The sequence below is a fragment of the Cyrtonyx montezumae genome, unplaced genomic scaffold, assembly GCF_038088225.1.
Source record: "Cyrtonyx montezumae isolate F1298 unplaced genomic scaffold, pur_monq_1.0 scaffold_25, whole genome shotgun sequence".
Taxonomy (NCBI): domain Eukaryota; kingdom Metazoa; phylum Chordata; class Aves; order Galliformes; family Odontophoridae; genus Cyrtonyx; species Cyrtonyx montezumae.
Genome location: NW_027071992.1, coordinates 14,204,598 through 14,474,737, shown reverse-complemented (window position 1 = coordinate 14,474,737; position 270,140 = coordinate 14,204,598). Strand labels below are relative to the sequence as shown.

Here is a 270,140-nt window from a genome sequence, read left to right as displayed (position 1 = left end):
CAAAATGACGGTGACTTTGCAAAGCCTTTGAAAGATATTTTGGCTTTGGTCACTACACAGCTCCCTACAAGTATTGAAAGGCTTCAGGAGATGAGGGTGTGCGAGGCAGCCCTGGTGGCTTTTTCACCTGTAGGTTGAATAACCTCATTTACAGCTGGAATGCACTCACATACTGTTACAGCCAAGAAAGTCAAGGGTATGCAAGTAATGAATGGTAACTCCTATGCTAAGCAATCACAGAAGTAATGAGGAGAAGTAATAAGTAAGGGGGCTCAAGCCATTTTGCCTCCTATTTTTGACTGGGTCACAGGGAAAGTTTGAACAACACACTTCACACCCTCAGTGCCTCAGTTTCCCTTTCTGTAACTGAAAGTCCATAGTAGTTAAAATAATGCAGATTCCAGTTTATAATTAAACTGCTAACCCCTTTGTTATATTGTCCAGTACCAAGAAAACCAATGGTCAGTAAACTCTGACTGGGAAAGCTCTGGGGCTTTTCAGGCATTTTCCCTGTAGAGAATCTGTTGTCACTGTAGTCTGCAGCAGGCACTGTGAATTCCCAAATTCAGACTGTCTCTCTGTTCTAGGTGCACTGCACATTCCTTCTATGTCTGTGCTTGGTTGAGGAAAAGGAGTTTTGCATGGCAGATTTTTTTCCACTTCTTGGCGTTGCTGTTGATATGACGTTTTAAATGTTTATTCTTCCATAGTTCCTTCTTTTCCTTTACACAAATAATGTGTAAGCAAAGGCAGGACTTGAAGCCTGTGAGAGCAGAGACGTTTCCCACAGGACTGAGCCCTTCGTGTCTCACAGCCACCCCTGATCCTGAGAGCAGCACAGGAGCAGCACCTGCATGAGGGGATCCAGGCACTCAGCATACACCTGTCTGCACATCATGCTCTTGCCTCAAGTGAAAAGCACTCAGTAACAAGGTCTGAAATGAAGAGAAGCTTCTGCTGCTTTAGATTTCTGCCTGTAGATAACATGGGAATAACTACCACACTCCAAAGCCCAGAAGAGGTTACAGTTCCTCCAAAAAGCTCTACTTTTTAAAGAAATTGAATCATACCGAGCACATTGCTGAAATCTTGCGGGTGATTCCCAGTCCAGGTCCACGTGCCAAGGCTCTGGAAGAACTCTGATTTAAACAATAGCTGTGTAGGCCTGGGATAAGTACTTTTCCTAAGAATTTCCCCATAACTTTTGTCATGCAAAGCAGAACTGAATCACTACCTGAATTGCTCAACCCTGCTCTCTGCTTTTCCTTTAATGTCTGCCACCCACATAGTCACGTATCAGCACACTGTACTATCTTTTTAATAAAAAATATATATATAAACATAGCAGCTTACATATGTTTTCATTTAACTCATGTAAACAGCCTTGTTAATTTAAACAAGGTAACCTGCAGGTGAGGCTAACACTGTACTCAACTCTTTCCCAAGCAAGCCCTAGAGTCTCAGATTTGGAAGAATTAAAGTGTGATCAGCGGTACAGAGGAAAGAGGGATTCAGCACCAGGCAGCAGCACCCATATTTTGGTAACACTGTTAGCTCTGGCGACATTAAAGCTGAGGCTTTCGTCATTTTGCTTCATCAGGCTCATCGCAGCTCTAATGACCTTGCTCTGGGGCCATCCTGAGAACAAGGCTTGCTTCCTGGAAAGTGTTGAAGGGTGGCGGTGGTTAAGGAAACACTGAGCTGTTCCTGTTGCCTCGGGGCAGGAATGATCTGGGACTGTTTTCACATATAGTAAATAAGCTGAAAGTGATTTCTCGTGCGAGAGATGCTATTGCTTGTGCGGGGTCATGTTAGTTTTGACCTGGCTGACTTAAGCATGTATGAAGTTGATGAAGCTGCATGCTAAATTTTGGAACACTCTCAAAGAAAAGGATGAGGAATTCGATCTAGTGAAGCGCTTATCAGCAGTTTTATTTATGCTGTTTATGTAGGAATAGGCATTGTTTCCTACAAATCATCCATAATAATGTTAAGCTAATGATATAAATTCAAGTTTATTTTCTGTGTTTTGCTGGACAAGGGAATATCTCAGAAGCAGAGTTTAACAACTGCAGAAGGAGGGGCTTTTTCAGAAGAGCACTTCCACCCTGGAAACATGCAGCCTTGTGAGCACTGCAGAGCAGGAGGAGGAGGGCAACCCTGACTCTCTGTTAATACAGTGAGCTCCTTATGTTCATGAAGAACTCAGAAGATGCTGAGCAGATGAAATGCTGTCATCCTGGTCACAGACCTCAGTTGAAACTGTTGTTAGGGTCAGCAAAAATGCACAAAGAGATTTGAATGGTTAAAGGTGATCCTGAACAAGAAAGATAATTAATTTCTCCCTCCTTACCACCCCACCTTTAAAATACTATGAAGGTCATGATTTGAGATTTAAGATGCTTCGGTGGAGTCTTCAGAGATATGCACCGTGACTTTGGTTAATCCATTTACAACTGATGGTTCCTATAGTGGTCTTTCCATCTGCTACAGTTAAAAAGAAAGTAGGCAGGTATTGTAAATAGCCTTAATCCCACTGAAGCATTGTGTTTGCATCAAGCATCTTGGTGACTACACCAGATCTCCAGTTGTCTATGTTCATGTGTTCATGGGGATCAGAGTTGGACCGAAGGGGTAAACAAACAGAAAACAGAAGTTTTAAAAAGCATTTTGGGATACTGTTCTGATTTGAAAGGCTCCATATTGGTGTTGGCCATCTGTGAACCGCAGTCCCTCTCATGTGGATGTCCAGACCAAATCTGTTCTTTCCAGAGATAATGGCTGATAAATACTCATCCACCTTTGGGTAACATGGGGGTTTCCCATGCCATTTTAACTTCTGAAGGCATCTAAAGCAGCATTCCACCTCACCCAAAAGTCAAACCCATGCTGAGATAAAAAAATAAACCCTGAATAATTATATCTAGCTCCCTAGAAAGACAAGGAGTTTCTTCCTAGTCTCTGTGTGACAAGCTGTGACATGGAAAGGCTGCGTGAAGCAAGGAAGCAGGAGCCAGAGCTAGGCAGAGAGCTGAAGCAAAAACCAACAGAGATGATCCATAGGTCCATAGAAAGCAGATCTGGGGAAGTAAGGAAGAGGGAGAAAGGACACATGAAAAAAAATTAATTAATTATAAAAAAAAAAAAGAAAGAAAGAAAGAGAAAGAAGTAGAGGAAAGAGAAAGGAGCTGAAGAACTGTCAGGAAACCCTGCAGCAAGAGCTGATAGTCCTCACAAGTATTACACCTTGAAAGAAGAGGTCAGAACAGACAGGAGAACATGCAACAAGCAGGGAAGGAGTAGGAGGAGATGCTGATAAGGCAAAGGTGTTTCTGCACAGGGAACTTCTTGGTGGCAAAGAACAGATTGGGAGGAGAAGGGTTGAACTCTTCATGTCAGCCAACCTGTGTTGCTCCATGAGAAGATGGCCAATTGAGACAGAAAGAATGTTTCATTTATTTTTCCTCATAGTACAAGGCATTATCTCACGTCTGGAGCCCAACATATGAAATGAACCAAAAAAATATGCATTAAATAAAAATACCGAGGCAGAAGGAAGATGCATCTTTTCCAGAAACTCTGTTACGATCTTCAATCCATGTAGGAGACAAAAAGCCTCTGTTTTCATCATTTTTAGGGAAACACATTAGTGTTGGATCAAGGTAGCTGAAATGCGATGCAACTGTTTTTAACTTAGCCATGGTAAAGGCTCCACAGAAACCATGCAACAGAAACCATCAGACACTGCCTCCAGAGATCATCACAGTTACTGAGGGGAATTACCCCAGACTGCTTCCTCTGCTTCACGGATAAATACAGGGCTCATCTCAGATTAGCAGCAAAAATAAACACCTTTTGAAAATATCATCTAAAATGATAGTGCTGTTTTTCAAGCAGAAAATAGGTAAACCATAGCTCTAACCCACCAAAAACAAGCCCTGATGCCTACATGGGGCATGACATGACACTAACCAGAGCAGACTTATTCTCTTAGGGGTTAGGTTTAAATTCCATTTTGTTATAAGAGATTAGAGCTGAAGAATGTGAAATCTTTCATGGCATCCTGGCTAACAGACACCAACTGCCCCTGAGGTGCGTATGTGCTTCTTGTCAGTCCTGCCTCCTTTGACAAGGCTTGGGCCATCACTCTATGTGTCAGTCAGCAAGATAAACAGTTCTCCTCTACCCAGTTTTTGTAACAGTTAGAATGAGGCTCCTGTGCTTGAAGTTTATGTTTTGTTTTGTTTTTTCTCCATTCAGGTTTAGCAGTGGTCATCCCATGGCACCAATGGCTGATGTGGAGGACTTCAGAAGGTTATTGAGCCACCACGCTGGAGCCACTGTGCCTTTAACGAGACACACACAGCTACCTGCACAATTCCTGCATGTGTATAGGAGAAACAAATCATGTGGGGTGTTAGATCTCATGGTACAAAATTAAAGTTTGCATACTCATTCTTTTGTTTTCATGTCATCAAGCATGGAAGAAGACAGCCATGAGAAATTTTGCCTTTGGTTGCAAAGAATGTGGAGCACTCAAGATTGTTGCATCTTAGTGCAATCAAATCAGATAATTAACAGAGTCTGAGGTTGACCACATCTTGTATCATGATCCCAGCAAGGTGAATATTGTCTTGGCAAACTGCACACTGAAAAATGCATGAAGAGTGCCAGAGGATACCTCAGAGAGAGACCTATGCTAACTGAAGATCTACACCTGAAAGGGTTTTTTATTTTAGATTTATTTTGTTGTTTTGTTTTGTTTTTTAATTGCACATGGTTAATAGACAAGCTTAATTCTGGGAAATAGAATAAAGCTAAACAGAACAGAGACGTATCTGTTTCAGCCAATGGTTTGCAAATGCTGGGAAAGATGTTCCAGTGAGTAAAGCATCAGCCCACATGTGCAGAAGACATCAGAAGAGAGCAGATGAAGTGACTGCCCAAAAATGTGCTTTTCAATATGCTCACACTTAAGGACATGTGTGATTTCCATGCATGCAAGCAAGAAAGCAAAGTAGTGGAGCAAATATGTTCAGTTACTTCTCTGCCTCAGACTCCTTGTTGTGACCTTGGGTAAATGACGTAAGCCCAGACCTTCCATAGTCCAAACATCTTTAAGCATGTGGACCCTAATCTCTGAACCTCAGCACGCTGTCTGCAAAATGCCCTAATCTCTGCTCTCCCACCTTTGGACAGGTTGTGTAAAGTCTAAGGTATGTATTTCAGGGGCAGTATTTGACCCTGATCACAGTATCAAAATACAAAATATGCATATTTAATAATGCAAAATATTCCTGTGAAAACAGATATCTCATTCCATAAAACACATTCTGCAGTTTTCTAGTTGCTCCTGACATAACTCCAGTGCTCATTCCTTTATATTCTCCTGGAGCTGCTTAATGGCAATTGCAGTGTTGCAGTCTCCACTACAGCATGTCACAGCAAGATCAGTATCCACCATGGTCTTCCCCCTGCGATCCAGAGCCTTGCTACAGCATAACACCGTCCACTGCAGCCCAGGTATTGGTGATGGTAGCTATGGGAGAGCAGAGTGAGAGGTGTGGAGGGAAGCTGCACCGGGTCTCTGATGCGCAGGAGAGTGGAGCAGCCCCCATGGGCTCCTTGGAGCCTGTGCCAAAGCAAATGCAGCCTGGAGATTTCACGCACATACCCCTGCTGGGGCATCTCCCCTCAGCTGTGTTTTCCTTGGCTGGATCACCTGCAGAGCCACAGGCACTCTGACGGATGCTTTAACACAGACATGACTGGGTGGAAGTCCCACAGCTTTTAAGCTCTGTTGGTTGGGAGGCTTGAGAGAGGTAGGGGTATGCCACAGGTACAAAAGCGACTGTTATTTCCATCTCCTGCATGTTGTTTTTGCCACCTTATTAGTACTGATAGGTATTTTCCTCAATTTCCTTCTAAATAAGGCAGCTTTACTGGACTTCCACTCCACGCTTTGGAACAGCACATGTAACTCATCACAGAAACAAGCTCAGCTCAGCCCAGCCGTCCCTTCCATTGAAGTTAATCTGGCAAAACACAAGCGAAAAAAGAAGAATACAACCTTCACTCTACAGCTTGTGACAGCTCACTCACTGCTTATTTATTCTGCACCCCTTGCAAAAACACTCCACACATTCAATCACATCTCAAAGAAAGGGGTCAAAAGGCAAGTGTTTTTAAACTGTCTCAGTTGAAGAGTCCCTTCCCATTAGAGCCATGCTGGTTGTGTCAGAGATAAAAGACTGCTTTCCATGAGGACTGGCCACTCTAACATATGAACTATAAATTACTCAGAAATAGGGTCTAGCACACTCATTTTAGGGAAATTAATCTCTGGCCACCCTCCATGAGCAGTAGTGAACACTGTGTAAACCTGCTGATGACTGCATGAGAAATACAAGAAACTAATTCAGTCTAGTAGCATCTGTTTCAGGAGTAACTGTACTATTTCTGAATTCTCTGCAAAGAAAGAACCAAAGATTAGAAACTAAAGGGCCATGCTATGGGGCAATTGCAGGGAAGAAAATCTGTGACAAAAAAAAAAAAAAATTCTGTTCTTTTGAGCTTGCAAAATGCTGACTTCCAGTGATCAGTGATGCATGTAGGAGACTCCTAAGTTTCTTGAGCACAAGAAGAAAGCAAAGTGAGCACGCTGGGAAAAACAGTTTTCCGTTCAGAAAAGCCACATTCAAATGTTCATTCAAGTGTAAATTGTTAAGACAAATACAGCATTTTGTCTCAAGATGGACCTCTTACTCCAAAACAAGCAATTTAAGTCTGTTTTGAAGTGAGATATAAAGTGCCCTGGTTCTCATCTATCACCCAAAGATAAATGGGTTCTCAGCAAGAAATTAAGGGTGCTTCACACCAATGCTTCTGATACACTCCTTTCCATATTTATCCCTTTGCAGGTCCTTTAATAGCTACTAGCCAAAAGTTTTGATCTCCTGAATGCCTCACCCCTTGTCAGAACGACTTCCAAAGCTCGCAACACTTAACTCCTTATATCCTTACTCAAGCACCTTGTGCCATCTAGTTTCTACTCCCATTGTTGTCTGTACAAACCATACAACTTAACAGCCACTATGAAGGAATAAGAAGGGCATTTCTGGAGACAAAACCCGCAGTCTTGTTCCCACTATAAATGCATTTACATTGTAGTCCAAAGATGTGACAGGAGCTTGTTAGAGTGTGCTAGCTCAAACCAAAATTCTTCCCATTAACATGTTCCATGTATCACAGTGGCTATAATATAATCTGTAAGCACATATAATAAGCATGTGACCATCTCCAATTCATGGACTTCCTTTCTACATTGCTGGGAATCCTCAATGAATTTCTCTTCCAAGCATGCCCATAGCCCACAAGTTTTTAGCAACCCTAATGTTCTCCAGACAGTTTTATTTTTATGGAATCTCAAAGATTTACACCCAAACACTGAACCTACCTGACAGTCCTGTGGCAAAGTTTCAATGGGTAGACTCTCAGGACAGTAAAGATCAAAAGGGTTGCTTGGATATACAAGAGTGCAACATTAGCATTTAGAATCCAGTTCATAAAGAGTAACTGTTATTATCATTCCAATCTCCTCACTCTGCCACACAATATAATGCTGTAGTATAATAATTAACTTCTGGAAAGATACACAGCACAGCTTATGCTGGGCTACTCAAGTATTATCAGAGATACTGTCTTAGTGTGTTAAACCACAAGAGATACATACATTAGACAGAATATTTGCACTAAGATAAGCACAACAGTATAATACATCTGTCACTTCCATTTCTCTTTCTGGGAAAGTGATAAGTGGAGACTGAAGTTATCAGAGGCCAAGACAGAATTAACTAAAATGCTACTGACAGCCCACAGCACCTTGGCAGGATTTTCCCTGTCGGAAGTTTAAAGGCAACATCAGCCGATGTGATTAATGAGCGCACCAAGTCACTTCTCACAAGTAGGAAGAGCTATAACATGGGAACAGGTTATTAAACTCCTTGTAAGTGAAAATCGTGCAAGGGAGGAAAATGAATTTGCATGCAAGTCAGAAAGCTAAAGCCAACTCATCTTGAACAGCTGGTCTTACACGCCAAGCTTCATCCATGGCCTCTTCCACTTGGAAACCTCTGTCACAGGTAATTTAAAACTTGTGGTCTCTTGTCTGACCTTTCCTGCACAGTGTGCAAAGGGGATGCAGCAAGAGGCTGCAGCAGTTTAGGAGCAGCTGTGAAGGGCTTGTCCTGGGCATGTTCTCAATGCCCTTCTGTCTTGCCGTATGCAGGAGTTTACACTGGGAACAACTGCAAATGCAAGTTGAAAACAGACGTCCTTCTTCCATCTGCAGCTCCTTGGAAACGGAGGCCTGCAATAGCTTTGCATGTTTCCTGTAGCAATGCCACAGCTTGTGTGTCACTTGGTGATATACTCATTGTGGTGCAGTTCTTCATGTGGCACCAGAATGGAGAGCTGTGTTTGGGTATCAGCTCCTTCACAGTGCCTGGTGTTAAAGAGCCTCTAAGCATCTTCAGGATGGTAGGAGTGAGGCCTTTAAGACCTTGAAACTGTGTGATAACAGAAATCCATGTACTTGCTTAAGAAAAATAGGTCCGTCAACGGTATTCAAGCTCCTACTGTTTAGCACCTCCAACAGAGCTCTGGAAGGATCAGAGTTCTGGAAAATTGAGTTGCTTTGTTCTCGTAATTCGAAATGGCCCTTTGCAGCCAGCATGCTCTAATTCCCCTTTGCTATGTATCAAAGTAATAGTTTTTCCAGGTCTACATCAGACATATGCCAAAAAACTAGGACAGACAGAGAAGTGCATATCAGATTATGTTTCCCCTGATTCTTCAAACAGGAGATAAATACTCCAGAAACTCTAGAGAGCTTGAGATACTTTTATGTTTTGGCTCTCTGCAGCTATTCATTACCAAAGTTAAGTCAGCTGCCTGAAAAGTAACATTCAGAAAAAACTGCAAACATGGGAATAATCCTGACACCAATCCATTCCCACTGGCCAGGAGAGCCAGCCCTGCGTACCTTGGCACCTTGCTGAACTGAACTGCCTTTCCTTTCCTTCCTTCAGGCACTGCATCCAACTATTTCCTTGGAATAGCTTCCCTGTGTGTGCAGGAGCTATTTATAATCTACGACACTTATTTTTGGATTAAACACATGTAGGTGGCTGGTTGCCACGAGAGCAAAGGAGGGTGCTCAATGAATTACAAAAGTATGTATGAAGTATTGCACCTGGGATAAGGCACATCCAAGCCTGGTGGCCTGAACGAGCCAACAGGCTGTCAGATGTGATCCAGGTAGGCACAGGACCAGCTGAGTAAGGCCCCTATGTGGCCCCTTTGAGTGTGGTCTCAGCCAAAGGGCAGCCAAGCAGCAGCTTGGAGGGCTGTCCTGTTTGTTCAGCATCTGCCCTAGCTTTAGAGTGTGTCCATCAGCTGAAGGCAGCCCTGTGACCAACCAGCTGCCTGTCCCAGAGAGGATGTCTTGAAGGGTACTCATCCAATGCCTCTTCTCAGCTGCCTGACTCCTCTTAGTTGTGTTGGCTCAAGTGATTTGCTCCCAAGCTTGCTGCCTTCTCTCCCAAGCCTTTTTCCTCTGCTTTTTCACCCACTCATCCCTTATTTTCCCTCCTGTGCCTTGCTTGACACCTCCAATGCACAGCACTGGTCTGGAGCTGGATCCCATAGCACACGTGGTTAATGTACAGCCAGAGCAGCACCTTCTCCCATTCTCTTTTCAGCCTGGACAGAAGTGAATGTGTTCATTCGCTAACGGTTAGATATGCTAACTATGCAACTCATGCTGCTCTGTAATGAAGGATGGGTAATCATTAATAGTGCAACAAGCTGGTTCATACATGTTTTTTCTTCAGTCACTCCTAATTTATTACAGCCTTACACAATCTCAATTGTAACTCAGACACTCAGCCTGTGTCATGCAATCCTAGCTTGTGCTGACAAAGTCTGTGGCACATCTAACATCCAAATGCTGCTGAAGCTGCAGTTACGCCTTCATACAAATAAAATCTGGATTGGTACACATGCCTTTCCAGATATTCTAAGTCTCTTCACTTTGAAAACATGCACTCTGGTGACATACTGCATTCACTGCTCTCTATCCTTGTTGCCCAGCTATAATCAGTGGGCTATATATTCCAGGTTGTACACATCAATGTGTCATCTGCAGTGTGTTGATCCACAGACCTTTTATGTGAGGAGGAGGCAAGTTGTGGTCCCACAGCCCCAGTGTTTGGACATCAGGTCTACCACACTGGGTAGATATTTTGAACATTCAGCACATGCAGGAAGCCTGTCATTCTTAGGATGATGAACACCAGGGCTTGTCTCTGCCATCACTGAACTCAATGGCAAAACTCTACTCGCACATCTACCAAGAAGCATTAGGTTGACTTTTAAGTAGATATGCCACAGACTGGCAAATCTGAATTATTTCAAATGGCTGAAGCATGTAGTGTAAGCACACACAGCTGTGTATTGTTTTGTAATAAAAGCTCCAGATTGGCAAGTTATTTTTCCATGTACATGTACATTGCTCTCCTTTTTCTGGCCAGCTATCCAAATTGTCCACAGCCACTGGGTAAAGGGAGCATCAAGGTTGTGCTAATAAGAGTAAGAGCCATACTGCTGTAGTCCCACCACAACTGCTTGGAGATAGGTAGAGTTTCTGCATGTGGACAGCTAAGTCACATTGTCAGTGTGAATGAGCAATTCCACACTAAGAGAAAGAAGCAAAGCAACAAAGCCAAAAAGCCTCAGCACTGTAGAGAAGACAGTTCTGAAAGGAGTTGTCCCACTGCCATCTGATCTCACTCCTGTCCTTTTGCACACTATTGCTTAGAGCTGGTTTGGCTCATCTCAGAACCAAATGGTGGTTGGTTGTGCGAGTGACTCAGAAATAGCTATGTATCTCATACCAAAGAGCCATCGTTAGCAAAGCAAGAAAAGAACTGAAAAGTAATAAAAATACAGACATATTATAACACTTTTCTCATTCAAAATTTCTTTGTCAGACAACAACGAGAATATGGAAGAATTGCCATAAGCCAGAAATGTTCAACAGCCAGTTTTACTCATCCAAAAATAATTGTGTTGCTGTGAAAAAATTAAGAATCTGAACTGAACTATGAGCAAGTAGGGGAAGGGAGAAGCAGGAGATGCTCATTTTCAGTAGTACCAGCTGCTTCCTCCATGAAGATGCTTGCTACATGTCTGTGGGCCTAGCCCAGTAGACATTAAACCAGCAAGAGCCCAGACCTCCAGGTGGCCACAGCCAAGCCAAGGAGGCTGACAGAAGTGATAAGACACAGAATGAAGAACTTCCAATCTGTAGGTTGAGCCATATAATGGTATACATTATATATAAAAGTTGAACTGTGTTCTTGTAAAACCGTTCTCCAAGAACTAGACAGTTTTGCAGAGAAAAAATGCAGGTTTTCAATACCAATTTGTGATCAAATTACAAGAAAATATAACCCAGAAAAATTTTGTTCAAACTATCTGGATCCATGCAAATGCCCAGGATGTGCAGATCTAACTGAACTACAGAGGGTAGACCCATTGCAGAGGAGCAGAAGGGAACTGCCACAAATCCATGCACAACAAAACATTTGTGAGAGGATGAAAGGCATAGACTCAATTGGACACAAAGGCAAGGGAGAACTGTTCATTGTGTTCAGAATCTACAAGGACAAAAAGACATAAGTAGAGAGAAATATATCGCTCTTCAAAGACTTCTCTCACTTCAGCAAACAGAAAATTAGAAACACAGACAACAGCAATAAATTAGAACTGAATCCAACATGGATGAATTTGTTTCCCTCCACAATACCAAAAGAATATTATTTCTCTGGGCACAACCTCCCAGCACTCTGCCCTGTCCCAAAGGACTTCTGTAGAGACTTTCATACACAGGAAGTAATCTCTTCCTTTGCTTCTTCAGTCAACAGACTTCTGCTTTGCTTCTGCTTTGATGTGTAGGTAGAACCCCAAAGGAAGCAGGGGTTGGTGTGGGCTGGTGAGGGATGCTGCTCTGCAGCCCCTTGGTGATGCCACTGCTGCTGGGAACCCTTTGCTTCCACTCCTCCAAAGCAATTTGTTGCAGCTGGAAAGCAGAGATGGGAACACCCTTCTCCCTCACCATGAACCAACATGATCCAGCAGCCCTACTTTGCACCCAAGCCTCTTTCCTCCCCACTGACCTCCAGTACAAACCACTGCAGTCCTCAAGCTGCAGCAACAGGGAGGAGAGCTCAGCCTTCAGCAGCACTCACAGCCCTTTCATCTAATGCAAAGACCAATACTGAACCAAAAGTTCTGCCAGCTTTCTGACCCAGCTTGCTGTCTGGCTACAAGACAAGGCTGGCTCCACTTCAGAAAGGATCCAATGACAAAATCATATGACCTTTCCCACAGTGACACTCAAAAGCATTCAAGGTTTCACAGAAATCAGCCTCATCTCTTCCTATCAATCATACATTATTGTTGACCTGCCCCAGTAGTGCACCACTGTGAAGGACCTGCTGACAGAAACAAGGAGTTGAGAAAAAGGCAACAACTTACTTTCATCAGACATGGATTTGCACACTGCTTAAAGAGCATTCCCAACTATAAATGCAGTGAAAAGGAGGAAGAGGTTCGAGAGAGATGAAGAGCCTCTTCCAGGGACTCCAGTAGAAATCCATGCTGCAAAAGTTTCTCAGAAAACAAGAAGTTGGTCAAGACAAAGTGAATGAATGGACACACTGAATGAACAAATCTCTTTCTGAAAGAGGCACAGGGACAGCCCAGTGATGCAGGTTTAATTTCAGCCCAGAGGCCTGAGGAAAGGAATTCTCCATGCCACAATGGGTCTGTGCGTGGGATACCAAATTAGTAGACAACTCACCTATAATTTATTAGCTAAAAAAGTCAGTGTCACAGGTTTTATCAGGGTCTAATAACACTGCTGTTTTTTTTACATGGGTGCAGGTTAGAAAGAAGCATGCAGGATGGAATAACGTATGTATGCAGTTACATGTTTGTCCAGGAGAGACCATTGGCTTCTGAGCATTTTGAACTGCGGACAGAAGTTCTGGTGACTTTTGCTGATCATGGACTGCCCTGTGCTTTTTAAAATGTTTTCTTTATTTAGAAAAGGCTTTTGTGTCTGATAACAATCTTTTCTGCAACTCCCATCGTGCGTGGTCTGTTGAATGAGAGAGGCTTTAAATGAATTGAAGCGCTACACGTGGCTGCAGTGTAAATGTTCCTATTGTCCAAGAAAATATATAGTTGGATAGGAAACACAATGCAAAACACACCAAATGAGCAACAGCACCCCTGGTTAGGAAAATGCAGTTACCAACTCTATTGTATTAAATTAGGATTGGGTTCAAATCAACTTATGCTAAGGCTTGCAACAGATGAGCAACCAAAGCTCTGAAAAGGGAAGATACTAGCTGACATCATATGTTCTAGCTGAGATTAGGGCTTCCAAATAATTTTGCTACCCTGAGAAGAGCCATTTCCCCCACCTTTCCCTTCTGTTCTGGAAGAATTACCCTGCACGAGACATTGCTCTTCCTTCTGACCTGGCTAATCATCTCACTAACTGCCATAACACTGTACAGACATTTGTGGGTAGACTTAAAAAAATACAATTACAGAGTAGTTACTCTATTTGACCAGCACCTCTTTGCTCTCTGGAGTCAGTTCAGAAGTAGACCAACCTAAAAACAATTTAAGATCCCATTTTAAAGTTCATCATGGGCCAAACACATTAAGCCCTAACGGATAGCTTCCTTTACAATCAGTTTAAATGACTTCCTTTGACCTTCTGTTGGCAACTGGAACTTCATTCACCATGATCAAAGCTACATGAGATTTAACAGAACTTCATCCCTTGCGATATTTAAATGTCCAAGAGAAAAATGGAATTTCCCAGTTTTGTGTGCACCATCTGACACTGGCACAGAGAACTCATTTGGGCAAAGGAGGATAAATCATCCTTAGAACAACACTGTGACTGTTGGGTATGCAGGTCCTAAGCCCAAGTGACCTTGGGTGCAAATCAATTAGGACAAGGAGTGATTCCAGTCCAGCACTGCCCAACCACAAACACTCAGAAGCTGGAAATAAAGAAATGCATGTGCAATGCACTAGAAACCCTTGTCCTCGGGTTCAGAGAAGCAGGCTGGTAGGGGAAAATCATGCCTGAGAAGTGTCAACTCCCATGCTGCTGGAAGCTTTGCAAACTTTGACAAACTCCAGTGTTCTGTGCTCAGATGGCCACTTTGCAGATTGAAATCTTCCCTTCTGGGGCACAACCCGTTTGCATGTGCCTTCCCTGCTTGCAGGGCAGAGAACAGATTTCTTTACTATATATAACTTCACTATTTATAACTTCCTTGTTCATATTTCTAGAGTCACTTTTCTACTTCCAGCACTTGTTTTTTTGAAGGCTGTGCAGGATTTTGTTTCCCCAGAGGAACAAATCCTTAGCACTGATCATTCAGGGAAAGCACACTATTAGACATGGGCAGAGTGATTTTCATATTCCTATGGGAGTCTCAGTCTTTTAATTCAACTCATTTGCACTCACAGAAGTCATCATTATGCATAGGAAACTTAATCACAGCATTTCTTAGAACAAATAAATATGTTAACTGTACATCGTAACATGAGTACAAATTTAACCATTCAAATCTTAAGGGAATTATGCAATTTAACCTCATAGCTATATTACGCAGCTGGGCCATTTCAGACATGATTATTTCTGTAACTACTGCATTTTTTATACAGGCATACTCTTTCCTGTAGTTACAGTTGAGTTGAGAACTCTCACTAATCAGGTACACACTGCCTCTTAAAAGCAACTTCAATTTATGCATTTGGGATATCAGCCATGCATGCAAGACTGCCGTTAGTGAAATTCAGCAGGAAAGAGAAAACAACATTCCTCACTACTTCTGAGGCCATCAAGGGGAATACAATTGGATTACGAAACAATTCACTGTACTATGCGGCTGGTAGCAATGGGCCGCGTGCTGAGCACTACACAGAACTTCTGCATGGTTCTCAAACAAGTGATCTAGCAAATAGGGTGAGGACAATTTACCTGGTCAATGCTCAGCTGAACATGAGCCAGCAGTGTGCCCAGGTGGCCAAGAAGGCCAATAGCACCCTGGTTTGTATCAGAAATAGTGTTGCCAGCAGGAGCAGGGAAGTGGTCCTCTCTCTGTACTCAGCACTGCTGAGGCCACACATTGATTACTGTGTTCAGTTTTGGGCCTCTCACTACAAGAAAGATACTGAGGCCCTGGAGCATGTACAGCGAAGGGCAATGAAGCTGCGAAGGATCTGTAGCACAAGTCTTATGGGAAGTGGCTGATGGAACCAGGATTGTTCAGTCTGGAGAAGAGGATGCTCAGAGGAGACCCTATCACAACTCCCTGAAAAGAGGATGCACAGTGTGGGCGTTGGCCTCTTCCAAGTAACAGTGGTAACAGTGATAGAAGAAGAGGGAATGTTCCCAAGTTGTGCCAGGGGAGTTTCAGGTTGGATATTAGGAAAAATCTCTGAAAGAGTGATGAAGCACTGGAACAGGATGCCCAGAAAAGTGATGGAGTCATTGTCGCAGGAGGTGTTCAAGAACAGTGGACACTGAAGAACATGGTTCTGTGGACATGGATGGTGGGTTGACAGCTGGACAAGATAACATTAAAGGTGTTTTCCAACTGTAATGATACTATGATTCTATGAAATCACTTTGAGAAGAGCTCAAAGCAGGGCTATCCTCCAGGTGGTGCGAAGCTCTCCAGCTCTCAACTGCTTTAGCTGCAGGGCCACTGCTGCTTCAAGACCTTTCTTCACACAGCCTGGACATGAAAATTCCCATGTTTCTCAGATGCTGATGTAATGCTGCAGCAGCATCCAGAGTATATTTCAGGTCAGGCACTGAGCAGCAAGAGGTTGTGGGGGACCAAACGTAGGCCTGATGACAGAGAAACAGAATGTGCACATTTGGATTAAGTGTACTATGGAGGAGCAGTCAGATTTGAGGATGAGGAGGGAAGATGTGCTTTCACACTGTTAAAAATTTTTGCTGTTCAGCTACAGTACTAACACTCCTGCTGCTCAAAGTGCATTTGGAGCAACAGTCCTGAAGAATTTCAGAGTACAGCACGGGACTCAGTTCAGGCTGCATTGCATTCATTTGCTGTCTTCTGTCTCTACAGCAAACCAGAGGAAGACCTCTCTAAAACTGGAATTCAACATTTAGAACATCTGTTCCAAGAAACATCATTAAGCTTAATGACATAGACTCGAACTCTTCAAATTGCATGGCAATAAACTACAAATGCTTTCCTCTATGTAGAATCCTGCAGCAGAACAGAAATGTGAATACCTCTGCCACCTAAAAAGAAGCTAACCCTGCACACATTTCTTACTCAGCGTTGTTTAAATACAGTTTTCTATATTGTAACTATGTTGTAACACAGAACCTTTTCATTTTTCCTTCTGAATCCCATACGAGCCAAGCTTGTGCTTGTGTCTCCTCTACTGTTAGCAAAGCCATTAGGTGGCAGTACATCCTTAGTTATTCTTAGCAATGCCACTAAAACCTGAGGAACTTCGGTGGTGATACAGACGAATACTTCATTATTTGTTGACAATAATTACAAACATAGTGAAAAATAGATTTTTATGACCAAGTGCACCACACTAAAAACAAAGGGACAGCTGTAGGCAGCTGGTTCTGAAAAAAAAGCTGCATTAAGTTGGCAGAGAAAATAAATTGATAAACAAATAAATAAGCTTCATCTAGTACAAATGTTGAGAGGGTAAGAATGTCTTATTCTAATTAGCAAAAATATAAATACATATGTATTTTATATACATAAAATACCATAAGGAGTTACTAATCACTGATAGTAATGGCCTTATCCTGCCAGGCCATGAAAAGTCACCAGCAGATACAGATTTTATAGAGCCTAGGATTCTCTATAACAGACCTGCCCTGGTCTGTTTCTGGTGCCCACAGCAAAACTAAGTGTAGGAGAGGGAAAACACAGAGAGAGAGGACGAGGATTTCTAGAGGACAGAGATCTTTCTGTAACTTTCCAAGAAGACACACACAACTATTTCCTTGATGAACTGTTTGGTCACTGAAAGCTGCAGTTTTAATTCATCTGAAAGTATTCTGAAGTGTAAGCTGAATTTGCCAAACAAGTCATATGTAAATATATTAAGAAAATATTGATTAAAAAGTGCAAGCTACTGAATTTCTACTAGTTGGATTAAGACTTGCCAGTGGGAGACTTAAGTCTTAGGTCTTGTAAATCTCATCCATGCCTTTATTAAAAATGCCTTCCTTGTCCCAAATCCCAGCTCCAGACTGAGCAGCTATTCATTTCAAACCCTACCTAGTTAAGTTTCTGTTGTTTACAATACCCATTTAAAATACAGCAATCTGAAGGCAGCCTGTCAAACCTCCCTTCTGCCAGCTCTGACACATCTGCCTCATCCACAGAACCAAACACCACTGATAGGTACTTGGAGTCCCACTATCCCTTTCACTTCTTTCTGTTATGCACAGGTCACAGTCCCTGCTGTCACAAACATAAAAAAAAAATAAAAAAAATCTCTGTAAATATTGAATGTCCACACTGTGCAAGTTACAAGGCTCATGTAGTCAACTTCTTTGTTGCTTTAATGATTGTAAACATAAGTACTTCATACTACAGCAATGGAACAATGAAAGTATTAGCAGACCATATACAATGTGTTAAAATTTACATTATAATAAAGGTATCTCTTGTCTATCATATGGGGTTATAAACAATGTCATTTCTTCTCTTTATTTCAGTAAGGCTTTGGAAAGTCTGCCTCCACTGGATTATGTCAGCATTTCATCCATGAACCTTAGAGCCACCACATTTTTTCTAAATTCCTTTATCCCTTTTGAATAACATATCTGTTTACAGGATCTCAGGGAAAACAAAGAAATAAAAACATACAAAATCCAAAGCAAAACACATATTGCATGATAAACAGCCTGAACAGTAACGCAAAGGTCAGAGAATGCTCTTGTCTTGTGGCAGCTTCCTGGTGCAGATGCCCTGAAAAGCCGGTTTTGAGGGAGACACACCAAAGTGACTGTTTCTGCTTTGATCCTTTCATACATTAAACTGGATCCTGTCTTAAACTCAACCTTAGAGGAGGTGAGAACTGTGGAACTAAAAGAGCAGACAGGGACACAGATGGAGACCAAAACAGGGACTCAGGGTAAGGTCTAATGAGAAATGTCCCTACCAACAGCAGAGGAGTTGTATCCAGATGACTTTTAGAGATCTCTTCCAATCCAAAACATTTTGTGATTCCAGGCATGAAATAATCTTTATTATTACTATCATTTTTCTTTGAAGAAATGGGATGATGATGGGGAGACTGCTGATCAGCAGAGGTTTCCAAATCCTGTGGAGCTTTAGAAATTTTATGTAATTTTGTGACAACATCCCTGGGAAGTAGAGAGCAGAGAGTCCTCCTTTGGAGTTGCAGGATGGGGTGGTGTTTCACACCAAGCAGAAGAACAGAGGCATCTTGCAGTCGTATCTGTGAGAGGTTTCCTTTGAGTCTTCAGTAAAGAAAAACCTATGCCGGGATCCAGAGCAGAACCAGAGTTTAGCTTTAGTGTCATTTCCCAAGGCAGGTACTCTGCTCCCCAGTATGCCCAGATGCTTGCAGCATCCCACCTGTAAGCTCCACATTGAGGACCATCCTGCGCAAGGATCATCATGAAATCAGGGCTGGGGCCCTTTGTCCCAGCAGTCAGCCTCATGTTCCACCCCACTGTCACCATGACCAGCACAGCAGCACACCTCACAACTGCTGCATCACAGGGGTGCAATCAAGCGTCCAGGGCTGTCCTGTGAATACTAGAAGCCAAGCATACCCTGATACTGCACAGAATCAGGTTAGCACATGGAAAAATCAGTAAAGCAGACATCACCAGGGAGGCATCATTTCTCACGCAGCAGAAAGCCAGGGGGATTTGCATTCCCCATGACTGGGTGCTAATGCTCTTGCGTCCCTCCAGTAACACAGTTTACACTTGTGCTGGCAGACCTTAATGCCCTCACCAGGTAGCAGAAGACAGGAGCATTCATCTCACCAGCAGCCCTCTGAAAAATCCAATTCAGGTGAAATATTGATGGCCCAAGAGCTGGGAGGTCAGTGTGTAAGAACAGAGTCACTAAAGGACTAAGGTATAGCGATGGGGCTTGGCAGGTCAGACTGGATTTGGTGACTTTGAGGGTATTTTCCAACCTAGATGATTCTATGTTTTCATTTCCCACAGAAAGCAAAACTTTTCATCTTTGATCCATTTGTCACTGCTGGATGTAAGCCATATAACCTTAAATCATCACCACTCACCATGCATCAGTGGTGACCTCACCCTTCCAACACTGTCTCCTTGGAAGGCTGCCACCAAGGGCCACCTTGGCATCTGGGCTTAAATGACCCACATGACGCAACTGCTTGGAAGAGTTGGGATTTCAGCACAGAGACCAGGGAATGCTTGAGTTGGGCACTTCCCAAATGGGGACTGCTTCTGAGGACTTCTTACTGGAAGTCAGAGTGGTTGATTCACACTCAGAAATTACGAGTGCAAATATGTCTTATGGCCTTTTCCTGCGTGTAAATGCCCCTGTCTAGAAAGAGTCTCTATGACTAAAGTAGGTACTGCTGATATACAGGGAATGTAGTCAGGCTCAGAGTTTTACACTGCTTGGAATATAAGCACTTATCCTCAGTTTTAGCAGACATAACTCAGATTTCTGAGATACTTGCCTCTGAGCACCCAGGGTGGAGCTGCACCTTAAAAAGGCTCTTGAAATGGATCCCTTTAATGTAATTCACCAGGTGACTGCTTACAGCACTAACAAGATGCAGGAAATGTGTTGTTTCAGCTACTAGCAAGGCTGTTTTCAGTTTGCTAAGTGTTTTCAAAGCAAGATTAATCTCCCAGACCCCTTGCACTGAAGGCTACAGTGATTATGTGCTCCCCTGTTTATTGCCAGGAAGTAGCTAAACAACAAATACAGAAACTATGCATGAAAAAGCAAATACAGTATTAATAGCCATCGACTTATTATTTGGGAATGGACAATAGGATATCCAGTCACAACACTTTCCAATAATAACATTAAGCTGAGGTCAAACTGTTGGATCTCTGCTATATTGGCATTTGCTCCTACAAGGAAAAAAATGTTAAGAGAGGTTCCCACAGACCTTAAAAAGCAGAAACATCTGTTGCTGCTATGAACAGCTCATATGCTGAGTTCAGCAGGAGAAAGTCCAGCAGCTAGGCCAGGTCTCTGCTTACTACCACATGCCTCTGTGCTCAATGGGAAATGATCAGAGATGGTTTCAAGGGACATATCAATAATTCTAAACAGCCAAAACATTCATAAACAAGTAAGAATTAGTGCTTATTTTATTTTCCTGCCAGCAAGACTGGAAGATGTTACTGATGCATAATGAGTAGTCCTGAGCATCTTTGCTGGATCTGTCCCCAGCTGATGAGTTGCTTCAAATCATGTATTTGGTTTTCTTTCTAACAGTTTTGACTTGAAACTCTGTGCAGAAATTCCAGAGAAGTGAGTCTTGTTCTCAGCGATACAATCTCCTTGTGATTTTCCCCAGCCACACAGTCCTCCTGGTTTTAACTCCTTCGTTTGAGAATTGAATCACCATTTCAACAATCTGCTATTCACTTAATTCCCAATGACCCTTTATGCTTTGAGTTTGTGTTTTTGTGTTGATTTTTTTAACTCATCATTTTGTTGAAAAAACATATATTAAAGATGACATATAAATGCCAGAGATGCTGTTTTGTATAGGTGATGTAATCTGTGCTCAGTGCAATCCTATTAGAATTTCTTCTCTAAATAAATTCTCTTGGCAAAGCAGCGACCGTTCAGAGGGACTGAGCTGCCCAGCTGAAAGTAATTGCTCTGTGAGCACCATGGGTAAACAGACACAAAAAAATCCTGCTTCTACTTGGAAAAAAATCAAACTGCATTAAGGCTGTAGCTGCCCTGAGTCCAGCAAGGAAATGATGATGACCTGGTATGTCAGACTGCTTAATCTCTTAAATATTGTATGTGGGAAACCTCACAGAAGTACTTCTGTCAAAGGAAAGAACCTCTGTATGCCAGATTTTTGTGCAAAAAAATAGATTTCTATATACCAAGCTTTATTTTGCTTAGAATTCTTAAATGGAAAAGCTTCCAATTGTGTGCAAAGGCTAAAAAGCAAAGAGAAATGAAGTCAAGACCTCCGGACCTGAAGGAATGAAGCTTGGATTTTCTTCCTCCTCACTTCTGTGCTAGGGTCAGTTCAGAGCTGGTCTTTGCCTCCTCATATACAGCTGCACAAGGAGACCTCTGCCCAATTCTCAGTGAGAGCTGAGAAGAGTGAAAGAGAGGGGCTTTAGAGGGTAACAAATTTTTTATATGAAATTTTTGATATGATTTTTGATATTCCTTTATTTAGTTATTGTTGCTATGAATACATATAGTACCGTAAATGGATGGTTGTATTTGTGTTTGTATTTGTATTTGTATTTATGAACCTATGAACCTATTTGCATAATGAAGGACTAAACTTAGAGACTGGAATACCGTACTGCAGGACATACAATGCAAATCTGTATCATAGCATTGATGAAGACACAGGGCTGAACAAAAATGTGCTGAGAAACAGTGCTACCAGATATACTAATCAACAGTTTGACAAGAATTTCTTTTAACAGCAATGGCATTGCATTGCAAGAAATATCCCCCTTTTTTCCTTCTCTCTCACTCTTTATTATTACTTATTTATTTGTTTATTTTTGACTGGGTTATCAGTTTCTTGCACAACTATTTGATGGGCAGTACCATATGCAGCACTTTGAGAAGTAAAGTTCATCAAAATTAGTTTTCTGGAAACAAATGTTACTGACTTTGAAGTGATTCAAAAGGAAAGTATCCTGTAAGCCAGACTACAGATACCACCTTGTCTCGGAGCATTCTCCATCTCCTCCTGTCCAAGTCCAGGGAACTGAAGGCAGGCCTTGTTCTACAGAATAGCTGCAAGAGACACTTCAAGACAGCAACTCACCTATGCCCCTACACTCAGCACTGTTTGACAATTCTGCTCAGCTTAAAGTAAGCAAAGACCACTTGGTGCTACTGAAAGACTCTACCGAAACAACAAAGTCCTGCAACAAGAGGGAAAGGTTTCACATTCATATACTGAGTGTGAAGTATGAAAATAAACAGGTTTCTTCGGAGACAGAAACATCATCTCCAGGTACTTTCAGGAAATCCTAAGCACCCAACTACAGGAGCCAGTAGATGGTGGCAGAGGAGTTTCCACTCAAGACTTGCCTTATTAAAAACTTCCTAAAGCAACTGTTACACATCATAGATAAAAGAGTAGGTGTCTGGATACACCTTTATCCTGATCCATTATGGATCTTTTTTCTAGATATGTTTAATATTTTCCTTATACATGTGGCACTTCTAGAACAGAGTTGACCAAGAATTGAGAAAGACTGTCACTTGGAGAACTCAGCCCCATATCAGCACAGATCTCCCAGGAAGCAATTGTACTCTAGGAATCTACTACAACCAGAAACCAAAGTAGAAAATAAACTCTCCCACCCTTTCACCAAATCCTATTGCACTAAACAGCCATGTATAATCCAAAATTTGCAACATGATACATCTTCCAAGACTTAAGTCTTGGATATATCTGTTATCTGTATTACTTTACGGTTCATGTAGTAGCAGTGCCCTTTTTAGAACTCCTCCAAAATCGGATTCAATGTGATGTCTCTTTCAGTGGGAAACAGAGACACAGAAGCACTAATGCAGTACCTTTTGCCCTGTTCTTCTTTAACACATGGATAGTGATCTTATTTACTGTCTGTAGCCTCCCTTGAGGGTGGAAGTGAAAAGGAAAACTTTACCAGAAGAGGAAAAAAATACTGGAAGAATTTCTGAGGCAAGTAGAAGAGAAGTGACACTGTAACTGTTTGCAGTATGTTTGTATGAGAATCATTGCATCCTCCAGTTTAATGTCCTGCCTACACACCCACCAACTGCTGGCCAAGAAGAGGAGTCTTCAGGGATGCTCAAGATTGCATCTCACTCAGAGCTGCCCATTTCCATATTTTCTTGCCTGTGATATCAGACTTAATGCTTTTTGAAGTCTCGCCTCCTGAAGGTAAGTGATTAGAGACAAGAAGAGTAGGATGAAGTTTTCTGAAAGTTTCCATCTGTTTTAATTTCAGGGCAATGCCAGATTCTATGGTCTGAGTAGTTCCAGCTGGGAGTTTTCTCAAAAAAAAAATAAATAAAGAATTATATATGTATATATATTTCCTGTTTGGAAATGCTGACTTGTTAAAATTAAAACCCTAACTAAACTAACAGTTCTGACAGAAGCTCTTAGATCCAGTCTAGAATCGCTGGTCACCAAATAAAACAGATCCCAGAGTGGAGCTGTCTGGAAAAATTGCTTTGAGTTGCGTACCTGTGGATGTGTGGATCTCAACAAATAAGATCAAGACCTATTAGAACATGAAATTAGCCTAAGGTAATAAAAATCTTTTCAATGCACCGGAATAGAGCTATTTTCCCCAGCTTTGAGGAAGCCTGAAGCTATCAGACAGTTCATTTTACATATGGGTAGAGCCTATCATACTAGCACTGGGCTGGAACTCATCAGTAGAGTAATAAAGTAATCACATGCACCTCTCCATTACTAGTTTCATTTAAACTTTTTCTTATTTCCCCTCCTTTCCTTCCCCCTGAAGTTCTGCCTCTGCCAAAATTTCCTGTTTCTGGTAAGTACCAAAGCATTTTTCAGACAAGCCCACTGACATACAGGTTTTGCTCCATTTTGGATTCCTCCAGCTATTTGAGTATATTTGATTCCCACTTGACATTGACCTGTTTCTTCAGAGGATTTTGTCTCCCCTGTGAAACTGCATATCCTGGTTATGATGAACAGAAGAAAGGTGAGTGGAAAATGAGAACAAAGGAGCTTACAGGACAGACTGCTTACCTACAGTTAATACACGCTGCACTCCAAGTTGAACAGTGGACAAACATTAATACACATGGCAGGAGATGAAGTGGGATATTTTCTAACACCAGCATGATTAGTCATCTAATCTTTGCTGATTAGCAGAATTACTTGTAGCAACAGTGTTGTGAGAAGGTGTTAAATCATTCTTAGAAATTTCAATGTTTGCCAAATATGAGGGTAGAGTTTTCTGAAGCAGAAAGTGAAATTGAGCATCTAATTTCTGAACAGGCTATAACGATTCCCCTGGAAGCAGTTGGTATGTCTATGGTAAAACAGAAAATATGTCCAACCGATACACTCTGAGCCAAAACCAAAAACACACTTGGGCATCACTGGGAGTACAGATAGGCACTCTAATGCCAAGACTGTCAGCAGCAACCCTTGTATACAGCGGTCTGCAAACCTGCATAAGGAATATGAAATGTTTAACACTAACTTAAATGGTGCTGGCATTTTTCTCCCCCTCAGTACTGGGAAAAGGAAAAAAAAAAGGGGGGGGGGAAGGGAAGTAATGACCAGAACATCAGTAGAAGGTTGGCATTTCGGTAAGCAGTCAAAGTGGAGTAAACGTTATGAGAAATACTCCTCATATTACTGCTCCTTGCATCAAAAAGATCAGAAAAAAAAAAAGCTAGGTCTCAAGGGTTCAGTATCTATTCAGCATAGTTGCACCTTTCCAGTCAGCTGAAGCTATTAATAATGTCCCATTTGTTCTGAAAAGTCAAAAGAAAGACTCAGCATAGATAGTGCTGACAGAGCAGAAAGGGGCAGCTACTATAAATACCTGGATAAAGAAAAGTCTTCATTCTCATAGACGTGGGAAGGAAGGAGCAAGAAATGGAATAGAAATGCACTGACAATTCTATAAAGTCAGTTCATAAAATTCTCATCTCAGCAGATGCATCCATCTTCATGATACCTTTATTCACTGAACAGATTTCAAACATGTGACACACACAGCTGCTTTCCTGGCTAACCATACCAGTCCTTCAAATCCAACACTAACTATAAATAATCTACTGTATCCACTGGGTTGCAGTCAGAGTCACACATCTATGCCAGGAGAGCTCGTCTGCTATGTTTCCAGGTGGCTTCACCATAAAATACAGAGCACTGATATGTCAAGGGGAACAGCTTTTCAATAAAGAAAAAAAAAAAAAGAGATTTAGATTAGAAGTCAGGGTGAATTTCTTCACTCAGAGGATGATGAAGCCCTGGCACTGCCACCCAGAGAGCTGTGGTGACCCATCTCTGGAGGTGTCAAAGACCAGGGTGGAGGGGGCCCTGGGCAGACTGAGCTGGTGTGGGGTAGCCAACCCATGGCAGGGCTGGGGCTGGGTCAACTTTAGGTCCCTTTCAACATAAAGTCATTTTGTGGCTCTATGAAATTCAGTATTCCCATCACCCTCAAAGTAGGAAATAATTATTCTTGCTTATGATGGGTCTCACAAGAAAGACTACTGTTATTTTGTATTCGTGTGTTTGATGTGTTGCTTTTTTTTTTTTTAAACATGAAAATGGATTTCACATATACATAAAACCCTGAGAAGTTTTGTTGTGATTTCTTTTTAAACAGATTATTTTCCACACTCACATAGCAGAATTGCTACTACCACTCTTTGAAGGGATTATGAAAGCCTTTGACAACAGTGTTAATCTATGACATACACTATGCAGGATGCCACTGAAACATCAGACACGAGAATCAAACATTTTATTCACATAAATGAGACAATTACTTCTGTGGAGATGGCAGATACAGAGAATGAGACACATGTCACTCCTTAAATACACTTCTTTTCTCAGAATCTCATCACTGCTTTGTAAGACATAGAAAGTTTTGACAGCTTTTTCAAGTCAGTGGGTTTTGCCTATGCACAAAAACAGAGAAGGGTTTGTTACTATTTCATGTAAGTCTTTAACATCACAAGACATTTGCACTCCAGAACTGTTGCTCCATACAGTGAATGTAAATTCACCATGATTATTCCCCTCTTCCTCCCTGGAGCTTGCTTTTATCTCAAGCACTATGCTTTATGGAACTGAACTGACCTGCACTACACCATCCCACATCACCCCGTCCCAAATCCACCTGTTGAACCCAGCCCCACCAACCCATCCCAACCATATACCACAGCTACAGCCCTGCGTCCTACACAAACCACTCTCCCCTCCTGAATTTCGGAAAAGGGCAGAGTATATCCAGGGAGCTGGGGTATAAACAAGCCTCTGCTCCCCTTTTATAGCTGGATCAAATCGCCCCATGGACTCTCCATCTTCAGTTATTCAATAGTCAGATCAACATCAATGTGCAGTGACAGCAAACCAGAATCTGATCCACTCTGCAGACAGAGTTTACTGGTAGAAAAAGCCACAGAGGAGTAATAGGAAAGTCCACAAAAAATAAAAATAAAAAATAAATTCAAAAATACCAGATCAAGTGCTCATCTGGCTTTCCTTGTTATAGAGTCACACTGCCCCCCAAAATAACATGTATCATTTGTCATGGCAATAACTAAATGTCGTGAGGAATTGCTGGTGAAAATCAGAGAACAAATGATTGTGTGACCAGTTCTATGGAAAGAGTCTGTGGTAGACCTGGGTACTGAACTTAACTCTCCCGACGTTTTTCAGGACCTTCAATTCTCATGAAAAAAAAAAAAAAAAAAGATAATATATTTTTCTTAGAGATGCCACAATGAAGAGGACAAGGGCAAGGAAAAAAATATAGAAAAATCAGTTCTAATAATTTTCTGAAGAGCTTTCCACAGTACTTCAGGTTTAAAGCAGACAACAGCCTTTGTTTACTTTTCCACTGGGAAAAAAAATGTTATCAGAACAATAAACATGCATCTTTAATGACAGAATGGGGAAAGGCCTTTTGAAAAACATGAGATGAGAACTGGATGTTCTCATCTGGCAGCTCCATTTTTCTCACTCAGGGGACCGACACCTTCATTTCAGGTTCAACACTGAGTGTGAGAGTACAGGAGAACACGGTGGCACGGCCAGAGAGTACTGCACTATCTGCCAAGGTAAAGGTCCACTTTCAAATAACCCTACCTGCTCAAGAGCAAAAACACCCCTTTGCATAGTAAGCAGAACAAGCCACAGGCACATGGGTTGGAGGTACTTCAAGTCTACTACTGTAAGGTCATTAAGAGCATCCTTCAGAACTATTCAGACAAATATTCAGAACATCCATTAGATGGATGAGGAAAATGCTAGCTCCTGTCTCTTGGTTTGCAACATCCAGATCATTTTTGGGGCACACAGGTTTGGATATCACAATACCTCCACCACAGTGAGGCCAAACTGTTCTCCTGTGTGATTTTCCATTGCTTACAGTCAGCAGCACTATTATCATCCTTCATGATGAGGAGGCCTCCTCTGGACTAGCTTGCATTTTATTTGTCTAAGTCTTAGACCTTGTTGCAGTGAAACATTCCTTGATTTTCCGAAGCACTGTGCAGCCTGAAATACAAGAAGCAGCTTTCTGATAGCTTACACATCTCTCTTGCTCACAAATAGACACATCTGTACGCTGCTATTAACCAAAAGGTCATTGTCTCTGCGTTCCAGATGTGGGTTTAAAAGCAGCCTGACCTGACAGACCAGACTCCACAAGTGTTTGGTGTGGAGACTTTTGGAAGCTGTTCCTTGTGCTAATGAAAGCATGAGAAGACAGTGTGGGAACTGTCCAGAAAACACAGATTTATTATAACTTGATATCCCCTAGTCAGAGAATATGCTCTAAGAAATACACATTCCTCTTTTGTATTCAACACAGCCTCCTACGCAAGCAGAAATGAAGACAGAAACAACCCCAGTTACTTTCTACTGAAGCCACAACCTTTCTGTTTTACCACAAATATATCCTATAACTCAACTCCCCACAGTTATTTGCTCAAAAATATTATAATAACACCAAGAAAAAAGCCTTGGTCATTTAATTCTACCACATGGTGCTCAAACCACAAGGCCATCTCCCTCAGTCTGGGAGACAAGATCTGCTGCAGGCTAAGCCTGTTCTCTAGGAACCACATACGACTCTTTAGCCCTCACCAACAACTCTCTAGACAAGCTGAAAATGAAAGAGGGAACAAATTGGAACCAGATGTTAAAGAAAATAAATAAAGAAAAGGAGACCACAACAGGCACTCCTATCATTCATCTACTAATTCAACCAATGACCCAAGATCAACCTCCTGAAGGAGTCATAGAGCAGCACACAAAACATCCCCCCACCCCTCAATGCTTGAAATGAAAACATGCAGTAGAAGAGTCATTCAATCTGAATAAACTGACCTGGAGTTCAATAAACAAGCCTTAAGACACCAGTGATAAGAAGTTGAAACATCCAGTACAAACAAGATGACTGTGCAGAGAGAACCCTGAGCTGCATGCAAGCAGCAATGGAACACAGTGACTTCACTTCCAAACTTCTGCTGTTGTCTTTTATGATGTTCATGTACAACATACCTATATCACAGGGACAGGCTGACACATACATTTGTTCTTCAGAGAGTTTCACATTATAGGTTTCATATTATAGCAGATCTAAGCTGCTGCATTCCCAACAAAAAATGTGACTGACTCCTGTTGGTTTTATTGGAAGCAATGTGTCACTAAGAACAGATTCAGCATCTTTTCAGTACCCAGTTCCCAAAGAATACTTGAGTTTGCATGCCATCTACCTTGCAGGAGTTCAGAATAGTGTGAACAGAGCTCAGGTGCTTGGTGGAAACAGCCCAGCAGAGACACCAGGACACATGTGGAGCAAACAGCAGATGAGTGTCAGAGCTACACCAGCATTCAAAGGGAGACCTGACTGATGAGAACATCCCCAGACTCCTTGTCCAAGATTTTTAACTCTTTAATCCTCATTCTTCTGTTAAACCTTTTAAATGATTGTACTTCATGGATTTTGAGAGAGCACTGACAACTTCTCATTGAAATCACACACAGAATGCCATGCCTTAATGCTTCAGATGGTCACTGCAGCATCCCATGGCAAGGCAGCAATGGTGGCATGGCTTGCTACCTGGATTCTTAGTTAAGTGGCTTGAGATTGTCTTCCCCGGCAGACAACACTGAGTGCTGAACTTTGCACTGCTGTTTAAAACAATCCCTCATAGGCCCCTATAAAGCTGCGTTTGAAATCGCTTGGATGTGCAAACTGTGTCCATCCCAAGAGTTGGCCAGAAACAATTCCAGTCCCAAAAGACAGCACACCCCAATGTGTCCTTTGTTCTAAGCTGGACAATGATACAAGACATTTTCAGAAACAGAAGCTGAATGTAGACATTTTGCATGCCAAAATGTAAGTGAGAAGAAAGAGTGTCAAAGAAGATGATATATGGAAGACCACAGGCTTTCCTATGGAATCAGCAGTTCTTCTCCAATCTGCCTGCACAGCACCACAGAATTATTAGTGTACCAGACCACATATGAGGTCCATGTTCCATTTGACATCCCTTTGTTGTGACAAAAGCAGAGTCCATCCCAGGGGCATGTCGACACCCTGCTGACACACACTTCCATGCTAAGCATCTCTGCACTCTCCCTCTGGTTTTCCTTGTATTCTGAAGATGCTTTGCGCTCTCATTTCCTTATTTATACTTATCTCAAGCAGCATCTGGCTTCCAAGAAACTCTGTGGTCACTGCCTTGCAGAGCATATGATGGACCATTTGCCCTGCAGAGCCCAGGCTAGCATTACCTGCCACCTCTTTCCCCTCCTGTTTTCTGCCAGATATTCAACAACGGACGTATTTCCTTCTCTGCATTTCTTCCTTCCCCTCCTTGCACTTATTTTCGTGTTGAGTTATATTCAGGGCTCTGCCTACCAGCACCGAATAGCACGTACACTAGAAAAACCCTCAAGTGTGCTCCCTGGAGAAAGCGGCAGTGAGCCCTTAGCTCTCCCCCTGGCCCCGAGCTGGTCCTAAGCGCTGCTGCAGTCATTCAGATCCCCTTTTGCTGCTCTTCCTTGCAGTAACAGCACCACCTTTCGGCTTTCTGCACGAAGCTGAGGTTTTCCATCGGTGGCTCAGCAACATCTCTGCAGAGCACAGGCTTTCCCATAACAAGTACTTGCTCACCTTACCTGTGCTATACCACCAGCAGTAACTCTGCCTAGGGAAAAGAAGGAGCTCACAGGGTCCTGAGATGAGCCCAGAACATCACTCAAGTACCTCATCTCGAACTCAATAGCTTCCTAGATAAGATAATTTGTTAGCAATTAATTCCACCTCCACCCAGCTCTGCACTCCAGGACAGCACAGCAGCAACAGCACAGCTCAAAGCACAGTTATTTTGCATACCAAACGTACACAAGCATGCCAATCCTTTGACCCTTCTCTAATCAGGCTACAGACATGAGGTAATCAAACTCAAAGGAACAGTGCTTATAAAACCAGCTTCTTAGAAACAACCAAGACATCATTGTTTGCCTAGAGCATGTTGTGCTCACAGTGTTGAAAACAAGATCCAGACATATTTGTTTTGAGGTGAGGCAGTAGGAAGCCAACACAGAAGAAGAGAGATTGCAACCCACGCATACCTAAACATGCACTCACCTTAAGGTTTCAGTCATGCTTGAACAACAACCTGGAACCACAAATGTTTATTTCCTCTGTTAGTATCACAAGCACTTACAGCTATAACCCAGAAGCTGCTGTTTTTTGGAACAACTGCTATAGGACAGACTATAACCACCATCACTTATTCCCCTGGTTTAGATAAGTCCATCTGTCTTTACCAGTTTGACTTCTACCAGCACGTCTGGGGCCCTCCTGCTCACCCAAGGAGCTAGCAACACTGATAGAGGTGAGGTTCATCCAAGCACGAGTAAAATTGAACAGGTGCTATTTTTGCACCTATGGTACAAAGTAATGGTGCAAATTTAACCCCACTCTTAATAACTCAGACAAACCAGCTTCATTTTGGGGATTACCCCTTTCTATAACACCACCTTTTGAATCTCACTTGGAAACACCTGTGAAACCAGACCTAAGCCACTACTTAAAGAACAATTAATGGATGCACCTGCATCTAGTGGTTCCAGCAGGTGTCTGAAGACACAGAGCAGATTACTGCAATCCTAGCAGCCTGAGATTGAAAACAATTACAGGTTGACTCATGTTCCCTTGGACTATGACTGTTTCTTGAACTTTACAGTGGTGGAAAGTGAAGTAGTCAGGTGTATTTAAAGTTATATTCACAGATATCAATGTTCTGATTTATAACCTCTATCTGTAGCCTTGAATTAAAACCAAACTATTACATCAAATGACTCCTGTGCATCACCTTTCAACACCTAAGCAGAACTAGGCAGCAGCTTTTATTCACTGTTTATGGTTCACCTGAATGCAACTCCGATTTCCATTCTTGTTCGTTACTTTTCTCCTACAAAACAAAGGAACCCATCTCTTCTGGGGTAACACTAAGAATAAAACATCAGGGTATGCAAACTTCATCACAAACGTGATGCCACAATGTGCTCAGTTGTTGCAGTTCCTTAAAAAGCAACTGAAAAAGCAGACACAATATCCTCTGCGCTGTTGACTGTCTCAATTCATCTCTTCCAGGAACCTGTTCCAAGGTAACTCTTGGTAGTGTATCAGGGTCATATTTTGGTTAAGCAGCAGCCATCTCTGGAATGAAAACTTGGATAAAATTACCTCATTAGCTTCCTGTCACAGTATCTAATCTGAGTTGAAATGAAAAACAAATATGCAAAGACTGGAACAATGTTAGCCTGTGAAAACAATCTGGATGAATACAACATAGGAAGGAAATAGCAAAGAGTTCAGGTATTTACACAATAAAGCTTAGCCTTTGAGGTAGTTTTCTTCTAACTTTCTCTGCCACCTGGACATAGTTGTACCTGGAAAGGAAATTTTGAAATATTCTGCATTGCTCAGTAGGAGCTCTGCAGAAGTAAACATCAACTATAGCAGAAGCCATTGATAACAGCTGTCAAGTTTTTCTTTCAGTCATTTACTGTCTGATCCCAAACTTGCTATGGTTAATACAAAGAGTCCAATTGAATGCTGTAGCTTTCATATGGATGCAAGCCCTGATTAACAAATGCAGTTGCTATTAAAAAGTGGAAAAAAACCAACAACAATTTGTCCTTCATTTAGGCACTAAAGGTTGGGTTTGTGCTCTGATCGTTGACATCTTTATTTGACAAATACAGTACCTGCTGGCCTTCTGACTAGCTGCACCTGTTCTGGGTCAGGGGAAGATTTTAATGCATTTTAATCTCATTACAGAAAAGCTTGAAAATATCTGGCATATATTACATGCAAAAATCCATCAGTAACTGAAGATCTTCCACTGATTCTGGCCAGCAATTAGCCATGTTAACATTCTCTAGAGCTGACCAAACCCTTGATTGCTCCATCTGAAGCCAGAAAAGACCGTCCAAACTGAACGCTTCTCAATATACTTTATTGTCTTTATTTACTGAATAGAGTTCTCTTACAGTAGCCTTAGAATACTAGTTATTCAAATAACTAGTAGGACATAGAAGTATGTCTAGTGAACAATCCATCTAACCTGCCCCGAGCTATTATTGTTAAGGTACAGTAATCACCGTTTTGTTCTCAGCCTACTGCAGCATCCATGAGAAGTGCAACACAGTCATTAAATGGGAAATTAAAACTATCAAGGCAAACAAGGCAGCCAGCAGGAAAAATTTAACATACACAGTAATTACCCATTAAGAGCAAACAAATCCTGTATAAGTAAATAGTAGAAATATCATATTGTTCTCTTGTTTATATTAGGCTGTTGTTTTGGTAGTTGGATGAAAGTGAAGATCTTCCCATGTGAAACTGGAAACATCAGTCTCCCAGTAAATAAACTTGGTTACAAACACTGGCACCAGTCTTCCTTGGCTTCCCTGGTGTCACAAGCTTCAGTGAAGATGGTTGGATAGGAGAAATATGCAGAGAAGACAGCAATCTGGCACACTGTGACATGGGATTTGCTATGATTTGCTTTTTCTCTGAGCTTCCCCTTTTTGGTTCCTTTGGAGGCCCATCCAAATCCTCTCGTCTCAGCCTTTGGATCGCACGCACAGCAGAGGGAGCCAAGCCTCCATAAAATAAAAATACTACCCTCAGCACCGAGGAATGCTGTAAATAGCTTGGTCCATCTCTCTGCCCCAAAGCTCCAATCGCTTAATACTGAATCTTCCTTGTGCAAATCTGTGGCTTCTCTTCCAGCCTCAGACACCTCCTGCTGATGAGCAGGACCATACATACAGTGATTCTGAGGATGTCTTAAGGACAGTTTAATTTTCAGGTGTTTTTTACCTTTTTTAAATATTATATTTTCTCTGTAATCTCCCTTTTACCTGACATTTCAAGGTGCTGTAGCAATATTCAAAACTTTCCCAGTTCCCACTGCCATGGGCTTTGCCTCTTAAAATGTCCTCAGTTGATACTGTCATCAACTTTGTCTTGGGCCAGCCCCTTAGAGGAGAGAATTTCACATCATAAACCCACAATTCCTTCCCGTAGTAGCTCCCTGGCTTTCAATCTACACAGAACTGAAAGAACATGTAAAAATGCTTTTCTATGTCATAAAATCATGGGTACTTATGCGGCAGGATGATTTGTAGGATGGTCTTCTTTACTACAGCTGCACTAAGTCACAAAATACTGCTGAAAAATACTGCAGAATTTGGAGATGTATACTGCAATCAGGAGAATGAAATGTCAGATGAAATGCAAGATGGGTAGTTATGAAGCAGGAGACTGAAGAAAATATCCCATTCTCTAAAAATTCAGCATCTGTCTTACATGGCCATGACAATTTAACAGTTCAGTATTCTCTCTTTGACTAAGTACGGGACTTTCTGAAGAGTCATAATCATTTAAATAAGATGAATTCAGTCCCACAGCCTTATGGGAATTATGAAAATACAGAACCCATAATTTTCAACAGCACTGAGTTCACAGCTGTGCAGCAAGTGAGCAGAGTACTCATATCCAAATGTCTTGGTTCAGTAGTGTGTCACTGGCACAGGCTGCCCAGGGATGTGGTGGAGTCACCATCCCTGGAGGTGTTACAGAAACGTGGAGATATGGCACTGAGTGGCATGTTTAGTGGGCACAGTGGGGATGAGTTGTGGCTGATCTGGATGATCTTGGAAGTCTTGTCCAACCTTCATGCTTCTAGGATTCTATGATTCCCTATTAGGAGTCAACTGTGAAATCTGTTTGAAGAGCCATGGGCATTAGAAGAGGCTTATGGATGTACACCTTGCACTCAGAGTGTCACAGTCCAAGCACTGGTGGCCTTGGCATACACAGCTGTATGAGCATCTCCAGCCCAAAGGCCACTTTACCATGACAGCACCATGTGACTTCTGAGCTTGAGTCAGGGCTAAGGAACAGTATTCAGTTTTCTCACCCTTCAATTTCAAAGTTGCCTCTTCATGAGACTATTTTGGAGTTACCAGATTTTCTTTGCCAGTAAGAGGACAAACATCCATCTTCTCCACTTCCCTTTCTTAAGTTTTGATCCTCAAGAGATAAGAGTTTTTATTATTAATCCTTCAACTCTAAAATGCTATTGGAGAACTAAACAGCATAGATTCAACATAACAGAAAAAGAATCCCAGCACCACAGAATATCCATAGTTTACTGAAAAAGGAATTGGGTAACAGAGATAGTGCAATGTTTTCCTGAGGATCTCAAGTTCAAAAGCAACAACACCCCACAATCCTATTAAAGGCCATATATTCTAAATTGCCCCCAACCAGCCAAATTATTGTACTCATCTGCTTCATTAAATGACCCACATTTTTAGATTCAGAGACAAATGCAAAAGAAGGTGCTGCAAAGTGTCCAATAGATGTCATTTTTGTCCACTTTCGTTTTGCTGAAGGCTGAAAAAGCAGCAAGAAAACGTTTTCTGAAGAAATTCAGAGGTATCGCTTCTTGCCTGGGTAAACAGATGATATCTGGGAGAAGAAATCACAGCACTTGCAGAAATTCTGGTTTTGAATTGAAACCTCTCCAGGCTGCCTGGGAACACTCAGAATTGGTGTGGTGCTAACATCTGATCATTTCTGGGCTGAACTAAAGACCTGCAAGGCAGGCACAGATTTTGCTCTAAGCCCAGTTCCATGGGCTTTATCACTCTAAAATAAACATCCTCCCCCCATGATTTTGTCCATGCAACCCCTACATAATGTTGGCCATGTTAAATCTCAGCAAACCCACCATGCTGCTGGGGATAAGAGATTCAGTCTGCACATGGGCACTCCTGAAGAACAGCTTCTTACCTCCTCCCCAGCTACTCAGAAAGCAGAAAGCACTGAATAATGAAGTCTTTCCACAGGGGGAAGTTGGGCTGGGATCTTCTAGAATTGGAGTAAAACCAGTCAGGGATGGTTTCCTATCTGGTAGATAAGCCATTTCTGCATGGCACAACCTCTGGAGCAGGACTGAAAGCACTGACCCCAGGCACAAGCCAACACTTGGTCAATAGCACTGACACAAAATCTGTCATGGTTCACCATGGCCAAGTGTAAAATATTTTACTAATTTTACAATTTTTAATCGTTTTATTAATAACCCACTTCATCCCTGTACAAGAACAGTGCCTCTCAGGGGCAAGAAGCAAGCTGGAGGAAACTTGTGCTCTCTCAGAGACAGTTTAGGGCAGAATCTAGCACGGGGTGTGGCTACTATCAGGTAGATGCTGCCAGTGTGTGTGGGTTCTATGGGTTGTTTCTCTCTTTGTCCTTGACCTAAAAATGCCATGACCTGCCTCTGTCAGCCTAGCCATGGAAAACAGCCTGCTGCTGTATGTACTTTCAGTATCTAGAGAGGGTTGTAAGAAAGAAGGGGACAGATTCTTCAGTGAGGTCTTCTGTGATAGGACAAGGGGAAATGGCTTCAAACTTGGAAAAGGGAGATTTATACTGGATATAAGGAAGGAGTTCTTTACAGTAAGGGTGGTGAGGCACTGGAACAGGTTGCTCAGAGAGGTGGTGGATGCCCCATCCCTGGATATGTTCAAGATCAGCGTAGAGGGGCTCTGAGCACCTGATTGAACTGTGGGTGTCCTTGTTCATTGCAGAGGAGTCTGACCTGGTGAATTTTAAGGGCCTCTTCCAACTCAGATGATTTTTACAATGATCAAAAAAAGCCAATTTGCATCACTGTCCTTTCTACTCAGCACTCCAATGATGTTGGAAACTTCATCTCTGGATGAACAAGCCAAAAACAACGATGAGTCTGATTTACTCACTCAGGCATATTCACACTTTTGAGCAGAACTTGCACAAGCATGGCTTCATGCAAAACAAAGAAAGCCTTCAGCTGTCTCTGGCTCCTGCACAAAGGTAGGGCAAAAGCAGCAAAAAATTTCATTTGGAGCTCCTGGAGAACTGATATAATTATTTTTATTACATACTTCCTCACTAAAGAGATTTTTTTCATGGACCCACATTAGCCATGAGGAGCCAGCATTATCAGTACTGTTTTCCTCATCGGTAATTACAAACCACAGCTGCTCCAGGCTCCTGCTATCCCTGCTCTGATGCTGCAGCCTGTAGGGTCAGGGAGCAGCCTGGAGGAGCAGATGGAAGATAGAACTTTGATAGACCTAATGAGTTTCTCTGGCCACAAAGAATCCCTACACACATCATTATATTCTAAAACCATTTCTTCAATTCCAAATAGTTAGAGGCTGTTGTTGCTTCTTTCCCCTGTCGCATAGATAACTTGCAGCTGTTTGCAAGCAGCTGAGAGGAATTTTTGGTGGCCTATGTAATGCCACAGTGTTGCTCCTGCCTCTAAACTGGAGGAATTTATGCAACGGTGTGAATTTCAAATGTGTAATATCAAATGAGCAATTGGAAATATTTCTGTGCATGGGTGAACTCTGTGTGAAAGTCTAATACAGTCGCTCTGAGACTCAGCTTTCCACTGTGGGATCCAGGCCCTTGAGGTGGATTTCCCAAATTCTAAGGATCATATAAAAATTTGATTTGGAAGGGACCCTTAAAGGTTATCTAGTCCAACTCCCCTGTAATGTATAGGGACATCCACAGCTCCACCAGGTGAACAGAGCCCCTCCAGCCTGACCTTGAATATCTCCACAAACAAGGCACCCACCACCTCTCTGGGCAACCTGTTCTAGTGCATCACTATCCCAGTCATAAAAATAACCTTCCTTAAATACAATATAAATCTCCCTTCCCTTAGTTAGAAACCATTTCCCCATCCTGTCACAACAGACCTTGTTGAGGAGTCTATCCCCTATAAAAAAATGTTGCAAGTTTCTGAATGTATCCACTGCTTTCTCATAACCAGATCTAGGGCACCTTTTCCCAGAGCACTGTGTCTTGAGGTAACAGCCACTGAGTGAAAGCATGGACCCTAAGGTAGGCAAGAGGGAGCTCACTTTCAGCTGTCACAAGTGAAGACTACAAACAGCTTTCACTGCTTCTTTAGCCATCCAGAAACAATAAGGTAAGACAAGAGGTACATAGGCGAATCTCTTTTTTGGCAACTCAGCTAGATGAACTCCTGACAACTCCATAGATGATGATAATGACCTACAGCTGCACCACTTCATAACTCTTCTGCATGGGGAAGGGAAGACCCTGGAAAGACCTGAGGGTGGTCTTTCAGTATCTAGCAAGGGGATGTAAGATAGAAGAGGACAGTCTTTGGCAGAGTCTGTAGCAACAGGACAAGGGGAAATGGCTTCAAATTAACAGAGAGGAGACTTACATTAGATGCAAGGAAGAAACAGGTTGCTCAGAGAGGTGGTGGATGCCCCATCCCTGGAGACACTCAAGATCAGTGTAGAGGGGCTCTGAGCACCTGATGGAGCTGTGAGTGTCCTTGCTCATTGCAGGGGAGTCTGAACAGGTGAATTTTAAGGGTCCCTTCCAGCTCAAACAATTCTATAATTGAGTCCATAATGATGGAAAGTTTCTGATTGACATGCTGTGGCCAAAGGGATCCGTTCCCTTGTGCGGTCAGAGAACAGAACATCTTCTCATAGGTGAGCCACTTCAATCAACTGGTGCTGAACTACAGAGTGAGGAAAAGCTCTGCCACCAACAAGCAACTGAAAATGGAAAAGGCATCTGCAACTTCAAGGTGAGATCTGATGCTTTCAAAAAGTGAAATTAGCAAAGATTAGTGTTCTGTGCTAAGGAGCCCTTTTAATGTAAGTGGTTACAGGAGCATGACAAAAGATTTCAGAAAGCAGGGTGACTTATCTCAGCATGCTTTGAAGCAGGGGCTTTTTCAGGATTATACCTCTCAGGTGGTGGGTGTTCAGAGGAGTGAGCGGAGGGAGAAACAGCAGGTATGAGGCACCTGCCTGCACCACAGATGCAGCTCTGCTTACTTACAGAACCTGTCCTCTTTGCCCTATGAACACACCATGTTCTGCTCTGGGGAGAAATCTCTAAGCCACAGAGCTGAGAAGTCAGAGGGCAGCCTTCATTTCCTGACCTCTCAGTTTGCATTTTCTGTACATATAGAAACTGGCTTTATAGCCTGCTTGGATTTGTAAGATGCTTCTCACAGGAGAGAATTAAAAGTAACTGAAGCTGTGAAACATCCACATTATAATACAAAATACATTTCCATTTAAGTATAATTGTAATCTTTCCCTGGTCCCAAGTGCCCTGGTAGAGCAGTAGTTGTCCCTGTTGACAGCAGGGGAGGTGGACCACATGATCTTAAGGGTCCCTTCCAGCTCAGACGGTTCTGCGATTCTGTGATCAGTGAGAGAGAATTTCTGTTGCTTCAGTGTAAGACAGAAGGTTTTCAGGTTTCAAGGTTTCTAGCTAACAAGTCACTTTGCCTATACATCTGTGAAAGAACATTATTTTCCGTTATCCTGTCTTAAGCACCAAGTGAAACCTATTATTCTGGTGATTGCTCCGATTATGTTTACAGCTCATATTTCCAACCAATTATATTACAAATTATCTATGTAAATTAATTGTGCAATTTGATCCCACATTCAAAACATTAATAGTAATGTCACCCTGACACAATATGTCAGTATCCCTCATTTCTACTATTTTAAAGCCTAGGACAGACTATACCACCATGTCTTTGGTACAATATCTCCACAGTTCTTGAACACCTCCAGGGACAGTGATTCCACCACCTCCCTGGGCAGCCTGTGCCAATACCCATTCACTCTTTCAAACAAGTTTTTCCTAATATCTAATCTGAACCTCCCCTGATGCAAGTTAAGGCTATTCCCTCTCATCCTATCAATCATTAGAAGAATATCATAACCAGATTTGGTTACTGGAGTTGCCAATTCTGGATTCAACATACTGTTTTTTTTTTGTTTGTTTGTTTGTTTTTGTCTTTTGGAAGATAACATTTGTAAGCAGGCATTCAGGACATTCTCTTTGAATGTCTGACGTACCACAGAACCCCAGATCCAATCACTTGCCAACTGCCTGCTTTGAAGGCTCAGATTTCTCATAAATGGTACCAAGAAAGATTTTTTTTTCCTGGAGTCATCAAAAGCTCTGTCAGGTTTTTCACTTGCTATTTTTTGCAGATATTGTCACTTTCTGCTTTTTGACAGTTACTGAGATACCACAAAACCAGCAGTTTTCACAGTGATTCTATCCTGAGTCAAAAATTGCTGTCAATTTCTACTTTGATTGAGCATGCAAACCATGAGCATCCTGAACATCTCTGTTGTGAGCCTTCCTGTTTTCAGACTTCACACCATCACTGCCAGCCAGATATATTGCCTGAACACAATTTTTCTGATTCTGTGAGCTTCTAAACCGGAGACCCAGAGTCAAGAGGCAAAATCTACAGTGAGTTCTTGCACAGCCACTCACAGGTAGTAGGAACCTGAAATTCAGGGGTGTGATGGTCATATGCACAGCCACAAAGCCAAATGCCTATGACAGCTCTCCTCACAGTTTGTGCCCCTGCCTGAATACCCAGTCTGAGAAAAGGAAGGTGGGATCTTCATTACTGGTGAGGAAGAGGAGATGTGGGTGTCAAAGCCGCTTCTCCAGAGGAACTAGGGAACACCAAGGGAGACCTGCAAGTAAAAGCTCATCCATTACCAGGACCCATAATCATCGTTATCACCTCATCACTAAGGCTGTATCCAAAGGAGTTGCCCTGAAGAAGGTTGTGTCCCACAGGGACACCAATGGTGTAATATCTCAAAAAGAGATATGGTCATTCTAAGAAGGTCATATCCCAGGGTCACCAAGGGGGTCATATCTTGTAGAATCATAGTTTGGGTTGGAAAGGATGTTTAAGGCCACTAGTTCCAATCTCCTGCTATAGGCAGGGACATCTCCCTCTAGACCAGGTTGCTCCAAGCCTCATCCAGCCCGGCCTTGAATGCTTTCAGGGAGGGAGCATTCACAACTTCCCTGGGCAACCTGTTCCAGTGTCTAACCACACTCATGGTAAAGAATTTTTTCCTAACATCTAGTCTAAATCTACCCTCTTCCAGTTTAAAACCATTTCCCCTCATCCTGTCACTACATGCTCTTACGAAAAGTCTCTCTCTCCAGCTTTTCTGTGGACCCCTTCTGGTACTGGTATGCTGCTAGTAAGTTCTCCTTGGAGCTTTCTCTTCTCCAGGCTGAAGTCCCAGCTCTCTCAGCCTGTACTCATAGGGGAGGAGCTCCAGTCATTTGATCATCTTTGTGGCCCTCCTCTGGACCTGCTCCAACAACTCTATGTCCTTCTTGTGTTGGGGGCTCCACAACTGGGTGCAGTACTCCAGGTAGGGTCTCATGAGAGACCTTTCCTCAACCTGCTGGTCACACTTCTTTTTTCTTGATGCAACCCAGGATATGGTTGGCCTTCTGGGCTGCATGCACTCATTGCTGGTTCATGTTGAATCCTTCATCAGCTGACACCCACAGATCCTTCTCCTCAAGCCATTCTCTGCTCAAGCTGTATCTGTGCTTGGGATTGCCCCAACCCATCTGCAGGACCTTGCACTTGGCCTTGTTGAACTTCATGAAGTTGGCATGGGCTCACCTCTCAAAACTGCCCAGGTCCCTCTGGATCGCATCCCTTTCCTCTAGCTTTTCAGTTGCACCACTCAGCTTGGTGTCATATGCAAACTTGCTCAGGGTGCACTTGATCCCACTGTCCATATCACCTACAAAAATATTAAATAACACTGGTCTCAACTTCGATGCCTGAGGAATGTCGCTCATCACTGGTTTCCACTTGGACATTGAGCTGTTTTCCGCAAATCCCTGAGTGCAACCAAGCAGCCAATTCCTTATACAGTGGGTGGTTGATCCATCAAATCCATCTTTCTCCAATTTGGTGACCAGGATATCATATGGGACAGTGTCATATATTTTGCATCAGTCCAGATGGGTGATGTCAGTTGCTCTTCCTTTAAGTACTAATGATGTAAATCCATCATAAAAAGCCAAGTTTGTCATTCATGACTTGCCCTTGGTGAAGCCATGTTGGTTACCACCAGTCACCTTGTCTTTATTTTCCATGAGCCTTAGAGGGGCCTTCAGGAGTATCTGCTCCATGATCTTGCCAGGCACAGAGCTGAAACTGAGTGGCTTGTAGTTCTCTGGATCTTATTTTTTTCTTTTCTTGAAAATGGGGGTTATGTTTCCCCTTTTCCAATCAGTGGCAACTTTACCAGGCTCCCACAACCTTTCAAACATGATGGAGAGTGTCTTGGCAACTCCGCCGCTAGTTCCCTCAGAACACATGGATGGATCTTGATGACTTCCATGGACTTGTGAGCCTTCAGATTCTTTAGATGGTCAATTTCACAGAGGTAACCATGATTATCCCAAGAAAGTTATGTCCCAAGGGGTCACAAAAACAATCGTATCTAATGAAGGTCACCGTGATCATCCCAAGAAGGGGTCACATCCCATGGAAGTTAAATGTGACCAATTCCCAGGGTGTTCATGCAGATGGGACCTAGTTCATGGAACAGCAATCTCCAGGTGACCCACAGAGGAGGCTGACATCTCTCAACCCTTCCCCACCATTATCAGTGCAACTTACATCACTCCTAGGCATGTCAGTCTCCTGTGCCAGACTCCTGACATCACCTGTCAATTAAATTCCCTTGTGTTAAAAATAAAATTCAAATGCAACAACAAAAAAACAAACAACAAAAAACAAATAAACAAGCAAAAAACAGGCATCATGTGTCCTTGCAGATTGGTGCAGACCTCTGAGTTTCTTGCAGCTGTGCAGACAGTATGATCCTCCTCCCAGCTCTGCAGAGCTCTGTACCACAAGATGATGAAATAAGGGGGAAGGATGGCATCATGGCCACCAAGCATGACTGCTGTACAATGGCAAGTTCTTGCACCTGCCTGTGGGACGCAGCCACATGCCTCTTCCCCATGTTCCTCTCTACCTCGACCACATGCGCAAAGTCAGAAGAGATAGGACAGTTCGACTGAAGGGGCATGGGGCATGTACAGATCCCAGACCTATAAGAAGACTACTGTCACCTTCTTAAAACATAGAGGCCCAATGAAGAAAAACAAGTTGTAACACACATGAAAAAAGGTTATTGTTGATAACTTGATAAGCAAAACACTTTTTCCTGTTTCCTCTATTTACTTCTCCTTTATGCCATTTGGAGTCAGCCAGTGCATCTGCTGAGAGATCTCTGGTGAGGAAAAACACAGTGTTCCCATCCTCAAAGTGATTTTTTTTTACATTCTGACTTGTTTGTTTGCACTCTACATGCCAAAGTTTGCCCTGCAGCTTTATCTATCCCACCAGGCATATCCCCTGCACTACTACGGCACCTGGCTTGTGACTGCAGATGAGTAGGAGAGACTGTCACCACATTGTGGACCTGAAGCCTGCTCATCTCTACAGTGGTTTTATTTCCTTGCTGCCAGATGGCAATGAAGTGGGATCATAGAATCATAGAACCAGTAAGTTTGGAAAGACCAACAAGATCGTCTGGTTCAACCATCAACCCATGCCTGTGACTACTCAAGGCCATGTCACTCAGTGCAACATCTATCCTTCTCTTGAACACCCACAGGGACAGGGACTCCACCAGCTCCCTGTGCAGCCTACTCCAATGCCTGACCACTGTTTCTGAAGAGAAATATTTCCTAACATCCAATGTGAACCTCTACCTTGGTCATGGCCCTTGGGTCAGTGCTGTAATAGAGGAGTGCTTTAGTCCTATTGAGGACTAAACAATACTTCTCTATGAGCTAGTTGCACCTAGACAAGAAGTTCTCATCACCTCGAAGTAGCACTGGTTGCTAGGAAAGTACAAGACTCCTCCTATGCAAAGTCATTGCCAACAGCATATTTCTTGCAACCCTTCATGGCAAAAACCTCCCACAGAGGGTCTGCAGGGCAGCTACAGATGAATTCCCATATATGGAAGGGGATGATTTTTTCCTTTCCCATCTAAAAAAAGCAGGAAACATCACACCCTCCGCCTTCTGTGCATGTGTCTGTGTGTGAGAAAATGAAAACAGAAAGAAAATGAGCTCATTTCAGAGCAATAAACCACAGAGCTTTAAAGTAAGATTATCTCATGTCATGAGATGACAGCAGCCCTCTCACACTTCTAGCGGTAAGTCAGCTGATCCTCTGCACTTATACTGTGGCCACCCTGACATCTTTCACCACGACACAGATGCTGTCTGCCCCACTTTTCAGCTACTGCAGCCTGCATAGTGACTGTTAACCTAGGGGGAGGATGCTGTAGGATTAGCACTGATACGATGTGGTGCACAAATCCTAAAGTGGAACTGGTCCAGCTGGAATGCTCCAGTGGATGGAACTGCTGGTATTCCCCCCAGAACCTTGGTTATGTGTGTAGGGTGGGGACATTTCCTTCTTGGATGCTCATGAGCTTTGGGCTGTGATTATCTACCCACAATACAGTTGCATGATTCTGTGTTTTCTATTCCTAAATAGACCTCTTAAAATGAAACCCAAACATACTCTTTATTTTCTCGATTCAGAAGACATGACCCTGCAATCCCTGACCAAATACACTTAACCTTGTATTCACACCAATCACAACTGATTCCAACTGCAGAGGATGGACAATACTTTATCACAGCATTGAGCATACTGCCTGCCTCTTCCAAATGTATACTCTAATCTTCATAGTGAAAAAGAGTTAAGCACTCAAAATTTCAAAGAAGTTTTTGCAAAAGATTATAGAATCACAGAATCATGGAAAGATAGGACCATAAAATGGCCTAAAAGAAACATAAAAGATCACCCAGTTCGAACTCCATGTCATACGCTGGTTGCCCCCTGCCAGCTCAGGCTGCCCAGGGCCTCATCTAACCTGGCCTTGAGTGCCTGCAGAGATGGGGCACCACAGCTCTCTGGGCAGCACTGCTAGTGCCTCACCTCTGTCTCCGTGAAATAATTCCCTCTGACATCTAATCTAAATTTTCCCTGTTTTAGTTTAAAACCTTTTCCCCTTGTCCTATCACTATTTACTTGTATAAAAAGTTGATTTCCTCCTGTTTATAATCTCTCATTAAATACTGGAAGGCTGAAATGATGTCTCCCAAGGCCTTCTTTTCTCCTGACCAAACAAGCCCATCTCCCTCAGCCTTTCTTCATGAGAGAAGTGCTCCAGCCCTCTGAACATCCTCATGGCCCGCCTCTGTACCCACTCCAACTGTTCCACATCTTTCTTGGGCTTACATCTTTCATTTACCAGGACACCTAGTCCTTCTTCACAGAGCTACACTAAGGAAGTTCTTCTCCCAGTCTGTACACATATCTGAAATTGCTCCAACACAAATGCAACACCTTGCACTGGCCTTGATCAAGCTCATTGGTTCAGATGGGCCCACCTTTCAAGATAGCTGAACGTCCTTTAGATGGTACTGCACCACTCAGCTTGGTGTCATCAGCAAACTTGCTGAGGGTACACTTGATCCCACTTCTCACTAATAGCATCATTAATAAAGATGTTAAAGTGTACCTGCCCCAAGACAGACCCCTGGGGGACACTTTCATCTCTAGCCTCTACCTGGACATAGAGCCATTGAGCGCAACACTGGCTGAGATCATCCAACCAATTATTTATCCTCTCAATAGTCACTCTTCAAACTCATATCTTCACAATTTAGATATAAGAATGTGGTGTGGGACTATATCAAAGGCCTTCACAAGAACAGGCAGATGACATCAGTCTCTTTTCCTTTGTTCACAGATGACATCACCCCACCACAGAATGCCACCATATGGGTCAGGTACTTTCTGCCCTTGATGAAACCATGCTGTCTGTCCTAGATCATCTGTTTATCCCTGATGTGTCTTCCAGGAGGATCTACTCCATGTTCTTTCCAGGCAGAGAGGTGAGACTCACTGTCTTGTTGTTCCCTGGCTCACCCTTTCTCCTTTAAAAATAGGAGTGGTGTTTCCCCTTTTCCAATCACAGTGACTTTGCCTGACAGCCTCAGCTTTTGAAATATGATGGAGAGTGGCCTGGCAGCCAGATCAGTCCGTTCATTCAGAACCCTGGGACATGTCATCTGGCCTCATGGACTTGTCCACATTTAGTGTTAACAAAGTGGTCTTGGACTTGCTTCTGTATCACACTGAGGGGGGATTTTGCTCCCCCACTTCCCACATATAGGTTTAACGATATGATCAGTTCAGGGATGTGAGACACATGAAAAGCCTAAGTAGCAGTGATGACTGAGGTAAAGAACTCATTGAGTACCAAAGCCTTATCCATATCTGTTGTAGCCCTTTCTCTTTTGTCAGTTATCAGAAGGGGTGTGCTCTTTCTGTCCTGTTTGATCTGTCCAGTGTACCTATAGAATTCCTTCTTGTTTTTCACATCCCTCACCAAACATAGTTCCATCTTCGCAGTAAGGGTTATGGAGCACTGGCACAGGCTGCCCAGAGAGGTGGTGGAGTCTCCTTCTCTGGAGACATTCAAGACCCGCCTGGACGCTTACCTGTGTGACCTGGGCTAGGGAGCTGCTTTAGCAGGGGGGTTGGACTAGATGGTTTCTAGAGATTCCTTCCAGCCCCTACAATTCTGTGAGTCTGTGATTTGCAATTTGGCTTTCCTGATCCTATCTCTGCATTTCTGGACAGCACCCTTCTATTCTTTCCAGCTGACACTGCCTGTACATGTGCTTCCTATCCCTCAGTTTGACCAGCAGGTCCTTGTTCAGCCATGACTCCTCTGCTTATTTTATTATACTGGGAGAAAGAGAGCTCTTGATCTGTCAGAAAGGTATCTGTAAAGAGCTGAGTGTGCTTTGCTCCACTCCTTTGTCTTTAAGGATGTCTTCCCAGGGGATCTCACCCAAGAATCTCGTAAATACCTCAAAGTTCCCTTTCCTGAAGTTCAGGGTTCTGACTCCACTTATTGCCAGGCTCGTGTTCCTCAAGATCACAAACTAGACCATGGCATGGTCACTGCAGCCCAGGGTGACTTCAGTCTTAACCTCTTAACTCATTAACCTTTAATGTCCTCTGTGTTGGTCAGCACCAGGTCCAGAAACACTTCTTCTCTGGTCACTTTGTCTAATATCTGGACCAGGATGTTACCCTCAGCACACTCCACGAGTCTCTTGGATTGCTGGCCTTCCATGTTGTATTCTCAGGAGATATCCTGATGGTTGGAATCCTTCATCAGGGTGAGAGCTTGCAAGCACGACACTTGTTGCTGTTGAAGCGAAGAAGGCCTTCTCTTGATCAGGTGGCTGTACCAAACCCCAACCACCAGATGTCCTTTAACAGTCTGGTTCCTTTTTTCACCCAAAAGCTCAAAAAATATGAAACTCTTCATTAATTTGCTTGTCATCCTTGCACAGGATCTATGACAAACTTCTCTGTATTTTTCCAGTTTTAGTGTATATGCTGCTGAAGCAAACACAAAGATATTACACTCCTCTTTGGTTCAATCTCTGTTTTCTGCTATTAATTCTGCTTCTCTCTTTCTCCAAATTAAGAAATATAATGTGTTTCCCAGATAAAATCTTTCCCACTTCAAAACTGCTTTGTAGGATTTAGGGGCAATAAGTGATTATTTAATTGGAGATCACTCAAAGAAAGCTGAGCACAGAGAAAGTATTGCTATGTCTGGGGTGACCATCTTCTGACCATGCAAAGTCACTCCTGTCTCACCTGAGAAGCACTGGCAAGGCACAGGGGAGGTGCTGCAACACTGAGAGTGGCTTGCTGCTGCATCAGGAATCCCAGCTCACCATGCTGGTGTCCAGCAAAGGTGCCCTGACTTCCCATGTTCTCCTGTTAGACTTCTTTAGGGTATCAGCATGCCAGGAAAGAACCAAGCACCTCATTTGTGGGATTTCCCTTTCTTATCTCATTCCTGTATCTGCTGTACTGAATGTATGCATCATAGCATAGTGCAGAGGACACTGTGGGGAATGCAGGAAAAGAATTGGCCTGAGCCTTAAAATGAAAAATTGTTGATAGGCACTGAATTGAAACTGAATAGAACATGTTCAAATAACCATCAACATTCATAGGCATGATCCTCAGAAAAACTTGTGCAAACAAGCAAGTAGTGAAGGTGCAGATGCATTAGCAGACTTTGTGGTGTTTGCAAAGTCACTCATGCAAACACTCCACCAGCCTGATAAATAGTGATTGATGTCAACATTTACTTTACTAATATCTGCTTGTTCTGGATAGCAGTCACCAGGACTGGCCTTTATGAGGATATGAGGAAATCGTTATCACCATGAGTGCTAAAACCTACTTAACAAACCTACTGAATTTTGCCTTCTTTTATGGTGGGTCCTCTTTAACTCTTCAGAAAGCATTTTTGTTACCACCAATGGTGTGAACTAGGAATGGTCTCACATGGATTGATAGAATCACTAAGGTTGGAAAAGACATCTAAGGTCATCTAGTCCAAACTTTCACCTACTACCAACATTTCCCACTAATCATGTCCCTCAGTACTCACTCTCTGTATTTGCTGAACATCTCCAGAGATGGCAATTTCACCTGGACATTCTATTCCAGTGCTCAGCTACTCTTTAGGAGAATATTTTTTTCCTAAAATCCAACCTAAACCTCTTCTGACACAACTTGAGGACATTATCTCTTGTACTATAGCTGTTATCTTGGAGAAGAGGTCATAATCACCATAATCTCAGGGAGCTGAAGAGAGTGATAAGGTCTCCCCTGAGCCTCCTCTTCTTCAGACTCATAGATTCATAGATACATTAGGTTGGAAAGGACCTACAAGATCATCTAGTCCAACCATCCTCCTATCACCATCCCTACCCACTGAACTACTAAATCAAATCCCTTAGCACCTCATCTAAATGCTTCTTGAACAGCACTAGGGATGGTGCCTCAACCACCTCCCTAGGCAGGCCATTCCAGTGCCTGAACACTCTTGCAGAGAAAAAATGTTTCCTCAAATCTAATCTAAATCTTCCCCGGCGCAACTTGCGCCATTCCTTCTCATCCTGAACAGACTAAACAGTCCCAGTTCCCTCAGCCACTTCCCATAAGACTTGCGCTACAGACCCCTCATAGCTTTGTTGCCCTTCTCTGGACATGCTCCAGGGCCTCAGTAGCTTTCTTGTAGTGAGGGGCCTAGAACTGAACACAGCACTTAAGGTGTGACCTCGCTAGAACTGGGTACAAGGGGACAATTACTTTCCTTGCTCCTGCTGGGAACACTATTTCTGATACAAGACAGGATGCTTCTTAGTAGCCTGGGCACACTGCTGGCTCATATTCAGCTGAGCACCAACCAACAGCCCCAGATCCTTTCCCACTGCACTGCCTTCTGGCTAATTTAGTACTGGATATATAACAATTTAAGAAAATTCAGTCAACTAAATTTTCATGGAATTGTAGAATCACTGAACGGCATAGACTGAAAAGAACCACAAAACCCTCCCAGCCCCACCTGTGCCATGGGCTGGTTGCCCCCCCTGGCACAGGCTGCCCAGGGCCCCATCCAACTCAGTCTTGGACACTTCCAGGGATGAAGCACCACAGCTCTCTGGGCAGCCTGTATCAGTGCCTTAACATCTCCAGTGTAAAAAAAAATTCTCCCTTATGTCTAATATTAATCTCCCCTACAACAGTTCTCCCTTGTCCTAACACTATCTACCCCTGAAAAAATGAGTCCCCCCATTTATGATCTTGCTTTTAACCCTGGAAGGCCACTGTGAGGTCTCTATTGGATGTTGAAGATTAGCTCTGTCAGCCTTTCCTAATAGAAGAGGTGTCCCATCCTCTGAGCATCTTTGTGGCCCTCCTCTGGGCCCACTGCAACATCTCCATATCTTTCTTGTGTTGGCCCCAGATCTGGACACAGTACTGCAGATGGGGCCTCACAAGGGCAGAGCAGTGGGGAACAGTCCCCTCCCTGTCCCTGCTGCCACCTCTCTGTTGATGCAGCCCAGAACACTGTTGGCTGTCTGGCCTGCAACCTCATGTTAAATCCTTCATTTACCAGGGCAGTAAATGCAAGATTCTGAAGGGCTGCTCCCAAGGTGCTCTTCCTCTCGGTCTGTAAACACATCTGGAAGTGCCCTGATCAAGGGAAAGCATCTTGCACTTGGCCTTGAACCTCATTTGGTTCATGTGGGCCCACTCAGTTACTGCTTTATCAAAGAGTACACACTCAATGTAATCTCCCTTACTCACCAGTCCTGTCGAGGAACATCTCTGGTACCCAACCACATCCTCAACCAAACCTCATTGCTGTCAGTAGGAAAATTGGCCCTGACTGTGGTGAGCACCATGTCAGACACATTCCAGTCATCCTTCGGGAGCATTTTTCACCTCCAAAATAATGAATGCAGCTTACTTGGCGTACAGGTGTTTGAGGATAAGATTGGAATTCACACACCTGTCAGTGGGAGAGCACTTCTGCACCTGAACAAGGTTTGTAGTTCACCTTGTGTAAAAACATTACATGATTAAGTTCCCAAGGAAAGCAGGCTAGGAAAACAGGAAAGGAGGGGGGGAGTCTATGGTTAGCGGTAGGGCAATTAGGTAATATTTGAACAGCAAGTATGTTGGGTACAAGTGGAGTTCTCCTTCATTTCTTATCTTGTCTGGTGCTAGATCACACCAGCAACTCAAAGATGAATTAATTATTTCACATAACCATGTGAATCTGCATTGACATCTTCCCTTGAAGCTGTGGAAATGCAGGGAAGCCCCTGGTTCTGCAGTGTGAAAAGAGAGGATGAAGGCAATGACCAGGGCAGTGGTGGTGTCCCCATTCTTGGAGACACGTTGACGTGGCATAAAGGGATGTAGCCTAGCAATGGGACTCAGTAGGTTAGGCTGATGGTTGGACTTGATTATAATGAAGATATTTCAGTACCTGATTCCATGATTCACCTCTAACAGCAAGAGCAAGCCCAGCAGGACAGCTTACCAGAGCTTGGCCAACACGAAGAGCCATTTCAGCAATGAAAAAACCCAACAGCCTGCAGAGGCCGGCACACAGGCACTGCCATGCACTGGCATGGCCGCACCCTCCACACTCCAGATGACCTTTGATTCACACCCCCAGCAGCACAGCTCCTCTTCCTGCTCTAGCACTCTCTGAAGGAGCTTCCGAGCAGAAAGAGGAAGGGAGAGAGCAGCACACAGCCCCTCTGCGAGCGCAGAGCTGCGAGATGCAATAGCGAGGGATTCTCATATCGAAGCAGTAACAATAATTTATTTCATTTTACAGAGAGGCACTGCTTGAAGCTGGTTCAGCAAAAGCATTAGAGCTTAGAGAAAAAGAAAAAGCACTTCCTTTCTTTTCATTTCTGTTCTTGTTTTCGTTTCTGCAACATTCGTTTTCCTTTCATCACGTCTGCCCGCTGGTGTTACTCATGCTGCAGGTTGGTCACGTGCTGCTCTTGATCTCCAGGGCTGCTCAGACTGACAACAGCATTGCTCTGCACATAGTATCTCGGGATTCCCCCGTCCCACCTGCACTTAGATGCTGATAAATGGAAAAAAGGCTCTGAGGTCTGGAGCTGTTCACCTCTGTTCCCATCCATTTCCCGCCAAGCTGTGCCCTTGGGGGTCCCATGGCCCTGCAGCTTTCAAGACCACTCTAAGGAGCAGCCTTCTGTGGGCCCTGCTCTTCCCACAGCCATGCTTCTTTGTTTAGAGGAACTGAAACCAACCATGTCAGAGCTCATTGGCAGCCTGTAACCGCAGCAGGCTATTTTTCACTCCACCACATTGTGCAAGGCAGAGAGTGGCCCTGCGGCCACATACCCGTTGCCCACCAGCACCCAGAAAGCTCCTCCTGTTGCAGTGGGCTTCCTGCCCAGCACATAGGAGGGATGTAGCAGCACGGCATGCAGAGGTGAGCACTGCGGGAGCTCTGGCCTATTATTGCAATTTGCACACTGAAGCCTCCCACTCTTCTTATTGCCCTATCACTGCTCTTATGTAACATAAAGAAATAAATTATCCTTGCCAATCAGGTAGTCCACAGATCTCCCCTGGCAGGGGAAGCATCTCCTCTCCTTGTGTATGTTTAAAAGAAGAGTCTGTCGTTTGTGCTGCTGGAGGGGCAGTACAATGAGCTACCTTTAAAGGCTGTTCCCGTTTTGGCAAGGGAGCCTTACTAAGCAGGGCAGATGCTCAGAGGATAGAGCTTCTCTTCTAAGAAGAAAGGATGAAAGAGACAGTTTTGACAGCCTGCAGAAGAGAAGAGTGCAGGGACACCTCATTGCAGCCCTCCAGTACTGGGAGGGACATTATAAGCAGAAGGAAGACAGACTTTCTACACAGTCTGATAGTGGTAGGACAAGGGGGAATGGCTTCAAACTAAAAGAGAAGACATTTAGGTTAGATATTAGGAAGAAATTCTTGACTCAGAGGGAGATGAGGCCTTGGCACAGATTTTCCAGAACTACCATGGGTGCCCCATCCCTCGAGGTGCTCAAGTTTGGGTTGGATGGGGCCCTGGGCAGCCTGAGCTGGTAGGAGGCAGCAAGCCCACAGCAGGGGTTGGAGCTGGGTGGGTTTTGAGGTCCCTTTCAGTTCAATTCATTCTGTGATTCTATGATTCTGAGATATATCAAGATTGAAGGGCACTGGTTTCTATGCCTGAGTAGTAGATCTTTTTCCAAATCTACACAGGAGAGTAAGACCAAATCGTTTCTGGCCCTGCCCAAACGAGCTAAATAAAGGCTATCAGTCAAAATACACTGGGCCAGCGTGTCCCTTTTCCCTGTGCTGCGGGAGCTGCTGAGCACCACTGTTTATGGGACTGTGAACAGTGTGCACTGGAGCCCAAGGGACACCAATCACGTGGGTGACGCACCCCAGGGCTGTTTGCTGTCTCCCCACCGCCTAAACCCAACAGACCTGTTTGGAGAGAGAGTTTCTCCCATAACAGGAATCAAAGGCCAAAGGGCAGCTTTCCCCGCGTGGGCCTGTGTTACAAACACACGTGTTGGCATGGATGCAAAATGATCCTAATAACATCACGTCTAGCCAATGAGCCTACGTACTACATAGGTTTTGTACCAAGAGGTGAGAGATGAAGACAGTGCATTCTCAGACACAGAAGAGCCCCAGAGGGCCCTGGCACAGTGTCTACCCAGCACACCTCAGGGTGCTGCAGCCTCAGCTGCGCAAAAACCCACATCTGGCTGTAGATTCCATCAGCACAGTGCACCCTGAGACACACAGGGAAAAGGGATACTGAGCTGAGCTGGTGAAGTCTCCTTGTCCTACAGAGAGCAAATACACCAGTTTTGTGGACACTTGTCCCAGAGGCTTCAATCCCAGAGGAAAGCGCTTTCTCACTGCCCTGTTGCAGTATTTTTTCCTCCTTGCAGCTATGTTGTGATGGGAAAGTTGGGTATGCACTACACCCAGCCACAAATCAAGCTCTTTGTTACATTTGGACCTTCTTGCTTTGCTTCTGTGAGCCTGTTTTTGTTTTTGTGTGAACACAAACAGCCATCCTCTGTGATACCCTGTCAAATCTTCAGGCAGACAGATGACCCACTCAGTAGTCCTCTAGCAGCTCTCCCAAAAATATGCTACAATCACAAAGTCACAAAGGCCATGCAGAAATTTCAGCTTTCTATCCAGGTAGCACAATTTGGAATCTCGGGGCAGCCATGGCCGCCCAGGCAGTGTGAGCAGGTGCAGCAGGAGGAGTGGGCCCTGAGCTGCAGGCATGGGTCAGCTCCCTTTGAGGAGCATCAAACCTGGTTTGAGGACGAGGTCACCAGCACCTCGGGAAATAAGACAGCTTTGTGCCAGGAGTACCTGGTGGGCGTACTCCACATCGCCTTGCCCACCGTAGGCACACTCTGTCCTTGGCTGCTGCTTGCCCAGGCACATCCCATCCCTCCGAGCCTCTGCGCCAAGCACACTCCATCCTTCCACCCCTCATTGCCCAGGCACTTCGCACCCCATCCCTCCGCTCTTTCTTAAGGCAGCACACCTTCCTCCTCCTCCTCCTGCCAGAAAACACAGCCCTCCATTCCTCACACCCATCCCCTCCCCCCCAAAGGCACCCCATCCCTCCGAGCTCCGCACCCCGCTTTATTTCGGCACTTGCCCGCCCGGACGCGCTCAGACACGCTCCCGCCGGTGGGGGTGGGGTGGGGAGGGATTCCCGCGCTGTTCGTTACGTCACAGCGAGGGAAAACCCTTCCACGCACCGCTTTTAGGGCGCGCTTCGCCCCGCCTGCCCGCAGTCTCCCGCCGCCGCCGACCCACAGCAGAGCTGAGCTGGTCCGAGCCGAACCGTGCGGAGCTGCTGACGCGATGATGCCCGCCAGGACGATGCGCAAAACCGCGCCGCCCGCCGCGCCTGCAGGTAAAGGCGAAAGGGGACAGGTCTCAGTGTTCTGGGGGAGGTTGATATAGGAAAAAAACACGCTGTTGTTTCCTTTTCCTTTTTCCTTCTTTACCTCCCTTGTTTTTATTTCTTTTCCTTCTTCTACTGTTTCTTTTTTCTTTTCTCTTTTTCTTTTGCTTCTTTTGCTTCTTTCCTTTCCTTTTCTCTTTCTCTTCTTCTTTTGCTTCTTTTCCTTTTCTTCTTTTCCTTCATCTTCTTTATCTTTTCCTTCTTTTTTCTCTTCTTCCTCTTTTCTTTCTTCTTTTCCTTCTTCCTCCTCTATTCCTTTCTCTTTCTTTCCCCGGTGCCGCTACCTAGAAGACCTCGTTAGAATTAAATCCACATCTCCCTGTGTGTGTTCTGCAGAGCGGGACGTGGTGGCGGAGTGTGCGCTGGAGCTGCGCAGGATCGGTGACAAGGCAGACCTGCGGCAGAAGCTCCTGAACCTCATCACAAAACTATTCTGCCCCAAAACGTGAGCCGCCATGCCCGCGGTGCTCAGAGAGGGGAGATTTTGGCTTTTCAGATCTGGAACGAGAGATTTCACTTACACTGGGAGATGGAGAAAGCTCTTTGACTTGTGTTTTGCTACCTGGAGCCACCCAAGGATGGCTGTCGCTACATGATCTCTTTGGGAAGTGTTACAGTATTATTATTGCTTTGTGGATGCCAAGTGGAAAAAAAAAGAGAATGATGAGCACAGCCCCTTGCTACGCAGTGGGGGGAAGCGTGAGGCAGGTTGGAACTTGTCCTTCTCAGGGCTGGGAAGCCCCATGAAAACCCCGCTTCCTCTGTTGCCTTCGCATCCCACATCCCACCCAGGAACTGCGGGGAGAAGGTTCAGAAACACAGGAAGAATTCAGAGTGGTGGAACGTGGGGCCACGAATCACGAGGTGAAAGCCGGAGTTCTGACTGCTCTTATCTTCTACAGCTCGGATTCTGTTGGATGGGGAAGTGGTGGTGCTGGGGATATCTCATTTGTTCATTAAACCACTGCCTCCATGTAAAGGTTATTTGTTGTAGCAAGTGGCTTTGGGGATAAAATTTTCAATTCTGTGAATTAACGTGGTGTTGCATAGTTCTAGTCTATATATTATATATATGTATATATTTGAGTGTGTATATTACATATATATAAAATATAAATGTGTGTAACCCCCTTGTATGAGAGGAGTATTTCACAGAACTATTAAGCGAATGCTACTTCTTCAGGCTCAAAGAGTTGTAGGAAAAAATGCTCAAAACATGATGGATATACTTTATATTAACCTGAAGAAAGCATTACATTTTCTGATCATACATTGAATACTTATGGCATTACAGAGGGGAGCATAGCTTAGTGTTATCATTAAATAAGTCATATGAAGGTATACGCCAACAAATACTGACATTGAGGTATGTGTGTTGAGCGGAAGGTTTCTTCCAACATTGATAAGAAGCTCTCAGTGACAGTATGACTGTGACTATGACTGTGTCGCTGTGTGTTTTTCTAAGTAGCAAAATAACTCATCAATAGAAGTAGACCGTAAAGTTGAGTCTGAGTCAAAACTCCGATTTTCTTCAGAATGTCAGTTTTATCAAAAAAGGCGGCTGCCTCTCTTTGAAGAAATCACACAATGGATTGTTACAGTCAGCACAGCCATAATCTTTAATCGTACCTAAAGGGAAGATTCTTCCCTTGTACTTAGTTTCTCTTTTGTTCCATGGCATCCTCATTTTGTTTCCAGAAGGATGGAGCCTCTTCAGCGCCCAGAGAGGGGCGATGTGCTGCTGTCCCGCAGGTCCCCTGGCTGTCTCCAGAGGAGCAGTACTAGGCTCACGGCCCAGGCAGGTGCCACCTCTGCACTCCACTTCTTGTTCCTGAATAGCGTTCTTTTGAGGGTGCATGCTAGCAATAAAACAGCCATAGCCGATGACATTTGTCGCTACCTCTTCAATCAGTGTTCAGAGATGTGCTCATGTGTACTCATCTCCTTCAGGAGATGTAGCACAGAAAGTCAGGTGAGGCCACGTGCTTGCTACTCTAGCTGAGCTCTGCTTCGTTATGCAACTGTATTTGCGTTGTGTAAGGGTGCATAGTTGCACCTCCTGAATTCCAGCTCAGATTACTGGAGTTTTTCCCGCCTAGTAGTGATTCTCTGCTTTTATTTATACCGCGTGTTTCAGCTCGCTCTCCTGTCTCTGCCTTCGCAGATCTGTCATGATGTAGCTGACATAGATTTGCTTGCTCTGCCACAACCAGCTGCGTGAGGCTGCTGCTCCTTGGCACTGACCAGTAAGCAGGAGTAGGAATAGCTGTAATGAATCTTCAAGTTGCAAAGCAACATGTTTCACTGACATGTACAGGGATCATTTTTCCAGGTATAAAAAATAAACGTGAACGCAAAGAGTTTTGGTTAAACACCAGTGTTCTGATCAGCAAGGTTCCCCACCCCAAAATCAGTGGGAACAGCAGTGCTGCAAGGCCCGGTGACATCCCTTGGGCTGTGCCTGGCTCAGGAGCACATAGCATTTGCATGAGGAGCTGAAATGTATTTGGATAGAAGTGTCCTGCTTCATGTTTGCTGCTTTGAAATTCTGTAGGAAATTAGGCACAGGGTTCACAGAGCCCAGGCAACACTGCAGGCTGTATCACACACAAATGTTACAAAAAAGTAAAAAAATAAAAAGATGTCCTCATAAATTATGGGGGGGGATTATTATGGGGGGCATCATTATGGGGGGATTTGCATGAAATACCAGTGCAAGTGTTTTTCTGCCTAGATCTGTAAGGGCTATTTGCTTTTTGTGAAATGTTCTTATGTTTTTTCAAGGGTTGTCAAATGCTAGCATCCAGTGTGCTCAAACTGTATGCAAGTGATCATTGCCATTATGTGAACCTGAATGTCCTCCCCACATTTCCTTTTGTTGCTTCCCCAAAGCATTGGCTATTATGTGCTGTATCAACACAGGTTTGTTTTTCTTATGGTCAGGTATTTCCCAGTATGCCCCATGCGTGTGTGTCCTGAATTCTTGTTGAGATAATAAATGTGAAGTGCTAGCAAGAAAAATGAGTCTTTGTTTTAATTTTGGTTTTTCTGAGGGTTATGAATGAAGAATCGTACTACACAAATTCCTTCCAAACAGAGGGCACGGACCAAAACAGCAGTAAAGTGATGCTGGGAACAACTCAGGAACAGCACATACCGTACCCCTAAACTTCAAAATGAGACATTGAGGCACCTGTTCTATTATTTTCTAGAAGTCTGGTTGCACCAGGGCACTATTACCACCACCAGAGCTTTGCAGCTTTATGTCAGAGAATCTTTGGGTGCCAGAAAAGGGCAAACACTGAAGCTGAGTTTTGTTGGGTTTTTTTTGTTTGTTGTTTTTTGTCTTTGGGTTTTTTTTGGATGCAGGCAGAAGAACATGCCATATTTCACGAAGGTCAGATTTCCAATTTATTAGAGCTCTGGAAGGGGGGAAATTCCACACTGCTTACCACAAGAGAATGGCAAGAGGTGGCACAGATCTTCCTCCTCAAAGCTGAGGTCCAAGGATGTGAAGAGCTTGCGATGCTGCCCATGATGCCATGTGGGACACATACTCCCAGCACAAGTGAGGGATAAAACTTGCTGTCCAAAGGTTCTCGATCTGAAAAATAACAAAAACATTAAAGGCAGCAGAGTGCCATGCAGCAGCCTTCTCATGTGGGGCATAAAGCTCCCACCTCCCAGCTGAGCAGGGCACTGCTGTCTGCAGGGCCCTGACTCACCCAGAGCACCTGATGCCACAACCAGCCACCAACACCCCCTGCCTGACCCTACACATGCCGCTGGGTCACGTTTATGTTGTGCTCAGCTTGGCGAGAACTGGCTTAGTGCTTGCAGCCAGCATGGTGCTGGATGCACCGGTGGTATTTCATAAACAAACTGCTAGACAACAAAAGAGCACACACCCCCTGGATGTTTTTTCTAGGTCATTTGGAAGGCAACAACTCATACACTGCTGTGTATCTTTAGCTTATACGCTGGAAGGGACTTATTTTCTTGTTTTCCTCTTGACTGTATGAGATGTTGTGAGGTCGTAATGTGTCTGCAGGGTTGGAGCAGCAGGAAGCACTGGGTGGTGATGCGCAGGCTTTCCGTGACGGAAGGTTTTCTGTAAAGCAAGCAATAGGCCTGACGTTGCAGCAAACAATTCACCAAGACTGCTGCGCACAGTTCTGTGCTGTCTCTTGGCTGTGCAAATCTCAGCAGCCCATGAGCCCTCCAGAGCACTGGATAAAGGTGGGGAGCAGCCCAGGGGCTGGTGGCACCCTGAGTAGAGTACTGCTGCTATCATGTGGCTTTGTGCTGTTTGGGTTTCCCTGCATTACCACTCTTATTTCTCCTCCGTGGGCACTGAGCTGCAGAATCCAACCAGGTCACCCAGCCACCTCCACTGTGTAGCAGGGATTCACAGACAGGTTTCTTTCTCCTCCATGCTCCTCCCGGGGACACGACCAAGCTGTGACGGAGCACAAAGCCACCTTTTCTCTACATGTCTCTGGCTCAGGAGGAGGAACCAGGGCAGTCCCTTACCCCTGCAGCCAGGATTTCCCCGGCACAGCACGGGGGCAGCAGCACAGCAAGGAAGGCATATCACCAGGAAGGGGAAAATGGCAGGAACTCCAGAGCCTGTTTGCTCAGCAGTATCAGACTGATTCAGAGAGGTGAGGCCATGTACATGGAACTATCAGCAGAAAGGCAAGATGGTTCTGATTTTGTTATTGCCTAAGTTCAGAAAATACTCTGTCTGCTGAGAAACTTCCTTCCAAGCACAGATTTACATGCAGTGGACAGAAGGGAAACTCCTTGTTTTGGGAGGGGGTGCTCACTGGCCTCAGAAGGGGTTTTCTTTCGTGGCCAACTATACCCTGGGTGCCTCAGGGCCAGTGCTGCCACCAGGAAATGGGAGGGGTTGTCTCACCCCCTGCATCAGGTGCAGGCTGTGTGCCAAAATTCATGGACATAAAGCTGTCAGAGTGTTGAAGGAGCACTGCCACAGTAGTGAGGCTCTGGAGGGCAAGGTGTGAGGGGTGGCTGGGGGCCCTGCATGCCACGTGCTGGACACAGAGCAGAGGAGCTGAGGGGAGGCCTGATGGCAGCTGTGGCTCCTCACAGGGAGCAGAGGGCAGAGCTGTGCCAGGGGAGGACCAGAGGGATGGGGAAAGGCTCTTCCCCAGAGGGCAGCGGGCATGGGACAGGCTGCCCAGGGCAGAGGGTATGGCCCCGAGCTGCTGGAGCTCACAGTGTTGGGACACTGCTCTCAGACATCATGTTTGGGTGGTGCTGTGTGGGACCAGGGGCTGTATTCAGTGATTTTCTTAAGGTCTCCTCCAACTCAGGCACTGCAGCTCAGTGCTGCAGATCAGTGATTTTGCCTCCCATGGTGCTCCCCTCTGTGCATGCAGCTATTGCTCTAGCCACTGCAAGCCACGGCCATGGGGACAGCCTAAAGAATCTGCTGCCCTGGGCTTTCCTTCCCATCACTCACACATGGGCACAAACAGAGTGACACTTAGGTTTGGGGGGGTGTGGTAATTTTGATACAATGCTGGAAGTCTAGATGGGTCTGTGAATGACCACAGCAGAAGCACGTGGACCCTCATCCACGGTGAGTAAGGTTAACAGGAGAGCAGCAAAGATGACAGAAATGGCAAATGAGGCAGAACTTCTCATTTGACTGCAACTAAGTGTCTCTACTTTGGATCTCAGCCTTTTGTTTTAGTGATACGGGAACTATAACAAAAGCCATGCCCCAAAGCACAAAGCTCCTGCTTTTTGTGCCAAAATTCCCCTTCACTGGCACTCCAACAGATTCAGAAAAAGTCTCCAAAACACATCTGGGTTGGGGAAAACCCATATCCGACTTCTCACCAACATACACGGCTTAGTGCTAAATGAGGTCCCATGTGCTAATCCATTTATGGATTAAGTCAATTGTGTCTAACCTCTGCTGTATTTCTCTGCAATGAGCCACCGTCTGGAGCAATTACGATTTTAATTAAGGGCTTTTGGGACTGATCCTGTAAGTTCCAGGCAGCTCTGGAGCTGTGGACCTCCAGCTCATGACTTTTGTTAGGAAGAAGCGACAGCTGACAGACAGAAGGACAGCCTTCCCACACAGCTAAGGGGCCCGAGGCAGCCTTTTTCCGGGGTGATTCAGCAGAAGGGATGGAACTTTTGCCTCCACACGTGACTCTTGCTCACTTGCACCTTCCTAGCACAGCACCCAGTAAAGAAACTGAAAGCAAATGCAGAAGCTTCTGGGGCGCAAGCACAGAGATGGAGACAATGCAAACGCCTTTCTGCCCTTGCCCAGAGGCCAACCAGCTCTTTCTGGGAGCAATGCACATCAGAGTGAATGGTGAGACATTAGCAAGGCTGGGCAGAAGCACTGCGCAGAGGCATGCGAGCAGGAGGGCAGGGCAGGGGCTGGGAGTTTCCACCCATGCAGCTGCTGCGAGCACCCAAACTCAGCACTCAGACGCAGAGCAATGCGCACTGACATGCAGGCTTGCAAGGAAGATATAAATGCTTAACCCACCAGTTCCTTCCCCCGTTCTGCCTACCTCGCAGTGACTAGCTGACATGCCCAGGCACTCGCAGGCAGCACTGCTTTTTGGAGCCTCCGGCATTTCCCATGTCAGAGCAGCTCCCAGGGAGGACATCTGCACTGAGCTTTGTGGGCCAACTCAACCTTCTGGGTGGCAGGCTGACTTCCAGCCACAGCGCAGGAACTTTGCCTGTAGAAAGGTAGATGCCAGCAGCCTTCCCTGTTGGGAGCTCTTGGACTCTGCCTCCTACTGTGAGCTCCACTGCAGCCCCATTCCATCCCCACCAACGTTACATCCAGGCCAGCCCACACCTCCACTGAAGTGGGGTTTTGCAGGGGAGCGTACCCTCTGGGAAAGTTGAAGACAACAACAAATAATGAGCTAGGACTGGCTGTATATATACACTTCCTGTACATACAGCCTGTTTCCTTAAAGCTCAGTTGCTGGTCAGGAGGCCAAGAAATTGCTGCCCGTAATGAAAACTCTTCACTTCTACTTCACCATTTTCATTCTCCTTGCCAAGTGTCAGGGGAAATAAATAAATAAATAGATGAAGTACATTTTCTGAGACACCAAAGCAGGTCCCAGGCACCTTCTAACATATCTTAAATGCTTTTATCCTGCTTACTCTGAATGACTTTTCTTGTGAGGGCGGTATTTCACTTTTGCCTTAGATACACATCTTGTCAGTATTACTGCATGGTCTCTGTCCCCAGTGCAGCCTCCCCTCTGCAGAGCCAGCTCCAGCTATGCACCAGCCAGTCCTTGGTGTGACAGAAATAAGTACCTAAAGGAGTACTAAGGATACCATTTATTTTCAAAGTCACTAAAAAACCCAAACAAAACAGTTTATGGCGACAAAGATTTACATAACAGAGACAGCAAATTGGAAAATGTACAATCTATTTCATGTTATTGCACTCGCTGTTTATAATATACAAGGCATTTAAAACAGTTTTCATTAGAAGTTTTATTCATATAAATAAAGGTGTAAATATACAGTATCATACAAGAAGCGTGTCAGCCTAAAACACAACACCTAACCTAGAGTGGGATCCCTATTTCTCACATGTCTAGCCTACCCCTCATTGATATTTCCACATGTACGTTTACATACCCTAAATGTAGAAGCAGGTGAACATTCCCACCTGGGAATGGTTCCTTCAGATTTCCACAAGAACCACTGCAGAACATTTACAAGGGTTAATTTTAAGAGAGGGTCAACAGAAAACCTGAATCACTCAACAGTTTCTTAACATTTAATGCTCACAATTACTTGTTCAAACAAGAAAACAATTAGATATTGTTCCCTCCCTAATTTAGGCCTAACCTCACAGTTTGTTTGTTTCTATTTTTTTACTTTGTTTTGTGTTTTTTGTTGTTGTTTTGGTTTTTGTTTTTAAACACAGATGCAATCCCCAAAGAAGCCGGGAAGAGCCCCCAGGTACAAAAGCCTGCAGAAGATGCCACTGCTGTACCACACCAGAGTCTGTTCTCACATTCAACATGTGCTCCAAGCCGAGGAAGCAGCAAAACTTCCAGCTAGACCTCTATCTAGAAGCAAATTCACCTTATCTGGCACGCCGTCAGGTCCCTGGTGAAAAGCTGTGGACCAACTGCATAATTTCATCCTGATTTTTGGTCTATGAAGATGCAGCTGAGTCTTTGGAGAGACACTGCTCTCCTAGAGCTTGGAGAACCCTCCAGTGCAGCAAAGAATCACCCTGGGTCTGGCATGCAAACAGCAAGGTCAAAATGCCTGTGAACTTACTTAATATTGATGAAGTAATGCAACTTCCTGTGTCATTCTGCTGTAACCAGGCTCTCAGAAATGTAAGCTACCTTGCCAGATGCACACTATTTGCTTCACCCACCCTTTCTGTAATAAAACAGGCCAACATTCTGCATATCCTGGGGCTCTTATGGAGAGCGTCACCCCAACAGAAACATTAGGAAATGCTACTGTAACCATATAAACACCAGGAGCATTGGTAAAAGTATTTCCTGTTCCTTCACAAAAAGAAAAAAAAAAGTTTTTTCAGGAACAGAAACAACAAGGGTTAAATACTATTCTTTTTCTTGCTACGAAGTTACTAGAGAAGTAAATAATTCTACCCATATTAAGTATCAGACTTAAAATGTTAAACCTATCTTTAAATTATCCCCACTACTGAATTACACACAGAACTCCCCACCTCTCCTTGCTGTTACTCGTCCAACACACATCTACATGCATGTAAAATAAAATACTAAACAGTATTCAACTACTGAAAATCAAAAGCCTTCTAATTCACTCACAAAGAACAGTATCTGCAAGTAAGTGTCTGAAAATATTCACCACGTATCGTTTTAAGACATCTCAAATTAAGTTTGATTTACAAAATGAAGACTTCATCTTTGAGCTCACAGTGGATTTGGAGAGTGCCACATGTCCTCCTGGCACTGTGACCTCAAAAATTTTAAACTAAAAAATATCCCCATCATTTCCTAAAACTTATTTGTGATTTAGCACATTAAAGTAGCAAAAAGTCAGTACTGCACTTGAACGTGTTATACATATACAGGTACATATTTACTACGCTGCATTAAATTCCACATGCATTTTACGTATCTACTGTACACGCTTTTACAATCAGATTTTGGTCAATCCTGAACAAGGCCTACCCATTTAGCATCACCAAATTTCTCCTCCCTGATTTTCCAGGGAAGAAACAAAGCTAACCATTTTTTATCCTGTCCCAGGCCTGCTGCCCCAGTGTGGGGCTGACCCCATGTGCTGCATGCTCCCAGAACCTCCCCCACAAGGTGGTCCCAGCAGAGGGGCTCTTTGGGGTCACAGGAGACCCAAATCCACCTCACTGACCCTGAATGCATTCCACAGAAATCCTGCTGGCAAAGCAGCTGTAGGACTATGGACAGTATTGCCTTTCACGTAACCAAAAGTTGCAGCTCTTCCCAGATTCTTGTGCTAACACATGTCATCAAAAGAGATTTAAATGTTTGTTTATAGGCAAGCATTGCACAGCTTCTCTGCTCACTTGGTCTCTGGCTGCCCCACACAACTGAATTTTACTCTACATACCACAAGTTGCTGACTAACGCAGCTATCACTTAAGTGAACCAAAACAAGGGTCCACCATCTTGGAAGCAACTGATCCAAGCACTGTGAATACAGACATAAACAAAGTAAACGATGGCACGATCTTGAGGTACAGCCAAGTGAGGAGCCCAGGCCTACTGATAACAGCTACACAGTGTCTTGCCTTACTACAACAGCAGGCAGCACTTCAGATTTGGATCGGCTCCAGGCTGAGAGCTCCTCACTCTGGGCTTGTTGGCCACGAGTGGGGCTCCAGACCAATGCAACAAACAACCTGAGCACTCTGGAACAACTTGTTCTCAGCTGATAAGGACGCTAGCCCATTTCCTCATTTATCTCTTTCATGTTGTTTAGCCATCCCAGACATAGGAAGAGAAATAGCACAGTCTAATCTCTCGCACTCATACATTCTCCTCCCTGTAGAACAGACTATAAATAACTCAGTAGCATGGTCCATTACCAATACCTCTACTAGGAGCAGAGGTGAGAAAATCCCAACTGGAGCACCTGTAGCACTGCAGCCCTTACAATTTTCTCTATCTACAACATGGCTTCTCCTACCCATGCAAATAGTTTTCAGTCTCCCCATCCAAAGCCCTCAGCATCAGCCCGTTCCTGATGCAGCCAGAAGCACTTACACTTCGCACACTCATGCTCACCCACTCCCACACAAGAAAAAATAAATACTAGACAGGAAAGGAAAAAATAAAAATCAATTAGTAGCCACCATAAATATGGCCAGTTCAGATTTAATCTGTTAAAATCCACATCCTTAGACCACCATTTTCCAGCTTGAGTATTTCAAGCTGGGCAACCTTCAGCCTCTTGCAGCCAAATAAAAGCAGCCTGGCTTTCAGACGTACTTAGCGATCGCTGAAGTCTGTGGGATCTGCAAGTGCTCAGCACTTGAAATTGCCCTTCTTTTAAAAATATACGTGTATTTAAAGGTGTCTAATGTTAGAAGCCTAAATTTGAAAATTCAATCCCCAATTTTTATCACTCCCAAAAACTAACAACTCAGTCTACACCTGGGTGGATGGTCAGCTAATATTTGGACTTGATTTTCTTGCTCAAAGATTTCTGCTGCATTATTGCCAAGTGAATTCATATAAAAAGCTGCCCTTAAAGGCAGATGCAGATGTGGTAGACACTGAGTTAATTCGTCAGTCTTTCGAGGATTTTTCACCTTTGCAATAAAATGCTCACTTTAGGCATAAAAGTTGTGCAAAAATTATACGTCTCTTTTGTCATGCGCTTTAAGCAAAACTGCACTTAGAAGAATAGAGTGAGATTGTTCCAGACATTCTCTTATTATAATAAGGACCAGACCCTAAGGAAGTGTCCTGAAGTCAGATTATAGCTAAGTGATACAGTACAGTCTAAGTACTCATCCTTGTCAACAGGATGGCAAATGACAAGTTGTACTCCCAATGCTCTGCAGATACTAAAAATATGAGGGACAGGCACAACATTATTTATCTCAGTCAAAATACTTTAAACCAAACTCAGTAAAGATCTTGAAGTTTCACTAAAACTGCCACATCATACAAAAAATGTCTCTAGTGTTTGGTTTCCTTCATCCTTGGTAACCAGGCAAGATTTTAGAGTTCATCACACTCTTGCTCAGTGGTTCTCCAAGGCTCTTAGCACCTCTTTGTAAAGCATTAAGACACTTCTGTGGCATTAGAAACAAAGACAGCTTCTAGCCAGTTTTAAAAATAGCAAGTGTAGTGCTTCCATCATACTGAAGTTCTGTGTTTCCTGATGAGTAACTGAACAGGGCCTTCTGGCACAGACTTAATAATGTTCCAGGCGTCGTAATGCATGAGACCAAGTAGTGATTTTCCACTAACAGCAAGAATTTCATCTCCAGATTCTATGTTTCCAGCTTGCTCTGCAGCACCACCTACAAGCAAAACAGGAATAAAGTTAACGTAAAGAAAAAAATTGCTTTCCACTGTGACAAACAGCAACTAAGCCATTCTTCTAGCAGTGGTAATTTCAATCCAAGTCACTCAAGTTCATCTCAGCTCTAGCAATCTACCAGTAGGTTTTCTATAATGACAGTTCAACTTGCAACATCGACCACAATCAAGCAGAGAGGAGAACTGTATCTATAGGTATATATTAATGACCTCTACAGTTAAACATGTCCTTCCCTCTCAGAATTATTTTTGAAAGAATCAAAATCAAACTTATGTGTGGAAATTGGTAAGCAATTCAGGAAAAAACATTTTCTTTTTTTTTTCCTTGATGTAGGAATGTATCACTGGAAAGTAACCCTGTATAAATGCTGAAGAATCTCAGCTTCGTTATGTTCAAACTTCTCAAATGATTATGTATGATAATGCTGCTATAATTAATGCCTACAATAGCAGACAAGTATAGGAAGAACCTGTGACATAGGAAGCAGATCAGATTGCTGAACAAGCACTTGCTAGCAGATGCAATCTCTACATTCTCATGAGTACTTTTTTTTCTAGTTACCGTTTTGGTTAGCAAGCAGTGTCAGAGGACACAAAAAAACATACTTCTTAAAAAATAAATAAATCAGAAAAAATGAAAACTAGGTTAATGTTCACTGCATTTGCATGTTTGCAATACCTTTAAATATTCTTTTTACAAGCAAGGGCCTGTCTCCAGCAATAGAAGCTTTTCCACCATCAAGACTGAAGCCCAAGCCGGCAGAGGTTTTCAATAATTCAACACAGATGACATCGTTCATGTCCAGGTTTGGATCTGTGACAGAATACACACAGCATCTTGTAATGCATTTTAGAGTAAATTAAAGGTTGGGTTTGGTTGGGTTTGTTTTTGCTGCAGTGATGAAGTAACTCAGTCCACTCTGTAGTGGAACTAGAACATGCTGTTACCTTGCTTCTCAGAAGTGTATTGTATCACTGCTGCTGTGAAGGGCTGACAGTACAAAATGCATTGTGCTCACAGACATTGTCATTTTGCATGGGCAAAGAAAATCCATCAAGGCATTTATGTGGGTAAAATTAAAGTCGAACTTAACAAAGATTTTAAATGTCAACAAAGCAATTGAAAAAATACTGCAAATATCGTGGAGAACATTTTCTTTTGCTTCCTGTTCATCATCCAAGGAGTTGCAGCTTTTTACATAACAGCAATAAATAGGATATTACATTTAAAAAAATATGCTCCATCCTCTTAAGAGAGAGTTCCTAACCACTCACTAGTGTGAATACTTGTTTCTGGCCTCACATCTATGGAAATAATTGTAACTATCAATAGGTGTACGCTGCTTCCTAAGCCTTAGATGCTTTTAAAATGCAGCAGTACTGTAGTTGACATAAATTAAGGTTTTCCTCAGAAGGAAATAAGTCTACAGGTCCGGAAAACAGAACCCTCTTTGCCCTGTGTGAAGATAAAAATTCTGCAGCCTTCAGCACCATGAATGACTGCTACAGTTAACTCAAACATCTTCAAATGCTACCTCAAACATCTGAAGATAAGCCTTGCCTCATAGGATGAAGAGATGCTCTTCACTGAAGAGCACAGAAACACTGTTTGTGGGAGAACGTTGCCACCTAGTGCCGGCATACAAAATTCTGCATTTGCCAATAAGCAGGACATAAAAGGGATTCTAAAATAATGACATATAGTGCATCCATGTGAGCAGTTACTGAAAGGTTGATTTATTTACAGAGTGTTCCCTATTTCTTTAATCTGTGTTATAAAGCTGCACTATAAAATTCAGTGAAATTGTAAAGCAATAAGAACTGCTACAGAAAAAAAAGTCAACCTAGAAGCCAACAACAAAAAAATACCTTCAAAGACTGTGTTCATTGGGTTCAAAATGGGAGAGAAGCAGCTCCTTTTCTACCTTTGGGTACTATGAGCTGCATGCCTGGTATTGTGCAGGGGGGCAGGGGAAGCTGCATCACTGGGGCTGTCAGCAGTAATCACTGTCCACTCCATCTACTGTACTGTTGTGGGATGGGAGCAGGTCAGCCCTGTGCTCCTGAGGCAGTGGTATATACTCAGATGAGTACAAAGGTTTTGTGCTTCAATTCTGAAAAAAATCTGGAGTATTTTGAATGGATCTCTCAAGTGCGTTGAACTGTTGCCTTGTTCCCAAGCAGGGATTACAACTGTCACTGACAGATGCTTAAAACATTTACTCCTAGTTTCCTATGGGACGGCTTCTCTGAAATTGATTTAGCTCCTTTCACCTATTTACTGTAACACCAAGTCATTTTTTCTCTTTTTAGAGAAACAGTATGAAATCTGCAATTTCCAAGAGCAAAGTTGGTCTCCATGGATAGTAAACTACAGAGTTGCATTTTCATTTGTTAGGTTTTATGTGTTTTTTTTCATTGTTTGTTTTTTTGTGCTGACTAGTGTTACCACTTCAAAGGAGTTTACTGTGGATCAGAAGAATATATAGAATCACTAACTGTAACTGAAATTAGATTAGGTCCTAGATATCCTTCTAAGTTTCTGTCTAGTTATGATTATTTCAAACAAAAATAAAACAACATCAACCAAAAAAATCTGCATTTGGACTCTTAATAGTAATTTCATTTGTTCACTTCAATTACATAAGGCACGGACTCATTTAATCTAGAACACATGGATATTTTCCCCTTCAGTCTGCTCTGCAAAGGAATGCTTCCAAGTGTTCTTGGACAAAGATCATACCTGTTCCTATTTCCATGGAAACATCCCTTCCAGACCCCACACATTTTCTGCCAGTAGCTGATATCTCAAGTCTGGAGGAATTGTTTGCTTTGCATTTTTCCTTCTGGATGACAATGACCGCGTACTTGTGCAGTCTCGCCTGATGGAGTGCATTCAGGACATCGCCATGGACCGAGTTTGCAAGAGACTTGCCATTGATTGACAGAACAAGATCTCCACGCTGGATAGTCCCTTCTTGAGATGCTACTCCCTTAGAAAACACTCTGTGGACCTATGAGAAAAATTGTAACTTAGGGACACTCATAAGCACACGCAGTGAATGTAGAACACCCTACTATCAAAGTTCACAGCTGTTGCCCACTTCCTGGGTACTGGGCATACAACATTTGCGCTTATCAACAGCTTCAAATACAAAGCCTCTGTGACTGGATAAGAACTGCAGTTTGGGATTGGGGGAGAATGCACAGTCAGTTCTGTGCCAAAGATAACCAAAACCAGCTAGGGAATGTAGTGTCGCAAAGCACTTAGGTGCTTTCATTGACTTTCTCAAATGTCTTCAGTGAAAAGTAACTTCAAATAAAACACTTCAAATAATTTCAAAGAAACAATAATTCTGAATGATCCACAGGTTATCCAGACACATATGTTACAGCAAACTCGCCAAGAATAGCACTGCTCTGTGTTTACACTCACTCCCCAGTTTCCCAGTCACTGGAATCCAGAGCAGTTTTCAAATAGCCTTTAAAGTGATGCTCAGCATCTGTGCACAAAAAGGCTCTGACTTACTGCTGCTATCTCATATTTAAGTGCTTGTCTCAATTCATCTGATAAGTACCACGTGAGTGGATGCAAAAGGACGATTTAATAGCTCAAAACACATCTTTTCTAGAGGACATAAAATACTCTATTCTTTTTTAATCCACTCTGAATAAACTCCAGTGAGCAGCTGAGATTCATATGGGTGCCATTTACAGAAAGGGACTGACTACAACAGTCACAACTTGTCATTTAAAGACTTGCCTACCAGGCATTGTAATTTGTCAGCAAGAGCACTGTTTCCCATGCATACAGTTCTAGGCCCACTGGACAAAGGCTCAAGGCAGCACAATTGTGGACACCATTCTGCATGGCATGTTCTGAAGGAGTTTTTCTACTGTATCCAAAACAACAGCAAGAGTCAAGAAGCCTTCTGACTCCTACTCCCTCATGTTGCAGGGCCCTGCTGAGGGAGACAACTGCTGCAACCAGGTTTAGGAAGATAGTTTTCCAGCCAACCCAAGCAAGCACGCAGAGCTGGAATCACTGCTTCAATGACATATGTAGATATTCAAATGCAGGCAGTAAGTGGAATATGGAGGTTGTGCCTGAAACATCTGCTGCCTTCCCACACATGTCCAGACTCCTCAGGTACTTCGAAGTTCATTAGGATTTTCAATTTCTGCACCCAAGTGTGGGCAGAACAACCTATCTGAGCAGCTCAGCATCAACACCAATTCTAAACCCAGCTGGGCTTCCAGATAATTAAGGACAATACAAGGTCCTTGGAGAGATCACCAGAGAGAAGCACACTTTATGCACATTAAACAAAGAGGATACGGGGAGAGCATGAACTGACGATCTCTTTGTAACACTTGTCAGGTAAAAGAGTCAGCCTGAGAGAGCATCAGACTATATTTTTAGTTTGTGTTCTAAAAGTAGTGGTAGTATTTTTAGGTAGTAACCTTAGGTAGTGGGGTGGAATGCTCCTGAGGCCTCCCCTACCCATGGCCAAATCTGTCATCGCAGAAGAGAAAGTTTGGGCCAGAGACAGGGAACACAGTCTTAGTAGCGAGAGAAGTAGAGCCTTGCCCCTCAACTGTGACCACGTTCTAATCAGAGACTGTTTCATGTAAAATACATTTATTTATACTGGTCATAGAGCAAATACGAGGACACTCCTACATGAGTTCCTGTGCACTCCAAAGATGAGAACATTCCCTTTTTCTAATCTCAGCACTTAGCGGATCTGTTTCTTACAGGGCAGAATTTAAAAGCATATCCTGTGCAAATAAATAGTCACACGGGACATTGTCATTTGGGATTTTTCTGTCTCACCATACTCTTTTTGAACAGTATTACAACTTTTTATCACCTTTTGCTTAAAAATTGCTTAATGTCACACAACATTCTTGGTTCATAATGCTGTATAAGACGCTTTCTTAAATTAAAAAATGAAAGAAACAAACTCTCACTTACTGACATCCAACAGTTTTTACTAACACTAGAACAAATCAGTGAAGTGAAATTCAGAATGTTTGCAGAGGTCTGAAACAGTCACTCTCAGGATTTGCAAAGAACTTCAACAATTTTGCTGCACAAGATTTCCTTTCAGAGGCTGGAAATAAAGATTTCTTCCAAAAGACTGTATGCATGCAAAATTTTACTTATATGCATAGGATTTAGACTACTTAGTAACAGAGCAGTTACAGTTTTAAAGACTGAAAACAAAACTGGCATCCATCTCCAGTAATAAAAATTATGCTACCCAGACACTCCCTTTGATTTCAGTAGCAGACAGCATGCAGCTGCCTCTGAGAGGCACTGTTTTAAGACCACAAATGACTTGCAGCAAGTCTTGATAAATGAACACTTGATCCAATCACCAGCATGCTTTAAAGTGAGCTGTGCAAAAAGATGACTCGCAGTCATCACTTACTGTGACTGATTTCTGTTCCAGATCTATTCCTCCAGCAACACTAAATCCCAGGCCAGCTCCTTCTTCTTTGCTCAGGACTACAAAGTATGCATCTTCTTTGCTCTGGCAGAAAAATGGGGCAGAGTAGTAAAGGAACAAGCAGAAAAATGAAAGCAAAGTTCAAGACCAAGTTCCTGCACAAATCGCAAATTTCCAGTACTCTCAGATTATGGCAAGTGAAAAAAAAAAGCAACTCAAATTCAAACTGAGACATTAAATATATTTATATTCCTGCTACAGATGAGTAGCAGCTCTGTACGAAAACTGAGGTGACGGCAGAGATTTCTTCAGTCAATCAAAGGCTAGAATGCAAAGTCAAAATTATGATAGCCTAAGAGTATTACACTTTGGGCAGCCTAGCTTACACAATCAACTTTGCTTTGCTGGATGTTTTGCAGTACAACTGGATAGTTCCCATACATCTTTCATGACCAAACACTATACTTTCTATGTAATTACTAATACTTCTGTTATCTTCCTTCTCCTTCCTCTTGAAAGGTAGTTATGGCAGCTGCTTCAATCTCAGTGCAGGGCAATCTTGTGAGGGGCAATGATTACAAATTGCAGCTTGGGAAGGTTCAGTGGGACAGCTATTTCCCTTGTGAGATGGAATTAATGAGTTCATTAGTGACCCAAACAGAACCAAGCTGTGCTGTATTGAAAAGGTGCATACAGCACAGGAAAGGGACTGGCACACATCTGCACCAGGGCTGAACACGCCTCCAGATCAGCATGAAGTTGTGAAGCTGATTTATTTGAAACAATGAGCTGCTGCCAAAATGCAGATTCTGCAATGAGAGAGAAGCAGTTCTGTCCAGCAAGTCTGGTGCCACTTTCTGAATGTTTACTAGGACCAAAAAAGACACTATTACAGATGTTCTGTTTTCAAATAGAAGGGAGACCATGAGCAGGGATCTGATGGAGAAGAAGATAGTAACTGCCTGTGGGGCTGAGCACTAGAAGCAGGGATTAGAAAGCAGGATTCTCATCTTTTTCCTGGGAACCTATCCAACGTTAAACATTTCCAGAAGCTGCCAACACTAAAATTAATGGCACATCGTTAGGAACAAATTTCTTAATCTATTTAGCATTAAATGACATATTCAACTCACTAAATCCAACATTTAAACTCAGTGCTTGCTTTTAATTTCAGCGCAGACGGCACAGGGCATCACAGACTATTTCTGCTGCTTGGTGAAACAACACAAATTCTTGGCCTATCTGTGTGTGTTCTGCCAAATAATGGTCAAGGAAGATTTTCTGCATTAGAAGCATCCCCGCAAAGTACATGAGAAACTGATGTCACCCTGCTTCACACCACTGATCCATGAGGGCAGGGATGAACATGTTAATCCACAATGTTTTGTAGCTGTCAAGACCTTTCTCACCCACACTCAAACAAGAACAGCTTTACATTGGCCTGGATATAACAGTGAGTTAAATATCTAGCTTAGCCTCCTTCAGCAAAGTGCCCTGAGAGTAACAAACAATTGTATCTTTGACTATTAAGTACTAAAGCATTTTTGTTTAAGCGGTCACGTTCTTTCCTACCCTTTCCCTACTCCACACTGGTGTGCCTTTGCCTGGAATACTGTGTGCAGTTCTGGGTTCCACGATTTAAAAAGGATGTCAAGATGCTTGAGAGCACCCCGAGGAGGGTAACAAAGCTGCAGGTTCAAACTAGACATTAGGGAAAACTGCTTTATCACGAGGGTGGTCAAATACTGGAACAGGCTTCCTAGAGAGGTGGTTGATGTTCTGTGCTTGCCTGTGTTTAAACAGTAGTCGGATACTGCCCTTAAATTATACGTTTTAAGTAGTGGTCTGACAGTTGGACTCAGCCTTTGTAGGTCCCTTCCAACTAAAACCATTATATTCTATTCCAATTCTATACTGTAACTTAATCTGCTTACACTTACAGAAGTGTTACAGGGTTGTGTGATGACCACATGCCCCTGGGTGATCAGCAAGACTATCTGAACCCTGGTTTCCTGTTACCAAACATGTGCCTTTCCTCATTTCCCAGCCCTTAAATGAGTCCTCACAAGCCTGTGTAATATTAGGCACACACATCAGCCTATTTCTTTACTTGGCCACGCAGTGGAAGCACAAAACCTAGAGTGATGTGCTGGGCTTTGGCAATAATCAGTATGATCAGACATCTGTGAGGTAAGCCAACACAAATTAACTCCCTGCAGTCCATAGGCAAGTTACTGATACAGAATTTCTAAGGAACTTGCCTAGAATTACAGAAGAAATAAGCAGTGTCATAAAAGAACTCAATCTTTAGGCACTCCACTTAGATTAAAAGATTAGTCATAAAGATTTAATCAATAAAATACCTGCAATTTTTTAAAATATGTATTATTAACATTTACTAAACACTGGGAGTAAATTCAGAACTATTTAGAGCAAAAGATAATGATAAACTCTTCCTGGAGAAGCTCTGTCTGAATCAGGCAGTCTACCTCATTTTTCAGCAATTGCACAAGTACGAAGAATTGTCCTATTGTACAGTTTAACCCACCATTTGACTAGCATAAAATTTTCCATCACATGTGCCATAATGGGCTTAAGTATGGACAAGAAACTATGCAGACAAGGAGTGAATTCCAAAAAGCGTTTAGTTTTATAAATATTTGACTTCTCAGATTTTGAAAAGTGGCATAAATAAATAACATCTCCAATACTCCATATAAAATACTTTAAAGAACACTTAATTACTTTCATTCAGAAGTACAATCCAATCCTAAATTCTTCGGTAAACCTATCAAACTGTCTTGGCTCAAAAAACTTTTGGGATTTGCAAGCTTTAGTTACGCTGTCCTCAGAATGAGCTAAAGCTGGGTATTTTGGGGAGGTCCTGCTCCCCTCAGTCCATTCTATACTCTGTGAGTTAAGACCAAGAAACACTCTAAATGCAGCTCAGCCAGCAGTTATGCAGACCAGATGGCAGTTTTCCCTCTAGTGCTGTCATTATTTTATCAATTTCAGCTCTGATTCAAAAAGGATGTGGACATATCCCAAAAACACACACACTGCAAAGAGGGAAAAGGACATCCTGGCAATCATTTCACTTTGGAGGCCTGCTTCATACATCTAAATAATGAAGAAGGTTACCTTGGTGCAATATGTTTCCATGGAAAAGAGCAAAACGTGCACAGTGGTCTCTTATAAGTCCTCCATCAGATGCTTTCTAGCATTCTGAACCACCAGTTTCTGTGATCTTGGCTTAAGCGTCTGCTTCCAGAGTTTCCCCTCTGTGGTGGGTAAAGTGGATCTGATCATGATGGCTGGTGGACAGTTAAGTTCTGATGGGCAATTATTGGCAAACCTCGCTTCCTCGCTTAAAATCATCTTATTGTGGTTCTTAACTACTTTCATACTGGACAAAAAACCCTTTTTTTATCCAAAACCCACCAAAATATATTAAGGGTTTATAGTAAGCATTCAAACACCAGCAGCAGTAAAACTATCGTCAACCATAACCTACTGCAGGATGACTGGAGGAACTCTGAAAGAGATTTTTTACCTGCCAGTAAGAAAACTCCTAAAAATACTGCCAATAGTTCAGTTTTATCTTCTGGTTATTACCTTTACTTGTGCTTTGACCTCTTGGAGCATAGAAGCAATGTCACATTTTGGTACCAGAGTTGACAAAACAGACTGCAATTTTTGCTGGTCCAGGTTTGAGATGAGCAACTGATCGAAGCTAAAATGAACAGGAAAATAAAAGTGTATTTCTAGACTGTGTAGGTATGTTTCAAGTACACAGTAAAATTCACATTAGGGTAAACAAGAGAAGGACAACTCAACAGCAAGCAGAAATCTTGGGTATGGCTGGGAGAATTAGAAGGGATAAAGAAAGACAATTTACAGTAACTCTGGAAATCAGTCCCCATTTGACTCCCCACCTGTTTTCCCAAGGATTTTAACAACAAACATTAACAAAAACAGGCAGACAGCTACTTCTGAGCACTGCATACTTTCGAGGGAGCACAACGAGCTTGTTTGTGATCCCTCTGGGGTGGGCAGTAGGGCAGTGATTGCTGCATCATAACATGCCAAAAAACAACCAAAAGAACAGCTACAGTAGGGACACATGACATGAGGTCAACCCTGCCAGGATAAAGCATTCCAACACATACTGAAGTGCAGCTGCAACCAAACAGCAGTGCAGCAGCTCTGAAACGCAACAGAGCAAGAAAGAGTGAAGGAGCTGGTGTCAGAGCCAATGCTGAAAATGTGCTTTCCTCAGGAGAGGCTTGCAGGGATTAAACAAAATGCTGCAGAAGAATGACTGATGGAAACCGCAAACACTGACCTGAGGGACCAGCTATTTCCCAGGTGCTCCACATCTGGAGAGCCACCATGGGGTGTGTCCTCATCCGAAGCCGACCCTGGTGTCCCCGAGCTGCTGTCCCGAGGGCTGCCACTACCCATCCCCCCTGCCTTGGTAGGGCTGTCCTGGCTTGGCAAGACGAGGGATCTCCGGGGAGTGATTTCCAGCTCTGTTTTGAAGCAGGTGGGCTGGGACGGCCCTGAGAAGCCCTCACCACACAGTTTGTCCAGGTCGGGCATGCTGAGTGCCCGCAGCTCCCGCAGCCTGGAGCGGGACAGTGGCAGCCGGCCCAGAACTCGGCTGCGCCGCACCTGCGAGGCCATGTGGGGAGAGGGGGGCTGGTCCGCTCCAGTGCTGCCCTCCTCACCCCTTTGGGGCTTTCCTTCCTTCATGCCAGCCTCCATGGCATGTGTTGGCTCTTTGCTCATGCATGACTTGGTCACAGTGTCGGCCGGGCTCGGTGTGCTGCCGTAGGAGCTCAAGCTGCGCCGTAAAGCCCGTGGTGTGTCAGCGGGGCTGGATGCAGTGGCCATCCCACTGCACGACCTCCTGCCAAGGGGGGACCGTGCGGCTGAGTGGATATCGATGGCCTTCACGATGGGTCGGTCGAAATTCGCCAGGTTTTCAAAGGATTTGATCCTTTGTTTGACTGAAAAGGATGAGGTAGGTTCGTGTGGCCAGTTCAGCTCGTAGTAGTAGTAATTCCTCCTGAAACTCCTCAGTTTGTCGGTGGCAGGGGAAGTGATTTCACTGGCGGAGGGGGATGTGTCATGCGTCCTCTGGCAGCTTTTGGAGCCGTATACCTGCTCCTTCCCGCTCTGGCCATTTGGCAGGCTGAGATGCACCATGTGTAATTGACCCGTCACTGCCTGGGGACATTTTTTGTCTGCAGCATGGCCCTGGGGACCCTGAACGGGATGAAGCTCTGAAGCATGGCAGTCCTCCCTCAGGTGGCCTGATAACTGGGCTGGCATTGAGTATGTCCTTGTCACAGGTTTTGACAAGACACAGAGATTTCTGTCTCTGGCAATATCCACTTTTGAGAAATACTGTGTGGTTCCCATCTCTTCAGTCAGTTGATGCATCTCTGTGTTCACCTCTTCATTTTTCTCCAGCAATGGCAGCTGCAAAAATGGTGCTGGTGAGGAAGAGGCAGAAGATGAGGAAGAGGAGGAGGAGGAAGAAGAAAGCTTCACCTCAATGAAACTGCGCTGAATCTCCTGCCCTTCGTGCTGCTCCAGCTGAACTGCAGGTGACCTCAATGAAGAGGAGCCTCCAGCAGATGCTCCAACGTTCTGCATATCCAACTGCCTAATGTCATCTGCACTGTAGATGCTCTTCATTGTGTTCAGGTTCATGACAGAGTTCTCAGTTCTCTCCTTCATATATTCAAGTTTTGTTGTCCCTTGAAAGGATGAAGTGACTGTGGACTGACTGTCTCTTGCTCTGAAATCATCCACCTTAACACACTTACCATGATACAATGCAGGCTGCATGGAAGCTTGCTTTTCCTTTGGCTTTCCCCATGCCTGCTGCAGGTCCGTTAGCTGCCCACAGCCATCACATTTCATCTCACCACATGCTGTTGGGCTGCTGGTGCCATTCAGGGCAGACAGAAGTGTATCTTCAGAAATGATTAGAGATGGTTTATTTTCCAGCTCTGATTTCAGAGTCTTTGAGGATGCTGAAATACTCTTGCTCAGATCTGGGTTTGTAGGTGAGTTACGGGACAACAGTGCTTTCTTCCCCAACAGTTTAGGAGACAGCTGTGGAGAAACAGAAGTCCTTTTCTGATCAGCCCCACTGACTTTGGTAGGATTAACACTGGAAGAATCTGAATTTGCTTTTGCTTTGCTTTTGATAGTGAAACCTTTTAGCTTGGGACCTCCTTTGGCCTTCTGGTTATTTAAAAGGGTTTCCATTATACTTTTTTGTGCTATTCCCTTAGACTCCTGACAAGATTTCTTCTGTGAAGATGGGCTGTGCGGTACTGCAGTTTCTTTGCAGTGATTTGTGCCCGAGCTTTGGACTTTTCCATTTGAAGTCCTTCCTGGGTTAACTTTCTCATTTTTCCCTGGCAAGTCATGAGTTGTATTAGCCTTTGGATCTTTAGATCTAGAGGGAAAGGGAGACCTGAGTGATATTGCTCTTGCTGATGCTGCATTCACATGATTGCTGTCTGTTTTAGATAAGCTGGACAAACTGTTGGTTTCTTTCTTTGCTAAGCAATAGGTAACAGTGTGATGACAGTCATCAACCACTGTTTCACTTTCAGATTTGGATCTCTGTTCGTCATGACATCCTTCCTTCTCAGGCAAGTTGTTCTCTAAGCCATTGACACTTCTTGCAGAGCAAAAGCTTATTTTTTTGCAATGCAGAGATCCTTTCTCTTCAACAGATTCACAGCTTTTTGTATGTCCATTACTGATCTCCAGACCCACCTGTTCTTCTGCACTTAAGGCACCACTGTTATGGAACGTGTAAACTTCAGGGACATCAACTGAATTCTTTAGGATGTTTTTTTCTGGCAGAAAGACTGAGGAAGGAGGACACAGGGAAGTAGAGGAGACTTCTGAACACTGTGAGGGACATGAATTGGGACCACTGCAGTCTTCCAAGCCCAGTTTGCTGATGCTTGTCTCCAGTGACCCACACATTGCACAGTCCTCAGTTTGCAAAACCTTGCCACCATAGTGATGTGGAGGTGCCAGAGAGGATGCGCTTGTCACAGATGTGAGATGCTGCTCCTGAGAAGGCTTTTGCAGCTCATCACTTGTGCAACAAATCTCAATTTGCTCCTCATCTGACTCCAATACAGTACAGACTGCTGAGGCATTAGCAGCAGTGCATGGCCCAAGCAACACGTCACTAGCACTCTCAAATGCTTCTGTGACAGACTCTGCATCTGAGTGAGAATCTTCCGCAGCCCCATACATAGACTTTGGAAACACATCACTTCTCTGACCCTCTGGACAGCTTGCTGCAGGCAGCTCATCCTCACTTAAACTGCTAAAATTCCTGGAATAATTATTTAAAGAGTTTTTATTCACAGTAAAAAGCTTTCCTGTGTTAATAGAGTCCAACACAGACAGCCCCAAGACCCCTTGTGCATTTGCTGTGCAATTCATAGTTCTTTCCAGCAGCTCCTCCTTCACCAGACGTGGCTCAGAACCAGGGCAGCCTTCATCAGTCCCACAGCAGCACATTGTGGTGGACTCATCTCGGAAGGGGCTCTCCGCTCGCGATGGGGTGCGCGAAGCCCTGCTCTCAGGTGCACCCATTTGGTTGAGCAAGTCATCAATATCGGTGACGGGCATGCAATCCTCGGCACAGCTGCTCTTTGTGGTACCTCTCTGCACATCTTTGGTCATGGCATCAGGTGACTGTGTCATTCTCTCTGCTGCACAGCCTCTACTGGCATTTTGCAAACCCGCTCCTTCTTGCTTCCCAGCACTCAGTTCCTCCTCAGCTGAGAGGATGCTGCTGACATCAGCTTGACTTTGAGTGTCTATTGCTGGAGACATGATGACATTTGTAAATCTGCTGACAGCTGCATCATGATTTAAAAGAAATAAGAAGGAAAAAAATGCAAAATTCTATCAGATGTAGGAAGTGATATGAAAAACACCACGTTTTATTATAAAAATAGACACCCACGTACTCAGACTAGATGTTTTCCCTTTTTCCTGCACTCCTCCTCTTCTGTAATTATGTTTACAACAACTTCAATTAATCATAACCCTGAGTATTTGAGTAGCATGCAGGAAGGAAGAACCCACCCACCCAGGGGGAGCAGTCACAATCTGTTTAACTCTCAGCTTTAAGATTTAAACAATCAAGCAGCCAGCTACAAAAGTGTCAGTGTGCAGTAAGTCAGGCTGAGCAGTACTGTTTCTCACTGCTTGTTTGATCAAAACGCCTCCAATTGGTACACAAAGCCCTGCCATAGCAACCAAAGGTGAGCAGGTAGCAGTGACAAGCAGAGCGTGAACACCTTCACTCTGATCCTCCTGACTCTCCTGCAGGTGCTTAATGTGACATGCACAGGTGATGTTACATGTGCATTAAGCACACTGGCTTTGTGCGATGTCTGGCCCAGATCTTTCCTTGCTTACAATATATGCTTTACTCACTCCTGGGCAACACACTGAGCTCCCTGTCACTACTGCACCTTAATATGTACCAGTTCACCCATTGCCCTAGATCCTTAATTTTCAATTAAGGAGGTATCTAGTGCTTCAATTCAATCTAGGTAACTTTTTATAAGATGCATGCAAATACACATTTTTACAAGATTCTAGTTATCTTGGGTTTCATGACACAAAAAACCATCTTTATCATCTAGCTGTCCATTCCCAAAAACACTGTTTACTGCTCAGCTCTTAAAAGAGATAGGTGTAATTACAGAGGGCCAATGTACTTTCTGAAAAGACACAGCAGAAAAATGGGCTGTCAGTACAGGGCTACTGAGTTCAATTCAGGTCTGCACAAAATGACTCAGCCCTCAGCAAATGCCAACAGGAAGGACATACTGTAAACAGAAGCTCTGAACACTTAACATTGATGTAGGTTTCCTCCCCTCATGACAGTGCTAGGGAGTACCTTGAAGCCTGGTTTGGTGATGAGGGGCTTTTAATATGAATGCAAAAAGGAGAAAAGCAGAAGATCAGACTGATACTCATAATAAATAAAATAAAAGCAAAACTACTGCCTTCTCACCTGATGCTGCTTTCTGGATCTCCAGGGTCACAGATGTGGGAAGACACTGCATAAGCAAGCAAATTTCCTCATACGTCATCTTACTGACTGGGATGCTGTTGATAGTGGTAATCTCATCTCCTACAGTCATCTTGCCCATTGATCCCTAATGCAATGACAGAACAAAGGAGTTAATAAATACACCTTCGCCATAGTGACAAAGATTTCAGAGAAGCAATTTATGGTTTACAAGCAACATTCCTTATTTTGCAGAGCAAAGGTACCACTGCTGTCAGTTTGCCAACACATAAATAAAGAGCAAGCCATGTCTTTGCCAGGAGAGGAACTGATGATCAACCTCAGCCAGGAAGATCAAAAGAGCTGCTGGGTTCTTTGATCAGTATCAGGATGAAGGACATAGCCCCCTTCAATTAAAAATGAACTGGTCTGGATTAGATCTAGTTTCTTCAAGACTGGAACAATGTCTATGATTTTTTGCTTTTCATGTAGGAATTATATCCCTGGTCAAAATCTCTTAGGCTAATTAGACTCTCCTAGATTACTAAACTGGATGAAGAATGAGCTTTTAAAGTTAAAAAAAAAAAAAAAAAAAAAAGGCATGTTCTCAAACCAGTGTAGTATGTCAGAAAAAGAGGAAGGAACAGAACTCAAATCCCCAACTCTTACAGCCCAATATGAACTACTTAGATGCACCCCCTGTTAGCATTAGTGGCCCTAAAATAATTTCAAAATCAACACTGGACACCATAATGTAACTTTTTCTCTGTCTGTGCGATCATACTTAAGCCAGCAGTTGCAAACCCAGCATGAAGCCAGTATCCACAAAATATGTTCAAGTAAGAGATGCAGAAGAACAACTGGTTACTGGTACTGCTACAGTACTTGGCAAACCTGGCCAGCATGCAGTGCCTCCTGGTACCAGGTGATATATGCTTATTTAATAACAAGGAGGGTTTTAAAAGGCACATTCCAGGTTGCAACATGGCTCCTGTCTTAAAAAGGATCTTTATCACCAGGGCTTACTTATCTTGTCTTTGCCTCTGATCATAAGAAGAAAGAAAACGAAGTAGTGTAACTTTCGAGCACAGATGAGTCCATCTCAGTGTACCTGCCTTTCCCAGTTCTGAGTCAGCCAGAGTGTACTTCTGAATCAAATATTTCATTGAACAGGCACTTCAGAACAATACGGGATGAGGATTTTTGCCCTGCAGAGGCAATGTCTCCTTTGCACTTTCTCTCCACAGTTTGCTAGCTTAATAATGACAATCTCTGCAAAGTGAAAGCAAATCACAACAAGGCAATCAAAAAATAAATAAGTACCCTTTCTGCTGCTCCACCTGGCCGTAGTCCTGTGACAACAACCTTTAAGGGCACAGCCTGGATTTCCAAATCCAGGCCAAACGACTCGTGCTCATTGCGAACCAGAGTGACAATTTCACCCTGGCACTGCCCAGCCCCATCAGGTGCTTCACACTTCTTGCTGTGAGGGAGCATCCTAGCAACAGGCTTGTTGTATGAGCCATGCTCCTCCGTCCTCTGTCTCTGAAGACTGCGGCACTCAGTGCTCATCATGCTTTTCACTCTTGTGACTGCCCGGTGCTCCAGCCTCGGGGATCTCTTAGATTCGAGCTGTGCTTCCCGGAGTTCCCTCAAACTGAGGCTGCTGAGACGAACTTCAGGCACACTTGAGTAGTCAAATGCTATGATGGGGAAGAAAGGAGAGTCGATTTGCTCTGTGGTGCTGTCTGCAGACTCCATGGAGCTGCTGAAGACAGGGGAAGATGTTTCTGTGCCAATATATCTAGATGAGTTGCTGTCCTGGATCTCATCATCAGTTTCTACTGATGAGGTTGTAATGACAATGCCAGCATCCTCCTGGCTCCTGGCCCTCTGGCTTCTTTGCAAGTGGGAACTTTCATCATCATCACTGGCATCACCATCATAGAAAACAACCCTCCTCTGTCGATGAAAGGGGCTGCGGGAAGATTTGGGGCTATCACTGAGGATGCCAGGTCGGACAGACTCCACATGCTTGTTGTGAAGACAGGATGATCTCCCAGTGGTTGAAGAAGCCAGACCATTTGCTTTTGCCAATCCTGCTTCTCTAGCAGCTGAGAAACAAAAAACAAAACAAAATGAAAAAGTTACATTTTAATTGCACTTATCTGTGATTTTCAATACTATGCATGTGACTGCAGCAGAGGACATGTGGATGTTTCCAGAGAAGTTTAGCCTTTCCTCAGAAAGCAAAAGTAGTTTTTTCATGTCTCCCCTCTAACTACAATGCACAGTAAGAGCAATGGCAGACAGCTTCAGAATTTATGAGTAATTTCTGAAATCAGATCATGCCACATCTGGTTTTATTTTCAGTTTATTTCTAAATTATGGCTATCATCCAAAGAAGAAAGAGATGCACATATCCGCGTGTATTTTACATTAAACACTTCTTTCACATCTTGCTTAAATCTAGAATACTGCCCTTGTCAGTTTACAGTGAGCAATGCTTTCCCAAACAGAAACAGAAGCACATGACCATCAGAATTAAATTAAAGACTAATTAGCCTCAGAATCCTTTCCATATCCTTTTTAGAAAGAACTGCATCTTACTTTGCAGAAAGTTCCCCCAACATAAAAATGATTTTTTAGCATGAAATAATGTATTTCTAGAGAAAAATAAGTATAAGACAAAAAAATGAGTTGACAAGCACAGGAAAGGGAGAGTAAGTATAATATCCTTTGAGTATGGAATCAGGTGCATGTCAGTAAGAAAATGAAAGATTGAGTCAGTTACTATGAAAAGAAGGATATGCAAAAAATCTAATGCCAACTTGAACATTTAATTGTTTGCACCCGGCTACACGTGACATCTTGAAGTTGCACATTTAAGGTTGCAAAGAACCCTTTCATTTAAATGTAATCAATCAGATGTTCGTAAGCCATCTGAAAAAAATCCCTGCAGCACTGTCAATTCAGATTTGGCCGGACTGATCAAATGAAGGCATTCTCAGAGCAGCAATTTAGACAAACTACCATGGAAACAGGCATTTATCTGCATTGCTGTAAATCCTTTCCATCTTCCAGAATTTCATATGACGAGCGCTGGTTTGTACTATGCTGCCAGGCATCTCCTATCAGCACAGGAATCACCATAGCTCTTCTGTAAAACAAATTAGTGCTCACTGACTCTTCCCTCATTAACCAAATGATCTGAAATTTCCGTGGCTTATTCAGGTTACCAGGAAGAAGAGAACTGTCATCCAGCAAGCTGCTTCTGTTCTTCTGACGGAGCTGCTCTTCATCACAGGAGCCAGTTACAGCATCAGAGAATGGGATGTGGCTTGTACCATCATGCGAGAAGTACTGGGAAAGCTCTGCCTCGGAGCTGACGGATCCCTGCTGAACAAAGTGAGGTTGGTGACCTATCACAGCTCACCTTCAAGCCCTTGCCTATGAGCAAGCACCACAATTTCAACTTACCTCACCCCCATCATCAAAGGAAGTTTAAGGCCAATCAAAAAATAAAGGAATTTCCAGGATACTGAGGACAAACTGTCAAACTTTGGTGGCTGAAATGCATCATAAAAATACCTTTTCAGCCTGCATAATGAAAGAGATCCCAAATCTCACTGATCTGCAGACGTTCAATATACAAACCAGTGCTGAAACTATTCTCTTCTGTAATTCACTTATACACCTTCTCCACTTACAGAAGGGCCCAGTTTGTACTTCTGGTCACTGATGTATGATTTCTTTATTTTCCCCAAAAAAAGCAACAGAGATTTCTCCGTGGTAATGGCTAAAGAGGGAGACAAAGCATTTAACTTTCTGCACACAGGCTTGGGTCCCTCCTGCTAACTAGTCCCTGTGTCAGCAGGATGCCTTTGAGGTGACAGGAGGTGGGAACCCACAGCCTTCTGTGCCATGCTCTGCACATCACTCCTGAAGGTTATGACCATGTAAACAGCAATGTGCAGAGGTAGCATTAGCATTTAAACATGTGGCATAAGAAACTAACACTTCTATGGAGCCCCTGCAACACTCAAGGAGCCGCAGAGGTTTGGTTTTGAGCACCCTGATCAAGTCGCAGCTTCAGCACTTGAAGCAGCCTGCTTGTATCTGATCCTTTACCCGGCTTGCTGGCTCCAGGAAGCGTTTCATTGTCCAGCTGAGGGGAGATGAGGTCTCTCCTTGTTTGGTCTTCACACCAGGAGATGGGGTTTTTTGCACAGCGCCTGCTGAACACAGGTTACTTGGTTATCAAAAATTAAAGTTGCGTCCCATATATCAAACAATCGCCTTCATTCACTCTCTGAGCCAGGAGCTGTGCTTAATCCCTCTTATTACCTGAACTGCCTTCATAAAACAAGATTTATTTAACATTTCACTGGCTCTCCCTCAGATCAGGTGAAATATTAACACAAAAGCACATTACACCCACCAGGCCCAGGGCAGAGCTATGAGCACAGGATGAGCAGGAGATGGTCTCCCTCCCCAGCAACCACAGAAGACAAATTTGCAAGCACTTGGCAGATCTATTGCAAAAATGGTCTTAGCTGACAAGGATATAATCACAAATCTAACATTTCTATCTGAAAATCACATTGATGGTCATTCTGCCATTGCCAAGAGCTTTCTTTCATCTGTAACATTTTAGGAAGTGCTAGCTTTTAAATTAAAAACAAACGAACAAAAAACAGTCTAACAAACACCTGAGAATATGTTTTGACATGATCCTAAGAATTGAAACATACAGCACAGTACACAATACATGGGCTTCTTAAATAGATACACCAACACTTTTTTGCTGTTGCTTTGTCCTCTGCATGGATGGAGTACATGTGGAGTCCCGTGCAGGGACATTCTCCAAACTGATCACGATGAGAGGACACACCAACCGCCTGTCAGCAACTCTACTTTCAGACTACGGCAGCCTTGTGAAACCCAAAGTAAACAACAGGATCCACAGAGTTGATCCACTTGAACTGGATGTCTTTGCTAAGATTTTGACAGTGGACAGAGTGATTCTGCCCTCATAACTGGTCAGCTGCTTGAGGGCCCTCAAAATACTGATGGTGTCAAGGAACCCAAGAGCATATCCTTAAACATCCCCTCATCTGGAACAGAATAAATAATTAGGAGGAAACAGGCTTCTACCTGAGACATGAGAGGAGCCCGTGTCCTTACTCTCTCGGTGAGTAGTTCGTGCAATTGCTTCATCCATCTCCTGCTCAGAAACCTAGTGTCAAGTGGGAGACAGAGATCAAACAGGGTAAAATAAATGAATATGAAAGTCTGACCACTTACCACTACAGACTTGATTCCCTTACAACCTGCTACTTTTAAAGCCAGAATTAAGAAGACCTAGTTGAGAACTCCTAAATCTCAATCCCCTGACTCAGACTTGATCCGTCCTACTATCCTTCAGAAATTAGGAGGTAGAAACCTGCCAATTTTATGAAGACAATATCCAAACACCATACTGCGCTAATAAACAAAACCTTGCCAGATATAAAGAAGTCAAATAAAGCCATTACAGTATAATTTTAACTTAATTAAATATTGTATATTGATTTATTGAGAAAATACTATTTTAATATAAACAACTACTCTGTACAAACATACGTCAGCAGTAGAAGATACTCTATACCTAAACTTCCTAAGATATTAGCTGCTGTTTTAATTTTAATTTTGATTTCTCTTTGCTGTTAAAAAAAGAAAACCTAAATCTGCAGTCAGTAATAAATGTTCTTGTGGGTTAGGAATAAATACTGATTTACCATATTTTCTAATTTTCTCCTGAATCACTGCCATGCACTTAATTATTACTGGCAAATTCCATATAATTTTATAACAGGAATGACTAGTCTGCAAGAGAATATATTTAAGAGCAGAAAGCAAGTTAATTCTGTCAGAAGCAATTTCTGTACACATTGCTTTACACGAGTTAAAATTCAGCATAAAGAGAGATGAGAAATTCAAATCTTTCTGAACCAGAAGATTTGAAATACTCCTAAGCAAACTCAGCAGTTTAAACATAGTTTACACACCACATTTACTAGGAATAATAAGAACAAAGAAAATTTTGTGGTGTTTCTCTTGGACGTACATTGAAACACCAAAGTGAACGTATTCAGCAACAAAATGTACTGTGGACCTCTTGTGCCATAAAATGAGAGATCAAATATAAAAATGTCTAGAACAACAACAGCCTTTGTAGAAAGACATCTGTTTTCAGATTGTGGCATCACCTTAGCAGCAAACCAAAAGTCTCTGGGATCCTGGGGCATAGGGTGTCCATACAGAACATAGAATGAACCCTTGAGAACGTGCCTCAGGATCTTTACACAAACCATTGGGTACAAGATGCAGAACAAAGCCAGGTGCTGAGCAGATGGCAGCATTTGTTTAAAGCTAACAAAAAATCCACACTTCTGCAAGCTCTGCCAAATTTGATTCTTTAGCATCCTCCACATCTCAGGAGAATTAAGCTCCTTCTATGGAGCAGGACAAGCAAATTCTTAACTATCACTCGCAGTTGGTGTATTATAATTAATAAGTAAGTATATTAAAAATAATAAAACAGCAAAAAGAGAAAAAAACAAATGATCAACAACAAAGACTTCCACAGAACCCCCCCCAGTGCTGTCAGAGAAAGGATAACAGTGATATGGGATAAACACAGGACCCCATATGGACACTCCTTCAGAGATCCAACTACAGAGGATTGTGGATTCTGAACTGCCTGTGGTGGAAATGCTTCAGGGACCCTCCAGCTCAACTTCTAACTTTACTTAAAGATTCTTGGCAAAAGATTTGTTGTTATTTCAAATATCGTTTATGAAAAACTGTAGGAGGATCCACTTAATAGTTTCCCTCTGTTACTGAGCAATGGCAAGCAATTAGCTTAACTCAGTTCATCTCAGCAGATACCTGGTTAGGCCACTCATCAGCTTTTGAGCCTCCACCACAGTGAGATGAAGGGAGGAACAAAAGGGCAGGCTCCACTCCATGGAGTTCCTATTACGTGCCACTTACAGACTCTAGAAAGTCTATATGCCTTAATAATGCAATCAAACAGAATCATCATGCTGGCTCAGAGCAGCTTACAGACTCCCTAGAAATACTGTTAGGATATAAGCACAAATCTTATCCCTTGCTGCTTACCTTTAACTAGCAGAACCAGGGTCTCTTTAACATCACAAAGCCTCGTGGCAATGGCCATAAACTCCGGGCAGTATGACTCTATTTGTCTACTGTTTGTATATTTGATTTAGTAGAAAATATACCATTAATTACAAAGTAAGAAATCCTTCTTCTTTTAGCTGTGGATTTATTAAGGCCTCCATTTGCAGTTACAAGTTCAAAAGTCAGAGCTCTCTGGACATGCTAACGCAAATATTTTTACAGCTTCAGTCCTGTTTAAACAGGAAGGTTTCGTACATTCATGAAATTCTTTGAAATACTGAAATAAAAGAAGTTGTTATTCCTTACAGTTTGGCTAAAAGGGCTTTATCTTCTATCATCAATTTTTAAAAACTGATGGAAAATAATCACTCACTTAGTAAACACAGGCTTATTTTCAAATTGCCCTGCACAGATTTCACAGTAGCAGAACATTCCAGATGCTCATTTTTTAATTCCCAAAGGAAAACTTTGATGTTCAGGCAGACTTTACTCTTTTGAAAGAAATATTTCTATTACCCTATTAATCAATTCAATCTGTTGATAATTATATTCATGTCCCTAGATTATGTTCCACTCGCAGACACACAAATGGACTAACTGCAAAATAACTTTAAGGAGGAGGTGGATTTGTGCCACATTTAGGCTGACAATTGGTACAAATATGAAGAAGGATGGAAGCACTTCAGCTCAAGTGGTTCCAGGAAAACTGCATCCAATCACTGTGCGAGGAGGAGAAAAGCATCAGGGACAGTTTAGCATGACTGCAACTTACAAAACTGGAAGGCATCACGACAATCCTTTAGCCTGACTTCTTGCACAACACATGTCATGGAAAGAACAATCCAACACTCTCCACTTGCCACTTTCCTGCCAGCAAGAGTCAAATTGCAGCAGCAGATGAAAACATTACATACAAGCTAACATGTTTTCCCCCTACCTTTGGGTTGGGATGCCGACTAATGATAAGGCTGACCGGCCCAGGACCACATTCGCTCAGAATGGCGTAGGCTTCGCTTAATGCCGCGTGACGCAGGCTGACCGAATCTGCCTCCAGGATCTGATCACCCCGACTGTGGGGAGACATAAAGCCAGTTAATCACATCCGCCTTTTACAAAAACATTTCTGCTTCTGACTGGCGGCCAAACTTTTTCAAAGATACAAGTATCTGGAAAAGATTTGCAAAAAAGCCGGCCTCGCTCTAGCTCTCAGTGACGTGAACACTTTAAGTCCTGTTGACTTTGCAAGGCAGGCCCACTGATCCCTTCTGCGCTTACTGCTTGTGCTACAAACCCTATTAAATCAGCAGAGAAAACTGGCCACGTTTGGGCTAGGGTGAAAGCAAATTTCAGTTCCACTTCTGCACTCTGATACTTGTCAGGTACGGAAGAGGAAAGATTAGATTCACATGGACTGTTCCTTCCCATCATACTGAATTACTTAACACAAACACTGATAAGAAATTCATGATGTAGATTAGAGTTTATGAAATGACTCCAGGAAAAAACTGAGAGAGATAAGAATCTATTTGCTTCAAATAAACGTACAGAACACATTAAGCCAACAAACAAAAATCCCTCCCCCCTTCAAAAAAGTAACCTGGGAGGAAAGCACAAGCTGTTTTATTTTCTTAACTCTCGCTCATGGTGTGCAGACATCTGGAACTATTCAAAAGAAAAGATCATCAAGTAGGGCTATCATTAAAGCACTCTCCACAATTACTAAAACATTTGCTTTAAGTAGACACTCAAACAATCCACTATCGCTGATTTATATTGGGTTACTAGTGACAGTGGAAATGAGCTTAAACCGAGTCCACATGCCAAACTCAACATGGCAATTGCATGTGGCAGCCCTCAGTAGTCTGTACTCTGCTATGAAAGCAAAGGCAGTTATGTAATCATACCTCTGCTTTGCCTACCTTTTAAACACCCGTTAGAAACTACAAAAAATGGAATCACTTACATGGGCTCATAATTGACGGAGGGAGTTCAGACACAGAAGAGCTGGGCTCAAACCCTTTCCAATACTGTAAAGCCAGCCTCTGATTAACGAGGTTTTCCAAAATCAAAACCATCCTGTAGGTTTTGGCTTATAGAGCCATAAACCACTGATGGGACAACAGGAGCAATGTCTCAAAGAAACAAGCTTGAAAACTGGGAAGCTTGCCTGGATATAATCAATCATTTAAACCTAATAATGATGCAGCTGTTGCACACAGACAATCAGCACTGCAATCTTGTTCCAAAGAGGTTTACAAGAAAGCAAGCTGGCATTAAAGTACTGTCTCTTGTAGGCATTTCTATATGGTAGGAAATTTCAAGGGTTTTTGGCAGGGACGCAACCATAAAATTATCTTCTTTTCCTCACTCTATAAGCCAAAACACTCTATCACAGTTTTTCTGGGAAGCAAGGAAGAACTCTCTGCCCATCATGAAAGCAAGGCTGTTGCACAGCTCTTCTGCCACGAGTGTGGTGCTGACCACACAGTTGAAGTGTGTCTTCAGCACAGCCTCAGCTCCCAGACATGCTCCTGGCACCCAACAGCTTTTGTGCAGCAACACAGTAAGTGGAAAAATTCCCTGAATGGTTTGTAAAAACAAGGCTCCCAGGAGAGAGATTTCCTCTCTCTCCAGGAGTTCCTTATAGTCATCCAAATCGCACAACAGAGTACATAGGACAGGCATGGAGCAGAGATCCTGTCAGGATCTCCTGGCAGTAAGGGCAGAAGAGCACTGCTGCAGCTTGGGGCACATCCAAGTAAGAACATCTCCCACAGCTCTTCTCAAGAGAGTTTCAGGTGACTGAGTTTTACATGGGCTCTGCACATCTACCACCCAATGCAGGATCTCTGACTGCAGCTCTGAGAAAAAGACAGGAGGCTGCACACCTTGCTGCTCCCTTTCTCAAGGGGTGCCAATATGCTCACTTTTCTGTATAGATAATTAAAAAAAACCCCAACAAACAGAATCCAAATCTTAATGGCCATGCTGCCTACAGCACACAGAACATTTCTTGAGTATTCAATACCACTTTGGAATTTCTTTATTTTCGTGTTTTCTTTTGGTGAATACTTCAGTACAAATTGTTCCCAGCTACACCAACCAAGAGGTAAAAAGAAACTTCCCATAGATTTTACTGTAAAACCACTCCAGCATGTTTTTGTTTTAACTAACCTTAACCTGCCATCCATTTTAGCCACTGATCCTGGGGCCAGGCTGTGGATATAAATCCCTGGTGAACTGTTTTCAAGCGTGAGACAACAGGCACCAATGCCGAGTCCAACCCCTGGCTCTGAGAAAAACAAAAAGCACAAAGGAAAGCGCTGTTATTCCCTGCACATTGTACTCACATAGGACACACAAGTTTTTCTGTTCCCACATCCCATTTGACACCAAGACTCATGTATTGTTTCAGGGCTGGCCTTAGCTTCAGCCAGCCAGGAAGCCAAGACCAACAATGGAAATCAGGGCTGGAAATACCTGATCCTGCTTGGTTTCTGAGATCCAGTGCTGAAAGGAATGTCTCTGCTCTTGGTAAATGTTCAGCACGCCCTGGGAACTGCCTGGGACTGGAAGTGCTACACAAGGTCTGACGTGGTCTTAGACTCAAAGGAGAAGGACTGGCAGTCCAATAAAGATCTCACTTAAAATTTCTTCAGAAAATAGGAGCGCAGAAGATGCTGCCAATTCCACTGCTCTCTTTTCTTAAATTCCTGCATGGCATTCCTCAGCAAAGAGGCACAAAGAAAGGTGAGGAAGTTTCTCTGTATCAGTGATCTCCCATGAACACCTTTCCCTCTGCTGTCTCCCAGTAACTGTATCCATTAGGTACTGAAGTAGGAATTGCTGGACACTTGTTTTCTCCAAGTGTTTTAAAAACACAGTCCAAGCCTTTAAAGCAGGCATGCTTGTCCCACCACTGAGGGCATATGCACTAAGCTTTCCTTGTGCAATTATTGTTCAAGAGATCAATCCTGAAGCAGGAGCTCAAGCACCTCACCTGGGCCATTCTGATCAGTCTTTAGAGATGTGCCCTGCCCTGGGCTGTGCTTTACAAAAGGGTATGAACATCTAGGCTGACAAGAGGAAAGTCACATTTTGCCTTGTATCTTGCAGCCCTCTCCCTCTTCCAGCAGCATGGACAGTAGGAGCCTGCTGACTGGAGCAGCAACATGTGCAATGGGGAACTATTCAGCAGTTTTGGGATCAGAAAATGTTTTTTTTTTTTTCCATCATTGTGTGATTCAAGAACAGAACAACAAGGCAAGGTGATGGGAAATAACACACATTAATTGGTGTTTTCCCAAAAATCTCCCCTAAAAAGCAAGCGTTTGTACTCCCAGCTCATTCCAGCACGCCCTTACCTTTATTGAGTGTCACATCCATGACAATTCTGTCCTTCGGGCCGGGGCCTTTGCGGCTGGAGAAGGAACCATCTGTCTCGTCGGGGCCAGGCACTGGTGTGCCACCGCTGGCACTGGAGCTGGGTGAACTGGAGCGGCTCAGCGGGGTGGGAGTGGCACAGGGTGTGAGGCTGGGGCTGCGCAGCCGCGTGCGCACTGTCAGGGTCACCACGCCTTTCTTGAGTTGCTGGAGAGACAGAGCCCCAGTAAGGTGGCACGATAAGCCAGTGTTTGCCACCAAAACTGTGTGTACTGAATTTGTGGAAGGCAAAATAGTGTCAAGGTGCTAAAAGGCACCCAGTAAAGAGGAGCATGAATCACTCTTGTGCTACACCTGTGTTACCTTGAATCTCTGGATGGCCTCCTGATGGGTCAACCCTTGTAGAGATTCTCCATTAACTTCCAGGATTTCATCTCCTGGTAATCAGATACAAAAAACCTAAGTCAGCAATGTACAGACTACAGAGATATAAGAAAACCCCTTATACATAAGGCAATCTGCTACTACGAGGACTCCAATTAACTGCTCAGTAAAAACTCGCCTACTGTTCTCAGCTTATTTTTACTTGTCCTAATGGCTTTATAAGTTAACTGCTCTTCAAGAAGAGATCCTTAATATAGTATTCTCCTACTAACAAATCAACTGAAATCGCTTCAATTCCACTGAAGTCTGAAAATAAGATGTTCATGACATGAAGTCCAAGGGAACCACAAAATCCCCCTTCTTTTATAAGCATCAATAAGAGAAATGAGAATCTAAGTGAAACACTCCCACACATTACTCCAAAACCCGCACAGAAAGAAGTGGCCTTATATCCATGCACAGAAAGCAAATGTGCTCCTCTTACTCGGCACCTATGGAGGGAAAAGTAAGTAGCCCACACACTGTGATAGCAAACACACTGCTCACCTCAACAAGCACTTCCCATTGTGTTTCTATCCGCTTATTACAAGCTTCCAGTTCTGGGTCACACTATTTACACCCCACTGTGCTGAACCTCTTTCATTTTATTCAAGAGGATAGAAAAGTGAGCAGGAACCAGACCCAATTTCCGCTATTCCACTTCCATCTGTTGAAAATTAGACGGGGTGATGTCACCACACAAGTTTGCCCCTCCTCTGCTTTCTTTGGATCTTGTGAGCTCCACATATCCAGTGAAAGCTTGCTGCATCTTTAAGACAGCTGCTACTCAGCAGCTTCCTACAGCGAGTGCACAACCTATGTTGCAGAAGCATGAGCATCCCTCTAACAGAGCGTTGGACAGCTGGCACCCAACGCAGCCTCAAACATGTCATGTAAAGATGAGAATGGTAATACCAGCAGAGAGGTAACACAGAAGCAGCTTCCTGTGGGGATGGGGGATCCTCATCCTTTACAGAAGAGTTACAGACCATCACTGTAAATTTGTGGTCACTGTGTACTTTTAACTACCTAAGATTCTCACTAGCATGGGAGCACTCAGGAACACACAGAACAGGCTATACATATAATATACACTTGAGATCAGGACTTGAGAAACAATAAGAAAACCAGGACATATCTGCTTCTCTGGCCAGCTAGGCAATTCTATTGCTAAACATTATGTTTTTCTGGCCATAACTCTTATTTGTGGATTCAAACAGAAAGGCTCGTTAAAACATAGCGGCCCAGAAAAGCCTCTCCCAGGCATGCCACTCTGTATCTCCCCCTCTCACACCTGCATCTTTAAGCCAGATGTTTCCCTGCTACCAATGACCCTGTTATCTGAAGAACTGGAGCTTAAGGCATGGGCAAACAAGGGTCACGTGGCAAAAAAAACCAAATTCATGCTGTAGTTCTCCCATCACAGAATGCAACATAATCAAGTCAACTGCTGTGATGAGTCCTCCCCAGGATGGACAAACAGGGTGTGTTACATCCTCCACAGCCTCTTGCTGGTGCCAGGTGCCTAAATAAAGCTGTATTTGAATTTTTCAGCTGGACTGAAACAGTAACCAACTATAGTCCCTCACATATAGTTGGATTCTCTCTCCCTTACCTTCCTTAAGCCTTCCATCAGCAGCCGCTGCACCATTTGGGAATATAGTCTTCACAAAAATCCCCATGCGTCCACGAGCAGAATCCTGACCTCCCACAATGCTGAATCCGAGACCCTACAGCAAGGGGAGGAAAAGACACAAAACTGGCACCTTTACTCTATTACCACCCAAGAAAGACTGCCACTAACGCACAAAGAAGACATGTAAGAAAACCTAATAGCTTTTGATGAACTGCACTGCAACCTTGCTCTGTGCTTGCATCTCCTGATTTACTGTCATTCTAATTGCAACACACCAACACAAAAAGTAGCAGCAGGCACCTTAAGCTAAGAGTCAAAAATGCAATTTTGCATTTATGCTTATTTATTTATTTATTTCACCTGGATTGATGTATTTATGTTACCCTACTCTGATTTTAAATTGCTCTTAAATTGACAGGCAGTAGATTCCCCCCTCTGAGACCTGTACCCAGAATTAACTACAGGTTTCCCTGCTGTCACAGGTCCTGCATGTCCTTGTGGAAAAGCATGACATGAGGTCAGTGCTATAATGTCTGGAATGCAGCTGAAAAGGGGCTGGCACAGGGGGGCTGTCATGCACACGTACATTTTTAATTACTCTGGAGATATGCACCACGTTGTATTTAAATAAATCTAGATCAATGCATTCCCCAGGGCTCCATCTGTTAGCTCTTGTCCCCATGCTGCCCTAGCTGGTCACAGCACTGTCTTGCAAAGATGATCAGGGAACAGATGAGTACAGCAGAATAAACATCTTCTCCTCCTGCTGAGTTATTTCGCAGCCAAATCACTTCCTTGATCCATCCCCTTACATTTCTCCTCTTGTCACTGCTGTATGTGCCTCTTTCACGCTAAAAAGAAAAGTCACTGACCAGGTGGACAGTGAGGTGGGATGCTGCTTGAGTCAGTGACCTGAGGCCAGAGCTATTATCAGGGCCACGGGCAGCACTGTCCAGCTGAGAGATGCTGCAGGAGCAGGCACTGACACTGTGATCACAAGTGTCACCTGTACAGCACACAGCTCTCTTGTTTAACTCCATGAATACATACCACTGGTACTTTGATAACACACTCCTGATTTCCAGAAAGGAATCATCCTATCTCCACCTTGAAATATGCAAAAACTCAAGCAAATGCTTACTGTGCAATTACCAACCACAAAGCAACCTGCAGAAAGCACGAGGCTCCTAACACACACACTGCAGCTCTCTTCACATCTGCATGGGGCTGGCCAGGACAGATACAGCTGCAAAAAGCAGCAGTACACAAGTCAGCCCACTTCCTCGAAGTGCTGCAGCTCCCCAGGAGAAAAATACTCCATATAGAGATCCACCAAGAGTGAGAAAATGAGGCCACATGCTGCAGGGAAATATATTCAATGTCCCATAAAAACACAGATGTGTTTAAAAACACAGATGTGTTTTTATACATACAAATCATAAGCAGTGCTTATTCTAACAGAATTAATTGTTCTAAACATGGAAGACACCTGAAACATGAGGTGGCTCATGATGACTACAGACTGCATGCTCCCAGCTTGGAGCTACATACAGCATGGCAGATGAAGACGGCTTAACGCACAGGGAGAGATAAGACAATTCTTATGCAAAAAATAGGGTCAAAAAATAAGGAGGAGAAAAATCACCAACATGCGCTAGGAAATCTCATTGAAAACATGATGGTCCCAGAACAGGAAGTTGTAGCAACTGCATCACCCTGGCCAGAGAAGTCACTGCTTCTAATTCCTTCCTAAACTTAAACCACTAAAGACAATTTGTTTTTCACTTGAGTTTAAAGCCAAAACAAGGCCTTTTAGTCCAAAATACATCCATCTGATGAATTTAAATAGCATTTCAGAAAGGAAAATGCACAATTTTAGCACATTTAAGTGAGAGCATGGACTGGGTTAGGAAAAGCAATATAATGACTATAATGCCCTTTTATTCCCTGAGCATTCAGCCAGCTGGTAGCTAGGAAGTGTGCACATTACTGGGGAAAGAAAAAAGGAATCTGAGACCCTCAGGATTCTGTGCACTCAGACAACCAACCAAACAGGAACCTGTTTTTAAGTTTAACACCTGATTTACAGTGATTTCCTTTATTAGAATGTGTCCAGACTCCACAGAGATGTAATGCACTACTCCATAAATATGCATGCAAACAAGTACTCTTCTGTTGTTGCCCCAACTTCACATACACATGCATATTTATAGAACCACTTCTAATATTTGATATCTCAGTAATGACCAGATGCACCAAATCAGAAATGAAAGCCACTCCACAGTGAGTGTGTGACACAAATACTGTTTGCTCTGTACTGTCCAGGTGTAGCTTCAACATTTACATTTCAAAATGGGGTTTGTTACTGCTACCACGCTACCTCAGAGTGAAAAAACAGTACCATGGCAGCTGCTAGGGGCCAGAGATGCCTCACCAATGCCTCCTGAAACGTATGAGAAACCAGACACATGCAGACATCCTCACCTTGCCTTGCCCTTTCATCAGGACAATGTTAGAGATGATGGATGGCTGGGTCAGTCTCCATGGAGATTCCACCTGGGCAGCACTGAAGGAACGTGTGGACTTCTTCACAATGTGGTACTCCTGGTAAACATGAGACAACAAGGGACATGGCTGACTGTGTAGCACAGGCACCAGGATGTCACGTCAGGAAAATCAGGGAAAAGGGGGGGGAATCTCAATAGATAAATTCAGATGAGCATTCAAAGGATGAAATCGTAGCTTGTTACCATCAAATTGAACTTTGTCATAATTTTCTCCCATTTCACACAGAAGGATTATTCTGTAATGTACCAGTCACTATTCAAATTAAAAGATAAAGGGTAGCTTCATGATATACTGAATGTTCTATCTGCTAAAAATAAATCAAAACACAAAATGCCTACATCGTTAAATTATTAAAATTAAGGGGAGTAGGATGTTCTTAAGTGCTCAGATCTCTGGAGCTGCTTCTAATAGCATCCAATTCAGGGCCTGACCTCAGCATGAAGACCTGTAAGGAAGCTTTCCATAGGTGGCCAACACTTCCCATTCTGGCCACACTTAATACTCAGGTTTTGCACTCACCTGTCGAGCTCCTGCTGACTCCAGCTGCTGTGGCAGAGAGTGCTTCCTTCCGCCCCGGGAGTACTTCACTGCTATCTCATAGCTGGATTCACCATTTTCCACCATCAGCTCATCATCTTCTCCTACAGATTCTAAGCGGGATCCAGCACCTAAAAGCAGAGAGAAAAAACAGAGGAATGTCTTACAAATGTCTCAGAGCTGCTTCATCCTCTTGCCAGCATGCCATCATCACCTCCTGCAAACCTCAACTTAGCAATGCCTTAAAACAATGCTTTGCTGCACCCAACCAGACACTTACAAGCTAGGTTTGATCATACTCAACTGAAAGCCTTCTGCTGTCACAGCTTCTGTACCATCTTTCGGCGATGCTGAACTCCTCAGTGCTGTCACTTGTGGTAGTAGGGAAGAACAGACAATTGAGCTAGTAGCTCAGAAATAGAGAATAAATTCAGCTTTTCTCACCCAGTGTCACTTGCATGAGTACTAAGCTCTCAAGTTTAATTCATTTATTTAAAATAAAAGATGTGACGCTGTAAATGTATTCATTTCTGGAGATGTCATGTCACTTTGAGGGAAATTTTTCTGGAGGGGCAAAGGATAAATGTGCCAAATAAATGCTATTTTCTTTCTTCCTGGCTATGATTCTAGCTGTCATTAATAGGAGAAAAATACAGTTTACATTGGAAGCAGAATGACTTGTCCTGTAGGACATCCTGTGGTCAGTCTCCAGGCTCCCTTCTCCTCAACCAGCTCTCCCCCATTTTCATTTTTCCTGGGACCCAGTCCCAGCATTTCCTGAACATTTATCTCTGCAATTTCCCCACCACATAGGGAAGCACCATTAAATCCTGTCTTACAAACAGAAACTCAAGACCAGCAAAACTCACATGGATCTAACTTAAAGCTGCAACAGCTCTGTTTCCCTTTCCTCTTCACTGTCTTGTTCTTAAACTGAGCTCAAAAGCCATGTGCTGAGGAAGATCTGCAGTAAATTTGCCCAGAAGAGCTCCAAATCTGTTTTCTGCCATCTCCTCCTGGCCAAGGTGCTGCACGAGCACTAGGAAGGGAGCAAGCATAGAGCTTGTCTTCACTCCACACTGGGTTTTACCACTGCATCCTTAGGCAGAATTTAACCAACTCTCTCCTTTAGGATGCAAAATTACTGCTATTTTTCTTGCTAGACATGCCTCTGCTACACATATCCAGGACACTTACCTCGGCAAGACTCAGTGTCTTGGTATTTCTTTCACTCCCAAGCCTTCTGGGCACTAACTACTGCCCCTTCTTTGTCACCTACTCCACTATTCTTCAAGAGGTTTCATTTCTGTTTTGTTCCCAGTCTCTGAACACAGTTTCCCTTCCCATGCCACATCCAAGGCTGAGGGATGCTCTGGGCTGGACCCCAGCGAGCCACCAACACTCAGCCATAGGGACTGTAGGCAAGGCAGCTACCCAGAGGATGCTATTGACTATGCATCAGACTAAATGGAAATGAGAGTGAACGTTGAAGGGAGGGTGCCTTATAGAGTATAAGGGATGAAAATTTCCTTGAGCACTGCACACAGGCACTAAGACTTGGGCACAGTGCAAAAATGTGGAGTGCAGGAACAATGACTGTGTTTGGTGATGGCACCCTAAGAACTTCCTTCACCCTAGCCCATTAAATCAAACTGTATGGAAATAGATATGGAATGCAGATATTTAAAAAGGGGAAAAAAACATAAAACAAAACAAAACAAACAAAAAAAAAAGGAGAGAAGAGGGAAAGAGAAGTCCAAAAAAAGAAGGGTATTACAAATTCTTGTTTCATCTTTCTGTGAACGCAACAGTTCAACTCAGAAGGCTGAACATCTAGCAGTTTGAATTTTCCTTCCAAATTAAACTACTGCAGTGTCCAAAGGAAAGAAAACCTACCTCACTTGTAGGGAGCTAAAAGAAATACACAACATAAAATCTCTCCTACTGCTTTCTTTTATCTACCACGCATTACCTTGGGATCGACTTCTGTATTTCAGTATGCCACTTCCCGGAGCTGGACTCTGGTTGTTTCCTTTGGACATTTCTGCAGAAGCTGGGTCTTGAGACTTGTCAGTTTCCATCACCTAAAAAAGTAAGAAAATTTGATTTATTTTTGAACCAGTGATGTTGACAGAACTCCCTCTCATTTTTTATTAAGAGACAAAAAAAATTCCACTGCACATCATCTCAATTTTTCACAAAGATGTCAGTGGATTGAGCCAGTACCTACAAGTAATTGCCAGCAATACCTTTGGAAACTAGGGAGCATTTTTACCAATAGGTATGCCTACAGCTTGGTGTGGGCAGGCAGCCTCCACAGGGTACCACTCCAGTGCCTTCACAGCACCTACTCATTCAGGGACTTCCACGTACTTTAACAACCTTTTAGTGTAGCTTTTGTTGGAATTTCTTCAGCTCAGTAAACTTCCAGAACCATCACATCCTTAAAGAGATGATCACTTTAATTGCGCACACACCAGTTCCTCTACATTTTCACCCCATTACCCACCACACATTTTCTGTGTGATTTTAGACGGCGCACGGCAAGGACACTTAGCAGTCACATTCTATGTTCAATGTATTATATTAACTGCTGCAAATCAGTTTATAAAGAATCCTCCCAAATCACCAAATATTCATATTGTTGAAATATTTTTTACTTCCATTATTAATGCTCAGAAATAGCATGATTTTCCTCAGATCCTACCTCCCATTGCTCCATCCCTCTTCTCCCAAAACCAAGAAAACCCAAGCTTATCTTTGGCAGAGTCTATACCTCATCATTACCTTGCAAAGGGTAAACATTTTAGGAAAAAGATAAAATTGGCAGATAATGCTGGAATGGGAACTGCTATCTGCCTTTGGGTTTTATCCCTCTCCCTTCAATATCACCAACTATACACAGTTTGTATATGCCATCTATTTCTCGTTGATTTTTCGAGGCATTGCAGCAACAGCTTCAGAATCCACTTCTGGTACCGAATGGTTTGTAGCTTACAAGTTTCATGTAACAGAATTCATGTAAAGAAGAAAACAATGACACTGATACAACCAGAACACAACTGGACATCCTGGTAAGGCATTCACTCCAGAAAAAAATGTAAAAATAAACAAATGAAATCCAAGAAACTCAAACCACAGACAAAAACAAGACAGAACACTTAAGAGAAGTGGCATTTTGCCTCTACTCTGCTCACACAATGCTGCCTGCCTCAGCAGCTCTGCTAGCCTGACTGCCTGTGGGAGATGGACCTTGTGTGCAGACAACTGCAGTGTGTACATTTAATGGAAAAGCACATGAGCAAACCCATGAGTTTTCAGGAGCAAACCCACCACCCAGACTTTGCCCATCCCTATGAAGTCAGCTTCATCCTGGTTGGTCTTATGATGCTCCTCCTTTGCCTCCCCAGTCATGAAATCCACCATGGTGTTTTCCTGCTTCTCTTTCAGAACTGCCTTCATGCTGCAAAACTGCAGCTCTGGAGCCACCAAGCCAGGACATAGAGTTTAATCACCCTAATAGACATGGATGGACCCAACCTAACTTTCCTGGATCTGGGTACAATCTAGACTGGTGTTGGAGTCACAGAGCTTGTTTGTTCCTTCAGCTTGCATGGACGTGGGCACTTATACCCAATGAGAACACACAACTCCCAGAGAGCTTCCTTCAACTCAGAGTATGGGGAAAAAACTAGGCTAATCAGCAGCAAACAAAAGACAGACTCATATCATCACTGGTATGGCCAATTCCTGTCCTGAGCATTTCTGGTCTCAGGAGCAACTCAGCACACTCCTTGTATCTACTAGATGAGCTCTGGGTTGGTTTGCAATGCTTCTGTGAGCTCCCAGCAGCTGTGTGTCTGTAGTCTTTGGTCATGATATAAATGAGACAAGAAAAGCCTGGCTCCACTTTATCCTCCTGGCCACACGTGAGTGTACTGCCCTACTGTCTCAAGGTACTGCCATGCCATTATAATTTGCCTCCCTCTCAAGGAAATGGAGCTTTCTATTTCAGTTCTGCACACCTCTTATTAAAAGAAACCCATAAATCCTGCCTGATGCTGTCTCAGCGCTGAGGACAAGGGGAGCTTTAGCACGTGTAATTTGAGGGAGATCTAAAAATAGAGCCCATCTTTCCAGTTCATTAAGTAACTCCGGGATCAAGTGATGGTGACATCTCAATTGATTTCAAAGGAAACAGTGCCATCACGAACACATGGTGCTGGCACTGAACCAGGACCAACAACTGCCCCCAGAGCCCTCACTTGTGCAATCTCCAGTGTGACCAGGCCCTTAATGAGGCAAGATGAGGAGCAGGATTATGAGAGTCTGCATTGTTTAACCGCAAACTGCTTGGCAATCGTCTCTGATTTACAGAAACAAGGCAGCACATGTGGGATGACACAATTTAATAAGCAAACAGCTTCGCTGCTGCTGTTGCTGGGCTCCTCAGCTGCTGGCTTCCCCACCAGCACTACTAGCCTTATCTGAGAAGGCTGCAAAGCACTTGCTGCACACCTGGCTTCATCTGGCTCCTGCAGAAAGTCCTGTCAGTCCCATAAGACCAGTGGGTACCCTAAAGCCTTTACAAAAATGGTGGAGCTTTACTCTTGAAGACCTGTTATAACTCTAGTTGCTACAGCTATCTGTGCCGTTATTTATTGCTCTGTGATACACAGCATGCTTTAAGCCTTCAATGAGCTGTCTGGAAGGCAGACAGGCCTATCACAAGCCCCTTCACCTTGCACGAAAAGCAAAGTACCTTCCCTTCTAAATTAGCTCTTTTTTCCATTTAATTGAATCCATCTCCCATATAAATGACAAAAGAGCAGCGCTGTAATTTACTAGAATTAACGCTGAGAACAATGCAGAGGATGTAGATTTTCTAATCCTGGTCAGCATCGCTCTGGTTTTGCAGCATGCACACAGCCTGGAAGGACCAGAATGAGTCAGGACCCACCACACTCTGGGCTGCAGCACATGAGCACCCTCCTATGCTCCAGACCCAGCCAGAGGAGGAATTAACTCAGCTGGACAATGAGGCTCATGTGGAATAATTAAATCCAGATTTCATTGCTTCTGGAGCAAAGTCTTCTAAATGACATAGCCAACCTGTACTGGCACAGCATGAATGCAGATACACAACAGAGCCAGGGATGGAGGACAAGAGGGGGAGCAAAACCTCCGTGTCAGCATTATTTACAGTTTTTAACCTCAGAAGAACCTGGAACCCCTGTTTCTCACTCAGTGCCAAGTCAGGTTTCATCAGAGACTGCACAGACTCAGATTTGGGCTGCTTACAGCATTCTTGATAGGGACTGTGCTGGTACCAGCAGGCACAGCCTGGGCTTCCTCCAGCCCAGGGAAGGGGGTGGGAACTGTGGCCACCGTTACCTAATGGCAAAGCAACTGCTGTAAAACGCTGCTCAGTGTGCTGCGAAGAGATCAGGAAGCGTGATAATCATTCTGGAGCTGCCCTATTTTCTGAATTGGTGGAAATGATAAATAAACAAAACAAAAGCCTTTAAAGTGGTCTCTAAGAATGCCTGGCCAATCACTAACAAATCCCTGCGCTCAAAATTTAACAGCCTAAGATTTTGCTGTAATGCAGCAAATGCTAGAGAGGGCATGACTGTCAGCTTCAGACAGTGCAGAACTCCAGCAGCTATTTGTATTACACTTCACACAGTCCATAAAGTTGTCGAACACCAAGCTGGCCCTCACCAACACAAAGCCAGCAGCAACATCTGCCTGTGCACCCTCAGCAAACAGAATGGAACTACACCACAGCAGAGCTGAGCTGCTTTTATCTTCCAGAGTGCTCAGTTTTGTACAAGACATCCCAACTCCTACTCCATTGAGTTTGATACCAGAACAACATGCTGACTGTGCCCAGAGGATGCAGGCAGCTTCCTGATGTGTATGGATCCCAACCATGCTGGCTCTACAGGCTCCCTGGTGCTACATCATACTTATGGCTAGGGCTGCAGTTAAGCAAAGGAGATTTTCAGTTTCAGATTCCCAAATGGTTGCTAAATCCAATAACAACGTTTTGAAAAGACAAACTTTTAAAAGAAATGCAGGAAATAGCTAATGGGACTGAGTTTTCCAAGAAGCAGATATCACAGACAGCACATGCCTTGAAAACACTAAGATGCTCCCAGCTAAATAGTTCCTAATCCTTTCTGGACCAGATTAACGTTGTTCTGCAATATACTACAATTTTCACAACAAACATCATCTAAGCCGAAGGAAATCAAATGCATACATTTCTGAAATGGTGCAGAAACGGATCACTGCTGCTTTCTTTTTTCAGCTTTACCCTTTTTCCCCACCACACATCAGTGAGGATGACAGGACTGCGTGCAGTATGTTCCATGCCCACGAGATGTCTCTATGTGCTGCAATGAAGTCCCTGAAGATTGGTTCTGGTAAACAGAAAAACATGGAACTCAAGCTGTGTGAAAGCTGGTCCTGCTCCTCTGTTATTTTCTTTAATAAACGCTCAGCTCGTGTCCCTGCACAAATCAATCACAGCAAACAGCACTCTACTGCTTTTTTTGTTGTTTTAATGACAACCTTTTTTCTTGCAGTGAGGGACAAAGCAAGCCATAAACAATCCTGAAAATAAATAACACTCCTGAGAATGATGTGAGACCTCCCTTACATCAAAATCAACCCACAGCTGCAGAGAGCATTCCCATGGCACAGCTGATGGGGAATTCCGGATTTCAGCTCTGTTTATACCACCATTAGTACATGAGAAGATACGGAATACATAAGCATTAAGCATCTTCTATACCCGAATCAAGGACTGAAGCCTCATATCTTATACAGGCTACATTTATTTGGACACAGTGCATCTAGAATATGTTTTAACAGAACTCAGTTGAGCCTGGGCTGTGTATGTGCTCAGTAATTCGCAGATTAAACAAGCTGCAGATGCGATGATACGACATTCGCGCTAACTCTCAAATCCTCAAGCCTTTATCATCTTTCTGTTAATGTATGTGCACTGCACGGCTGTGACAGCATCTACTTGTCCCAGTGCCACGATGGGGATATTTTTAGCTTGCTAAAGGCAGTTCATCTCCTTCAAAACCGGGCAGCTATCCAAACAGCCCAAGGAGAGACAGGCTGTACTCTATCTGTTGCTTTATGGGAAAAGCCCTCATTCACAAAAACAAAGAGCATGCGGAACCTGTACTGTAGATAAACTTACATTTCGATCACTTTGCTGACTTGGCTCTCAAACTCGTCATGTGGAAGAGGAAGAATTACCACTCTGTGCATTGTCTACACTGATATTTATGCAAGCCAAAAGGTTATCTTCCATCCAGCCCCGGCACCAGGAGATAGCTCATAAGCTTGTACAGTGCATCAACAGGAACCCATGTGGATATGTACCTGTGCAATCTGCTATAGGGAACCTACTTCAGCAGGGGTTGGACTAGGTAATTTCTACAGATCCCTTCCAACTCCTACAGTGCAGTGATCCCGTGTACCCTTTGGAGTGCCTATTAATACTCATGTGGAACAACCACATCAGGCAAACAAGGGCTGGTCCCCACATATTTTGTCATATCCTCCTACCCAAATTCCCACCTACACTTTCTCTAACAACTTGCTGTTTATCCAGTACTCTGCAGTCACTGCAAGACCTAGTGCACCTGTTAAGCCACAGCATGAGTGAAAGGCACTGCACAGGCTCAGCACCACAGGGACATGCTGGACAAGGTTGTACCTGGATGGGTACAGTGCTGCCAGGCCCTTGGCAAATGCAGTATCTACAACAGGGCAGGCCTGTCTCCAGGACAAGGGCCACCCTTCATCTTCATGCACCCTGGGCAATGCATATCCGTGCTAAGCAGATTTCTGACAGCAAAAGCTGCTTCTCCCTTCTCCAGCCATACTATCCTGTTCGAGGATGAGTCATGTCTCATCAAACCCATCCGAGGAATCAGTGCCCTAATGGGAGGTAACACTTGAGTCCTCTCCATAACGAGCGTCCCTCCCCACACTCTGCACACACTTAATTGTTGAGTTATGCTTCCTGTTTCTTTTCAATGTTAATGCTTTCTCTGAAATTCTCTCCCAGTGTTTCCAGAAGAACTTTTGACCCCGTGAGTGTTTTTAAACTTACGGCATTGTTATCCTCCTTATTATGCTTGCATGGCTAGAGGTAATTACACATGGATTCCTTAGTAAGACAGAATGGCTCGGAAGAGAACATAACCAACCAGTCTTAGGTCAGATGAAAAATAAAAACAAGCAGGGTGGGTAAACAAATGCACTTCTGCATGCATACCTTGCAAAAAAACAAAAAACAAAAACCACACAGGAAAACAAAACAAAACAAAAACCACACAGGAAAAAAAATGTAACAAAACAAAAACGTAAGTGAATTTTGACAGAAGTAAGGAACTTCCTGCAGCTTCTGCAATAAACCTTTAATCACAGACATTTGGTCTCTGTTACCTGCTTAGTGAGTCCCAGCCACACACATTACAAGGAGCGTAAGATTTTGTGAAGCCCAGAGGATCAGTCCCCAGCCTTCCTCCCTGCCTCCAACTTCTGCAGATCCAGCCCTCCCAAGGCAGTCCTCTCTGCTTGTAATTAATAACTTCTTGGAATTTCTCATTCAGCCCATTAACATGAAGCTGTTTGCTGAAGTAGAACACTTCAGAATGAAAATACACAGATCATCACATATCGAACAATACAGCACCACCACAAACAAAGGCTAAGAACTTTCAAAGCAGCTAAGAATGGCACATGCCTCTGCCAAGGGACCCAAAACGTCCCAGATTCATCAGACACTTGGCAAATTCTTGGCAGACCTGCTTTCTGTTTAGGGCTAATTTCCCATGTTGCTCTGCCATCCAGCAGTACAGTGACAAATAGATGCAATTTCCAGCGACAGAAGTGCTAAGAAAAATGAATTAGAATAAATAAAAAAAAAAAAGTCAGAGGCAAATATTACCCTATCATCCTATTTCACATGGGCATAAATAATGACATTTTAAAATAACAGCGTCAATTGCACAAGGCAAAATAAGGATTTAAGGGAAGAGTTTAAAATCCCTAAAGTGATTCAGGACAACGTAATACAACTTGACTCTGTGGCCCAGTATTTCATATCTAAAGTTCAGAAACATTTTGGCCAAACTACCTCTGAAAGAAATGCACGTTAAGGATATTAATGCAATCATTTTTCTATCTGGCAGCACAATTTTTATTAAAGCTACAACTTTAAGGGATATTTCAAATTAAACAGACTGTAAAAACAGAGCTCAAACTAAACTCTCCTATGACATTTTTAATTAATAAAATACAACAAACAGACTTTTGTTAAGCCTTACAGGCAGTATTTCTCTTAGATTACAGTTTCCAAATGTCACAACATTCTTCTGCTGTGCCCTAGCACAGTTGAATAGCTGAGATTATATTTCCCTGTTGAACACGATGGAATAGAACTTAGGGTTTTGGAGAAGCTGCTGATATGAAGAATGCCAAGGATCCAGCACCTATAAAGGAGACCTCTTTCCCTTCTCAATTTTCATGGAATCATGTAAGTCAGGTTGCAAGGGACTTCTGGGAGACCTTGGTCCAGCCACCCTCTCAAAGCAGAGACAACTTAGACCATGCTGCTGCTCAGAGCCTGATCCCGACTATTGACATGGAAGAAGGTTAGAATTTGTACCTCAGTTGCAAGCAATTCCATTTTCTGCTTGGCAATGCCCCTTTAAATTCAAACACAATTTCACTGGAAACCTCACCACGAGTGCGGCAGCTGCACGGTGGTCTTCAACTCTCAGGCAGGCTCTGCAGAGCTCCCAGAGGTAAAATTCATCCATCTGAGCCCATATGCTGAGTCTGGGTCAGCTTACAAACAGCCAGGTGCTGCTGCACTAGCAGTGAGTTCATCAGAAATATAAGTAGGTCACTCCAAAAGTAATGCCTCCTAGCAACAACGAAACATCAGCTGACAATAAATGTTTCTGAATTAATTTTGTTAGTTGGCCACCTAGCATCTGCCAGCATCTCTTTCAGTGTGTGCAAAACCCTGCATAGCAAACAAGAAAACTCACTGACCTCTTGTCAGAGGTGAGAAGCCAGTGGAGACAAATACAACTCCTGTGCAGAGCTGGACTGAGAAGTGGCTCCAAATCTAAGAGGTCTGATGCTAAAACCGAGACCTTAGGCTCAGGGACATGGCCCAGACCTCAGTACCAACACCTCTGGAACACTAAAATAAATCATTACATCCATACTGATAAAAAATGGTCTAGCCTAGTTCCTGCTTTAACTATCAGCAACAGTGACATACAGTACCAATACATGGAACATGTGAGAGAAAGCAAACACATGTGATTATCATCAATGGAGTGGGAGCAGGAAAGAACAGTAATTTCCTAAACAGTTTTGCAATTAAGTGCATATATATATAAATACATACACACACAGAGATATATACTTACACATATGCTATGAATAACCATACAGGTATGCTTCTGGGTTTGCTTGCTTTTTGTTTCAAATCATATGACACTTCATGCTCATGCTGACCTTCAAACCAGCCTCAAAGCCCTGCTGTGAAAAATTCTCCCCACCTTGCCAGACAGAGATAAACCATGTGTGAGCTCATCTTTCCCATACCTTTACCTTTCCACGTCCTGCCCAGTGGCACTCAGGATTCGCACAGCCCACTCTAGCCATCCTGGCTGGCCATGTGAGGATGATGGATCAAACTGCAGGGAGAGCTCAGGGGTCTGTGCTGCGTGGCCTGCCCACGCTGAGCTGCAGAGCTCTGCCTGTGCTCCTGAGGCTGACACAGCACTTACACAGGGAATGCCAAGGCACCCACATTCTGGATTAGAAGAGAAAAATTTTCATGTGTGGCAAAACAAAAAAATAAGAGGTCCTGAGAGCCACCAGTAACTCAGTATGCATACGTCTCTCAGAATTATATCCCCTCCAATAAAAATAAATAAAGAACAGAAGCAGAAGGAAAAAAAAGAAAAAATCTTTCTGCCGTTCTTCCAACACATTAACTGTACTCAGATTTCCACGATTTTCCCTCCACCCCTCAGTGATGCATTACAAAAGCTATGAGCTATCGCCATCAGAGGGTGCAATGCCAGGCAGGCAAACCAAAGCTCAAAAGACACTGCCAGCAGCTTCAACACAGATTTTAGGGCAGGACACAAAAATCAAGTACAGGCTGAAGGGCTACACTGGGCTTGTCCAGCTGGGTCCTCACAGCAGAGCGTACCTCAGCTACCTCAAGCTTCTCCTAGAGTTACGTTAGTTGGGAAAGGAAATATCCAATGACATATTGACAAAAAACACAAAGAATCTTGCACGGAAACTCATAAGCATATGAAGTGGCATTGGTAGTGTGTGGAGAAAGATTTGCTGGAATACCAGGGAACTGCAACCTGAAGCTATATAACTTTTGACAAAATTGATTTTTAGGTTAAATCTTTGCTGAGCCATAGGTTCTTGAAAAACTACCAGATCTTGAAACACAACACACAGAAGAGAATTATCAAAGCCAAAAGAATGCTGAGATGTCCACTTAGGTTTGCATACAAACACTACCATATCATCAGCACTAAGCGTCCCTGATTTATTTGCTTTTCCCTTTCTTCCTGTAGAACAGCAATCTGAATGGAAGGCTGTGCAGACATCATCAATGATAAAACAAAAGCTGTCATGCTAAAGAGATGCTTGAAAGTGGGGACTATAAACATAGACTCAAAGCAGAGATAACATGCAGGTATGAAGGGAACACACCAGCATCAGGCAGATCGTAGCATGAAGCTGTAGAAGTGTAAGAATACACAATGAAATCACCAAGCTAGATATCGCATCTGAACCACCCAAAGATATCAGAGATTTATTACAATTGCTGCAGAGAGGGGGTGGGAGGGAGAAAAGAAAATTCACAAAGAGAAAAGCTTCAACTGAATCCACATACTTTTGCATGCCTGAAAACAGCCTGTAAGCTCTTTAGAGTTGAGAACATCATTTTATTTTGCATTTATACAATACAACAGAGGCCTAGGACACTGATGAAGCTTCAGAGAGCTGCTACATTACAAATAAATAACAATAATCCACTTAATCTCTGCTTAATGCAGCCCTGAAGGGAATGCGGGTAAGATTATCAACTGACAGCATTTACTCAATAGACCTTCAGTTACAGTTCACAGCCAGAAATTCAGATTCCTCCACTCAAAAAGCATCCATTGGTATCAGCAGAGTAAACAAAACCTTGAAGAATTGGACAATAGGCTGTTAAAGAAGTTTTGTTACAAAAGGAGAAGAGAGCATGTTGCCACATAAGCACAGCAAGAAACGTCGCATTGGTTCCAACAAAAGCATTGGGAAGGGCAGAAAACCACCTAGCAGACAGGAGGAAAGGAAAGATCATGACTGCAACATGGCTTGGTGGACATGAGAGCTCCTGCTGCCCATGCCACTGCTTTGCTACAGCACAGAAAAGAGGGCAGGTGCTGTAGTAGGTGATTACCCTGCTTCCAACCACCTTCTGTGCAAAGAGGGCTGGGTTTGATGGCCCCGTCCCATCCGCACCAGGCTGGAGGAGAACAAGACAGATGCAAGCAAGCATCAAAGGAGAGGGTGAAATTGTCACCAAAGCCACACTTACAGCGACCAGTGTTTCAGGAGACACATTCTCTCCCTTCACATCTTCTTCTTCGGGCTCTTCATTTTCTTTATTGTCAGTACAAGAGACAGAGTCTTGGACTGAGCAAGTGCTAAGCAAGTCAGGCAAACTGGTAGATGGGTACTTCAGAAAATCCCCTTCTGCAGATTCCTACCCGAGAGACAACAGAACATGTTACATCACATGAATCCACCAGAGCCACCTGCCCCATGGAACTCCCCAACAATCCTCCCTCCTTACGTGTTTCCATGTGCTTAAACTGTAATAGTCCAGTTACTGACAGCAGCACTGGTGTTCATGTCCACGTGGAGTAGACATAGGCCAATACACGTCTAAAACACTCAGAATTCATAAAAGAGGCCTTTAAAGTGAATGCTCCCCCAGCAATCTGCTCCTCCCCACCTGAGTTCATTACACGTCACGGCAAGCAGATGCAGGGCTTGCAGCCTCATTACTCATGTCACTGTGTCCCAAATCTCACGCCGTGCTCCCCTCACACATGTAACTATCTACATGTGCCAAGACAACAAACTGACAGCTCTGTTTGGGAGAACTGACCCCATAAGCCTCTACCTACCCAGTCCAAATGCTTCAGGAGATGTTCCCCTGGCTTTGGCATGTTTTCTGGGAGGTAAACATGTGCATCAGCTGTACACAGCAGTAAGACAGGCTCTCATTTTATTGCTTTCAAAGGAAATCCTGTGCTTGCAGTGCTCAGCATGCCAAACTGTAGGGCTGCTTTCCCATACCAACAAACAGCAGCCAAAGGAATCTGCTGGGGAACGCATCACCTATATATGTCTTTCTACATGAAATTTTAATCTGTAAGCCTATTCACAGGGATTATTTTGATGCAGTCATTCCATGAGCAAGCAAATAATTTTCCGGATAGTTTTATGCATGCTACTGCCTTGTGTTTTGGCTGAGACTCCAACTGTCAAAATGAAGTACAAAATGTACCTATTCCAGCTCAAAGCATGCTGTTTCTAGAATAAACACTGGTGGGGCTACTATCATGCCAGGAGCCTACAGAAGGTCTTGAACAAAGTTCACTGTCTCAATTAAACATTACAGAAGTTACAAGCTCTTCACTTTTAACATTGAGGAACAGAGCCTCTTCTCGACCAAGATGAGAAATAAAAAGCCTCTTTATGAAGCCAAGGGGGTATCCAGAAATGAAGTCTATGTAAATCTTCATTAGGTTGGCTGGGATAACAAGAGTGGTCCCTGTGGCCACACCCCCATCTCAGAGGTCCGTCCATCACCTCAGAGGTTGTGCTGTTCTTCCTGAGATCCCAAGCACTTTTGGGAACTGGTCTCAAGCCAAGCCACGGAGCACCAGACTGTGGTCTAGGGGAATAAGTAAACTGAGGTGGGCAGGATCTCTTTAAATAAAGCAAAAATATTGTGTAATATTCCCTTGATCTCTGAAAGCGAAATGGAGAGTCTTCCTAATAAATGAATTCCACTCTCATTCCCCTGAAATTTCATGCTACTTTATCTGTGAGTGCTTTGCTACAAGCTATTAGCAAGGACAAAATAAGGAATTCAAGACAAGGGATTGTCATCAGGAGACCTCTAGCACACAGATACGGAGAAAGATAATGAGCTCTACAGACAAGCATCTGATGGGGCTGCGTACAGCCTGCTTTATTTAGCTGCCTACGTACATTTTAAGAAAACGTTTTTTGGCCAAAACTTAAGTAACATCTGCATGACTAAACCCATTCACACACTGAACAACAGTGACAATGCAAGCAAATCACTACTGTGGTCTATACCCTGCTGATTTGCCACAGATTTACGGCACCTACTGATAACAATCCCAGTAGCACTGCATTAAACATAGGGAAGCTAATGCAAACATGTGCCTCCATCTGAAAAACATGCCTTTTCCATGCACACGCCATTGAGGGCAAATCTTGTGGAGACATCAGGGAAAGGACCCAGCATGTGCTGCTCGTACCTTGCTGGCAACCACCAGCTGCACCATGCCAGCGGCCGAACGCAGGAGAGCCACTGCGTCCTGGTGGGACAGCCCTACCAGCGACTGCCCGTTGATCATCAGGAGCTCGTCACCTGTCGTCAGCCTGCCATCCCTGTGAAAACAGAGAGGGAACGTGGGGCTCCTGCCATGCTGCAGGGTTTTGGTGGGGTGAAGAGTGACCTGGGTGATGCTAAATTTTCACTATCAGTAAAGTGTTGTTTGACCAGAAATGGAGCTCAGGAAGGCATCCTCTGGTATACTCAGAGCCGTTTCACTCTGCCTGCAGGGCTGAGTGCTCTTAGATCTTCTCTACGCCCCACTGGTGAAGGGTGGGAAGCAGCACTGAGCCCCACATCTCACTGTCAGAGAGGCGGGACTGGCAGTGAGCAGGCCCCTGGGGTGCTCAGCCTGTCCGCACCCACTAATGACCCCACAGGAAAGGCCCACGTCCCAGTAATGGACCTGGGAAAAAAGCCCTGCAAGCCATGAGGCTCACTGGGTTATGCTCCATCATCAAGAGCCAGGGGCCAAGAATCACAGAATGGCTTGGGTTTGAAGTAATCCTAAAGATCATTCAGTACCAACCCCCTGCCACGGGCTAGATGCCCCCCACCAAATCAAGTTGCCCAGGGCCCCATCCAACCTGGCCTTGAGTGTTTCCATGGATGGGGCACTACAGCTCTCTGGGCAGCAATGCCAGAACATCACTGCACTCTGAGTCAAGACCTCCCTCCTAACATCTAACCTAAATTCCCCACCTTTAGTTTAAAGTCATTTCCCCATGTCCTACCACTATCAGACAATAGAAAAAGTCACTCTCCTACCTGCTTATAGCTCCCATAACGTACTGGAAGGAAATCACATATTGACACTGGTATAGACCTGCACTAAACTCAAGTCTTTGGTCTCTGGGTACATTGGACTAAACATGCTGGGAGAAGTCTTCTATCACAAACATGAGCTTTCAAGCTAAACTTTCACCTTCTTACCCTTTACAGAGCGATGAAGTTCTCCACAGCATTAGGTCAAATCACCTGCTCCTATCCTGACCCTGGCTAACAGCAATGGCCACAAATGCTGGGTTGTACCCTGAAGGCTCCTCTGCTGCCTCACCTGTGTGCCAAGCCTCCTTCCTCCACGTGGGTGATGATGATGCTGTGGGGGGACCGTTTCGAGCCTCTGCCTCCTGTTATCTGAATCCCCAGCCCATCCGTCCCCTTCAGGATGCGCATCTTCCATATGCGGGAACCTTCTCGCTGAGAGAAAATGGGCAGAGAGTCCTTGAGTTTGTATTTGGACAATGAGAGAAGGCTGGGAGGGTAGAGTAGAGAGCAACGTACAGCCTTGCTGCCCATCACCACACATCTGTAGAGCTCAAGCCACATGGATGTTATTTTATTTTATTTTTTGCTGAGCTTTGCCTTGTTATCTGTGATCCAAGCAAAGGAGATAGAAAGGAGGAGGCAGCACAGAGCACGTGCAGCATGTACAGATTTCCTTGCAGGCCCATTTGCAGCTTTTCTGAGCTATACAGAGCTGCAGGTCTAAGCCCCAATCCTTCCTGCAGCAAACAGCAACGTCCAGCACCTTCACCAGAACTCTAGGATTTGCAGCAAGTGAGGGGCTGAGAAGCAAGACACCATTCAATGGCCACCCTGAAGGCCAGAGTGAAGCAGACTTGCAGCACGCAGCAGTGTTTCCCTTTCCAGGGTTTTGCAGCATTTGAGTCACAGGGAAGAAAATGCCAACTTCATATTATCAACTGCTAATCAAATATTCCTTATTCGACAGATGTTGTATGGACTGTAAGTAAGGATTTACCCACCAGAAAGAATAAATTCTCAATACAAGCAACGTAAGGAGTGATGTTTAGGACAACTTTATATTTTTTTAATGATTATAAATCTAAAACAGAGCTTTATAATCTCTGGAGCAATATGAAATGCAAATCAAGAGCCTAGATCCCATGCATCCTACTGGAAGGACTGGGTACATGGAAATAGGAGAGGCCACTATCCTCGGAACAGGAAAGAGAAAAACAATCAAGCAAGCAAGATGCAAAGGCAATTGCCAGGACTCTCACAGAGAGGGGAAAAATCAGAATAACAGAATTATGAGAAATCCCAGGAAGCTTCCAAGCTTGCAAGCAGCAAAATGCACAGTTTGGAGGTGATTTCAGGCTGCTTGCCACAGTCACTCAGCACCAGGTCATCTATTTCTGACTGGGTCTGTGCTGCACACAGGCAATGTTCCTGCAGCACCCAAGCAGTGAAGATGATTAAAATTTCATGCCAAACTGTGAAGAGCACGTAGAAATTGCTGCTTGTTTCCGAGAAGTGGAACTGCTAAATATATCAGTGAACCTAAGGTTTGTGGCAGTAACTTGCAGATTTTAGGCCAATGCTGTTTGTCTGAGCCTGTATTAAGTGAAGAAAAAGTGCTTTTTTTTTTTTTTTTTAACCAGACACTGGGGACCAATGTTGAAACTATTAAATGCAATGCAACATGAGTTTTTCAGACACAGGAAAAATATTATCTAGAGTATCTAAACCGATATCTAAGACCAGAAAGATAAACAGGAGATAAAGGTTACACAGCCCCAAGACCACAGGTACGAGGAACAGGAAAAACCAACCTGGTGTTTTGAGAAGTAAGCCAAAAGTTTGATCCTGGAAACACAAACACCTGTGGGTAATTTGTTAACTTGACAGCAGTGCACATGAGCAATATCCCAGCAGGTTTAACTGGGATGCTGAAGGCACTGATAAACGCCTGGTCCTGGTTGAGTAACAGGGCATGTAAGGACAGCAAACACCTTGAGCAGATTACCAAGACAGACAAAACATCATATTAAATGTAGGGGCAAGAGTCAATTGAAAAAAACAAACAAACAAACAAAAAAAAAAAAACAAAAACCAGAACTAAGCCAAAGCCTGACAATGCTGCAAAGAGATTTGATGGCTATGAAATGCCCTGCACACATAATGAACACAAATGCATCACATCCCTCCCTTCCCCAGCCTAAACAATGACCATCCAGAATGCCACTCTAGCTGTCCACTTGTTAAACCCAGTTCAGAAGCAAACTCTCTGATAGTCTAACAGAGCAGTCATAACACTGTTTCTAATGACTTGCAACAGCATTTTGGAATGCTGGTTATGCAAAGGCGCACACCACACAGTGCCCACTCTGCATTCCTCAGCACTTCTCACTATCACATACCAAAAAAAACCCAAATTCACCCTCCGCTGACCCACTCTCAAATATTCATTCAACATGGCACAACACAGCAGCAAGTGGTGAGACTCCACTGCTCTTATTTCTCTTCAAGTCTCACTGAAATCAAAGCCATCTGCAAAGCAGCACATTACTCAGCCTGAATAGAGATGGCAGAGCACAGCCGTGCTGAAGACAACACCTCAGCCTGGCACATACTCAAATACTTATTTATTTCACTTGTTTTGAAGTAACAAGTCAGTGGGACTAGGAACAAAATCTGCTGACTCTTCTCCCTTTGTAGAGCATCAATAGGTGTTAGGCAACCCCAGCAGCACCTGCCTATCTTTGACATTTTAAAGCTGAGAGTCAAAAAGCAGATTTCCTAGTGTTATGGCGAGACTTCTTGGAGAAAGGGGGTGTTCCACAGAGCCCCATTCCCCTCCCCATGCAGGTGCTCTCCTGCACAGAGCAGCATGGGACACTCCACTGCAAAGTGGGAAACACTTCTGCTTTCACCACACACAGTTTGTGGCTGCATCACAGAAGAGCTTTGCTAGTAAAGCTCCAGGCCAAGGATTCTTAAGTGCAGCTAATCTGACTTAGAAAAATAGTTTTCTTGAGTTTTTGGAGAAACCCACATACAACAGCACAAGCCTTAAATGCTTTTACGTAAAATTAAAAAGCAGTGATGCATTCTACACCTTTCATTTTGAAATCTTTTAAAGGATCCTATTTTTACGCATTTTTTCCTAAACAAGAAGACTACACACTCAATCTTTAGATGAGGACTTAGATTCTGCCATATTCACTCAGCTCCAGAGACTTACGACACTCAAGGGAAGCTCCAGTTGTGGTTAGATTTGGCTGTCTGCAGGTCTGACATCACCATTCTTGGAGCCTGCCTAATCCTGCCCAGAGAAGGATAACTTTAACTGCAACAGCCTTCTGTGACAGGCTGCACAACACTGGTTGCTGCCAGTTTCACATCTCTACTATCATTTGAACTTTTCTACCCGCTCACAAAAATCCTCATAGCTTAATTTATAAACGACTCAGAATAATCCCCGTAGTTTTGTTCATGAGTGACACAACATCTTCACACATACATCCAAAGCTCTCTGTGAAAGAGTATTTCAAGCCTACAGTACAGAGAGATGCTGTGGGTCCAGGAAGGCTTTTCAGACTATAGATATCCTCAGCAAGAATCAACAACAGCCTCATCTCACCATTCTCAAGAATAAGGAGACCAACCCATCTCCCTTAACTGCCCTTAAACAGAGTAAGGTCTTTACAAGGAAGCTAAGCGCTTGTGAAGCTAGGTGGAAAGATGAGCTAGAACTGTTGGGTTGATGGCCTCTCTGTCACAAGCCACACAGAACCATGCACTTCACCTGAGATATAGCCAAGAGGCATACACAGAGACTTCCACACTCGCTCTGGAAATCATCAAAGGAAGGAGAAGCCGAAATTTCTTTTAGAGATTTTTTCCCCGTCTTCGGGAAGTTCTGCTGAGATCCACCCCATAGGCCCTGAGCAGCAGCAGAGCTGCCCCCCATGCCAGGAGGGCTGTGTGGACACCATGGACAAACATCATCTTCTCAAAAACAGTGGTGAGGCATTGGAACAGACTGCTCAGGGAGGTGGTGGATTGACCGACGCTAGAGGTGTTCAAGAAATGTTTAGATGTTGTACTGAGGGACATGATTTAGCAGGGAATATTGGTGATAGGTGTATGTTGGACAAGATGATAGTAGAGGAATTTTCCAACCTCGTGATTCTATGATCCTAAGAATCATGGAGGTGTGGCACTGAGGGACATGCCTAGTGAGCATGGTGGGGATGGACTGACCAGTGGGCACGAACTGGAACATAGGAAGTTGTATACAGACTTGAGAAAGAAGTTCTTCCCTTTGAGGGTGACAGAGCACAGGAACAGGCTGCCCAGAGAAGCTGTCGAGTGTCTCTGGAGATGTTCAGTTGTTAGAGAATGGCTAGCTAAGCAAGGTCATGAATCGATGGAGGCCTTATGAGAGTCAGTAAGGGCCTTATGAGTCGTAGCAAAGTGTTGAACGCTGTCTTGTTCATGTATGTGATGCTAATGCCTGTATCCAATCACTTTGCGACATGTACTTTAGCTGATGTTAAGAAAAGGTACATCTGTAAGACACAAAGTAGAATAAAGAGGAACCGTGCTTATCAACCATATTGGCTGGCTTGTCATGTGTCCCCTCGCCAACGTCCCTCCACATTCAGTACCTATCTGGATGCTTTCCTGCTTTAGCAGATGTGTGGAACAGATGACCTGCAGAGATCCTATCCAACCCCCACCATTCCATGTGATCTGTGTGTGTGATTCTATTTGTCAGACAGAAGGAGATGAGACCAGACCCTCTTTTGAAGCCCCTTCCAGATTTACACTGCTTCTGTGAACACTCCTATAGAAAGAAGCACAAATGGTCAAGTGAGAGAGGCTGCAGTTTGGCTAATTGCTATTCTTCATTCTCTGCAGTTACATCACTCTTAGGTGACTCAACGTTCCTCCTAACTCTGCTCTGGCAAGCAGGCAGCGCCTTGGATCAGATCTTTCCTCTTGCAGATGATCAAAGTGCACAAGCTACAAATAATTAAAATGTTTTTTAAGATGGTATGAATATTCCACTCGGATTAATTGCGAGCAAAAAATAAAAAAATAAAAATAAATGGGTCATCTTATGTAACAGACCACAAATGTAAATAGAGAATCGAGCTGGCATCTCAAGTTGCTCCCCGCAGGCTGCCTTTCTCCACCACTGTACGCAAGGCAGCCTCTGTTCAGAGCGAGCCTACATCTGGAACAAACTAGCCTGCTACAGATGTGGGGAAGCTCACGTTATGCCTGCTCCAAGAGCATACCATCAAACGCTCAATTTCACAAGCACGCCATTAATAAAACAAAAAGGAACGTTTTCCTCCTCTGAGTGTAAAATAAATAAATAAATAAGATGTGTCAGAGCCGCTGTTCCCACCCGTCTTTCACCAGCTAATTGCAGGGGAGTTTAAAAGGGGCTTGACTGATTTCTACTGTGTGGTGTTCAACAAGTTGCAAATCTGAATATACAAAGGAAAGATCGCTTTGAAATGCTATATTAAAGAAAAGCTTGGCAGGAGCAAGGTGTAAACAAATGGAAAACAGAAATGCAGGAAGTAGTTAAAAAGGCAGACAGCAAAATGGAAAATGTAAAATAGTTGTCTACAAAAAGCACTTTCTGTCACAGCAGCAATCATTTTTGTGTAAATAAGTAACAGTTTTCAAGCAAAACCCAGGGTAAGCCAAGCTGAAAAGAGCACTAACAGTGTGTCAGCACATCGGATGTGTGCAGCTCAAACTTATCAGACCATACACCCCATACAGATACCTACCAACACGCCTATGGGACTCCTACCAGCCCTGCTGGCACCGTGATGGGGTTTGCTGCCTGTGTAGGACCAGTGACCCAGTGACCCCACAGTGACTCCCACCCAGTGACCCCACAGGACCATCCCAGCAGTGGTAAACTCCTCCTCACTGTCCACAAAGCTGTTTTTGGAAACTTGAGGTTTAAGAGAAAGTTTTAAGATTTACACCTTGAAAAATTGACCACACAAGGTTTGATGGGAGCTGGCAACCAAAGGGCTGATGGCACGCACCTGAAAAACAGCAGTATTTCCCACATAAAAACACACAGCCAGGATACCATGTTCAGACCAGCACCACCTTAAAGCACTAGCCTATGTGGACAGACAGCTATGCTGGGGTGTAAATAGCAGCACTTCACTCCCCAGAACCATTCAGTGAGATGGGACAGGTGAAAAACTTCTCTCCTAGATCCTGGTCTGCCTGCTCCCACCACCCCATTCCCCAGCAGACATGGGGCAGATGCAGATCAGTAGCTGCTGAATTAGCCTCAGTGATGACATGCCAGGTGATTAGCTCAAACGTGTTGCTCTCAAGATGCAGTCAAAAGCTATCACTCTTCACATCACAGGCACACTAACATGAATGACTCAATCACAAGATCATGCCAAAATCTGATTTTGCAGGTTCTTAACAAAGCAATTACTTCATTAGTGGATAATGAGTATAGTTTTCATCTGGTCTTACCAAGATGTTGTTAAAGCTGATCTAACAGCAGGATTCCTGCTTTCATCTGCTACCTTGGGTTTTCACTGTTGTACAAGCAAGCTAAACAATTCCAAAACAAACCAGAAGGAGAGGGGAAAAAAAAGCATGTACATTCCTTTACCACTATGTTATTCCAACACACAAGTTCTTTGCCCATTCCTACCATCTATGAAAAGATCTTAGTGCTGAAGAAGTTTCTTAGCACTGGAACCAGTCAAGCCTTTGGCTTCCATCTTCAGCTGACACAAGCCACTCAGTCAGTGTATGTGAGTGGTTTCTATACCTCTTGAAACTGAAGAAAGGAAAAGGAAAACTCATAGCCCTCATTCTGAATTATACAATGTTGACCATGTGAACTTCCCATGTCCTCAGAACAGGTCAGATCCAAGAGTACAGACACAACTGTGAATCCATTCAAGCATCTGCTTCTGACTCAACAGGTACTTTTTCTTTGGGCAAGTGACTTAGCATCCTCTGATTGTAATGCGAGTACCTTGCCCTGGAAAGAGAAGCATACTAGGGGATAAAGCCTGGAGAATAACAGGAAGCAAAATCCTAATACAAACACACTACTAAAATACATGAAATAGGCATCACAGATGAGGGGATGAAGACTTTGCTGCTTTGATCAGAATGACCCACAGGGATGTGTCTCCAGAGACAGACTAGTTGTTGACATCATTTCCTTGGCAAGGGCTTTAAACATTTTATCAGCCGTTTCATGCACCTGAACTACATAATCACCTCTTGCAAAAGTCTGCTGGAGTCATTTTTCATCCTGAGCCATCACCATCTGGGTCACACCTCTCTATGCTGCTACCCTCTTGATGTCTCTGGAGCATCCTTGCAAGACCAGACAAAGTATTTTGCAGCTATTCCCGACTTGCGGGGGGACTCCACTCAACACTGCAAATGCCCCTGGGGAGCTCAGGCTTTTAAGGTTTACAATGTGCTTGCATTCCCTCAGGTAATCTCACTGGGCCTCATTCTGTTGTTGGGCCACTGGGAATGGTTGGCTGGTTTGAAGCTTCCCAGAAAATAATCCTTGCTGACTGCAGTAGATTAAAGCATATCCTGGAGTAAGTCATCATGGTCCCCATGTCAGCTAAAGCCAAGTCTGTCTTGGGGACTGTTTTTCATCTATTGGTGTCAGGAATCCTTTGGGTTTGCTAAGCCCTGAATCAAAAATTAAGCATATGCAGATCTGTAATCACAATTTACACCTGTAACACTGCAGCACTAAACAAACAGCATATTCTATTTTTAGGCACGCCCATTTGGTTCCAAACATTCACACATAATGATTAAAACATCAAATGGTGCAAACCTAAACATTCAGCTAAAGATATACCTTTGTGTTCTGGTTATGGATTTGCTGTATCATCCATACCATATGCAAAATGAGAAAAAGAACACTTTCTGGATGGGTGGGAAATGCTTTATACTGTCTCCCTTACAGTTTGTCACAGCAGAGCACAGATCTCAGCTGAGAGCTTTTGTGGCACAGCCCTGTGCATCCCTGATGCCTCTGTAGGCATTTCATTTCTGATAGAGGGGGTCTCTTCCAATGATGATACATTTAAACTAATTTACTACAACTTACCCATTACCATACTATCTCTGCACACAAACTTGCCTCAAGTCTGTGGAAAATTCAGTTCGAACAGAGAATAAAAGAACACATTGCTACTTAAAATTAAAATCTCAAGTTAGCCCAGCTGTAGCTATCACTTAAATCACAGCAAAGAAAGGCAAAACCTTCCATCAGTTGAGAAACGTGACAGCAAGGGCAATTTATCCCACAAAATTGTGATGATGGCTGTTACACGGCAAGGTGGAGCATAACTGGCAGCAAAAATAAATGAACTCTAGCATCAGTACTAGTTACATAAAAGCACTTCCTAAAACTCCAAGCAAAATCAAGGCCAAGTTTTGTCAGTGCTGCGCAGCTACAATTAAAAGACATCCCTTGTCCCTGAGAGAGTTTACAACCCAAAACAGGCAAGAGAGAGGAAAGACATACTTATCACAGTGCAAATTAAAACTTCAAGACAGTAGATAGCCCCAGGATTCACACTAATGAAAGATGGAAGCAAACACAGAGGATAAAAAGATGTTAAGAACAGAAGACAGGTTCTCAGAAAGGCCTGTACATGTCTATAGGTGTCTGCAACAGGAAATAAACGGGAGCTGTGTATCTCTAAAATGTGCACCATACAACAGTGCAATAAAAAGCCTTGATGAAATAATAATCAGTGCTTACGTTGACAAAAAAGAAGTTGATGCAAAGCAACTCAGCTTCCCAAGTTCAGTGAAGCTGTCACTGCTTACCCTTGGAAGTATCCTACTCGCAGCAAGGTTTGCACTTTGTTACAGCAAATGGTTGACAATTTTTCTTCCCATCACATTTAAGAAACAGTAAAATCCTTAAGAAAGTACAGTACGTCAAGTCTCACGTTTTGATTCCAGTAACATGCCATTAGGCTTATTCTTCTGCATGGCAAGATAAGAAATGTTTTGCATTAGCCAAAATGCAAGGTAAGGCTGGCATTTACCAGCACTGATTGGTAAATCAATGCAGAAAGCTGTCAGCCTTCCCAAACTGCAAAGCAATAGCAATCCAAAAGCACTCCACCTCTCATGAGACAAGCCATCTTAATAAGCAAGCAGTAATGGGATGGAACAAAGATGACTTTCTGATTAACCAAGCACTGCTCACCTGAGGTGGTACAAATACAAGTGCTCCTTGGCAAACATCTGACTGGTCGTAGGTGCACACACACACCCATGTGCACCTGTGCATACACTCAGGAGTAAGGAGAGATTTATGGCCTACATAAGACAAGCTCAACTAGTCCACAAGGCAGCAAAATTGGCTGCACGTGCTGCTCCATAGCTGGAACTCACTGCTGAATAACATGGGTTAGCAATGTAGAGCCCTTCTCATCTACAATGTCAAAGTGCTGCTCTGCTGTAAATCTCACCTCCCTGAAAAACCTCTGTGAGACTCAGCATTAACGTACCCCGTCCCTTTTTTAACAGCTAGTAAGCCAACCTCACAAAAACACAAAATACACTTTATGGGGCCAGTGAATGCTGACTGCTCTCCGTGCAGGACACGGGTGGCAGCTCTGCTCCCATGCCACGTGCTTGCTGCAGTAGACAAGTGCCCAGACACAGACCCCAGCCCCTCTCACCTGCCTGCCTTCACCGCGAGAGCACCTTCATGCCATCCAGTCTACCAGTTAGATGGTAATCTAACAGCAGCTGCTACCATCTAGGTCTGGATTTCAGTCTTTTACTAATGCAGAAGCCTAAATAAATGGATTTAAGAGGCTTCCAGAAGCATCTTTGGCTCTCTTTTAAGTAAGTGAGGACTTCTCAAAGCACCCCGTTGGGGCAGGAGAGGAAGGAAAAGCAGCAGTTCGCGCTCTGGCACACTCCATCACCAGCCAAGCATCTGGTTCGTTGATGAAAGCCTCTACTGCTGTGCCAGACATGAATCAATGGAATGCCCTTTGAAAAACCACCCCCACAGCTGTGGTGCTCTGGTTCCTTACAATCCCAAGGTCACACCTCTGGTCCCCATCTGACAACTTCTCAGCACTCCTCAGAGCTAAGCAGCTGCGAAAACAGTCCACACCTCTTCCAAAACAACTGTGACAGAGAAACAGAGAACAAAATCAAGGGATTTTGTCTTCCCAGTAAACACAGTGAAACCACAAAATTGCTATCTTGTGAGGAAACCTTCTGTTTCCTTTTCTTTATCATTCCTCAGCCCCTCCCATACTCATCTTACATCCCTGCCTTTGTAATTACCAGCCTAGAAAACACGGCCCGGTTTCAAGCCACTGAATAAAAGCAGCAAACTTTGATTTCTGCGTTTAAGCTCCCAGATCTCCCCAGGATGTGATGGGTCATTACTCCGGCTCAGAGATTGCCTGTTTTTAAATCACCATGCACGAATCCCTGGGCCCTTTCCAAGGTCAGATCTGGTTTCCAGGCCTCTGAGATCTTCCTGCCAGGCAGACAGAGCCCTGCAGCTTTGAATCTGCACATTTTTAAAGGGCATTTAGGTTCATTCTAAAAATACTGCAGCATAACTTAGCCACCTATTAGATGCTGACTGCTAATTGACAGGTACAATATTTATTGAGGTTACATACCAACCAACAGTCTAGCAGATTTGTTTATACATAGCAATAGCAATGCCAAGTGCACAGGAGAGACAGACCAAGATCTGAAAGATTAAAGCAAGCCTGAAGGGGACTGACACATGCACACGAACCAGTAGCACAGGAATCTCCTAGCAGGTTCATCTGACAAACAGTTTTCATCTCAGCTCTCATTTTACAATTCAGCACTGCTGTTATTAGCAGCACGCTGTGACAAAACACAAGAAAAACACCGAGCTTGTGGGAGAAGAAAGCTAACAACGCCCAAGGCACATGGCCACCTCAAAAGCAATCCTGGCACAACATCTCCAAGGCCACGCGCTGGCCTCTGGGTTCAGCAGAGCAACAGCCAAAAACACGTAGACTTACTCCAACCTCTTCTCCCCTATGTTCTGGCCACTTTAACTTCAAATGAACTTTCTACAGGGAGAAAAAGGGAAATTCTAGAGCCAAGATTCCAGCTCTGTAATTCTCCCATCTGCATCCCGGGGCCAGGGAAGGGAAGGAGCAGGAGGTCCTCCTGCAGCCACGCAGGTGCTGTAGCTCCTTCCCAAAGCCTTTCCTCCCACTCGCAGCTGACCTCCACACTGCTGCAAGGCAGCTCTCACTGACACACAGTGAATATACTGCTCCCCGAAGGTGCTGGGCTGACAGCTCTGGATATTCCATTAGTCAACGCATGGAGGAGACGGCAAGCGCCGCGCAGGCAGTGGGGATGGGTAGGTTTTCCCCACAGAGAGAACTGCCCTGCCAATGCACCCTGTCCCGGTCCGGGAAGAGATAACTCATCCTGAGGCTGTGAAAGGTTTGGCTTGTGCTTTGAAGCTGGAAGGAGGCTACAACTTCTGACACTCGGTTCTGGATGCTGTTTTCCAAAGACTCCTGACATGACTGGAACTCACATGCCTGAGCGCCTGGTCATGCTTTGGAAACGTAGCTATAAGTGACATTTGAGGCTCCCAAGTGTCCCCATCCCCTGGATGCTGTTTTTTAAATTGTTTTGTTTTCTTTTAATAGAACTCAAATACTTCTGAAAATGTTATTCACTGTCTATATTCACCATTTATTGAGAAGCTGAATTAAGCTGCTGATTACTGACAGCAGCTACCATGCAGCTGTTAAAAGTGACGGGCATCTGTAAGGTCCCCTTGTTTTCAAAATGCAAAGGCTGTTCAGGGCATGGCATTCAGGCTCAACTACTTACAATTCTCCACATTCAGATGTTAGGAAAATGTAATTAATACTGACACTTACAGAGGTCATATCTCTAAGCAAAACATTAATGGGGGGAAATTAACAGAGAGAGAGAGAGGGAGAGAGGAGCAATTCTGCTAAATGACTGTGCCTCCCAATAGGCTCTGTGACAGATACACCACAGCAGAACAGATTATAGCTCTTAAGACTTTACAAAGCCACCTTATATGTGCTTTGAATTAAAAATGCATTTATTGCTCAGATTGACACACGTATGTTCTAGATTTAATACACTTGTTGGACCACGGTGACTCAAAGCACCAAGCTAATACAAGAAAAAATGGCTCTAGAAGAAGTTTCTTCATATACAGCAACTGACTTCCTCAAAACATACTCTGATCATCTCTATTTATAATGTGTTTAATTAGACATCTTCAAAACAGATTCCTGAAAACATAAAATCTTCCTGAATTTTATATGTGGACCAGAGACTTCAAAATACTGAAAGGCTGCATTTATTTATTTTTGAACTTCTAATGCCTTCCTTTGGAAGCGCTTTACAGACTGCAATTATGTGGCTTTCAAACACCTTCCACTCCCTCCCTGCTGCACCATGAAATCAAATGTGTCTCACTGATGGAAGAATAGGTTTTCTCATTTACATCTCTTTAAGACCAGCACTTTAAAAAATTGGATTAGTCCCCTCCAATGCTTTTTAAGTTAAGTTAGTTTAATCTAACAACCGCCATCACTTTGCATTAGTACTGGGGAGTACCAATTCAGAGGGTATGTTTAAACCAGTGCTTTCCCTAACAGACATTAGGGATGAGATGTCCACTCAAACTGCTGCATTACCAGCTTTGAAGTCTTAAAACCAAATGCAGCTGCTGCACCAAGCCCTGAGCCCAGCACAGCAGTGTTCTTCTGTTTATGTTATCAGTGTCTCTGGAAAGATTGGCAGACAGCTCTTCTGGTGATAGATACACAGTGAAACCTGATCAAGGCTTGGGTTATTTTTCTCCACTCAGCAATACTGCAATTCTAGCCAGGCAAACCCCTAGATCTCCATTAGGATGAAGAGCAAAGCAATGAAAGCCCTGAGCTCACTGTCGTCCCAAACATTAACAAATCATCCATCCCATCAACTTGGAGCAAAAGTCACAGCAGCTTCCATGAGGCTCCCAATCTCTTTCCAAACAACTTTTGTAATGCTAGTAATTGCACCAAGGTCTGGTGCTGATTCCCTTTCCTTTCAAGAATGGAAATTTCAATTCCAGTTTGAACAGAAGCTTTAAGGTCCCACCGAACTCAGACAAGAAGCCTCAAAGGTCAAAAAGAACATTTTCCAGTAACACCTGTGGCCTCAGTGCCTTAAGGTCAGCATTTGTTCCAACAAAAGAGTTCCTAAACCCAACGCTGACAAGATTGAGAAATAACAATCATCTCTTTCATCACAGATGGAACATAGCAAAAATTCCATTCCGTTACTACCTAATTCTCAAATCCTCCCGTCCCCTGTTTTTGCACCCAGTGCCTGTAAATCAGCATCCCAACAGCTTGCATTGTCACACAGAGGACAGTGCTCTGAAACCTGCGAAAGCACTCCAGAAGTTCCCTTAACCCTCTTGCACATCACAAAATCCTCTTGCTCCTCCACAAAACCCCAGACTTACCTGGGCTGACTGATCAACGATGTCCATCATGCTGCCCTCTGACAGTCGGGACCGGTGCTGTCCCCTGGTGCTGTGCAGCTGCTCCTCTACATTAATTTCTGCCTCAGGGGCCTCTGGTTGAGACACCTCCACCTCCATTGGGGTGCAGTGTCCATTACCATGCTCTGGCTTTTCTTTGCTCTCCTTGCTGCCTGGTGTCCTGGTGATGACCCCGAATTTCCTGGTCCTTTTCCCATTCTGAGCTGCTCTGTCAGCAGGTTCAGGGCTGGGCTTGGCTTTGGGGTCGCAGCTGTTGCTGTTGTTGCCGTTGGAGGGAGGAAGAGGGGCTTTGCGCTTGATGCGGCGCAACATGATCAGGTAGACAAAGCCTCCATTCCAGCACTGCTCGGCCAGGTAACTGCAAGGAAAGAGGTGCATGAGTTAGCAACGGCTCACCCCACATCCAACCCCAACACCCGCGATGCCCTCGTGACTTCCCAGGAAGCACAGCTGCATCCAGCATGCAGACACATAGGGATAACTCAACACATACGCAGGAAGCTCCTTTTTCTTTTGGTATTAGGAATGTGCACTGATATTCAGAGATCTGAGCACTACCCCCAAACAGCCCTACCAGCTGCTCAAGGAGCAGTAACTGTTCAACCAGGAATACCACCAAATGGATTGCCACCACCTTGTCCTCCAGATCCACGGCGCAGCGATGTGAAGAGGCAGAGCAAGCAAGGCAAAACATAGAGCAGATCCAGTGGGGGGGAATTAAATAAATACATAAATTCTGAAAAGTTTAAAACAGTCAAGTCTCCTCTGCTCATCTGCTCTGGCATACCTATGCGCTTTCAGGGCCTCAGGGGAACAAATCAGCCACTGGGTAAGCAGGCACAAAGCCAATGGACTCAGTACAGCAAAGGATAGCACCATATGGCACCCCAGTTCCCATGAATGGGAATGGGTTTTCTTTACAGCAGGTGTACTCCAATCAAAGCTGGGGATAAGTCATTGCAGTTGTGCACGGAGCAGACACCAGGTTCCCCATACTACAGCACCACCTTCCCTCCCAAAAGACTTTGAAGGTGCCTTGGAGGGAATAGCATTTCTGCTTCAAATACTCAGTGACCTTAAAGAAACTGCACCCATGGATGCAAAAGGGGAATCCAACTTCATGCCTCTTTTGGGAAAGCATGTACCTCAACCCAAATTCTTGAAATATTTGGGTTTTCAGCCAAGGGTGTGACCAACAAGGAGTACAAACAAGCTGGAATGTGTATTAAACAGGTTTGTATGTGCCCTTTCACATTAATTTAGACCCAAAAACTCCACTGCCTTTCTCACTAGCGAAAGCAGCAAGAATTTCCCAGAGCATCATATAACCCTCTGCTGCAGCTGCAATAAACTTTCCACTAATACAGAGCAGTTGGTGAGCCTACAGCTATCAGAGGAGATGAGAAAATAGGCGTGGAGTTAAACCGTAACAGGTCCTAACAGAAAATAACACAATACTTGTGGCAGGGAGAGGAGGAGGAACTCAGGAGTCTTCCACTCTTCTTCCTGCCTGATGCTTGTGGGGTAATTTTCCCCTTTCCTTTCTTAAAATTGTTTGGCCTTAAACACAACCCTTCAAAGCTATTCCTGCACAGAGATGACTTATGGTAAAACAGGAAAAGCAGCTCTGATAACCCCTGAAGCAAACTTCTTTGCAGAAAGCTCTCTGCATTACTCAAAGCAATCCAGACCAGCCTGGCAGTGTGAGAGCAACAGGTAGTGGGTATATTTCTGCCCACGGACATTAGCCAGCAGTTTCAATCGACCTCCTCCTAAAACTGGGATGTCCCCCTCAAAACAAGAGCACCACTCAGACTGCCTGTATTTCATTAGGAAATCTGATGCCAAAATGAATTTGGCCACGTTAAGTACAGCCCTGGAGCAAGAAAGCTGAGGGACAAACAGGTTTCCTGTGCCAGATTTCCCAAATGAACCTCCACTTGGGCAAGTGTCTGAAAGAAAGACAATACAAGAAAATAAAACATATATATTTTCAAATAAAACCTGAAACATATCTTACGTCAAACCATCTCCAAACACACAGCACTGTCTCTGCAGCAGCCCAACCACCTGGTGGCTGTGAGGTGACACAGGTCCAGCAAGGAGGCCAGGGCTAAAAAATTCCACAACTAAGATGGAAGTAGTTTGGATTATCAAATTAAAAGAAAAATGCTTTTAATCCACAGAAGAGGGTCAAGTTTTGTTCCAGAAACAATACGGGCTGCCTGTTTTTCACATTTATCTTTCAACTCAGATTTCAAGGCAGACAGTAAAGTTGATTAAAATTCATGACTTTTGCTTGCAGCAATACCACTGCACTCTGATCCATCACACGTAAGCCTGATAGCACTGCTGCTGCTGGCAAACAGAAGAGCTGCTCCTCTCTCAGTAGCCCCATGCCTCGCATGGGTGCTGCCCTGCCTGCTCGGGGCTGAGCCCATTCTGCCAGACCTGTTCTTGTGCAGGTGCATCTACGTAGGAGATTTAAAACACTGATCTCTATCTCTGAACTAATCGCTGCTGTAGTTTTGAGTGCCAGTAACCAAGTGCATGCACTAATCAACTGCTTGATTTTGGAACTAAGTGGAGGGGGAACTTAGTGCACACTCCAAATAAAGCTATTTGACAAAGGAGAGAATAGTTTACTGCTTCACCTCCACTTGTACCACATTTGCTCTGTTCATAACTTGCAAAGTTACAGAAAGGGAAGAAAAAGTTTTTTCTTCTCTATCCACTGTCCACAGAAACTCAAGCCTGCAGCTCAGAGTGGTAATGATGCAGCTGTGCTGAAGTCAGTGGGGCCATGTTGATTTACTCCATATGGTGGGATGGTCTGCATGTTCCAGGCGTGCAGCCTGTAGTAACTTATGGTTTTATGTCTTCTTGAGTGCTCCTCAGCAGTTCAAAGCACACATTCCCATGAAGAAAAAGGAACGCTTTCTCTGGGGCAGGAAGCAATTACCTTTGAGTGGCAGTGAGGGATCATGTATGCCAGATAATGTCCAGTATTTCCAGACAGGGTATGTCCAGCTACCGCAAGGATGGGTACCAGTGATACAGTAAGTGGCACCATTACCCCAGAGCTTGTCTCAAATCAAAAATCAGGCATCCTGTGTTGAAAAACCAGCACTGCTGTAACACCACGCTCATATTACAAAAGAAGCATCTAATTTATGAAGGATTTGCGGTCATTGTCATCACCCTCCATCCCTAGGCAGGGCTGCTAACCAAGAGCCACTTTTAAGTTCTGCTAAGTACATGCTGCCTACTTAGCTGGCTTCCTTTACCATTGTCATTTCTTTCCCTATTTAAGAAAGAAGCCAGAAAACCCCACGGAAGCACAGCAGGCTCTCTGCACAGGACAAAAGACAGGAAAGGATGTATTAAAAGACTGAGAACCTGCAGATTTTTAATTACTTTCAATCAGTCCAGGAGCATCCAGGAGCCAGGGGGAATAAAGAACTGGATTCAATAAAACGTACCTATACAGCCTCTATACTGCAAAAACCTGCCAGAGCTAGACAGGACCCCAGAATTCACTTCTCAGGGGTTTAATGTGTGCTAAGCAGACATGCCTTTTTTTAGATTCAGTCCCAGCAGAGCATCCACAGAGATTTTAGCCATCAGTGGGATTTTTGGCAGGGCAGGATCAGAGCCTGTGTGCATCTGCAGCTCTCAGCACATGGCATCAACTGCTGCCTGCAAATTTCTGGCTACTTCAAACAAGAGCTCAAATGAAAAAGGCACAAGAAACGAACAATCTCCCAAGCACAGCTTTGATTGACCTAATTTATTGAAAAGTGAGACTGCAAATCACAACAGGTTTTTAACTTCCTCTACCCTGTGCTGGTTGGCAAGGGATGGAGTAGCACGCAGGAGAAGCCCTGCATGGCATGCACCAGCTGAAAACCTTGGGCAGCCACACCTAATGCCAGCGGCTGAAAACAAGATTTCACCAACTAGTAATGCATCAGTTGCAAAACATTTACCAACAAAACACTCATCCATGCTTTCTGGTATTGCCAGGGTTTGCAAGGCAGCGCCAAGAATCTGGTCTGCCTACATACAAGGGGCTGCTCCTGTCCTATAGAACTCAACCCACACCCTTGCCTTACATGTGAAGGAAATCTCAAGTCCCATGCAGTAACACAGTGACCAGGGAGGCAATGCTACAGCTCTGCAGGGTGAGGCAAGGAGAGGCTGCACAACTTCTGCAACAACAACAGTAGGAAAAAAGCCTGTTTGGAGAGTCTCAGAACAGGCTGAGCCTGAAAAAAAATATAATAATAAATGTGTGTGTGTATATGTATATATATGTGTGCGTATACACACACACACACATTTATATATATATAATAGATATATAAAATAAAAAGATAAAGCTCAGGAAATCCTTGTCCCAGTGAGACAGGAAAACACCAAAGACCACAAAACCAATCCAGCCATGTGGGTGGTAGACCCTGGAAGGGATGACAAGCATTGAGCCTCGGTATTTCCACTGCAGTGTCATCTCCCCAAGCAAGGTCAAAGACATCACCAAAGAGTCAGTTTGGAAATATTTCCCACTAACATGCTCAGAAGGAACAGCCGCTTCTGCTGCTTTCATCCTGCTCAGGCCCCAGCTCCGCTAAAACCTCAGCCTGAATAAAAGCCTGCCCTCAAGCAGCAGGGCAGATTTGTTCTTCTCTGCAGGAAAGAAACCATGAAAATCTTAATAATCTTTAAAACTAGAGAAAAATCATTTTGCACTTTAAACAGCACCACAAAGCTCCCTCTGTCAAAGCTCAACCACAGGTTAGAAAATGCAGCTGGTGGCTGCTATCAAGGGACACTCCCTGCTCCCCTTCCATGTGAGCTACTGCAAGATGGACAATTCCTTTGGAGACTATTTTGAGTCATGCAGTCAAATCCCACTTCTGTCCTATGCTGCAACTGCACAAACCGCTAAGTGAGCTCAGTATAATCCAAGTTTCGCGGTATGCATATCAAGCATTATACTGGGAAATGGTGCTGTAGGGTAAACCCTACATTTTTTTTCACATAGGAGTGGGCAAATATAGAGGTTTACAGGCCTGACAAAGTGTGCTGTAACAAACTGTCGCATCTTGTCTCTCTTGAACAAATACAGACACTTGCGCTGAATTACATGAAAACCAAAGCAGGCCTGGCAGCTGTAAGAGAACATCTGGATCCACTTTAAGATCAGAAATACTGAAGAAGTCCGTTTATTTTACACTAATAATACTATTTCACATTTCTACACAACCTTTCATCCTGATTGATCAGAAAACAGAGCGGAAACGACATGCATGGACATCCCACAGCCCACTGTGCAGCTCACCAGGGCACAAAGGAAGAATTTCAGTCATGCTGACAGCTTTCAGAGCCACAGACCTGCAGTGTCCTCAGCAGGACAGACAGACTGCTAGCTGTTACACACTACTTTGGAAGACTCTGGCACGGTGAAATATCTTGAAACTCGATCTCTAGGCTGGAAGGATGAAGGGCAGCGTGGATCCTCAAAGTACTCAAAACTCCACATCCAAGGGGGATTTAAGAGCTAAAAGTAAAAAAACACTTCTCCATGACACAGAAAACTCAGCTAACTTGCTTTTCAGGTAAGTCAGGGCAAATTGATGACTAACAGTGACAGATCAAAGCTCCATGTGAATCCCTCACCCCACTGTCGTCACTGTGGGAGAAAACCCACAACACTGCGGGCAGATTTTGGCAAACAACAGAGAGCACTTTTCCATTTCTTCAGATGGGACTCAAAGCCAACAAGGATCACTCCCAAAGCCCAGGCTGCAATGGAGATCACATGTCCTACCAAGGGGCTAGGGTAGATCCCACAGGGGCTGTGGACCTTCCCTGGATGACACTGATCTCTGGCTGCAACTCACTTCAGTTGAAACTAGTAGTGTTGGTAAAGTCAGCTGTTTTATCACATTATTGGACCATGAAGGAGCCAGGTAGCTCTTAGACCAGTGCCTCACTATGACAAGCCCCATCCTGTCTCAGGCTCTGCAGGTGAAGGCACACACAGGGGACACGCTGTTCTCTGCCTGCCTTAATAAGCAGGGGGAAAGGCAGAAACAGCATGGGAAGAGTCACTCACAGAGCTGAGAGACGTGAAACATCCAGGGAAGGTGTTCAAGCAGCCTAAGGTGTGGACAGGACTTCCACCTCCAAGGGGAGGATGAGCAGCTCCCAGCCCTTGGCTCATGGCCAGGGATGAGCAGCACCTCCCAGAGCCTCATGTTGACTGCAGCTCCCTGAGCTATGCTCTTTTCTTCTCTTAATATATCTCAAGTGTTGCTCTAGAGAACAGGACTCTGAATCCAGCTCTTTCAATTTTGTTTCGGGCACATTTTCACCATTAACTTTACAGCAAGGAATGCAACTAGACAAACTGAAACCTTCAAGGAAAAATGAATCTGGAAGTTTAACTTCAAGGTATTTTTCTGTGGCCTTTTCTAAGTGGCACAAGCATGCTAGGTTCTGATTAGACCCAATCCCTTCTTCGGATTAAGGCTGCCAGCAGCCTTGTGCAATCAACACTGTCCTCGTGCTCGCCTTGAAGCAATTCGAGCTGCTCACAGGCTGGCAGCTATCAGCACAACACCAAGAAGTCAGAGAGGCGGCATATCAGCGAACAAATGGGGCAAGGTCTGCTCTCCAGTGCTCAGCAGAGAAAGCAAAGCAGAGCGGATTAAGATTAACAAGAACAAAACCTCCAGTGCTGAAGTCTGCAAAACTGTGCCTACACATCTCTGGATCCAGAAGATTCCTCTGTCAGACTCACCGTGAAGTCTCCAGGTCTGGGAAGAGGTGACAAGAGAGCAGAGGATTGCTGCTGTGTTCTCATGGACTCGCTGCCTACCTGTGGCTTTCACCGAAGGATGAGATTAAGATCAGCCTTGTGACACAGGGCCATGACTAAAGGTTGTCAAGACACCTTACTTCCTGATATCAGCACAATGATGTGAATTAGAATTAGACAGAATTAAACTCTTCTCCCCCTGCTGTTGCTCTGCAGATCACTTGCAGCTCCCCAGGCAAGCCTTTCCACTAAAAAAAACAGGGCCAACCCACAGAACTGCTGCAAGGTGCAGGGCGGCAAAGCTGCGGCACCAGAGTTTCACAAACACCTTAAATCCACAATCAGCCAACACGAAACATTACAGCTCTCCTCCCGCCCAACATCCTGCTCAGCTGCTGGCACAATTCTTGGGCAGCCATACAAATGAACCGACCTGGGAACTGATCCAGCTTTAATTTAACACAGCCAAAAGCAAACACCCAAAAATCTCAAACCTTAATGCAGGGAGCTTTAACCCAGCTCGGTGCTCTGATCAGGTTCCCACCAGCACGCAGGGACAGGAAAGTAAGCAGCGGCGGGGCCAGGCTTCCGCTCCCACCGGCACTGCTGGCACGGCTGCAGCTGCAGGACAGGAGCTCACAGGCTGAAGGGAGAGGTTCTGGCTTGCTCAGCCAAGCAGCTCCATAACTTCAGTTTCTAAAATCAAAAGGCCAGACGTTCTTTCTGCAGACCAGCTAAATCGTATCCTCACTGCAGGTGCAGAAAGGAGGGATATTAGATCACTGTGATTACACTGACACAGTGCAAGAATGTGGTTTTGCCCCATGTGCTTCAGAAACGTGGTCAGAGTTTATGGAGCGTGATGAGATCAGGGACCTCCAGAACACAGCACAAGGATGCGTGTCACAAATGGCTGCACTGAGCCTCTTTCTTTCCCAGCACAAACACCTGAAGATGATAATTCAAGAAGTAACACAGCTCCTCTGCACTTAGAAAAAGCCCCTGAGCTCTAAGATGCAGCCCAAATCTCATCAGCTGTGTACCAGCAGCCATCTGCCCCAGTGAGAAGCACAAAACCCTCAGGGATCTGCTGATCCACTGGCTCTGCTAGCAGAAGAGAAGAGCAACGCTGCCTTCAGACTGAACTAATTTTTTGGACTCAAGCTTTACAAGGAGCTGATCCTACCAAACATGTTAACTCCTACAGTTACACCTGAAATTCAGAAGCACACAATGCTCTTTGGGACCAGGTCTCTAAGAGAATAAGGATTAAGCTGACAAATTCAATTTGCTTCTTGTTTGATGGCACAGCCTACAAACAGTGGTGGCCCAATTCAGTCCAGCCTCCATTTGTTAGTCCTGCTGGAAAGAGATGTTTACCTGGATATGTGGACACATTATGTTCTCCTGTTGTAGTTCAGAGGTGTATGTGCTCTCCTCAGAAGGGCTGGGCAAGGCCAGACACTCTTGGTTGCTTCATGCCATTTGGTAATGCTGCTGCAATGCAGGGGTGATTGAATACCATGACCCCCTTAAACCCACATCCAAACACAACTGTTGCCAACAACAGAGAAGGCTTCTCCTCAAACCATTTTCACCAAATATGTTCTCCAAAAGGTCTTGATTTCATTTTGCCTGCTCCTTCTCATGCAGTGCTTTACTGACCTGCAGCCAGGCACAGGGCAGTGATTTTGAAGCCTTGTCACTACGGGATGGAGAGAGAGAGGAAATATAGCCAAAAACAGCAAAGGAAGAGAGACATTCAGTCTGTTTACTAGCCCCTGTTCCTCCCAACACCCTCACGACCAAAGGCTGCCATAAACAGCATTTATCTATTGCAGCACTTCTGTACATACCAAGAATACACTTCTGAAGCAAATCTCATGTTCCTGTGCTCTGGTTCACACAGTTGGGCAGTCTCCCAAGCTTCAAATTAAGCTGATGTGAAATTCCAGAGGCAGGCATGTGCCAGACACCCACTCTATACACTCTAGTCACTGTGCTATGTGCTGATGTCCATCAGTATTGTGCCCACACACCAGAGCCAACCCCAAGCAACTGGCAAAATAACTCAAGAATGGAGGTCAGCTGTAGTACAACAGTTCCCCCTTGGGCTACACTGTTGTCTAGCACACATATTTGGTAACTGCTCCATTACAAAAGTATCCTCCAATGTGTCCATCTGAGGGAAGTTTGCAGGGACCACGGCTACTATTTAATTAGGTCCATGCACAATTTTCTGCTTCAGGAGAAGCACAAGGACCCAAACAGAAAATAATCATTCACAAAGAACGCACGCTGGAATACAAATAAATTCTTGTTTACTTTTTGCAACAGCTGCAGTAAGTCACAGAGCACTGCTTAAAGTGTTTTCAATACCAGTGTTGCTGTTAATTTCCAAGACACAGCTTTCTATCATTCGTTCAGGTGTTCAGCTTTTTTTTTTTTTTTTTTAACAGCACTTCTGAATTAGAAAACAAATCTCAGAAATGTTAATGAAGAGGCACTAAAATTTTGACTTCCAAACTGAGAGAACACATCAAAGTAAAGATTTTACTTCAGACCAATTTTCACGAAGTGCTCTCAGTGGTTTGAAAGATCTTCATTCACACATGGCAGCAACTTTTCTGCCGCATTCCTCCCAAGGTGGAAGTCTTACTCCAGACTGGTTAGTCCAAACAGGTTCATGTTTGCCAAACACAAAATCACCAGACTGAAAAGCACACACAACTCAAGTTAAGGAAAAAGGAAGAGGTCAAAAGCCACCCATGCATAACCCATGTACTGCCCACACAGAGAGCACACACCAACAGCAGCATTACACCCACCTCACTCTGAGTGTCCAAGTCCTGCTGCTGTATTTCACACTGTGCTGCTGTACTTCTTTCCCTCCAAACTATTTTAGGACCACATAGCCTCTAGAGCAAGTGTCTTCTATGTGTTTGTAAGCACACAGCTCACATCTTCCCCTTCTCCCTTCAAACCTTGTACGTAGCTCCTGGCTCCCATTCTCATTAGGAAGCACTGCCCACTGGGAGTAGATTTAACATGAGAGAAATGGTTAGTACTCTGAATCTGCTGTATACAAGACATCTGCCTGGAGATGTGGAAACATGGGGAGCTCTTCACCCTGCACCCCACTCACTCACAGGCTACTCCAATCCTCTGAGTTAAGCTTCCTATATTTCCCTAAGCAGAAATCAACAAAAATGCCCCAAAAAGGAGGAGAAAACACACATATGAACGACTTCTACACCAGCAAAAAAGTTCTGCAATTACATTTAAAATAAAAATAAAAATCTACAACAATGTTTTGGCAAATCACATTCTTTAGGTTTCAGTATTAGCCATAATTCCCAATATACTTCTCTCCACTGAGAAGTAAAGACTTCAGATGTCTGTAAGCAATGAAAAGGAGAGCTGGAAAATTTAATCAAGCCTATTTTATAGCAGGAAGCAAGACGCTGGGGCAGAGCCTTATTCCCAACAGTTCCCCATGTTTAGCTAAACTGCTGAGAAGAGTCCTATTAACAGAGGGAGAGGGAAGGCTCCCAACAACCCCACAGTACCTGCGGCAGATACAAAAGGAACTAACCACAGAATCATACGAGTTGGAAAGGACACTTAAAGGTCACCTGGCCCAACTATCCTGCAATTAACACCTACAGCTCGACCAGGTGCTCAGTCTGATCCACACTGACCTTGAGTGTCTCAAAGGACAGAGAAATTCACAGCTCTTATCGCCTTTAAGGGGCAAAATTTGGCAATGAGGGCTATTCACCTCTGAAAGACCACTCAGTTCTTGGTGTTTTCCAGGACCTGACACAACACTGAAAGTAGCTACCACATCAGCTGCTTCCTCCCTACCAAGAGGGATAGTACCTGCATCATTCAGCACCCCCACAGCTTCTGGTTTGGCTACCAAGCTCACAAAGCCAGAAACATGGAGCCAAGGCAAGAAATTCAGCTCCCTGTTAAAACCAGAAGAAGGAACCCCTAACCCTTTAACAATGCAGAGGAAAAGTCTGAAAGTACAATCTGACTGGACGCTAAAAACTTTTTAAGCTGCTCTTGCGAATGACACTGCTGTCTTTGGAGGAACATGGTCCAAGAAGGCTGCTTTCTTTAGCTCTTTAACAAAATTGCTGTGACAACAGGCTGTATACACAGCAAATCCTGTGGATCAATGGCCTTAATCTCTGCCAAACCAAACTTCTCCAGGTCCCCAGCCATGACCACCCAACACCTTGTGCACCCAGCAGCTTCCCGCAGTGACACCAAGCCCCTACCCTTCCACTGCCAAACACAGCTTTGGTACTCCTGACATCTGGTCAGGAAACCTCATCCTTACTGAACAAAAAAAGCATGCTTACCAGTTACTCTGCCTGCAATCCCCCATAAACACAAGCATTTCCCACTGGAGCTCCCTGGCTGGGTTTATTTTTGCACAGTAAACACAACACCTCACTCCCACTGCACACAGTCTGATTTCAGAGGAAGCCAAGGATGGCACCAACACCATCTGTGCAAATCACCCAAAGTCCAGAGTGTAACCCCCAAACCCCGTGCCCAATACAGGAACCACAGCCAGAACTCTGCAGCAAAAGAGCTTGCTAAAGCAAGAGCTGTGCGACACTAGATGTACATGCGCCTGTCTGCAGTATGTCTGCCTCTTGCTTTGGATGTTCACATTAAAAATCAGCTTCTAATTACGCCCTCACTCTCTGTTTTCACCGCAGCAAGTTGAATGAGGCCAAAAGGGAGAAGTATTAACAAGCGCGCATGGCAGCAGCCATAAACATTTCCCAACTTTCACTCAGTTTTGCAACACAAGACGTAGACATGCCCTCCTTGGAGGGCCAACAGATTAGTGCTCACAGATGATTTTAACTTGTCAGCCAGCAGAGTGAAGTTGCTGCTCTCTCACAGTTCTCCCAGCCTGCTGTAAGCATTCTGCCAGCCACAAAGACACAAGCACTGCTTGGACACTCGGGGCCTTTTGGGTTACAGAAACACCTCCAGGAGCAGCCCAGGCCATAAGCTATGTCCCAAGCTGGGGCAAGGAGATGTAGAACCAGCCCTTTGCCCTGCAAGGAAACCAAGATCAGCAGGCTTCCCTGCTCCTCCCTCCTGCCTGCCCCAGGGCTACGAGCACAGATGTGCTGATGGGGCCCATGGGGTTGCAATTTTGTTTTCATTTTTTTAGGACCTCTCAGTTATTGCTTCAGCTCTCCATGAGGCAGACCAGCACCACGTCACAAGACATGCACCGTAAACTTTTTGTGATTGTCATCTGTTATTCACTCACCGCAAATCCTTGCTGTTAACAAACTGTATGAAGGGAACCAGAACTTTCAGAGCCACAAATCTCCTAATAACTACAGCCTCTTTATGCAGGCTTCAGGATCAGCCATGTCATCTGGTTAGAAACTCAGAGCAGCTCTTCATTACTGGATTGAACCTGCCTGCGAACAGTGAAGAGATGGATAAAACTGTCACCGACTTCAATGGTGCAGCAGCATTCATTACACTACACTCTCCTCCCAGACACATCAAGCCCAGTGGCATACGTTTATGCTGTGCTATTGTGCGGAAGACCCAGACACCTCCCTCAAGCATCAGCCCTCACAGACAGTGCTGGAGTAAACCTGACTGCAAGCATAGAGCCTCCATCATGTTGGCTTCACACTGGCTCCTAGCATGCAAACCAAAGGCAGCATCACAACTATCTGCTCTGCAAATTAAGTGTGCCTTTAGTTGCTTTGAAAAATAAGAGCTTATTTAATCAGTACAGCGGCTTCTTCAAAGAATCTGCTAACTAATTAGGCACACCAAGTTACTATTAAAACACAGAGCTTACAAGCAATACTCTGGATGATAAGAGAGATGGTGCCTTGGTACCAGAGCTATAGAGTTAGCACAAACTGTTCTTCAGATGCACTTTCCTATAGGCTCCAGATTATATTTCAGACTGAATGTTTTCCCTTCTCAGAGTGGATCTGGGAATTCATTTACTTCATTTGTAAGTTCAAAGCAATAATAATCTTTGCCTATGTACAGATTGAGAATTTGAATATTCAACAGAGAGAGAGCAAGCAGGAGAGTACGAAAGTATGAAAACAAAAACAAAAGATGAAGTTAAGAAATGAAAAAGGTAGAAAATAGTTGTTGTGATGCAAAAGACCCACGTAGCTATTCCAGATAAACTTTTACAGGACAAGGAGACTGTTTAAATGAATGCAAAGGGCATACTAGCCAGAGGCAAACCCTCACTTCTAGATGCAGATAAGCTTCCAGCAAATCAAAGTTTACCAACCAAAAAGATATGCAAAGCCCAGAGACTGAGACCACAAGACTCACAGATTTTAATTCCAAGAGTTTCTGCCCACCCCTGCTTCATACAGCGCAGGTTTATTTGGCAGATAAGCCTTTGCTACTTAAAAAAATCAAAGGCAGCAGCATCACAGGAAAATAAATTTCCATTCCCCTTTCAAGTTGCATTCATCTGGCCCCACTGTAGCCTTACAGGTTTACTTACAGCAAAGAGCAGGTCTGCATCCGAGAGTTCCGTGCTGCACTCACACCTTCCAGCCCAGATTCCTCCCCTCTGCAGCACCCACAGAGCCAGCCCCACCCTGGGAGCTCCTTCCTGCAGGGAATCACCACCTCCTGCTCCAAAGGTGTTGCAAACCATGGCTCTGAATTTCAGGACAGGATCTGACAGCAGCCGCAGGGAAAACAAGGCGCATGTCCCAGCAAAGGGGGGGGGACTAAAAACTCCCATTACACATCATCATGACTACTCTATTCCAGCTTAGAATATGCCATATACCTAATTTCCTTTTTCTCCCCTTGCTAAAACTTCACCAAAGGTACTGATTGGACTTGTCAGCATGTTCTCACATAAGGTGGAATTCAATTAAACCAACAAGATAGCAGGTATTGGGTGTCTGCTTACAAATAACAAGTAGCAACATGTACACACTGTCAGCGTAACCAGAAACAGCGATACTGCATAACTTATTTTCTAACTACTATCTGCACAAAAAAATAAAAAAATAAAGAAAAAAGCCAGAAGCAGACTTCAACCAACTGCTTGCAAGTAGCAGGACAGCAGCAGAGCACAGCAACCACTGCATCTTATTTCACGCACTGGATCAGAGTTAATCTGAGCAGCAGCCACATAAATCCAGAGGGGCTCTATTAAAAAACCAGTGCAGTGACTCAACCCATGTAGAGAAGTATAAATTCAGAGTCTGAGCGTCCATATACGCCTTAAGAAAGCCTTTTGTTTAGTGACAAGAATTTCTTTGTTGGACGAGCTAGACCACAGCTCTAAATGTCGCAGGACATTTCCGCTCAAGTAATGCAGATAGGCGTTAGCCCACTTGCAATGGCAGGGAACAATCAGCTGTAAATGTGTGTGCCAAGCAACTCTGCCACAGGCACTTTAACATAGTACTATTTTCAATCTTCTGAAAACTATTTTTATCCTCCAGAATCAGCCATTGCCACCCACCATACCCTACAGCAGCCCTAAGGCTGTCCCAGTCTACTGAAACCCAAAAATCCCAGCTGCAGGATCCCGACACTACTCTCTCTCCTCCAAATGCAAGGGTCACTTTGCCCAGGATTTTCCTCCTGGAAGGCAGCAACGAAACCACACGTCTCCTTCTCAGTCCATTGGGAAGCTCTACCAGAGGAGTGCTTGGCCTTTTTTGGACACATGCTACCATTCACTGGGGACACAAGCCTGTTCAGGATAGGGTATCTTGATAAAGCACCCCATGACAAAAGCATCACAGAATGGCTTGGGGTGGAAAAGACCTTAAAGCCCACCCAATTCCACCCCCCTGTTGCAAGCTGGTTGCCCTCCACCAGGTCAGCCGAGGGTTCCCTCCAACTCAGCCTTGAGCATCTCCAGGGATGGGGCATCACAGCTTTCTGAGCAGCAGTGCCAGCGCCTCACCTAAGTCTCCACAGGGACTTCTAGTTTTGAATTTCCTCTTCCCTCTTCACCAGCCTTCTGCAGCAAAGATGCTTTTAAAAAAAATTCAAAAGCGTAGACAGAAGTATTTCCCCTCTCCTCAAAATATCCTACTAGAGACCCTTGTGTTCTAGGACAGAGTCAACCCATGGATTCTACTCACTGGCATTTTGTCTAGTGAGTATCATAGAATGGTTTGGTTTGGAAGGGACCTTTAAGATCATGTAGTTCCAACCGCCTGCTATAGGCAGAGGCACCTCCCACCAGACCAGGTTGCTCAAAACTCCATCCAGCCTGGCTTTGAGTGCTTTAAGGGAGGGGGCATTCACAACTTCCCTGGGCAACCTGTTCCAGTGTCTAACCACCCTCACAATAAAGAATTTCTTCCTAGCATCCAGCCTAAATCTACCCTTTGCCAGTTAAAAGCCATTTCCCCTTGTCTTGTCACTACATGCCCTTCTCAAAAATCCCTCCCCAGCTTTTCTGTAGGCTCCCGTCAAGACCTGGAAGGCCACTATAAGGTCTCCTTGGAGCCTCCTCTTGTCCAGGCTGAACAACCCCAGCAATCTCAGCCTGTCGCCATGGAGGAGGTGCTCCAGCCCTCTGATCATCTTTGTGGCCCTGCTCTGGACTTGCTCACACAAACAAATCCAGGCCCTTCTTGTGTTGCGGGTCCCAGAACTGGACACAATACTCCAGGTGGTATCTTTCAGGAGCAGAGTAAAGGAGCACAATCATCTCCCACTATCTGCTGGTCATGCTTTTCTTGATACAACCAAAAGCATCTCAACACATTGTCTCTATTCCCTACATTCACAGAAGTCACACACACAGCAGGTAGTCTGAACAAACTGTCACTGAGCACAGCAATAACAAACACTTAAGAAACCACATACACCCAGAAAACAAAAGACCCGCAGCCATCTTAATCACCATTCTGTCCTGTTTCCATGATGATGATGATGATCCCTCCCTCCCCCAATTAAGCATCAGGACCAAAGTACTAAAAACAAAACCAGAAATCAACAAAATCACACATCATGCACCTATTGATAATTCTTATTTTATTTTGTACTTTCCCAATGCCAAAGTGCTATTAACAGTTTCATACATGTCATGTAAAACCTTAAAATTAGCCTGGTACAGACTTTACTCTGAAATGTGGTAGCACTTATTCTCCTGTGAACTTTTTTCTTTTTTTTTTTTTTAAGCTGGGATATTTGCTCTCACATGGATCAAATATAGAAATATATACAGATACATATGCATAAACGCTACTCATATGGATGCCATACAAGTAGCATATGTTTTATGCATTAGACAGGATGAGGTCATAAACATGACTGAGATCCTACAGCGCCCACACATACGTAATATATGTTAGAAGCAAAGGGTAAATAACATCGATGGAACCAATTCTGAGAAGCACTGGGAGCCTGGTTTTGGTTACTAACACTATGGGCTCAAAGCTGGGGGTCTAGAGATGCTTCACAGTGTAGCCATTACATTTAAGACACTGGAGATGAATAATGGTGTTTAATACAGGCCTGTGACACTAACAAAATTTTTAGGATCATTAAAAATCCTACAAAACGTTTAACATCCTGCAACAGGCTTATTAAGCTTAAACCTGTTGCACTCTACTGGATTTTGCATCTATATACATAACCATTTAGGTAACACACTGTGAAACATAATGTAGTTTACCACCTTAGTTGGACTGGATCCATACCAGATTTGCTGTTGCTCAAGTTGTTCATCATGTTGATCATTTGATCAAGCAGAATTGCCCTGTTATTTCAGTTTTGACATTTTCTATGAAGACACTGTATGTTCCCAAAAACAGAGCTGGCCTTAGCTGCCCATGCTACCAGAAGGAAGAGGGGACAAGAGGCAGCACTGTCCTCACAAAGAATTCCTTGTAGTCACTCTGACTAAAGCCCCTCACTTAGGGGAAGTTTTTGGCAGGGGCCCTATAGAATTGTGTTGGCAAACAGCAGAGAAAGATGCTGTCAGCTCTCCAGATGTTCCTGCCCCTTGAAAATCTTGACATATCTTCCCACGTTAGAGGTTACCCATCCTCTCCAATCTTTTTTCCTCTACATGGCCCCAGTTCTCAACAACCGTTTTTTTTTCATTATTTGCAAGGGACAAGAGGCAGAAGTCCTTCTTTCCTCCACTATTTCTCCTAAATACATAAGCAGACACCAGGGGAGAGGGAGTGAAGAGAACACAAAGCCAAAGCAGGAAGCCGACTATGTGATCAATACTCTTTGATTTAATTAGCTTTAGACAATACAGAGTCAATGCCATAGAAGAGTTGCCACAGGCAAACTTCAGTTTGCAAGAGAGATTACTTTCACAATCTGAGAAATAAAAAATAGAAATAAAAAAAAAGAAAAAGACTTGAACCCTGAAGGGATTCAGGATGAAATTTACCACCTAGAGAAACTTGCCTTCAGCAAAGCAACAGTTGACTGACTTACCTAATAGTCAAACCCCTATAAAGAAAACCGCTATTACACCAGATTTATTCCTCTATTTTGTGTCATTGCAGTTTCACATGTGAACTTAGTTAATATATTCTTATTCTCCTTCTGTACCCTTTCGACTAAAACCAGTTCTTTGGACAGGAAAGCAGTGATGGGGCCTGTAGCACTACTCAGCAGCCCCCAGCGTGAAATAAGTCACAAAAGCCATTTGCTACACATAAAAGCTTGTTACCTCCTCCAGTTTATTAAATTTTATCTCAAAACCGAGATCTCTAGAAATATATATGAAAGAGAGCTATTAACAGAACACACCAGTATCTCACTAAGATCTATCATATTTTAGGGTCTATTTAGCTTTGCCAATATACATATGTTAATTCTAATGTATTGGATCTGGACCAGAAGCTAAAAGCCAGGACAGCAGGCCGAGAGCAGCAGTCTGGATACAAGTCCTAACTTGGCAGTTTGAACACATACATAATCACCATTACTCAAACTCAGTGAAGGGAGGGCAGACCCTGAATCCCTATTAGATTTACTGACTTAATAATTTACTCAATTTCCTAATTTCCTTAGTACATTTACTGACCCAGTCAGAGAGAATTCAAGAAGGAGGTCCTCAACCTACAGCACTGATGGCTAAATAGCTGAACACTTGTTCTCCATCACTGAGGACACCTCCAAGAGGGGCCCACCACCCAAGGACTCACATACCAGATCCTGCATTTCATTTCCAGGCGAGCAGTGAGGCCTGCAGTGGGAACTCCATGGAAATCAGGAGCTGGCAAGGACCTCCCTGTTCCTCCAGTCACCCTTTGTTAAGCACTGCTCAAGATCTGCTAACACATCCTTGGCACTCACATCACAGAGTTGTCTGTCTCCCTTCTGGTCAACAATATGCACAAGAGAGAGCTCTTAATGAGTTCAAAGTGAAATACCCTGGAGTAAATTAATCCAAATCATGACTTCACAACATCAACACGGAATTAATATCTCACACCACAGCAATGCAAGGAGGATAGACTGAAGACCAGAGCCACAACTGCAGTTATCCAGGCCAAGCCCAGTTTTTGTACATGCTCCACTCCACACTGCAACCTGTACCCCCAAAATTCAGCTCCAACGCCTAGCTTTGGTGCCACCTGAGGAGCACCTGGAGCAGGACCCAAAACTCCCAGCACCAGGCAGCTGCCTTCAACCCTAGCACAGGAGCACAAGCAAGCTGTATGCAAAGCACCGGAAAACCTTTGGTCTCAAAAGCCAGAGACATGACATAGAAACTATAGGGTTTCCAGATTCTCTGGTCCCAGCCACCATCCCTGCCCCTGCACTGGGAAAGCCTTTCTCTGCATAATGTGTTAATGAAAATATCTGCTCTCTCTGCTCAGACTTTTCAAGCATTTGGAAAACAAGAAGCTCTTTAGCAACTATAAGATATGGCCAACTCCAGATGATCTGACTAAGATAGGCTGTGGACTGGCTGCGTTCTGCCCCACCAAGCCCAGCAACAGCAGGAGAGCTCTGCAAAGCAACCAGCACCAAGCACCGCAGGCAGAAGCACACCATGCCCACCACTGCTCTTCACACTGTTTGCAATGGGAAAGGCACAAAAACACAAATCATACTCTTACCACTTGAGTTACACATGTACTGAAAACCCAACTTTAAGCTTCATCCAAAGCAGCTCCTCATTACTCCCACTAATTGAGATATAGCCATGTATGAAAGACAGCGAGTATGTACCAAGCATGGCACATATTCTTGAAGTCTGTTCAGTAAATTAAAAAATGCAGTTACATCATTGCTACTGGAATACAAATAATACAGCTGAATGAATGATGCCAGACTAGCTGGTTGAGGCTGCTGGACATACAGTTAAGGGGGTTTTGTGCTGAAGGATTGAGGGAAGTGTGCATGCAGATCTGAGTTTCCCCTCGCTTGCTGCACTGTTCTGGAGACAAGAGAGATCTAAGAAGGAATCAATCACTGCTTATTTTCAGGCTCACACATCATCTTTACTTCCAAGCAGGTGGTAAGGTCAAATTACAACTGAGCAAAAGACAGAAAGGGAGGAGGTAGAAAAAAAATAAAAATGAGAGACGCACTCCAGTAACCCAACAAAGGTATTAAAATGGTACCTGATTCATAAAGTGAGAAACACAGCCATCTGGAGAGGGGATATCGCAGCCAACCTCTCAAATCCAGAGGACGTGGGAAAAAAAGTATTTCAAACATGCCTGATGAACAGAAATTGCTTTTGTCTGCTCTAACAGCAGCATTGCTTTGGCCACCAACGTGACCAGTGGTTACAAAAGGAGAAATCTCAAAAACAAAGCACTGAACTATGCCATGTCAAAAGGCTGCTGTCCCAAGCCAGCAATGTTCAGAGCTGGGCTGTGCTGCGAGTTTCCATTCACAGTCACTGCTCACAGGACAGAACAAAAGCCAATGCCTTACCGTGTATACAGAAAGAGAGACAATAGCACTCATAAAACCCCCACATAAAGCTTTTTAGAGAGATTTCCAGTTTGGTATCTGATCTGATCAGCCTCTTAAAAGTCAGGCTTTAACAGGCTATGCAATTTGCTGGTACACTACTGCTTTAGTAGTGACTCTCCCAGTTAACCATCCCTAAGTATTTGATACATGCTACTCCCACCACCCTTATCCTCTATGCATACACGATACAAAAGTTTTGGTATGAGTTATCACGCCTGTATGGGAACTAGCAGAAATCATCCTCACCTTATCTTGAATGTTTGAGCTTTGTGTGGGTCTGTTTTTGCTTGTCCTTTTCACAGTATGGCTATTGGCCAAGAAAACTGCCTGACCGTAGCAGCTGGGCACGATGAGTCAGGGCACACAAATGCCATCTAACTAATCCCCTTCCACCTGTGAGCAGGGAGTGCTGCCTGCTCAGATGGACATGACCAGCACCAGTGCTGCCCTGCAGAGCAGAAATCAGGCACCAAGGTCAGACCTGTCTGCTTCCCAGCAGCCTTCAAGGGAAAGGAAGAAAAATTAAAAAAAAAAAAAAAAAGAAATCTCAATCCTCAAACAAAAAGTTAACTTTTCAAGTGGCACGTGAAGAAGTGCAGCCATCAGAGCACAAAGTGAGTTGTGACAGCATGGCACGTAATGCGATATACACTGAGCATGCACTAGAGCCTTAACCAGCTTTACCCTTTGCAGAGCCCACAACTTTTGAATTTGCTAAAATAATAAGCACCCTGATGTTAATGCAGTCAGTGATGCTAAATAAAGACAAGCAAAGTTGTGCCGCTTTGATCAGTCTTTTCATAAATGCAGTATAAGTAATACTGCTGCTTTTCCATATCTTAAGAGGCTTTTACATTTGGAAAGTGTTACTGGGGCTCACTGGAGATGTAAGTAGTGTTTTGTTTCTTTTTCCCTCTCGTCCCTTTTTTCTTGATGTTTCTCAAACTGCAGACAGAAAAGTTAAACAACCCACTCCCAACGATCCAAACAATGTGTTTACATAAGGGTTTATAAAATGAAAAATCAAGTTACTACACAATGAAATATTCTGCACTCCGGCCAAGTGTCTCAGCAGACTAAGGTCCGCAGAGAAACAGACTCAAGCTATAAGGTTTCTGTCCAAAGTTTTGGATTTTTAAAGCAGAACACAAAGAAAAAAACGCACACCCAGTTTAACAGTAGAAGTCCCTGGCTGGAGGAGCCTTGCTGGCCTTCTGTGGAGACCAGCAGCTGTCTGAAGCAAACCGGGGTTTATCTTTGCTCTAGTCAGCATGTCTGCTTCCCCAGCAGCAGCATGAAGACTGTGGGACCACTCCTGAAGCCTCCAGGTTACATGCTACAACCCTACATGCTCCCATATCCACTGCACATGAGGATGCAAATGGTTCACAAAGCACAACACAGACTCCCTTAGGGGTCGACAGAGCTGCTGGTGGGCAGGACTACCACACACCTCTGCTCCCAGCAACTCAGCTTCTTCCAAAATGCCAACCCCTGGAGATGCCAGCTCAGGTCCTCCAGCTATGCCCCCTCCCACTGATCTTTCACAGCCTTTACACAGCTGTTCACAAACCCCTAGACACTCAATTAGCATTGAAAAACCTGAGCAAAGCATCAACTTCCAGTTTGGCATCTCAGAAGCAGATGAGGATGTGCGTGGTTTATTCTGAGGGGGTTATCACTGTGCTACGCAATAGCCCAACCCTGATTCATCTTGTTAAAGCCATTTCTGCCAATTAGTGCAAACCCATTTCCTTCTGTGACAATTAATACTTACAGCAGTTATCCATTCAGCTCATAATGCTCACAGGCATCCTTAAATCCTTATCTCCCGAGGCACAGGAAGAAGCTGCTTTCATGAAGGTGGTATTTTAAAATCCTACCACATACAAAAAGTAAGCTTAATCACAACACAAGGATGCTTTAGGGTCACCGTAACTAAGTGCCTCAGCTCTCACCAAGGAGTGCTGGAGCCTCTGACATTACTTCTTGCTTGCATCCCCCCAGCATCTCTGCATGCGTTACTTGACCAAAGGGAACTAAAGGAGCACTGAAGTCAGGATCAGACATTTTGTCATCACTGATGTTATCATTGCTCCAAAAGGGCCTGTATCATCTCAGAGATACTTGGATAATGCCTCCAAACACACAGTTGAATGCACAGGCACACAGAAAGAAAGGGTCTGAAGGAAATCCACAAAGCATACACAGTCACTGCTCCCAGACAGAACTCGGAACAGTCACAGCACTGCAGGGCTCCCTGAACCCAGAGCAGCTCTAACACCCATTCTGCTAAAGCATAGCAAAATATTAGAGGCCTGCACCCCTGAGAGCTGCCTGAAATGCCTTCTGAGTTCCTGCTTCGCCCCATACTTGTGGGGAACCATCCTTTCTTAACACAGGTCCCAAGAGAGTTTCTCCTGGAGTAAATTTTTCCATTGTTCGGCCTCTAATATTGCTAGTTTTATTTTTTTTTTTCCCTGACAAAAGCTTTATAATCCTCTGCTTTTTGACCAGAATAGAAACCGCTATATGGCAGCTTTAAACTTTTCTTTCTTTAAACCCAGCACTCTCGCCTCAGCTATAATCCTCCTATTGGAAAGATCTGTTTGCAAGTCCCTGCCTCTAGGCAGCAACATCACAGCAGCGATTAGGGCCCACAAAATCCAATCAAACAGCCTCAACGGCCATGAGTTTAATTTGATGGGAGGAACTGCAAGGAAGTTAAGTGACAATTTATAGTTACAAACTGCTCCCAAGCCACACCATTCCCAGGTTCTTCCTCTGCAGCTCCCGAGTCCTTTGAACTCAGGGGATGGCACAACTGACAGCACCAAAGGGACTTTGACATCTGTGTCCCATTTTTAACCCTCCCCCAGGCACAGGGGCTTCTGAGACCTTCTGGACTTTCGATCATCCTCCGGCTCTGTCTGGCTTTCCCTCCTCCTTCCAGTTTTATCCACAAATGTTCAGTAACTGCAGGGACTGGCTCAAATTCTTATAACTTTGACATACTACGGAATGGCACCTGTACAGCTAAACTTGTGGATTAACTATTATCTGTTAGAACAGTTAAAATTTAGCTTAAATTCATTAAAATCTGAACATGAATTAAAGATGGATTAGCTTTCTGCTCTAGAAAAAAAATATATATATATATATATATATATATATTTTCAGTGATGAAGCAGTCAACACATTTTGCAACAATGAAATCACAACCCTCCCCTTTTCTGAAAACTGCAGTGAAGTCAGAGAAACTGCCAGTGTCCAGAACAAATCAATGACACACCCTGCAATCAGGCATACCCATGAAGAGCACAGCTTCAGTCAGCCTGTCACAGGCATACAGTAAAGCTGCGAAGTTCAGCTCAGGATCCCATTAGTCCCAGCTATGCCTCAGGTCTGCCTTTCTCCCCCAGAATGGAGCTGCTATGGAGAGGCACAGGGATGTATCAAAGACCTCCACCATTTTCAGTACATACAGACATGGTTTTCCAGGTGTTTTCCCTCCCTGAATCCTTGAATAACCAGGAAACAGAAATTCGCTGTGTTGGAGAACCATGATATTACAGAGCTGTACCCCCTGCTTGAAAAAGACCTGAAATCACAGTATATGGGAAGCCAAAAAATAATCCCCAGCATCCCATCACTTAAAATTATGGTCTGGCAGTAGTACTGGCTTTTTTGTTTGTTTTTTTGTTTTGTTTTGTTTTCTTTTCTTTTTTTGTTTTGAGCTACTGATTTGCACCATGCTTCTTCCTCTCAGAAAGTAGTTAATAAGTGGAGAGGGAGAAGACAGCATTCCTTAAGAAAAACAAGAAAAAAAAAAACTGGAAAGAAACAGCATGAGATACCAAGGCAGTTGAGGAAAGCTCTCTCCCAGTACTCATTATGTGGAAGCCAACATCACTTGAACAGCACTGCCCATCTGGGATCACGTCCTAAAAGCTGGGGGATGTTTTCGCTTTTTCATTTGTACTTCTGTCCTTGCTCTAAACTCTCAATTTTTTTTTCCTTTACAAGACAGGAAGGCTGACTCTGTATCGCTGACCCTACCTCATTCTTAACTACATGGCTGACAGCTGCATCCCTCATTGAATCTCTTCCAGATGTGGGAGCAGGCCATGCTAGCATCGCACAGGACACACTCCCCCACTCTAGCAATCCATTGTGCTAATTAGTAATCTGTCTTCAGAACAGACACTAATCAATGAGAGCTAATAAACATACAGAAGCCCCATATATCACAGAAATCGTCATTCTGATGTGGTGGAAGGGCTCCTGATGATGCAAATAAGAGCTGGAAACACTGTGATACAGTGATTGCAGACACACCTATGTTGCATGCTGAAATGTGCAAATTGACTTTTTATGTTCCAAAAGCAATTGTACAGGCTTGCTCCCGGCATTATTAACTCTACTCTTCTAGCTACTATTTAGCTAAAAAAAAAAAATCAAGCAGGAAGAAATGTCTGGAATTTCTTTACCTCCAAAGTGAAAGAGTAAAGCAAACACTAAAACAAAAGAAGATGCCTGGAATTTCCTTAATCTCAAAGTTAAGGATTATTTGCAGCACCTTCAAACATTGCTTCTTGGATCACATTCATTAAGCATCACTTGCAGAAAGCTCCTCAGAGGTGAAAGTTCTATGGTTCAGCTCCTTGTCACGTCATCCATGGCACCTACACTCAGCAACTGCAGAACACCCTTCAGGTAAGGCACAAGGGCTGGTTTAAAAGCTTCTCCTCTCAAACAAAGGGCATGCAATGAATGCAGAAGGAAGTATTAGTATTGCTGAAGAGGTGCTTCCATTTCACATCTGAAACCTCCAGCTTCATATCTGATTGTCAGATTAGGTCTAGGCTGCTTCATTAGAAACATATTTGCACTCATACTCTAAACATCCAGTACAGGTAACTAAATCTAACACTTCAGGAAATTTCCAGTACTTTGAGCTAAAAGTATAATCACAGTACATCTGGCATTTAAATAAAATAATCATTAGCAGAGGAAACCCCAGCGTAAAAGTACTGGGCCATGCAAAGACAGATGAACATGGAGAAGCAGCATGAGACTGGATTGAATGCCATGCTTACCAGAGATAGGCTGTGCCGAGAAATGCAGAGAACTTCCTGTGGCAGGCTGAGCTCAGTTGCAGGACTAAAAATACAGGCTATGACTAAAACTGGAGAATTAATTATCTGTCTTAATTGGACAAGGAGAAAAAACAGCTAGAATATAGGCTGTGTGCTCCAAGAAGGCAGCAGACTACTTTCATAAAGGCTTGGACACCTGCAGAGTTGTTACGAGTTGAAGGGTTTTTCATATTGCCCATTAAAAAATGCAGGTATCTGTTTGTTAACTAGAGCAATAGAAATGGTCACTGGAGTTTAGAAGGAGAAACACGTTACTCAAATTGGATTATGCTATTCCAAGCCTACAGATTAGCATGAATTAGCCACAACTGTCAGCAAGTTCTGGCAACACTCCGACCCACAATCAGAGAACAGCTCCATAAAATTTCAAGTCATGTTCACAATTATTAACCAAATCACATACACAACTGGCACCGGCACACATTAACCAATCGTACAAAAATTATCCTCCTCAAAGCAGGCACTATGCCCAACCCTACCACTGACGCATGAAATGCCCTGCAGCAGGTCATTTGATGTCTTTGTGCTTCAATAAAATAAGAATAATACTTTCTCGCCTTCATATTAATTGCCATTTAAGATCTATAGATGAGAAAAGTTATGGAAGTGATTACTAATAAATCATGTCATGACATTCTGAGGCCTAAATTCACTTTACTCATCACTCAGCAATGAGTAAGAGCAGTTTCCTCTCTGTGAAGTATAATCCAATTTGTTGTGGCTATTTTTGAAAACATCCGTACTTAACTTTCATAGTCCCGTAGGGTTCCTTTGATGTCCCTCTGATCATTGCACACCACTACAACAAGCCTACGCTATGGGTCCTGCCATTGAAGTGGACTGTCAGCGCAGGCTGCTGCAGGTTTCACTGGTCCCTGCACTGGGAGGAGAACTGAGTGTACATCTCACATGTCTGTGGGCTTTATAATGGCCCTGAAGCTACCAAGAGGTAAGAAACACATATTTCATCAGCAAACAGGGCTCGGCTGGCATTCCTTATTTATCCACATGCTAAACTGGATTACCTAAAGCTTGACACATCACCATGCCCCACGCAGGTCACCAGCATTATTATCCCTGTTGTGCCACGGAGAAACCTGTAATAAGATTAATGTGATTGCCCAGGGCCATATAGCAAATCCAGGGATGAGCTAAGGGCAGAGACAGGATCAGGACCGACTCCATCAGTGCTGTGCTTGGCTGTGCTTTCACACCCCCAGACATGTGTCAGCACCAGGGTGCATGGAGCCAGTCCATCAGCAAATGAAGGAAGTGATGCAACTGAACAGCACCATCAATGTCGCAAGGAAGACAGTGGCACTTCACACATGACCTGCCTGACTACATGGGCACTCAAATACTACTGAAAAGTATTTTACTTTCTAAGGCTCTAGAGGCTTCAGGAGAAACTCCATGTGCCAATCTGCTCCTGAACTCCTACAAGAAAACAGTAAGTGTGCAAACATGCCTGAATATTGCCTTACACAAACAAGTGTACAGCAACTTGTTGTGCATGCAAAGATGAATCACTGCCTCCTGCAAGCTGTAATTTACTGTGAGGACACCAACCTGCTCTGTGTGGTAGGCAGGTGAAACCAATGCCTTCCCACTTAATTGACTGTTTTTCTTCAAACTCAAACTCAGCTGACTACGAGGATCTCTCATACCATACCAAACCCAGAGGACAGATTTACAAAGACATCACCTAGCGAGACACAGACACCTTTCCTTAAATTTGAAAGCTTTGGTTCACTTTCCTTTTTAACTTCCTTTTTTTTTTTAATAAAAAAGTGGCCACAAGAGCCCACTAGCATGCTAGCTCTGTGGTGCATTCATGCATGACCAGCTGGTACACAAAGAGATCACCTCCCCAGTTCGACCTGTTGGGAATTCAGACTAAGAACACACAATTCAGGAATTAGAAAAGCAGGTGCAGGCATGAGATCAGCACCCAACCTTCCCAACGAGACCACCTGCGCCAAGTGCTTGCTGCAGAGCAGTTGCAGAGCAGTTCCAATGCCTTGGGAAGCACAGCACACATTCAGGGCACACAGGCAAGTTTTAATGTAAAACATGTCTGGTGCTAGGACAGGACACCTTTGCTGGCAGAGCGTAGAAACACATACTACTGCTCACATGTGTTTTCATGTGACTCTTAATTAAACAAAGCAGTTTCACTGGTAGGGGAGCAGGGAACACTATGTCTTATTTCACAGACTGTAAAACTGATCAAAAGCATTTCCGTATTTTAATTTCTGCACCTTGTTAATCTGCCATGAACGATCAGGTACTGCAAAGCCGAGAGCAGCACAGACATATGAGCTGCTTACAGCAGTAGCAAGAGAAGTAAAGCAGAAACAATTCTCACCCTAAAAGCTTGGTCTAAGTGAATACACATTTCAAATGTCATTCAAGAAGTTCTACAACTTCTTTTTAGACACAAGGTCAAACAAAATGGAAAGAACTGCTTCTTCAGACCTAATAATCTCTCTTCTTGCAGACCCTATAATTTCTATCCTTTTCTCCTTACAATTTTCCTGTGGTCCTGCTACTGGTTCAAACATCAGAAATAACCAGAATATTTAGGACAATTCAGCCGAGATCAGCTAATTTATTGTATTCTCAGAGACAGAGGAATCACTACAGAATAGAAAATTGAGAGATGTCATATGCCAAAGGCACTCCAACCACACTAATAGTACTGTATCACTATAATGGTCTTAGCCAGTTTTTCCCCATCAATGGAGATCCATGTTCGCATTACAAAACAGAGTCACTTAATGTAAGTACACAGCATTCACGTCACCATCATCACACAATTAGGGAAATTAAGGCACAAAGGAAAGAGAAGGGAAAAAAGTCTCCAAAAACCATGCTGTCCAGACAGTAGGAAAGGCTGAAAATACTGTCTCATGTATTTGGAGCTGAGCCTTTCTGAATAAATTAGCATTCAGCCAGCGAGGACACATGGAAGGAAACTTTACTAAGTGCCAAAAACGACTTGTCTGAAAAGAATTCAGTAAATAGATTCCAGCGTCTGACAAGTGTAAGCTGCACTGAATATTATCAGAGACAGTAGTACTTCTTAATCACATGGACTGCATTTTTAAGTGGTAGCTCCAACCAGTTGAAGTCCAAAAGACAATCTGAAGGGTTTCTCCAAGGTGAAGCAAAAATGGCCACTGTGACAGATGCTGCTGGATCAGGGTATGTAGAACTCATTGCATGAACCTTCTAAATGTGTTATTTATTTTCACAGACTCGTCCCAGATTGTATTTATGGCACAAGGGGTAAGATCAAGAGCATTTCCTTCAAGAAATGAGGCTAATGAGGGCAAATAACCCAACTCTGAAATATACAAGCTGTGCAGATAAGAAGTCTCATTTGAATTTTGCTATTCTCGCAAAAAGCAGATGGATTGATCTGACTGGTTTCATGGGACTCTGTCTTGCTGTAAAAGATGAATACTTTCCCTTTAGCTCCAGATCAAAAACCAGGCCAGCGGGTGAAAATAAAAGCCTCAGGATACTAAGAAAGGACCTGCAATAAAAGCTTTTCCCTTGCCCAGATCTCCAGGAGGTGTACAGGTAGCCAAATGATAGGAATTGGTACACTCATGTTTTACAAGGCACTCTCTCCAGTAGGTCATTGCTGTGGACGGGCATGGTGCTCTCCAACCACAAGAAGCTATCAGTGCCAAGAGACGAAGCTGCTGGTACGCACAGCCTGGAAGCAAGGCCATGTCTGCTCAAGTTAATGAGGAAGAGCCTGAGACCCACAGTTCTATTATCACACTCCTTGGAGTAGACCAGATGTGGCCATCACCTTACTCAAGACATATCTGGAGGTTTACAAGTCCTTCACTCCCCTCCACAGCCTCCTCTCCCTCCCACAGCCTTCTCCCTGCCTCCCTCAGGAGCCACAGCCCAAGCTGCAGGGATGCTTTTTCTTGAGGCTGCTGCAAACTCCAAGGGTGACACAGACAGCAGTTCAGATGAGCTCAGGTTTGAAGGCAGTTCAGACCTTCCTCCGGCCAGCTCCTTTACTTTTGCCAAGCAGTTGACAGCTGGAATACAGGAATCCCCATAGCAGCTTCTGCACCACATACTTGTCACAGGTCTCATGGAAACAGTTATCCCACACACAATGTAGTGCAAGGTAGAAGGCAATGAGATCTTGGTCCAAAGTTTTGAGTTAAAACCTACAGCCACGAGGTCTTCTGGAACACAGGACTTTAAAGATCCATAGCCACTGAACAGTCATATTCTCCATCATAGTAAGGGGTGGAAAACATGAATAATGGAATACTTCACTTATTTGAGCAGGTGAGAAAAGACTTGGGAAAACTATAAAGTACTTATGATCAATAATGGCTGGAATTTGATCCGTTTGGTTAACATCTGTTAACTAAGCAGATGTTATATGGTCAAGGCCACTATCACAGCGTCAACACAGAGCAGGAGAGGATGGAAGCCAAAAAGTTGCAGCACAGATTGTATGATTTTTGATCCCAAGTGATCCACCTCAGCTAAAGGTTATTACTGGAGACACAGGCAGACAGCATGGATCATCCCTAGAAGCTACTTAGTGAAAGTTCCCTTGCCTATACAAGCACACATGGACACGCACATTTGAAGTGCTTTCACATGGTATTTGCTAAGTGGTCCAACATCCTCACTCTTAAGGTAAACTCCACAGATTGTGGTTTCACTGCCAAAAAGGCTCTGTAGCAACAACAGCAAAAACCCAGCCCACCTACACAGTTACAGATTACTGCCAGGAGCAGCACCCCATAACCTTATGAACATTTAAGCAAATACCTGCATGGTGCTTTCCAGATACTCAAAACCAGGAAAGTCCCACCTCCAGCTGTTCAGCAGCTCTGGGACCACCCAGGAGCCAAGGAAAAGACACAGCAAGAAGCACATCTCAAAAACCAGCCTAGTGAGATGGACTGCAGTCATTATGTGGAAGAAGAGCTCAAGCTAATTTCTTAAAATTAGCTTTTAGGCATCACCTTGCCAAGATCTCACCAGCCTCCTTATTGCCTACACTTACCTGTGCCTGGTGAAACCTACCATTTCTTCCATCACTGCAGGTCTCCCACAGTGTACAAGAGTAAGGACTGTGTTACTGCTTGTCTCCTCCTGTTAAAGAAACCCAGCAACCCACCCCTCCAAAAATTTCAAAGACTAACAGCATCCAGAGGAACCTCATATCCTATGTCATTAAATAGACACCTCTCTAAACTTACAGAGACTATAGAGAAAGTATCCTAAAGTCTCATTTGCTAACAGATTCTGGCATTTGATGGGAGGCAGCAAATGGCATACTCCCAAAGTCTCCTTTTTCTGCTCTCAATACTCTTTTAAAATACATCTATAGAGTTAAATTAATACGGATGGTTTTTTAAACTGGCCTTAAAATGCTTTAGCTGCACATGGAAAAAAGAATCTATCATGTGGAATTCCTGCAGTTTAAAAGATATTTTAAACAGAACAATAGAGACTGTAACGGTTTTTACTATTAGGATTGTAATTCTATCCAGAGGTCCCAATGAGGAAAGAGATCCCCGATAAGCTCACAGCTGGCTGTCCTCAAAAACCAACCCATAACTGCCTCCCCACCAACAAGTTGCCTGTCCATGCACACCTGCACAGGGACACCATGGCAGAGACAGGAATGCCAGCATCAAGTGCCCTGCGTGTGCTCAGGAGCCCTTGTAATAATGTATATTTAATCACTTGCAAGTGGTCATCTATTTTCCTTAATTTACACCCCTAATACTAAATGTAAATGTTTTGAAAGGGGATTCCCTGAGTTATCTGCTGCAGCTTCAGTTTGTGAAAGCAACCTCAGATGTTCAAGCTTGAAACAGCTGAAATCCCAGTCCCAAACCCACTGTCATTCCGAGGGTACATGGTCACCTTTCCTGTGTTTCCCTTTGCTAAAAGACATGGGGACAGACTCCTGTACAAGCAGAACCATGGACTGAGTGGAGGAGCAGAGTGGGCCAGACTCCTCAACACCACCAGCATGACCAGGGGGATGTGGCAAAGGAAGGGTGCAGACAACTCTCCCTCAATGGCCAGGTGGTAAAAGCCCAGATTGAGCCAGGCCTACTTACAGTTAGAGCATCCCACAATCACTTCCCTCATCCCCACCAGAAAGGGCACTGACTGACCTATCCTTGGTGGCCTTTATCCATTCCACAAGTGTCCAGATGCATGCAGTCTTTCACGTTTTCTCCCTCTCTGTCTGTACTCTGTCCATTCAAAGTCCTCTCAGTTCACTTCTTACACCACACCCAGAGGTTATAAATCTACAGAACTCCCTCAAATACTACAGTTTCACAAACAATAACATCTCAGTCATTTCCTCTCAAGACTTCTCCATCACATCCTGTTTATTCTGTATCTATCTTGTCTGGATCACAAACTCTTCAGAACAAGGACTTCTCACATTTTGTGTCTACACTGCAGGAAGCACATGGCTGATGCTACCCAACTCAAAGCTGTTACAGCCAGAGGAGACCTCTGCAATTATCTAATCTCAAACTACTCCAGCGAATGAATTCTGCATTAAGACTCTGTCAAAACTGGAGGAAGTATGCTGCTAGTGTAAAACCACACCATTTTTATTCTGCATCTTCTCCCAGTTTAGCTGCATTATTTAGTGTTTGTTGGGTTGGTTTTTTTTCTTCATATCCACATCCTTCCATTACTCACAACTAGACTGCCATTCACATTTTAGGATGTTTTCCAAAACACACATGTACCTTATTTCTGCAGCCTCTGCACTGAAACCATGGTTGGTAATTACTTACAACAATTCACATTTGCCAGGTTTGTATTTAATGTACCTGCCCCAAGATAAGATTTGCTCAAGAAAACGTCTGTAATATAAACCAAAGACTTATGGTCTTGTATTTAAGAAAGTACGTCTACGTCTGTAAAAGATTAAAGAACTGATTTGAGAATAGAGTGAAGGAAAAGAATGAGCTGATGGCATTTGTTGGTATGTAAGGTATTCCTGTGTTAAAAATTTATATATGAAAACCTGTCATGCACTCTGAATACCTGTATTAATTTTAATGGACAACATGCTATAAAGTGATATTCTTCTAAAGAAAAAGAAAGATTTTGAGCCAAGTATTAAAAGCATTCTTACACCAAACAGACACAAAAGGAATTCTCACAAAAAATCTGTTTCTCATCTGTCCAAAATTCTATTGGCTTCAGCTAAATTCAATCAATCAATACTCAAAGAATAAAATAAAATAAAATAAAATAAATAAATAAAATAAAATAAAAGGCCCTATCCAGTTATAAATTTTTCTTTAACTGCAATCACTTGGCAATAGAGTACCACTGACCTAACTTTATGAGCATCTGTCAGCTGCTGATGGCCACAGTGCAGTCAGGAGCAGGGAACAGTGATTCTTTGCTCATTTACCAAGCAGAGGCCAAAAGTGATCTACCACAAATCACACAGCAAGCAGCAGTCCAGAGAGAAAATAAACAATCAACTAAAACAAATGGAGTGGGAAAGTTCAGTGCCTGCCCTACACCATGCACCCAGTGCTAAAGGTACCACAGAGCTCAAGGGGAGCTGCAAGTGTTGCTCCATCATGACTAGCAAGTTACTCACAATAGGTGGATTTCCTCATTTTTTCCAAACAGTGTGATCCTTCTGCCCATGGTCAAAGCCTCTATGAATGTGGCATCACATGAGGCGTTACACATGAACAAAACTGCTTCCACAGTTTTCTTATAATTACCATGACAACTCTGTTTATTTGATTTTGAACATCATCTTGAGATGTTAGTACAGCAAACAGCACAATATAACGGCAGAAAGGGACAGGGAGAGACAGCAAAACACTCATGTGGGTAACTTTTGTACAAACTGAGTAATGCCAAGAAAAAAAAGTAAACTACTATAATGAAAAGTACAGGGGGATTAAGAACCAAACCAAAACAAACATACCTCCATTTCCATTTTTTAAAAGGAGCAGCAGTCATCTCCACAGCGCCAGTGCTGGGAAACAGGAGAGGGTTCTACAAACCTGACCAGCTGCAACTGCGTTTGGAAGTGGGATTTTAATTTGCGTCATCACCGCCTTGCATGTGCATTTCCAGGGCTCGCTGAAGACATGCTGATTAACTGAAGATGTCCTGCATTGTTGGGTAACAACTGTGCTTCCAACTGTGCTTATAATACCAATTATTGAACAGCTTCACAGGACACTGCCTATAGTTGCACATTTAAAATCTCCACTTCCGTGCAAAGTTAGGCTACAACAATGTAAGCACCACTACAGAAATCCATCACAGAATGTAACTGGTACCCAGTGATCTAACTGGAGCCTGGCATGCTGCATTTGTTGGCCATCCCATAATGTCACAGAACACCTACATGCATGTGCAAACTCCAGTGGAACACAAGTTAAAAGTGCCCAAAGACTTGGTGTTGAGGACACAAGCAGAGCAGGAGGTGATGGAGCCTATTAATGACCCCATTGCTGATCTCACAAGGCTGACACTAACCCCAAGCACCACAGTGCCCAAACCCAACGCAGATGCCAAGAGGGAGGCAGCTCTACCGACTTTCAGACTTAAGATTCAGCCACTACGCAGAGAAAAAAAAAAACAACTAGCAACCTAACTTACAGTCCTGCTGTGGTTAAGAAGAACTGAGCAATTGTCTTCAGACACAAAAGGCAATTGTTCAAAGTAAGACACTGAAAACGAGAGAATATGATTCTGCAGTCAATTTCAGGGACTTCCCAGAAACCTGGGATGTGCTCTGAATCCATCAGGAGTTTCTAGCACCCAAACGGCTGTGGTGAGACCCAGCTGGCAGGCTCAGTGCTGAGTGGACACACGCTCGGATGGGCTTCTCAGGAGAACTCCTTTTCTGGGGTCAGCCTCACGGTGCACAGATCCAAGACATTCAGTATATTAGCTTCTTGGGTTGTGCCTACACTAAGGTCATGCTCCTCTGCAGGACTGCCCACAGTGCCCCAGCTTCACATACTAGTTCTCCTACATAACTTCTCAGCAAAGTATGCCATCTACACCAAACACATGGTTTTACTAATCCAAATGGGCTACACCAACAGAACTCCTCCAATCTCAGCTAAGAACTAATTTACCTGCAAATCTTCCAAAATTACTGTTACAAGGACAACTACTTTCAGTTAAAAACTCCAAGTACAAAAAGACTTTCGTTCAGTTTTGACTTCAAGAGAGAACTGGTGGATCAAAGACTTGCTAATTAGCTATTTGCCTTAAGCACTCTTCTTCTGAAGGACTGGTTACCATAGTTCAGTTTCAACTTATTCACGTTTTCAGTGATGGACATTTGTCACTCATTTTGGTGGCCGCTACAACCTTGGAAGAGATGAAGAACTATTTTGCAAGCACACCAGGTTGGGAACACTGTGAAATGTCTGGTGAGGTCCAGTCAGCAGTGAATGCACTCTTATCTGTATTATATGGGATTAAGAAATGCAAAATTTAGATGCCTGCGTTTACATCCCATAGATGCAACCTGCTCCAAAAAGACAGGACATAGGAAGGGGAGGAAGAAAGAAAGAAGAAGGAAGGGGAGAAAGAAGAAGGATCTTTTCAGGGGATCCTCCCAATCCCCAAAGAAGAATGGATAATCTCCAAACAAGCCAACAAACATAAGCAGCCCCAAATTTGCAATTCCTGTACCCATGGGGATAGAGAGCACCTACTGCTCCCTGCAGATCAGACACTCCGGAAGAGCCCAGAGAACGCAGCAGCATAAAGCCCAGTCTCACAACTGCGAAGCCTTACTTGCTTCACTACCAACACAAAACCAGTTTTGTTAGGCTTAATGATTTGACGTGTCATACAGGCCAAAGGCAAATGTCTAAAAACAGCAGCAGGGTGAGGAACCTTTTTTTTTTCGGAACTGAAATCTGTAGCAGCCTTTTTGACACAGAAAAATTAAGTTTCCCCAGAAAGTAAGATGTTTAAATGATCTTCAAAACTAACATGACATCTACAGGTGCATAAGGAATACCATCAACCATTAAGTATCTTTTGGGGACTGGTCAGTCATGCAGCAGCCATAAATCACAGCAGGCCCTTTCTAAGGGAAGCAACACTTCTAGCTGCATCTGTGCAACAACTGCATAGAGGTCAGACTTGCACGTTAAATCGCTTCTATGAATCACTCTAACCGTTTTGAGCACAGTGTATTTAGTTTCATTACCACCCCTGCAGAAACTGGTTAGTTAATCTCATTTAACCCTCTGTGCCAACATTTGTATAGTTTCCATTGCTGCGCTGGAATCTGCAAATAACATGACCTGGCTGAGTGCTCCTGGGATCAATTACCACTTCACACACCAGCATTTCTTCACCAAGCTATGAATGTCCCCCAGCCTATCATAACCTCAGTCCTGTGCTTTAAGAGTCCAATCTTTGAAAATGAACTATTTGGTAAGATTTACTACAACACAGAAAGATGATCCGACTTGCACTTTTGCATATATTTATTTACAAACCCTGCCAACTGCAGTGACCACTACATGGTTTAGGTATGTGATTAAAAAGGAAAGGATGGTAATTGTGCAATAATTGGTCTGTCAGCTCTGTTTGAAAATAATGAGCTCTCTTGCTCCTAACATTCACTACAATATATCTTTAGAAAAGTCGTATAGAGATTAATGCTCAATTGCTGTAAATGAGCTTAGCTTTATTTATTCTAAGAGAGGATCTGTCCACAAAATCCTGATAAGCCATTGCTCCACCATCCCTATTAGAAGAAAATCCTGTACTGGAGTTAAGACAGAACTTAGGCCTCATGTTTTGCCTGTGCATTCAGTGACAGAGATTTGGCACACTTTCTATCAACAAGCCATGCCTAAGTGTGTACTTTAAACTAAGCTAAGATACAAGACAGCAAACACCATAAATCTTAAAATGATAAGAGAAATTCAGTGCTTCTGTTGCTCATCTTCACCTTTGCTGCCTCTTCCCCATGCATTCCAGTGGGAACACTGACCTCACCCGTGCACAGGCTGAGCACCAGGGGAAGCTCATTCATAGCAATGTCAGCATTTGAAATTCTTGATTCGTGAGCATCAGCTCAGCAGCAGACCCACCTGGGTCCTTGCAGCTCCCCAGGTAGTGGGGAAGTGAACCATGTCACAGGCAGGAAGTCCTCAGGGAGAATGCTGTGTCCTTAAAAACCACCATGATTTCAGGCATCTGTTTTGAAACTGCAAGTGCTATGAAGTGACAACACGCGAGCCACAACCACATGTTAAGAGAGTTTGTTTTAAATCACGGGGTCACAATAAGAGCTCATTATAACTCTGGTTAACATTCCTAGGCTGGTATGCAGTCATGCAGCCCACACAGCGCCTCAGCCATGGTAGTGAGGTCTTGAAAGCCAGGTTCAACAGATATGAGAAAAAAAGACAGAACCAGAACAAAGGACAGGGCCAGAGGTCTCTCACAGACTGGTACAATCCTCCCCACCAGCCTTTCCTCTTCCCATCACCATTTAGGCCCCAGCTGCATACAGGCAGCAGGACAAAATCTGGCTCCCTGCTTGGGAAGGATTTTTTGCACAAGCTTCATGGTTCAGCAGATCTAAGGCCATGGCTCAAAGCCTCTTATGTGGCCACCCATTGTACAAGTGCTCCCTTAAATAACCCCTGCTAGAACTGGGGCTTCCACACCTTCATGGAAAGTATTTGGATCTCAAACAGAACATTTTCTTAACTAAGAAAAAAAAAAGACTCTACCATGTAACTCAAATGGATCAGCTTTTATGGATCCAAGAGCCAAAAAATAAATAACTAAATAAATCTGACTCTGAAGACCTTTAAATAATAATCCACCAAATAATATGGCTGCCCTGTGACTTCAACAGAGATTCCACAACCCAACCCTGGTATCCAACTCAGCAGAGATGTGCAGATTAGCAAAGGGAAGCAGATGCCAGACACAAAGGAAAATCCTGCCCTCATATTATTCTTCAACAGGAAAAAAAAAATCAGTTGAAGACAGACTCCTTCTCCACATATTAACAGAAGTGTCCCTTCAAGTATTCACACTCAGAGCAAATTGTCACATACAAACTTTTACAGCTGAACAGTAAATGTTGTTCACTTTCAAACCAGCATAGCCTGGGCTCTCGCTGCCTCAGCCGAATGTCTTGCAGATGCCACCGAGTTTCTGATCTCCTGCTGAGCTATCAGGACAGGCTTATTTACTTGCTTTACTTGCTAGAATTCTCCAGCTAAGTTTTAAAGCTACTGTACAAAGGCAATGTACCAGCTGAGAACAGATATGGAGTGTCCAATAGCCTTCCTCAAACACTGATTTAAGTGATCACTGTACCTGTACAGCCTTCTTTCTCAGACACACACATATATTCTTGAAATGTATAAAGCTAATGCCCCAGATCTGTCACAGACTCCATTAATAATTCAGATTATTGGTCATTTTATGCACATACAATGAATGCTTCCAAAATTAGCTTTTCTTTTCTATTCTTTTCTTTCTTTCTTTTTCTCTTTTTCCTTCAAATGACCCATTTGGTGTACTTGATATTTGTAGAAAAAGCTGTATGCTTACCCAAAGCTCTGGGAAACCATGAACCAAACCTCTCACAGCTGGAACTGGGCTTCAGTGAGGCCCACAGAGATAATCTATTCCGGTCTTTCAGCACTAGCAGCTGAGCAGTGGACACAGAAAGCTTTCTAAGACCATTTCTGCCAGGGAGCACACTCTGATAATCAAGTGAGACAGTGACAATACTATTTCAGTAATGTCTGCAGTCCTTAGAGCTGACAGAGTTGATATTTTTCAATTCTGGTCATTTCTACAGCTAATAAGAGCATAAATGAGAAATGCCATCTTCACTTTACAATGAAATAGCCAGCTTCATGTATATATAATTTTTTCAGTAATTTTTTTGAAACAAAGAAAACCCTTCTCTAGGAACCATTAAATGCTGATAATAACAGACTAGAATGCAAAGCCATTTTCCATCCACCAAGAAGAAATACTTACCTGATATCACCACTCATGCACCACAGGCGCATACTCCCTGCCAGCACCCTGCACATGGAAAGCTTGCCTGCAGCCCAGATCTGCAGTTAGAGCCAAAGCAAGCTCCACCTCCCAAAATCCAGAAGAGCAGCTTGTGCAGATGTTGAAATTCTGGTGAGAAAGACAAACGATAAACAAATTTCCTAAAAGATGTGCCTTGGGACAGTCTTATCCAACAATTTCTCTAATTCCCTTGGTAGAGAAAGTAGGAGAGTGCAAATGGAATCTGCAGAAAACAACTGCTGGGAACGTTGTCAACTCAAGAGGATGCACAGAAGTTTATTCAGAACATCTGAGGACTAAAACAACTGACGGGAGGCACAGTTTATAATCAAGTCAACTGCAGTCATGCACTCTGGGATTAAAGAAATATTTTCTGCAGTTTGGGAGCTCAACAACAGTGGGAAAAGACATAGAAAGACTTAGATGCTTGTGGCAAGACCGTAAAAAAGTCACATGTTGCCTGAGGTCCCAGTGAGGCAAGGGAAAACAGACACAACACCAGTATGATCTTAACTGGAACAACAAGATTTCAGATCACTGAGTTCAGGAAAGGTCAAGTGAAAGTGGAATAGGGCAAGAAAAGTTCAGTAAAATGACCTCCCTCATAAGACAAAAAGTCAAAATGAAATTGGCTTTGATACTGCAAGAAAAGGAACCCTCTCTTTGAAGGAGAAAGGAAAAGATAAGGCAATATAGAAACCACAAAGAGATTTAGGCTGGAATTTGAAAAAAAGGCTTATGTTAATCAAAATAATACATGTTGAGAAGAGCTTGCCAAAAGGAAAAATAAGGCAGCACACTAATTGTTCAGTGCAAGAAACTGAATGAGATAGCCCAAATCAAGGCTAGTTATGTAGAATGTCCAAAGCCAATACTGGTAACGCAGCTCCTCATCACATAGAGCCCATGAGCCAACAGCCCAAGGTATGTGAGCTGCACTGCTACCCCAAGACCTGATAGACCTTCCCTCACCTACAGCCAGGTCTTGTGCAGTCGCTGGAGGGAGAAGATGCTGAGGGCATACAGAGAACTTAGATACATGCTACTGATAAACACCGAAAGCTGTTTTACATGTGGACTAGCTTCCTGAGTTAGTGCACTGTGAAAAAGGGAAGACATTTCCTCAGAAAACCTATGGTTTGGTCTAACCAGTTCCAAGAAGCAGAGGCAGGTGACAAACATGGCAGTTGACTTGAAATGGTTGGGGACAGAAGGAAAACTCTGCTAAAAGCAAGGAGGTGGATGAGGCTTCAGAGGGAAGAGATGAGATGGCCAGTGCTGAAGGCTTTAGCAACCAACACTGTGATAGCAAGCAATTAAATATCACAGCTGAATTCCCCCACTATTACACAGTATTACCCAATAAAATTAACAGTGCAGGCAGGTGCAAAGGAACACTTACAATCTTGCTCTTCCAAATTAAGTTCTGTTTCAATGGAAAAAACATGAAGTCAAAAAAGGTGAAGGGGGGAGAGTAGCAGGAAAACGTAGAGGCTGATTAACATCAGTCACTGTAAAAATCCATGACCGATGCATTTGACACGGCTGTTCAAGATGGTTCTTCTGCAGACATCCAAAGGAGCATGAGAAGCTGCCACAGTGCTGCATCAAAGTGGGAAAAACACAGAGTGCCGGCATATCCACACACTGAAAAAACATTTTGCTCAGATATATACATAGGCTGCTCTGACAATAATGCTTGCTATTTGTTTCCATGAAAACTACAAAAGATACAAAAAAGCACAGTAACATTATTTGATAGAACAAATTCTCACCTCCAAAGCACTATTTTTCGACATACTCACCACCATTACCTATGTATTTTCACTAGCGCTGAACAAGAGCCTGCATGCCGCACACAAAAGTCTGCATCAGTGGAGGTGATCTACTGTTCCACAACTGCTATGATGGTTTCATTGCTAGAAACCTACAACCCACCATCCCACTGTGCTCACAGAATCATAGGTTCCTTCCAACCTCAAGAGATCATTGAGTCTAACCCCACTGCTAAAGCAGGTACCTACAGTAAGTCACACAGGTAGGCATCCAGACAAGTCTTGAAAATCTCCACGGAAGGAGACTCCATAACCTCTCTGGGCAGCCTGTTTTGGTGCTCTGTCACCCCTACCGTTCTTCCATACGGAACTTCCTATATTCAAGTTTTAGGCCATTACTCCTTGTCCTATCACTATGCACCATCGAGAAGAGCCTCACATCCACCTTTAGATATTTACAAACATCAGCTATCCTCTCCATCTTCTTTTCTCTTGGCTGAACAGACCAAGGTCACTGATGAAGATATTGAACAAGACCAGACCCAGCACAGACCTGTGGGGAACATTGCTAGTTATAGGCCTCCAACCAGGCTCCACACTGCCTATGATCACCCTCTGAGCTCTGCCAGACAGCCAGTTCTCAGTCCACATCACCAGCCACTCAACAGCCTCTTGCCACTTCTCTCCAACTTCTTACTCTTAGGGATGCACTGATCTTGAGCTTGGAAGAAGTGGTGTTTAGATGCCAACCAGCTCTCATGGACACTCTTACCTTCTAACACTCCAACCCATGGAATACTTCCAAAGCAGGTCTTTGAAGAAATCAAACTTGTCTCTCCTAAAGTCCCAGGGTATCAATTCTACTAACTGCTTCACTTGTTCCATATGTCATCTGGAACTCTTGTGATCACTGCATCCCAAACTTCCCACAACCACTATGTCCTTGACCAACTCTTCCTTGTTAGCAAAACCTTGTAGCACACCCCTCCTCATCAGCTTCTCCACCATCTGCATCAGAAAGTTATCATAAATGCACTGCAGGAGTTGGATCTTCTGTGCCTGGCCGTGTTGCTTATCCAACAAGTATCAGGACAGCTGAAGTCCCCCCATGAGAATCATTGCTGGGGATCACATGGCTACTTTCAGCTGTTTGTTAAAGGCCTCATCCTCTTCCTCCTCCTGGATCAGGTGGCTTGTAGTATACATCCATATCAGCATCACCTACGTTAACCCTTTCCTTAACTCTTACTCACATCCACTGTTTGGTTTCCACAAATGTTCAGGAATCATCAATGAAAGACAGTGGGTGCCATCTTTTTCTGCACAGAGGAATTAAGTGACACACCTTTGCTTCATCCACACTTTCATGTCAGACACCATTTGTCAGTCTGCCTCTCTGCCGCCATCTGTCACACTGTAAATCAAAACATAACAGAATTCTGGTGGGAAGATTCAACCTCTACTTGCCATATCACCAACATCCACCTGTGATGTTGTAGGCCAATATAATGAAACAGGAGGCATTGCTTTCAGAGCAGCACTTGTACATACAAATGCCATCCCAGATGTCAGAGGAGAGAACCTGTGGATGTTTATGCCTCCAGAACAATCTTAACAGCACAGGCTTGAACTTCCTCTGTGGGAGAATACGTAGAAAGTCCAAAACAGACTCCAAATGACTTTGCAAGCACAACTGCTAACATTAACTGCATGAGTGCAACAGTAGATTGCCCCAACATACTTTTCTTCCATGCCAGTGTTCCCATCTGATTTAGAAAAGCTAAGGCATAAACACCACTACCAACTCATTCTGGGTTTTCTTTTCCCACAAACAGTCACTTTGTTCACAGAGGGGTACAGTTTTGAGGGCAGCTTTTGCTTCAATCAAGCTTCAGACCTGTTATCAGACTGTACAGTGTTCACCAGTCACAGTGAAGCTTCAACTCTCTGGTCACAAGTAATCAAGAGGTCACTAAAGTTTGTTGGAAGTCAATGGCTCAGTTTCCCTCCACTCTTTGACCACAATCTGTTGCTTTCATTTGGCTGCAATGCTGGGACAAGTGCACCTGACACGCTCTTCAATGGGCAGATCTCAGACTTCAGCTGCAACACAAAAGACAGACACTTCCTACTCTTATGTAAGCACTGCCAGGAGGCTTTGATCAGCAGTGGTATTGCATAGTGGAAACTGTTCCTATATTCTGGCTATCGAGATCTGCATTAACTTAAATGCAGCTGTAAAAAGTGTCCTTAAAACTACCAGCATGAATTCCCACATCCCCCAAGTGCTCTCTTGCAATTCACCTACAAAGCAAACAACAGACTATGGCTGACAATCATGTTTGTTTTTAAAGGGTATGGAAGACAATACAACACATACTTTCCCATGTTCCTCCAGGAGTGCCTAGTCTGCTCAGCCAGCTGCTGCACTTTGCAGGCAGCTGGACTCTCTTAGATTTTAGTTTTAATGGTGAAACTAACTTTTCAGCCATGAGCCAGATTCCAGTTCAGCTTTCTGCATCTCTAGCAGCTGTTTCCGGAAGGCTGCTCAAGCTCTGTGGCTGAGTGGCGGCCTCTTTAGAAGTTTCTCCCCTGGAGGACAACTTCAGAAACCATCTTGGCTAGTCTCAACTTCTGCTTTAGAAGTTGCACTGGAAGGCGCTCCATGGTTTTTAAGAAAAGGCAACACTTTAAAGGGATTGCAGCTGCTGGACTGTAGACACGAGACAGTGTCTGCCTTTATCCTCAGTTCAAAACAGAGCCCACAGCCAGGACAGAATGGTCACATTCCAGCAAAATGGTGTAAATCATAAATAATTTCACTGAAGTCCAGCTGGAGAATGCAGTCGAAAGAGAGGTTTCCCTTTGAAACCCCATAACTCCTGAGCTCCCTTGGACAACCACAGTAACACCCCCAGTAGCCAGAAGACATTGTTGCGTGGACACACATACACTTCTCTGTAACATGTAAACACCGGGGTCTTACTCTCATTGTAGTTTCTTTACCACTTCTTAAACTCCTGCAAAACAGAAGTTAGGTCTTTGCTATGTCTCCGCATTTAACGGGAGAAGAGCTTCCCACATCTGGCCCAAACTGAGGACAACGGCTGCAAGCCAAAGCTACCAGCAAGACTGGGCAGAGCTGAGACATTCCCTGCATGGACCAGACACCCAGCTGTGACCCTGAGGATCAAGCTTTGATTCAGTTTGGCACCTGCTATTCCTCCCTTCAGTAACACATATCCAGCCAGCAAGACCAGAAAGCTTTCATTACGTCAAAGGTGTCACTTAAGCAGGAACAGAGCATTAACAAGACTGTGTTGAGTGAACAAACTCAATCTACTTACCTCAGTTCATTTCCCCTTCCAGACAACACTTTCTTTCTCTGCCACTTGCAGAAGCATCCCTTCCCTAGAGGAGCATTTCTCTGTCCCATCCACAAGTACTTTCTCACTCTTATCATCCTCACTATGCTATTCAAGCATCCATTAAGTCTTCAAAAAAACTCCTGTGTCTCTGCTGGGTCTTACTAGGCAGGTGGTGCCTGGTAGTTCTAACCAGTACCATTTTTTTGTCCATTATTCCATGAACAACATGAAAAAACTGAGGTGATTCCATGCACAATGCATTTCTACACCCTTCGCAGCTTTATTTCCTTGAGATCTACTAGAATTAACCTCTCTTTACTGAGGAAAGCAACATTCCCCAATTTATCAGTTGGCCTGCCATCCCCCAAAGCAACAGAAGCAGTTTACACTGCAGATGCCACTTCACTAACGGCAGTCAACAAACAAATCCATTCTGTATCCAACGAGAAAAGGCATGAGTATCAGCTCAGCAAATCACACTTATCCCCAGGTCATGGGTTGAGACCCATGGAATCAAGAAGCCACTTTAATTAAATATTTTCACATTTAAGAATCTGGGAAAAAGCCATAAACTCCAGCCAGTTAGACAACCATACAGCATAAGCCAGGCAGTCGGCAACAGTCATTCTGTGCCTGGAAGATTACCTCTCAGCAAATTATTTACATCTTGTGCTCATTCTTATTTTAAACATTTCTTTTAAAAGCTGTTTCCTACAAGCCTGTGTTTAAGGATCTCTGTTACTTTTTGTTTTATCCACTGCACCCCCCTCCCGTCTGCTCTTACAGCTTTGACCTAGAAGAGCACAGGAGCTGTGGCTGGATCAGACCACCTCGCAAAACATCCTGTCCCCAGAAGAGGAAGGTCAGTGTTCAAAGACATAGGACAAAATCCTTTTCCTGTATAGTACTCTCCTGAAACTGTAAGATTATCTGGCAACAACCAGTCTGACCCCACTAATGCACTCCTGAACTGTTCTGGATTACAGACAAGAACTTGAAAATATATTTCCTTCCTGCCCAGTAGGGTGAGATTCCTGCTTCTTCCCTTAACCCCTGTGTCAGCAACATCAGTGCTGCCCTGCTTACCAGCAGCTGCAGGGATTTACAGATACGTTCCCTGTGTATTTTGTACATACTCATGGTAGTACTTGGAAGCCACACAGCAGTTTGTTGAGACAAAAGGTCAAATTCTGCAAATTACTGCAAATCTTCAGCACTAGCAGAGTTCATCCAGAGCCAAGAGCTTCTTCAGACTGTAAGAAACACTCAGGATGCCACGGGACAAATCAACTGAATCATGCCAATGTGAACCACAGGCTATAGAAAGCAACACTAGCATCTACACAAACAGCCGTACCCTTGCAGTGGCCTTGAACTTCTCTCTCAAACCAGTGGAATGAGACTTAGTTCCTCTCTGTTATTAGGAGCGCAGAAATATCTGAAGCACACAATGGATGCAACATGCCCCAGAGCCAGTGCACCTGGCCAGCCCACTCCTATGAAGTGCTGGGAGAACACAGCCATTCTGCCTGTGAGGGGCTATGAGCAACAAGGCATTTCCATAGGGTCTAGGAGCAGCAGATCCACTTATGATGCCTTGTATAAGCTACAGTGATCTACATAGCCCCAGCTAGCCTGGCTTCAACACAATTCATAGCACAGCAGCCACTTTCCCAGAGCCAGAAATGGCAAATATATATGCCTCTGGGACACAAGATAGACCACATTTGGGTCATGAAGGATTTCCACAAACCCCACTTCCCTGTGACTCCAAAACAGGACCCTGACCTAGACTAGCCTCTCAATATTTATGGATCATGCTGCACAAATGGTAACTCTTCCCCCAAATTTGGGGTTAAACTCTCACTCATTCTGTCCTACAACAGCAGAATTCCACTGTCTATTTCAACTGAAGGTATAATGCCTCATTAGCAGTCTCAAGCTGTTACAAGTCCTCAGCCCACCAAAACATTCAGTGCACTTACTCTAGGACTGATGCCACTCCTACAAGAAAAATGACGATCTTTAAGGTCCCGACCAACCCAAGCCATACATGAGTCTATGACTCGGCAGAGCAGAGGTACTGCATCCTAACTCTAGGCTGAGCACCATGCCAAAGATAACCTAAGCTTTGTGGCAAATCTCTGCCAGAGCCACAGCTATCACAAGGCAAGGTACGCAGGGTGTGGGAAGGACTGGGAATCAGCCTACAAGAGTATGCATGCATGAGTGTCTGATGGAACACAAGGCATATTCAGATGACAGTCTTCCCTAAAGCCCTCACTACCAGTATCTTCATCAGGCTATCTGCAAGCAGCCCCCCACATAAACCCTATGAAACATTCTCCAAGGGCTGCTGCCTTCCTGCCGTTCTTGAGTACATGCAGTACCCACTAAAGCATTCATTTCTACCCACACGTGTCAATGGGCTACCACTTCAAGTTCTCTGTGATCACAGCTCTTCCAGGCCTGTGGACTGTGCCTTAAAATAACTCACAAAACAAGACAGAAAGAACACAATTTGACAGTTTTATCCCAGGGCTAGAAGGAAGAGAATTAGGAAGAAAAAAAATAACCAGCCAACAACTCTTTATACCAAATGAGTAATTTTATTAAGGAAATAACATCTGAACAAGACATGCTGCACACACAAGTTCTGCAGCTGGAATCTCTCGTAGCTGATGTTTCTCTTGGTAGTACATAGGGAAGAAAATAATTCAGCTCAGCCCCGGAGGGCTTGTGGTGGCACTGTGGTCATAGCAGGCACAAACCATGTAAAATGCTAAAAGCAGACCTTGTAAGATGTATCGTCTGCTCAGAAGCTTCTTTTTTCCTCCCTCTATAGTAAACTACAGACCAGATAGGCTTTCAGAGACAGGCCACAGTTCAGCCTCAAGGGAGAGGCTCCAGATGACCAGAGCGCAGCCCTGGGCCACCACAGCCCTCCAGAGGCTGTCCTCCCCAGGACAACCCCAATGGCAAACTGCATGCAGGGAGGAAATTTCCTGCCTGCACAGGGGACACAGCCCTACGGCAGACAATTCAAATGACTGTAAGAGCTACAGCCACTACAACAGCTCCACACCCATCACTTGGAGGAAAATTCCATTATGTTTCCAATCCTTTGGATTCAAAGAAGGGGATGTGCCATACAAACAAAAAACAATAGGTACCACCTGCCCCACACCACTCTTCCTTGACAGTTTTTACTCTAAGCCCACATGGTTTATGAAACAGTAATGAAGTACTAAATGGCAGTGAGATACACCAGGCTACCTAGTGTGTGCTGAAATACACAGGACGTTTATATGGAAACAAAAGGCATCCAGGCCATTTCACATACCTGAAAGCTTCAGAAAGTTAGATCTTGTTGCTCTGCTTGCTACAGCCTCAGCTCAAGGACTGATGATCAGATTCAGAACAAAGTCTGCCACATTCTCCTTCCCTCTGGAGTCTGGTGGGTAGATGCAGAAGTCAGAGGGAAGACAGGTACTCTGGTTCCAGAATCCTGGTTACAGTTTTTTTCTTCATGCCTTTAGCATGTGAAGAAAGTGATTTTCCACTAAAGACTGTGCATGAGATGCTCTTCAAAGGAAGAATTCCTTCTGCTCAAGCTAAAAGTCCATAGACTGCTGTACATCTGCTATATCACAGCAAGATCCTTCCGTACAGCCACAGGTTTTCTATTTCAAGAGGATTAATAAATTGCAGGCAACATACTTTCCTGACTATGCAAAAAATCAGGGTATGTAGAATATATCTTTAACACATTTCCACCTAATCTCATGCACAGAGACACATCAGGATAGATGAGTAACCCTTCCGGCACAACCACGTGAGGAATGCAATATTAAACTAGGACTTTCTAAATACCATGACAGTATTTACTCACCATGTCAAAAATCTTTCCGAGATTTCAGGAAAGGTAACATAAGAGACATAAGTTCTCTCCCCGTGAAAAAGCTGGAGGCATACTGCTGCAATGGCCTTGTAGGTCAATGACACAAGGAAACACATTCAACACCTCACTTACTCAGGTTTTACCAAAACCAGCTGGAGGTTTCCTGTCCCAACACACCCCTCCATGAAAGGGGGGGATCTCTTTTTTGAACCACGAGATGGTGCCAGAGAAACGCTCCCTAAATAAAGGGTGAGATGAGGGGATAAGTGCGAGGTAAAGAATTACAATTTCTGCTGTGGAGGGTGCAACAGGAAGGCCATCCCTATCAGTCAATATGAAACTGACAATAATGCTTTTGGACGCAAGAAACACCTGAGTATCTCTTGAAGCACCTCTAAGAAAAGTTCAGATAACACCCAGCTGAGCCAGCAAACACCAGCTTATCATCTTATTCAACAGTTGACAAAATTGGAATTAAAAAACATTGAATACATAGGTATTTCTAGCAAATGTGCTGCCCAGGGGTGTCAGATGTGCTGTCAGGACAGAGAGGCATTAGCCTTTCTCACCAGAGCTGCTGCTGGTGGAGGTATTACTGCGTGCTATTTCTGAGCAGCGCGGGGTCCAGTTCAGACTGCGGACACATTCATAAAACCGGGAGTTGTGTGAGCCAAGCAGCACACACACACAGAGCGGGCTGTTGTGCAACACAACACTTCGACACTTCCCATCTGCACTCCATTTCAAAGCATATTTTACTTGTTAGCTTCATTTCGAAGGTTCCCCCCCCCAGTTCGGCTGCAAAAGAGAGAGGACCCTGCCAAAACGCAGGGCTGAGCAGAAGCATTGAGTTTGTATCTCCATCAAGTAAATGTGAAGTAAGAACTAAGTATGCCTATGCCCTACATGCACAAAACCCACTAAACGCCGCTAGACGATCAGGAGATATTTAGCGAGCAGGATGGCTGTGGCACACGAACGCCACCAAAAGCTCTCTGAAACGAAAGCAAGAATCGCGCTGCATTTAGGAAGCGATCATTCAGCTCTATTTTTTGCACCCAACTGAACGGCAATATATTTCCCTTATTAAAAGCCTCCAGTACGAAAGCTTGCCAAGGGAAGCTCCTCTGCAAGGCTTCCAGCAGCTCTTTCATTTTAAACATCCAGTCCTCACGCGTCCCACGGGAAAGCGTTCCGTGACTTGAGTTGCGGAGGTTATCCTCAATGGCACTGCCCAGCGCGCTGGGACACAGCCCCGTCGTCCCCTCGGCAACGCGAGCCCCGAACGAAAGTTTCTGCCCAGCGCCGAGCCCGGAGCCCCGAGTACCGAGCCCCCTCAACCCCCAGCACCTCCCCGCCGGGCCCCCGTGCCTCCCCAGAGCTCCGGCCGCCGGGCACCGCACACCTCTCCGCGTCTCCGCCGCGCTCCGCGTCCTCGCAGCGGCCGTCCCCCGCCGCCCGCGGCTCCGCTTCATCACCTGCTGCCGAGCCGCCGCGCTGCCACCGCCGCGGAGCCGCCGCCGCCGCCTCCCTCCTCCCGGGCGCGGCTGCAGGGCCCCGCTCCGCTCCGCGCCCCGCCCCGCGGCTCCGAGCTCCGCGCTCCCGCAGCCCCGAGCTCCCGCCGCCGGGAGTGCGCAACGCCAGAGCTCCGAGCTCCGACTCCCGCCCCGCAGCCTCGGCTCTGCCCGCCCAGCTCCGAGCGGGGGGCTTTCCCCTGCGGGAGTGGGTACGGCCGGAGTGGTTCTCGCTGCTACGCGCTGGTTCCGACCCCGCCGAGCTCCTGTGTAGTTTCTCCCTTTCGGAGGCGTTTCCACTCGGGGCATCCAAATTAAAATTCCCCACGCGGCTCACCAGGGGTTGTTTTCTTCCCTGGAGTGTGCCAAAGCCAAGCATCTTCATTGCAGGCTGTGGTTTAACATGACGGGGGCATTTTTCAGGTGCGTGGCTGTCCCAAGAGAAGTCAGCTGCTACCCAATGTTGTATTTTTTCACACATAAAAGCTAAACTGTACGACTGAGGTCAAACGTGACTGTCAATTGTAAAAGATCTGGCCGTACATTGGACATAAAGCCACTGTTATAACTAAAAAACAAGATACATATTAGTTACCTGTATAGTGAGCAGTCTGTGATCAAGACAAAGATGAAACTCTTCCACCGAGTCCCACGCTGAGCTCTTGTAGTCCTCTAACTGCTCTGCTTCATTCACAGGAGTCCTGTCTCTCCCATATAATACTACCCTATGCAGAAATCACCATCCCCCTTGTTTTTCAGGATTTTCAGCATGATTCTCAGCCTTCCAGGTGTTGAGAGGGTGGTAGAAGAGACTCTCAGCTTTGTTCCTTGGAGTGAAACGCAGAGGGTGGTGTCAGTGCCCCTGCTCCCAGAGAGCACAGGTCGTTAATTAGAAGCCAATTACTTCACACACCTAGAGCCAACCTCAGGGGCAGCTTTCCATCTTCAGGATTTGCCTCTTTCTGGGGCTCAACGCTGCAAACCCAGACATGCCTCTCTTCAAGACGTGATTCATGGCCTGACATCTGAGAAGAAACCTCACCAGCCCTTTCATGTAAAAGGCAGAGAAGAGCTCAGATGCTGAGCACGGCAAGGAGGCTGCGGAGCTCCATCGAGCAGGATGTGCAAAAGTGAATGCAAAATTCAGGGAGAAGAAGTTGACCCGTGTCCCTGCCCTAAAACCGGTTCCCGTGTCATCCCCATGACCTGGTTAACATTATAATACAAAGAGCTGTGCAGCAGGATTCACAAGCCCAGGGTGCCTCCTTTTGTCTCCCAAACTGTTTAGGCTACAGTCATATACAGAGAAGAGACAATAGCGGTTATCCCATGCAATCTCCTGTGAGACTGCTGGATGTGGGACAGGCTGGCCCTGGCAAGGCCAAAACGCTCTGTATGGACACACAGTCTAGCTCTAAGGCATCAGGAAAGACCCAAAACATTGACCACTTCTCATCTTGGTGCTAGCAGCATAACGAGTTCATAGTTTCTATTTAGGAGCTCACATCCCGTTGAAATTCGGGGGAATTTGGCCTCACCTCTTCCCAGCTCTTATTTTGGAGAATTTTGATAGCATTTTAGGCGCACACATGCAGCTGTGCACTTCAAAGCAATCTGTTGTGATACAAGCCAAAACAGTATTGGAGTCATATGTTTTCTTACAGATAAAGCATCAATTTATAAACATGTAGAGCAAGTCTATCCAACAGAAAACTAACTTCATACATATGCAAGCAACAAGAAATTCTTTGAGCAGCTCATCAAATTCCTTTCTGAATTTGATGGAGGAACTGAAGAAACTACAGCATGAAGACACTGTTTCCCAATGCAGTCAGAAGAAGAGTGCAGAATAATGAGTTTGGTGCTAAGCACATGAAGTTGCATCCCGTGTCACTGCACAAGGAAAATGCCACTTGTCATCTTGGGGAGTGCTGCAATTTTCTGTTCTTTATCTCTCATTTTCTTTGAATACTATAAGCTCTCAATTCACATTCGGGAAAGCAACAATGAGCAGAAATCATCTTGAAGCTCCATTTGTACAAACTTACCATCACTGAAGTCAGCCACAATAATGTGTTAATATCAGAAGTTAACAAGGAAACAACTGTGATGTTTTCATCAGTGTTGTGTCTGTTCCAGAGTGTCTAAAATCCCACTGTATTTAAGTCCTAACTCAAACATCACCTTCAGGAGGTGGAAGCACAGGGAGCATTTGTTCTTTACAACAGGCTCAGACATTTCCATTCTCCCAACATGGTGATGTGCTGGGCACCAGATGTCTGCCATCCCTGACACAACACTCACATGAGGTCAATTACATGCTACGTGTTCTCAAGATCTGAGATGTTTGCGGAGCTGATGGGTAGCAAAATGAATATACATATTTACATGGAATTCCCTTGAGAATGCAATAAACATCTCTATCCAAGACCACATATAACCCAGAACAAAAATGTGATGTTCAATTTTTTCCTAAAATAAAGCTACAAATTTCAGAATTCAGCCAGAAACCACAAAAATGACACAAAAGAGGGTTAAAACTGAATAGGAGTCCAGCAAGCCAAGAACTGCAAAGGCCACATTCTGCTCCCAGCTATGCCAGTGTAAATACAAAAATCACTCTGCTGACCTCCACACTTTGCTAGGTAAGCTCTATATGTCCAGACATTGAACGCCTCAAGTCTCTGCAAAAACAGCGTAAAATACCCCATTTCTGCACCACACACTGTTACACCGTGTGATGAATGCCACAAGCTTTTCCTTTTGTGTTTCTTCTGTGGATAAGACAACAAAAACCTTTTAAAGCCCTCCCAAAAATCTAAGTTTAATGGCTCCAACACACAATTTACTATAAACAGCACTTGAGAGCTAAGTGCCAGCCCCCCCAGGGCTCCTGGAGGAATTCCACCCTCAGCCCTTCCTGCTGGCTGCAAAACCACCACCAGTTCGTGGGGTCTTCGGAAAAAAATGCCGATGACCAAAAGAATTCCAACCAGCTCCAGGTTGGGTTGAAAACACCACAGAGCTTGATCTGTGGTGGGTTTTTAAATGCAAATTGCAGACAGGCCCTTGCAAGAGCTATACTAGTAAACACTCACTTATTCCTTCCACCATACAAACAATAGGAAATGAGATGTTTTCCAGTCACTTCTTAGGGGGGGTCTGAAGTCTTGTCCCTGCGAGCCTGGAGTTTCTACAGTTGTACTCACAAGTTACATGGGCTATAATCAGAGGTATTTTCTCCTATTATGGAAGGACTGATTTCTCAGGCCAAATATGAAAATTTTAAGAAATAGAACTGAAAACTGTTGGGAAATGTAAAGTTACCATGTTACTAATAAATTCATTTATTCACAGTTATTATTTTTATAGTTCTCAAAATATAGCCATAAATTGTAAGGAAAATATGGATAATACTACTCTTGTCCCAGAGAGCTTACACTGTAACTTGCTATGTGTCGAGGCTAATTGATATTGAAAATATGAAAATTCACTAGCCTTTAGAACAGAAATTATATGAAAAATCTCTCTGCTATGCTGTTTTTTCAGTTTGCTGGAAAGCTTCATTGGAGGATGAGGTGAGACCACATTCACAGTGCACTCCTACTGCTCTACTCCGACCCTCTTCTGAAATACCTCTTCCAAGTCACAGAATGCTAGGGGTTGGAAGAGACCTCTGGAGATCTGGTCCACCCTCTGCTAAAGCAGGTTCCTTTCCTACAGTATACTGCACAGCTAAGTGTCCATGTCTTGAGCATCTCCATTAACCAGAGGTTGAGCTCTGTGAGTAGAGAGCTGTTTGCAAACCTTTGTAGTGCTTGGAGACAGTTAAAGCTGACTTCATGTATTTGCAGTATATTTACAGGCTGATCATTTAAAAAATCAGTTGTATATGGAAAAATTCCCCACTTTAACAAGATGTGCCATAAAACTCCCAAGTGTGAGGCAAGGTATCCATATTTTACTGCTCTAAAGTCATTTTTATTTACTTCTTTATGTGATCACAGAATTTATTTAGAGGTTACTACAGACCTGCAGGGGATAAAACCTTCTCACATTAGCTGTTCTGTGACTCGTGTTGGACTTCACAACAGAGTAACACTCATCAATTAGTGCACAACAGTATAGATAAACGTGTGTTCAGTATACTGCTTCAATCTTCAAAACACAAAGTAGTAGCTAAAGTCTGGAGAATGGAAAATAGGAAGGTCTAACAGTACCAATGAAATAAAAGGGATAGTGGCAATGCAGAAATCACACAGTTAAACTCATTTGCCTAGCTGTTACTTCTAGCATCAGCCACAGTTATTAAGTAGCAAAAGTCATTGAGTTGTCTTTCACCTCTCAACCCTTATTTACCATTTGCATTTCTCTCAGTAGTGTCCTCTGTTTAATTTTTATTTCTGTTCACCTAATATATTCACTTGCTTATGGGGCATGGCCAGGGTTTAGCCTCTACAAACACACACATTTGATTTTGATCAAATACATGTATATTTGATGAAAACAATCTGTTATCACTGCAATTTTGTTTTCTGGGATGGAAACACTTATCTATGCTTGTTTTTAGCAAAGACAACTCAAGGACTGAGTTTAGAATTGGCATTACCCTTTCAAAACAGAAAAAGAGAAAAGCCAGGTTCTACCCTCCCTTGAGTTCAAAGGTGACTCCTAGCAAGACCTCTGTGCACTGCACAGAGTCAGACATTTTCTCCCAGATAATCTTTCAGGCACTGAAAGAAAAATATTTCACAACGATATATCTCAAATTATGTACTAAGCCTTAGATCTTTATTTAATTTCCATTCTTTTCCCTCCCGAAGGTGATGCCATTCGCTCTTAACCTTTCTCCCTTATTGTGCAACTAAGACAAACTTTTATCACGGGGTTGGAAACCATTCTGTTTTTTTCTTACTCTGTTCGGTCCAAAGGTTAGCATTTCACAAAGTATCCTAAGGACATTTTCACTCCCAAGAAATATTCTGACAAGATTATATTTAACTCTGTTAAGTTCTCATGAGTGCAAAATGTGACGCGTGGTGCTCAGCAGCCTTGGGGAACACACCAGTCAACAGGGTTTGTGTTCTTCACAGCCCGAACCTTTCAGTACGCTACGTACATCTCATTAGAAACCCAAAGGATCAACAGATAGGTGAAAAATGTTTTTAAAGCCTGTCAGCAGCTTACTAGAGACAGCAAGGCTGCCTGGAGTTGGGCGGGCTCTGCACACCTGGCCTCAAACTCACCTTCCAACAGAGGAAATAAGGCCAACAGAGCTACCAGGCCCTGGTGATGCTGCAGGTAGCATGCTCCAGGACTGTGCCTCCTGTTTCTCTCTCTGGCAGTGTTCAAAGTGACAGGACAAGAAATGAGACAAAGCCACTCAGGACCCTGTAATAGATCCCAGAAAAAGCATGAGAGGGATAAGGGCCAGAGGCTGGCTGCCAGGAGAACAAGGGCACTAAAAAGCACCTTCACAGAAGCAATGCAAGTTCTGGCACAGCACAGCTGCAGAGCAGCCAAGGGAGCTTGCTGTCCCTCCACAAACACCCAGCATGGTGTTTTGGCACTACTTTCCTTGCCTGCACCCAGACAGTGGGAGCCATGTAGCAGGCAGGGTTCCAGGAGCAGGAGCAATCTGCTCAGGGGTTAACTCCCCATTTGCCCCATTCCTGATCACTAGGACTTCCTGCCACAGCAACATTACTCTCCTGTCCTCCTATACAAACCTATGTAGGTTACAGAGGATGCTGCTCCCTCCAGCTGCATGTGTCCCACTCTGGAGGCATTTTGTATTACTCTTCCCAGTGTCCTAAACCAGGACCACAGAGACTGTTCCAAACGTGGCTTTAGCTTCCATTAATATAATAAGCTCCGTACCTTACGATACCCAAAGTGGAAGCCCAGATCTTGTTTGCTTTTTAAACATCACCAGCCATCATGCACTTTATCTTCACATACTTCCCAGCGCATGTCCAAATGTGCCATCCACCCACCACTTATTAATAGTTTCAAGAGTTTTCCTTAAAACATATATGAGATTTAGGAAGTATTTTTGCTCCAGAAGCCTTCTGACCATTCTGTGCAAGCAGAGGGAATACTTCTATTTCACAAACTGGGTTTAATCTGCAGAATCATACTGCATCTGTTTCTAAATATCCCCTCTTAAAACCATTATGAAGAGCAGTCCTCATTTCTCTTTAAGGAGTAAAACCTAATCTGGATTTCTCAATTCAGAAAATCTTAACACCCAGACTCAATTTTTTTTTTTTTTGCTAAAGCAACTTACAGGTTCCAAGTAATAGAAATTTAATCTGCAAGGCTTCTCGCTTGCACTGGATAGGTCCTGCATGTCTGTGGTACAGACTCCACACCATGTGTCAGCAGCATCTGGTGCCGATGGCAGGATCTCAGGCTTGGTGCTCATGTCACTCTGTTGGGAGTGTTTCTTGACTTTCAGGTCTGGATTGGATTTTTCCCTAGGATATCATTGTATTTCAGTGAATCAGAGATCTATGGCTGGCCCATGATTTTGTCTTAATATTTTGGAGCTGCAGTGATTTCTTATGGAACACTTCGTAAAAGCCTGATGTGTTAGACAATACATAGTACACATCCACTTCTCCTTTTGCATAGTGATAAACTAAGAGTCACCTCTTCAGTTAACTGAGTTATTCTGGCACAACACTTAAGCACATGGAAGTCAGAAAACTCTCCTATGTCGTTTAAGATTCGGAATTCACCTCCTTCATCCTCAGTGATTGCTAAAAATGTATAACTTTTTTCTAAGTGATAAAAAATAATCTGCCTTTTGATTGTACCCACAGAAAAGGATTATTAAGAGCAACAAAGTATTTTCCCTAATTTCAGGCTTTAACCTGGTAAAGTTCTACACCTTGCTACATGTCAGGAGGGGATTTAGCCTTCAGCAGAAGAAAGAAGAATCAGGCCTCAATACTTATACAGGAACATTTTGATCAGTTAGCACAATCTAGAGGTTAAAAGTCCCAATATGCAACTGATCCAGGGAAAAATGAGCATGATGCTAAGTTTAAATTTTAAATATTCAATCAGACCAATGAAGCAGTTTCTCCAGGGTGCAACTTTAGGTTAATTTGCTGAAGGAGAAGCAGGTGGCAAAAAGTAACTGAGATTGAAACCCTCAGCCTTTATACCACATTTGCTTTTTCATCCTGTTTTCTTCATGAACTTAGTTCTCAGAACATGTTCCTAGCAAACCCCAGGAAAAGCATTCAGTAGGTCCATGAACATCAGAACAAGTCTCCACCCATGTCCATGACTGGAACTCTTACACTACAACAAGGACCTGTGGGCTGCAGAGCTACAGACCATGAGATAAGTGGACTCATGTGTATGAACACAAGAGAGGATGCTGCAGGCCAGGGCAGTGGGATGTCTCCAGACTCCAGATGTGCCAGTCTGCCCCACCACATGAACGTGGAACTGTTGAGATTCATAACACAGCTATATTTAGTGCTATTTTTCTCTTTCTTGCATGCTTATCTCAATATCAATACTTCTTCCTCCTCAGCCCAGTTGTTTCCCAAGGACCCTGTTTCAACCTGCAAGGAAGTTCTCACCAAATGATAACTGCATTGAACAAGAAACCATTCCGTCACATTTTCCCAAGTCCTAGTGGCTCCTTCTTTGCCTCTGAGCCCACATGCCACTTGTGGAGCTACCGTGCTGGGTGTTTGCACTTTTTCAGCTCTAAAAGATAACCTGGTGAGGGGAGGACACTCAGTTTCATAAAACTGCATGACCTCTTGAGGAGCACTCACTCCAAGCAGAAAGCTGTCAGCTCAGGTAGTCTTGGCCTTGGAGCTTCTCACTTCACACCAAACCTCAAATATCGTATAAGGAAATCAAACCTCAGCTGTTTTGAGGATTGGCTGCAGCACCACAACAAAACAAGTTTGGTTTTTTTGTTTTTTTTTTTTTCTCAAAGCCTACACTCAGCATAGAAAAGAATGGTGTTTTGGCTTAGAGGCCTTGGAAAAAACAGAGTTCAGTTTTTCCATTCTGTCACTGTTCTAGCAAAACCCTGCAGGTAAATAGTCCTCACTTGTTTATACTGATGCCTCATGGAGACACTCGGGAATTCTGAATAATGCCTAAATTCATAGCCAGCCAGGAATATCATAAGGTAGGGCTTATTTGTATTGCTCAAGCATATGTCTGAAGAAACAGATACTTCCAAGAATTTTACTTATTTTATAACCCTCCAACAGGGCAGGTACCTGGAAGGAAACACTCCACAGTAAAACACAGCAGTTAATAAACTGCTTTTCCCCAGAGAACTCAAGCACCTGCAAAAAGCAAGCTGAGGTCATCGCCACCCTGTCACCAGAGCTGTGACTTGTTCGCAGCAGGGAGAGAGGGTTTGACCAGGACACAGCAGTTCTACAACCCACACGTGATATCCATTAGGCTGCAAGACCTTGACAGCAGTTTGATTCATAGCTTTAAGTCACATAAGGTTTAATGCAAGCATAAATTACAAGTAGATGATTTAAAGCAGAAACATCCAGATGAAAAGCGGAATGTAAAGTGAGCGTGGTCTCACCACAGACAGAAACACAACCTACATGCAAATAGCAGATGCCACTCCAACAAGAGCAGAACTTCACCTGAAATTTGTGTTAGATAGTTACATTGGTTACATTCTGGATTTACAATGGGTACATGCTGGGTTTACTTTGAGTATGTGCTGAATCTTGCTGGATTCTTACACCAGTTTTGGATTCAGTGTATTTAAAAGAATAGGGCATTTCTCTAATCTAAAGGAGATCCTGACTTGGTTTCATCAAGAGTAGTGTGACAGTTCAAATGTGGTACATGGCCAGTGGTCCCATGTGTGTTGAAGGTTATATAAAAGGGAAGAACATAGCTCCTATTCTTTTTCTTTAATACTATTAAGGACACAATCATTAAATGAGAGAATACCCTCAAGGCTGGAAAATCCTCGGGGAGCAGAGTACAGGAGCTGACACCCGGACATGGGATTAGTTTCCTTGGTTATTAGAGCTGGCTGAACTGTTTTAGCAAGCATAGGTACCTAATTTAATTACATATTAGACTAAACACTTTTGATTACTATTCAGCCAGCCAGAATTAATGAATTTCTAAGTCCTTCTTCCATCATAAAATGTCTCTACCCTCCAGTCTTTTTATCTCTTTTGTTTTCCAAGCTCTTCTGCAACTCACCTCTCTCAAGACAGATGTTTACTGCTGTACTAACTTGCATGATTTTTTTTTATGATGGCGATGCCCCTTAAACTCATTTCCACAGTTTATGATTTGATTCTTGGGTCACCAGGGAAAGCATCTGAGCCACAAAAAAAGTCTAATAAAGCACTAGGATTCTGATTTTCTCATACACTATTTAAAACAGAGTCCATTTAAAAGCAGAGCCCTGAATAAAGCTCTGTTGACTTTGAATTCCACACACTAGACATTAGCTTCTGATCTACTTGGCATCTGCACGCTTCTTTAACCATTGTTTTTCTTCTTCCAGAGCATAACTGACAAATTATTGAAATCTGATTTGTTTTAACCACATAGTTTAACCTGATGAAATTGGCTAATTTACTAAATCATCTTCTGCTGTATATATCTCTAAAAGCAGATCACAGATTCCTGGGTCAGATACTGAGTGGCAGGAGGAAGTTTGGAAAGCAAGGTTTCTCACTTTCCACAGAGACAAACTTGAAGCAATTCTACTGAAGCCCACAGTGTTACATTATTGCCAATGATTGTTTTTCTGTGCAATAAAGTCCCTCTTTAGATCATGCTGCAGCAAGCAAGACAGGAGGAGATGAAGTTATGAACCCTTATCAGTGTGTTCGGTACCTGCAGCCATGCAAGGATGACATTTTCAAGGCTACGTGTGTACTTTCATCCCAGGGATATCCTAGCTCAGAGCAATCCAATCTCTCAGCACACCTACAGCCCCCAAAATAGCTCCTGCCATCTGAAGGCAGCGATTAATCCCTGAGATTGAGCATTAAAGTGCCAGATTCTTCCAGTCAGTGCGATGCAAACATGAGCCCTGCACCAACACACTGATGAATTTACAGGCCAAACCCAAAGTTATTAATTCAGTTCATATGGCTTGAGAAATGAAACCAGGAATTCCATTTTATCACTCACTTCTCTTAAAAACTGGCTTATATCCTTTACTTTTCCCTACAACTCAAACGTAACAAAATTCTTATCAAATTTCTGTTTTAGAAAGAATTTAGAACCATTTGAAAGGTGTGCTTGGACAGCAGCAGTAATTGAAAAAAGCTACTGTCACCTCTTTAACTCAAAATTGAAATGGAAGAGTGGTATTCACATATTTTCTTAGAACTCCTGTAACTCAGAAGTAGAGGGAAAATTCTGCTTTGCTGCCTAATGACTACTGGCTTTGAAGTCAATGCAACTATTGCTCTTTTTTATTTACAAGCTCTTGTTTTCAAATAGAGCACTTTTGGGAATGAGTGTTTTACTTGAATTAATTGCTTTTCCTGTTTGGGGAAAAACAAACAAACAGGTCTATTCATTTAGAGGATTTGGCAACTGCAGATCTACAGTTATATTTTTGGAATAGGTATGTGACAAAGAACGTTGACTCATAAATTCAGTAAACATGTGGGATTTACAAATTAATCCAATAAGGCCATTATGCTGATGCTCCAGAGGCCTAGTCACCATGAGGAGGAGAAAGGACACTAATTCTAAAATGATTTCCCTAAAGTCATTTTCATGTTCAGAAGAGCAAATTTCCCCTTCGGTAGTGTTAGTTTGGGAGAGAATGTCAAGATAGCAAGATGCAACAGAAACCTGTGCATATGGAAGTGTATTTCACATTACACATCAGTGCTTCAAGAAAAACAAAACGGCCTTTATCCAGATTTGCTGTTGTTCTACACTACAGTGACTGAAAATTGGAGACAATTCCTTAAGATCAAGTACTAAAAGCCACTGTGACCATCCGTAACTCATGACTCATACTAATTTCAGCAGCTGTTCATAGCCATGACTAGCTCCAAAAGCAGGCTATTAGTAACATCCCTCCAACAATTAATATAATTAATGAATTGGCAATACAAGTGTTAACACAAAATCCCTCTGTTCCCTAGGCTGTATGAACCATGCTGATTTGGTATTTACATTTATCCTCTGCACCTCTGTCCTATCAGCTACTCTCTGTTCCAACTACCAATGTAAACATCACTCTCAAAGGACTGGATTATAATCTCTTTTACAGGAGTTTAAATACGGAGTAGCTCCTGAGGATTGCTGAAACTGCACAAGTGAAAGAAAAGAGCCAGATCTTCACATGGAGCTCCCACTCTGCATTCCAACAAAGGCACATCTGCCCAAAATGCAAACATTTCTGTGTTCCTTACAGGAATTAGCTACTGAACTTTCAGTTCAGTACAGTGGTTATATTGCATATATGCACATCCTATAGACACATCCTGAAAAGTATGCGGAGAAGCATTTTTCACTGCTGCCTTATGAATTCTTAGATAAGGCAGGCTAAATTCCTGGTTGACACAACCCAAAAATGCTTAAAATATTTATAAGACATTGCCCTCTAGAGGAAACGAAGAAAAATCTATGTTTTAGCAGCACTTTTCTACAGGTGAAAATAGGAAGCACAGTTTTCAACAGAGTAACTAGTGTATCAGAAACCATCTTCAGTGAGAACTTCACACCCTGGTTTGACTCTGTTTTCAATGAGCTTTCAAGAGGGAATTCCCAGTCTCTTGCTCATATTCTCCATCTGGCCTCCGTGTTCTACCTGCACCACAAAATTTACTGACTACAAAGCATCTCTGCTTATTCCTTCAATATCAGAACAAAAATAGTCCAAGCAGGCTGCAAAAAATCTGCAGCATTTATTAATTCCTCCGTTATCATTACATAAATTGAAGCAAGTCAATGTAGATAAGGACAAGAATCGGAAAACCACTGCCTTTTGTTTCCTCAAATAGTTAATCTGCTGGCCTGAACCCAATCCAGTGACCAAGTAAGGAACCAGTCAAAATCATTGCTGTATTTATCAACTCTTAATTTTGCCTTGGTATTATTTTTTTTTTCCAGATCATTCAGCTTTCTATAATACCTACTAAGGAGAAATGAAAACAAAAACAAAGAAAAAAAAGAAAACAGGAGACTTCATAATCATTCTAAACTATAGAAGAATCTTAGTCATCACAGGAAAGAACAGTCTCCTTTAGTCAGATTCAATGATTTCACTGCATTTTGAAAAAGCCTAAACCTGCATTCCATCTACTCACTTCTGACAGATGCTCTTACTGAGGTCATTATCCTGGCCAGCCTTCCTGAGTCTTGGATGCTCCAGTGTGACATCTGCTGCTAACAACACTTCCTCTACTCTTCTCCTGTCTACACAGGTACAAGTTGATCTTCTAGACATGACCCAAACCTTGTCACTGTGCAAACACTCCCTGCCATGCCTACAAACTTACCTTTTCACTGCTACCAGTCTGTTAAAATATCTCTGGAGGCCTGGGCAATCTTTCTGAGCATCACACATTTCATCCAGAGTAAGCCACAAGAATGGTGAGTGATGCTAAAGAGCCTGCAACTTACAGCCCTTCCCATCTTAGCCTACATCTGATAGAAAGGAGACAGAAAAATAAGTTTAAAGGAGCATGAAATACTGGTCTGTGCCTGGAGGCAAGTGTCGCATCAGATAAGAAGAGCAATAAGTTTTCTACAGGAGAAAAAAAGAATAGCCAAAAGCCATTCACAGCCGCAGCTGTCCCTGGTGATGCATACCTACCTTTCTACCAATCACACCTGCATCTCCCATACCTGTACCCTCACCTGTGCCAATAGATGGCAGGCTCCTGTTGATGCTGAACACAGCCCTTGCCTGTGGAACCATCTCCTGTTCATCATCCTTCAGCCCTCCCTGCTCCTCTCCTTGCCTGGCCAGGCCTGATTCCCAGTGACAGGGGATTTAAGCTGTAGATTTTAAGCTGCCAACTCCTGTTCGTGCTCATAGCCCTGGAGGGTCACAGCTGAGCCCTAGTGCACCTGGTGGGATCACAACTATCACACCCAAAGGTACATGAGGTTGAGAAGATAGGATTGCATCCTCCTTGCAGAGCAAAAATCTTCTGTGAATTAAGAGTGCTGCTCTGCTTAGTCCAATGCCATGAGAGAAGATCTTTCAATGGAGACTAGAGAAGACATGCCCTTCCAAGGTTCATGGCACAACACTCACTGTGAGTGGAAAAGGACAATTGTTGGCCTCACGGACATCATTCTCCAGCACACAGCTCACTATTTGCAAAACTGTGGACTTCCAGAATATGAAGAGCAGTTCACATTTACAGATTAGAAGAGACACTGTGAATGACTGACTGCACATTGCAAATTGGTGTGTAAGGGCACAAGCATTATAGGAAGAGCAAGAATAATGGGCACAAAATGTTCCTTGCTCATGTTTCTGAACATCTATCTCTTTAATTATTGATGACCGAAGCACTGTACTGTGCTAGCAAATGCAGTGCCGAGGAGGCTATGAAATTATTCTTCTGTGGCTGAAGGCCTCACCTGCTTCCTGCCTGGGTGGTGGAGAAAAGTGACCCTATTTTGTGCATTACAGCAGTTTTCCACTTAGTAAGTTCTGCTGCACCCTGACTGTGTTTCAATGACTTTACAGCATGGGATGTCTGCTGCATGGAGGGCTGGAAGCCCACTCAAGATGGAAAGGGGCTCTTGTTCTCACTTTGGTGTCAGGGGCAAATGACAGGAACCCAAAGAAGCTGTTCCCACAGCAAATGAGCTGGGAGGACACTAATACCTCCCAGGTAGTGGTCTTCTCTTGTAATTATAGCATGGCCAGAACATCAAATTAAAAGGAGATGAACAGACCTACATTTGGCAACAAGATATGGCCTTCTAAGCATGGTTTCCATAGGTCATTGAAGCAAAGCAAAAATATCCCTCCAAAATGCCCAAGACAACCCATTCTGTCATCTCTGAAGCTTTTCCACCTCCCAAGGCAACACTACCAACCTTTGTGTGAGTCTTTTCAAGACTGATGCAATCCCTCTGAAAGCAAAGTGTGCAGAGCCACAGCTCAGGAGTGTTTGCTGCAGATGGCCCTGGGGATGTTGCCTAATTCTTCAAGTATTCCCTCTGTATCACAGTTCCTACAGAATTAGGTGAGATCTGTTTTTGCTGGCAACAGTATGTAAAAAGCTTCCAAAATTTTGGAGGGACTGTGTGAACATATGTAGGACAGGAGCTATTTAAACCAGTCTCACCGTCATTTTTTAGGGTTGCTAGATAAAACCGAGCTGAGGGAAATGACAAATACGATGCAAAGAAGGTTTGGGAAAGTCTGTTGAGGAGGTTATAGTGTTGGGATTCTGCAGAAGAACATCACTACCAGAGTGATGGTCCACAGCTCCAAAGAGGCTGGAGTCATCATGGTGAGGTTGACAGAAAGACAGGAACCAGAGGGTGTGGAAGGGAAGCAGGCGAACCCACACACAGATTAACACAGCAAAGACAACAAACAAGCTAAATGATCTCTGCTGAGTCTGAGGATTAGTGACCTTCTGCTTAAGTCTCTTACTCTTGAGAGAGGATTTAGGATAAAGCTCATTTCTGCACAGCAATTTATTTCTCAACATGTGTGGCTAAGTCTGCCCGTAACTGTCTTTCCTGAAGACTTAAAAGAAGGGAAGAACAACACCCCTTTCTTCATTTCTTAGTCTCTTATAAGAGAGGTGGTTAGTATTCAGTATCAGAGCAAAACACAGCAGCCATTCCTCAGAGATGGCTCCATGCTCTAGCATACAAGGCTTTCAGAGCATGGGGAGACTCCTGCTGTGTCTGAGAACCAAAATTCACGTTTCCTCCCATTTTGCACAGATGAGGCACACACGTTCACCATCTCCCTGCTCACAGAAGATCAACAGGAGGAGAAACCCTCTAGCCAAGAGCCCTGAATGCTGCTTATTTTCCATTCTCAGGTTCAGAGGGTGTATCAACCTACACTGCCTGTCTGTGCCCCTGACAACGAGCCCCAGGTCCCAGCCTCTGTGCCCCAGTCTATCACTTTGCAGCATGAAGATTGTTAATAAGATAAAAATAAAGGAAACAAATTCAACCTCACAATAGACTGGGGGCATTTTTTAGGTCAGTTATGTGAAATCTATTTCCTGAGATTGCCTTTGGAGGCTGTGCTCTCCAAGACCACTGTGCTTGTTTTTTCTCTGTGTAGTCAGTGCTGTTAATATTTTAACAAGGAGCTCCCACATAAATGTTTGCCCCTTGGCCAAGGGCAAAGGCCCAGGATACATTTCCATTTGTTTTCCTATTAAAACAAAAATATTTTCTTATGAACATAACCAGGAGAAGGCCCTACTAACACCAGGCAGTACAGCTGCTTACACTGAGCAGCACTTTGTGTTGGCAGCACTTCTGTTTTGGGAAGGAGGTAAGGAAACAAAGCAAAACAGAGCAATTGATCTGTGCAACCTGACATGCCCAGGAGGTGGGAGGGTGGTGAGAGAAAGTATTCTGTGATGACCAGAGGAATTTTCTTGGGGTGGTTTCTCCCGAAAGAGGGATGTTTAAAGGAGACTGTTCTGCTGAGCAGCACATAAATCCACAACAATTTCCAGAGAAGCATAAGTTCATCACAGGCAGAGAAACCTGAAAACCTCTTCTTCCCTCATACTGTGTGCTTTCATAGGCCTTAACTCCTGATCCTACTGAAGAATGGATTTATTGCCAAAAACTTCAGCCGAGGGCTCCAGCTGATAAGCAGAGGAAGCACAGCCAGGGCATGGTTTGTCTCACCATACATCAAATCAGGAAATCACTAAGACCTACAGGGAATCAGTTAAACTAAACCTTGCTTACCATCCCTACACACCAGCCAGCACCCACGGAGCAACACAGCGCTGAAAAAATTTTGCAGATGCTTCAATGACAACTATGGCTCCTGAAGTGGCTACAGCGAGTACTGCAGGAGCAGCATCTCACCAAAGCACAGCTGGAAGCAGCGCCCCATAGAAAATGTGAAATTGGAGTACTGCGCTTTGATAACAAAGAGTGACTGCACTTGGGGAGTTTTTCATCCTGACAAGGAAAACTATTGTGAGGATAAGCGTAAAACAGGTTATGATAGAAAAGCCATTCAGTTCAAACTTCCAGGGAAGAAGCCAATAAAAAGTGCATAGAAATATCACTTTACAAAGTACAGCCTCAAATTTTTGAGGAGCTCTGCTCAGATGCAACAAAGGTCCCCATTCTTCACTCCCATTTCCTCTGCATCTCCATGCACCCACAGCTCCCAGCAAGAGGGCAAAGAAGAGCACACTCTTGAAGAACTCTTTTCAAGTTGAATTTGGCTCTGAATACAGCCAGGGGCTGTCTATTGCATTTCCAGCACCAACAAGTACTGTTTTGACATAGAACCCAACATTTCATCCAAGTGCGCATACAGCCCAGTGCTGTTATTGACTGCTGCAGTCAAGCAGCAGAAAGTGCTTTGTCCATTTTGACATCCGTAATTTGGTTAGATGCTCAGAGTCACACTTTGCAATCAGCTACTAACACTTACAGATAAATGGGACTGTGTTTAGGATGTCCATGTATTGTGCATCTACTGAGAATTTTTAGGAGGACCAGGACATTGCCTTCACACTCCCAGTCAACTTGGAGCACACAGATGTGACATACAGAAGCAGCAAGCCCTCCAGAGAGACCTCTGCTGAAAACCTCTAACTTAGGTGTAAGTCCAAGCTTTGCCTTCAGTGCAGATGCTTTAAAGCTCATTCTCTATTCTACTGCATGTCTGATTTCTGAAAATCTTTCTCAGCACCTTCAAAAATAAACTGATTTCCCCTGACATTCGGTATGCTGTATCTCATGCCAGGGAGGAGTCTGCACAAGTCCCCCAGGATACTGGCTGAGGAGAAGAGACTAAGAAAAGGCCACACAAAGTTACGGCTGTCAAAACATTTATCTGTACATTTTCTGGAAGCTACTCCAGACTGTGGAGTAAGAAGAAGGCAGGCACTTATCTGACTGTATTTCACACATGGCACTGTTTGGTCTTTTCTGGAAATGGGGAATGTGATAGTTTGGAGAGGTGGTTGGGTTTCCTCAGTGACAAAATGATAATCATATCTCATGTTTATACCATACTGTCATCAGCTGAAATATATCTTACTTAGCTTTCTTTCAAAAACAGCTGGAATTTGCAGAGATTTTAAAGATTGGATGTACATAATAGCCCTGTCCAAGCATTGCAGCTATGTTTGATGAGAGTCATAATCAAATATTTCAAAGTGAATGATATTCATGATAAAATAATTCTTCAGCAGTCCTCCCAGGACTTTCTCAATGAAGGCCCAGTCATGCTCAAGAAAGGAAAGATTCATCTGTCATCTGCAGGAATACCAACAGTCTCCCTCCAGTGAATGAGTAATTGCCTAAAATGAGAGGAATAGTTCCAAAATACTTAAGAAGTTGTTATCAGGAGAAAAATAACCCATGTGTTTTGGAGATACAGTTCTATAACGGAAGATACATAAATACACAGGGTTTTGACTAACCTTTATTCAGTACTTCAATACAGCTCATTTCCCTGCTATTGTATTTGATAGACATAATTTGCTAACTCTTAAGAGAGCAACAATTTTCCCTCAGTCACTGACAACAAAAACACACCACCTACACCATTCCTTTCTAATATAATAACACCCTGTTAAGAAAAGGCCTTTGATTATTACATTACTGCACAGTTTTTCCCTAAGTGAAAATAAACAAAACAAAACAAAACAAAAAAACAAGCTCAGCAATTATCAACTTGTTTCTGCTGTTTTCACATCAGATCAGTTGGAATTTAAATAAATAATAGTTCTTTTAAGAAGTCAGAACAGATTTGGCTTCCCAAGCAGAGGGTGACAGATGAGAGGTGCCCTATGAGACACTTCACACTGCTCTTCTGCACAGTGCCTGACCCTGTCACTGCTTCAGGAGCCAAGGACTGCAGACATAGGACTTGCCCCTGGCAGCGCTGAAAGAGCCCCACACCAGGAACATTTGTGCCTTCCCAGTGCAGTGACAGTGGAAGAGAGGCTAGCTGAGGTGCAAAGCAATTAAAGATTGTAGAATTAAAAATAAAATAAAATAAAAGAACTTAATAGTTTGATTCTAAAATTCAAGTTGACTGAATGCAAAAAATATATTACTTATGGGAGATTTCTGAAATCAATTTGTCCAAGGCTACCCAGTCAGCTGCAGCTCCCCTCATCTTTTCTGCATCCTCTAGAGAAAGACTGCCCCCATATGATGGTCAGCAGAAGGGGACCACAGAGCACTGCCTCTCCTCCCCCATTGTCCACCACACTGGCTTAGCCCTTTGACACATTGCAGGATGGAGCTGGATGACCCAAAGACCATGTACGTGCTCACATTTCTGCCAGCCCTGCTCACGTTTCTGCTCAGCCTCCATGAAAGAGGAAGAGCTATGAGTCTCTCCACATTTTCAGTGCAGAGGGTTTTAACTTTGCTGACCACACAAAGGCTACATGAAGCATACCACACTGCAAACCACAGCACTCATACACTTTTGTCTCAACCCAGAAGAGTTTTTCACCCATTCAGTAACTTCGTCAAAGAACAGTCGACTAAGTTAAACACAGATGTTTTAGATGCTGAAAATAAATCACATTTTGAGTAAGAGATGCCCTAAATTTTGGCCTAAATTGGGTGTGGAAGAGTCTAAAATGGGATCATAAGAACAACGATGCTGGCCCATATTGCCAAAAGTAGGAAGCCTGTCTTTATTAATGATAAAAAATATCTCAGCTGGGGGAAATGGAACACATGGCTCTCATTAGCAACAGCCACATCTTGCTGGTTTAATAACAGTTTTCAGAAAGGGACAAACCCCACATAAAGTCTTGAGGGATAGCATAATAAGAACAGATATCTCAACACTTTGCATTCCATTGGGTATTGTCTCTCTTCTTCCATTAACAACAAGATAACATTATCGCTGGCCTCTGCAGACAATTCCTTTGCATTTTAGGAACAGAGACATTTGGCAAAGAGGAAGCAGCATACTAACTACTTTTTGCCACAAAACCCTTCAAATCTGGGAGTGCGAGTGATCAGCTCGTTTGCAGTCGCAGTACCAATCTTTATACACCCAGTGAATTACAGGCTGAAAGTTACAGAGGGCTGTTATCACATCTGCAAATCCATGGCTGGATTCACCTTCCCAGCATTCACAGATGGAGAGGTCACTGCTTCCATTCTGCCACATGGCAGGATCAGGAGCAATAGCCAGCCTGAATCACAGCCACAGACCCACTTGCAGAGCTGCAGGATGCTCACTGCCCACTGGGAGCAAGGGCTGTGCATTTTGCAGGGTTTTCACTTGGAAGCGTTGCCAAGGCTGTAGTGGCTTTGCAAACCTAACAACTGAAGCAGCAGATAAATAACCAATGACTCTTGTCACCATCAGTGAGTCTAGCAGACCACAAAGAGAAAAGCTGATCCACAACTGACTTTACAGCATGCAGAAATTGAAAGGTAAAAAAGAAAGAATAATCAGTATCATTGCAAGAACCTTCATGTCTGATTTGAACTCCTGAAGGCTGCAGGTTTTCTGGGACAGGAGACAGCAAAAGAGAGCAAATGAAATAAAATCAAAGGGAATTTATTGAAATGAAGTTGTTTCAATCTGGAAAACACAAAATCTCTTGCTTTGAAAAAAGTCTCAGATAACATTTAGCTGTCAAAAAACCTTTCCTCCAGTCAAATGTTTCAAGAAAAATAAGATGTACCAGCAAAAAAAAATTCCAGTGGTGCTGAGTAGTTTTTACTTAAAAAAAAAAAAAGTTTTATCTAAACCCTGAAAGAATCCTGCTTTAGTGCAGACTCTTCAACTCTTACAATACACTACATTTTGACATAATGACCCCTCAAACATTTCCAGTGGACGTGCAAGTAGCAGATGTAGGCTAATTATTGATGTGCTTTTGTTACTTGATTTTTGCAGATCCCTAAGAAGCCCACAGCTCCCCTAGAAACTGGACAGCAGTCAAAACCTCTGCTCCCAGCCTCAAACCAGCACTGACTGTGACCTGCACCACATGCAGCTCTTCCAACCTTACCTTGCACCGGTGACATCCACGCCAACCATGAGCTGTCCATTTAGGGAGAGGATTTCATCCTTCAGCCGCACCCTCCCGCACTTCCCAGCTGGGCTGTTCTTCTTCAAGTCCGTCACCCAGATGCACCCTACGTCGAGCACCGGCCCCTTATGTCCTTTTCTCTTCTTTCCTCCTCGCCGCTTCTCCCCATAGTCCCCCAGTGCAGGGATGTTCCCAAAGCTAAGACCCAGAACCTCTGTTTTCCGCATCTCCTGAGCCAGGTAAACAGTGCAGATCTCTGTATCTGAAGCCCCACAGCTCCCTGCCTGCAGTTTGCTCTCATCCACCGAGAAATTGAGCTGGATGTACTCACTCAGCTTTTGGACAGCTGCATGGCACAGCTTCTGCTCGGCCCCCTCAGCCCCCTCCCGGCGGCTGTTCTGCAGCCATTGCCATAGGAGGGGCAGGAAGACCCCCGCGTTGTCCTGTGTGATGGGCATTGCCGTCTCCGAGCATCCCCTCATTGGCTCCCCAGATCTTGGCTTGGCCGCCCGCAGCAGCCCGCTGTGCTCCTATGGGCCATGCTGGAGCAGGGATGGATGCCCAAAGCAGGCCCCATCTGATCTCACAGGGACAGTGTTTGGGCTCTCTTTGACCACAGGCACAGCCAAGGCAGCACACTTCTTGCGGACACACCACAGGCGGTGGATGAAGCAGCGCGGAGCTTCTGTGTCTGTCTACACCTTGCCGTCAGGATCTCCTCTCCACTGGGAACGACATCTCCTTCCCACCACAGTCACTGTGCCTGCAAAGAGAAACAGCACAGTTAGTAAACAGGAGGGCCAAGAGCTGAACCAGCCCCAGCACCCCACCCGGGGCAGCACCCGCAGCGGCTTCAATGGCCAAAGCCGCTCTCCTGCGATTTACCACTTGAGGGCACCAACTGCTCTTCTCAGCAAGGGAATAAAAGGTCACCTTCAGCTCCTGACCTCTCCGACAAGACAGACAACCGACAGACCTACAGATAACACAACCTGCTGCTCGGAGGGGACACTGTGCGGCACGGCTCTCACCGTCACCTGAAGCTGGCTGATGCTGAAGGACAGGCAGGGACTGGCTGACAGACAACTACACCCAACCTGCGAATAAAACATCCAAGGGATGTGGTCACCCATCTCCCTTCGACATGAAGAGCTGTGTGGGTAAACTCCCCACTTCACAACACAGCCTGGAGGCACACAGGCAGCCACAGCTGGGCACTAGCAAGTACGAGGATGAGAAAGGTGCTCTCTGGGATCATTAGGATTATTTCTTATATAAGGAAAAACCCTGATGTGTGCAGTCTGAATCAGGTTCTTTTCAAGAGTGATTTTCCAGCAATGTATACTGCTCAGTGAGCTGTGCTCATGGCAGGCAGAAGAAAGCAAAAGCCCCAAGTGGGACACAGGTCTCACAAGTGGAGCTGCCACTGTATCAGACAAAACAGCCTGTAGCAATGGTCTACAGCCCAAAGAACATGAATAATCACAGAAACACAGATTATTCTGAGTTGGAAAGGACCTGTAAGGAACACTGTGCCCAACCCCTGGCTCCATGTAGGACCACTGAAACCCATACCCAATGAACGTTCTTCATATACCTCCTGAGCTCCATCAGCTCAGGGCTATGCCTGCTTCCCTGGACAGCCTGTTCCAAGCCCACCACCCTCTGGGGCAGAGCCTTTCCCTGACCCCCCAGCCCTCCCATGGCACAGCTCTGTTCAGCTCTGTCTCTGCTCCCTGTGAGGAGCTGCAGCTGCCATCAGGCCTCCCCGCAGCTCTGGGCCCAGCACACCCCAGAGCCCCAAGCTGCCCCTCACACACCTTGCCCTCCAGAACCTCACCTCCTTTGCAGCACTCCTTTGGACAAATAATAAAAGGCAGACTTACAAGATGCTGCTGGTCCAGACTTTGGATCCAAAGTTTCTGGGAATAGCTCTAAAAAGCAGGAGTGATCGTAGTGCCATATATGCACCAGGAAACATAGTTAAGAACTTTGATACTTGGATACCTACTTGCAGCATTGGTGAATCTATTGCATTTAGTACAAGACTTATGTCTTAGTTAAAATCTCAGATTCAATTTAAGACTAAAGTGGGTGCAATAAATCCACAGAGACAACGAGGCTGAATGGGTCAGGCTATCTGGTAATAACTGACACTGCTGTAATGGGAGAGCACAAGCACAAGATATCTGCTAGGGAAGTGAAGCAGCAGAAGACAGAGCATCCCGTGCCTTCAAAACAATATTCTTGCATAACTGATAGGACAAATATTCAGAGGAGAAATGCCTGTGGAGAAGGACATGTTGGGGGTGAGAAGATGGAAGGAAATTCGTGTAGAAGTGTCTGTGAAATGTTGAAATCTGCCATACACTAGGGATTGGAAACAGCAAAACAGAAATGCTTGGCTTCTATATGTACAGAAAAGAAGCAAAAAAAAAGAAAAATAAAAAACCTGCTAGGCAAGATTTCATGCAGTGAAGTTTAAAGGAAAAAGAAATCAAGGTGAGCTGCAGTTTCTCAAAGAAACAATATTTTGTGCTCAGAAAGCATGAACACAATAACATTTCAATGCAAAATAAGGATCAGAAGGCTTGGCAGCATCATGAGCTCTACATTTGCCTCAAAGACATGAAGAAAGACACTAAAAGGTTACCGAGTAGGAATTAAAGGATAGTGTGAACATTTGAGGAGAAACATGAGAAACATCAGGGCACAAAAACAGAATGAAAATCGTAAAAGATTGAAAAAAAATAGATTTTAGTATCCTTATTATGTATAGCAAAAGGCAGTATTAAAAAAACAGTGTTGCTCAAACAGTAGGAAAGTTATTGAAAAGTGACAGCAAAAGAGGCAATGTTGTTTTGATTTTGCTTTAGCTCTGCTATTCCCCTGCTAGGTACACAAGGTTGGTACACTTAACACTATGATACCCTGTCCCTGCAGAGGTGTGCTGTCCTCTCACTGTTCCATGGTGAGATCAGCACTGTCCCCAGTCAGACATTCTGGACCACTTGGGACAAACCCTCAGGGCCAACTGAAGCAATCTCAGATACCTGTCTTCCTGTCACGAGTGACCTCCCTTTTGGTCACAGCTCCGAGAGGTATGGAGCCAAAATGCAGGAAAAAGGCAAATGCAGTACCTCTCTTGAAGGGCAGAAAGAGAAGCAACAAAAGGATGCCTTATCAGTCACTTTTGGCCTCAATCCTCTAAATAACTCTAAAACAATCAAAGAATCATTTTGCTTATTCAGTGGAAGATAATAAAAATATGAGCAGCAGCAGAGGAGACAAGAAAAAAATACTTATAAAACCAAATTAATTTCTTTTCATATTAGAGAAGTTTTTAGGTGTCATTTATCTGGGCTTTATTGTAGCTTCTGACATCGTCTCAAACAACTTCCTTGTAAATAAACTACAGAAACATGATTAAATGACACCACTATAAAGCCATACCCAGGGAGTAGTTATTAATGGTATGCTGTGAAGACGGAGGGACACTGTGAGAGGAGCTCTGCTGGATCTATATAGTCTGGTTCTGCTCAGCATATTCATTAGTGACCTGGACGATAAAAGACAGTAAACTTATTAAATCTGCAGATTACATGAAGCTAGGAGTGACTGCAGACACACTGGAGAACAGGATTAGAATCCAAAATGATCTTCACAAAAATTTAAAACAGAAAAGTTATATGAAAATTGGGCTACAGTTCAAGGGAAAGCAAGAACTACTGCGAAGTATCAGAAAGGGAAAACTGCACACAAATAGTGCCAGGTAGGCAACAAACCTTATAGAAGAGATGTACTTGTTGTGAATCATACGTGTCAATGCAGACTGGCTGTTGTAGGGGAAAAAAGAAGGTCACTGTGTCTAGGTTTGCCTGTTGAGTACCTAAAAATGTCCCAAAACTACGAGGGGGAAAAGAGCAGTCTATTCTCCTTGTCCGTAATGGAATAATGGGTACAAATGGCATGAGAGTGTAACCAGCTACTGCTTAGATAAAGTATGCCAAGGCATCAGACACTGCCTCAGGTGACTCCACCACTCCTGGACCCTGGAGCAGATTTAAAAAATGCCAGGAACAAGGAATAGTGACAATTCTGTTTTGGGCTCTGGGGCAGATTCAGTCCATCCTTTATTATTCCCTTTAGCATCAATTTCTACCTTAGCAATAGCACCATGAAAGTTCATATAGTTGGTAATATCCAGCAAGTTGTAACAACAACATACAAATAATTGCTTCAACAACAAACATTGGTATAGCTTCCAGTAGCCACGCAGGGTTCAAAGCCAATCCAATTCTAGAGGTGATCAGACCAGCATCCTTTTTGGCCTAACAATTTAAGGAGATTTCCTCTTAGCTGGTTATAATTTTGGGTGGACATGCTATGGGTTGCTCTTGGCAAACTGACCCCTGATTAAAGGAACTACCCTGGTGCCTCCAAAACACCCTGGTAAGTGCAGAGCATTCAGGGGTATTCTGCATCCCACACAGAGCTCATCCAGTGACACTGTGGACCCTCCCCACACACTCTTTCTGAGATGGAGCATGATGAAAACAAGGGTCTCCTCTGCCTCTCTAGAGGTTGGTAGCCTTCAGAACACCACTCCTCCACCCCACTGTAAAAAACACAGGCATCAGTACACTGTGGGTTGCCTGGCTATGCCTCTATATGCAATATCAGACATGATAATTGTGCGGATAATTACAAAGTACTTTCAAGGGATTTCATCCTCTCAAACAAAACCTTTTGGCTTTGGAAAAAAAAAAAAAAAAAACAACAAAAGACTCTGACAAGGATAGGAAACCTTCCCAATGAAATATGCAATGGGCCTCAGGAAACTCAGCAAAAACTCAGTCCTGCACTCTTCAAAGTCAGGTTCACTGTTGTACCAAATACCTCTGCTGGTGAGGACAGCAGTTCCAATGCCGGAGGAAGCAAAAAATACAATGGTGGCAAATTGGTTTTCAAGGGAGAAAATAGATGAAAAAAGCAAACTCATCACTAAAATGAAATTGATTTTTGCTCTTGACTTCTGCAGAAACAGAGTCTAAGCACATATAAAATTTGCGCCTATTTACAGGAGTTAGCACCACCTTGCTTGCTTTCTGTAGGTTACAGACCTGCCAACCTGCCTCACTGCATCACACATAGCACACTATTTACTAATAGAAGACTGTTGTTATGCCCCTCCTGGCACTGATACTTACACCTGGAGTAAACCAGACCAGTGCCAGGATGGGCAGCTCTGTAGGGAGCAAGCCCCTTGTGAGTGGACAAGAGCCCCTCTTCAGGGTATAACTCCCTGTGAAATAAGACTTTGAATCTCTCTGGAGCCACCAACTGCCATTCTCTGAACAGTGATTCAGTCATGAACTCTGCCTGTCCTTCAGTAAGTGTAGTCTAGTGTGACATATTTTTTTATTTTCATTTTAGCGATGGAGGTAAACTGACTGAGATTTTGCAACTACACTCCTTACAGGCTAAGAACGTCTCAACTCAAAGAGTACTGGGACAGGGGAAATCCTACTGGATGCAGTACAGAAATAACTTCAATCCTGTTCAAATAGCAGGCTCATGATGGTGCTGGGGCAGAATAACCACTCATTTCCAGGAGGGCCCTTGAGGGAAGACTCCCTCATGAGCTCTCACTTTAGAAACAGTTCCCACGTTGAATATTGGTTGGAAGGTACAGACTCTCTTTGGCTACAGTGAAGAAGTCTGGTCTGTCCACACCAGCTGCCAGGTGGACAGAGACCTGCTGGGCATCATCAAATCCAGTTTCTAGCTATCACAGCTAGACTCACCCTCCAGCCAATAACACTCACCCTCCACCCAATAAAACTAATCAAATCTTAACTTCAAGTAATGAGGTTTTATGCCTCTGTTATTTTGCTGGGAAGGTGTCCCACTGCATCGTGTAGTTGGAAATGACATGTAATTCAGCTTTAGTCTATTCATAATCAGTTTATACCCACAGATATGTAGTTTATACAGCTCTCTGCTCTTCTTTTTGTTTAACAGCTCTTCTCACCTTCATCTCTGATGTGTTTTCAGCCTGAAAAATCATCCTTCACCTACCTTCTTCCACCCACTCAAGACACACTTACAGGGGTTGAAATACCACCCGTGTAAATGAACTGAATATCTAATTTTCTGAGAGGTTTTAGTTCTGACTCAGGAAGTAACATCCTTTTTTTTCTTAATCCACAGCTTTTGAGGTTCAAAGCATCGAGTTAAACATGAGTGACTGAAGTGAAAGGGGGTTGCTTTTTATTTTTGGCTTTCTGAGGGAAGGGCCATCTTAAATCATCACTTGTGGAAGAATATTTTCTTTAAGAGAGTCAATGCTGGAGTTATTAAATAGCATATATGGATATTTAGGGCAAACACACAACTGGGTTTTTTATGACAAGCTGAGCTGTTTCTTCCTACATCACTGTCCTCAAAGGAGTGATGTAAAGAGCTGCAATAATCACTTTCTCATAAGGGGCAAAGGATATAAAGAGGGTCATTAAAATGTCTCATTAGTGACTTTTAAAAGGTGATTTGTGTGAATGGCCAAAATATGATCCTCCAGGATAACCCCTCTGGCACATCTAGCCTAGCCTACAGTTCCAGAAAAACATATATGCAGTTATTTTAAAAATTCCTTTTATCCCCTGAGTGATATCACTTTATAATTGCTTTAAAGGTTATGTTTGACAGATACTGTTAGTCTTTAATTTGTAGATGAAGGCATTATACTTGTTTTCTGAAAGTCATCTGGGCATTTCAGCGCCAGAGAAATAAATCCACTACCCCAAAAGACATTCATTTTTTAATTTCTGTTCAAGTGTAGTTTTCATTTCTTCTACATTTTAGTTAGTAACTAATAGCAAATAAAGTAACAATGGGAAAAAATCACTAAGGAATGTAATAGAGCTGTTTCACTAAAAAGACATGCCACTGTTGAAGGACAGTTTTATTATAACTGTCCTTCACTCTGACAATACTGAATCTGTTTTATTCTGGATTACCCTGTGGTACAAATCAGATACAGGCACACGGTTATATTTCTGCTGAATTAGCCAGAGTGCACAGCTACAGGTCAGCTTTATGCCAGCCATGGGAAGGCTCACTGATATTTGACCTGGCATAAAAATTTAAATCTTACACTGCCAGGCTTTTAGAGATTCTGAGCAAATTTGAACTGACAGTGAGTTTTATAGCAGTCAGCATGTTGTATCTCATGGCCTGTATGCACTGCACCCAGATATAAGAGCCCCAAGGCTGGATTTACTGACCGTCAAACCAGCCTCCAGTTTGACCTCAACACCAGTAACCAACAGGAACATGGAGATAGGAAGACTCAGATTTCTGTTCCACAACATCAGCTGAATGCCCATCTGAGTTTGTCACCACAGGCTCTCTTTCTGGCCAATAAAGAGAAATAGGCACTCTTAGGAAACGTATATAAGACCTGTGGTAGACGACTACCTTCAGACTAGATGCATAGCCTCTTCTAGGTGCACTTTCTCCTCTACTGACTGAAAGCAGTGCGTGGCTAAGACACACAGAGATATGTGAATATGATCAGATGGCTCCTACTCTGCAACATGTACGAAGAAAAACTGTATGTAGAAAAGGACATATAGCTCATGAATGTGGTGTCAAAGTTTCTGTCAACTCTCGCAGAAAGGTTCCCCACAATATCTTCTTCACTGCCTTTCAAGTATTTATATTGACTAAATCAAAAATCAAAAGACCTATGCAAACATCCAGACTTCCTAAATCAACCCTGATAATTGCCAGGATGTTTACAGTATCAGCCCAAACTCTGAGAACAAAGAACAGTTCACAAAGAGGACACTGACACAGGGAAACTTATACATGTAAAACTAGTGCATAAAATGTTACAGAGGCCAAGAAAAGGGGCCAAAAGTTAGTTAAAAACCTCAACATGTACTGAGCTTTAGCAGTAGTGCTCAGGAGAAGCCGCCTCAGCTCCTACAGAACCAACTGCTGCCCCTTGGTAGGAGCTGCTTGCTACTCCTGGAGCCCTAAAGCTCTTTATTTTCTCTTCATTTCCATGTCCATACAATTCTTTATCACTGCTCTCAGCATCTTTCTCCCCCCACAATATCCAAGGACACTTTCTACTTAGAAGTCTCCACAAGTCTTTAACCACAGCTTTGTACACATACTAAATATAAGCATCTTTACAAGGGCACTCTTACAGAGAGACACATTTCCAAAACACACCAACCACAGAGAAATTGCAGATGCTGAAACACAAGGAGAATTAACACAGCACTGAAATGGCCACCAGGCCAGTGAAATTATACTGTCATTCAGTGTCCAGGCTACCCTGGAAAGCAGTTTCGCTGTACAGGGAACATGGCAGGATTTCACTGATCCTACTTTTGGGCTTTTGGGATGGTGGGCAATCATACAGGCAGTCTTATGTCTGGAATCAAAGAAAACCAAATCCAGTCGTGTTGCACATGGTAAGAAAATGCTGCAGCTGGGGCCATGACAATGCAGTTTCATTGGCTGGCCTTTTACGTGTTAAACAACATCTGGGTTGTTTGACTTCCTCAGCTTGGCAAGGAGACCTTCAGAATGCAACTTTTCAACCTACCAAAACTGCTGTGGTGTGAGAGCAGATTCAGGGACTAATGCAGAGAGCTTTTAAGCTGGAGAGACAGCCTGGCTCGAGCCAAAGGACTGTATTTTCCATGATCATTCAGATGAATTAAAAAGAAGACAGCAGGGGAAGACACATCCGTCTGGCCATCCATTATTAATGAGAGGATCAAATCTAAAACTCTTTCTGACACTGATACAGAAGTGCTTTAGTATGATCAAATTATTCTCTTCAGTCCTCACCCTCTTTTTACATACACTGTCTCCAGCCAGCCTCTTCTCCAAGCCCAGATCAGGTGGAAGAGTGAAAAAGCTCTGCAATTTCTAAATTACTTTTCAAATCTTTTCTGTATTCTTTTAAGATGAAGTTACTTTGAGTACTGAAGAAATAGGCTCGTTCTTTTGCATTCATTCAAACCAGAATGAAAGAGCTTATTTCAAAGGCAAGACTTCAAGTCATCTAATTCTCACATAATCCAATGTCCCAGACTAAATCAAAGCAAGAGTCTATAGCTGTCAGATATTGAAAAACATCTGCTTGTGGATCTTTAAATACTACTAAATTTAGTAGCAGAACAGAAAAAAGCTTGCTTAAGTAAACTAGTCATTGCAAGCTTGTTGAATGATGGAATAGCTACGTTTAAGTCTTTAAAGAATGGCACCCATACCATCCTCCAGTTCAGCATCTTCTGTACGCCAACATGCCTCATCATCCTTTGGATCTCTTCCATCAGCTGAACGACACAGAGATGGTGCTGGGAAGCTCCACTGTGAGTTTCAGAGTATTCAGAATTTGTTTCTGACATCATTTATAGAAGCAAAAAACTGCAGTACCATAATTAAAGTCAGTTATGCCTTTCTGGATTTACTTTACAGTTGTGTAACCACAAAAGAAAACTAATTTTAAGTATGTAGATTCCTAGAAACATCCGCTTACCAAGTTTAAAATAGCATAGCTCTCTCACACAGACATACTCACAGAGAAAACTAAAAAACTACAGCCATAAAATATAAATAACAGAGCTAGACTTTAAAATTACATTTAGCCATGTAAAAAAGTGACCCACTTTTCAAAAGCCCTCACTAATGTCACCCACTTCTATACGACCTTGAAGTAAGCAAGCATCCACATCTCAACACACAGAAAACCAAACCCCTCACTTGTGAGCCTTTCTGAGGAAAAGGACATAGCTGCCACGTTAACATACTGGAGGCTTCCACTGGAACTTACTGCATGCTGTAATTCTTTTTGAAAGCAATGTGTTAAGACAAAAAAAAGTTCTGTGTATCTGTAATTATTTTTAAACGCTTCCACTTTTCTCAAGACCTTCCTGTGGGAAAGACCACTGCAATAATTATCCATAAAACAAGAAAATGCAAATAACGTGTTAATTCTGGACCACATTGTCTGCAGGAGTCATGAATCCAGAATTACAAACAAACCACAAACATGTGATGTTCTGACACTGTGACTATATAGAAAAACCAAATGTGCCTAACAATTTTTTTAAATTGAATTTTGATAAACACCAAGCAAACATACAGCTTAAGACCCTGTGCACTGAAAAACGAAATGCAATTGGAAGATAGACTGCTGTGATTTTCTTATGTTACTGGAAAGGCTAGAAATAAACTTAAAAAAAAAAAAAAAAAAAAGAGCTGTTTTGTATTATCTCCTAACTCCGAATAAAGGCAAGCAAAACTATTCCCAGATTTAACAAGACACATTTCCATATCACTATTTCCAAAATCTATTAATCAACGCAAACCTGATCTCAGCACTGAAAATAATTAAGCATCAGACTGCTGTGAGTGTTCCCTAGCACTTGTGCCAAGCACAGCTTAAAGAAGGGGTTTTCCAAGAAGATCTTTTCTGCCTGGGCTCTATAGGATGTTGTCACACTGCTGACTTACTAATTATCACCAAGAATGTCTTGCTTCCCAGTTAACTGCACCTCCTTTAAACTTAAGGATGATAGCAATTTACATCTACACTTTTGAGTACCTCTAACACCTTCCTGGAAGCAGTAAACACATTTGCTTTCAACACTAGATAGTCAGTCTGCACGCAACTCCAGTCAATTGAGCTCCAGTCAATGTGAAGCTCTTCAGTGCATCGGCAGAACCCAGCCTCTGTTCTTACAACCCTGCCTGGACAGCAAGAGCCCACGTGAAGCCCACCACCCATCACAATCCTCAGGAGGGCATCCTGGGTTGGAGTGGGCTTTGAGGTCCCTTCTAATCCCACCATTCTGCGATTCTGCAGCTTTACAGAATCTCACACAAACTTCATGCAGTCTGGTGCAGAGGTTTCAAGCACAGAAGCAGTTGGCATGGTAGTGCTCATGTATTCCTTTGATGCTTTAAAATACTTCATGTAATATATGAATAAAACTCCAATTAAAAATGCATAAATAAATGTTATGGTCTGTAAGTAATGATTCGATGCTTTACCCAAGCACATGTTTTTATGCAGCCATCAACTCTGCAAAGACATGGATAAAAGCCTGGAAAGCAAAGCCTTGCCTTCGGGCATTTTAAATATTCACGTTTCTGAGCCAAAGAAAAGCTCTTACTAGGTTGAAAAAACATAGGAGCAGGTCCACTTGGAGCAAACAGACGTAATAATCTTTACCATGCCATACACTATTGCTATTAACCATACACTGGACTTAAAGAGACATTATATCCACTTTCATGTATTATGCTGTTCAGATACGTGTAACAGCAGGTCATATTTAAGTGAAGTCAGATGGGTTTTCTGAGGCACGGCAGATATAAGCACACACAACAAGCTGACAGTCCCACATAAGCCCTCATCATAATCATTCTTTGTAACAGGATATAGCCATTAAAAGAAAAGACACAAAACAGAACCACCACATACTCACCTTCCCAAAAAACTCTTACCATTAAGCCTGGGTCTCAAAGTCAGCCATTAACCACTAAGCCTCAAAGTCAGCCATTAACCACTGAGCCGCTCTAAAACCAAACCCACTTTCTGAAGCTAAAAGAAGTGCTGCTACAATGTTAGACTATATTGTAAATTAAATACACATTTGTGATTGTTTTAGGAAAAAATGCAAGAACCACTGTACCAAAAAATCCAGATGCTGAAAACTAAATTCACACTCGTCCAAACTTACTTAAGCAATATTGCTTATATCAGCAGACTTACCACGGGTTAGGAGCTAAAATGTGTATATCTTACCACCAGAATATTTCCAGATGCTATTGGATATGTATGTACTCAATACTCAACATGCAATTCAGCTCAAGAAGATCCATCCCATGTCTTTGTTTTTGAAAACACTTAAGTACTTTCACCTTCAAAATCATCTCCAGAAACAGCAGCTCAGGCAGGACATGAAGACAGTGCCAGCAAGAGAGATTTGGTAGCCACATCCCTGCATTGTGCATTGGAGCAAAAACATACGTTTTCAGTGCAGAGGTGGCAAATGTTTCACTGTGAGCAACCCCTAGGCTGGGAAGACCCAGTGCCAACAAGAACAAAAGATAGAAGTGAATACACTAAAACTCCTTCCAAGCAGGAAAAGCTCAGGGAGAGCTGGAAGCTGATATTTCAGCAGCCAGGGAAGTTGGAGCAAGACGAAGGAAAGGTTGCTCTTTTCAGCACTCAGTGGACAAAGCTAGTACACGCTTTCATGCTTTGCAAGCCCCACGTTCTGCTCTTCTGGCAACAAGCAAGGAATGCAGGAGCCATCCCTTGGCTGCCATGCATGTAGAGTGGCAGGGGCACACCCAAGTAACCCCACTCTTCAATGTTTTCTTAGGAAAACATGTTAAATGGGAGCACAAATTCTCTTACTATGTGGAAAAGGGAATTATCTTTAGCTCTTATATGAACGCCAGCTGTTCCAATGCATAAAGATTTACTCATTTCTCTTCAGATCACCTGGAAAATAGCAATTCTGCAGCCTTGTAACTTGGGGTTTTAGACAGTAAACTGATTAGGTATTATAGCATCTATCTCATATATTATCTCACTTTGTAACTTTGGTTTCGTTTTCTTTGTTCTGTCCCATGATAAAACACCAGGCAAGTATGTATATGTCAGCATGGCACTTTGTTTCTAAAAGCTAATTAAAAATACATTATTTTAAAAGGAAATGTATGAAAGTGACTTTGGAGGCCTAGATTTTAAGATGCTTTTTTTTTTTTTTTTTTTGACATCTGTTTGCTGAGTGCATGTAATTTCTTCTTTGAATTATTTAAATATCCCAGAGCTTTTCTCAGAAAAGGAAAACTGAAGTCAGATGCCCAGTCTCAAGATAGAAAACCCTAAAAATATGACCAGATGCAGTTAGCCAAAAATTGCAATTTTCATCCCCTGGGAATACCTAGTACTGTAAAGAGCTATATTCACTGGAAATTTGTCTGAAAATCCCTGTATGAATCTGAAATTTCCAAGAATTTTCAATATAAGAAATCTCAAATTATATCCTTCTCTTTTGCCTTTTTCTTTATTCATGCACCATCCCAAGAACCTGAGGAGTTTTGGTTCCTCTCTTTTGGATAAGGTTGCTGAACATCTTCACTGCCACTCCTCACTGCAAAGGGAAGAGACCACTATGCATCGCAGGAGGCAAGCTGAACTGGAGGTGTTGCCTTTCATGAGGATCCACATCTCACACAAATTACCCTTGAAGCCTTTCCTACTAGGAATATCATACATCTTGGACAAGGCTGGAAGGGCTCTGAGCACCTGGTCAAGGTGTAGATATCCCTGCTCAATGCAGAGGAGTTGGACCAGATGTATTTTAAAGGCATCCTCCAATTCAAATGATTCTGTAACTCTACAACTGCTTTTTTCTCTGACAAAACACTCACAGAAAATTTGTCACTGTTTCTAAAGCATGCAAGTGCAAATCATAATAGAAATCCAGTATGGAAGGAAGGAGAATTAAAACAGGATTTCTCAAAACGACATTCTGCCAAACAATACTGCTTTTGTTTGGGTAGTTTTCACACACCAGGTAGCAAAATTTAAGTATAAATAAGTAAACCACTGCGTTACATCAGTTACTCACCCTTGGAATTTCCAACCTTGCAGCCCTACCGAGACCTCCTAGGACTCCTGCATTGCAACAGTGCACGTGTAAACTTGTGTCTTAAGCAGCTCATCTTTCATTAAAAATTCATTTATTTCACCAAAAAAAAAAAAAAGCCAAAATAATAATAATAATAAATAAATAAATGTAATGAAGATGCAGGCAAGCTTCCTGGATTATCATATGAGAGAGATAAAAATAAAACAAGGCAAGCTTCGGGAACATTACAACACTAGAGACAAAGAGGGAAAAATGCTGAAAATAAGGTTGCCCGGATACAGTATGTTGCAGATCATCATGTTAAGAAGGAAGTAGATGCTCAAGGCTGGCTTTTAGCTTCATTATCCATTATGTCCCATCACACATCCCATCTCACCACACGTCCAATCTGAAGGGCTAGCACCTGCTCTCCAGAAATGCTGCTGGGAGCCTGAGCTCTCCATAAGCAAATTCTTGCCCAAGTGTGTTGACTATCCTCAACCCTCAGCTTGGCAATTCAAAAAGCAGGGAACAGGGAGGGGATTTGTAGCACTCAGTGACCAAAACAGATGGCAGGAGGAGGACAGCATCTGTGCTCATATTTGCTTTACCCAGCGTGGTCTCACTACTTCTCAAAACTGTTTTGGTCTCTTCTCACAGGACTCAGAAGCTCATTTTGGTGCCAGAGCCACTACAGCAACCAGGAAGGACCACAGGACACTGAACACACTCTCAAGTTTGCCTCAAACCTGCAATGACATGGCAGGATCCTTCTAGGATGAAATGAACCAGCCATTACTGCTGCCTTCCACTTTCTCTCACTGTTGTGATTTTTTTTATCTTTGTTCCCCTATGGCTGCTGCAGAAAAACTAAGAGCAGCAAGGTATGAGCAATATCATGTGGCTGGTGCACATTTCATCCAGCTTCACTCCAAGAAAAGAAGCCCTGCTGCCTGCTGGGAGTGGAGCACACAGTGTTCTCCAGGACTATGCCCCCTTGGTTCTGGGTTCCACATGCATGTCCAGAGAAGGACAGTAAAGCTGTGAAGGGTGTGGAGCACAGAACTTCTGAGAAGTGGCTGAGGGAACTGGGATTGTTTTGTATAGAGCAGAGTAGGATCAGGAGAGACCTTATCATTGCTCTCTACAACTCTCTGAAAAGAGGCTGGGAGAGGTGGAGGTTGACCTCTTCCCCCAGGTAACAGTGACAGGACTAGTGACAACCTCATGTTGTGCCAGGGGAAGTTCAGACTGGATATTAGGAAAAATATTCAATTCCAATAATGCAAATAGTTAGGAAAAATTTCTTCTCAGAAGGAGTAGTGATGCATTGGAACAGGCTGCCCAGGGAGCTGGTGGAGTCCCTGAAGGCGTTCAAGAAATTTGGAGATGTGGCAGATGTGTCAATGAGGGACACGGTTTTGTGGGCATGGTGGGGATTTGTTGGGGTTGGGCTAGGTGATCTTTGTGGTCTTTAACCTCAATGAATTCTATGATTCAAATCTCACCTTTATGAGAGCCCAAATGAGGGACAAAACACTGCAATGCATCTTCACGAAGATCAAGAGAGTGGAAACAGCCTTCTTCTGCTACAGACACCTTTGTGGACTGCAATGCTGATCGTTTTATTTAACGCAGTAAAGGCTTCAAGAAGCAAAGGTACATTTGAGAAAGCAGACAGAAACCCACCCAGGTTGCCCTTTTCAACCAGCACACAATGAAATCATGCACAGGACCATGCTCTCAGAGAGGGAAATTCCCTTTCTTCCTTCAGCAAACAGTTCACCACCTCCTATCCACAACCAACAAAGCTTCCCAACCGTTTCCCCACTCCTCACTCCAAATGCTGTAAGATCCTTTATTAACCCTATAGTAATTCCTGAATAGACCCAACAGTCTGAATCACCACAGCTGCTTTAAGGTTGAAAGCAGGATTTTCCACACCCTCACCCATTTTGTACCTTCAGTCCCTCACTTTAAAAACAATGGTTTTCCAAAAATCACAGGCAACTCCAGCGAGCTTCAGACATATTCCGCAAGTCACTATACTAGAAAGCAAACCTCACTGGCACTGGGAGGCAAATTTAATTATATTTACATTTTAACCTTGTCAGCTACACTTGTCATGAGTGAGAAAATGAAAACTCAAAAGCTGACATTCTAGCTACAAAAAGTTCAAAGTCCAACCAGTGAAGCACAGAATGGCTGAGGTTGGAAGACACCTCTTGGGACCATCTGGCCCAACATCTACTCAAGCAGGGACACCCAGAGCAGGGTGATCACATCCAGATGGCTTTTGAAAATCTCCGAAAAGGAGATTCCACAGCATCTTGACAACCTGTTCCATCAGGACACTGTGGCTCAGCAAACTCCTTGATGTTGCACAATGTTCTCACATGTGCTCTCACATCCGACGGGTGCAGATGGTGACAGGGCTGGGGCAGCCCCCTCTCCCTGCTTTGGGGAAGGAGGGCTGGTGTGCACAAAAGGCTAAGCAGAATGAGGACCTAATCATGCAAGCATATTGCTTGAGAAAGGTAAGATATAGGAACACAACCAGCAGTTATCAGGACAGTAGCCTTCTAATTTGCCCTGTCTTAGGCTGTCAGAGGCAATCACTAAGGCCCAGTTATCACAGCTCAGCTGTAATGCACAGATTGTTATCCCATGCAAACTCTACAGTGTGCCAGAGCCTGAATTTCCCCTCCAAACATATCACAGTGGCTTGCTTGCAAGTCACCTCTAATTTTTATTGTCTGCTACAAATCAGGTTTCATCCAGTGGTGTGAGCCATCTGTTGGGGATATCTGTTTTCAGGGTCTGGCTAAGCAGCGTTCCATTGAATACTCAGTGAAAAAAAATTTTCCTTAGTTCTACTTCTGCATGAAGAAATGCTTGAACATGAGCATCAGAACAATGCAGGGAAACTCCTCACTTATAGAACTATGCAAACATCCACAGCCAGGTGCCAAAGAGCGAGATTACCTCAGAAATCATCTCTGTTTGTGAAAGAAGAGACATCTTAGACACTAACAAACAGAAAATATTCCTGAATCACAAAAGATGAATCTTATGGACTCCATGGAAATAATGCCTTACAAATCTAAAGAATAAAAGCTATTTAGATACTATAGAAAGCATCTAGTTTTTGAAACTCGTGTCCCAGTTTGAGTCAGGGCATTTTACTTGAGCTGTATATGTGTTATTGTGATTACTACATGTCTTTCTAGCAGTATTCTTTCCTTTACATTCAGTAGGAAAATACAAGATGAATCTCAAGACCTGCCAGCTTTACGTCTCCCATTCGCTGAAAAGCCCTTAGGGCAGAGAACTTGCTACTAAGAAACCCAAAGGTCTGGAAAAAAATCGAAGCGACTTTTTGCAGCCATGGGGATCTGGACCTTATTCTGCTCTGGCTGTACATAATTTTTTAATGTCAAATATTCTTCGCATTAACATGCTTTTCTGTCTTGGGCAAGGACAAAGGGAGGTAAGTCTTCTGATTTCTTGACTTGAACCTACTACAAAGTGCCTTCCTTCAATGGTTGACTGTCCTTGTTCTGTCAGAGAAAGCACACTAACCTACTTCAGAAGTATCTCAGTGGGCCTCTGATTACCTCCCTGCTTGAAATAGGGTTGAACAGATCCAGCACATCCCTACAAATTCTTCCTCAACCATTTCTTTTTAATCTCCACTGATGAACATTCTTCAGCCTCTCTAGGTAACTTGTTCCAACAGCTCCACCTTTACTGTCAGAATTTTTGCTACCAATGTCTGGACTAGTTCTTCTTTGCTGCAAACCTATGTCCACATGCCATTTTCTCTAAGTGTAAGAACAAGAGGGGATATGGGTACCAGTGACACTTTTCATCTCCAAAATTCTTGGAAAATCACAGATGCAAACTAAAGAAGAGAGAGAGAGAGGGCTGAAAATTACTGGGCAGAATTCCTGTGTTAGTTTTACTCTCACATTAGACAAATTTGTCATTTTTGTTTTACTCTAAATGCTAATGTGTGGCAACACCAGCTGCCAATTTAGAGAGACATACTTAGCATGCCAAGATTTATGTCCCTATGATTCGCCTCTCATACACAAGCCTTCTAACAGTCACCAACACTTCCAGAAAGACAGATTTACTTGGCACTCTTGAAAAGAACACTTACTTGATGAGTGATGCTACCTCAAATCACAAGCCTCCCAAACTCAGAGCTCTTTGTCTAATGAAAACTATTACTGCTTTTTAATAAGTTCTTCAGCATTTAAAAATAGCACTCCTAATTTCCTGCTCCACCGAGCATCACCTTGACTTCAAGTCAAATTATTCACAACCTCTTCTCCACCAGCCCTGGGGGATACGAGCTTTGCATTTTGGGGCTAAGTACTTCTCTCAACAGCTGTGAGCAGTTCTCCGAAGCAGCAAGGAGCGATGAGTTCCTAACAGTATCCGACATCAAAGCTAAGTCACCATATTTTTTTTCCTACTATTTACTTCAGTGTTGACAAGCAGCATCACCAGCAAGGTTTATTAGAAGCACGTTATACTTGACCACATTATTCTGCAGAGAGCATTTATTAAAAGGTCTGACAAAAAAAAAAAAAAAAAAGATGACCAGATGAGCCAGATTTTACAGTTCTAACTTGCTCTAGTCCTCACCAGACACGTTTCTCCCAGGAAAGTACCAAAGGCAAAATACTTGACTGCAAAACAAACCAGACCAAAGCTCATACTGTGCCACAGTGTGTCATGAGCCTTAGTGCTGATTTTGAAAAGCAGTACTGTACCTAGGTCTCGCACAGAGCCCTGCGGGTGCACCAGATCTGCTTGCACAGGGATCAACCAAAAGATACAGGCTTATAGGTGCTGCAGGAACCATGAGAGTTTTCTCATAGGTCCAACATCCCTTGGAGCATGAACAGGATTGATCCCCCTGGAGGGCTTGAACAGAGACCAAAGCTGGGCTGTGCTTAGCACCATGGTCTTCATATTCTGTTTCCTCCTTCACAAGTCATCATTAAATACTTGTTCCACTACTACTTGAATTTTTCAAACCTCCAAACCCACTATATTTCTTTGCATGTTATTGTAAATTACTTTTTGGATTAGCTTATTCTTTCTCGCTGACATCTCATGCATTTAAAATTCAGGTAGCTGAATCTCTTAAAGGTCTGCTCCTTTCCAACCACCCAGCTTCCTAGGAACCCAATTTTCATTAAATGCTTTAACAAATCTGTCTCCTAACTGTTTCATTGAAAAGCACCTTCCTATGATTACATTTTTGTTTGCAAGACACACAAAAAGAGCACACTCCAGTGTGCCCTATTTTTGTGTACAACTAGGAAAAAAGCTTTTGACATAAATAGGAATGAAATTCTGCACAACCCTGGCTTTAGATTTTAACAAAGTTCCTCTAAGCACATGACGGAAAACTGTTTTCTGGCAAAATGTCTTGATCAAATGGCAAATATTGAACACTAGGAGAGCTCACCTAGCTTTGTCCTCATGGTCCTCTTATGTTATTTTTGACACTGCAACCTATGCAATAGAAGAAAACATGAGCCACCCACATTTTGGGTTTCATTTATTCAACTTCTCTGAAAAGAATTGGAGCTCTGATGCTGCAGAGCTTTACAAAACAAATGCAATTAAGTTCTTCCTTGGCAAAGTCTCAGCTTGTTTGGCCTATTGACTGGCATAGGTCAGGCAAACTGCTTTTCATGAGCACACAAGTTGTGTATCTCAAGGGAGGAGAAAATAAAATGCAAAACCAAACATTGTTTTGCCATATAGATAAAGCTTAAGCTGACTCCAAGGGAACGACTTGCAGAGGATGCAAGTTCAAAGGTTAAACAATGTCCAGAGGACACTGCAGAAAGAGAGTACACAAACACTGTGGCAACAAACATACTTATAGAATATGGAAAGGTTCTTCTGTGGTATTTAATTCTGACCCTCAAAACACTGTAAAAAGCTCACTAGAAGTTTTTATTCTGCAAGATAAAGAAAATGACTCCATCACATAAAGCAGCAGCATTTATCCAAAGAGCAACTTCTCCAGTATTTTTTCATCTGAAAACTGTGACAACCTTCATTCTGCCCACACACATGACTTTCCAGCATGTCTCACCCTCTGCTAAGGACAGAAATGATGCAAATATAAAACAAGTTCCTGTAAAACAAGTGGGACATGAGCATACAACACCACACACATGGAAAGTCCTGCCTTGGCTTTCCTGTGTCACAAACTTCTGAGGATCTTTTTTTTTTTCTTGTCTGAATACAGTCTCACTGGACATATCCTATTTCTGCTGAAAAAACAGGATATTCCCATTTTCCTTCAGATATTTCCTCAGCACATTTTTCTTTTGGTAGACAGGTGGATTTGGGAATGGGAAAATATTCTAAGAGCAGTAAGAAGGAACAGCTCCAGGCAGTCAGTTAGAAAACAAACTTGAGACAGTGTGTCCACATATATGTGTGGGGATTTTTTATGTACAGAAAGTGAAAACACAAACAGGGCAGCCTATTCTACTAGGAAAAGAACTAATAGTTGCCAGACAAGGCTAAAATTATTAACGTAGGACAATTATTTGTTAATAGCACTGCTTGAGAAACAGCTTCTAATAGTTATCACAGGTATGTGAACTCCTTAAGCACATGGCATATTCCCCAACTTTCTACACTAGCACTGCCTTGGCCTTATTATATATGCAAAACAACCTGGACTGTGGCCACAGAGCATTTCTGCAGTGCCTTTAACCACAGCTCTCTGAAATCAATCACATCCATATGCTCCACCGTGCCGTGCTGCTCCTCCGGGGTCAGGGAAGAGGCCCAGCGTAATATGCACTTAATTCAATTAAAAGCTACACAGAAACAGACTCCAGTAAATTTTAACCTTTCCTTCTTGCACCATTTACTAACCTGCCATTAATTAAAACACAGTTATTAAACTAGCGTGTTTATAATTGCTGTGTTTTCCATGAATGAACAAAAGCTGTTTGTGAGATCCAACCAAAGAGTATTGTTCATTGGCAGCGCGGGGCCGAGCGCGGCCGCCTGAAGCCAGCTGGCACTCCGACAGCACAAACAGCAGTCAATAGGAGCACAGAGGCAGGTCAGTGCAAATATGCTCTGCCCAGAAGAAAACACCACACTGGAATATTTAACATTCTTGCTTTGAGCATTTACAGATGAAAAAGGCACCACTTTCAGGTGCTTAATTGCCCAGAGGAGCAGGAGCATTAATAAGCCCAACTTGCAGGTAGGACTGTTCTCCAGATCCAGCAGGTCTCAATCCATCATCTTGGTAAGCGCAAGGGCAATAGCTCTAAAGTTTGAAACAAAGGGCCACTAGATAGCAGAAAATATTAAACACCAACGTTCCCACCACCCTTGAACATCTGCATCCCATCAGACAGACCTCTGGAAGGAATGGGCTGGGTGTTGAGCAATGAAAGGATGTGGCCACACATGGCTGAGTGACAGCTCCTCCATGTGTGTCCAACCAATGGTGGCGTCATGTTGTGAGACACCCAAACCTGCACAAGTGGGTGTGGACACAGGATGTGTGCCCCAGTGAACCATGTTTTGCACCTTCAAGTGAAAGAAATTACAATTCTTCAGATGAAGCACTGGATCACACGGTGCACAGCTCTGACACTGTACACAGTGTGAGGCAGCAGCAGCCTTACAGGTCTGTCACCACGCATTATCAGATTTAAACAAATTCATCAGGTGACAGCAAAGCCAGAGCAACAAAGGACTTTTCACTTACACTACTATTCCAGAAACCTGTGAAAAGCCACATGCAGGAATGAAGTTACAAAGCAGCTCTTTTGTCTTGCTTTGCCAAAATAAAATGCTAAAAACTTTTGTGCATGTGGTTTCTCATTCATAAGTATACGACCCAATGAAAACATGTTGTTTCTCTTTGGGAACGATTTTAGCATAAGCAGAGCAATGGGAAATGAAGACTGGATTTAGACATAATTCACAAAATCAGCAAGAAAATCCCCAGTCCTTCACATACAAATTTAGCGAATAGAGCCATTATCAAGCTGTGGTAGGGCATTTGTCATTCTGGCTTTAAATCCCACACAGGGAGCTGCAATTGCACCCTGGCTACCCCTTGGATACAGCCTATTAGCAACCTCCATGTTCTGTGAGGTGCCTTCCCAGTACCAACGGCTCCACGTCAGGCAAGACCAGGGCTCCAGATCCCCACTCTTCTCAGTACTGAAGCACAGTTAGGAAGCACTTCAGCACTGAGAGAACTGTCCTAATTCAGCTGGGGTGATGGTGGCCTTCTCCTGTTGGGTGGGAGAGGCCCTGAATGGAGGGGAGGAAGGTCTCCACAGTGGGGAGAGAGACTACCCCACTGCAGATTCTGCTCCCCTGATCCAGCAGAATGACATGGCAAACTGTCCCAAAGTCATAATTTGCAATGTACAAATTCCTGATAAGCTGCAGGAAGGGAATGATGTGGGACACATGACCACTATGACCTGAACACATAATCTGGTCTCTTGTTTTGTAAATAGGCATAGTCTGGAAGAGAGGAAGAAGAGGGGTTTGAAAAAGAAGCATAAAAGCTTTCTTATTTTTCCTGATTTTAAAATTACTATGAAGTCTTTTTCTAATTCTGCCTCATCAGCAGCATTAAAAAGCCTTCACAGGTGTTCCTAATAGCATTTCTACACAGACCCTGCTCACTGCACACATGTACAGCTCAGGAGCAATTAACCATGCAGCACACCGTGCTTCAGCCTACTCATTTGTCTAATAACTATTGTTCTGCTTTCCAAATGACGAACTCCTCCCCTCACACAAGCAGATGGGGAAATGTCATCTCCCATTCATAGAGGAGCCTCTGACCAACATTCTGACTTCGGCATTAAATAGAGCAGAAGTCTGCGGAGCTACCTATGCTGTATGGCATTTTTTTATGCATGAGCACTGCTGTCAACAACGTCAGCAGGAATATGCATGATTTTACACACGGTGTTTGTCAGCTGGTTGTTTACTATGCAGCAAAGGCCTGAGAGCAGCAAAGAGCGGAAAATCAGAGCGCCCTTCATTTAAATTTATAATATGCAAAATCAGGACAAGGAATGAAAATAGCAGAACTTGGCCCACGTAGTAAGATGTAGGCCAAAACTGAAAATGCTGAAGGTGCAGGAATGCTGGGGAGCCCCAGCCATACCCTGTTAAAACGTGTGGGACTGCAGAGAGGTGACCCAAATAGAAAAGAGCTTAAAGGAAGCCTGCCCTAGGACCAGGTGAGGACAAAAGCAACTGAACAACAAGTACAGCAGAACAGACAAGTCTGCTTAGGAGAGGCCACAGCAAGATGAGTGCCAGCGCTGGGAACTTGCTCCTGGGGTCACCCGGTAGGGATGTCCCCATCCAACAGGGTTTGTACAGGGATGTGCTTGGCACCGTTCATAGCATGGCTGCAGATGACAGCAGCCTCCAAACCCAGGAACACAACAGCACTTTATTGTGGCCAACAGCTGGCAGTGTTCACTGCACACAAAGGTTGCAAATCAGACTGCATTATGATCTCCTGGGTCTGCATGCTCTTAGCATCTTAAATTTAGTCTCCAGAGAAAGATCTGCCACTGCTTATTAGGAAGCTGAGGAAGAAGAAATAGGTTGCATTAAAAAAAAATAAAAAAAATAAAAATAAACTTCAGTTTTGTATTGTGGTTGAAGATGAATGGGAAAAATACAGTTAACAAACATAACTGTACTCCAGCTGAGCAATTTCCCTCAAAACCTGTTGGCTATTATAGTGCAAAAGTAATTTCCACTCAGTTGGTAGGAGAAAGAAACACATATAGTGGAATAGCTAGATTTAGGTCCAATTTTTGCATATCTGCTACCTTTCTTCTTCCTAATTCTCTATCAAATACTTATGTCATAAACTCTATACATCAACAGGCAGATAGTGGCTTCCAGGCCAGACTGTTCTTGCTTACAACTTTAGCTATCCCATTTATAGTTGGGTTGGGGTTTTTAATTTTTGCACTTCACAATAATGTGTTATACTATAGTTTCACGCCCTTCCATTTATTCCCTCCTTTTCCACTGCTTAAGGGCAGGAGGCTCCAAGAGGCAAGAAAAGCTTTCCATGCACAGTTAAGTCGGGAAACTCATTACCATGGGATGTTGTGCTCAAAGTCACAGTTAAACAAATTCAGAAGCAAAAATGTTGTTGGCAGCTTTTACAATAAGCCTCAGGCTTAAGTAAGATTGCTAAGCGCAGAGCAGGAAGGGACCATAGCCGAAGTTATCACAAAATACATACCTAGTTTGGTCACTCTTTTCCAACTGCATTTTGCTGGCCAATTCCCTCATGCATTGTCCCAGGAGAAAACTGAGAAGTTAAACATGGGGGTGCACGGCAGTTGGCCAGCAGGGTTTCAGTGCCTCAGATGGAACACAAGAAGACCTCTCAATAAAGTACTCTGGCTCTCAACTGTGACTACAGCAAATGTAAGAGAGATGGTTCAATACAAGGTAACTACGGCCAGTGATGACCAAAGGCTTAGCTGCAGGTGCACTTATGGACACATACTTTAACCATTGCCTGACTGGCAAAACAAGTGCTTAGAGAAAGTATGAAGCGTTGCAAATGAGAGGGAACTTGGACTTTGTGTCTTTTCTTGTCTCCATGAGGAAGCAAAGCTCTGCTGTCTTGGTTTGTTCAGTTCTCTTCTTAAGTGTATTTGTTGTACACAGGATGAGAGACAAAAGTCTGAAGTTGTATCAGGGGAAGTTCAGGCTGGAAAAATTAGGAAAAATTTCCTCTCAGAAAGAGTGGTGATACATCAGAACAGGCTGCCCAGGGAGGTGATGGAGTCACCATCCCTGAAGGTGTTCAAGAAATGTGGAGATGTGGTACTAAGGGCACAGATTAGTGGGCATAGTGAGGATGGGTTGGGGTAGGACTAGATGATCTGAGTGTTTTTTTCCAACCTTAATGATCCTATGATTTTTGTTTTTCCTTTGAGCTGTTCCTGTAGCAGAACTGTTCACCTTTGTGCACATTTTGGGTCAATGGGAGGTTAGGCTTCGCCATTCTAGGAGAGATCAGAAGTCTGGGTGAAAGCTTGCCCTTTTCCTGCCCTCTTTTGAGGTTTCAGGATCTAATTATGAAATGATTTCTCCCCTTGCTTTCAGCACTCCATTCAGGAGCAGCTTATAGACTTCCTCATGACTCAATCTGCACAGCCAGGGCAGTAAGGAAGGACAGAAACATGCCTTACCAGCATCCACTGACCACTACGGTGCTCAGCTGCATCACGGGACTGCACCCAACAGTACAACTGGACCTAGGGGATGCTGCCAATAATGCTCTCACAGCAGACAGAGCAAGAGGCGGTTTGAAAAGGCTACAAGTTCTCTCATTCCCAAAGAGTTTAGAGCGTAAAAGATATTCTTCCATCAGACAAGAGCAAGAGACTCTGTAGACAGGCTGGAGAGACAGAGAGAGACTTAATTTGCAAAGTTAAGCCATTTCATTCATGGAGCTGCTCTGCAGCACTTGAGGTATTGACATGAGCAGACAGTAATTGCCAGGATTATTTTCTGCTGAGCTCTCACTTTCCAAAAAGTCATTACCCAATCAGTATGGAAAGTCATTAGCTAATTCCCTTAGGATCACACGGTTAACAGAATTTGTTGAACTGCCTGGACACTGGCCGAAAACATAATATACGAACACAAAAATGAAGGAAACATCTTAAGCATTACTCAGCAGGGTCCTTAGCTGCACTGGGCAAAACCCTGTGCTCACAGACTGGGTACTTTTCTGTGCCAGGTTCTGCCCAGCAGATTTCCCCAAACAATTTAGGAGAGTTTCTGAACTGTCCCAAATTCCATCAGTGTGTAATGCTCCCAGCTGCTGCAGCATTCCCAACAGCACGTCTCTTCTGCCAAAAAGAGAAAGAGCTGCAGAGTTAGCTGTGCACCACATCGGTAGAAAAGACAACTGTCAGCAGGCACCTCAGAGCTGGCACACAGTGTGCACAAGGGCTGTGCACTCACAGGCTTCCAGGGAACATGGGCATAACATACATGCTTATGCAGCATAAGTAACAGCATGCTCACTTTTGATCCAAGTTAAAATTGTACTGCAAGATAAACCAGACAAGTGCAGAGCTCCCACTAACTAATGCAGCACCACAGGCTAAAGGAAAAACAGCCTCACAATTAAACACTAGGAAGGACACAGGGAATTGTGTGAAGCACAGGGAAGACATAAAGAATATCAAGGATCATTGGGATTTAGCACAATCAGGGAAACTAGGAAAAGGGGAAACTGCAATCTGAGATGAGGTTGTAAGGAAGACTGTTTAAGAGAATAAATTTGAGGCAGAGACCTGCAGTCTACTAGGAGGCTAGGAAGTCACTGCCAGCCAGGGCAAAAGGTTCAAAGCCATTAAATAGTAAGTAAAAGAAAAGCAGGAAAACAGCTTCCCTAGAAGCAGTGACTAAGTTAAGGCACATCTTTCTCTAAATGGACAGCAGCTGTTTTTTTTTTACCAGTTATGTCTCCATAAAAATTTGCCCCGTATGAAAGACAGTGATCTGTACTGAGCTTGTTGACAGAAAATGGTGGTTACCATGGGAGAGAAAACAAACTTCAATTCAATTAGGTCTTTCCTAAACAAGCTGCATGTGTGCAAAATGTCTGCCTTGGGCCCCTGACAGAAAGGAAGGTGCACTGATGCACTGGGATGTAATGGTTATTTGCCTGATTACACCTGGTAGGATCCCTGAAACAGAGGTGGCAGTGAGAGGATAAAAAGAGAGAAAAAAATCAGAGAGTAGAATTTTAGCATTTCTGAAGAATGCAATGCAAACTTAAGATGCAAGTAGGATATTCTCCGCATATGACCTGTTGTGAAAGGCATCTGTGACAGGCAAAGAGCCATCCATCCATCCTCATCAACGATGTATTCACCAGCTGCGACAAAGCACCGAAGAGATCCTGCCTCCTACAAATGCACACACTTGGCTTAGGCTTCACTTCAGGCCCAGCTGTCTTGGGCATAATATCTTAGCTGGAAGACTGGATCTGCCTGTTCATCCTCCACAAGATGCAGAGGACCATTGCTCTTCCTCACAGGACTGCTCAGAGCATCTCCATCCCTTTGGCACAAGCACATGTGACACGAATGGCTCATCCCTCCCAGCAGTGCCCAGTTGCACTCTGTGGAGGATAGGCAGCAGCTTACGCTCTGCCTACTGTACAGTATTTATGCCAGTAGCTCAAGGTTTGGGGTGCATAGCATGGGAAGCCAATCACAAGGCCATGCCAGGCAGCCACAGCATCACACTTGCAATTAGCTGTGATTGTCTATAATTTGAAGAGGGGATGCACCACACCACATCACACAGCACAAGCACATCTCTCCATTTGGTCCAACTGCTCTTTTTATAAACTAAGTACCGGTTTCTGCTGCAACTTTTTCCCAAGAAGTTACAGCAGAGTGCACAGTGTGTGGCACTGCCTCTTTTCCTTGCTGGTGAGATAGACAAGTGAGATAGACTATATCTGTGTATGGAAAGTACAGTCTGTTGAATAAACCTGGAACTAGAATTTACTTAAGTGTTTTTTCCCACTTTCTTCTCATTGCTTTAGGTGAAGATAGAGTAAATAAAAAACCCTACAAATACACCCCAATATTCAGCTGATGGCAGGTAGCTTGAAGTCATTCAGATCCACTGAGCAACACTAGCTCTGGCTGCACCAACATTCAGAATGTTGCCCTCTATTATTACAGAAGATAAATAATTTATCTACAGAGATACAAAGAAAAAAGGCAGAAGAAATCTCTCTGATTCCATGAATATTTGCATTTTTAATTTCAAAAGAAAGAAAGTAGAATTTATATTCCTATTGCACAGAAAGGATCATCAGTAAAGTTTTGTCTTACAGATATTTTTTCCTTATATATCCGGTAAAATGATCTTTATAAAGAGTTTCAGTATAAAGACACTGCTTAGAAATAAAAATTGCTATCACAGATTTTACCAAGTATTTTTTCCATGAGTGAAATCCACTGTATACTATAAGAAAACTCCCAAGACGTCTTGGGTGACCAAGAGAAATATTCCACATTTTGGATATTTTTCTTCACAGCCATAGTCCCTTTGAGGGAAGGCTAGAAGTAGAAGTTTGTTCTCAGAAAGAAAGGTCTGAACACAGTGACAGTCTTCAAAGCTGGGTAAGGTTATAAAAAGGACAGCAGTCAATTGTACTCCATGTCCACTGAGACTAAAACAAAAATTAATCAGCTTAATTTCCAGCGAAGACTATTTAGGTTATAACATCAGAAAAAGAAAAAAAAAAAAAAGAAAAAAAAAACCTGCAAGGACAGGGAATATAGGAACAAGCAACTAAAAGATGTTGTGCAATGTCCTTCCCTTAGGCTTTTAAAAGAACAGACTAAGTAAGCTAGGATCTGCCAGCGATGGCCTAACTCTATTGGTCCTGCTCCAAGATGGGAAGCTGGATCTTACAGTTCCCAGTTTCAGTCTGGTAATATATTTTATTAACTTTCTGATCCATATGTCTCCTTGAAGCAAAAATAGATATCCAGTAGAAAACAAACACAGTTCACCCCAATGGCTAAACATGCTAATATTGACAGCCATGTCCTCAACAAGAACACAGATATTCATTTTCTATACTGATCCTAATGCAGAAAAGCTACTATTAATGTAAGCACACTCAATACTCATCCAACTGAAGCTAAGCAATGGTAAAAAAAAAAACAAAAAAAAAAACAACAGCGCAAACATGTGCTGCAAGAGCAAAGCTGGCATTTCCAATCCCCAGGCAAGTGGCCATGAGTCACATTACCTCCATTACAGACCCTCTCCAAGCTCGAATCACTTGCTGACAAAAGGTCCTGTGTGGCCCTAGATCTCCAAACCAAGTGGGAAGACCTCCCGTCTTCTCTGAGCACTCAGTGGATACAAGCACCAGCTCACTTTCCTTAAATTTCTGCAGTTTGTACAGCAGCAGATTGCACCAAAAGGGTATTTTTGAAAAAATTCCCAGAGGCAAAGAAAACACCTGGCACCCCTCTACAAAGTCTCCCCTGCTACCCACACATGGGCTGGACACCATATTGTGTTGTCAAAAAACCTCAGTATGTTTTTAATAACTAAGCAGAAACATTTCTGGCAAAATGAAACTTACCCTAAATGCTCCTTTGCCAAATGATGCCACCTCCTTTCTGACTACATTTCTGGGGGAGGAAACCCATGAGCTAAGAAAGCAAATGAACAATTCACCAGTCACTCGCATCTCACAGAAACTCTCAGAACCCTGAGAAAAAATGGCTTTCAAGTGCTAAACCAGACCATTAATGATTAGCAACACAGGGTTACATAAGCTCTCAAACAAACCTAAGCTCTTCCTTGTCTGGCTTTAACTGACAGCTTATGAACTTCCCATGTAGGAAGCCAGCTGGACTGGGCAAGATGAAAAGTACAGCAAGCAGTATCCATTTCAGGGATGCACACAGACACAGTGATGGTAGCATTTTGAGTCAAGACTCAGAGACATCATGAGGATAAGTGGTTTTTACCATAAACAAGCTCACGCCAAAAGGCAAGAAGTCTTGATCACAACCAGATTTTATTTTGTGGGGCCACACTCAATGAGCCAGAGTTTAAAGTGGAGACTTATTTTTCCTCATTACTGGGGAAAGCTTGTTAATTCACAAAGAAAAGCTTTCAGCAGCTTTGAGAACACAATGGTCTTGGTATGCTGGCCATATTGACAGAGTTTCATCAACGCTAAGTACTTATTATTCTTTGCAGTCTTTTACTGCAACTCCGTTCAGTAACTTCTCTGTGCCTGCGCTCTGCAACAGTCATCATATCCAACTGCACACAGCCATGTATTCCTGGGGAAGGCAGTTGGATGTGACTATCTATCACTTGTTGCTTCTTCTCTGAGTCCACCCTGCTGATGTACAGCTGGAGTGTGAGGATGTACAGCTCAGCCTTTCCTCCCACCTATTTCTTCTCCAAACACCAACACCCCTCTTGGCTACATTTCTTGTTAAGCCTCTGCCTTCAGTTTCACATCTGACACATACTTCCCTATGATATTTAAGAAAAATAATAGAGACACTGCACAGTATAGCCCTGTTGCTACAGTACACTCCTTGCTAAAAAAGGATGTGAGATTGAAGCATGCCACCTTCAAAATCATATAGGCATCTTCATTCACATTTAGGATTCCCCACAAGAAACCAGTTTAGAGAGATGATGTAACACCCTGCCTTTCTTTTTCTAAATCCTTGAAAAGTATTTAATGAAGCCCTTCAAAAGGACAGTAACAGAAGAAGAAAGTGCATTCTTTTGGCAGCCAGACAACAGCTCACAAATTTAAATATCTGCTTCTCCTTTCATCATACCTATGTGACAGTGATATATGGGCAAGTACGAAATGCGAGGCCAGTGCACCAGGCCTGCTGTCCATGCAGGGGTATGTTAACAACAGGCATGTGGAATCAGTCCAAGAGTTAACTTCCACCATCAAATAAGTGGGTAAAAACATGTTCATAAATAACATCACAAGTAGTTACAAAATCTCACAGTTCCTGATAAAGTCAACCCCAGTCATTAGATTTCCTGTTCCTCAGACAGGGATCTCTGCATGTCTGACTCCACAGATAGAACCTGATATTGCAGACCTTCCTTACATTAATTCCCTGTTATTGAAAGGATTTGATATTTTTAATCTTTACAGCCATTCAGTTTCATATCCCTTTGCTGACAAATACCTTTAAGATAATAGAATTCAAAAACAACTTGAATTATATCCTTTGTGATGGTTTCCACTCAAAAAATAATAGAAATCAAAGCTACGAAAGAGAGGCAGATGTTAATTAATAAACACATTCACAAAGCAAGCTCTAAACCTCTAACAAGTCTTTGCCAGAAATACTCAATAGCTTGGAGTTTCTGATGAAAGCTGCATTAAGTTGTCTTGTAAATTAATTCTAGCTTTTTCCACTATAACTCTAAATAAGGTCTTGAGTACTTACAGAAATAACAGAATTTGGAGAAGGGGAGGCCAAGGTCACAAAGAACAGTCTCACATTAGATTTCTGCTTGGAGCTCTTACAAGTCTACTATCATTTAGCTTAAGACCCCTTCAAAATATAGGCCAACTCAACAACAATCATCAGTATCATCAATCCTTTAGAAAGAGAGCATTTTATCAAGGCAAAGAGACATGGACAGTTTGCTCATGGCTATCAACACCTTTTTGACTCTAAAAAGGTCAAGATGAGACCGTTCTATCAGCTGCCATGTTCCTGGCTGGTCTTCTCCTCAGCTTGATCAGCCACTTGGAGTTAGTGACACCCAGGGACCCCACACATGTCCAGGTGAATATTTTGGCTAGATACATTGAATTTGAACTCTAACCTTCACTATTTCAGCCAGCACGGTCTCAGTGTGACCCCCACTGGGTGTCAGTGACAGCAGCCCCTGTCACCTGGAATACAGGAGAGGTTTCCAGTAGCCCAAAGCATCAAAGTGACAGACCTCTAGTGCTGTTAAACAGGGAGCAGAGTCTTCAAAGCAAGGTGAGAAGGGATTCTTTCACAGGAGATGATTTTGAGTTAGACAAAGAAAGAAGTCTTTTAAGCTTAAAATTAGTTCATACCCATCCATCTCACCTTCCTTTCTCATATTAACAATATTTCTGTAGATACCATCTCTGATTAAAAATAACAGACTTAACTGTCCTGCTACATGCTTAGCCTTTAAAACCAACAGTTCCTTGTATCAAGGCAGATAATCCAGTTTAAATATAGTTACTTAAGAAGTCATCCAGCCTAAGCAGTCTCTCTTCAATTATGATAAACTACACAAACAATTTGTTGGCAGCTACAGATGCGTGTATACAGGTCTAGTGGCCAAAATACTTAAAGATCAAATGAGAAGCTGAAAGCGGACTAGAATATTTATGATTTTGCTGAACACCACATTCAGGAAGCCTTCACCACAGCCATAGGCTGTACAAGTACAGAACAAACTGATCCTGCCCCAAAAGCTTAGAGATGAAGCAAAGGCCATGAAACAGATCCAGGCAGGCAGAACAAGTCAAGGATGAATGAACACATCAACACCTCACTTTTTAATTTCAGTGTACTAAAAAAGGTATACTTAAATGTCTATCACTTCATCTTGTTGCCCCTGTCATCATGTAACCATTATGTAACACAATATAATTAAAAATAAACTTTTCACAGCAATAGTTATGCAATAACTTTTAATTAGTTGAGATCCTGCACGTTTAAGATATTTAAGGGGTTTAAGTTATAACTCAGTGCCCTTCTTCAGAGCGTCATATTCAAATCCTCCAACAAGATGTTTCTACATCTTCTTTCTCATCTCTCCAGCACAAAGATGGTTTGTCAGGTTGTATTTGGTTTTATCTGCTCACAAGATGCTGTCTTGGGGTCCTAAAAATGCAGAGACATATTTTATGCAATCTGTCAGCAACTGTCTTCAGACACAAGGCTATAGGGAGCTGATGAGCTCTTTCCTTATCAGAATGAGTCACAGAAATGGATTATCCACACTTAATCCCCCTCACACTGGTGAATTTCCTGATTTTTTGTTCAATTAAAAAAAAAAAAAAAAAAGAAAAGAAAATTGTCCTGATTAAACACTGTAAGAACAGTTTTACCACAGGGTGTCCTTGCAGAAGGGAGGTGTCACTCTGCCATTTTAGGTGACCACATAGTTCAGTCTTCCTGCTTTCAGCATATGTTCCCAGCACTATAGATGGATTCTCCTGCCTTTTACTTCAGTCCCATCATATGCCCCCACAGCAGTATTCAGGGGATGTATCTTGGGGGTTATTTTGCTTTATTTGCAAAGTCCTCATTTCTCTGCAAGCTAAACAGATAAGAAATTATTTAAACTGTTTCCTTCACAAAATGTTTTTGCTGCAGAAGTCTTACTAATCTGATTTCCTTGAAGTGTGGGTATTTTTTTTACAAAACCGTTCCGTTAATTTTCATGAAAGCCAATACCTCATACGATCAGAACAGATACTCTCTTTCAGTTAAATCACAAAATGACAAAACCTGGGCTTGGACAATCCCCCTTCCATTTTGAACAGGGATTTAGAAAGAGAAGTGGGAGTCTTGCTGCTGTTTACTAATCCCAGCACACAGAAAAAGAAATCCAAACTGCCTGAAAGCTCATCCTTGAAAATAAAATGATTTTCCTATAAGATTAAATGTGTCTATTCACAGATTCAAGCTTAAAGAGGAAAAAAAAAGAAGCCTTCATACTTCTAACATATGGTCCATGGCCAACTTTTAGTGCAAAGCTGTCCCATCAGGCAGTGAGTGGATAGACAGAATGGAAACTGGGGCTTCATCTTTACGGTTATTTCCTTGCTTATTGGATTTGGGTTTTCAGCTTCACTCTGAAATGCTGCCATGCTACATTTAGCACGTAGTAGCTGGCATCACTTTAAAGGCCCCAGCAGAACTCAGTAAGCAAACCAGATTAGTTATACGACTCAAGAAAGGGGACTTGTGCATTTTGGGGAGCTATGGCAATGAAGGAAGATATCCCTTTGTGGTGGCAAAACAATAGACTGTAGGGAGGGGAGAAAAAACAGGCTGTTCTTAAACTCGACTTTCATCTTAGTCAATGTGCTCTATTTAACCTCACCTGGCACTACCGAACTGTCCTAGGAGACTTTCCCACAGACTGCACCGCACGTGAACAGCATTGCCAGTGGAGCAGAAGCGTGTGTCTTGTCATGCCACATCAAACTTCAGGTTGTTGCACCCTGACAGGGCTGGGGAGCAATGCGATCAGTGTCTGCATCAGTGCAGCCAGCTTCCTTCGGGTGACACAGGAAGACAGAGGTGGGTGAAGATCCCAAGCAGGCTGACGGCACAGGTTTAGCAGAGCTGGCTAATGTCCCTTCCACTCAAAAAGAGAGTTCTGCCTTTCAAGGTTTTGTTTAATCTCCCAAAGGTAGCGGCAGTGGGATCCGTGTCCATCTGTCCCTGCAGATCTGCTAGTCACTCTGAAGATGGTCTGGGGCCAAGTGCTTCCTGTAAATTACTCCTCTGCAAAAACTGCTTAATGGAATTAAAGTGAGGGATCAATTTGGCCCATGGAGCATGTGAAGTATAGAATTAGATTTTATCTCATTCCATTACAGAATGTTCAAAATTGGAGGAAAAAATTCATTTGTAGGCTGACGAAAGTTATTATTGAAACATATCGTGAAAATAGGAAGGTCTTTTCTTTCTACACAAATCATGTTAAAATATATCACTTATTCAAAGCATGTACATCATTAAAGAGTTACAGATGACAGCTACAGAGAAAGTGAATAAGGAGAGAAGTTTAATTATTTTTATAATTTCTTTTTCAGTTTTCCAGCCAGACAAGAAAACTATTAAAGCAGAATCATAGAGATTACTCTGCAAAGAGAAAAAAAGCAATTTAAGGCACAAAATGAAGTTAAACACATATTTGACAATCTTCATTAAACACAACCTTGGTTAATCCCTCTGGGTTTAAGAATTTCCAAAATGTATTGGTAATGTCAAGTTAAGGTACCATATTTTTCCCTCTATCCTGTCACTTTTCTGAGTATTTAAGCACTTTTTCCTCTAACACTGAAGAAGGAATGTTTTTATCATTTTGGACCTATCCTTTGGAAACCCTGCTTCCTCAGCAGTCTGATTTTGCGTTGGGTACAACTCCCTTCCCTATCAGAGAAGCACACCCTGGAATGCTAATGCCCACACAGCTAATCTTTTTGGGAGGAAATAAAATAGCAAAACAGTTGCATAAAATATTATTAACGCCTGGAAATTACACTACCTTATCAATAAATGAATAGAATGGAAAGAGATAAAAACATATTAGCTCATGCTTTGGGCATCAACCACTGGTAGGTTTGCCTCCGAGCTTTGGCCATGAAATTTCTGACAGCAGTCTTGTTGCCCTCATTGCTATTATTCAGGGGCTGTGTAGCAATACTCACATGCACAACTGTGGAAAGGAAATTCCCAGGAAGAGAAATTCCCAGGAAAAGAAAATTCACATGCACAACTGTGGAAAGGAAATTCCCAGGAAAAGAAGGTATTTACATTGTAAAGAAAGTCTCTTGTAACTGCAGTATTAGTTTGATTTACACACAGAGTGTCATCTTGGGACAAGTGGGTATTAAGTCATTTAGGTATTTTGTCACACCTATGGTGTAGAATAACTTCACCTCACATCTACTGCCCATGTTACATATCTACATTTTAGTTGGCAGAGAAAAGCTGGGTTTCTAAGGAGCAATTCATTTGAATTTTGTAGACAATTACTTGCTGGCTATCAGAGTAGACCCAGAGCACTGCCAGTTTTTATGAACAATATGCAAGAGCAATAGCTTTGAGAGCACTTGTATTTGGTCAGATGAGAACAAACTTACACACGTGTGCACAGATGAAACTGACAACACAGAAAACACACCCTGCAATAAATCTGGCTACCATTTCCAATAAAACACCCATCGCTAAAGAAAAAATTAACCCAACTCCACAGTCAGTTCTTGGAGAAATTACTAAAACTTAAACCACTCTGTTACTGACATAAACACTGAGTTCTGTTCTTACTGTTCTCTTGCTCCAGAAGCAGAGCAAGGACCCCAGTACCACAAGCTGTTATACTCTCAAGTAACAATGCTCTCAAGTCAGAACAAACCAGTCTCTACCTGCCAGCCATCAGGGAAATAATCCATAGATCCACTGCCCCACGCCTTTCATAGAATTACAGAATTGTACAGTCATAGAATGGCTTAGGTTGGAATGGATTAGTTCCATTAGTTCCAACAGTCACTGTATTCTGACTAAAATCAAGTGAGAATATTATACTCCATGCAAAATTAAAACTCTTCAGAAGCTTCACAGACATCTCTCGCAGCTTCTTCCCCAGTGCCTCAACAAAACCCAGAGGTTACAGAGGTGCCCTAAAAAAAAAAAAAATTCCGAGGCTAAGGATCCCAGCTCATATCACATCTTATGGAAGCAATTAGAAACAATGAGCACTAAGCAGGACAAACAACAGACCATGAGAAGGAAACTTTTTTTTGCTCTGTCTCTTCAATTGAGGCTTTTGATCTTAAGGTAAAGCAAGCCAAAACCACTTCAGCGTCTGTAGGCGGAACACAGCAGATGGGCTTGGGGGCTGCAAAGCTCCAGAGTGAGGTGGGCCCTCACAACGCAACCAATTGCCATTGTTATCGCTGGGATTAAGCTAGAGAAGTGGAAGAGTTTTCACACACTGTGAACTTTGACAAGGGCCAGTAAAGACATGCATGTACTGTACAGCCTGCAACAGCCTGCACACAGCTGAGAGCTCTTGTGGGGACCAAAAGATTGCTGTTTTTCCAAAGCAGGTGACAGTGGCTAATTGAGAACTTGCCAGTGCCTCCAAATAAATAAGAACTGTATGCATTTGTTACTGAATCCTGCCACAAATCAGACCTCATTTTGACAGAACACCTTCCCTAGCCTCATCACTGGAAGCAGAGCAGATTTTTCTTCACATATCCCAGATAAACCAGCTCAGATCACACTGTCAGATCTGCTGATCCACCACTGTGGTCTGTGGACCTACACAACACCGTCACACCCTTATCCTGACCTCCAGCTACAGGGTGGGCTACAGATTTGCTTGTGAAAACATCAGCTTAAAAATAACAGCAACAAGGGAGGGGTGGGGAGAACATTCCCCACAAGAAAGAATCCCAGCTCCCTAATTACACACATCCCATCTAGACACTAGTTGTAAAGAGTACTGCCTACATAAGGAATAGGAGATCTGATCTAATAAGCAAATAAAAATCAGAAATCTCTCCTTCAAGCCATGAGAAAGGCTATCAATAATTCATTTTAACAAAAAAGAACATCAAAGAAAAATGCTGTTGGTTTGACATTTTGATATGTTAGTTCAGGAATCTTCTTTAATGTAATAAGTAACAAACAGCAGAGTTCATCTATAAATGCCAGACACGCTTGTATGCTGTTGAATATAGCAGTTCCTATTAATATTCACTTAGGCTTTTTTAATTAATTCACTTTGATTGCCTTTACAGCTATTTTACTGCCTTTATCTACTGGTTCTAGGTCAAGCAAAGCTCTTAGAAATGCTACAAAGTGTTTCCAAAGCTAAAGTTTCAAGCTTGTAACTGTAATTCCATCTATTCCTTCATGCCCCTTACTACACAGCCTAGCATCCAACCCAACTTGCCTGACGTGCTGTGAACAGCTCAAGACAAATGTCCAGTCAAGACTCAGAACAAGGTTTTTGTGCCCTAAATCAACCATCTGTGAAAGTTCACCCTTATACAGAATGGTTTAATTTAATTTACAATTTCCATAGGTGCATTTGGTGGAGTGGATGAAGTTTATTATACTCCAGCACAGGCTTGCAATCCACAGATTTCAATGCTGTGTTGCAAGGAGTATTTATTGCAGTGGAGAACTATTGGCAAATTTAACATACATTACTCAAGCTCAGTCTGCATTCCCTTTGGTACACAGGAGACATAAGGGAGCTCATGTCTTCTAAGTTTAGGACAGTAGGGAAAACATCTTCCAAGCCAAAATCCTCTTTAAAATGCAGAAAACTGTAAACAAGCTTTTTCTGTAAACTAGTGACTTACCAATTCCAGGGTTGAGAAGAAAAGTAAATGCTCCTGTTGTTGCATCACTTTAAGTATTCTCTTTAAAGTACATTTTTATGCAACAATTAGACAGTTTGTTAAAAATCTATTTCCTCAGAGGAAAGTCCCTGATGGTAACAACCTTCTTTAGAGGCTGACATTGCACATGCTTCTACTGGAAGAAAAGAATCTGTCATACAGGTCATAAGCCTGGCTGCTTCCCACGGCTTCTTGGCTATAAATGTGTAGATCCACAGGTTTTCTATGAATTGAAGTATTAAAATTACTCAATATACTGTTGCAAGTATGAAAGAACTGTTAAGCTACAGTTTGATGAGGGGTAACAGTTACTGAATGTGATGACAGTCCAGATGGTAAAACTGTTATCTAATCCAGATGATAAAGTCATACCATCTCTGTTGAATTCAGTCAGTTGTAAACAGAACGAGTCAGAAAGGAGGCGAAGATACAGATATAGATGTATTAGCAGATTCTGGTACCAACAGCTGCATATACTGGAATTCTACAGGTCTGACAGCTGTAGAAAAATAGTACCCACAGAGGTGCTAACCCTAACCCCTGGTGCTTCCACCCATGCTGGCTAATACAAGAAGTCATCTTCTCCCATCAGGCAGTGAGCTGCCAGTGTGGAGCCTTTTCCACACGCAGCCACAAGAAATCCCATCCCCAAAGTCCTGTCTTAGTGATGCTGCTGGGGAAGAAGCTCCAAGGAGAAGATCATCATCTGTGGACCATGTGTGTGCCTCCTGTTTACACAGCTGCCTCTCAGGCATCCCAAAACCACACAGGCACTGCATTGCACTGGTCCAAATGCCAAGGACAGTAAGCCCTGGCCATGCTTGCAGACAATATCCCTGCATGTGGGAACAGTGCTCCTGGAGGTGGCCTTGGGTCCTCCCTTAACTACATACGGAGAACATGCCCAGATATGAGATAAAATGTTCCAGCTCGACAGACCTCAAATCCCTTTTAAAATCCAATAATGTTTCAGTCTTTTTTTTTTCTTTTTCCTTCTTCCCCCCCCCCCCCCAAATGACAGGGAATTTGTGAAATCACTCAGATGCTTCTAAAAACTTTGGCACTGTTGGAATAATCCCAAAATAAAAAGTAAATAAATAAATAAGAGCCACTGCCAGTCACTTGAAAACTACAATGCAAACTGTAAGTTTCTGAGACATATTTTAAAAAGCCACTGCCGTAGCTGGGGGCTTTAGAACCCAGGACCTCACTTTGCATAAGCCTACCCCTTCTCAGATAATATCATGAAAACCATAAGGGGGAAAAAAAATATTTCCCTGACACGAAGTAGGAACATAAACATGCTATTATTTGAAATGCTGTACAAAGGTTAAGTCCTTAATCCTTTTAATCCTGGCGACAAACAAACAAAACCCTATCCCAGGCTGCAGAGCACTGCCAAGTGCACCAGGTCTCTGGTGAGGGCTCTCCCCACTCAGTGCTGCAGCAATGGAAGAGCCTCCAGCTACAGAGTTGCTGCAGAAGAAATAGAGACATGCATGCTTTTATTCCCAGTTCCTTAAAGCTTATTATGGGCAATTTGGCAGGCTAGCTTCACATCTGGGTGAGAAGGGTTTAACTCTCAGTCTGCAATAGCAAGGTTACCGGTTATCGGTCTGCCAGCTGAGCCAGCAGGGCTGTCCTCTGACCAGCAGCAGCACAGGTCCTAGGGATTCCTCTTACCTGTCACTGGTGTGTCCAGCACCAAGCTGAAGTCTCCCAGTCCAAGGTTCATACAGATGACCTGCAGGCCTGGAACTAATTAACTCCCCACACATCAACACTTCTTAACTGTCACTGTCAGTTAAGACAGTGACTTAACTGTCTCTTCCAGAAGATGCTCTGTGAAGCACAGAGAACAACTCAGTTCCTCCTCATTAAAAGCAAGAGAGTTTGAGGCTGGGAAGTAATCACGCAGTAGCAGCAAGCAGCATCAGAATAGAAACTGCAGAGCATCTGGGGCCCGAGAGAGCTCCTCATTCGGAACACCCTAAGGAAAGCACTTCGCTTGCTGTGGTGCGTGCCCATGTTTGTATCACCCTCACAACATGGTACTATGGTAAGGAAGCATCAGCACAGGTTTAAATAGATTTAGGACCTGATCAGGGTTTATAAGAATAATGGGAAATTCTTCCACCTATTTCAATAGGAATTGGGTCATGCTGCAACCACACATCTTAAACGAGCTGCAGGAAGAGTGCCACTGACTTCAGCAGTACTATTCATGCAATTCAAATCAGATGCATGGTTAAGTATCTTTTGGCATCAAGTCTAAATAAAAAGTCTAACCCATCTGTATAAGGAGAACATATAGAACACCACACTCCTTTTCTCACTACCCCGACCGCAAAACGGTGAGCTACCACCTCATTTGCACTTTCCCTCAAAGACAGCTACCACAGGTGAGGTACTGTAATTAAAATCAACATTTCCTCTCAAGGTTTTTCTTGCTTTTTCTGTACTTGTCTTATGGTATAAGCCACTTAGTGCAAATTCTGTCAGTTTTGCCAAGAGTTGCTGACCACGATATAAACTACTTCAGCAGTGCACAGATAAGCCAACAGAAATGTTAACAGCCTTGATGCAACCCAGCCCTGAGCAAGAATTTTTGACAGTCTTATTGGAACCAAGTAGTCCCCTTCTCTCCTCATTTCAGATGCTCTCCAGGATGTGGTAACAGCTCCCCTGCCCTCACCCTGGTCTGCTACAACATGGACTGGACCTCAGTCCTCACTCCAAGCAGAAGACAGGCTGGAGCTACTGTGGCAGAGCAGTGAGGCACATGAAAGTTGTTGGGCTGTGGGTTGTCCTCTGGCTATGAGAATAGTTGCTCTGGTGTACATCACACAAATAATTCTCATGGTGGTGCGGGACAACACCATCTTCCTGCTCACTGCATCCCTGCAGCAAGCAGAACAGCAGATCACATATGGAGAGGAAAATGTAAAAAGCAGTAGATAGATGCAGACACAAATTACATTAATCAGCCAACACACTTCAGTGCACAAGGACAGAAAATGAACACAAAGGCTCCTACCCCTGCTCACCGGACTGATGCCAACCAAATTCAAAGGGATATGAGGTGGCACAAGGAGCTACTGCTCTACACAAGTCTCATCTGTCTCTGGACTCAGCAAATTCTGCTTTTGCCTGTTATCAGTTAGAGGTGATATGAGCAGCAAAGAGAAAAATAGTTGAGAGAAAACACAAAAAACCTGTACAACACACATCCTCATTCATAACATGGCCCTGAGTTACTATTAGTACAGTGCTTCCTCTGCCATGAGCATGGCAGGTGTCTGATCTAATTTTGTAAAACAGCAACGGTTACTGCAAAATTAAAGCTCAGTTTGGGGCCAGTTAAAGATAAAATAAAAAATGTATGGCCAACATAGATCCTTTTGGAAGCACTTGCCCCTCTCCCAGCCCTGGCACAGAAGTGTCATCTCCCCGTTTTTCATCCCATCTCCACAGCACCTAAGAGCTGTCTGCTACATGCATCAGAATAAGAGCTGCTGTAAATTTGGAAGAAAAAGGGGAATGGCTGTAGCAGACGAGAAAGGGTGCAAAGAACTCCAGAGGCCAAAACCCCTTATTTAGACATTCTACATGAAGACCAACAGTGCCACATGCTTGCCAGAGTGCTGACAGCACTTCTATCCCTGGCAGCTCGCAGGGTCGTGGTCCTTGGGGCCACGTCATTTCACTTCCCACCCTGCTTTCCCTCAGCCCCATAAATTTCAACTCCACTTCTGGCAGCCAGTAGCTCAGGAATTTGACAATTAAAGATTAATGCTATAAATGTATGGAAAGTTGAAAAATCCAGATTTCTGAATGTCATGCCAGACATATTCATTTTTAAACTTTACCCCTGTGGTTTAAGACACCAGGCCAGGAGTGTCACTTTTCCCCAGCAGACTACAAATGCTTTCTTCCTTTCAGCTGCCAGCTAGCTCTGTGGGCTTATATATTTTTCTTTATTTAATTATTCACTGTAATACATGAAACATTAAACAGCTTCTTTCCACGGAGAAATGCGTGCTGCTTCCCAATGACAACATGCTAAGTAGCCTTAATAGTGGGAGTAAGGAAATGAGCTTACTAGAACAAAGAGGAAAAGAGCAGGGAGAATGAGAGAGAGAAGTGAGGAGCACCTAGGATTTGCTAACTCAAAAAGCCAAGACTTCATTTTGAATAAAATAGCCACAATCAGCTTAGTTGGGAAACAAAAGCAGAAAGAAAGAGACTTTTAAAGCATAAAATGAGTATGTCTTCTGATAGGGCTTTTGGACTAGAATATTCTTCTTCCTCAGTGTTTACAGAGATCAGTCAGCACAGAGGAAGCCACAGATGCAATGATGAGATACATAATACTGAGTTGTACTTTCTTCACTGCTGTAAATAAACGCCTGTTCTCCAGGAGCACTGGAGTTAAAGGCTGAAGTCATTAATGAAAGACAGTCCAAGCCACAATTTTTCCTCCAAAAAACAGGGCTGCATATACAACTTCCAGCTTACACTCCTCTCATTTAATGTCTTCAGCAGCAGCAAAGAGACGGTCTCATCAGGTTACAGCACAGCCCCATCTCCTGCCAGCTCCTCACGACCATATCTCACCAGCAACCCAGACAGAATGACCTTGGTGACCTTGCCACTGTCGCTGGTTTTGATGAAACCTTTTATCCTGCCCTTGAAAATCTAGGTAGGATTGCGGGGGTGAGAGGATTTTCCTGACTTTGCTTTTTTGTTTGTTGGGCTGCAGAGGTAAAATCATCTCTGTTTGATTATTTAAAGCTGTTGGCTGTCGGGATAATCTGTGCATTAGCATCTGTGTGGTGGGTTGTACAGCTACCAGCAAATTCATAGCTGGAAGCAAAGAAGTCACTTTGCAAAGCAGTTCAGAACAGAAGAACGAACCCACAGGACAAACACAGCCTCATGCTGAAGTTGCTTTGTGCAATAATAAATCCTTTCATCTGTATGGGTGAGCCCCAGCCGTGTCCGCCTGCTGCTCCCCCCACATCACTGCAAGAAGACAAAGTTCCTAAGCAAAAACCAATGTGTTAACTCCTGCAGTAGCAACATTCATCTCCTTCTGCCTTCCCCAGTGGAAACAGCCAGAAGTACAGCCCAAACCAGTAGGAACTCCACTTGCTGCCAATAACCTAAGCGATGTTAGCCTTGGGTAAGGAGGGCTGAAAGCCCTTGCCTGACAGGGACAACTCTGGGAAAGGTGAACAATGGACCTCATCACTATGGACAAACATTTAGAGTACAAACACTGCTGGAGACAACTCGATCTAAACTCTCCATCTGCTAATTCTCTCAGAAGAAACTCCCTGCCCACTTGCGTGCCAACCAGAGCCATAGCAAGACACTCCTTTATAAGCAAGGACAGTTAACGCCTGCAAATTTTACTTTTGGGATTTTTCCTCCTCCTACATTGTTGATTTTTTTTCCTCTTTGTCTGCAGCTGCTAAGCTTCAGTCCTGGCCCAGAAGTCACCAGCCATGTTGAAGTCAGCACAACACTGGATGAATTTCAGGCAGAAAGGTTTATGCAGAACAGACATCAACACCAAATAGCAGGAAACTGAGAGGATAGCAAAGGATGCAAGACGTCCTAGGAATATGAGCAAGAAGCAAGAGATACACAATACTGTTCTTGCCAAAAATCCGCATCTGGGAGAGGAGGGGAGCATCATCACAAACAAGAGACCTGCATCATGCTATCTCTTCTCTCCTGCACGGCCTAAGAAGGAACAGAGTCACATAGTTTTCATGATACCATTTAAAATATAATGTAGTGGTATTTTATCTAATAGTTTTGCCATCACCATACATGCAAATGCTTGATACTATGAAACATGAGTGCACACACATGGGCAATATCCACATGACCATAACTGCATGAAAGATCTTTAGGCACAATTGATAATATCTGGAACACATAAAAAAAAAAAAAAGAATATATAGTTCCCTCAGCAGCTGTACTACTTTTCTCAGTCTTTACTAATTAACATACATTAAGGAGGCACCAACAATCACAGACCCAAGGTCATGTTTAGCTTCCTTTTCAACCAAGGCACAGAATAGTATCTTCAGCATCCACAACACGGCAGTCTCAAGTGTCACATAACTAAAACTTCAAAGAGTTTCTTTGCCATAAGCCTTCTCTTTTTTTTTTTTTAATCACAGTGTTAATGAATATGGCACCTTTACAGAGTGATCTTCTAATCTCTGCTACCTCTGTTATCTCTCAGCCCTTCTTGGGTCTGGGAGCTGGGGACCCAAGCCATTCCTCACCCCAGCACCTCCCTGCCCTCTGTTTCAAGCCCTCACAAAACCAACCAGGCTGTTGGCTCTCTTCCTTCAAGTGCACTGCTAACAGAGTGATAATTTGCATTACAAAATACACAGATTCACTAAAGTTTTGCTCCCAAAGGCAAGTAAGAGAAACCATTCTGCGGCACCCCCAACACTCCTGCTGCCATCCTCCCCACACTTTAAAAGCCAACTCTGCTATGCAATCAGTTTTTATATCTTCCAGTAAATCATTTGAGATGGTGCTCTCTACACATTATCTTAAAGAGTTAAAGTTTACAAGGTTTGTATTGTCTCATCATGAGAAAGGAGACAGACAAGGCAAATGATTTATTTACGCTTTAAAATTAGATGCAGAAAGATTCATAAACGGATTAATTTTAATTAGTGTCCTCATTTCATAAAAAAAAAAAAAAACAACTAAAAAGCATGCCTTAAAATTAATGCACTGCTACCATGCATCTTAACAAATATGTCAAGTCTCTGCTTGTTTTAAAGCCTTTTTGTTGATTAGAGGTTTTTTATTATTATTATTATATATGAAAAGCAACCCTAGAACAGTTATTTTAAGAAATCGTGTTGGAATAAAGCATGAGATAACTTTTTCTTCATGATCGTTAACAAGGCTGTCCCCAAAATCATTATCCTGGAGGGTTACGGTTAGCACCATGGCCTTCATGTGCTATCTTGCAGCACCATGAGGTCAACCTCGCCCTCTAGTCTCAGTCTAAAGAAACTCACTGCCATTCATCAAGTCAAAAAGGTATCAGCTCCAAACCAGAAGCATTTGAATAATGGTTTAACATTTGTCTGTCCTTGAACTGTTTCTCTAGTGGCTGAAGAAATTAGATTCCTTGCAGATAAAGAGCAGGTGCAGTACCCAAGAAGATTTTTAAAAGACCATATTTGATGCCTTGACATTTGCGTTATATTTCATTAGAGCACAAAGCAGAAGTGCAATCACTAAAAACCAGCTAGTGCAAGAAATACTGATCTTGTTCTGGAGCTCAGTATTCTGGACTCTGGATGCCTGAGTTGCAGGTGCCAGCACCCCAGGCAGAAGAGTTACCAACCACCCACTTTCACCCCCGTTTCTCCATGCAGCACTGCACAAAAACAGAGAGGTCTCAGGCACACAAACCATGCAAGTGATTTTCGAGTGGTTCACTATCTCCAGGGTCCCAAGACTCAGTCCTACTCCTTATGAACCAGTTTGCTTCCTGCCTCTTAACAATGCTGACGGTTTATGGATACCTCTATATACACACTCTCTCTGAAACACATCTCATCTGGGTTGTTTCCTCCTGCCTAACCTCAGAGGCTGGGTGTAAAGAAAAAGATCTCCATCAGAGCAGCCTCCCTGCCTGCCATTTCCTAATCAAGCCCCTGTTCTTTCCTGTGCCAGGAAAGGGATTGAGAGGAGCTTCCTTCAAACACTCCCACAGCTCCCACGCCAATGCCCACCATGGCCACCACTTGGTGCCAATGCCCACATCATCTGGAGAGGTCCAACAGGAGACATAACATCACATCTTGAGGCAATTGCAGAGTGCGGACAGGATCTCTAGGTACCACCACATGAAGTACATCACTTCCTCTTTCACCCTGCTCCTGTGAGCACCTTGTCCTCTCAGTAAGAAAGTTAACATCACTACTCTCACTCCTGACAAAATCATTTCAGTGTTCTAATCAAGTAAGCACGCGGACAGTCCAGGTAGGCAGGCACTACACAAAACCCATGGCCATTTTGAAAGGTGTTGTTATTGTGACACCAACAGAACCTGAAGAAATATTTTAGGATACCAGAGCCACTTTCCTGTGCTTCGGGACAAAGAAAAGGGGCGAGGGACAGAGAGAAGTCACAATTTCCCTCTCAGCTGGATGAAAGCAAAATCTGAAGGGGGAAGCATGGGGAGAAACAAGCTGGGCACTAAGCCCCTCATTAATTAATGCATGTTTTGAAAAAGAAATGCAACTGTGTACTCATTTCTGCTGGTTTCCAGGAGCTTTTGTGACCTTAATAATTGATGTTTATGCAAGCTATTTATAATTTTTAAGCAGTTGTTTCATGTAGATTTTGTCCATTGCATTTAATAGATGAATATTTCTAACTGTGAAATGAGGTTGGTTGTAATACTCAGAGGGAAGCTTTCCTGCCTCCAAAATTACAGTGTTTTTATAAGGACAAACAAAATTCACAGCTTTGTCTGAACTAATTTTCCATCAATTACTGACACAGACAATGTAAGAAAAGATATATATATATATATATATATATATATATATATATATATATATATATAAATTTTTTTTTTCCCAGAGTTATCCTTTCCCTTTCCTTTTCATGTTTTGTCAGCTTTGGTATATTTCCTATACTGCAAACTTTCATTGTTTCTCAAGCATGTCATTGGTGTGTCCTGTCTATTGTGCTTTTCTTCACAGCAACAGGAAATTAAGAGGATTGGGGGGTGGATTACAAATACCAAAGTGATGAGGAAAACTGAGAGGCAAGTAGAGCTCCTGAGACCACCTTCTCATTTATGTTTTGGATAACAATTTGGGCTCCTGCTATGTACAGTGCTATGTAGTGAGAGGACTCCTGCTGTAGCACAGGGAGAGGGCTCTCTTCCATGTCCATCACTGAAGGGCACACAAGTCCTCCTGGGCATCACTTCAGGTGGTTGCCCCGACTGTGTGGTAGCTTATCACTGGCCCACCAGGAAAACAGAAGAAAGCATGCCAGAATCCAGAAAAAGCAGTTGTCTACAGGATCAAATGTTTTCATACATCTTTCCTGACACATCCAATCAGTCTATCCCCATGCCACCCTTCATCCAAACTAACAGGTCTTAGGAAATCTACATTTACTTTGTGTCAGCACAAGCTTGACCACTTTTCTCAGCCTTGCTTCAGAATTTGGACAGAGTTAAGGGAACTGAGAACCTGCTCCTACTGGCCAGCTTCTGGAAGGAGACAAGGATGCTGTTGTGAAAGGTCACCTCTCCTAAATGCTGGCAACTTGTGCACATCACCATGCCAAGTATAGACTGGAAGCTCTTCTGTAAAGACTCTTAGAAGCTTGACAGGTTTTTAGCCTGATTCCATTTAAACAAGTTCTTATTTAAGAAAATCAGCACCTCATTTCAACTGGAATTGCAATTTGCCCCTTGAAATAAACTGCCAAATACAAGTTGCAGCTGTACTTCTGCACCTCCCAGCAAACAGAAAGTTTCCATCTGTGGTAGAAGAAGAGTGAACCATCCTTGCAGTGCCAGCAGCTTAACAAAATAAATAAAAGAGAACTGAAAGAAAGAAAAAAAAAAAAGCTGTAGGAGACACAGGCTCCCTGTGCCAGGTTTGCTCTGGCTTTAGTGGAAATGGGCCCCAATTGATCACTTTTTCCATAAATAAGGGATGTGGACACTTGATACAAACAACACCAACATGACAAACCAGCCACTTCCCTGGTCCATGCTGCCAGGTGGACTCAGACAATCATAGACCAAAGTGAAACCAGGTGTTCACAAGTCCAGTCTTCCATAGAAGAACTTGAGCTCGGCTTGAAAGACAGACGTTTCTGTTGTGCTTCCAGTATTCATCAAATTAATGTTTCAACTAACAGTTATAAGAATAGTAATGTAATTGGTCTTAGCAGCTTACAGAAGATCTCTCAGTACAATTTAGAACCCTTTCCTTCCTCACATCCATAACAGAAGTCAATAAATCCAGCCATGGACCTGTGAGTACAAGCACACAGCATTATCATTTCCAGGAGCTAAAATCAAGTCCAGTGTCTTGACTATCAAATAATACCTGAAGTTCAAAAAGTCTCCTAACTTTTTTCTGTATTTCTTTCTTTGTTTACAGGATCCAAATAGTTTTAATCAGTGTGCATCAGGTACACAAAAGAATCAACATCTAATCCAAGGTCCATCAGATTTAAAGGCAACACTTATCCTAAGGTAAGACTATCCCCAGTGAACTTTGAGGAGAAACATTAATAGACACCATGACATATCTCCCAACCCATAAAGCTCCCTGCACTCCATCAGAGTGATTATCTCTGAACTATCATCCCATCTACAGGAGGTATTAAAAGTCTGCAGATAAAATAGTTTATCACAAAACCAGCTGTTTCAAAGAAAGAAGCAAACTCCATTTTTCTAAAGTACAGAGAAAAGCCACTGCTGTATCAGAGGAGCAATCCAAAGAAGAAATATTGGTCCTACAGGCTTTCTACATTTCTCAAGCTGAGCCATCACTTCTGATGCTTGCCACAAAACAAGCACATAGGAAGTACAGAGCTTAAGATGAAGAAACTTCAAGAAATGGTTCATCTGGCAAAACTGCAGCTGTGATATGCAAAAACATACGCAGTACCCCATGCTACCGCACAAAACACCATCTTAGGGCTCGAGAAACAAGTCCTGTGGTGACACGGCACTCCAGAGAGAATTGAGTCCGATAATGGGACTCATTTCAAAAATTCTCTTGTAAATACTTGGGCCAAAGATCATGGCATTGAATGGATTTATCATATCCCCTATCACGCACCAGCTGCTGGTAAAATTGAAAGATACAATAGGTTGCTAAAAACCATGTTGAAAGCAGTAGGTGGTGAAACATTTAAGCACTGGGAGAAGCATTTGGCAGAAGCCACCTGGTTGGTCAACACCCGAGGATCCATCAGTCACGATGGTCCTGCCCAATTCAGCTCTCTACCTTCTGTAGAAGGAGATAAGGTCCCTGTAATACATGTAAAGAACATGTTGGGAAAAGCAGTTTGGGTCCTTCCAGCTTCTGGAAAGGGCAAACCTCTCCGTGGAACTGTCTTTGCTCAGGGACCTGGGTCCACTTGGTGGGGGATGCAGAAGAATGGGGATGTTCAGTGTGTACCACAAGGGAATTTGATGCTGGGGGAGTGCAGTCAGTAATTCCATGTAAATACATATATTTTTTGTGTGTGTGTGTATTTAATGCATGTTAATCACTGTTCTTCTATATATATATCAAGCATGATGTAGTGATGTGGAATAAGGGATGGAATGTCATGGTTTTATGATTTTTGGTACTGGTATTCCACATCATAACATCATGTAGTGCATTTGGAGTTAAAGAGTTAATGCTCCAGCTCCAAGGATGATTGATAGCTCTGGGTATACCTGTCTCAGAAGAGAAGAACTCCATTCCCCAGAGGACTTTGCGATGCTTTAAGTTTTTACGTGTTTACGCTCAGAGGGAAAGATAAAAACTGTCTGCGGTCACGGGACACTCTCTTTCCTTTGGGATGGACTCAGCAGTGGGTGCTCGCTGCCGTCCGCCTTCAGCGTTAGCATAAGGCCTTCGGTTTATCAGACACTCTCTCTTGCTCATTTTATTTGATTTATTAGCCTCAATTCCAATTATATTGTATTATATTGTGTAATTTTGCTTTCCGATATCTATTTAGTAAATTAGCTTTCCTCCTCAGATCGTTGCCGCTGCTTTGTTTCTAGGCCCATCTCCTTTTTCCCTTTCCCCCTTCCCCTTTCCTGGGGCGTGGGTCCGTGGGTCCCCCGCACCAATTGTCACAGAACCAGGTCGAACCTGCCCGTAAACTGTTGACACTGCTCCTGCTGGCAACACTTCTGATACAAGCCAGGATGCCATTGGCCCTCATGCCCCCTTGGGCACACTGTGGGCTCATGTTCAGCTGAGTGTCAACCAACATCCTCAGGACTCTGGCATATTAACATTTCCTCCCAGCTTGGTGCCATCTGCAAACTTAGTGAGGGTATTTCTCAATGCCCCCATCCAGGTATTCCATAAAGATATTGAACAGGACAGTCCCCAGTACCAACCCCTGGGGAACAGCACTCAGTAAGATAAGTATGAAGTATTAAATGATTTAAGAGAATGTACTCCAGACGAGTAGGAGTAACTCATTTTCAGGAATCAAAATTAATTGGAGGAGGATGAATATTTTCATTGATGTATCTTTAGACTATAAAGTGGCACTTGAGTGACAAGCAATTACACATCAAGCTGTTTCTGCTGCACCACGTACAGTGGTACAGATACAGCAGGAAGGAGAAAAACAAGCTTGCATTCACCACAAAATAAAATTTATGTGCAATGCCCATATGATCAGTGTAAATAACCACAAATATTTGCATTAAAATAGAGCAGTAAATAATCACCCCACAGCTGAGACATTTACCGCTGCATTAGTAAGTACACTTCTGCTTTTTCAGAGGGGGCAGTAATTCATTAAACCACCCAAACAAGATATCTTGCAATCAGCAGTCATGCTTTAATTATGAAGGATCCTACTGAAAGCAAAGCAAAAGGCTAGATGACCCAGCAGGCCCTTTCCATCCTGGTTATCCAGGAGCTGTCATTCACCATGCTCACTAGTATGAACTGCATGGAGGTTTAATCCTTTGACGAACATGCTGGCATGGATTGAAAGAAAAGGCTGTGGGCCAAGGAAAGCTCATTACACCCAGATTCCAATAGCCCCACTCCTGTCAGGAGTGACAGCACACCAGCCAGAATAACCCATTTGTGCCACCCATTTGTTTACTTAATTTACTTCCTTCCAAATGAGCTAAGGGAGAGAAACTGTGTATGGGACATCACTTTATTTAGAAAAGAAGAGGAAAAAGACTGTTACTCCATGCAAGAGGTAAGGTGGATTGCTGATGGAGAGGGATGTGCCACATCTCATCCCTTAGCCCAAGTCGTATCATAGCAGCAAAGAGATATCCTTGCTCAGCTCCTCATCACAAGTGGAGGATTCAAGTGCAGAGTATAGAAGAAGGTTGCTCAGTGGTGTGGATGAGATGCTTTATTTTTCTGCTCCAAAGCCTGGTAGAGTAAAGAGCAGGAAAGATAATAGAAGGAAAGGTAATATAGTCTCTGCTGTTGGGCCTGGAAAACAAACTGAAAGTTGGCCTGAAGTTAGTTCACCTGCACAGCCGTATTGTTAGATAAACAGGGCAAGCATGTTCCCAGCAGAAAGAACTGTGGATGCTCGAATTCCTCTAATTTGATCACTTAAAAGAGAAAGTAAGACCAGGACTCATATTTTAAAATCAAACAGCTGGTTAATAGCTGTTCCCACTTGTCATCTGACAGCCTCAACTCTGGCATTTCAGTGTGGGCAAGACAGGGACTTTGGTCTTCAAGATAAGGTCTGCTGCCATCAGAGCTCCTGCTGGCTGGATGAAAGCCATGCACTACAGCAAGCATGGTGCTGCCATGTGTCCCCTTCACCTTCTACCTGCACAGCAGACACTGAGAAGTTGCTGAGGCTACATCATTTGCATCACAGTGTTGGGCTTGATTTAAGTAAGCAGAGCAAAAAGGGGTTGGGTTTTGGCACTTTTGGATAAAAGCTTTCTCAAAACCCTCAGTTCTGAAGTCTTCTTTTGATTTTTGATTATACTAAGACCAAAACATTGTAACAGATCACAATCCCTGATCATCCCAAAATCACCACAGTGACTAAAACACATAACTCAGTATTACAGCTAGAGCTACCCCACACCACCAGGCAACATTTTTGCTCTTGGAGAAGAAAAAACAGCAGTGCATTAAACCATGTTGTGGTCAGATGGTGATGACTGATTTATACAGCTGTTACACCTGCACACAGCTGGAGGTCAGAAGAACCTTGCTCCAGTGGGGCACAGGTTGCATTCTACCCAACTATCCTGCAGCACAGTCAAGAGCATTGCTGAACTTCCAAGACAACCTTCTATGGGACAGTGGTACTCATAAGATGGCATATCTTAACAGGCATAACTACAGCATTTACCGAGGAGCAAGAATCTGGACTGCTCTTGTGCAGATGTAAAACACCTCAGGGGCAACAGCAGAATGTTTTCCCTGGAAGACAACCACAACCAGGGAAGGCTCAGCATTTGTTTTAACTGGGCCTCAGTCTGTCAATCTTCTGGGCAAAAGCCTGTTTGTCTGAGACTTCAGGAAGCGTGAAGTGAGCATCAAAGCTCTCCTTCATTTTGTAGGTCAGGAGGCTTTGGGGTTGGTGCAGTGTCAGTTCGTATTTATTCTGCAAAGCGAGCTTCAATTTTTCATTTTAACAGCACCTACAGACTTTGATTGAAATAAATAATGAACCGATTTGTATCATGGATCTAAGAATCACTCTCTTCTGGTCCCCATCACGGATGGGATTATTCTTCCCAGTGACAAGCGTTAATGCATTTATGCCCTAGTTTCGCACGGTGGAAGGCACGATTGAAGTGTCAGGAAGGAAGGTTAGTGCTGCTTTTTCAGACTGCTCCAGTCAGCCACAGCAGTCCATTTCAGATGAAAACATCCCGACAGAGCACAGGCTGAAAGGAGCCTGGATTTTAAACAGCCCAGCAAAAGTCTTTTGTGTTGAATATGATTAAAAAGTAAGACTGAATAGATTTTTCTCCTGTCTGAGATGGGGAGGATGGCTCCACTCCATCAAATTGAGGGGATTTTTTTTTGTTTTGGTTTGGTTTGGTTTTTTGCAGAGTGGTGGAAGTTTCACATCTCTTTCACGCAGTTGGGACTGTTTTTTCTACACTACCCCCATTTCTCGCTTTGGAAGCTCCCCCAGCACAAATCCTGGCTGCCATCACCTTACTTCTGTGAGCTGACAGAGGACACCTGACCATCAACCACAGTGTGACCTGAAGAACCAAGCAGCATCAGCCAAATCCAAAACTCAATGAAGTCTAGGGTGACCCACTCCAGTTGTGTGAAAAAATGTCATTTTAATAATGTGCAGTTACTCAGAAAAAAAAAAAATCAATTACCAAAAGCAGCCTCACTGCCATTTCAAAGTTTTGCCAAATTAATACAATTCCGTTTCAAGAGGAATACAGATTAAGCACACACAATAAGCCACATTCCATTTTAAGAGGAATATAGATTAAGCACACACAATAAGCCACCCAGGTATTAATCCCCTCTGCTACCTGTAACACTGCAGGGAAAATTAATCAAGTGCTGGCCACAGCAAACAGTAACGAAATTACAGTACAAGTGGCATAGTTACCACCAGGCTCCAGCAACATATTTGGGAGGCAGCACCGAAGGGAGCTGTGGTAATTATCAGGTGTGACACGAGAAGCATCACCTTGTGGAATTACAGACCTGCTCCTGTCTCCTTCACAAAGATTTACAATGGCGAGACAGCAATATCAGCATACCAATAATAGATTAGGAGCCCTTTTATAACAGAAAATAATTACTTTTTTCTTTTTTAATGGTGAGTAATCACAAATTAATTGTGTTCACCCACACCACCTCTGTCACTGCTGGGACTGCTGCTGAACAACCACAGGCTGCCCCAGCCAGCACTCTGCACGCAATCCTTGGGCTCTGTGCAGAGGGAACTGCACGAGACACGATGTCTTATGACATAGAAAAGGCCAGAACAGGCTACTCGACCTCCAGGCTGAATGCATCAACCTAGTGAAATGTCTTTGTATCACAGCTTTTAATAAAGGCTACATAATGTAGAGCAGTGTTGCTTGATCCACTGCAGATCTGTATTAAAGAGCAATATTTCAGTAATCACTTCTGTGCACAAGCCAGTCAAAATTAGCCAGAAGAGCTGTTACTGCCCTGCGTGGGCACTGGGAAAAGAAGGATGAGGCTCAGCAACATGAAGCCGTGGCACTTGGTTACAAGTCCATCAGGGCTGCACTGGCTGGGAACAACAAAATGGGGACCACACTGTACAACATACAGCGCATGGAACAAAGTAGCTCATTAAATGGTATCGTTTCCAAAGAAACAAAACTCAAATCACTTATTTGTTGCACTTACTTGCACTCCATCAACACACAGAGACATTCAAGCTGGTGCCGAGCACACTGTGCAATGCAGTGCCAGGCCCCCCCAAGCCCCGCAGCAGCCAGCTCACACACAGACAAGTGGGTCAGACTCAGAAAAACACTCTTTTCTACTCCCTCTCTGCATATATTACTCTACGTGCATATTCTTGTATACATTATGAGATGTATGCCATTAAGAGTGCACAGAATGTGCACTGCAGCCAAGTTAATATTGCTATTGGAGTCTCAGCCTCTGCATTTCCTGACTGTATGCTGCCTGGCCCAAATTTTGTTGATTTTTTTTTATTATTATTATGCATTTGTCTAATGTAGTTTCTAAGAGGTTTGAACCCATTTGGGGTAAGAATGCAACATCAAGCACCTATTAGCAGCTGCAAGAAACCTAGCAGAAGAACAAGCCCTATACTGAAGGCAAAAGTAACACTTAGAAACGTTGGTACAGAAATGTGTATAAAAGAATAAAGCAATGTGTGTTTAGTAGTAACATTCAGAAAAAATGTATAAGTCTTTGCATTGTAGAACTTTTCTGTATATTTCCACTGATAAAATCCATAGCCTTTGACTTAGGACAGCTCAACACACCTGTCAAGCCAAAGTGTGTGGTATATACAAAAATTAGAGCTGAAACAGTGACAAAAAAAACAAGAGCAAGATTTTTTTTCACAGATGTCATGACTTGCACATTAAAGGCAGGATGCAGAAACTCATTTTTACTGAAAATAAATGGAACCAAGCATTTCACAACACTTGTGACAATGAGCTAAGGCGGGCAGACCTTGCGTTAGCACCTCAGCATCCAATCACATACAGTGCACTCCTGCACACAGCTGGACTCCTGCCTGGAGCCATTCCTTATCCTATGAAGGACCTAGTGAGACACCAGCAACATAAAGACGTGCATCTCTGAAGTCCTCTAAAATGTGATGCTTACAACACAGATGCCAAACAATCCTACAGGAGACACCCACGAGGAGAGGTTGCTGCCACTCTCCATGCCTCCAGCAAAAGCTTTTCCACTGTGAATGTCTGCTCCTGTTGTGTAGAGCAGCGATGCCCCAACAACAAGTTAAGGGGGACTCACGTCATGAAAATCAGAAGGTTTGCTCTTTTTCTTCTCTAATTAAAAAGAAAAAAAATCACATCCCACTTCTGTAAAATGTTGGTGAGTTTTTAAAAGTGAAAAAATAGATTTCCTCTAGGCTAAGCATTGAATAATTTTAAAGAAAAAAAAAAAGACTTCAAAGGCACGTTTTACATTCTATTTGCATTCAAGCATTTTGTTGTTGAGAAAATTAACTCAATAACATTGCAGGCTGCTTGTCTGCACACTGTGAGCTCTGCCCAGCAGACAACATTTCCAGCAGAAGGACCACACAAGGGATGGAGAAGCCACTCTACAAACAGGAGAGTTGGTGAGTTCTCTGGAAGGATTAGCGTGATCTTTGCAACTGAGTGCATTCTGGATGTGAAAGTGAAGGTCGCAAAGCTCACAGGTGTTGTCACTTGCTTCAAAATGAAGGAAAAAGGAACTGAAAAAGGCCAAAACTTTACTATCTGCTCACAGCTGCTCCTTTGTCAGCAGCAAGTAAAGTGCTGGAGCTGCAATGGTTGAAACCAAGAGGCTGATTTAGGGACATCAGGACAGTGCCCCAGCGCACCGATCCTTTATGTCCCTGCAGCTCCCAAGGGTCAGTGACAGGGTGGCACCCTCGCTCACCCTCCCAGCCAGCACTGGGACCTGACACCCTGCCAAAGGATGATCAGGTAGGTTACTGCTCATTAAAAGGCTACTGAGGGGAAGCATGGAGGTTAACGGGACTGGGCTGTACAAAGCTCATTTATAGCTTACTGGCACTTTCAAAGGGGCACAAGAGTTTTCTGCAGTCAAGCACAATGGTCAGGGAGTTACAGGCAGGATGAACTGAGGACCTCTGCCACCCAAGGAAGGCCAGCATGAATAATTTCAAAGTGTGAGGTCAGCTCCTGATGCCTTCCTCTAACACATCTCATCCACAACTGCTCCCAGGCTTACAGTACTGCACATATCGCAGCCCGCTTTGTGCAGACAGGAGTATTTCACAGCACAGAGAACTACTTTCTGACGACTGGGGAGGGGGGACAGGAGGGGAGGAAAACAGCCAGATGTTTCATGCTGTCTGATTTTATTACTCTGCTGCATGCAGGGGGGTGTTCTTTTATCCCTCTTGTTCATATCCCCAGGACTCTGCTGCAATGCAAGGCACACACAGCAGTCACAGTGGGATTTAATCCACATCACAGGGAGACAGCATAAAGCAACACAAAGGGGTCAGAGCTCCTGCCCTCCACGTGGATGCACTGAGGTCAGCAAAGCCAGCTCAGGGACCCCTCAGACCAGGGGACGCACCCCACTCAGCCAGGGATGAAACCATACCAACCCCTGGGGGACGGATCGACCCTGCTGACACCTGTGGGGCTTTGCCCCACTGACCACAGCGGTCACGGGCCACAGAATCCCACCGGTCCCTGGAGAAGAATCCCACCGACACCCGGGGATTGGGGAGGTGAAGCACCGCAGTCCCACGGCTGCGGCATGCACACTACAGACCCCATGAGACGGAGCTGCAGGCAACGGGGGAGGCACCCACCTCCCCCTGGAGACAGACATCCCGGGAGCACCTCACATACTGCCAAGGGATGGAGCCCGCCGCTGCCGGGAGGGGCAGCAGTCAGCCCAACGCAGCCCCGTACGCCCGATCCCCGCGGGAGCGAAGCCGCCGCCGGAGCCAGCACCGGCCGGCTCCGCGCTCCCACTCACCTCGGAGGAGACGCGGAGGAGTACCCAGAGCCAGGATCTCTGCCCGCCCCTCAGGGCCGACCGCAGCCCAGCCCGCCGTCGCTCCCTCGCCGCACCGCTCCGCTCCTCCGCGCTGCCCGCCCGGCCCGGCCCGGGGAGCGGCGGGGGCGGCCCCGACGGGGCGGGCAGCGCCGGAGCCCTGCGCGGGGCGGTGCCGCCAAACCCGCCCCGCCGGGAGCCACCCTCCTGCCCCCCCCACCACCCCCGGGAGCCCTCTCCGGTGGTCCCCCGGGTCAGGAACCGGGCTGCGGGGTTTGGTGCCCGAAGCCTCCGCCCCTGAGGGGAACGCATCGTGCGGGGCGGGCTGTCGGTATTTTCGGATGTTCCCAAGACCTATCGCTATTTTCCCTGTACTGCTTTTATCTCTGGTTCTCACTCAGCAGAAAGTGCGATTTCTAAAGAGAATTGAAACGAGCACTGAATTTCCCATTAAAAAGAGCTAAAAGGATTCCTTTTTTTTATTATTATTATTTTAAAAAAGTTCCTTATTTATTCAAAACTTCAGATTATTAAAGTGAAAACGTTTTCCAGTGTTGGGTTGCTTTTCAGGTTCAGTTTTCCTGGCAACACAAAAGGAAGCGGTCAGCAACTCTGGTTTCTCTCAAGCCAGAGTCCCTTCCTGACTCGCACACTGTCCGAGGTGCGGGTGGGTGGCGTGTTTCCAGGCCTACAAATGAAGTCTTACAAACAGAAAAAGAGTTTAGAAGAATCAAAGAACGTTTGGAGGATTGTCCTTATTAAAGGCCATGACAGGTAGCCACACACCAAGATTCTCCACTACTCTCCTCTGAGCTCCCAACTCCTGCACAGATCACACACCCGAGACCAACTCTGGGAGCTGGGCTGCCTGGAGCTATTTGGCACCCATGGGATACCCCATGCCCTGCCAGGCCCTTCTGTGTGTGCTGTTGGACCAATTCAGTTTCCTGCTGTGATTTTTCCACTCTTTTTCTAGGGATTTGATTTTAAGTAGTGCTCTGATTGTGATTTGTCCCTGTGTGTGCCACACTTACAGATCATTCCTCCTGTTCCCAGGCAGCAATCTGAAGTAGCATCAGCTCAAAGCAAGATGGGTGAAGGGGTGAAGCAAAAGGAACAGCATATGTGTTTCCCCTCACTTCCCGTAAGATAATGCCATGAAGCACTGAGGACCTGGGGCTCCTGCTGTAGAGTACTGAGCTCCAGGCAGGATCACATCACCATCACCAAAGCTGATGCTCATAAACAACAGCTTTTCTGTATGCTCTTCGAGCCAGCTGCTGGCATTCAGAGTTCTGATGTAAATCTATCACTGCTTCTACCTCCTGATACCAGGCCAAAAAGTAAAAAGATGTATGCACTGGGTTATTTTAGGACAAGAGGCGGTGGCCTGAAGTTGTGCCAAGGGAAGTTCAGGTTAGATATGAGGATACATTTCATCTCAGACAGAGCAGTGAGGCACTGGCACAGGCTGCCCAGGGAGTCACCATCTCTAGAGGTGTCCAAGAAACGTGGAGATGTGGCACTGAGGAACATGGGGAGTGGGCATGGTGAGGGGGGTTGAGGGTTGGACTGGATGATCCCTGTGGTCTCCTACAACCTAACTGATTCTATTATTCTATTCTGCAGATCTCTGTGGAAGGTTGGCTTTATCCGCAGCTGAAGTCAGGGATTCCAGAGGCTGACAGCAGTATTTTACACTCTTATACATCAGAAAAACACTATTTTCTCCCGCTCCTCCTGAAGGTTATGCACCTCTTCTGCAATGTGAGCACCAAAGTCCTGATTAAATGAGGTTTCGTAAGTATGGATCTCCCAGCACTGATGGATCGGATTTGCAGTATTTGTATTTTGCATCCCGGATGGATGTCGATAGCATTAGTGGCATTCTGTCTTTTTCTCGGACACCAGCTGGGCAGAGATTAAATCCATCCCTTGGCGTTTTCCATGCTTCGTCACACAGGGAGTGCCCCACATCTCATTTTATTTTGCTTTAGATGAGGTAAGGAAACCGAAAGTCAAACACCTCTCTGGATGCCAGAGGAATCTGGAAGAGGAGCTGCAGGCAAGAAAAAAGGGGAGACAGTGGCAAAGCAGGGGGATAATTTATGTGAGCATATGGAACAATATTCAGCTTTCAGGATTCAAATGCTGCTCAGATCATATAAGCCAATGTGGCTGTATCAGCAGGACTGAATTTCAGTGGCCTCTTTCCAGAAAGCCAGAGCACTTTCAAAGTCATGGTACAGCAGATTTTGGTCATGTTAACAACATTTCATCCCAGTGCCACCTTCAGCAATCTGTAATTTTGTCACAGTCCCTCGTGCAAGCAGCACTCTGCCCTGACCTGTGGCAGTGTCCTGGCACACCAGGCAGATGTGCTGAGCTATCCCTGCCCATGGAGACCCCCAGCTCCATCACAGAGGGGGGTCGTGCAGTGCTAACACTGTCCTGCACGTAGTTGGATGCTGCTTTGCTGTGGTATGGTGACCTGAGGACAGGCTGGAAAGAGGCAGAGCAGAAAGTGCAAAGGGAAAAATGAGCGGGATGTGCCACCAGCACACTGCAAAGCAGGGCTGGGGGCTTCTGGAGCCGTGTCTGCAATTCTGACATCCACAGTAGCTTCCAAAACCCAGGCTGTGATTCCAAAGCCACTGTGTGTCTCCTGGCATGCTGTGAGTTCCACTACTAACACTGCTATTCTCTTGTCTGTACAGAGCAAAAGTTTCACCATTGGTGTTGCTCCTCCTTGCCCTTTTTGCAGACACACACACTCTCTTGTGTATAAAATAGCTGTGCTATTATAATTTCCATTTACAAGGAGGCTAAAATGAACTATCCTGTTGATTTCCTTATCTGTGCAGAAAAATTAACCAGCAGGACGACGGTAATAACCTAGAGTTATCTTGGTCCTCACGTGGATGCTCTGTTCCAATTTTGTTTGGAAATAATTACCCCGAAAGAGGAGTGATTTCTCCAGGATGGTGCCTGGCTCTGAGCACGGCATCCCCACACCCCTTCCCCTGCGGCAGTGCTGACAGCAATTTGCTTTGCATAAGCAAAGCCCAAGAGAGAGCACACATTGCATGCATATCCTCCACAACAGGCAGCAGAAAATACGAGGCTGAAAGGGACGAATGAGAGAAATATGGGACATCGGAAGGAGCTTTGCATAGAACATAAGAAATCACAAAGGGCTCCAAGCCGCAATCGCAACTCCAGCTCTCCAGAGCCTGTTGTCATCTGTCATGAGGGCACTCCACTTTGTCCAATCTTTAATTTCTATCACCTGCTGCAAGTGGGAACAACAGCAAAAAATCACTATGCTGATCTAGTACTTTTTTTTTAACTGCCTTTTGAAATCCTACTACGGTTGTGCAGCAAGGGGAAAAAAAATCTGCTAATAGCTGTGAATCTATCACTAGGGATTTCTCTTTTTATGCCTTTTCTCTTGTATTTTCATATACTAACTGTAAGCCTTCCTAGGATGGAAGATTCCCAGATGCAATAGCCTTTCCCCAGAGCACAGCAGTATGCAAACCTTAAGAATTACTTATTTGGAATTAGCATGAAACATGGAAGATGATAGATAACTTTATCATCTGCCTCAAACATACCACACAGGTAAAGGTGGTGGGCAGACATGCTGCCACCAACAAGGGCTAAACTTTAAAGTAAGAAAACATACACTTGGATATATTTACTGGAAGCTATTTCTGTGTGATACATATTACATTATTCGTTTGCTGCTGAAAACTATGGTATGTACAGTACATAAATACTACCCTTAGCAGACCAAAATCAGTCAATATTAAGGGTCACAGTTTCTCATATTCAAACATCCAGCTGCAAATCTTCATAGAAGCTTTCATTTTCCAAGCTCCTAAGGGTAAAAACCTCTCTTTAATATTATTTAGCAATATGCATACGATACAGTTCTCTGAAGACTCTCTTTCATATAATTCCAAGATCATCACTTATTTTGATTACAGCAGTCTGGGATATCGCAGGTCAAATCCATGAGTGAACGTGAGTGTAGATCTAATAACTGCAGGGACCAGATTATTTGCAAGAAGTAAGCACAAAATGTCTAAGGTTGAAAGAGATCAAGCACTGAAGTTCCTCTTCGAGATATTTTTTTTTAATTTCCTTAGCAAATTAGTCATCCTCTTGTTACTATGCAGTGGTTATCAGACCTGCTCTGATGCTGTGTTTATTTTTCTTTGAAGGAGCAAAGTTTGGACTTAGTTGATTTCTATTATTAGATGATCAACTCACAAATCCTCCCTTTGTCTATAACCCTCTTCCTGTGTGGTTTAGACTTCATTAGACTTCATTGCTAAGTACAAGGAGGCACATATGGAGTCATTTACTGTTTCAAAACACCTTCTTAAATTTGACCATATACAAAAACCTGGATCTGAACGTGCTTGTTGGAGGAACCAGGATATTTTATTTGTCATGGTTCATGGACTTACAGAATCATAGAAACATTAAGGTTGAAAAAGACTGTTTCCCTCAGTGCCACATCTCCACAGCTGCTGAACACCTCCAGAGGCCGTGTTGCCACCACCTCCCTGGGCGGAGGGACCCTCCCTGCACCAATACCTCATCAATCTTTCAGATACGTTATTTTTCCTAATACCCAGCCTGAACCTCCCCGGTGCAATTCAAGGCCATTTCTTCTCATCCTATTACTGTTACCTGGGAGAGAGGCTGACCCCCACCTCTCCACAGCCTCCAATCAGGCAGCTGAAGAGAGCAATAAGGTCTCCCCTGAGCCTCCTCTTCTCCAGACCGAACAATCCTGGTTCCCTCAGCTGCTCCCCATAAGCTGTGTGCTCCAAACCCCTCATAGCTTTGTTACCTTTTTCTGGACAAGGATTGTTACCTTCTGTTACTGTCTGGACAGAACAGCAAACAACGCATTGATGGAGCCCTTCATTGCACAGAATTGGTACCAAGGATACATGAGGTAATGCTGTACACGATTGCGGAAGCAAACTGTCTGCAGGGAAAAGTCCATGTCTTCAGCACAGAAAGTAGGCAAGCCAATGTCTTATCACTATGATATTAATCAAGGGCTATGCAAAGAAAAGTGTTTTGAGTAATCAGACAGGTTTCAAAATGTGCTGCCCATGGCCAGCAATGGCACCAGCAGTCGTCCAGTTTTCTACATCCATTTTAGGGCTTTGTTTTAGATCCAGTTCTCTTTAATGTTTTCATAAATGACTTGGATGCAGGACTGGAAGGAGTTCTGAGCAAGTTTGCTGACAATACTAAATTGGGTGGACCTGTTGATTCTATTGAGAGTGAAGAGACCTTGCAGAAATATCTAGACAAATTAGAGAGCTGGGCAATCACCAACCACATCAAGCTGAGCAAGTTCCAATTCCACACCTGGGGTGAGACAGCCCAGGTTATACATACAGACTGGGGGACATGAGGCTGGAGAGCAGCCCTGTGGAAGGGGAGCTGAGGATCCCAGCTGCCACTAAGTTGAACACTAGCTAAGGGCTGACTGTGCCCTGGGTGTTTCAGGCCCAGCACCGCCAGTGGGCATGGGGAAGGATGTTCTCCTGCTCTGCACTGTCACCTACTGGTGTAGAGACCCTCCATGTTCTCACCATAACCCTGCAGCCAGGAAGCACAGAGCATCTCTCCCGTGTCTTCTCCTACCCAGAGCAGCAGGCACTTACTGCAGAGCCCACAAACTGTCTGCCCTCTTTCCATTCAAAACTCATCACACATGTTAATCATTAGAAGCTCTTGCAGTCAGAGAGCTGTGCTCATCTGATGAGCTCAGCTGACAAATTTAGCTTGAATCTGGCCTGGCGAATGCCCTGTGGTATGCTTTGATTTGGCAGTTATGTTAAAATGCTGCCTGGATTTAGTTTTCCTGTGTGCATGTGTGTGTCCACGTGCATCTGTACACATGGAAATAAGTTCCTGGTATTTCAGTGCTGTTTGAATGTGCGCTGAGCATTGTAGGCCATCTGTCAGTAACTACTTCTAAACCAGGGAAGAAAAGGGGAGAGATATTTTAATCCTTTTGCTCACAACCAGCAATTTCTCAGGAAATTTGCACAGCTCAGAAGGAGACATGCAGCTTCCAAAGGCAGTTTATGATCAGCAGGCCTCTGAGCCCTTCACAACTCCATGACCGTGTGTTCTGCTATGCCAGATAACAACAGTGGTGCACCTACACCCAGCCAGGTACTTTCCAAGTGTTTGGGAATCCTGGATGTAAAGTGCTAAAGAAGGGCAAAATAATATCACTAATTGCTGGCAAGGCAAAAATTAAGAGTGTAGTCAGAATGTCTGTGGGGACTGTGGAGTTATTTGTAACACTGTACAAGGAGATTTGATATTCAGGAGGGACTTCATTTAATCTGCTCGGTTTTTGCCAGCATGATGCATGCAGCATCCTCAAATCCTTTTTTTTCTTCCCAGACATGCTTTAGTTTCTCCCTGAATCATGTTTGATGGAGTCACTTCATCAAAAGAGTTTTCTGAAAACAAAGCACAACAACACAACCTTATCACCAGCTGGTCTGCAGTTGGCATTTCTTTGGCATCATATGTATTCTCTGGATACTATATTTCTGTACAGGCTGGATGTGGACACGTTGGATCACTGGTCTGAGGACAGTGGGACGAGGTTCAACAAGATTAAGTGCTGGGTCTTGCACTTTGGCAACAACAACCCCAGGCAACACTACAGGTCTGGAGCAGAGTGGCTGAAAAACCATGCTGAAGAATATCCAGCACTAGGGATGCTGGATGACACTCAGATGAATATGAGCCAGCCGTGTGCCCAGGTGGCATCCTGCCTTCTAGCAGAAATAATGCAGCCAGCAGGAGCAGGAGGTGTTCATCCCCCTGTACTCAGTACTGGTGAGATCTCACCTTGAGTGCTGTGTTCAGCTTTGGTTCCCTCACTACCAGAAAGACACTGAGGCCCTGTAGCATACCCAGAAAGGGGAAATGAAGCTGTGAGGGGCCTGGAGCACATGGCTTATGGGGCTGGGCTGTGGGAACCAGGATTGTTCAGTCTGGAGAAGAGGAGGCTCAGGGGAGATCTTATTGCTCTCTGCAATTCCCTGAAAGGAGGTTGTGGTGAGGTGGGGATCGACCTCTTCTACTGTGATACTATGAGTGACAAGACAAGAGGGAACGGCCTCAAATTGAACCAGGGGTGATACAGGCTGGATGTTGGGAAAAACTCCCAAAGAATGGTCAGGCACTGGAACGGGCTGCCCAGGGAAGTGGTGGAGTCACCATTTCTAGAGGTGTTCAAAAAACATTTAGATGTTGTGTTGAGGGACATGGTTTAGTGGGGAAATACTGGTGGTAGGAGCATGGTTGTACTGGATAATCTTGGAGGTCTTTTCCAGTTACGCTTTCTAATACTTCCTTTGTATTTCTTGTGCTTACTTATTTAATAAATAAATAAATAAATAAATAAATAGACAAACAAATGAATAGGAATAATTTAAAGAAAGCACAAAAAAAAAAAAAAGAGTGAGAGAAGTTCAAGGCTTAAAAAATATGAACTGGAAAGTGGAAAAACTGCATGCTTGAATTTTCTGCAGTGCTTGGTTTCCTACTCTAAGTGAAACATGCTGTTGTTTAGCTTGAACTACCTGGGGTCTAGAATTCTGAAGAAGCTAATAAAAGAATTTTCTCCAGTGCTATTTTTTTATCATACCCATCGCACTGCAAGCCAGAGCTGTTCCTTCAGATGAACATTTTTCTATGTCATTGAGACATGGGTGCACTGTAACAACCACAGAAAATCCAAAGCAGCAGTGAATCAGAGAAATCAGCAGAATTCCTGACAGACAGGGAGAGACAAACAGGCAAAAAAACCAATCCACTATTCTGCTCTTGAAGAACTGCAATCGGCAGCAATTTAAAACCACCCTTGCAAATAACACCTCTGAAAACTTCCAAAAGCTGATATGTCAAATATTAATGCAATTTGAGTGAATTATCCCACATAAATCTCAGTCAGAGTGCAGCAAGCTGCTGCCAGGGGAGGGAGGAGGCAGGGCCCAGGACCCCACTGCTGGCTGGGATGAGTGTCCTGCTCAGTCCCCAGCCTGGTGAGCTTGCATGTGGAAGTGAGTCGGCACAACTGCTGTTTGTGCTCCTGTTTCTTTCCAAGAGCAGCAAATGAACAAGCTCTCTCTGCACTGTGAATATGTCAGGTCTAGTGGAATACCAAGCCTGATTTAGAGTCAATTTGCTTGGAGCAAAGAAGTCTAAGCACCATAAACATCATGAACATCAAAGGAAATTAAGTGACGCTGGTGTGATACAAAGGACTGTTACACAGGAAGACAAAGGCTTCTGCCTTAGTATGTACAGCTGTTTTTAAAATTTTCTTTAAGTACTTCATAGCTGGTTTGCAACCTGAAGAGGTACCCAAACCAAAGGGCTGCAGGGGTGCACGTGGCTGCTTCTGCTCTGCTCCATGGAGAGACAAAGGCAGCATTGCACCAGGGCTGCACCCTGATTCCTCATGTGCTTCAGGGCAGTGGCACCCATCTCCATCCCATTCTTTCCCCATACCCTCTGCCATGTCAGCATCCATACAGACATTGACAGGGTGAGCACACATATCCCCAGGAGTGCAGTTCGCTAGCTCGGACCAGCACAGCTGTGAGAGGGCAGCAGACATTCATTGCAATATTGCATGGTTATTAAGCTATGTCGCAAAGAGCATCTAGGGTAAGAGGACTTTTCTGCATTGCATCAGCAGAGTGCCCAGCCCTGGGGGATCTCATTAAAGGCAGGCAGCCTGCTCTGGACCACCAGACCAAATCGAGGTACTGATGGAGACGTGTTTCTCTGCTTCAGTTGCGTTGAGAAAGCAAGTGTTTTGCAGAGAAAATCTCATTGAGAGCAATGCCAAATCTCCCCCAGTGGATCATCCTGCATCTGCTGTGCCTTTCTCTATGGCTCAGCTCCCTGCGGTGCAGGAAGCAAGAGGGCACCAGGGAGCTCCTCAGTGAAGAATTTAAAAATGAATTCACTGCTCAGTAGTTCGGCTCTGCTCGTGTCCCTGTCTCTATCTCTTTTCTCGGAGACGCTGCAAGATGAGTGGTGGCTACAAAACCCTTACGAAAAAGAGGACACTAATGGAATATTGCTATTTCTGGATCTGCCTATTAGAGAAGCTCCTCTGTGGCACACAGTATGCCAGTGCACTTAAAAAAAAATAAATAGGAACAAGGATATTAACAGAGGAAGCGTATGTGGCCCCAAGACCATGACTCATTGGGTTGAATCGACCAGCTGAGGTCAGCACTTCTACTTATCAGCTCTTAGTTGCAAATATGGTGATGGGGCTGTGACTCTATTACTTAAATTTTACATGCTGTGTAAAATATGGCACTGATTAATGTCTGTTACGAAGGCAGTGAGCTAACTGGATGTGCTGTTTTTAGAATTTGGAAGCTATTTCAAGGTCGAGAGGTTTTGTTTTCCTCCTAAAGTGGGTTTTCAGCTGACAAAGTGGGCTTCCTACAGATTTCAGTGTCTGTATTTATAGGCAATAAAAAGTATTTTGTGCTCCCATCAACATCCAAAAACAGAGCCCAACTGCAGCTTGTTGAGAAAACCCCACTAATTACACTTCCACAGCCACATATCCTCTGTAGGACTGTGAAAGCATTGACCGTAAGCTAATGCCAAGCAGGAGGCAATTTTGACAAATATAGAAAATGTTTCAGTAACATGCTGCTGTTTTTTCTTTTGGCATCCCAAATTTTTGACACAAAGCATCCTCCTCTCCAGCCAGTCGTTGGATAGTGTGGGCAGGGGCCCTATGTTTGCTCATGCATCACTGCACTGAAGCCCAACCTCAGGCAGATGGTGGGAGACACCTCTCTGAGGAAGGCCCATTTCTGTGGCCAGGACAAGGCATGCAGAGGATTATACTGAATGGAAAATAATTTTTCATCATTGCTGTCTTATAAACGAATTGTTGCCATTTTGCGTGAAATTTTTCCATTCTAATTTACCGTCAGTTAAAATAATAAAACAAAAAAATCACAGGTGATTGACAGGAAGACAGCATCAATCTCTGTCAAACATACAGTAGTCCAGGTCAAGTGCATTTGTATAAGAAAGAAATACCCTTCTTCCTTCCATTTTTACTTGGAAACCGTAGTAGCGGAAGGACAGGATGAGCTGTGACAGAATAGCTGTGTTCCCCATAACTGTGTGGGGATAACTTTGTTTATCCTCATTTCCCAGAGTCAAGTCAGACCCCAGGGACGCTGCCTTCCTCCACTCCACAGCCTCTGGTGCATGTGGCACAAGAAACCCACGGGGCGAGGCAGCCATCCCTGGGGCACAGCCCTGAGAGCAGCTCTATCTATGCACAACCCACAGCCTCTTAGCAGTTGGGTTCAGCCACCAAAACATCCAAAACCTCCTCTAGGAACCCTGTAGGGCCTCAGTAATTACAGATACACTGCAGTGCTGGTTGGGGCTGTGCTGTAATTACTGTGAACAAAGATAAAACCCGCGAGCAGGCACTCAAGCTACTGAGACCATGGCTCTGCTCTGCTCAGCATCGCTTCACACAGCTGCATCCCTCTGTAACTAGTGTCAGCAGGGCACCATGTAGGGTTTATCCCACCTTCCCTGCTCTCCAGTTCTTCTCTCTCTTATCTTTTTCATTCTATAACTGCGGGCTCTTGTATGAGACATTTTTGTCAAGATATTTTCCCTCTAAAGCCTTCACTAGACACCACATCCAAGGTTCACACTTTCGGATTTCATGATTTCCCAGAGAAATTGCACACACCCCATTTCCCTGGAGCATTGAGGGAAGGTGATTTACCTGCTAATGTCAGCCTGATAATTTTGTGCTTAGGTTTGAGGCATCCTCTGCGTCCGTTTCTCCACTAAGTGCTCACTCTCTTGAATTTTTCATGCCTAAGACATGTATGACTAAGGCACCCAGAAAGATTATTCTTTTTTAAATACAGGTTAGCTACTCTTTTATTTGATTTGTGTGGGTGTTATTTCACTCAGCGCTTCAGCGTCTTGTGACCCACTTACAGGCTCCAACAAGCTTCTGTGAACTTTCATGTCTTTATGTTCAGGTTGCTCTGAACTTACAGAAAAACCTCTGAGGCAACCCTATCCTTGAGCTTTAAATCTGAAATGGTTCTTCTCAGCAAATGATTGAAAATATACAACAGTAGCTCGATCTACAGTTCACATAAGCCACGAGGGCAAAGTGAGATCCCAGCAGTGTTTACAGAGCTAGGCTTACCAGTAGGGATGGGAAGCACCAGGGACTGTCTTAAGCATTTTTAGCTTCATGAAACCTCATGTTCTACATCCAAGGGGGTGATGGAAGCAGCATGGAGCCTCTCTGGGATTCTCCTGGTCTCCAAAGCCTAGGTGCTCCTTGCCCACCCCAAAATCCTGCCCTAGGCAGGAGGGGGCAGTGGGTAACCACCTCCCACCAACATACTTTTGGAAGGAGTTTAGAAGAAAAGAATTTCTACCCCAAAACAAATATCATTGTGAGGAGCTCTGCTGGAGTCTGGCAGTTTTATTTTCCTGGCATAATCGTGTCAGTGTGACTTGTCTACTCTTCTGTACTGATATGCCCTTAAGGAATTGAAGCTGTTCAGTCTGGTTTTGAAAACATTGTGAAGTGACTTAATTACAATATAAATGCATCTTCATAGGGAAAATAGCACAATGTAACAGCTGGGAGTTACACTGGGAAGACCAGCCTTAGAAATGTGGGACAATTGCATGATATTGGCACTGATTTAACCTTGTACAAACAAAACTACCCAACGACAAGACAGAAGACATGCAAGGCTCCCATTCTCTTGGTATCCTTACATTAAGGCAGGATGTCTCACTAGAAAATCTGATTTAGCCAAAACACGGGACACATTTTCTAATATGCATATCAGTGCTGAGTGCTGCAATGTAACAAGTCACAAAGGAAAGTTAGCAACTCATTCAGAGAAAACACAGCAAAGAAGCCTTTGCCTCTTCCATCCTGGAAGTAATAAGCACCAGAAGAAGTTGTTTACTAAGTGAAACTTAAAAAGAACAGGTCATGTATTAGAAGACTGAGCAATCTGAATATGAGGCCCTTAACTGAAACACACGCAAGGTCAGTACTGAGATAAAAGATAGCTGGCTATAAATGACCTTGTGTCCACGTAGTAAAAGCCATTAGAAGAGTGACTATGGTTGCTTCACATTAGCTGTGACTCAAAGCAGACATTAAGCAAGAATGAAAGTGCTTGTTAGTTCCTAAAGAAACCTAGGACACCTACATACTTTTAATTACACAGTTATGTGTGCATTTAATTAAATTAAAAAACAATTACCACAATTTACAATATGAGTCAACACTTCAGCCCACTGTGATTACAGCTGAGTTTGCTTTTTGACCCCTTTCTTGTTGATTCTCCTGGCTGGTAAATGGTCCTAGCTGATGTTTCTCATTATATCAGAGCACCAAAAGGCAGTTATTCGATGGGTGCTCTAGATGTTTATTTCTGGAGTGGCATGAGCCTTTTTCTCTTCCTGAGGGAGGTTGGATGGAGGCAGCAATCTGTATATTGGCTTTAGTAAAGTTGATTTGACAATTAAGACATGCCAAGGGCCTACACTGAAAACCATGGTGTGAATGAAACTCTTGTGATACAGACTGACACTCAAAGAGAGACCCCCACATGGAGAAAAGCTTCATGCTGCAGTAGTATGTTCCATGATGTCCACTCATGAATGGGTATTTAATAGGGAAGGCAAGTACTTCACTGGTGTAGATGCATAATTCTGTATTTGAAGGAAGTGACAGATGCATATATCTGCTGAAAATACCCTAGAAATTCACGCTTTTGCAAAACAGTTTCTCACTCTTTTGTTTAGCAGCAGTATCTACAATAGGAATCCTTTCCACACAGAAGACAAATGCCTGAAGTAGATAAACAACTTTATAAATAACATCCATGGACTTGAATGGCTTTTCAGAAGCTCAATAATGTCTCAGCCTAAGCTATTCCTACAGCCATGGCTGGAGGTGCAGAACCTTTCTCCCCAGCAGACACCCAGGGAAGTTCAGCAAGGAGAAGTGGAGTGCTGTACAAGCAGTGAAAATAACCTAATATAGTTGCCTGTTGTCCCAGTTTTAAGATTCTCTTTGTCCCTCTAAATGGAACCTCTTCCATTTGGTTCATGAACAACTCTTCCCAAACTTTGTATCATCCACAAGTTTCCCAGAAATGCACACTGTCTCCTTGTGTGGTTAGTGAAGCTACAGAAAACTACTAGCCTCAGTCTACTGCAGGAACCCACAGGCAAAGTCACTTCTCACCTCACCTCACAGTCTGGCCTTCCAGCTCATGCCTTCATAGTGTCCTTATGAGGGTGCTGTGGAGATGGTGCTGAAAGCCTCACTGAAACCGGGTGGTCTTACATTCACTGCCTCCTCAGCCAGGCATTTCATTACAGGAAGCTGCTGAGGCACAATTTGCACTTAGTAAATCTTTGACCACTCCCAGGTACCTTCCTCTCTGTTACACATTTGGAAATGGACTCAAGAGGACCTATTTTCTGTGTTTGCCCAGCACAAAGTCAAGTCTGACTGTGCTATGTTCCTGTCCTACAGACAGGCATAATATTTGTCTTTTCTCTGACCCAAGGACCTCCCTGAGCCTCCCTGATTTCTTCTGGCTGGATCTCAGCATCACTATCAGCCCCCAGGATAAAACCCATAGGTAGATCCTCAAGGATCTCCAGACACTCAAGTTGTCTCTTCCTCAGGCTGCCCCTCTATCCGAAGCTGTCAGGGTTCTAATCTATGCTTTTCTGTCAATTTACATCATCATTTTCCATGTTTGATGTTTCTTGTTGATGGACATACAGCATTCAACTTGCATCCAGACCTGCACATTGGGGTTATATGTTCACAGCAGAGATGAGCCTGGAGGAGAGGAGCTTGAGGGGCAGCCTGGGCAACTGGCTGCTCTTCTGAGACCTGCCAGTGGCAAATCTGCAAGCCCCAGAGGGCCCAGAGACTGGTGGAAGAGCTGGGACTGGTCTGACAGTACAGCCAAGGTTGCTGAGGGCTGAGCAGTATTGAATCCCACCATTACCATAACCCCTCAGGGTGAATACTTGGATTTCTGAACTCTTTTCTATGCAGCTAATGAAAATTGCCTGCAAGACATGCTAAGGGCAGGATAGTTACCAGCCTGCTCATTCCTTTAGTTATTTTCTAAGCAATTGTCTTCTGAAGATACACTTCAATTAAAGATGGAGCAATGGGTGCTTCTTTCCATCATTATGCAGGGTAAATGAAAATGCATCAGGTATTTCTGTGGCGTGCAGCTCACTGTCCTTAACCCTTACACTGATCGTCAGCTGTACGTGAACCTGGCAGCATATTCTCTACAAAAGAATTGGGGAGAAGAGATTACATTAGCAAAATCAAAAGAAAACTGCTTTCTCTCACAAACAAATATAAGAAGTTGGCTTAAATGCTTATCTGTAAACACTGCGTACAAATTCCCCTGCACATCAGCCCAACAAAAGGGGGATCCGGTATCGCTTTGGCAGAGTGTGTCAGATTTAGGTAAACTGAAGTATGTGTAAATCTTCAGCTAGACTGCTCTCAGTGCTGGTGCCTAATATCAGGCAACATATTTGCAGCAAGCAATTTATTAGTGCAGCAATTTTAGCTCCATTTCCTGCTTGCAACACATCCAACAGTCAGCTCTTAGTTGTTATTCCCAATGTGTTTATAATTCCATTTCATTTCAGCCTGCTTTATTTGTATGTATTCCAGCTCATGGAAGGTCGCACGCACTCCATGTCAAGCACAACTGCTCCCTCCCCAGACACAGTGCTTTCCTGGATGACTGGAACTTCTGTGAACAACTGCTGTTCCTCTCCCACGCAGCCATGAGCACAGCCCTGACATCTGCAGTGTGTTGACCAGCAGTGCTTTATGCACAGACCTCCAGCTTCCTCCATGCACACGGAAATGCTTCGGCCCCTAACGTCTCGCTGGTGCACACAGGACAGGATCCCAGTGAGAGCAATCTCCAGTGAAAGGTGCCAGCATCCATTGCGGGGCTGGCACGGCTCACTGTCTGCCTGGACCAGCAGCAGCACTGCAGCACCAGAGGCAGCAAAACTTCCTCACCTCTGGTCCACGACCAACTGCACTTTCACACAGGTGTGGGCTAAGAGCAATAACGCACGCATAACGTACAAGACCTTTTCAAAATGCCACTAAGAACATTGCATAAACTGCCTCAGGAACCTCGGGCCTTTGCAGGAGGGGAAGCTCTCTTTGAACCATTTTTGTTGAGGCACTGATGTGGCTGCTCCATCAAGTTGAGTTCTCCATGGCTGAGCTGGGCTACTGTGAATTGCTGCCTGGAGAAATGACCTGGGTTTGCTAAATTTCTTCTCCAAGTCCTGTGAACACAGAATCTGAGATTTTTAATGGTGTGTAGGCGTTGTTCTGCTCAGCATTGCAAAACTTACACAGACCTTAGGTAAATCTTTCAGAAGTTACTGAGGTCCTCAGGAAATTAAGGAGTCAGAACAGAATTTTGAAAGCTGGTTATAACATGATTCCTCTTTAAAAGGCAGAAAACAAAGAGGACCCATACAGACACTGTGATAGTGGCCAAGCAAGATTATGAACATTGCCATTTGACTTTGCCATAAGCCACTGAAGTCTTCTAACATCTACTGAGGGAAAAAGAAAAAAGGAGAAATGTATGAAAGGGAGGAGTAGGTTATGTTCTAAATCCTGCTAGACTGGTGCTTTAGGCAATGGCAAATCCCTTCTCAGCAGATAAATGCACCAGAAGGAAAGGAAGTGAGTGATGTGCTGGGAGTCAAGAAAGAAAAAACAGGAGTGCAAAATATTCCGGCCTGTTTTGCCATGAATATAGTTCTTATGTGGTCACACTGCAAGCATAACTCTGCCTTTTCCTTGTTTGTCCCTTTATAAAGGTGAAGCAACCTTTGAAATAATTTGTCTACATCTTCCAAAGAAACAACCAGCTGGAGATGTTTCTTGGAGTTGCAACACAAAAACTCACTTTAAAAACATAAACAAACTAAACAGAAAAAAAAAAACCCACCTTTTTAACCTTTTTTTTTTTTTAACAAGTAGATAACCTTAAAGGGAAAATCAATCCTGTGTACACTACAAGAAAAGTTTAATAAGGAGACAGCAAGACCATACAACACCAACTCAGAAACAAGAGCTACTCACACTACGGAAGAGGCAATAGTCGGTCAGCTGCAAGTCCTCCCATTGCTGCAGGGACAGTAACTTACTGTTGAACCCATCAGTGAGCAGTTTCCGTGTAAATTAGTATCATTTTTTTTGTTCATCTTATCAAATTGTATCTTACAAGCTATACCAGAAAGCCAGCTGCTTCAGTTCAGCCAGGCAGGCAGCTAGCGCTGACGAAGGTATTTGTTGGAGGGGAGGATGTTCAAAACAACAGAGAAGAAGTAAAATGAACTCTGAGGTCAAGACGGTGAAAAGCTGAGTTCAAGGTGGCTCTAAATCAGAAAGCAGTAATAAAAGGTTAAAATGAAAAAGCAAGGCTGGCAACATCTGAGGCTGGAAGCCTATACAGACTGTGGGCACATGGGAGGAAGTCACCAAGATACAGAGGAGAAACAGAAGACCAGATGCTGAAGTCAAGAGAGTCACTAGAAACAGTGAACTGCTTCAAAGTTCAGATACATTGTGGGGAGGGGAGGAAATAAATTTAAAAAGCCACAGCTCAGCAGTGTTTATTTCCCTGCTTTTTCCACTGTTGAGTAAACCAGCTTACAACTGTCTGTACATGAGTTTCTCCTACTTTCTGAGTCAGAAGTGATTTCTTCTTCAGCTCTGCACAGGCTTCACATTGCTGCTCTCTAGAAATGAGAGAACAAGAACCAATGGGAGGGAAACTCCAGATGTCGTCCAGAGATCAGCACAGGCAGTGGTTCTATCCTGCTTCCTCCCCACCTGAAGAGCCTCCCTTCCTCCCTTGAAATCTGAGAAGCTCAGTTTCCCAACTGGTGAAGATCAAAACCTTCATGCTTGTGGACTACTGAACAGATGAATAACAAAATCTTTCGGGTATGGCGTGCATGCGACACACATTAACCATCTGCAGTTGATGCTTGAAAGGGTGCTTTATTTTTGATTCGGTACAGATTCAGTTCACAGAGAACACATCAGTTAATACATAGCTTCACTTTGTAGGAGAAATGAGCATGAACACAAGCACTCAGTCACCAGTCTTTTATAGCCAAATTACGCAACTTGCACCTTGAAAGCTTCATGCATGAGAGTTTCCACTGAAGCCCCATAATAGGAGCACTGTAGCCATCTCTAGAAACATAGGAGAGTAGGAGGCACATCTCAAGGACTGTGGAATTAACTGTCTACGCATACACCACTTGTGAATTTATCCTTCAAAATCCTGGTTTTGATGTTCGTGTGGAAGTGTGCTTGAAAAGAATGAGTCCCTGAATAACATCTTTCCCCTTGAGGTTCAAGTTCTCCAGGCTACAGCTAGCAGCCTTCACTTTAAGCAGCCAGAGAGTTGGACTCCGAGCAGCCAAACCTCCCTTAAAAGCAGATTTGTGAGCTGCAGTGGCAGCCAACAGGAAGAAGAGCACCTGGATCTCAGCAGAGCAAGACAGTCTCCACATTCAACCATGAACCTGAAATAGTAATGAAGGCAGAGCTGTTTGCCAGATCAATCCCTGTTAAACCTCCAAACTTCCTGTTGTTGTTGGCCTCAAGATTTGCTAACACTTGGACTTGAAGACTCCAGAAGCTCTTCTGTTTCCCCACATACCCAGCTTTGCACCAGGCAATCTAGCAGAAGATACCATCACTCTTCACAAACTACATGGTACTATATCCGACGGCTCTCTGATAAATCTAACACAAGTTCCCCTATCACACAGGTTCTACCTTGAAGGAAAACCAAGGTGCTAAGTACTGTAGGGAGTTAACATCTGCATGTGTGTGTGTGGGGGGGAGGGGTCAGTACCTCTCTCCAGAGGCGGTTAAAGAGGAGTGACATTTTCAGACATGTTAGCTCAGTGGCAAACAAAAGCCCTGAATGCTCAGCAACCTAACATGAAGATCAGCAGGACCATAAAGAAGTACAAACTGAAGATGACAGAGAGCAGAAAGTGAACTATGAAAGATGCTGTCTCAAGTCGTTTCAGCTTTTCAAAGCTGTTTTAGAAGTTCTGTGCACTCAATGTGCTTTTGAGTGCTCAGTTATTTTCCTGACCTTTCCAACTAATTTACTGTCTCCTCCCAGAGCTCCAGAATACAAGAAAACACCACCAGCGAGACAATGAAAGCAGTGAATAAGCAAACACACGATAAGCACAGAAAGTATCCTGTAAGCTGTCAAATGTAAGAGCAACACAGTAATCTTCATTTTTCCTCAACTAGTATCATGGCTTGAAAATGTTAAAAATAGTTGTGTAAGCTGCAAGTTCATCCCCAAGCTCCTCAAAGTTTTAAACAGCATCTTACAACTGAGAAAACACTGTTTATCTTTTTATTTGTAAACCAGAGTTTGAAATACTTTACAATATACTTTTTTTTCTTTCACTAAAGAAACAGTATGTAAGTACTGAATGAACAGAGTGGTGTTAAATGTTAAGGATGGTGTTTTTAAAAATCTTTGTTAAAAAAATGTTATGTAGCAATGACAAATTAAATTCGTGTTTTAAACTAAGCTACGTAAGCATCTAAATGAGCTAAGATGAAGTGCAAAATTGGAAGTCCAGACAC

The 270,140-nt window shown here is 43.6% G+C and overlaps 2 protein-coding genes and 1 non-coding gene across 3 annotated transcripts; 1 reads left to right on the top strand and 2 right to left on the bottom strand.

Annotated features, from left to right (window-relative positions):
* Positions 1-46,960: 46,960 nt before the first annotated feature.
* LOC136050942 (U6 spliceosomal RNA) lies at positions 46,961-47,063 on the bottom strand. The gene has a single exon (XR_010622438.1). It is a non-coding gene; the product is annotated as a U6 spliceosomal RNA (small nuclear RNA).
* A 6,821-nt stretch (positions 47,064-53,884) lies between these two features.
* PMAIP1 (phorbol-12-myristate-13-acetate-induced protein 1) lies at positions 53,885-54,695 on the top strand. Its single transcript, XM_065739716.1, has 2 exons — positions 53,885-53,988; positions 54,376-54,695. The coding sequence occupies exons 1-2, from the start codon at positions 53,937-53,939 to the stop codon at positions 54,486-54,488; spliced, it is 165 nt and encodes a 54-aa protein (XP_065595788.1). The 5' UTR covers positions 53,885-53,936; the 3' UTR covers positions 54,489-54,695.
* Positions 54,696-64,124: 9,429 nt separating this feature from the next.
* On the bottom strand, positions 64,125-251,362 carry PDZD2 (PDZ domain containing 2). Its single transcript, XM_065740008.1, has 25 exons — positions 251,276-251,362; positions 194,832-195,615; positions 125,970-126,366; positions 112,680-112,822; positions 111,546-111,678; positions 109,562-109,729; positions 98,858-98,969; positions 96,868-97,016; positions 96,265-96,384; positions 93,760-93,874; positions 92,085-92,158; positions 91,703-91,928; positions 90,513-90,630; positions 88,276-88,408; positions 85,308-85,389; positions 84,282-84,385; positions 83,390-83,546; positions 81,474-82,264; positions 80,154-80,298; positions 75,417-78,984; positions 74,687-74,804; positions 71,054-71,155; positions 68,359-68,629; positions 66,295-66,429; positions 64,125-65,596 (listed from the first exon to the last, which is right to left on the bottom strand). The coding sequence occupies exons 2-25, from the start codon at positions 195,332-195,334 to the stop codon at positions 65,430-65,432; spliced, it is 8,031 nt and encodes a 2,676-aa protein (XP_065596080.1). The 5' UTR covers positions 195,335-195,615; positions 251,276-251,362; the 3' UTR covers positions 64,125-65,429.
* Positions 251,363-270,140: the final 18,778 nt, after the last annotated feature.

What these genes read in the sequence shown, in the direction of transcription:
- PMAIP1 (XM_065739716.1), top strand. Translation starts at nt 53,937, where the DNA reads ATGATGCCCGCCAGGACGATGCGCAAAACCGCGCCGCCCGCCGCGCCT. An exon ending in GCCGCCCGCCGCGCCTGCAG is followed by an intron (nt 53,989 to 54,375) that starts GTAAAGGCGAAA and finishes TGTGTTCTGCAG; the next exon opens with AGCGGGACGTGGTGGCGGAG.
- PDZD2 (XM_065740008.1), bottom strand. Translation starts at nt 195,334, where the DNA reads ATGAGGGGATGCTCGGAGACGGCAATGCCCATCACACAGGACAACGCG. An exon ending in GAAGGAGGCTTGGCACACAG is followed by an intron (nt 111,679 to 112,679) that starts GTGAGGCAGCAG and finishes CTGTTTTCACAG; the next exon opens with GGATGGCAGGCTGACGACAG. An exon ending in GGATGTGACACTCAATAAAG is followed by an intron (nt 90,631 to 91,702) that starts GTAAGGGCGTGC and finishes TGTTTTTCTCAG; the next exon opens with AGCCAGGGGTTGGACTCGGC.